Here is a 288,358-nt window from a genome sequence, read left to right as displayed (position 1 = left end):
TTACACCTGGACCTTGAAGGAATTAACTGCGAGAATTACTAAATCGGAAATTCTTCCACAAACATTATCTGACCATAACCCAATGTACACGGAGTTAAAAGGAAAAGATCCCTCAACATTCAGATGGAGGATGAATGAGAATCTATTCAACGATCAAAAGATAATAAATATGGCAAAAGAGACAATTGAAGAATACATTAAATATAATTTGAACAAAGGAACACTTATAGAAACAGTTTGGGATGCAAGTAAAGCGGTTATGAGGGGATTTCTAATTCAGAAAAATAGCTATCTTGAAAAAGGAAGAGAGAAAAAGAAAGAGGAAATTTTAACACACCTCATGGAGAGTGAGAGACAGCTAACATCTAAGCCAGAAGACGAAACAATAAAACAAAATATAAAGTTGCTACAAGCTCAGTTCTCCATGGTGGTGAATCAGGAAGTAGAATGGAGAATTAAAATGATGAGACAAAAGAACTTTGAATCAGCTAATAATTGGAAAGTATTTGGCATGGCAATTAAGGGAGAGGAAAAAACAAAATATAATATGTAAAATAAAGGATGGAGAAAAGATAGTGGAAGATCCTAAAGAGATAAGAAGGGTGTTTCAGAACTACTACAAAGATTTATATAAAAAAGAGAAAGAGGCTGATGACAGAATAGAAGAGTATTTGAAAAAACATCAACTCCAACAGATTACAAATGAAGAAAGAGAACAATTAAATCAGACAATTACAGAGCAAGAAATTCGGAAAATAATAAAGAAAATGAAAACGGGTAAAGCTCCGGGACCAGATGGTATTTCATCTAAATATTATAAAATACAAAGTGATCAAATAGCACCAGTATTATGTGAGGTTATGAATAACATCTTAAAAGAAGGGGAAATGCCTACTACCTGGAAGGAAGCCTACATCACCTTGATCCCCCAAAATGATACTGATGGTTTAGAAGTTAAAAATTACAGACCCATCTCACTGTTAAATAACGACTACAAATTATTTGCAGACTTATTGGCAGAAAGATTAAAAAGAATTTTAAATGGGAAAATTCATAAAGACCAAGCAGGTTTCTTACCGGGAAGACAATTGAAAGATAATGTAAGATATGTTATAGATATTATTGAATATTTAGATAATAGAATTAACAAGCAAGCCGCATTGATATTTATTGATGCGGAAAAAGCATTTGATAATGTCTCCTGGCAATTTATGAAAGAAAATTTATAAGCAATGGGAATTGGAGAAGGGTTTGGAAAAGGAATTGAAGTGATATACCAAGACCAAAAAGCCCAAACTTATAATAAATAGTAATATATCAGAACCTTTTGATATCGCCAAAGGAACCAGACAGGGTTGTCTCCTCTCTCCCCTGTTATTTATAACAGTATTAGAGATTTTCAATAAAAGGCTGAGAGAAGCATCAGAAGTCAAAGGGATCAAGGTAGGACGCAAAGAATTCAAAATAAAAGCATTTGCAGATGATATAGTGTTAACGTTAGAAGAACCAAAGAAGAGTGTGCAAGAAGCTTTACAGATACTAGAAGAATTTGGCAAGGTCGCGGGTCTCAAACTTAACAAGAATAAAACCAAAATGCTGACAAAAAATATAACTAAAGAAGAGTTAGAAGAACTACAACAAAGGTCTGGAATTACAGCAGTTAAGAAAGTTAAATATTTAGGAGTATGGATCACAGCAAAAAACATAAATTTATACAAAGACAATTATGAGGCAACGTGGAAAGGTATTAAAAAGGATTTGGAATCTTGGGATAGATTGAAATTGTCGTTTCTGGGGAGAATTTCCGTGATTAAAATGAACGGTTTGCCCAGAATGTTATTCTTGTTTCAAACTATCCCAGTAATTAAAGGGCTAAAGCAATGTAAAGAATGGCAAAAAACAATAGTAAGATTTGTCTGGCAGGGAAGAAAACCGAGAATAAAAATGAAAATTTTGGTAGATAAAAAAGAAAGGGGAGGTTTCTCCCTGCCAGAACTGAGTTTATACTATGAAGCAGCATGTTTATCATACGTGAAAGATTGGATAAAATTAGAAAACACTGACCTTTTGGATTTAGAAGGTTTCGATAACAGGTACGGGTGGCACTCGTACCTGTGGTACGAGAAGGTGAAAGTCCACAGGGGATTTCTAAATCATATAATTAGAGGTCCGATATTTCAAGCTTGGGAAAGAAATAAAGATCTATTGGAAAGGAAAACCCCTTGGTGGATTTCACCAATAGAAGTCCTATCTATTAAAAAAGTCAATATGGAGGGGGGGAAAGCCACCTATGAAGAACTAATTAAAAAGACAGGTCAAGGTATTAAACTCAAGCCATACGAGGAGGTCGAGAACCTATTTACAGGGTGGCTACAGTACCATCAAGTTAATGATTTGCTAAAAGAAGACAAAGAGAAATGGGGATTTGAGGATAAGAAATCTAAATTTAATATTGATATTTTAGAAGGTAAAAATAAAACGTTATCAAAAACATATGATTTATTATTGGATTGGCACACGAAAGATGAAGAGATAAAGGAAGCCATGATTAAATGGGCCATTGATTTTGGTCATAATATTGAATTTGAAGCATGGCAAGAATTATGGAACGTAAATATGAAATTTACGGCCTGTACCGCCTTAAAGGAGAATCTATGGAAAATGATTTATAGATGGCATCTCACACCAGTGAAACTGGCAAGGATGTATAGAACCAAAAATAAGAAATGTTGGAAATGTGGTGAGGTGGAGGGCGACCTCTACCATATGTGGTGGACCTGTAGTAAAGTGAAGGGCTTTTGGGAATTAATTTATAACGAACTTAAAAAAATATTCAAATATACCTTCCCAAAAAGACCCGAAGCTTTCCTACTGGAATTAGTGGGTAAGGAAATTGAAAAAAAAGATAAAAATATTTTCCTATATGCCACAACAGCAGCCAGAAATATGCTAGCCCAAAATTGGAAAATGGATGTCATACCTAATATAATGGACTGGCAGGTTAAAATGATGAATTATGCAGAACTGGCTAGACTAACAGGAAAATTAAGAGATCAGGACGAACAGAAGTTTCAAGAAAATTGGAGTAAATATTTGATGTATATAAGAAACAATTGTAAATCTTTGAAGACACTGGTAGGGTTGGAATAACTCTTTCAGCGTATGATAGATATATGATATGTAAAATACGAGATTCCAGAATTTATTTGATACTTACCAAAGGAATGGAAGGAAGTCTGAGGCTCGGTAGAGCCTAGTTTAAATATGTAACCTATATGTGTAATATATGAATGTATATATGTTCACTAAAAATCAATAAAAATTATTCTGCAGACAGACACGGAGTGATTTATGTGTTTGAGCAATAAACCTGAGATAATTACTACCAGTGTCTCGCTTCTGTGGGAGAGCCAAGCCATTACACACTATCTCTTTGCAATCCCACCACATATGTAGAAAGGTTCCTGCCCTGTTGTTGCATCTCCAACAGACATCACTACAGTTTTTATACATTTTTGCCAGTCTGACCGGGGTCAGGTACCATCTGTATTGCATTTTCATTACATTCTCTCTTAAATTATAGCATACCGTAAATTTGATATCTCTTTTCCACAGCCATTCCCATTGGCTCATCATAATATTTTCCCCTAAATCCTGGGCCCACTTTACCATCACTGTCTTCACTTGCTCCTCCTTTAATTCTCATTCCAGGAGCAAATCATATAATTTGGAAATATGTTTACTTTTAGATTGGATTAAATACTCATCCAGTCTTGAAATTTCTTTCTCAAATCCTTTTTGTTTATCTTTTGCCAATCTCTGATTAATTTGAAAATATTGCAGCCAATTGTTCAAATATTTTTAAACTTCCTTATATTCTTTCAATTTAAGTTTGTTATTTTCCTCTTCCAATAATTCCTTATACATTGCCCAATTGTTATTCAGATTCTTTCTCTTTACAGTCATGATTTATTTTTTCCCCAAATTTTTTTTATTAGTTTTCCACAAAATTTTTAAACACACAAACAAATAGACAAACAAACATAAATCCTAGCCTTATTAAAGCTAATCTTATTAACATTGTTAAGCGACTGCCTCGTATCCCCTTGGTTGAATTTCAGTGTATATCATTTTAACGGTTTTCCAAAACCAATATTCTCATAAAATTAACTTAATCACTTAACATCTTTCTTTCTTTCCCATTCGGCATTTCAACATATTAATTTATCACATTACATATTTAAATCCTAAGCCTATCTGGTATTTGCAAGCTTTTCCAATTAATTTAACTTGACATATTTAACTAAATAGTCTTTAAATTTTGTCCATTCTTCCTGGTAATCCTCCTCCTTCTGGTCACGGACTCTTCCAGTCAGGTCGGCTAGCTCCGAAAAATCCATCATCATCATCTGCCAATCTTCCACTGTTGGTTTTTCTTGTGTTTTCCAATTCTTGGTTAATACAATTCGAGCAGCAGTTGTGGCATACAAAAATAATTTAACATCTTTCTTGGGCAATTCTAAAGGCCTCTGGTTTCTTAATAAATGTATATTTCAACATTTTTTTCAATTCATTATAAATCTTCTCCCAGAAGTCTTTCACCTTGGGGCAGGTCCACCACATATGATAAAAAGTACCTTCTTTTTCTTTACATTTCCAACATAGATTATCACTGTTATGGTAGATCTTTGCTAATTTTACAGGAGTCAAATACCATCTATACATCATTTACATTATATTTTCCTTTAGCACCGTACATGCAGTGAACTTGAACCCTTTCTTCCACAATCTTTCCCAGTCTTCAAACATTATATTATGTCCCACATCTCTTGCCCAGTCTATCATCACTGATTTAACTTGTTCATCCTTAGTATGCCACTCCAACAATAAGTTATACATTTTAGACAAGTTTTTTAACTTTATTATCCAACAACCCCATTTCCAACTTAGATTTTTCTGAAGCAAAACCATTTTTCTTATCTAATTTGTACAATTCATTAATCTGGTGATAATGTAACCAATTTATCTTATCTTTAATTTATGGTTTTAATTTGTAACCTTCTTTATACTCCAATAATAAATCTGAATATCTCAACCACTTGATGTCCATATCCAATAGATCTATGAAACAAGCGATTCTGCAAATAGCACGAAGTCAGAAAAGCTTCAGCCCCAAACCCTTTAGATAGACCAGGATCCTCAAGCTCTGAGTACATCATATCTTGCAGAGATCTGTTCTTCCTCTCTGCCATCCCTTCCTCTTGTGGACTATGGTGGTTCATTTTTCTGTGACCTATGCCCTTTGTCTGTAACCATGACTGAAAAGGTCCAGACAAAAATTCGCCTCCATGATCATATTGCAGCTTTTTCACTTTGAAAGAAAACTGCCTCTCAACATATGCCACCCAGCCTTTAAATTTAGAAAACACTTCACCTTTGTGCTTCATAGGATAGACCCAACAAAACCTTGTGGCATCATCTATGATAGTTAGCACATAATGGGAATTACCCCTGCTGAGTGCAAAAGGACCCACCACATCAGCATGCACAAGCTGAAAAGGTTTTCCGCTCACCCTCTCACTTCTGGGATAAGACCCTTGGTGGCTCTTGACTTTCTTACATACATTACACTCAAGATATTTGTCACAATCCTGTAACTCACACCCGTCACTTAAATCTGGCATTTTGGTTACACTGCGCCAGTGGGCGTGACCTAATCTTCTGTGCCATAAATGCAAACATTTTTTGTGAAAAGCCTCATTTTTGCAGACAGGTTGTGTATTATTGCTAGCTAGCACAGATTCTTGTACACAATCTTTTAGCATAAACAAACCATTTTCTGCCAGAGCCCTCCCCAATGTCTCTCCGTCTTTCTGGCTCTCACAGCAACTGTCCCTGAAATACACAACAAACCCAGCTTTCACCAGACAGGAGACAGACATCAGGTTGCTCCTCAGCAAACGAACATACAGAATGTTGTGCAGATGTGTGCGTAGACAGGAGACAAAAACAAATCCACCCGACTCCATGTCAGATTTCCTCCCGTCTGTCAACGCCACCTGGCTCCGTGGTGTAGAAACCTTCTTGGCAAAAAACGCCTCTGAAACAACAATGTGCCGGGAACTGCCTGAATCGATAAACCAGGTGTTTTGCCGCTCATCAGGACACTCGATCACTCGACTTCCGGGGTGGCGCCATCGGCAATGGTGGATTCCCTCTGATCTGGAGGGACTAGCTCCACGTGAAACGGGTCTTTTCCGCTACGGCGAAGTGGGGACCCTTTCAAAAATCACAGGCGGATGAAGCCTGCGACCATGGGACTCGGCGGGCACCTTTCGCGCCCCCCCCCAACCCGCAAAGGAACCCACTAACGGGCTCCGAAGCGAAGAGGGGGAAGTGGCGCGGTGCTGAGAGTCAACTGCTTCTTCCGTGGAGCGAAGCCGCATAGCCGTTGCAGGAGAGCGCTGCCTTTTTCCTGGGACAATTTGGCTTCTAAAATAATCACCCGTGAGTACTTAAATTTCGGACAATTGGACTTTAAATAATGATTTGCGAGCAGAAAGGAATTGGACTTAAAAATTTACTTCAATTTGGCACTGAAACGGGAAGGTCTAAACAGGAAGTCAGCCTTCCGTTTCTTTGTAGACAGAATAAAGCAAAGACAAGGTAAACTAGAGCTCAGAAAATCGCTTCTAAAAGATCAACTTTCATCATTTAAAATTGTTGAACCCCCCTTCGGAAGCAGGAGAAGAAGGGGGATCTTTTTCGGACTGTTTAAACCTGCAGAAGTGAGTTTAAAGTAAAGTAACTTTCCACCGTCCTGATCCTGGAGCAGGGTGTCAGGACTGACGTTTGAAGCTCATTGACCAGAGACAAACGTTTTTGACAGATAGCTAAAAGAAGAGAAACATAGTGATTCCACTGTTCCCTTTCGCATTTTAAAGGAACAAATATTGACAAAATATCTGAAAAAGAAAACTTTGTTGCTAGATTTGTCCTTAAAAGAAAGAACAAATAGAAGTTTTCCCCCTAGAGGGAGACTGTGAAACTGTAACCAACTTCAGGGAGCTTGCAGCTGTTACAGATTACAATCGTGGGAATAGACTTTTGACCTTGTAGGACAATGTATTCAGAAGCTCTGTTGTGCGCTCTCTGTAAAACAAATGCCCTACTGGAACAGTTAAACGAGAAGACGGATTTGATGACTAATGCGATTAGAATTTTTGAACAGGCAGTGGGAAACTATATGGAGCCCACCCAGGAATTAAATCAGGAGTGTACCCCGACAGAACAGATGAGAGAAGAGGATGCTGAATCTTGGGCGCCAGAGATGGAGGGAGCTGTGGCCCTGCAGGAACATGAGCTTTTGGATTTGACAAATGAACTTGGAAAAAGCCAGATTTGGAAATATAAAGTTTGGACTGGTTTGGAAATGGGGGGTTGGATAGACCCCCCTATGCAGGGATGTTTGGACTTTTCAAGTCTGGCAATGGGCCGTGAGATGTTAGGGGCTGTGGGGACTCTTAATTTTGGAGGGATTCTGAAACATGTTTTTAAATACCACATGGAGTTTATTCTGGACTATGGAAAAGGGGCTGATTTGTTGAAAAGGGTCAAAAACATTACCAAGCTGAAGTTCCCACGAGTGAAAGGAGAATATGAAGAAGAGCCGCGGAAGGGACATGGAAGGGACTTAAGGGCCTCGGATATAAGGTTACCAAGTTAATGCGCTAGATCAATGGGATAAAAAGGACTGACAAAACCCGGGACCAGGAGGAAGGGACGCTGGATGAAGATTGGATTGTTTTTATTTCTTTTTTTTAATTACTAGGATTGTTTTATAAAATTGATGAATGTTAGAAAAATGTTGGAACGAAATTACTTGGCTTTAGCAAAAATGTTTAAAGAATTAGGTAAGAATGTTATGGTTATGAGAAGTTGGTAAGAATAAGCTTTAAGTTTTAAGTTTTAAGGTTTTCTATAAGATAAGATGAAAATAGATTAAGGTAATGTAATGACAGAATATTATGAAATATGGAAAGGATTTGCTGCGATAATTAATAACTAGGATACAAAAAAAGGGAGGAGGAGGAGGTCAAAGAAAGAAGGTAATGAAAGTTGAGGATTCGAGAATGATGGATTTGTTTTTGTGTGTTTGTGGTGTATTTTTGTTTTTTGAATTTGTATTGTTTGATGTGGTTTGTTTTTTCTTTGTTTTCTTTTTCTTTGTTTTCTTTTTCTGCTTTGTTCTTTTCTGTAATTCTAAAATTTTTTCAATAAATATCATTTAAAAAAAAACACCAGAATGTTGTGCAGATGTGTGCGTAGACAGGAGACAAAAACAGATCCACCCGACTCCATGTCAGATTTCCTCCTGTCTGTCAACGCCACCTGGCTCCGTGGTGTAGAAACCTTCTTGGCAAAAAACGCCTCTGAAACAACAATGTGCCGGGAACTGCCTGAATCAATAATCCAGGTGTTTTGCCGCTCATCAGGACACTCGATCACAGCTGTCACGAGTTGCGCCGTCTGCTTCTTCTTTCCAAACTCTTTCTGCTGTTTCCAATGCTTTTCACCCTCAGATACAGCCTCCTCCAGACACTGCTTCCTCAGATGCCGAGTAGAACCGCACCTGTAACAGCACCATACAGCAAAAGCAGATTCCTCACCGACCGTTACTCGTGTACGTTGTTTCGGCTGCTTCTCCTCAGGAATGTTGCCTGCATTCCTCACAAGCCAATCGCTTGTCGAAGCACTCGGAGCCAACAACTGCTTGCCGTCACGCCTGCCATTCCTCCAGCAGTCGGCCAGTAACATAATCCAAGGTCAGGTCTTGTTCATGCATAGCTTCCAGCGTGAGAACAAGATTGTCCCAGCTATCAGGAAGAGAGCTCAAAACTATGCAAACATTCTCCTCAGGCAAATTACAGCCTCTCTCTTGAAGCACCACAAACTTCAACTGCAAATCGTGGAGATGGTCTTGCATTGTAACTCCTGGTTTTAGCTTAGACTTGTACAGAGCCTTCCAGATTGACAGCTTTGAACTGGCTGTCTCCTGAATGTGGAGATTTCGCAACACTAACCACACTGCCATCAGAGAATCATGTCCACGCACTTGCGGCAGCTGCAAATCATCCAGTCCCAGGATTATCATGGCTTTTGCCCTTTGGTCTTTTTCTCTATCTTCAGCATCAGGCTTCAAAGGCGGTCTGTCCACCGACTCCCAGAGAAACTCTCTGCAATGAAGCCTGCATGCGCTGAGACCATAGCAAATAGTTGTGGTTGTTGAGCTGTTCAAATGGCAACGCCATCGGATAAGCCATTTCTTCTGAACAGTGTTCCACAACAAACAGGAACAGGAACCAGCTACTCACAGGTCACAACTCCCGAGAGCTATCAGCAACATCCAGCCTTTTACACTCCAGCTGGTGTCTGTCTTTAACAGCTCCAGACGTCCTGTCGTCCAGGACATGCAGGTCTTGCTGGTCAGCTTCTGGTGTCGACACACACGACAAGCTACCACTGATCACCTCTGGCCAGTCCTCACCAACTCCTTCGCTAGGAATCTGGGAGACTGTTGACCCAGGCGTCCACAGCTTCAGAAACACTCTGCAACCGATCTGCTGCCCATCACTTATTGGTGTTTCGCAACTTTGACCTGTTGCAGGATCTTAGCCAGACCCAGTTGAATATAGCAGAGCATACGCAGACTTCCAGAAGCAATCAGCTGCAGGCAGGAAGGATGCGGCAGGAACAAGATGCTGCTACCAGTAACTTGGTTACTTAGAGGTGTTTATTATTTATAGCAGACTTCAAGTTACTATATACAAGAACAGAAGGGGATCTTAAACTAGCTCTCTTAAGAAACTCCAAACGACTCTCAGAACACCACACTAACCAACACAAAATCCAGTCAGGAAGGTCATGAGTCATCATGCCTGTGTGGAGACCTCAACCAACAGTACAGCTGTATCCAAGGTCCCATATCTTTAGGCAGAATAACTCCCTCTGCTCAGTCTTCTTGGCCTTCAGGCAACTCTTAACTGCTTCATGTGAAGCTGCACACAGGCAAAATCCCAACATTTATTCCCTCCCATCCCTCCCTGTCCCACCCACGAAGGACTTCCCTCAGCTCCCCTCTCTGATTTGTTTACACATATTATTCTCTGCATGTTGTAAAATTGTACATATCATTGCCTTATCTGTCATATATTTGTGGATGTTTATTCAAAACCTACCAAGGAGTCCAAATCATTTTGTTGTCTTTTTAGATAGTTTGTAAAAAGTTCCCATTCTACCTTGAAGTCACTGTTGTCCTTCTCATGTAATTTATATGTCAACTTTGCCAACTCTGCAGAGCTCATCAGTTTTTCTTGCCATTGTTCTTTCATTGGGACTTCCTCATTCTTCCATCCTTGTGCTAACAAGACTCTTGCCGCTGTTGTAGCGTACATAAATAAGTTCTTTGTTTTTCTTGGCAGGTCTCATCCTAAATTCCCTATCAAAAATGCTTCTGGTTTTTTTTACAAATGCCATTTTAAAAAACTTTTTCAATTCGTTATATATCATCTCCCAATTTTTTTTAACTTCTCTACATTCCCACCACATATGATACAAAGTACCTTCTTTTTCTTTACATTTCCAACATGTATTTGACCCAGTTTTGTACATTTTTGCCATTTTTATTGGTGTGATATACCATCTATACATCGTTTTCTTTAAGAAGAGAACAGTCTGTAAATTTCAAGTCTACCTTCCACAACCTTTCCCAGTCCTCAAATTGTATATTATGTCCTATATCTTGTGCCCATTTGATCATAACTGATTTGACCTCCTCATCTTTTGTTTCCCATTCTAGCAGAATACTATATGCTTTCTTCAGCAGCTTCACTTCTTCTATAACCTCCTTTTGAAACCTAGAGATTGTATAGCTAACCCCTTTTTTGTTATCTTCCTTGTACATCTCATGTGTCTGTAATGCAGCCAACTCTGAAAATGGCCTTTAATTTCCTCATAATCTTTTAATTTCCATTTTCCTTCTTAATCTTTCAGTAAATCTCTATATGTAGGCCACTTCCCCGTTTTGCCAAGAGGTTTGAGTAACTAAGCTTCTATTGGTGATAACCACCAAGGTGTCCCCCCCCCCCTTTTAAATCTTTATACCTCTCCCACATTCTCATTAATGGTCTCCTGATTATATGATTGTAAAATCCTTTGTGTACTTTCCCTTTCCCATACCATAAGTATGCATGCCATCCAAATCTGTTATCATGACCTTCCAAATCTAATGCTTCTTCCTTTTCCAGTTTTATCCAGTCCCTAATCAAGACCAAACATGCAGCCTCATAATACAATTTGAGATCTGGGAGAGCAAAGCCTCCTCTTTCTTTTGTATCTGTAAGTATCTTATGTTTAATCCTTGGCCTTTTGCCCCCCCCCCCCCCGACAAACTTGGAGATATCCTTTTGCCATCTTTTGAGGCAATCATCCTTAACCATTACTGGGACTGTCTGAAAAAGAAAGAGCATTTTCGGCAACATATTCATTTTTATCGCTGCGATTCTTCCTAGTAGGGAAAGGTTCATTCTACTCCATATTTCTAAATTCCTTTTTATCTCGGACCATACTTTTTCATAATTGTCTTTATACACATTTATATTTCTTGCTGTTAGCCATATCCCTAAATATTTTACTTTTTTATGGATTTCTATCTCAATACTTTGCACCAAATCTTTTTTCTCTTCTTCTTTCAAATTTTTAACTAATAACTTAGTTTTATTTCTATTTAATTTAAATCCTGCCACTTCCCCAAATTCTTGAATTTTCTCTATTGCACTAGGGAGAGAGTTTTTTGGAACTTCTACGGTAATTACTAGATCATCAGCTAAGGCTTTCAACTTAAATTGATTTTTTCCAGTTTTTATTCCTTTAATCTCTTTATCCGCTCTTATATTTCTTGCAAGTACTTCCAGAACCAGGATAAATAATAACGGTGATAGCAGGCATCCTTGCCTAGTTCCTTTTTGTATTTTACATTCATTCGTTATCACCTGATTTACAATAAATTTCGCAGTTTGTTCTGAATATATTGCTTGTATTCCTTTTAATAATTTATGTCCACAATTAATTTCTTCAAGTAAATTTTTCATGAAATCCCAGGAAACGTTGTCAAAAGCTTTTTCGGCATCTATAAACATTATTGCTGCTCCCCCCCCCCCATTTTTTACCTCCAGGTATTCTATCACATTCAAAATGTTTCTTATGTTCTCTTTCATTTGTCTATGTCAGCGAACTGCCATCAGCTCAGGATGGAGAGAGCAAAAGCCGAATGGATTATAGAGAGCCTCCAGGGATCAGGGGAAGCAGCTCCTCTTCAACGGAGTAGGGTAAAAACGCCTCCAGTGGACAGGAGCTGCAGGAGTCGGAAGTGGCGAGGCGGTCCCAGGACTCCTTGCTGGGGCAAAGCGGGGAGGAGAGGGGTCCTCCACTACCCACTCCCTCCTTGCGCAGAAAGTATCTGCGCAGAGAGGGGAGGTGCAGACTGGGCGTCAAGAAACTGCTTTGCTGGGGAAAGTTTAGGAACCGCCCACTCACGGATTCTGCCAGCGATTGAGCCAGCCACGGGAGAGTGGGGCTCCGGACAGATAAGGTTTATTTTGGCAGTAAAACAAGGCTTCACAGCCAAGCAGGGAGATATTTGCCTGCTTGCTCTCGGGCAACCCCTTGGAAACATAACAGTCTACCTGGAAGAAACCCTGCCTGATCTTGATGTAACTTTTCCCCCATCCTATTCACTAATATATTTGCAAATAATTTATAATCATTATTTAATAATGAGATAGGCGTATAATTTTTTATTTGCATTAAATCCGAATCTTGTTTTGGAATAATGTTATATAAGCTTCTTTCCATGTTTCAGGGATTTCACCTGTCATTAAGATCTCATTCATCAGATCTTTCAATGGGTTTACTAATTGTTCACTTAACTTTTTATAATATTTTGCCATTAATCCATCTGGTCCTGGAGACTTACCGCTTTTTGTCCAATTTATTGCCTCTAAAACTTCTTGAGCTGTTATTTGAGTATTTAGACTCACAAGTTGTTCCTCTTTTCTTTTTGGTAGATTACTATTTTTAAGGAATTCCTCTATTTTAAAATTCTTTTCCTTTCCTTTCTTGTACAATCCTGAAAAGTATTTCACAAATGCTTCTCTTATTTCCTTCATGTTATCTGTAATTTTCCCATTTATATTAATTTTGTTTATAAAATTTCTTTGTTCACTTTTTTCAATTGCCACACTAACAATTTTCCTGATTTATTGGCATGTTCAAAATATTTCTGCTTCATTCTTTTTATCTTCCAACTGATTTCTTCATTGACTATCATAGAGTATTGAGTTTTTAATATTCTAATTGCCTGCTTAACTGACTCTTTATTGGAATTTTTTTGACAATTCCTTCTCCTTTTCCATAATTTAAGATTTCTTTTTTCTTTTTTTCTTTCAATTTCCTTTTAATTGAATTTTTTTGTATTGCCCCCAATTCTGCAGGGGGAAGGGGGGGATTTATTTTTTAAGCTTTAGAACCCTGCGAGACTGTGGATTAACATAAAGAAGAGCCTCCATTCTGCAGCAGACCTCCCGGGAGGGAAAGGCTAGACTCCATTGTGACGTCACAATGGAAAAGGAAACATTCAACTTTCGTTTCCATTAACTTGGATATGTTGTATTCTGCTGCTGTAGGGACCTGCTTTTAAGTAGTGGAAAGCATCTGTCACCTCCAAGATTGCTTCTAAATAGCAAAAGGGACTGAGAAAGATTTTTACAGCCTGCCTTTTAGTAAAAAGGAGTAGGGAGACTGCTAGCTCCCAGAAACTGACCCCTGTGGGATTGTGGTGGGAACCTGTTTTTTCTCTCTTCCCTTGCCTACTGTGGGACTGACATTGAAATTCCTGAGCAATTCACTGGTCAACAACAAATTTGTTGTCTGCATTTTTTCAGATGATTTAGGACGAATCTGATGCGCTGAATCAAAAAAACACATTGGTTTTGCTCAATCAGGTCAAGTTTTTGAGCTATGGCCACATGTCGTTTTTTTAGGGTTTTTTGATCACGTGTATGCTTGTGTGGAGCATTTTAGAAGAAGTTGGTGGGGGTAAAATGCCATGTCAAATAATTGTTTTGATTGGAAATGATTATTTTAATGACAAGAAGTATTCAGGTCCGATAGTTCTGGGTGATTATGTCGAAAAGGGATCAGTTTGAAGTCATAAAACCTCGAAATCTTCCATAAATTGGTGCGGCAAAGCATAAAGTTATTTTGGTATTAAACTTTGTGACCAGGATAAAGCTTGGGCGCCACACATGGTGTGCAAGGCATGCACCGAGACTCTACATGGATGGACCAATGGCAAGAGGAGTCTGAACTTTGGAATTCCCATGGTTTGGAGGGAGCCGACAAACCATGTCACTGACTGCTACTTCTGCGCTGTTGATGTGACTGGGATCAACAGAAAGAACCGGAGCAGCCTCGAGTATCCTGATCTTCAATCAGCACGTCATCCTGTAGCTCAAAGATGCCTCCAGTGTTGAAGGACATGAAGAAGAAGAAGTGGTTCTTGAAGATGATGCTCCACATCCATTTTCCCAAAAGGAGTTGAATGATCTAGTTCGCGACCTCAGCTTGTCAAAGGACTCTGCCGAACTGTTGGCATCCAGATTGAAGGAAAAAAACCTCCTCTCTGACAGTGCTCGCATCAGCTTCTTCCGCAACAGGCATCAAGAGTACCTCCGTTTTTTCTCGGAAGAGAAGGACTTGGTGTACTGTGCAGATATTGCGCAGCTTCTGCTCAAGCTTGGAGTGCCACAGTACGAACTCAAAGATTGGAGACTGTTCATTGACAGCAGCAAGCGATCACTGAAATGTGTTCTGCTACACAATGGCAACCAGTCTGCCTCTATACCCCTGGCTCACTCGACTACACTGAAGGAGAACTATGAAGCAGTGAAGTATGTGCTGGAGAAAATTGATTATGATCAGCATAAGTGGTTTATTTGTGTTGACCTGAAGATGGTGAACTTTTTGTTGGGACAACAGTCTGGCTTCACCAAGTACCCATGTTTTCTGTGCATGTGGGATAGTAGGGACCATGCTCAGCATTACAGAAGAAGGACTGGCCTGTGCAGGAGGAATTGGTGCCTTGCAAAAAAAGGAACGTCATCAACGACCCTCTGGTGGACAGAGACAGAATACTCTTCCCACCGCTGCACATCAAGCTCGGCTTAATCAAGCAGTTCACCAAGGCTCTGGACAAGGATGGTGACTGCTTCACTTACTTGTGCCAGACTTTTCCAGGATTGACCATGGAGAAGTTGAAAGCTGACATCTTTGACGGTCCTCAGATCTGTCAGCTCATCAGAGATCCAGAGTTTGGAAACTCAATGAACGAAGTGGAACTGGAAGCGTGGAAGGCATTTGTTCTGGTAGTGAAGAACTTTCTGGGCAACAATAAGGCCAGAAACTACACAGAACTTGTCAGCAACATGCTGACTGCTTTCAGAAACCTGGGCTGCAACATGAGCGTCAAGATGCACTACCTATTTTCACATATGGACCGGTTTCCTGAGAACCTGGGTTCAATGAGTGACGAGCAGGGGGAGAGATTCCATCAGGACATGAAAGAGATGGAGACCAGGTATCAGGGTCGCTGGGACGCAGTCATGATGGCTGACTACTGTTGGACTCCCTGCCGCTGAGCATTCCAGGAGTTCCAAGAAACGGAAGTTCAAGCCCTGAAGTTTGAAAAATGGTGAAGCAACATGCAATTTACGTGTACTTACCTTTATCAATGCCCACCATTCAGTTTACAGTAACTGATGTTTCTATCAGGTAATCAATATATGCTGTTGGAAAAACATTTTTTTCTCTTACAAACATATTTAGGATGATTTGTGTTGACAAAAATCAGCTGATAATGCCACAAAAATGTAATCAATTTTGTCACAGGATCTGATTTTTTTCAAATCAACATAACACAAAAACCTGACCTGATGGAGAGAAACGGATGCCATTTCCTAATTCAGCAGTGCAAAAATACCTTAATCAGTTGTAGAAATCTAGACAACATTCAAAAAGTAAAAAATTGTTGCCCAGTGAATAGACAGAGGTCTATATTTGTCTTTTCCAATTTTTGCCACAATGCATGTCTTGGGACTGTATCGAAAGCTGACTTTAGATCGATAAAAGCGACATATAGTTTGTGCTTCAAATTATGGATGTATTTACATAGCAGAAAGTTCATCAGAAAGCACTGGTCCAATGTGGATTTCCCTCTTTGGAAACCTGCCTGGATACCTGATATCTGATATAACCTTATTTGTATCTGCCCATTCTTCCAGTCTCCCAAGAAGGAGCCTGGCATATAGTTTAGAGGCTACATCTAACAAACTAATGGGTCTATAATTGGAAGGGTTTTTCTTATCACCCTTTTAATATTTTGGGGCAATTATACTCAGCTTCCACCCTTCCGGTATGCGGCCTGAGCTGTTAATGTGTGAAAACAGTTTTGCAGAAATGGGTGACCAGAAATCAGGTCTTATCTTATAGATCTCCATTGGGATCATGTCTTCTCCTGGAGCTTTATTGGCTAGTTGGCTTACAATTAACCTCTTAAGCTGATTGGGCGTGATGTCTGGCCATTCTGGAAGTTCTAATAACTGAGTATAGTAAACTTGTGAGGGTGAGTCAGGACGGGGTCCATATATTCTTGTAAAATATGTTACCCAATCCTTTCCTTGGACAGATGCTTCTAGCGAGTAGCCCAGCCCATTTGTACCTTGGGCAACCAGATGCAAAAAATTCCGTGAGTCCTTTTGAAGTGCTGCATCTCCCAATGCTTTCCACTGTTGCTCATAATACATTTGTTTCTTGCGTTTAAGTAATAATTTATAATTATATCGTAATTGGGCTACCTCAGCTTGTAGAGCAAGATTGTGCTTATCATGTTTTAACTTCAATTTTCTAAGTTCCCAGATAGGCTGTTTTTGGTATTCTGATATTCCTTATCAAACCAAGTCTGTCTTCTAAACTTTTTTTTTTTTTAATCACACTAGTTGTTGTCATCAGTGGGTGCATTCGGTTGATTATGTTCTCATAAAGTCCAATTATGTTTCCTGTTTCTAACATTTCCCCCTTTAATAAAACAAATTCATGGGAAACCAGGATCTGAATCATTTTTTCTTGGACCTATGCATTCCATTTTAACCTTCTATTTCCAAGTATCAGATATTCCGTTTCATCCAATAATTTAGGAAAGGCAGGAGAAACGAATGATGTCAGAGATAACTCAAGCGGAAAGTGGTCACTTTCCGCTCTGGGAATTATCCTGAAGGTATCTCAGTTAATTGGCACATTATTAGATGTTAGGATATAATCTATGGTGCTAGTAAATCCTCCGGGGGAGATAAAAGTAAAATAACCCTCTTGATCCCCTTGACCGTGCCCATTGCATAACCAAAGGTTATGCTTAATTGTAAGTTCACAAAGATATTTCCCAGCGCGATTAGAGGTGGTGTCCATTGCTGCCCTCTGACAGATTTCGGGTTCGTCCTCCAAGTTTAGTCCAGATAATATTGTATTTTGAGGGAAAACAAGGCCAGTCCGGGCATTGAAGTCGTCTCCCAAGACAAGCCGAGGGTTGGGTGACAGAGAGTCTATACTTTCAAGTAGTTGGTCAAGTTTTTCCCAATATGATCTCAGTTCCCCACAAGACTTTACTGGAGGTACAGTAAGTATTTCTCGGGAGACTATCAGAAAGGGACAACACTAAAAAATTAGGGGTGGTTAACGAGGGACACTGTTGAATTGATACATTAAGAGAGGTTGACACCAGCACCGCCAGCCCCCCGCTAGGCCTTCCATATTTTACAGTTTTAAGAGCTGGTTGAGTGTAACTTGTAAAACCCTGTAATACCTGGAAACGCTTGAATCATTCAGTGGCACAGAAGGTGCACATGCTGGGCGGCCGGGTGATTGCACACCCCACCATAGTTTACAGCAAGATGGCCCTATTTTGAGATGATGGCGTACACCTTTCCAACTGGGGAAATGATATCGGGTTGGCCGATATTGCAGAGGGCGTGAAGGATTGTGTTATGTACTGAGCTGAATAGGATCCAAAATGCAGCAGTCTGGTCCTAGAACAATAGGATTCAGAATGCAGTAGTCTGATTGGTCCTGGAACAATGCAGCAGTATGATTGGTCCACAGGAGTCACCCAATCCAGCTCCAGGTGGAAGTGAATCCACAACCTGATTGGCCTACAGGAGAATCCCAGAATTAGCCAATCATGTGCAGCCCATTGTGTAAATAATATATATAAAGCAGATATTTTGGGGAAACTTTCATTATTCCTCACCACTATGAGCTGAATAAAGAGCATGAAATCCACTCTCAACTCCGAGTATATTTCAGATTGGTTGCAGGTGTGAGGGTATTTGGTGACTAGCCTTTGGGCTCTTGTGGCGGTTAGGCATTGGGTGACCTTATGATGGGGGAGGTGAGGTGTGGCCATCACCTGCCCCTCCAAGCTTAAGGGTATTCTGTTAAAGGAATCCGGGGGTGTGGATCTTGTCCGAAGTCTGGGGCTGGGCTAGGGCCATGCCACGACCCCTTCGGGAACCCTGGGGGAGCTCAAGTTGGTTTGCATCAACAGGGCTCCCCCTTCCGGTGGTTTACCCTTACCAGACTCGCTGCGCAATGGGCAGGAGTCAGATATAGTCAGGTCTATTCAATGCCTAAGCCAATACCGCTCACATTCTGTAACCAATAAAGTTGTGGCCAAAATTTGCCCAATAACATTAACCAACTATTCTGTGTTTTGGTGTCTTTATTCATCTTTGAGTGGGTGGTTGTGAGGTCTCGACACACAATAAAGCTTCAAATCTGGCATTGAGGATCCACCTCTTTCTTTTTTATCTATGAAAAGTTTAAACTTTATCCTTGGTTTTTTCCCTTGCCAGATGAATCTCGATAAGACCTTTTTTCAATCCTTGAATTGTCCTGTTCCTTTAATTATCAGAATCGTTTGAAAAAGAAATAACATCTTGGGTAAGACTTTCATCTTTATAGCGGATATTCTGCCCCACAATGACATATTTAATCTACCCCATATTTCCAAATCTCTCTTTATTTCTCTCCATGTTGAAACTTAATTGTCATTAAACAAATTAATATTTTTAGGGGTTAACTGAATTCCTAAATATTTTGCTTTTTTAACCACCATAATTCCAGTCTCCTGTTGCAATTCATCTATTTTTTCTTTAATCATATTTTTCACCAATATTTTAGCCTTTCCCTTATTCAACTTAAAACCTGCCAACCACCCAAATTCTTCAATTTTCTTCAGTGCTTCTCTTGCACTGGTTTGTGGCTCTTCTAATGTTAAAACCAAATCATCTGCAAAGGCTTTCAACTTGTATTCTTTTACACCGATCTTTATATCTTTCACAGTTATAGATTCTCTCAGATATTTTGTGAAGACCTCCAGCACTGTGATAAATAATAGTGGTGACAGCGGACACCCTTGTCTCGTCCCTTTAGTTATATTAATACTTTCTGATAAAATATTATTCACAATAAATTTTGCATTTTGCTCTGAATCTGCTCTGAATCAATACCTCTCAGAAACATTTCCCTTAACCCCATTAGTTCCTTTAAAAAAATATATTTATTCAATTTTATAACAATTAATGATACAAATCTCATTCATCATGTTATTTACAATTCTCCCTCCCTTCCTCTGGACTTCCCTTAACTTCCCCTCTGCTGAGTTATTTAGTTTTATCTATTGTATCCTGTTTTTCCTACACAAAAATAAAATCCCTTATCATTTCTCTGAAATACCTGTTACTCAAATGAAATTGTGAAAGTTTATTCAAATCTTGCCAGGTAATCCAGTCCATTCTGTTGTTTCTGCAAATAAACTATAAATGGTTCCCAGACTCTTTTGAAGTCCTTTTTGTCCTTCTCTCGTAGTTTGTCTGTTAACTTAGCCAATTCTGCATAGTTCATCAGCTTTTCTTGCCATTGTTCCTTTAATGGTATTTCTTCCATCTTCCAATATTGTGCAATCAAGATTCTTGCTGCTGTTATAGCATACATAAATGATGTCCATTTTTCTTTTGGTAACTCTTGGCTTGAGATACCTAATGAAAAGGCTTCAGGGTGTTTAACAAAATTCATTTTAAACATTTTTTTTCAATTCATTGTATATCATTTCCCAATATTTTTAATATATTCGCATTCCCACCACATATGATAAAATGTTCCTTCCTTTTCCTTACATCTCCAACATCTGTTATTTTCTTTCCTAAACATCTTTGCCATTTTCACTGGTGTGATATTCCATCTATACATCATTTTCATGTAATTCTCTCTTAATAGTATGCAATCTGTGAATTTTATATCAACTTTCCATAATTTTTCCCAACTTTCAAATTGGATATTGTGTCCCACATCCTGAGCCCATTTATATCATAACTGATTTAACCTCTTCATCTTTGGTTTCCCACTCTAATAAAATACTATATGCTTTTTTTAACAATTTAGCATTCTCTTCCACTATTTCTTTTTGAAATCTAGAGATTGTATAACTAAACCCCTTTTTATTGTCTTCCTTAAAAATTTCATTTAATTGCCTATGGTGTAATCAACTTTGTAAATAGTCTTTCAGCTCATCATACTCTTTTAGTTTGAGTTTACCTTCTTCTTCTGATAACAACTCTCTATATGTCAACCAGCTTATTTTTTGGTCGACTTAAGTGAAAATGCTTCAGTGGGTGACAGCCACCATGGTGTTTTCCGCTCTAACAGATTTTTATATTTCCCCCACACTCTTATTAATGACTTTCTTATTACAGTGGTACCTTGGGTTAAGAACTTAATTTGTTCTGGAGGTCTGTTCTTAACCTGAAACTGTTCTTAACCTGAAGCACCGCTTTAGCTAATGGGGCCTCCTGCTGCTACTGCGCCACCGCTGCACGATTTCTGTTCTCATCCTGAAGCAAAGTTCTTAACCTGAGGTAATATTTCTGGGTTAGTGGAGTCTGTAACCTGAAGCGTATGTAACCCGAGGTACCACTGTATATGGTTTGAAAAACCTTTATGTATTTTCCCTTTCCCATACCATAAATATGAGTACCAGCCAAATCTATTGTCATGTCCTTCTAGTTCTAACTCTTCTTCTTTTTCCAATTTTATCCAATCCCGTATCCAAACAAGACATGCTGCTTCAAAATACAATTTCAAATCTGGGAGAGAAAAGCCTCCTCTATCTCTTAAGTCTGTTAGTATCTTATGTTTTATCCTTGGTCTTCTCCCATTCCAGATAAATTTTGAAATATCTTTTTGCCATTTTTTGAAGGATATATTGTTATCTAACACCAGGATCATCTGAAATAAAAATATTATCTTTGGCAAAGCACTCATCTTTATTGCTGCAATTTCCCCTAACAGGGAAAAATTAATCCTTCCCCCGATTTCTAGATTTCTTTTAATTTCATTCCATATTTTCTCATAATTATCTTTATATATATTTATGTTTCTTGTTGTTAACCATATTCCTAGATACTCAACTTTTTTATGAATTTCAATTCCTAACTCTTGGGATAGTTCTTTCTTCTCTTCTTCTTTTTGATTTTTAAGAAGTAACTTGGTTTTCTTCTTTTTAAGTTTAAATCCTGCTATTTGACCAAACTCCTGTATTTTTATCTTTGGTTCTTCTACAGTAATTACTAAATCATCCACAAAAGCTTTTAATTTATATTCATGTTTACCTTTCCTAATACCTACTATTTCTTTATCCTGTCTAATACTCCTTGCTAAAACTTCCAGGACCATAATAAATAAAAGTGGTGATAACGGGCATCCTTGTCTTGTTCCTTTCTGAATCTCACACTGTTTTGTTATCAATAGCAGAGTTCACATGCAGCATAAAATGGCTTGTCTGTGTTGAATAACTCAGCTTGACACCAGTGCTTCTAATCTAAAACTCTTTATTTAGTAGCATTCAAAACAGAAAAGAAAACCTACAGAATGTAGCTGCATGTTCACAGTTTTCTGCCTCTTAACAAAAACGAAACGACCTTGCTCACATTCTCAGACAGACTGCTCTCCAGAGAGAGCTCAGCCCCCACAGAGCACAGATCAAAGGAAAAAAGCACGGATCATGTGGGCAGTGCACCCAGTTGATAAGAACGCTCCTGGAGTGTTAACTCCTGACAGTCCAGAACCACAACACCCCCTCTCGTTCTCAAAGTCCTGGGTGCGAATGTACAAACAGTTCAACCCATGTTTAGTCCCTCACAGAACTCTCTGTGCTTCTGGAAATCTAAGGGCTTGGTAAAACCATCAGCAAGGTTCTCTTCGCTAGGACAATACCTCAGTTTGATCACGTTTGTCCTAACGCTCTCACACACGTTTTTGAACTGTATGTCCAAATGCTTGGTCCGGGCGTTAAATTGGCCTGATTCTGCTGCTTCAGCTTCCTTGCAAACTCCTGCACCTGTTTACCTGTCCTGGCAACAAATACAATGTCATCAACAAAGATAAGAACCAGTTCCTACTGCTGGCCTGTCCTCTTCAGGTACAGGCAGCTGTCTGCCAGACTCTTCTGGAACCCTAGCTTCCCCAGAGCTTTGTTGAGACATAAATTCCAATTTCTGGCTGATTGCTTCAAGCCATAAATGGAACGGTGCAGTCTCCATACCAGACCTGGTTTGTCATCCTCAAACCCTGGTGGAGGTAACATGTAGATCTCCTCCTGCAGTGGTGAGTTTAAATAGGCAACATCAATGTCAATAAGAGCGACCTCAGAACCTCTTTGCGCTGCTATTGCCAAAAGCAATCGCATGGTCTCATTTCTGGCCGTGGGCGCGTACACCTGGGAATAGTGTAGCCCCGGTTGCTGGCTGAAACCTCTTGCCACCAATCTGGCTTTATATTGTGGCTCTCCACCTATAGTGGGTTTCAACCTGTAGACCCAGCGACAATTCACTGCCTGCTGGTCAGCTGGCAGAGTTCTGAGCGTGAAGACTCCTAGAGACTTCATGGCACTAAGCTCCTTTTCCATGGCTTGCTTCCACTTGCTGGATTCTGCCTGAGGTAACTTCTGAACCTCAGCAAAGCTTTCTGGTTTGCACTGAGCAAAACCAGCCCACACATTCGTGACTGTGAAACTATCAGGTGGTTTACCCTTCGTGGTCCTCTTAGAGAGGACCAGTGTGGTGTAGTGGTTAAGAGCGGTAGTCTTGTAATCTGGGGAACCGGGTTCACGTCTCCGCTCCTCCACATGCAGCTGCTGGGTGACCTTGGGCCAGTCACACTTCTTTGAAGTCTCTCAGCCCCACTCACCTCACAGAGTGTTTGTTGTGGGGGAAGAAGGGAAAGGAGAATGTTAGTCGCTTTGAGACTCCTTAAACGGAGTGAAAGGCGGGATATCAAATCCAAACTCTTCTTCTTCTTCTTAGACCGTCTTGGCCCCATGCCAGACTTGCCCTCTGACCCAGACGTACTGGATTCTGCCTGTGACTCCCTGGCATCTGGTGAACCACCAAATGACTTGCTGCGCCTGCATTGCGCTTCTGGACTGCTCTTGTTTGTGGAAAGCAAGGGAGACATTTCACGCCTGCGCCAACTATGTTAGTAAATTCAGCTCCGATCCTCCGAGCCGATCTTGGCTTGAGCCCAGCAGAGTATACCCAGAGTCCGCAAACCGGAAGGATGAGGCAGGTATGGCTACATTGCTAAGCTTTATTTCTAAGCTATGCAGAGAGCATACAAATATACATCTTGTCTCTGTGAGAAGCAGAGAGCAACTCCGACAAAGAAACGACAGAACAAGGAAAACAGGAAACCAGTAAACGTCACATCCCGTCTCCCTTTCCCGTGGGAATCCAACAGTATCTGGACTGTGGAATGAAAACATTGTCTTGTGACTACCAGCAGCTGCTCAGTGAGGGAAACAGAAACCAACATCACCCCCCTTTCTGTAAACATCACTGGGCAGCGTGTTCGTACAATATCAGTACAAACCCAACTTCTGTACATAGGTACAGTGTTGATCCCTTGGAACAACCTTGGACAATACATCAGCAGGAATTTCATTACCTGGCATGTAGGACACCGTTACGAGTCCTTTCTGAACACATTCCCTAGCATGTTGCAGCTTCAAATGCAAGTGCTTCGTGCTTTGCTTACAACCTTCAGAATTCAGCAAAGCCAAACATGCTTTGTTGTCTTGATAAACCTGGATTGGACATTTGACAGGAATTCTCATGTCTTTGCACAACTGTAACAACCATTCACAATCCTTAAGTGAATAAGACAGAGCATTCAGTTCAGCTTCACAAGTACTTAAGCTAAATGTTGTGTGCTTCTTGCACGACCAATCAAATAGACCCTGATTGTACATGTAGCAAACTCCAGACATACTTTTCCTGTCTGTAGTGTCACTTCCAAAACTTGCATCTGCAAATATCTCAAGACCACCAGACTTCTGATTGTTAAATCTCAGTCTGTAATGCATAGTGCCTTTCAAATAGCATGCTATGTGTTTCAGAGCTTTCCAATCCTTAACCGTAGGATTGTTGACTTGTCTGCTTAGCAAATTACAGCTAACAGCAATGTCAGGTCTTGAACATCTGGCAATGAAGTTTAGTTTGCCTAGCACACTTCTGTACAGTGTAGTGTCAGAAAATGCTCATTCAGTGTCATCTACCTGATAACCTGTTGTCATCGGTGTGTCTACAGGGTTAGCATCCATCAGGTTTAGTTGGTTTAACACATCAGCAATTTTCCGTGACTGGTGTACTAGAATATTACCATCTTGGTCTCTCTCTATTTCCAGAGATAGGTAGTTGGTTACTTCACCAAGATCTTTCATGTCAAAGTGCTCTTTCAGTTGAGCTAGGGCGTTATTGTACATTGTGACATCCTTCCAAAAGAAAAGAATATCATCAACATAAAACAAGCAATACAGCTTCTTTTGCCCTTCCTCTTTGATAAACACACATGGATCAGCTTTACCTTGCTGAAAACCTAGAGAAAACAATACTTCAGTGAGTTTAGAGTGCCAGCACCACGCACTTTGTTTGAGACCATAAAGTGACTTCTTCAGAGAACAAACAAATCCCTGTTTTACCTGTACGCCATCAGGTGGAAGCATATAAAGTGATTCACCTAAGGTTCCGTACAAAAATGCTGTATTCACACCGTGATGAGAAATGTGTAGATTCTCTTCTGCAGCAAGCTTGAGCATAAGCCTAATGCTCTCATACCTCACGGTGGGTGAGTAGGTCTCGTGATAGTCTTCTCCTGGTACCTGTGAAAAACCTCTGGCTACCAATCTGGCTTTGTGTCTGACTATCTTGCCATTTTGATCTGTCTTCGCTTTGAAGACCCATTTGCTTCCAAGCAGTTTCATTCCCGGAACTACTGGAACTAGCTCCCATGTTTTGTTCCTCTCTAAGGAATCAAGCTCAGCCTTCATGGCAGTTAACCATGGCTCAGCATCCTTTGAATCCAAAGCCTGGATCTTTTGTTAAACTTGAAGGTTCAAATACCTTCTTGGAGCTATTAACAGCAGTTACAGCTTTTGCTGTCTTAGCAAATTCATCAGCAAATCTCTTTGGAGGTCTACCTTTGGAGGTTCTCAAATGTAAGTCTTTCAAACTCTTTTAGTCTTTCAAACTCTCTTTGGAGGTCTACCTTTGGAGGTTCTCAAATGTGAGTCTTTCAAACTTTCCCACATTTCTCTGGCTGAGGCCTTGTCACACAAAAGACATAGCTCTTTAGGGGATACAATCAGCGTCAGAGTTCCCCTTGCTTTTGAATCCTTAGCTTGCCATTCATCTGTTACAGGAGCTGGGGGGTTGTCTGTTATGACATTGAACAGACCCTCTTTTCGTAGCAGAGCCTCTGCATACTGAACCCACTCCGCGTAATTCTTTTTATTCAGCTTTGGAATCCCAAAAGCGTCTGCTAGCCTTGCATTGGCCATCTCTGTGTCTTTAAAGCAAGCTGCGTCTGTTTACAGCTGCATTCCAAAGGCACACTTTCTCCCAAGCTTCTGTAAGAGCTTTGGCTAAAAGTTCAAAGTCCAGCCTTTAATGCCATTAATTAGGAACTGGCAGGCTTCCCGGGGGAAGAGCACATACCTCTCATCAATCTTCTTGATGCGCAGAGCAGATAACTTTCCGTTCCTCTGCCGTCTGTCATCTTGATTCCGACCTTCTGGAGTCCATAACCAAAAATTGTTAGTAAATTCAGCTCCGATCCTCCGAGCTGATACGGCCCATCTTGGCTTGAGCCCAGCAGGGCATACCCAGAGTCCGCAAACCGGAAGGATGAGGCAGGTATGGCTACATTGCTAAGCTTTATTTCTAAGCTATGCAGAGAGCATACAAATATACATCTTGCCTCTGTGAGAAGCAGAGAGCAACTCCGACAAAGAAACGACAGAACAAGGAAAACAGGAAACCAGTAAACGTCACATCCCGTCTCCCTTTCCCATGGGAATCCAACAGTATCTGGACTGTGGAATGAAAACATAGTCTTGTGACTACCAGCAGCTGCTCAGTGAGGGAAACAGAAACCAACAAACTAGGCTAAGCCTGTGGAGATGAGCGTACACTCCTGGGTTCTGACTTTACCTCTCTCTTTGGAATTGCCCCCTCTGGCACTGCACCCTGGTGGTGGTCGGCAGCTCGGCCCGGACCGCCAGCAGGTGCAATTGGTCGATCCTCTGAACCAAAACCTCTAAACAATTCTGTGAGCACTTCGGGGTTTCCGTGAATCCTGTCCCAACCAGCCTGCTCACAAAATTCATCGTTCCTGCTGATTACCACACGTGAGCGATCTCCACTTGGATACGTAAACCTCCAGGCTTTTGATCCTGGCTCGTATCCACAGAAAATCATTTTGCGCGATCTAGGGCCACCTTTCCTGCGCTGCTGTTTGGGAATCAATACCTAAGCCTCTACCCCAAAGGTACGAAAGTAGTGCACCTTGGGTTTCCTTACATGGAGCATGAAATAGGGTGTGTTCCCAACCACTGAGTTATACGTCCTGTTCAACGTGAACAACGCTGCCTTCACAGCCTCGGCCCAATAGCTTTTGGGTAGCCCTGAATCAAACAGAAGAGCCTCCATGGCCTCTTGCAGGGTTCGATTCCTGTGCTCCGCAACTCCATTTTGTTGCGGGGAATAGGGCCCTGTCTTCCTGTGCTTAATACCCTTCAGACGGAAGAAGTTTTGCAGACTAGAGGCCATAAATTCTGACCCTCTGTCTGTCTGAAACGCTTTGACATGGGTGTCAAACTGCAGTTCTACTGCCACCACCCACTCTTTGATCTCCTTGGCTGCTTGCCCTTTATCTCGGAGTGTGATAATCCATCCCACCCTTGAGAAATCATCCATCAGACACAGAATGTATCTGGAATTACCCAAGCTAGCCACTGGCATCGGACCACAAAGATCCGCATGCACGAGCTCAAAGGCTTTCTTGGTCACTCTTTCAGACCTTGGGTAATTGGTGGTGTACACTTTGGCTTTTTTACAAGCTCTACAGTCAAGAAACTTAGAGCACTCCATTTTACAGCCATCAGCGCACTCTACCTGTTTACGCATGTATCTCCAGTTCGCATGCGAAAATCTTCTATGCCATAAGTGCATACACTGGTCATGAGTGGGGATGTTGGCACACTTTGCCTGTGCTTCCTCAGAAGCGTCATGACCTGTTTCTAGTATGTACAGCCCATTGTGGCCTTGTACCTGTACTAACTGCTCCCCATCTTTGGAAATGGTGCATACCTGGTTCTCAAACTGCACCTGAAAACCAGCATCGTCAAGAGCATAAACAGAAAGTAACCCACCTTTCATACCATCAGGTACATACACATCAATATCAGCTTTCAAACAAGGCATAAAAACAACTCCAGCTTTTGAAATAGCTCTCTTGGTTGTATCAGCCAATGTGACTGTTGTCCCATCTGGAATCTGCTAGCAGTTTTGCAACTGGCCACCAGGTGGAGCTAGATGCCTGCTGGCCCCACTGTCAATGATCCAATGCTGTTTGCCGTTGGCTGCAGCCTGTCCAACAAAAGCATACGTAGCAGCCTTTTGATGTGTTGCTGGCTCTCCGCCTCAGCCCCCTCTCGCCGGGCCTCTTCTCCCACGATGTGGTCTGCCTTTGATCTCTCGGTTGCTATTGGAGACGACCCTGGGGCAATTTCTCTGCAGATGTTGGTCTGAGTTGCAAACGTAGCACCTCCTCGCTGCAAAAGCTTGCACAGAGCTCCCAGCATCTTCTGCACTCCCACTCCTGGGCACAAAGCAACCCCCCTTCGCAGCCCCTCCTTCTCTCTCAGCCTTTTATCCTACTCATCTTGCAGCCGACCCGACACGTATTCAAGGTCAAGCTCCTGAGCTGGAATAGCTTCCATCATGAGAGAAAGAGTCTGATAGCTAGAGTCTACGCCTTCATCTTCTTCTTCCTCCTCGTCCAATGCTGGGAAACCTTCGAATTCCTCTTCGTCGTCTGTTGTTTTGAACACCTGTTGAAAGAACCTACCCCTGGTTTTGGGTTTGTCAGGGGAAAAACTGTGGAACCCCTCCACCAGGCCCTTGTCGGTGATGCTGTCTTCCGGGACCCAGGTATTCTCTGATGGCGGGGCCCCTTCCCACGCCACCAAATATTCCAAATTCCCCCCTCTCCAACGAGAGTCCAGTATTTCCGTCACCTCGTTGCACTGCTCCCTTTCCTCCATTTTGGGTGGTGGGCTTTCCCCTTCCCCACTACCCTGCCTCCTTCCCCTCTCCCTGTAGGGGAACAGCATTGACCTGTGGAACACCAGATGGATTCTCATGCTCTCTGGCAACCTAAGCTTAAACGCCACCGGATTTATTTGTTGGATAACCTCAAAAGGCCCCACTTTCCTGGGCTTGAGCTTCTTGCAGCCCCCTCTTGGACTTGATTTGTTTGCAAGAAACACATGTGACAAGGCTACACAGGAAGATATTGAGTAACAAAAGATTGGGCCAAGAATTTATTTCATCAGACAAAGTTAAAAAAAGAGGAGTAGTCCTTTATGTAAAGGAGAGCCTATCACCGAAATTTATATTTAAAGATGACCAAGGAAGATTTGTTGCAATTGAAATTCAATCACAAGGAGAGAAAATTTTGATAGTAGGCATCTATGCACCAAATGAGGGGAAATCAGAATTTTACAAGAAGTTACATGAGACTCTGATGGACTATATGGATTACAATATGATTTTGATGGGGGACATGAATGAAGTGGTGTCTACAAATATGGACAAGGCATTAAGAAAGGTAGTTACCAAGGATGGTAGACTACCAAAAACTTTTTTTTGATATGACTGACAATATGGATTTAGTTGACATCTGGAGAATGAAGAACCCTTTGGGAAGAGAGGGAACTTTCTTCTCTGAGGCCAAAATGACATGGACAAGAATTGACCAAATTTGGGTAACTAGAGGGTTGGCTCCGAAGATTAGAAAAGTGGGAACTTCCGGGTTGGCGCCATCGCCGAATGGCGGACTCCCTCCGAGCTCCGGAGGGAGTCTGCTCGGCAGGGGCTGGGTCCTACCGCGCCGGCGACGCGGGGACCCTTAAAAACCACGGGCACGGAGTCCGTGGACATGGGTGACTCGGCTTGCACCATTAGCGCCCTCCCGACTTGTGAAGGAGCCTTTTTAAAGGCTTCGGATCGGGTGCCGGGGAGCGGCGTGGTGCTTTGAGTCTTCTGCTTTCCCTGCCGAGCGCAGCCGCATGCCATTCGACGGAGAGCGCTGACTTCTTCCATTGAAAATTTGGACTATTAACAACAACCCGTGAGTAATTGGGAAACCGGGTTCAAAATTTCGGATTTGGCACGAGCGGGGGCGATTTAAAAAGGAAGTCAATCCCCCCCCCACTGTAAGCATTCCAAAACAAGGACTGGGTAACCAAGGTCCAAAGGGAAGTATACTCCTGATAAAAATCATTAATTTCACGATGGGAAATTATAAGAACTGTGCTGGAGGAGAAGAGTGGAGGGTGAGAAGAAAAATGCAACCCCCCCCTGGGAACCGGGGCGATTCGCGGAGCCTGGTGAAGAGAGACGGAGTAGCTGTCAAAGCTGGAGAATATAAAGAGGACTTTGTTATGAGGACTTTGCTGGTTAATTTTGTTACAATTTGCTATAATATGGATATAAACTGTTGGAAAATAAGCAACAATTTGACTTTTGGATTAGAGGATACAAAGTTATTACAATCCCCCTAGAGGGGTTTCGGGACATTACAAGAACGGTCGTAAGTGGAAAAATACTCTGGGATTCGCACAGGACTTGTTATCTTCTGGGAAAGCTGCAAAACTGAAATAGTATTTTGTCTACAGAGGTATTTACATTAAAGGAGACAATAGAATTTTCTATTGAAGAAAGGAAGGGACTGGACGTAAGTTTTTGTTCCTGAATAACAAACCTCTGTAGAGATACCAGATTTCTGAATTAGAAAGTTTTAGCAGCTGAACAGGACAAGAAACCTGAGAAAGTGAGGAATAAGAAGAACAAAGGACTGATTACGACACGGAAAGAACAACGGGAGGAGTGGTAAAGATCAAGGAAATTAAAGGCCTTTGTTAGATTGGACACTTGAAGTTAAATATTATTAAAATTAATAAATTAAAAGAAAACCGGCAAGATGGAATCGGGGAGAAATCTGGTTATGAATTGAGACTTCCAAGCTGATAATGTATAGACTGATGGACATGGGGAATTCAAACCGGGGAAGGGGGGGGGGGAGATTTGGAATCCAAAGGCTGTGTAACCATCTTTTGAATTTTTCTATATCTCTTATTTTCTATTTCTTTACATAACTTACGCATGTCATTTTATTTTGATTGGACGTGTTTAAAAAAAGGGAATTCGTGGAAGGAACTGGGGTGGATCTTGGGGAAAATCTTTTTTCTTTTCTTGTTAATGATGTGGGACGGTGGTAAGATTTGTACAATTCAATTTGGATAGTGGGTTAAACAAATTAAGCTTCAAATTGGGAGCGAGAGCTTGTAGAACCAAATTAAGGAAAGGGGAATACAGTCGGGGGGGGGAGGGGGGGAGTCCCAGAAAGTAGGCAATGAAAGTAAGGTTTTTAAATATCTTTTTTTCTTTTTCTTTTTTCTTTGTATTTCTATATTTTTGGAAACTTTAATAAATATGATTTTAAAAAAAAAGATTAGAAAAGTGGAAATCTGCCCTAAAACTTACTCCGATCACAATGCTGTGAAGATGGAAATGAAACTAACACCAATTGGTTCCTTTAGATGGAGGATGAATGACACTTTGTTTAGGAACAAAGAAGTGACTAAGAAGGCCCAAAAAACTTTGAGAGATTATTTTGAGGTTAATATGAATACCACTACTGAAAAAAGAGTAATCTGGGACGCAAGTAAAGCGGTTATGAGAGGATTTTTGATACAACAGAATGCAATTAAGAAGAGAGTTCAAAATGAGAAAAAAGACAAGATTTTGGAGAAAATAAAGGAAGGAGAGAAAAAATTGAGAGTGAAACCAAAGTCACAGGAGATCTTGAAAGAGATAAAGTTATATCAAGTACAATATATGAAAATGATGAATCAGGAAATAGAATGGAAAATTAAACAGATGAGACAAAAGACATTTGAATCGGCAAACAAATGTGGGAAACTGCTGGCTTGGCAAATGAAAAAAAGACAAAAACTTAATACTATTACAAATTTGGAAGTGGAAGGGAAAAATATACAGAATCCAGTGGAGATCAGAAAGTGTTTTCAGAGGTACTTTAAACAATTATATACACAGGAGACACAGAAAGAAATGGACATTGACCGATTTTTGAAAACAAAGGGACTACAAAAAATCTCTCAAGAAAATAAACTAATGTTGAATAACAAAATAACGGTGCAGGAGGTAGAAGGGGCCATCCAGAATATGCAATTGGGTAAATCTCCAGGACCGGATGGTTTGACTTCAAGATATTATATATCTTTGAAAGAATGGTTAGTACAGCCATTAAAAGAAGTTTGTAATGAAATATTGGAAGGGAAAAGGGCACCAGAGTCGTGGAAGGAAGCATACATCACACTTCTACCGAAAACAGAGTCCGAAAAGACACAGCTCAAGAATTACAGCCCCATATCTCTGCTTAATGTGGATTATAAATTTTTTGCAGACATTTTGGCTAAAAGATTAAAAAAGGTACTAGTAGAAGAAATTCATAAAGATCAAGCGGGCTTTCTCCCGGGCAGACATTTGTCTGACAATACGAGGGATATAATCAATATTCTAGAAAAACTACAAGTGAATATTAACACTAAAGCTGTTTTGATATTTGTGGACGCGGAGAAAGCCTTTGACAATATTTCTTGGAGTTTTATGATGAAGAATTTACAGGGGATGGGGGTAGGCCAAGGTTTTGGAAATGGTATAGGTGCAATTTACTCAGAACAAAAGGCTAAATTAATTGTAAATAATGTAGTGACGGAAGAATTTAAGATAGAGAAAGGAACACGACAAGGTTGCCCAATTTCCCCATTGCTTTTTATATCCGTCCTGGAGGTTCTCTTAAACATGATTAGAAGGGACCAAATGGTTAAAGGTATACAAGTCGGAGCTAAACAGTACAAACTGAAAGCATTTGCTGATGATTTGGTACTGACATTACAGGAGCCAGAATCTAGTACCAAAAGAGTATTGGAATTGATTCAAGAATTTGGTCAGGTTGCGGGTTTTAAACTGAATAAGATGAAAACTAAGGTTTTAGAGAAAAATCTGACAGGGATTGAAAGAGAGAGGTTTCAGAAGGAGACAAGATTAACATTGGTTAAGAAAGTAAAATACCTAGGGGTCAACATGACTGCTAAAAATGTGAATTTCTTTAAGGATAACTATGAAAAATGCTGGTCGGAAGTGAAAAAGGATTTAGAAATATGGTCAAATCTGAAGTTATCATTGCTAGGCCGAATTGCTGCGATAAAAATGAATGTATTGCCAAGGATGCTGTTTTTGTTCCAAACATTGCAAATTTTGGATAAAATGGATTGTTTCAAGAAGTGGCAGAGAGATATTTCTAGATTTGTCTGGCAGGGCAAGAAGCCCCGAATAAAATTTAAGATATTAACCGATGCTAAAGAAAGAGGTGGATTTGCCCTGCCAGACCTTAAACTTTATTATGAATCGGCCGCGTTTTGTTGGCTGAGAGAATGGCTGCTTCTTGAAAATACTGATGTGTTGGACTTAGAAGGTTTTAACAACGTATTTGGGTGGCATGCATACCTGTGGTATGATAAGATTAAAGCACATAAAGCTTTTAAAAACCATATTGTCAGAAAAACACTGTTTAATGTCTGGATAAGATATAAGGACTTGCTTGAAAATAAAACCCCAAGGTGGCTGTCACCAATGGAAGCGAAGGCTCAGAAAAAGCTCAATACGGAGGCCAATTGGCCGAAATATTGGGAAATTTTGGAACAAGAGGGAGACAGATTAAAATTGCAGAGTTTTGAAAAACTAAAAAACAGAGTGCGAGATTGGCTCCATTATTACCAAATAATGGAGGTGTACAATTTGGATAAAAAAATTGGCTTCCAGGTGGAAAAATCAAAATTGGAAACAGAACTGTTAGACCCCAAAACTAAGAACTTGTCAAGAATGTATAACTTGCTGTTGAAATGGAATACTCAGGATGAAACGGTGAAATCAACTATGATTAAATGGGCACAAGATGTAGGACATAATATTATGATGGCTGACTGGGAACAGTTATGGACCACAGGTATGAAATTTACGGCATGTAATGCCATAAGAGAGAATATAATGAAAATGATCTATAGGTGGTACATGACACCAGTCAAGCTTGCAAAAATCTATCATTTGCCCGATAATAAATGTTGGAAATGTAAAGAGACTGAAGGCACATTTTTTCACCTTTGGTGGACGTGCCCAAGGATTAAGACATTCTGGGAGATGATTTATAATGAAATGAAAAAGGTATTTAAATATAACTTTCTGAAGAAACCAGAGGCCTTTCTCCTGGGCATGGTCGGCCAATTGGTGCCAAAAAAGGATAGAACTTTTTTTATGTATGCCACAACAGCAGCAAGAATACTTATCGCGAAGTATTGGAAGACACAAGATCTACCCACCCGGGAAGAATGGCAGATGAAGGTGATGGACTACATGGAATTGGCGGAAATGACTGGCAGAATCCGAGACCAGGGAGAAGAGTTGGTGGAAGAAGATTGGAAGAAATTTAAAGTTTATTTACAGAAACATTGTAAAATTAAGGAATGTTAGAAGGATGTTGGAATGAAATAATGTGGTTTTAGCAGAAATGCTATAAAGGATTAAGGAAAAATAGATTGCTAAATGGTGAAGGAGGGAAAGTAAAGTTACATTATATTAAGATAGAATAGAGGACAAAAACTGGAAAAGATGGAAAGTATTTGCTGAAATAGTTAATTGAACTAGAATACAAAAAAGGGAGGTGTGAGGAGGTCAAGGAAATAAGCAAATGAAAGATAAGTTATGGGAAGATGTATTGTATATTTTTTTTTTGATACTATCGTGATGTGATGTTTTGTATTTCTTAAATATGCTGTTTTTTAACTTTTTCTTTTTGTAACTTTAAAATGCAATAAATATTAATTTAAAAATAAAAATAAAAAGTGACTTTGATTCAGTCGATCGTAATCAACCGTGAGGAGTTAATGCTGCCAAAACTAGCAGAGATAACGCTCCAGGCACACAGCCATTTCTGTCCTGAAGATTTATTGCCAAAAGTTCAAAACGGTTACAAGAGTTCAAAAGGCCCATCGCCGCAATGCACGCCTCCTACTTCCTCTGTTCTGTGAGTAGCTAGTTCCGGGCACTGATTCCCCCCTCCCTATTTCCTCCTCTGAGCCAGATGAGAGGCTGCTGATAAGCTCTTTTGGCTCTCTATAATTGCTTGTCTCCCCCCTCGGCTCTCTAGCCGTTTCCACTTCTCTGACATCCACCCCCTCCTCAAAGGCCCCCTCCCGCTCGGGAGACTCGACCGTCCCCATTTCTCCCTTCTCTGGGGTGGCGGGAGAGAAACCTGGAAAACTACCCTCTTCCTCATCCGTATCTTCGAAAACCTCCCTCAAACCCGCAGTTCCTCATGTTCCCCAATAGACGCCTTCTTCTTCCTTCTCGTCAGATGGTAGGAATCCCTCGAACTCCTCTTCATCGTCCGTTGTCCCAAACACCTGTTGAAAAAACCTACCCCGGGGTTTGGGTTTGTCAGGGAAGAAATTGTGGAACTCCTCCACTAGGCCCTCGTCGGTGATACAGCTTCCCGGGACCCAGGTATTCTCTGAACTCGGGGCCCCTTCCCACGCCACCAGATACTCCAACCGTTCCCCATTCCAGCGAGAATCCAGTATTTCCGTCACCTCGTTGCACTGCTCCCTTTCCTCCATTTCGGGTGGTGGGCGTTCCCACTTCCCTGCCTCCTTCCCCCTTCCCTGTAGGGGGACAGCAGTGACCTGTGAAACACTGGGTGGATCCTCATGCTCTCCGGCAACCTTAACTTAAACGCCACCGGATTGATTTGCTGGATTACCTCAAAAGGCCCCACCCTCCTGGGCTTGAGCTTCTTGCAGCCTCCTCTCCAAGCCAACCCTTGCGTGGACAACCACACCTTGTCCCCAACCCGGATGACCTCCACCGGCCGCCGATGCTTGTCGGCCTCCCTCTTGTAGACCTCCTTAGCCCTTTCCAAATTCAACTGAAGCTGCCTGTGGATCGCCTCCATCTCCTCCACAAACTGTTCTGCTGCAGGCACACTCCACGACTCCTCGCCCCCCCCCCCGTGAATGCCCTTGGGTGACGCTCGTGATTGGCAAAGAACGGAGTCATCCCTGTGGATACATTCTCCACGTTATTGTAAGCAAACTCTGCCAGGGCTAGTTTGTCTACCCAATCGTTCTGCTTTTGACTGACGTAACACTGCAAATACTGTTGCAAAACAGCATTCGCTCTCTCCGCTTGCCCATTGGTCTCAGAGTGCCTCGCCGTAGTGAAACTCACCTCCACCTGCAACAAACCCATGAGCTTGCGCCAAAAACGTGAGGTGAATTGAGTCCCCCTATCCGAAACCACCCGGGCAGGTATCCCATGCAACCTAACCACATGCTCTACAAACAACTTGGCTGTTTCTTCCGCCGTCACGGCATGCGAACAGGCCGCGAAATGGCACATTTTGGTTAGAAGATCCACCACCACCATGATAGCAGTCTTACCCTTAGACCTAGGCAGGTCAGTAATAAAATCCACCGCCACCACCTCCCATGGCTTTCCTGGTGTGGGCAAAGGTTCCAGCAAACCTGCTGGTGCCGCCCTCTCCCCTTTGGCCCTCTGGCATGTGTCAAACCCTCCCACATATTCCCTTACATCCTCTCTCACCCTTGGCCACCAAAATTCCCGGGTGACCAGTAGCATGGTCTTGTGTTGCCCAAAATGCCCTGCCGTGCAGCTGTCGTGGAGTTGCTTGAGAACTCTGCCCCTAAGGTTTTCGCCTGGAACATACAAGGCCCCCCGATAGTACAGGAGCCCACCTTTCACTTCAAAACCACCCTTGGCACCTCCCTTTTCCCTTAACTCCCCCATCTTTTGTCTCGCAAAGTCATCGTCTCTGAGCAGTTGCATCAGTTCGTCGTCCTTGACCAACGCCCTCCCACACATCCATTTGCTCTCGGGGAACATCAGTCTAGCAACCAGAGGCCCTTCTTCCGCCAGATACTCCGGTTTCCGTGATAGTGCATCCGCCCTCGCATTCTGCTCTCCTGGCACATATTGGATCTTAAAGTTAAAGTTGGCAAAGAACTCCGCCCATCTTATCTGTCTCTGGCACAAAACCCATGCCGTATGCCAGTACTCCAAATTTTTGTGGTGGGTGCACACCAAAATTTGGTGCCTCGCTCCAATCAGGAAATGGCGCCATTGTTTGAATGCAGCGACGATCACAAGCAATTCCTTATCGTAGATAGTGTAGTTTTGCTCCAATTTATTCAGTTTCCGCGAAAAAAAAGCACACGGCCGCCACTCCCCCTTTTGATCTGCCTGCAGCAACACCGCCCCTATCGCCCGATCAGAAGCATCCGTCTCAACTCGCAGTGGTTGATCGGGGTTGACGTGGAGCAGTTGCTCCTCTGATGCGAAGACCCTCTTAAGTTTCTCAGACCCTTCTTGTGCCGCCTCCATCCAACGAAACTTCTTCTTAGCACTAAGACAGTCCGTTATGGGCGCCGTCAGTTTCGTGAAACCCTTGATGAACTTCCTGTAGAAATTGCTGAAGCCCAGGAAACGCTGAATATCTTTCCTGTTCTTAGGGCTCTCCCATTCCACCACCGTCTTCACCTTCTCCGGATCCATGGCCAAACCCTTGTCCGACAGCCTGTAACCCAGGAACTCGACCTCTTTCGCATGGAACTGACACTTTTCCAACTTCACCCACAGCCGATGCTCCTTAAGTTTGCTCAGGACCTGACGTACGTCCTTTACGTGCTGTTTCTCGTTGTCCGAGTACACTAGCACGTCGTCCAAGAAACAAACGCAGTTCCGGTACAGCAAAGGCCCTAGCACGTGATGCATGAAGGCTTGGAAACAGGGGCTTCCGCACTGCAAACCAAAAGGCATGGCGAGATACTCAAACGCTCCCAGCGGGGTGAACATGGTGGTTTTCCACTCATCGCCCTCTCGCACTCTGATGAGGTTGTACGCCCCCCGGAGGTCCAACTTGGTGAAAATTTTCCCCTTCCGCACCCTGGCCAGAACATCGTCGATCCTCAGCATTGGGAAGGCCACGGGTTCCGTCAGGCTGTTCAGGATTCAGAAATCCACCACAAGTCTCTTCTCGCTAGTCGATTTCTTGTCCACAAAGAACACAGGGCTCCCCCCTGCCACCTTGGATTCCCTGATGAATCCCCTTTTTAGATTTTTCTCAATAAAGTCACTCAGGTCCTTGATCTCTCCCTCCGACATGGAGTAGATCTTTCCAACCGGCAGTGTGGCCCCCGGGATCAGGTTGATCTGACAATCATATGGACGATGCGGTGGCAACATGTCAGCCTCCTTCTCGCTGAACACCTCCTGTAGGTCCCTGTAATACGAAGGAATTTTGGTCATCCCTGCTTTGCATGCTGCTGCCATCCTGGCCTCCGTTTGTCGAGGTTGCTCTAGACCCAGGCAGTTCTCCATGCAGTGCGTCGAACCGAACGTCAGGGACCGTTGATGCCAGGAAACCACCGGATCGTGCAAAGCCAACCAGCTCATGCCCAGTATGATAGGCGGACCCGCCAACGTGGCCACGTGAAAGGCGATGACCTTGGAGTGGGTAGACACCCGCATCCTCATTGGAGGTGTTCGATGGGTCACTTCACCTCCCAACAGTTCTCTCCCATCAATTATAGTGACTTGCAGAGGAAAATCCAAAGGCCTCAGGTTCACTCGGTGCTGTGCTGCAAACTCCTTGCTGAAAAATGACGCCGAAGCTCCTGAATCAACTAAGGCCAACTCCTCCACCGCATGGCCATTTGGGAGCTCTAGGACCACCTTCATCACTATGCTTGCTTTTGGGTGTCCGAGCCGAGGACTTTCGCTGTTGCTCCCACCTGGCTGTTGCCCAGGTTCACCACCAGCCAGGCTTCCCCGTTTCCCGAAGTCTGGGGTTCCTCTGCCTCTGCCTGTTGGGTGGCCCCAACCATTCCCTGCCAGTTATGACGCTCCGGACAAATTCTGGCAAAGTGCCCTGTTTTCTGACAGAAAAAACATCTCTTGGCCGCTTGCCAGTCTTTTTTATCCTTGCCGCCCGACCGTTGACCTTTCAAACTTTCCCGCGCGCGGGCTGAGTCTATTTCCATGGGCTCCAGCTGTTGTTGCCCTTCTGAGGCAGCTGCCGGCATTTCAGGAATGTGGTTACCATGGAAACTCCGCTCCTTGCCCTGCTTCCTTTCCCACAGTCTGGCTTCCTGCCTCAGCCCCACCGCAAGAGCAGCCTTCGTTAACCCATCCATATCCTTTGGGGGGGGCCCTAGCAAGCTCGTCCTTGACTTCAGCGTTCAATCCAGCCTTAAACAAAGCTTGCAAAGGCTCTGATTCTAAATCCCATCCCAGTTTATGCACAAGCATGGCAAATTCTGACCAGTAACTATGCACTGTGGATTTGCCTTGTTTCAAAGCCAAAAGCTCCTCCTGCGTCTTGTCAATTAAACTTTGATCTGCGTAGATAAAGTCCATCGCTTGCCAAAACTTGGGCAGACTTCGAAGCGCTTCATCACTAGAGGCTATTAACGGCCGGACCCAACTTTTAGCCCCCCCCCGACAGGTGACTAATTATGTGAGCAACTTTCTGAGCATCGTCGGCAAACTGAGCTGCTTGCAGCTCCAAAAAATATCTCATCTCAGTCTTAAAATCCAGGCTCGCCATTAAACTTTTCCACCCACGCAGCTTTGCCCCCTGCCAGTAGCCCACCTGTGGCTCCCTTCTGAGCAGCTCTGGCTTCCTCCAGACGGGACTGCAGGTCCAAAGTGCGGGCTTCCAGTCCGGCATTTCTCTTCCTCAGTTCAGAAATCTCTTTCTCCATTCTTGGGCTATTTCCTCTTTTCACTAGCCTTCAGCAGCAATGGATTCGAGGCATGCTGTGAGGTGTTAATGCTGCCAAAACTAGCAGAGATAATGCTCCAGGCACACAGCCATTTCTGTCCTGAAGATATATTGCCAAAAGTTCAAAACGGTTACAAGAGTTCAAAAGGCACGTCCATGCCTATCTCAGTCAGATGCCTCGCATGACAATCTTTTACTCCTCCTCCCCCAGCAGGCCCATCGCCGCAATGCACGCCTCCTACTTCCTCTGTTCTGTGACTAGCTAGTTCCGGGCACTGATTCCGCCCTCCCTATTTCCTCCTCTGAGCCAGATGAGAGGCTGCTGATAAGCTCTTTTGGCTCTCTATAATTGCTTGTCTCCCCCCTCGGCTCTCTAGCCGTTTCCACTTCCCTGACATAAACTGTGGACCAAATTAGAACACCTCAGTATTGACCCATACCTGCTTACATTGATTCAAAGTTTACACTCCAATAACCAAACATATGTTAAAGTTTCAAAAGATGGTAGACTTGTAGGCCCAATTCTGAATAACCGAGGAGTTAGGCAAGGCTGTATCTTGGCCCCTACTCTATTTAATCTCTTTTTATCTGACCTTTCATTATCTCTTCAAAATGTAACCACTCATATCCCTTATTTAAATAATATCCCAGTTTTTTATTACTTTATGCAGATGATGTGGTAATTATCTCACTTTCCTCTTTGGGTTTAAAAAAATTATTTAAGAGCTTCTCAAACTTTTGCTCTCTTAATAACCTCAAAATTAACTATGATAAGACAAAAAATATGCAATTTTCCAAGAGAGGGAACGCCAAAAATTGGATAATCAATGGACATCTAATACAAGAAGTTAAGCATTTAAATTACCTGGGAATTGTATTTAAAAATAACATGAATTGGAACACACATATCTGTGCTGCAATAGTTAAGGCTAAAGTGACAGCTCACCATATTAAATCCTTTTTTTTTTCTCCTGTAGGAAATAGATATATTCCAGCTGTATTGCAAGTGATTGATATGACACTTTGTGCCCAACGTTTATATGGCACCCCAGTGTGGATTTCAGGTGACCTTAAGAGGTTGGATAAATTTCATGCATCCCTTCTGAGGTCATTATTAGGACTTGCAAATTCTGTTAAATATGAATCAATATGTTGTGAGTTGGGAATACTTCCTTTATCAGTAAGAGTATGGTTGAGAACCTTGAAATATTGGATCTTCCTGCATTATAGAGTCCTATCTCCTAACTCTCTCCTTTATGATCTCTTAAGTGATAATGTAATTTACAATTTATCATTGATTTGTAGGAGAAAATTGAACTCAATAGGGCTTCATCTAGTTGACTTTGAAAATTCTGACCCCAAAGATACTTGGGAAATTATCAGGAAGAATTTTACAGGAAAAAGTGTTCTCTCCACTCTCGAGGTTGCAAAGCACAGCACTTGCTCTCCTCTCTATTTAAATCTCCCTTTGTGTAGAGATTTTCAAAAGGGTTACATGACAAATCTGAAGAATCATGAACTGTGCAGGCTGTTTATGCTAGCCAGATTTAATATGTTTCCCTTGATGATAGTAAGAGGAAGATATTTAGTCTGAAGATTTATTGCTCAAAGAGAAAAGGTCCGGCAGGCTTCTGCTGCGCAGCACGCATTCCAAAGCTCTGAGCAAAGCAGAGTCACACAGCAGAATTATTTACAGCAGAATCAAGCCATTATCCAGCAACGCACGGAACATTGCACAAACGTGTCTGTCCCGGAGAAAAGCGAAAGCAGACAGAACAAAGAACTGAGACTCTCGGAAGTGAGAGTCTCTCTGCCCCACAATAGGCAGGACGCACACTCTGAGCTGTTTAAACCTGTAAGTTCAGGTTCTCCTCACATTTAGCTCTCCCAGAAGCAGAGCGCCTCTGCAAATGTGGTAGGCAGGAACCTGATACTTTGGAGCATATTTTCTTTTCTTGTGAGTTTGGCATTTATGCCAGAAGACAATTGTTAGAGGCCTTACAACCTAACAGGCTCGGTTCTATGCCGCCAACGGTTCAGGACCTGCCATCGAACAGGAATGATCAAATTACTTTGATAGTGGCTACATTTTTGAGTGCTGTCCATGTGGAAAGACTGGGCCATTATAGAGAGATTTAGTGGTTCTTGATTGGTCGGTGATGTGGTAGTGTTAGACTGTATTATTTATGCAAATTGCTATGCCGAATTCGTATTTTCCACAATCTGTATACGGTGCTTGTTTTATAATGTGTGGTTTGCTATGCCTAATAAAGGATTGATTGATAAAGAACTCAGCTTGACACCAGTGCTTCTAATCTAAAACTCTTTATTTAGTAGCATTCAAAACAGAAAACAGAATCTAGCTGCATGTTCGCAGCTTTCTGCCTCTTAACAAAAACGAAACGACCTTGCTCACATTCTCAGACAGACTGCTCTCCAGAGAGAGCTCAGCCCCCACAGAGCACAGATCAAAGGAAAAAAGCACGGATCATGTGGGCAGTGCACCCAGTTGATAAGAACGCTCCTGGAGTGTTAACTCCTGACAGTCCAGAACCACAACACCTTTCAGCACTTTTATTAGTATCAAACAGAAATACACAGAGACCATGCAATGTACTCCCTCAAGCTTGAGCTGTTACCCAGAGTGCCTGCTCCCCCCCCCCCGGCAGCTAACTTCCTAGCTCTCAGACCCCTCCTGCTGTCTACTCTTGGGAGACATAGTGTCAATTGGCTGCTGTATTGTTTCTAACACATCTGACTTCTGTCTCTGTTCATGGCTAGTGCACCTACCAGCTCGCTCCTGTTCTTCACTATCCATAATTTCCCAGCTCTTTTCTTTTTCTTGGGTGTGTCCTGTCTCCCACCACCATGAACCATATTCTCTGCACCTGCCCCCTGACTGGAAGCTTTTTGTTGTTGTTTTTCAGATGATCTTTATTGAATTTTTAGTTACATACTATACATACACATACATTATGTTTCACATTTGTTCTTGCTCTCCCAAGCTGACTTCCCTCCTTCCTCCTTCCGGCTTTTTTATGTCGTCTTTAACTTTTCGCATTGTCTTTGTCCATTTTATATATAATTGTTCTTCTTCAATTTTTTCCATAAAGTGTCTGTAAACAAATAAATCTTTCTATATATACAATTCTTGTTGTCTGTCTATATTCATTTACAAATATTGTTCAGCAATAGTCCTAATATACATTTTTAATTCATTTTGATATTATTATTCAATAAATTTCTTGTGTTTTCTCGTTATAAGGTTTATTTTAGTTCTACTGGTTTCCCTATTTCACATCATCGTCTGTAAATATAACATAAATTTTCCCCATTCTTTTTGATATGTTTCGTCACCCTGATGTCGAATTTTTGCTGTTAGTTTGGCTATTTCTGCATACTCCATAACCTTGTACTGCCACTCTTCTATTGTAGGCAATTTTTGCTGTTTCCACACCTGAGTCAGCAATAACCTCGCTGCTGTTGTTGTGTATAAGAACAGTTTCTGGTCATTCTTGTCAATATCCTCTCCCACCATTCCCAACAGTAATGACTGGTTTTTTCAAAAACGTATACCTAAAAATCTTCTTTAATTCGTTATATATTTTTTTCCAATACGTTTTCACTATGTCAAATGTCCACCACATGCGGAAGAAACTGCCTTCTTTCACCTCACGCTTCCAACAGTTCTTATTTCCTGTTTTATACATCCTTGACAATTTAATTGGCGTGAGGTACCATCTGTACATCATTTTAAACAGATTTTCTTTTAACAATGTACAAGCTGTAAATTTTAGGCCGGTGTTCCATAATTTTATCCACTTTTCATACTCATTGTTGTGGCCTACATCTGTTGTTGTTGTTTAGTCGTTTAGTCGTGTCCGACTCTTCGTGACCCCATGGACCAGAGCACGCCAGGCACTTCTGTCTTCCACTGCCTCCCGCAGTTTGGTCAAACTCATGCTGGTAGCTTCGAGAACACTATCCAACCACCTCGTCCTCTGTCGTCCTCTTCTCCTTGTGCCCTCCATCTTTCCCAACATCAGGGTCTTTTCTAGGGAGTCTTCTCTTCTAATGAGGTGGCCAAAGTATTGGAGCCTCAGCTTCAGGATCTGTCCTTCCAGTGAGCACTCAGGGCTGATTTCCTTAAGCATGGATAGGTTTGTTCTTCTTGCAGTCCATGGGACTCTCAAGAGTCTCCTCCAGCACCATAATTCAAAAGCATCAATTCTTCGGCGATCAGCCTTCTTTATGGTCCAGCTCTCACTTCCATACATCACTACTGGGAAAACCATGGCTTTTACTATACGGACCTTTGTTGGCAAGGTGATGTCTCTACTTTTTAAGATGCTGTCTAGGTTTGTCATTGCTTTTCTCCCAAGAAGCAGGCATCTTTTAATTTCATGGCTGCTGTCAGCATCTGCAATGATCATGGGGCCCAAGAAAGTAAAATCTCTCATTGCCTCCATTTCTTCCCCTTCTATTTGCCAGGAGGTGATGCGACCAGTGGCTATGATCTTCGTTTTTTTGATGTTGAGCTTCAAACCATATTTTGCGCTCTCCTGTTTCACCCTCATTAAAAGGTTCTTTAATTCCTCCTCACTTTCTGCCATCAATGTTGTGTCATCTGCATATCTGAGGTTGTTGACATTTCTTCTGGCAATCTTAATTGGGATGAATCTTAATTGGGATGAATCTTAATTGGGATGAATCTTAATTGGGATGAATCTTAATTGGGATGAATCTTAATTGGGATGAATAGGGATTCATCCAGGCCAGCCTTTCGCATGATGAATTCTGCATATAAGTTAAATAAGCAGGGAGACAATACATCTATTGCCCACTTAATCATGACACTTTTGATTTCTTCATCTTTTGTCTGCCATTCTAGTAAATACTCATAGACCTTAGACAGTGTTTTTTTGTTATTTTGTAGTACTGCAGTTTCTAGTATTGATTTTGTTTGTTCATACCCTCTTGCTTTCTTATCTTTTGAGAAGATGTCATTCATTTGATGGTATTCCATCCAACTTGATAATTTATCTTTTAATTCCTCATAAGGTTTGATCTTAATTACATTATTCTCTTCCAATAACATGTCTCTATAGGTCAACCATTTTCCTTTCATATTTAGTCATTTCAGCGAAAATGCCTCTTGGGGTGACAGCCACCATGGTGTCTTCCTTTCAAATCACTCTTTATATCTTATCCAGACTTCAAATAGTGGTCTTTTTATGATGTGATTTAAAAAGTCCCGATGTACTCTGACCTTGTCATACCAAAGGTATGCACGCCACCTGTATCTGTTTCCGAACCCCTCCAGATCTAATATGTCTGTATTTTCCAAGCTGAACCATTCTTTTAACCATTATATACATGCAGCTTCATAATATATTTTGAGGTCCGGTAATGAAACTTATCCATTAAAAGTTTTATTTTATTCTAGGCTTTCCCCCCTGCCATACAAACCTAGAAATCACTTTTTGCCACTCATTGAATTGGCCTTGTCCTGTTATAATTGGAATAGTTTGAAATTAAAAAAGCATCTTCGGTAGGACACTCATCTTAATAGCTGCTATCCTTCCACATAAGGATAGCTTCAGTCTGTCCCATATTTCCAATTTTGTTTTTACTTCTTTCCATGTTGTTTTATAATTATCCTTAAATAGGTTTGTATTTTTTGGGGAAAGCCAAACACCCAGATATTTTCTTTTCTTTACCGTTATTTCTGTTTTGCTTTGTAATTGGTCTAATTGTTCCTCATTCATGTTTTTTACCATCACTTTTGTTTTACTTTTATTAATTTTAAATCCTGCCATCCCTCCAAATTCTTCTATTACTTTTAATGCTTCTACTATCGAAGTTTGAAGTTCTTGTAATGTCAGGACTATGTTGAAGGGAAGTTCTGTCTCTGCACATGACTGTGGCATGAGGGGAAGTCCTGCTTCTAAGCTTTTCTCTGGCATTATGGGAAGTCTTGCTTCTAAGCTTTTCTCTGCTTCTGTACATACTGCACAACCCGTTCTAAATACCAAGACATTCCCTCATTTCCCTAGGATGTTCAGTTCATCTTAAGTTCATGAAAACATTATACTCTGACTGACCTGTTCTTAATGCATAGTTGACCACATCTACGGAACACGATTATTATATTCTTTCATGTTATGATCAATCATTAGTAATTGTTTTAGTCATGCTATATCAATCATTAGTTATAATTTAATTAGGAGGTTTCATGCCTGTCTAGTTCTGTGCTCCCTTTCCCAGCCTTTAATCTATTGGTGATTAATGCCTATATGTAACCCTTGCCTTGTACTTGTGTTAACCAATCAGCAACAAGTTGCTTTGTGTTTGTATCAACCAATCAGCAACGAGCGCACCTGTGGCAATGTTGTAATATTCAATAAAAGAGTCTTCTCGGGGCTTGCTCAAGAGATGCCTCTCACATGACACCTGCTACTTGTCTGTCGTTACTTCAACCCAACATCTGGTGACCCCGACGTGATTGCCAGATCCCTTACGCAGCCAGCCCTCAAATTCACTCAACTGGAAAAGTCTCAGCTCGCTATTTCGTGAGTATGGGAGGGGAATTGACTAAATTCCAAAAAGAGCATGCTAAAGAATTGCTTCATCTTGTTAGACAGCGGGTGGCGGGTGTTCATATTTCTTTAAAAGATATTGAACGATTGCTATGCGAGATTGCTTGCCAGTGCCCTTCCTATCCAGAAACTGGTTCTTTGGAAGTAGAAACTTGGCAAAAGATCGGAAAGACCCTCTTTGCAGAACCGAGGGCTCCGATTCATTGTCTGCTCACTTGGCACAAATGTGCAGATGCCGTTGCTAAATTAGGACCTCAGGCGTCTCCTTCGGCCCCTGCCCTTTTAGCCGTTGCAGACAATCCCCCACCTTACCCCAAGCTTTTGCCTCCTTCGCAACCCTGCCAACCCCTCCCTACGTCTCAACCGTCTCAGCCTGCATCCTCCCCCCCCATCCCTCCTTCGCCTGCCACAGCCCCTGCTTGCTCTACAGGAGCTGTGCGCACTGCGCTTTCTCTGGCTAGGCAGAAAGGGCTCCTGTCCTTAGAGGAAGAGTCTGAATGGGCTGGTGAAATGCCATCTGCTTTCCCTATCACCTATAGAAACCCAGGAACTGCTCAACAGCAGGTATTGTACGAGACGCTTCCTTATTCTTAATGAGAGAATTAAGGAAAGCCATTACTGATTCCGGTCTAAAATCCTCTTATGTAATAGGAATGCTAGAGGGAATAGCAACTGGTTATACAATGCTACCTCAAGACTGGAAAGATCTGATGCGCATGCTTTTATCCCCGGCTCAGTATGTGGTGTTTGAGAGTGAATTTAAACATAGCGCATCAGCCCTGTCTGATCCACAGCATTCAGCCAATCAACTTTATGGCGTGGGTCAGTATGATAATATACCAGCCCAGGCGACGCTGACACCTTTACACCACGACCTGTGTACAATGCGCCTTCCGGAAAGTCCCTGTTTCAGAGCAACCGCTGAGCTCCTTTGTCAATATTAAGCAACAGCATTCGGAGCCCTACCATCAGTTTATAGATAGATTGAAAGAATCAGTCACTAGGCAGATTGATAACACTACAGCTCAAAATGAATTGATGAAAAAATTGGCTTTTGAAAATGCAAACACCGATTGCAAGAAAGCGTTGCAGTCAATCATACATCGCCCTAAATATGACCTGGCCGATATGATTCAAGCTTGTGCGGATGTTGGTAGCCAGAGCCATGCGATGTCTTTGCTTGCCGGCGCAATCCAAGCTAACAATAAACCTACAGGCAATTGCTTTAATTGCAAGCGCCCAGGCCATTTTGCTAAACAATGCAGAGCCCCTGGCGGGGGGGCAAGCAGGGATGGTGCTGCCAACAAGGCTAGACCTTCCAAAAAATGCCCGAAATGTGGAAAAGGCTATCATTGGGCAAATCAGTGCAGGAGTCCGGGAAACTCCATAGCGGCCCCACTCTCGGGCCAGGACAAATAGAGAGCCCTCCACCTTTAGTTTCCGCTGCTGAAAAATTTTCTAAATATACACCCTCTGATTTTACCATTGAATTGATCAACCAAGAGACCAAAGACACTGTTTTACCTGGTGAAATTGTGCTTATGTCCACCCAATTGGCAGGCCCACTGCCTCCTAAAGTCGCAGGTTTAATTTTACCCAAATTTTCTGTGGCAAAAGAAGGAATCCAGGTTATTCCAGGAGTTCTGGATCCTGACTATGTGGGCACAATAATGGTTCAACTTTGGAGCCATATGCCCATGCAGTTAAATAAGGGTGAGTCCTGGGCGCATTTGGTGGTGCTCCCTTCTCATCCTACTGCTTCTATTATGGATAGTAATTTGCACGAGCTCTCTTCTTTCCCTCCACAGCTGTTAGCTGTAGTCCAGAGGATTGGAGAAAAGAAACTTCTTCGTAAGTATAAAATCAATGGTATAGTTCTGGAAGGCTTGATTGACACGGGCGCAGACGTTTCTGTAATTTCCAGTAGTTGCTGGGACCCCACGTGGCCCCTTGAGTCTGCCTCTGCAGTTTGGGGTGTAGGTGGACCTCAAACCTCTTCCAAAAGCGTACAGTGGCTGCCTGTTTCTCTGCCTGATAGCTCTGAAACCATTGCATACATCCAGCCCTGTGTGCTGAAAATCCACCTCAATCTGTGGGGCAGAGACTTACTACAACAATTACAAGCTACCATTCAATTTAATGAATAAGCTTGCACTTCCCCTCAGCTGGAAATCTACCAGTCCTGTATGGGTGGAACAATGGCCCATAACGGGGGAAAAGCTACTTGCTTTAAAACAATTGGTGAATGAACAATTATTGGCAGACCTTATAGAGCCTTCAGTTAGCCCCTATAATACCCCCATCTTCGTCATAAAAAAGAAGAGTGGAAAATGGAGATTTCTCTAGGATTTAAGGAAAATAAATCAGATCCTTGAACCCATGGGGCCTTTGCAGTGTGGTCTGCCTAATCCAAATGTGATCCCACATTCTTATCAATTGGCTATAATAGATTTGCAAGATTGCTTCTTCTCCATTCCCCTACAGGAGAAGGATCGTAAATTCTTTGCTTTTACTGTTCCTGTGTTAAATAACAGTCAGCCCACGGAACGGTACCAATGGAAAGTCCTACCACAAGGAATGTTGAACTCCCCTACCATGTGCCAATATTATGTGAATCAAGCCCTTCAGCCTTTTCGTTTGCAGTATCCACACCTCTCAATTTACCATTATATGGATGACGTGCTTATCAGTGGGCCACGCCTTCCCCATCAATGGAAACACGATATGATAGCCTGTTTGTCATTTTATGGTTTGAAAATTGCCCCAGAAAAAGTTCAGGAATCCTCTCCCTTCCATTATTTGGGACACAAAATGATAGCTAGCTATTCTGTTCCTATAGTCCCTGAACTTCATGTTCCAAAAACAATGAAATATGTCCAGCTGCAGCAATTGCTGGGCAATATCAACAGGATAAGACCCTATTTTAAAATCCCTCTTGAAGTTTTACGGCCGCTTTTTTCAGCCTTAAAAGGCCATCAGTCTCCTGGTGAGCAAATCACCTTGACCTCCTCTCAACAGAAGACTGTTGCCCAGTTAAAGGAAATCATGCGTCTCCACTGGGTTGATCGAGCAGTCCTTAATGTTTTGCCCGATGTAGTCATAATGACAGATTTTGTCCAACCTTTTGCGGCCATTATTCAGTTAGGCCCATCGAAAGTTCATATAATTGAATGGCTGTATTTACATCATACGCCAAAGAACACGGTGACTCCTTTAGTGGATCTCCTTGCTCAGCTCATCAGCAAGGGACGCCGTCGATGCAAAAGCCTCTTTGGCATTGATTGCCACCAAATTATTGTGCCCATGCCCTTAGAACAATGGGAAACTGTTCTCTCCACTAGCATGGATTTGCAGTGCGCTTTAGCCGATTTTGTTGGCCAAGTGGGTTGCCATATCCCAGCCGACCCTCGCCTGCAAATGAGCAAACAAATTTCCCTGTCTTTCTCTTCCATATTATCTCCTGTCCCTTTGGATGCCCCTACTGTTTTTACTGACGGAGCCCCCTCCAGGGGGGTGGTTGCTTGGCAACAAAATGAGGAATGGCACAGCCTCTACACTCTTCCACAAAAGTCTGCCCAGTGTTCTGAGTTAGCAGCTGCTGTCAAAGCTCTGCACCACTTCTCCTCACAGCCCTTTAATTTGGTAGTGGACAGTCTTTATGTTGCAAATGTCATAACTCGTTTACAGGGCAGTTATGTAAGTCCTTTATTGGATGACAACTTATTGAGCCTTTTCCTGCCCTTACAATTGCTTCTTTCTAATTGCTCCCACCCTCTATTTGTGGTGCACATTCGCTCTCACCAACCCTTCCCAGGCTTTATCACTGATGGCAATGCAAAAGCAGATTCTTTGCTTAGGGCTTTGCCTGTTTCCCCTATTGAAAGTCATGCTTTCCATCATCAAAATGCAAAAGCCCTTAGCCGCCAGTTCCAAATTCCGTTGGAAGCGGCACGTGCAATTATCCAACAATGCCCTCAATGCTCTAATCAGATTGGCCACCCCAGCCCTGGTGTTAATCCCCGTGGGCTGGCAGCCAACCAGTTGTGGCAAATGGATGTAACTCACTTCGCCCCCTTTTCACCTTGGAAGTTCACACATGTTTGCATTGATACGTTCTCTGGCTTTATTTGGGCCACCCCTCAAAGGGGAGAACAGGTTAAACATGTTTGCAATCATCTTGTTCGTACCATGTCAGTCATGGGCAAACCTCATTCCTTGAAAACTGACAATGCCCCAGCGTACTGTGCAAAAACCTTTGCTCAGTTCTGTGAAACTTGGAATATTCACCATTTATTTGGCATCCCCTACAATTCTCAAGGCCAAGCGATTGTTGAACGCGCCTGTCAGAGCTGGCTCCAGGTCCCAGCTCACAGAGGACCAACGCTAGCCGGCAGTAATGTACAAAAGTCTTTATTGAAGTACAGTTTCCATTTTCAAGCCGCAGCGCCCCAGCTCTACGTCTAGGGGTTAGATCGGCGAAGCTCCATCTGAGTCTCCGCCCCCTGTACACCAGTTTAAGATTCTAGCCTTACTCCACCTCTTACGTCTCTCCTTTCTCCTCTGGGTCCTGCTACCCCCCGGGGTCCCTTCCTTCCTGGATTCTTCTGACGCTGACGTTGACCCCCCTGACTCCTCCCCCTCTTTTCGGCGGGCTTTGGGACCTGGCTCCCTATCCGGGCTGCCAACTGCGCCGCCCTCCTGTACATTTGAACTTGGCGCGCGCGCCCAGCCTTCAACCTTCCTCTCGACCGTTTCCTCGCTCCCCGATGGAGGCGTGGCCAATCCTGACTCATGTCCTCCCACTGGCAGTGCGCCGCCTGATCCCGATGCCTGGGACTCCTCCCCCCTACTGCACTCTGGTGTGGACGCTGGTCCTGATTTCCAACTGCTGCTCTCTGAGTCCCCTCTGGCCCCTTCTTCCTGGGGTGTCCCCCTCGGCACCCCCCTTGCTCTGACCATGGGAGCCCCTTTCTGTGAATCTTCCGATTCGCTGGAAAGACTCAGAGACCTCGGACCGCTGTCATCGCTAACATTTCCTTCGGACTCCTCCTCCTCGCTCTCTATTTCCTCCCTTTCCTGTGCCTCTGCTCCTGAACCCCTGACAGCGCCAATCGCAATTTAAAAACTGCCTTGATTCGACAAGAAAAGAAGGCCGGAGTCCCAGCCTCACTCTCTGAAAAGGAAGGCTGGTTGGCCAGTGTTCTCTTTACTCTCAATCATTTGAATGTTTCCATACAGGATCATCAATCTTATACTCGCCTCCAGAAGCATTTTCAGCAAACAGAGATACTCCCAGCCCCACTGGTACGCTATAAGATATTACCCTCCAACGAATGGAGTGAACCTGTAAAACTGATCACCTGGGGAAAGGGTTACGCTGCAGTTTCTACTCCACAGGGTGCTCGCTGGGTTCCCGCACGCTGCATCCGCCTATACCATGGCGTGGCAACAGACCCTACCGGATCCGATACCGCAGTTCGACTACAAACTACAGATCGCCCAGGATGCGGCGTCCAGCCCCCCCAGGACTCGCAAGCGGGGAAATCGTAATGGACCTGTGACATGGGGCCAAATAAAATCACTCTCATTTCAGGCTGAACAGCTTAGAAAGGAAAAGCAGCTTGAAGCAACCCCTGAGAATTTGCTTCTGTGTATTATCTCCTGCCTTAATATTAATTCCATGATAGTGCTTATTTTCAGCGTTTTGTTTTTGCCTCTTTCTGCTTCCGCTCCTACTAGCGATAACCACACACCAACAAATGTGTGGGAATCTTTTGCAAAGACCCTCAATATTTCTTCCTTTTGCCTAACCCAACAGGTATCCATAGGTGAAATCCTTGGCTCCTGCCTTATCCCTGTTTGCCATGACCCTTTTGATATACAGAATGATACCTGGTTTTTCTCATCCCTACCCCAAAATGATTCTCTCCACACCCTTGGTTATTCCGGTTACTATGTCTGGGGTAACCAAGTGCGCCGACGCCCACCTCTGGCCATTGACTTATTGACCCCATACGTGGCTTCTTTTAATGTCACTTGTGCCTGTATGGTAAATTGCACAAAAACCAACTGTGTGAAAATGGGCAAAGATAATTTCCACTGCTCTAATTATGTAAATATTTCTTATGTATATAAATACACAGAACTACCTGCAGGCTGGTTCTGGTCGTGTCCTGGCTATACATTTAATTACATTCCAGCAAACATCAGCCATGGAACACCCTGTTGCTTAAGCCGTTTGTCCATCGTATTACCCAAAAAGCATCATTTGACCCGCTCTCAATATCGCCACTCTATTGAATTAACTAACGATTGTGACGATTCAATTTCTCTTCCCAGTAGGTCTGAATATATCTCTTTAGCTGTTTCTCTCTTAGGAGTCCCTGGATTGGCTGTACGCAATAGTAGGAACATTAACTCTTTAGTTTGCTCTGCAGCAAAAGCCCTGAATTATACTTCTCAAGCTCTTCACCTTTTGAACAAAGAACAAAGTGAACTCCAGCATGGACTTTTGCAGAACCGCGCTGCTATAGATTATTTGCTGATGCTTCATCATTATGGTCGTGAACAAGTGGCTGACATGTGTTGTTTCAATATTACTGATAATTCTAAAGCCATTCAAAGCCAAATCTCTCATTTGCAAAATCTTACACACCACATTAAACAGGACGTTGGATTTTCTGGCCTCTGGGATTCTTTCACCCACTGGCTTACCTCTTGGTTGCCAAACCTTACTTGGCTTCGTAACCTCTTTCAATATGCCATTGTCATAATATGTATATTAATCTTGCTATGTTGCTTCCTCCAATGCATTCCTGGCCTCATAAGTCTTTTGTCTCGGCTTCTCTCTCCCCCTCAGCCACCCAATAAACTCCTTGCTGCCTACTTTGCGAAATGGCAGCACCAACAGTAAACATTAGGGGAGATGTGGGCAGACTTATTTCGGGCATGCGCTGGCAGACCACGTATCCCGAAGTATTTTTGTCCCGTCAACCCTGGCGAACTTATTTCGGGCATGCGCTGGCAGACCACGTATCCCGAAGTATTTTTGTCTTATTCACCCAGAACACCTCGCAAACAAGAAAAGAAAGGGGGAGATAAAGGGAAGTTCTGTCTCTGCACATGACTGTGGCATGAGGGGAAGTCCTGCTTCTAAGCTTTTCTCTGGCATTATGGGAAGTCTTGCTTCTAAGCTTTTCTCTGCTTCTGTACATACTGCACAACCCGTTCTAAATACCAAGACATTCCCTCATTTCCCTAGGATGTTCAGTTCATCTTAAGTTCATGAAAACATTATACTCTGACTGACCTGTTCTTAATGCATAGTTGACCACATCTACGGAACACGATTATTATATTCTTTCATGTTATGATCAATCATTAGTAATTGTTTTAGTCATGCTATATCAATCATTAGTTATAATTTAATTAGGAGGTTTCATGCCTGTCTAGTTCTGTGCTCCCTTTCCCAGCCTTTAATCTATTGGTGATTAATGCCTATATGTAACCCTTGCCTTGTACTTGTGTTAACCAATCAGCAACAAGTTGCTTTGTGTTTGTATCAACCAATCAGCAACGAGCGCACCTGTGGCAATGTTGTAATATTCAATAAAAGAGTCTTCTCGGGGCTTGCTCAAGAGATGCCTCTCACATGACACCTGCTACTCGTCTGTCGTTACTTCAACCCAACACTATGTCATCAGCGAAAGCTTTAACCTTGTATTCCTTTTCTCCACATTTTATTCCTGTAATTTTCCCTGTTTCTCTTATGTTTTGAAGTAATACTTCCAGTATTGATATAAATAATAGGGGTGACAATGGGCAGCCCTGTTTTGTGCCGTTTATAATATGGAAGTTCTCTGTTACTCCATTGTTTATTATAAGTTTTGCATTCTGATCTTTATAAATTGCCTCTATACTTCTTAAAAACTTTGTTCCCAGACCCATCATTTCTAAATTGTGTTTCATAAAAAAACAAAACAAGTTATCAAATGCCTTTTCCACGTCTATGAAGATTAGTGCAGCCTGCTTATTTATTTTTGTTTCTAAATATTCAGTTATATTTACTATGTTTCGTATATTGTCTTTTAACTGCCATCCTGGTAAAAAGCCTGCCTGGTCTGAGTGTATATGTAAAGTCATAATGTTTTTTAATCTCTGCACTAGTATGTTTGCGAACAGTTTATAGTCGTTGTTAAGCAATGATATCGGTCTAAAGTTTTTTACGTTTGTAAGATCAGTTCCTTGTTTTGGTATTAGGAAAATAAATGGTTCTTCCCATCTGCACTTTTTCCATTATATTATTCATTACTTCCTTTAGTGTGGAGACTAATTGTTGACTTAATTTCTTATAATATTTAATTGGTATGCCATCCAGCCCTAGGGCCTTCCCATTCTTTCCTTGCGTAATTGCATCTATAATCTCTTCTTCTGATATTGGTTTTTCTAGTTCTCTTCTTTCTTGGGAAATTGCCCTCAGTTTATGTTTTCCTATATAAGTTCTTATCTTCTCCTCATTTTCTTTGGGTGCTTTATACAGTCCTTTGTAAAATTTAAGGAAAACTTTCCTTATTTCTTTCGTATTATCTATTATTTCATTATTGTCTTTTATTGTATTTATGATCTTCTGTCCTTGTTTTTTCTTTAGTTGCCAAGCTAACCATTTTCCAGTTTTGTTTGCTGATTCATAATATTGCTGTTTTAGTAGTTTAATTTTCCATTCCACCTCCTGATTTATAATCATAGATAGTTTCATTTTCAGCAATTTACTTGCTTGTTTTAGTTTTGGGTCCTCTGGTTTCCTAACCAACTGCTTTTCTATATCTTTTATTTTATTTAATATTTCCACTTTATTCTTTTCCCTTTCCCTCTTTTGGATACAATTCTGTTGCAGGAAGAATCCTCGCATAACTGCTTTGCTTGCATCCCAGACTACATTTATGTCTGTACCTTTATTTAGGTTTAATTCAAAATATGTACTTAGATGTTTTTTATTTCTTTCTAATATTTCTGTATTGTCTAACAAATTGCCATTTATTCTCCACCTCCTAACTGTTGGGTCTTTAGTCTGACTGGAAGCTTTTTGGGGTGCTGGTCTCCACCACTCCTCCTCATCTGCTCAGTCCCTGACATCTGTGTAGGGTTTATTTCATAGCCTATGTCATACTCCCATTGTTTTTGGATTGTGTTGAGGGGGTTTGTGGGATTTTGGAGCAATATTTTGTATATTGTGGATACCATCCCCTTGCTGTGTCCCTTTGCTGTCAGGAGGTGGTTTTGGAAGGTGATCAAGGGCCAAGTGGTGGCTTCTGGTTCTGCTCTGCCTTAATGTAGGCAGACCCCACAACAGCGGGAGATCGTTGGTAAAGGAAAAACAAGAATGATTGAGGGTAATTAACCTTGCAAATCCCCCCCCCCCCGGACAGGAGGGAACAGGCTTCACTTGCAATTCGTCTTGGTACCTGGCTCTCGCTCCGGCATGGATTGCAGGAGGCAGGGAGGCGCTGAGTGCAAAAGTACTTCGCCTGCCGAAAACCCTCCTATTTAGAAGCAGAGGTTCTCCTTATAATTAGCATTTAATTGGACTAAAGTACAGGCACGTGCTAGAAGAGATGAGGTCACTGTTACGATATAGAAGCAATGCAGCTGCGAGCTGCTAGCTTGAAAACATCACATGATGTTGGGACTGTCCGTGGGAAACAGAGGGCACCGGAATTAGCTCAGAGTGTAATATGAGCTGTACAGGAAGTGTTTGTTCTCTCGACTGCTGGAGTTTGAAGAGAGCAGTCATGTTTTTTGTAACGCTGCAAAGACAGAAATAAAGGCATGTAAAAACGTTTCTGTCTATCTCTTTCCCCTGCCGGGGGGAGGGGCAACAAAGAGGGTGTGTGTTCTTCTCATGCTGAGAAGGATCGCCTATCGCGACCTCTGCCTGGATCTAGCTGAGGAATGCAGACAGGGAGGTCAACAGGAGATCAAGCCGGGTGCCTGGAGAGTTGCCAGTTTCTCCTGATAAAGGCTTGATTTCCGACAGTCACAAACTGTGGAACAAAACCAACTGCAAGGACTTTAAGGTTTGAATTTGGGATAAGACTTAATTCAGTGCAAAAGATGGTGGGGGGGAGGGGAGCCTACGGTTTCTTTATTTAAACTTTGCGTCTCTACATTTATGACTCGGCAACCTTCCTTTGAATGTTAGTTCAAATTAAATTTGTACAAGGGACGGCAGAAGAAATTGGATTATAGATATGGAATATAACATTAAACAGAACTGTGTGTGTAAAAAAGAGGAAAAGGGGAGGGAAAGCTATTTTGCAAAGGGTTTACGATGGAAACTTAGAGCTGACTCTCCCCCATCCTTTATTATTTATGGGGGACTTTGAATTTAATTTAATTGGAAGTATAATTGCTCATTTATCTTCAGTTGGATGGAAGGATGAAAGGAGTCTCTGAACTTGCCATGGAACTGATAAGGTTCATTACTGAGTCATCTGCTCTTCTTCCCAGGCTGAGAGGGAAAATGGTGACAACAGCTTATTTATTGGGACAGAGTGACTTTTGCAGCTATTGTTAAAGTTGCAAAACAACGAAGCATGGGATGGAGCAACGGAGAAATTTCTGAAACAAAACTGGGATAGCAGTTCCATCCAAGACATGATGGATAACAGCAACAACCGGGGTAAAGAAAGACATAACATCTTACAAGAACAGGAAGAAACATGACGGACAGAATAATTGCCACACACACAAAGAACAAGGATATAGTCTGAGTGCCTCTCTTGTAGTTTTATAAATCATTTAATGTGTCAACACAAATACAAGTTATTAATATTGCAGTTGTTGTATAAGGGATTATTACTATGACTGGAATGTAACTGAAATTAATAAGATTTTGGAATGCAGAAATAAGGAAAATCATCAAACCATCAATTCTAGCACACAGGGGGACCACCTTTTCTAAATTATATAATTTGGTTTTGTTGGGTTTTTAAAGTAAATCTTTATTGGTTTAAAATACAAACATACAAACGTACAACGAAGGTAAGCATAGAAAAGTTAAATACAAAAAGAATAGAACATCAAGACATAAAAACAAGAAAAAAATTTAAAAGACAAAAAGAAAGAAAAGAAGCGGGGCAGAACCAAAAATTTATATAACATCATGTCTATCAAATAAAATTTTCTGTATGAAACTTCCAATCGTTCTCATTACACTTTTTCTATTGTCATGGTTTTGTTGCAGTTTTACTTTGTATCCTTTTTCATACATTCCACTAAAGTATTTGTTTCATTTATTTTTGTTTACAAGTATCATACAAGTTCTGCTAAGATGGTATCATTTTTACAATATAATCTTATATATTCCTTAAATATTTTCTATTCTCCATATGTTTTCTGGTTTAAGGCTCCCCTGACTTTTCCCGTCAGCTTTGCTAGTTGGAAATACTCTATCATAAGTGTCTGCCAATCTGTTATTGTTGGTGTTGTTTCACTTTTCCAGGTTCTTGCTACAAGTATTCTTGCTGCCGTAATTGCGTACATAAACAGTGGTCTTATTTTTTTCCTCTTTTTCTATTGGTAATATTCCTAATAAGAAAATCTCTGGTCTTTTTTTTGACGGTAAATTTAAATAATTTCTTAAATTTGTTGTAGATATTATTCCAAAATTCACATATAATTGCACAAGTCCACCACATGTGATAGTATGACCCTATCTCCTGCTTACATCTCCAACATGTTAGTGACCTGCCTTTATACATTTTAGTAAGTTTTAACGGGGTATGGTGCCATCTATATAGCATCTTCATGGTGTTCTGCCTAAGGTTATAACAAGCTGTAAATTTAATATCTACCCGCCACAATCTTTCCCACTGTTCCATATAGATATTATATCCAAAGTCTTGTGCCCACCTCACCACTGAGGTTTTAACTTGTTCTTCTTTTACTTCCCATTCTAAAAGATAATCATACATTCTTGAAATGTACTTTCCTTTATTATAAATTAGTTCTCTTTCAAAATTGGAAGTTTCTTTTGCAAGACCTTCTTTCTTATCTGTACCCAATTTTTTATTTAACTGGAAATATTGTATCCAATCCAACAGATGGCATTTGATTTCATCATATTTTTTTAAGGTTGGCTTAGCTTTATCTATTTCTAGTAACATTCGCTATGTGGGCCACTCTCCTCTCATATTTCTCCTTTTGACTGCTATGGCTTCTGCTGGAGATGTCCACAAGGGTATCTTTGGCTCCAGTATTCCTTTATATTTACTCCATATCTTATAAAGTGATTTCCTTATCACATGACTCAAAAAGCCCTTGTGGACCTTCACTTTCTCATATATTAGATAGGTGTGCCACCCAAACCAGCTATCATGGCCCTCAAAGTCCAACACATCCGTATTTTTTAGTGTGATCCATTTTTTTAGCCATACCAATTCCGCTGCTGCATGGTACAATTCCAAATCTGGTAGTCCAAATCCTCCTCTCTCCCTTTTATCTATCAGCACCTGATGTTTAATTCTAGGTTTATTTCCGTTCCAAACACATCTGGCTAGTTCCTTTTTCCATTCCTTAAAACATTTCATTCCTCCCAAAATTGGTATTGTTTGAAACAAAAAAATCATTTTGGGCACAATGTTCATTTTTACTACCAAGATTCTTCCCAAAAGGGAGAGATGGAGTCTGGTCCAATTTTCCATATTCTTTTTTATGTTTTTCCATGTTTTGATATAATTATCTTCATAAAGATTTATATTTTTAGTTGAAATCCAAATCCCCAGGTATTTAACCTTGTTTTTAATTTCCAGACCTCTTCTTTCTTGTAATTCAATTTTCTCTTCCTGTGTTAGATTTTTAGTCAATAATTTTGTTTTTTTGGTGGTTTATCTTCAGGTGCATTAATTTCCCATATTTTATAATTAGATCAATAGCGACTGGAACACTTTGATTTGGGTCCTGTGTTATGATTATATCATCAGCAAATGCTCTAATTTTGTAAGATTTCTTTCCAATTGTTATTCCTTTTATACTTTCCTCTTTTCTAATGTTTTGTAACAGCGGTTCCAAGGCTAATATAAATAACAGGGGTGACAAAGGGCACCCCTGTCTAGTCCCTTTAGTGATCAGGATATTGTCTGTTAGATTGCCATTTATTACTAGTCTTGCTTTCTGTTGTTCATATATTGCCTCTATTCCTTTTCTAAATTTTGTTCCTAGACCCATTACCTCTAACTGTTTTTTCATATAATACCACAAGACATTTTCGAATGCCTTTTCTGCATCAAGTAATAATAAAGCTGCTTTTTTATCATTTTTGGCTTCTAGATATTCTAATATATCAACAATATTTCTGGTATTCACCGAGATTTGTCTTCCAGGGAGAAACCCGGACTGGTTTGGGTGTATAATTTCTTTGATGGCTTCTTTAAGTCTATTTGCCAATATATTGGCAAAAAGTTTATAATCAGTTTAAAGTGATATTGGCCTATAATTAGATATTGACTCCGGATCACCTCCCTGCTTGGGTATTAATGTTACGTAAGCTTCCTTCAATGAGTCTGGGATCTTTCCTTCATTGAGAATATTATTCATTACTTCAGTTAGTGGAAATATTAGGATTTCCTCCATTTTTTTGTAAAATTCTGCTGGAAGGTTGTCTGGGTCAGGTGTTTTCCCTGTTTTAATTTTCTTGATTGCATTTCTAATTTCTAGTGCTGGTATCGGGGAGTCTAACATTTGTATTTTTTCTTTACTTATCTCTGGGATTTTCTGTTGACATAAATAGTTTTCTACTTCTTCTAAATCTATGTTCTTTTTATATAGGTTTTCATAATATTTTTTAATTTTTGTATTATTACTTTTGGATCTAATTTTCTCTCCTATTTTTATTCTGTTTATTTCTATTTCATTTTGCCTATTTCTAAGTTGCCACGCCAGAAATCTGCACGGTTTATTGGCAAACTCAAAATTGTTCTGTTTCCTCATTTCCACATTCCATTTTGTTTCTTGCTCTATTTTCGACGTATATTCTGTCTGTGATAGTTTAATTTCTTTTTTAATTTTATCATTATTTGGTTGTTTAATTAGCTCTTTTTCCTTTTTCCTTATTTCTTCCAATAATTCCATTTTTTCCTTTTCACTTTCTTTTCTTATTTTTACACCTTGTTTTATAAAGTATCCCCTAATCACTGCTTTACCAGCATCCCAAAGTGTTCTAACATCATTAACCTGTTTGTTATTCAATTCAAAGTATTCTTTTAATGTATTTTTAGCTCCCTCTATTATTTTTTCATCTTTCATTAAGGATTCATTTAATTTCCATCTATGGATTCCTGTTTTCCAGTCCGGTCATAACTTTAACAAAATTGGGTTGTGATCCGAAATTGTTTTTGGTAGATTGTTTTGTGATTCTTCAGTCTTTCTAAGCAAGTCTAACAAGACCCAGATGGCATCTTTCCTACTAGCTGTTTTATTTGGTTCAGAAAAATATGTGTACTCTCTCTCTAATCTATGTTTATATCTCCAAGAATCCTTTAGATCTAAAATTTCTGTCATCTTGACAAATGTAGGTGGTAATTTTCCTTGTCCTTTATTTCCTTCAGCTCTGTCTACCTGTGTATCAGTTATTGCCAGCTCCGTTCGTCGGAGCTGATAAGGCTCATCTTCCTCCAAGCCCTCCCAGCAGAGCATCAAAACAACACAGCAGAAAAATGAGATAAGTATGAGCTACATGCCATGCTTTATTACTAAGCTGTGCAGAGAGCAAAGAAATATACATCTTCTCTCTATGAGAGCAGAGAGCAACTGAGCAAAGAAAACAAAGGAACAAAGGAAACAGGAAACCAGTAACGTTACATCCCGTCTCCCTTTCCCGTGAGACTCCAATAGCCTGGAATCCCTGGAATGTAAACACAGTCCTGTGACTGCAAGCAGCTGCAGAGTGAGAAACAGAAACTAACATCAGTTACTCCATTAAAGTATCCAAGCAGTATTATTTTATCTTTTACATGTTCCAGCAACTTTTCTAAATTCTTGTAAAATGCTGATCCCCCCCCCCCCAATTTGGTGCATATATCCCTACTATTATATTTTCTCCTTGACTTTTAATTTTTAACATCACTATTCTTCCTTTAGGGTCTGAAAATAACAACTCTGGTTCTAGAGTAGGTCTGGCATAAATCACTACTCCCCTTTTTTAATGTTATGTGCAGCGATAAATTCTTTTCCTAATTTGGAGTTAATTAGATCATCGGCTGTGGTGAGGACTTCAGGGCCTGCTCCCTTCCAAGGCCTTTTCCAGCTGGCCCAGGCCCTCACAATCCCGGCTACAAAAGGACTCCTGCTGCAGTGAGACCTTGGACCATTGGCTGTGGTGAGGACTGCAGGGCCTGCTCCCTTCCAAGGCCTTTTCCAGCTGGCCCAGGGCGTAGGGCCCAGGCCCTCACTCTCCCAGCTACAATAGGACTCCTGTGGCAGTGCCTAGAGAGTGGGGCTGAACTCATTTGGAACAAACGTTTGGGGAAGTGTGGGGTTGCTCTGCTATTGCTTCCCTGTTCCAAGTGGCTTGTTGTTGTTGTTTAGTTGTTTAGTCGTGTCCGACTCTTCATGACCCCCTGGACCAGAGCACGCCAGGCACTTCTGTCTTCCACTGCCTCCCGCAGTTTAGTCAAACTCATGCTGGTAGCTTCGAGAACACTATCCAACCATCTCGTCCTCTGTCGTCCCCTTCTCCTTGTGTCCTCCATTTTTCCCAACATCAGGGTCTTTTCCAGGGAGTCTTCTCTTCTCATGAAGTGGCCAAAGTATTGGAGTCTCAGCTTCAGGATCTGTCCTTCCAATGAGCACTCAGGGCTCCAAGTGGCTAATGTGTTTTAAAATGTCCTTAAGCAGTCGGTGGCATTTTAATTTCTTTTCTTTATTTTTTCTTTGTTGGGGGGTGGGATGGATATCTGGTTGGGGAATAATTTTAGTATAATCTGGTTTTGTTTGTTGTTGTTTTATTGGTTACTGTATAGTTTGCTTTTTGTTTTTAAGGGGCGGGATCAGGGCTGCCTGGGAGTGGGCCCCAGCCAACACAATGACTGGGGCAAGTTCCACAGGGGGGGAAGCACTGGGACATCCAATCTTGGTGATCATGGGCAGGAGGAGGAGTTACTCTAAGACCAGACCATGTCATTACCGAGGAGGCAGGCTTAGTCGTTGTTTGAAGACTATCCCTGTCTCCGGGTCTGGTCTTGACCGGATGGATACTGGAATCAACAAGGGAAACCCACATGACCTGAAGGTGTTGCTGTGTAATACTAGGTCAATGATTCATAAGACCACTGCCATCAGTGCCTTTATCGTGGATGGAGGACTTGACCTGGCATGTGTAACAGAGACTTGGTTGGATGAAGCAGGTGGGCCTGTCTTAGCTGCTGCTTGTCCACCAGGTTTCTCTTGTGCACAGCAACCTAGGCCATGTGGGCGGGGAGGGGGGTTGCAGTGATTTTTAGGAAGTCACTAGCTTGCATCAAGCATCCTACTGGGAAGACCCAGTTCTTTGAGTGCATGTTCTGGAAGTTGGGCAATAGGGGCAGTACAGGATTCCTTTTGGTGTACCAACTTCCCTGCTGCGCCAAGCATTCCCTGCCCGAGCTGCTTCAGGTCGTGGCGGATGTTTTCCTGGAGACACCTAGTTTGGTTGTCCTAGGGGATTTTAACATCCATGCTGACACGACCTTACAAGGGGCTGCTCGGGATTTCGTGGAAAGCATGGCCTCCATGGGGCTGTCCCTGAATAAGTTTGATCCAACTCATAGTCACGGACATGCCTTAGACCTGGTGTTCACCTCAAGTGTCGTGGGTGATCTGACACTAAGTAAAAGTGAAACAAAAGAAGTGCCATGGTCAGATCACTTCCTGGTGCAACTGGACTTCTCCGCGACCCTTCCCCTCTGCAGGGAGGTCAGACCAATTTGCATGGTCTGCCCCCGCCACTTAATGGATCCAAATGGTTTCCAGAGAGTGGTAGGGGATGCTTTATCCCATGTTGGTGGCCTTTCAGCTGATTCCCTGGTGGCCCACTGGAATGCAGAGTTAACCAGGGCTATCGACTGTCTGGCTCCAAAGCGCCCTCTCTGACAGCCCCGTGGTTTTCTTCGGAGCTGAGGGCGAGGAAACAATCGCTGAGACGGCTAGAGCATCGGTGGCAGAAAACTCATTCTGAAGCTGACTGGACATGGGTTAGAGCTCAGTGTCGAACCTACCAAGTGTTAGGATATTTCCGTTCCACCTTAAAAGGGAGCAGGCTGTGAGTCAGAGTCTGCGTATTTCCTGTTCACAGGATGTTTATGTTTGCTATTGCTTTCGTTTTCTCTCGGTGTCGTAGACACTAAAGCAGGCAGTCATGTTTTTCTGTGTTCTGATCAACGCTGAATAAACTTGTAAATAATGCTCTCCTGAGTGCAACTTTTTGGCTGTGCATTATCTGCTGATAGAGCGTGCATGAGCTCTGGAATGTGGCAATATATTTTCTAGAAACTCATGTCGCTGCGTGCCTACGGGAGGTCGATGGATCGTCCGGCAGACGGCTTGGGGGCCTTGATGGACTTTATCTCCCTGGCAGTATCCCAACAAGGCCGCCTCCACTATGCACAAAAACACTTTGAAAGCCATCTAACCACTTTCCAAAAGTCCTGTCAACTCTGGATGTCTTAGATTTACGCTTCCCATAACTGCGCTTCTTTTCAGCTTTACCCTGAAACTGGTCAGGTGGGACTAATTTTAAAATGTTAACGTATTGGCCAGTCAATATTTTTGCCATGGTTTTTGATAAAAGGTGGTTACCAAGGATAATGTCCCTGGGTGTGTTAGTGGACATCTTAACATCCTCCACCAGGGCCCCATCCTTGCATTCCAAAATCCCCCCAAACTTTTTGCGATGCGAATTAGGTCTCATATTCCAGACCCATAATGGTAAACCAGGAACTCCCTCCCCTTGACCCCAGTGAAAATCTTGTGACTCATCACTATCAGAGTCGGAGCTGAAAGAAGTACCTGAATCTGTATCCGAGTCATCATCCCTGGACCTCTTGCTCTTCTTGCTGGAATGCTTCTTATGCGGTCATTTTCTGGGGGCCTTGGTGGCGTCTGGAAGTGGGAGCTCATTCCCCCCCCCCCATGTGTATGAGCCCAGGACCTGTGACACAGCATCAGCCTGTGCGAGACTAGAGGAAGTTAAAGGGAGTTGCCAACTAGAGGACGACTGGGAAGGAGGGGAGAAGCAACCTTACGAGTGGATCGGGTGATCCCGGCACGGGGATGCCGTGTCTGCGCTGCCACCCCCAGCTGGGCATTGGAAGTATCTATAGTGTAACGCTGCTGCAACGCGGTAGAGGGCGGATTACCATGGGTTTTTGTTGCCACTGACCTAGGCTGGGATAACCAACCAGAAAGCTGTGAGTCACTAAATAAAGCTGGGGATGTACTAGGCAGGTCCTCAGATTCATCGCAGGTCTGAGACAAACTGGAGGCACTGGTTATGGTGCCCGGTATAAAATCAGGGGTAGGCTGTAAGTCGACAGCTTGGCTTGTAGCCTGAGGCCTAAACTGATCCATCAAAGTATCAAATTCTGCGAAAAACTGAGACATTGCCTGCAGGTCTTTGGCCATACCCACCAATGCAAACCCTAATTGCCCTACCGCCTGTCCTGCAAGTGAAGAAGAACCTCTACCCAAATGGGCAGACTGTGACTGGGACCTGGTCGCAGGTACACGTTTTGACCCAGTGCCGGGGGTTGCTGTTGCCTGCTTCCTTCTGGGCACCATGAGACAACAACTAAAAACCACAGTTCAAGAGTAGCCAAAGAAAACCTTTTCGCTTTGATTAGCTCAGCACCACCTGCACTGGCAAGCCTAGTTCAGTATTGTATACACTGCCAGCAATTGGAATATAAAGGCAACCACGTCTGCCCCCACAGATTAGTGAGCAACTCTGAGCTAATATGTATTGACAAGGAGTTTAAACTTTAAATAAGCAATATCAATTGAAAGGCACTATATCCCAATATTATTAAGCTGCCAAATACCCCGAATGAATTTCAAAAGCAACTGCAAACTTAACCAAATTAACCAATAAAATTACTGAATAAATAGAATTAAATGTTGCATTAAAGAAATGAACTCTTAATAAACTTAATAAATTCTCAGGAGCAACCAACCAGCAGATAAACCTTCCAGTGAAAGAGCAAAATAAGGAAACTAGTTAACAGCAGATGAATAAATAAGCCAGGCAGGGCAAATAGCAACTCCCAGGCTGCTAGTGATTAGCAGAAATTAATTGCTCCAAATGCTGTTAAAAGGCAGCAAATTAAATTAAACTAGCCAGGAAGAGCACACGGCAAGACCTAGGCTATAAACACAAAGCAATAGCAGCTGTTATAAACTAAAAGGCAGTGAAAGTATAAAATCAAAGCGGTATTAATACTGCAATAAACTGAGAAGGCAGAGTCTGTGCAATGAATTAAACCACAGATGGGAGCTGGGTCAATAAATAAACTCCAAGTAAAGATATAACATATTATTTGTTTGCCTAGTTCTTGCGTTGTTAATAAACAGAGCAGGGCACTAGAGCAATAACAATGGATGTTTCTGCCCATGTGGTCCCACTATGGTGGCCATGGTGAATAGTGTGACCAAATTAAGATGGCGACTGGTGATCGAGTGGCCGCAGCTAAGATGGCGGCCCCCTCGAACCCAACACCTAACAACAACAAACTAAAGCAGCGGACCCGAGCTAGTGAGTGTGCAATTGTAAAAGCAAGCAAATGGCATCCAAACCGCACCCCACGAAGCCCTGCTGCTTGGTTGAGTGGGAGTGATAAAGGGTGTTGTTTAGTCGTTTAGTCGTTTAGTTGTGTCCGACTCTTCATGACCCCATGGACCAGAGCACGCCAGGCACTCCTGTCTTCCACTGCCTCCCGCAGTTTGGTCAGACTCATGTTTGTAGTTTTGAGACCACTGTCCAATCATCTCGTCCTCTGTCGTCCTCTTCTCCTTGTGCCCTCCATCTTTCCCAGCATCAGGGTCTTTTCCAGGGAGTCTTCTCTTCTCATGAGGTGGCCAAAGTATTGGAGCCTCAGCTTCACGATCTGTCCTTCCAGTGAGCACTCAGGGCTGATTTCCTTAAGCATGGATAGGTTTGTTCTTCTTGCAGTCCAGTCTCAAGAGTCTCCTCCAGCACCATAATTCAAAAGCATCAATTCTTTGGCGATCAGCCTTCTTTATGGTCCAGCTCTCACTTCCATACATCACTACTGGGAAAACCATGGCTTTAACTATACGGACCTTTGTTGGTAAAGTGATGTCTCTGCTTTTTAAGATGCTGTCTAGGTTTGCCACCGCCTTTCTCCCAAGGAGCAGGCGTCTTTTAATTTCGTGACTGCTGTCACCATCTGCAGTGATCATGGAGCCCAAGAAAGTAAAATCTCTCACTGCCTCCATTTCTTCCCCTTCTATTTGCCAGGAGGTGATGGGACCAGTGGCCATGATCTTCGTTTTTTTGATGTTGAGCTTCAGACCATATTTTGTGCTCTCCTCTTTCACCCTCATTAAAAGGTTCTTTAATTCCTCCTCACTTTCTGCCATCAAGGTTGTGTCATCTGCATATCTGAGGTTGTTGATATTTCTTCCGGCAATCTTAATTCTGGTTTGGGATTCATCCAGCCCAGGCTTTCGCATGATGAATTCTGCATATAAGTTAAATAAGCAGGGGGACAATATACAGCCTTGTCGTACTCCTTTCCCAATTTTGAACCAGTCAGTTGTTCCATATCCAGTTCTAACTGTAGCTTCTTGTCCAACATAGAGATTTCTCAGGAGACAGATGAGGTGATCAGGCACTCCCATTTCTTTAAGAACTTGCCATAGTTTGCTGTGGTCGACACAGTCAAAGGCTTTTCCATAGTCAATGAAGCAGAAGTAGATGTCTTTCTGGAACTCTCTAGCTTTCTCCATAATCCAGCGCATGTTTGCAATTTGGTCTCTGGTTCCTCTGCCTCTTCTAAATCCAGTTTGCACTTCTGGGAATTCTCGGTCCACATACTGCTTAAGCCTGCCTTGTAGAATTTTAAGCATAACCTTGCTAGTGTGTGAAATGAGTGCAATTGTGCGGTAGTTGGAGCATTCTTTGGCACTTCCCTTCTTTGGGATTGGGATGTAGACTGATCTTCTCCAATCCTCTGGCCACTGCTGAGTTTTCCAAATTTGCTGGCATATTGAGTGTAGCACCTTAACAGCATCATCTTTTAAAATTTTAAATAGTTCAGCTGGAATGTCATCACTTCCACTGGCCTTGTTATTAGCAGTGCTTTCTAAGGCCCATTTGACTTCACTCTCCAGGATGTCTGACTCAAGGTCAGCAACCACACTACCTGGGGTGTACAAGACATCCATATCTTTCTGGTATAATTCCTCGGTGTATTCTTGTCACCTCTTCTTGAAGTCTTCTGCTTCTGTTAGGTCCTTACCACTTTTGTCCTTTATTATGGTAATCTTTGTACGAAATGTTCCTTTCATATCTCCAATTTTCTTGAACAGATCTCTGGTTTTTCCCATTCTATTGTTTTCCTCTATTTCTTTGCATTGCTCGTTTAAGAAGGCCTTCTTGTCTCTCCTTGCTATTTTTTGGAAATCTACATTCAATTTCACTATCTCCCTCGCATTTTGCTTGCCTTCTCTCACCCGCTATTTGTAAGGCCTTGTTGGACAGCCACTTTGCTTTCTTGCATTTCCTTTTCATTGGGATGGTTTTAGTTGCTGCCTCTTGTATAATGTTATGAGCCTCCATCCATAGTTCTTCAGGCACTCTGTCCACCAAATCTAAATCCTTAAACCCGTTCCTCACTTCCACTGTGTATTCATAAGGGATTTGACTTAGATTGTATCTTACCGGCCCAGTGCTTTTTCCTACTTTCTTCAGTTTAAGCTTGAATTTTGCTATAAGAAGCTGATGATCTGAGCCACAGTCAGTTCCAGGTCTTGTTTTTGCTGACTGTATAGAGCTTCTCCATCTTTGGCTGCAGAGAATATAATCAATCTGATTTCGATGCTGCCCATCTGGTGATGTCCATGTGTAGAGTCGTCTCTTGTGTTGTTGGAAAAGAGTGTTTGTGATGACCAGCTTGTTCTCTTGGCAGAACTCTATTAGCCTTTGCCCTGCTTCGTTTTGATCTCCTAGGCCAAACTTGCCAGTTCTTCCTTTTATCTCTTGACTCCCTACTTTAGCGTTCCAATCCCCTATAATGAGAAGAACATCCTTCTTTGGTGTCATTTCTATAAGGTGTTGTAAGTCTTCACAGAATTGGTCAATTTCAGTTTCTTCAGCACCAGTGGTTGGTGCATAAACTTGGATTACTGTGATGTTAAAAGGTCTGCCTTGGATTCGTATCGAAATCATTCTATCATTTTTGAGATTGCATCCCAGTACAGCTTTTGCCACTCTTTTGTTGACGATGAGGGCCACTCCATTTCTTTTACGGGATTCTTGCCCACAGTAGTAGATGTGATGGTCATCCGAACTGAATTCGCCCATTCCCGTCCATTTTAGTTCACTGATGCCCAGGATGTCAATATTTATTCTTGCCATCTCATTTTTGACCACTTCCAACTTACCAAGGTTCATGGTTCTTACATTCCAGGTTCCTATGCAATATTTTTCTTTACAGCACTAGACTTTCCTTTCGCTACCAGGCATATCCGCAACTGAGCGTCCTTTCGGCTTTGGCCCAGCAGCTTCATCAGCTCTGAATCTACTTGTACTTGTCCTCCGCTCTTCCTCAGTAGCATGTTGGACGCCTTCCAACCTGAGGGGCTCATCTTCCAGCGTCATAACTTTTATATGCCTGTTGTCTTTGTCCATGGACTTTTCTTGGCAGGGATACTGGAGTGGCTTGCTGGTTCCTGCTCCAGGTGGATCACATTTGGTCAAAACTCTCCACTATGACCTGTCCATCTTGGGTGGCCCTGCACGGCATAGCTCATAGCTTCTCTGAGTTATTCAAGCCCCTTCGCCACAGCAAGGCAGTGGTCCATGAAGGGTAACCCCTCACTAAGAGTGTCCTGCCTTTGGGCATCCTTAAACAAAGGGAGCTGGGAGCGCTCAATAAGCAAGCAGGAAGGAGCTGAACATTTTTTATTTTTTATTTTTTAGTAAGCCTCCCCCTGCAAAGCTGGCGCTGAACGCCTGCAAAGGAAACACGTTGCTCTGTTCGGCACGCACCCACCCACCTGCTGAACTGGGCACAGGGCACAGGGCACACGCATACGTGATTCCACACAAACAACCTGATATTTAAACGAGAAATCCCCTTCGAGTGCCGCCGCCTCTGAGCAGTCAAACAGCTGCAGAGCGGCCAATTGCTGGTCTCTCCAGGGCGCGAGCCAGCTGTAACACTGGATTGGAGCAGCTGCGTCTCGCATGCTGAGCACTCCCCTGGGTAGCAACAAATTAAAGCGGCAAAGTAAAGTCAGCGAAATGCAGCCACGGGGAGAGGGAAAGGTGGGGGTCAGGGGAGCGGGAAGGATCGATAAAATCAGAACAATAAATGTAGTTTCCCAGAAGCAGAAGTGACACAACACTACAGTACACTCCCACAATAAAACAGACCCCTGCACAAGGCAAGCAATGCGAGCGCCAATCACAGCACGCTCAGAAACACACTCCCCGACTTATCGGAACCCAGCGAAACCACAAGAGGGTGAGCGACAAACACCCCTGCTCCCCCCCACACACACCCCAGCTGAGGAGACCCCCGCAGGAAGGCAATACGAATGTGAACCCTGAGGAGATGTAATTGAAAGCGGAGGAACTAAAGCCCAAAGGTCTCCGGAACACGTGGTGCCTCAAGTCGCTTTAAGGGGTCCAACAATGGAGAGAAGGGATGAGATGTGAGCAGATTGTGAAACTGAGCCAGAAGGAAGTTCCCTGGATCGCAGCTAAGTTTAAATTGGTCCCAGCCAGCGGATTGGCTGGCCGGAACTATGATGCTGCCGGGACCTCAGGGTGACGCAGGACGCCGCCCCCGCCCCCGGATCGGAGTGGGTGGCCAAAAGATCCATCGCAACTCCTCCCCCACTGGGAAGTGGAGTGGATATCTTGAAAGGGGAAGAAACCTGAGAGGAATGGTGACCTGAAGATCTTTCCGCTAGTTCCGGTTGATATCGTGATTAATAATATAGCCTGGCTATATTACTCGCTCTGGAGATAAGAGCGATTTGGGATTATGCTCATGAAGCTTGATAAAAGCTGTTGTTCTGCTGTCTGTACCTTGCAGCTGGACGTGAGTTTACAACAAGGTGGCAGGCAGAGGAAAATACCATTATGCCTGACTGCCATGTAATAGCCTGGTAAAAGGGTTGCACCCTCTCTATTTTTAAACCTATTAAAATATCTCTGGGATGATGAGATTCTAATGAGAGAAATTCCTCTTTCATTAGAAACCTGGGCATACCAACATCTTTCACCAAAAAGCCAGAAAGGAAATTTAAGTGTTAAAGTGTCTAAAGTATAACAGAAAACTTGAATTATGGTGAGCATGAAATATTAAAAACCTACAATAAAAATCCTGGTACCATTTTTATGTTTGTTTCCTGCCACTAAACAGATAATTGAAAGTGGAGTAACTATTATTAATCATGAGAATGAATTTGGCCTGAGATACCAGCTGCAGCTGACTGTCTTTCTTTTAAGGAGGAACATTAAGGTGAACTGAGTAGCCAATAATATTCGGCACATTGAAACTATCCAGTATGGATCTACTAGTGATAATTGGAATTGTACAACAGATGTTTGCTGAACAGCTAAAAATGTTCAGATCAATGTTTGATGAGGATGAAGATAATAATAATAATAATAATAATAATAATAATAATAATAATAATAATTTGTTTATTTGTACCCCGCCCATCTGATGAGAAAAGTGAGCCAGAGGAGAAAGAATATTATGAGGTATAAAAATAAATAAATGGAAATGGTGAATATGCAGAGGCGTCAGAACAAATTGATGAAAAGTTGGCAGGACTGGATCAAGAAATAACCAAACTGAAGGAATCAGATGACCACGTGGAAATGGAAGTAGAAGATAATATTACAAACAGTGATTTTGAGACATATCTGGATATGGTGTTGATGGAACTGAAAGCAAGTGCTCACTTGTGGGGTACCTCAGGGCTCTGTCCTCTCCCCCATGCTTTTCAACATCTATATGAAGCCGCTGGTAGAGATCATCAGGGGGCTTGGGCTGGGCACCAGTATTTGGATTATACCCAGCTCTACCTCTTGTCAAAATCGCAACCAATGAAGGTGGTGAATGTCCTGTGTGAGTGTCTGGAGGCGGTTGGAGGATGGATTGAGGTTGAATCCTGACAAGACAGAAGTATTGTTTCTGGGGGACAGGGGGTGGAGAGCAGTGGCATGCAGTGAAATTTTTCATAGGGGAACAGTTAGGGCGAGAGGCACCAACTTGCAAGGGGAATGGGGGTGGGGGGCTGATGTCATGCCCGTGAGCATCGGCACCTCCTTCCCTAAGTCAAGCAAAATCTTCCCAAGCTTTGGGAAGGCTGCACCAAGCCTCTGACAGGATGCTAGAGCCCTGCTGCCTCCTTCCTAAAGCTAAGTGGGCTTTGGGAAAGTGGTGGGAGGGCTCTTGGACACAACAGAGCATCACATCTTCTTCCCTAAGCCAGATAGAAGTTTCCTGGGCTTTGGGAAGGAGGTGCCAAGGGAACATTTAGGGCCAAGGTTTTCAACCTTTTTGAGTCCACGGCTGCCTTGACCAACTGCATTCTTTCCGTGGCACTCTTGTGGGGCTCAGGAGCCCAGTTATGTCACACCTTACCTGCACAGCTGGCAGCCTCTCACCCTTTTTTGAACATCCTCCCTTGTGGCTTTTTCCCTCAGTCTCCTCTTTTCTCCCCTCTCCTTGTAAGTCCTCTGGAAAGCTGCTGCTATCACCCCTGGTCTCTGAGCTGCACCCCCTGCCCCAAAGAGAGGTGCTTCCTCATGCCACACCCCAAGGGGCCTGGGAAAAGGATGCCTTCAGCCTTAGCGGCCTGATGGAGACTAGCCAAAGGTGAACATGAGGCCAGCACCTTATCTTGGGAGGCAGCAGTGGCAGCAGCTGGCACTACCAGGCCTGCATGGCAGAAAGGCTCCCCTTCTTCACCAGGCACTCAGCTGCAACACAGCTGACACAAGAAAGGCCAGCATGCCTGCCTGGCCTCCCACTTGTTTGTCCACTCCCAACAGTAAGGGCTGGTGAACTGGCTGGCTGGGCTCCCTCACCTGCTTGCTTGCTTACTCGAAGGCCACCTCAGCTCCTGGCAACCAGCACCCCCTGGTGAGCCCCAGAAGCACCATTCACCTGGGGAGCTTGTAGCCAGGGCTGCAGCAACAAACAGCTGTAGAAGCCTTTTGGAGGCTGTTATGTACTGAGTTGAATAGGATCCAAAATGCAGCAGTCTGATTGGTCCTAGAACAATAGGATCCAAAATGCAGCAGTCTGATTGGTCCTAGAACAATAGGATCCAAAATGCAGCAGTCTGATTGGTCCCAGAACAATAGGATTCAGAATGCAGCAGTCTGATTGGTCTTAGAACAATGCAGCAGTATGATTGGTCTGCAGGAGCCACCCAATCCAGCTTCAGATGGAAGTGAATCCACAACCTGATTGGCCTACAGGAGAATTCCGGAATTAGCCAATCACGTGCAGCCTATTATGTAAATGATGTATATAAAGCAGATACTTTGAGGGGACTTTCATTCCTCCTCACCACTATGAGCTGAATAAAGAGCATGAAATCCACTCTCGACTCTGAGTATATTTCAGAGGCAGAGACACGAGAGGGCATCAGAGGAGGGAGGGAAAGAAAGAGGGACAGAGGACAGTGTTGCCTGCGGCACCCCTGACTATCATTCAAGGCACCCCATAGTTGAAAAGCACTGATTTAGGGGACTAGCCTAGTCCCCTTAGTCCAATGACTGCACACCACTGGTGGGCAGGTGTGGGGGACTCTCTGGTCCTGTATGGATTTGAACATACTGATATTGGGATCTGAAAACCATTTGAAAAGACAGAAGTACAGTGGTACCTCGGGTTACATACGCTTCAGGTTACACACTCCACTAAGCCAGAAATAGTGCTTCAGGTTAAGAACTTTGCTTCAGGATAAGAACAGAAATCAGGGTCGACTTCTGAGGAGGCGCCTCCGGCAATGGCTGAATTCCTCTGACCAGGAGGAATTTGCTCCGTGAAACTAGGGTCTGGCCGCCACGGCGAAGGCGGAGACCCATCAAAAACCACAGGCGGGAGAGGCTTGTGGACGTGGGATTCGGCTGGCACCTTTTGTGCCTCCCCTACTCGCGGGGAAACCCGGTTTTGGGGATCCGGAGCGAGGTGGGGTGAGTGGTGCGGTGCTTTGAATCGACTGCTTTTTTCACGGAGTGAAGCCGCATTGCTGTTGCAGGAGAGCGCTGACTTTTTCCTGTGGACAATTTGATCTCAAAACAACAACCCGTGAGTAGAACGGAAAATTGGATTTTTAAACGTCTTAATTTGGCACCGAAACGGGGAGGTTTCAAACAGGAAGTCCGCCTCCCCCTTTTGTAAATAGATTGAGGCAAAGAGGCTGCAAACTAAAGCCTTGGAAAGTCTCTTATAAAGGATTAGACTTCCATCGGTTAAACTACTAAACCCCCCTTGGAAGCAGGAGAAGAGGGGGGAGATTTAAGATCGTGCAAGTCTGCAGGACAGAGTGAAGAAAGTCAAATTACCACTGCTCTGAACCTGGAAATGGGCTGCTAGCAAGCATTGAAGTTTTGGATATGCTCATTGACTGTGAATAGATTGTCTGTTGACAGTAAGTTAAAGACGGGAAATATCTTGTTTCTATTGCCTCCTTCTGCGTTTAAAAAGGAGTAAAAGTAACTGAGAAACTAACTTTATTGTTTGAACTGTGCTTAAAAGGATTGATACAAATAGAAACTGTTTCCCCCTAGAGGAAGCCTTTGAAATTGTTACAAGAGCTGAGCTGGGGGAATTTTCCATCAGCAAGATAAAACTGTGAGAAATTGGATTTGACCTTGACTTGTTAAGAATGTTGACAGATGCATTTTGCAGGATTAACGACTCACTGGAACAGCTTTTCAAGAAGACGGAGGCGAGGACTATAAAAATTGATAACTTGGAACAAAAAGTGACTAATCTGGCACAAAAAGTTAATATTAATACAGGAATTGCTCAGGAATCGATACAGGGATCTATTTTGACATGGCAAATCGAGGAGAAGGCGGGGGAGAAAGCTCTCGCTGTGGAACTTAAAGTGGCACAAGTGGTGAGGCAGAGAGCTCCAGCCTTACAGTTGCAATTGGATGATTATAAGTTGATGCCCTCTAAGACTGAATTTAGAGAAAGTCAGACTTTTAGGATTGGAGCCCCGTTTGGACTGGAGATTGACCTCTGGGACCTGGATTTGTGTCAGAAGGAGACTGGAGTTGTGGGGACTGCCAGACTCGGAGGAATTTTGGAACACGATTGGAAATATCTTTTGAATCTCAGTTCTAATTATGGAGATTTGGTTGACTTGTTGAGAAGGAATAAAAACATTGTGTAATAAATGTAGGGGTTGCTCGTGCGCAAGTTGGTGCCACTCCTGGCTAGGTTGCCTTGTTAAACCTTTTCTGTCTGGACAGCCCCTGCACTTCGTGGCTGTTCAGTCGCTAGCAGAATCCGTCAGTGGGCGTTTCTTAAACCTTTTCCAGCATAAAAGTTGTTTGACTCCAAGTCTCCTCCTACTCTCCCTGCGCGGAAGTCTTCTGCGCAGGGAGGGCGTGGGTAGCGGAGGACCCGTGCTCTCCTCGCTGATCTCCGGTGAGGAGTCCTGGAGCCCCCTCGCCGATTCCCCCATCTGCCCCCCTTTATCCCTGGTGTTACGCTGATTTCTTTCCCCAGATGGTGAGCCGCCTCTCCCCCTGCTGGGCCCTTCTCCAGCATCGCTCGAGAGCCTAGCCTCCGCCTTTGGCTCCGATGTCAGTTCCCTGACACATTGCTAGATGGGAATTCCCCAGAGATCTACTTTTCAGCGTCAAAGGAAGGAAAATAAGAACAAGATCAGGAGAAGACAAAGTAAAGTGCATGTATAAATATGAAGAAGACCTGCAGAAGGGACCTGGAAAAGAGTTAAGAGCCTCGGACAGAAGATCACCAGGTTGATGGGCTATTTGGAATGGACGGAAATGACTGGCAGAACCCGAGACCAGGGAGAAGAGACGGTGGAAGAATATTGGAAAAAGTTTAAAACCTATATATGGAAATAATGTAAAATTAATGAGTGTTAGAAAAATGTTGGAAGGGAATTATATGGCTTTAGTAGAAATATGTTAAGTAATTAAGTATAAATAAGTATTATAGCATTAATGGAAAATAAGGTTAAAACATGTTAAGATAATTACATGACAGAAAATAGAGAAAGATGGAAAGGATTTGCTGAAACAATTAATAGAAATGGAATACAAAAAGGGAGGTGAGAGGAGGTCGATGAGACAAGGGAATGAAAGAGAGGATACTGAGATGGTACGATGTGTGGTTTTTTTTGAATTGTTTTTGTTTTTGTTTTGTTAAGGTGTTAATGATAATATTGCATTCTGTATTGTTTATATATTGTATTTGTCAGGGGTTCAGGAGCAGAGGCACAGGAAAGGGAGGAAATAGAGAGCGAGGGGGAGGAGTCCGAAGGTAATGTTAGCGATGACAGCGGTCCGAGGTCTCTGAGTCTTTCCAGCGAATCGGAAGATTCACAGAAAGGGGCTCCCATGGTCAGAGCAAGGGGGGTGCCGAGGGGGACACCCCAGGAAGAAGGGGACAGAGGGGACTCAGAGAGAAGCAGTTGGAAATCAGGACCAGCGTCCACACCAGAGTGCAGTAGGGGGGAGGAGTCCCAGGCATCGGGATCAGGCGGCGCACTGCCAGTGGGAGGACATGAGTCAGGATTGGCCACGCCTCCATCGGGGAGCGAGGAAACGGTCGAGAGGAAGGTTGAAGGCTGGGCGCGCGCGCCAAGTTCAAATGTACAGGAGGGCGGTGCAGTTGGCAGCCCGGATAGGGAGCCAGGTCCCAAAGCCCGCCGAAAAGACGGGGAGGAGTCAGGGGGGTCAACGTCAGCGTCAGAAGAATCCAGGAAGGAAGGGACCCCGGGGGGTAGCAGGACCCAGAGGAGAAAGGAGAGACGGAAGAGGTGGAGTAAGGCTAGAATCTTAAACTGGTGTACAGGGGGCGGAGACTCAGATGGAGCTTCGCCGATCTAACCATGAGACGTAGAGTTGCACGCAGCAGCTTGAGAATGGAAACTGTAACTCAATAAAGACTTTTGTTTAATGATCGCTGGCTAGCGTGATCCTCTGTGAGCTAGGATCTGGAAGCAGCTCTGACAGTATTGTATTGTTTTCTCTTTTTCTCTTTTTCTTTTTCTTTCTCTTCTTTTCTTTCTTCTTTTCTCTTTTTTCCTTTTGTAAGGTATAAAAGCAATAAATATTATTTAAAAAAATAAAAATAAAAAAATAATTAAAAAAAAAAAAGAACAGAAATCAGGCTCCAGCGGCACGGCGGTAGCAGGAGGCCCCATTAGCTAAAGTGATGCATCAGGTTAAGAACAGTTTCAGGTTAAGTACGGACCTCCGGAATGAATTAAGTACTTAACCCGAGGTACCACTGTACTGTTTGGAGGGGAAAGGCAGGTGTGGGGGACTCCCTGGTCCTGAATGGGGTAACTGTGCCCCTGAAGGACCAGGTGTGCAGCCTGGGAGTAATTTTGGACTCACAGCTATCCATGGAGGCACAGGTCAATTCTGTGTCCAGGGCAGTTGTCTACCAGCTCCATCTGCTTGCGCACTGGTTCACCAGAGTGGTACATGCTCTGCTTATCTCCCACTTGGACTACTGCAATGCGCTCTACATGGAGCTACCTTTGAAGGTGACTCAGAAACTACAACTTATTCAGAATGCAGCAGCTAGACTGGTGACGGAGAGCAGCCACTGGGACCATATAACACCGGTCCTGAAAGACTTACATTGGCTCCTAGTATGTTTCCAGGCACAATTCTAAGTATCAGTGCTGACTTTTAAAGCCCTAAACGGCGTCAGCCCTGTATACCTGAAGGAGCGTCTCTACCCGCATCGTTCAGCCCACACACTGAGATCCAGCTCTGAGGGCCTTCTGGCAGTTCCCTCACTGAGAGAATTGACGCTACAGGGAATCAGGTAGAGGACATTCTCGGTAGTGGCACCCACCCTGTGAAATGCCCTCCCATCAGATGTCAAGGAAATTAGTAACTATATATCCTTTAGAAGACATCTGAAGGCAGCCCTGTTTAGGGAAGCCTTTTAATGTGTAATATTTTATTATGTTTTTATATATGTTGGAAGCCCCCTAGAGTGGCTGGGACAACCCAGTCAGATGGGCGGGGTACAAATGTTGTTGTTGTTGTTGGTGGTGGTGGTGGTGGTTCTAAAAAGCTTCGGGATTTCAGTCCTGACCTTTTTTTAGCCTTAGCAGAGAGAAAAGACTCTGCTTACAATCTGGAGTGAATCCAAAGTATGTTTCTATTAAAGCTATGGTATTGCCTCTGGAAAAATATTGAAAAAAATGAAAGTGGAAGGGCCTAAAGAGGAGATTGGGATACCATTGTAAAAGCAACAGGATATGGAATTGGGTATACAGAACTGGAAATTAATTAGGAGATATGTAATGAGAAATTAAAATGGAATAATACAATAAGAAATAGAACTAAATAGATGGGACTGGATCTGAACAAGTGGATAGATAATGAGAAACAAAAATGGAATATTGGTCTAAATATGTGATCATACAGTGGTGCCCCGCAAGACGAATGCCTCACAAGACGAAAAACTCGCTAGACGAAAGGGTTTTGCGTTTTTTGAGCTGCTTCGCAAGACGAATTTCCCTATGGGCTTGCTTCGCAAGACGAAAAACGAAAACGTCTTGCAAGTTTGTTTCCTTTTTCTTAACACCGTTAATACAGTTGCGACTTGACTTCGAGGAGCAACTCATAGAACGCAGTGTGGTAGCCTTTTTTGAGGTTTTTGAAGACTTTGGTGATTTTTGAAGCTTTTCCAAAACTTCTTTTGCAGCCATTTGGTAAGTTAAACTTTTAAAACTTTTTTGGGGGTTTTGGATTTGGGGTTGGGGTGTTTGGAATTCAAGGACTTGGTGTTGGGGAGGGGTTTGCAAGAATCTGGAAGCTTGTGTCTTTTTTTTCTGCATTTTTATGATTTTCTGTGACCATTGGGCCACTCTGCTGTTTTTTAAAAAAAATTCTGGATTTGAATTTCTGTGTGGTGGGTGGCTGGGGGAACAGTTGAGGAGGGGTTTGCAAGAATCTGGAAGCTTGTGTGGTTTTTTTCTGCATTTTTATGATTTTTATTGTTCCTTCAATTTTTGAATTTATTGTTCCTTCAATTTTTGAATTTATTGTTCCTTCAATTTTTGAAATGCTCTTTACAGTATGTGTGACTTTAAAGAGCACTTAATAAACTCTTGTTGTACCAAATTTGGCTTTGTTTGGACTTTTTTTGACCATAGGAACGCATTAATTGAATTTCAATGCATTCCTATGGGATTTCGTGCTTCGCAAGACGAAAAATTCGCTAGATGAAAAAACTCGCGGAACGGATTAATTTCGTCTTGCGAGGCACCACTGTAGTGGAGAGAGTTTAATATGGACACAGACAGAAAAAAAATACTATTCAATATGAAGTAATGGTGGGAATCAATATAAGTAAAATAAAAAGAAAAAAATGGTTAACATTAATAATAAAAATAACAAGGGAATCTATCTTGGACTTTCTGTGAGAGAAGGAAATGAATGACTGTGAGACACTTTAACTTAAGATGAAATGTTGTTTACAAGAAAGTGGAGTAAATAGATGTTCACAAAATATATGTTTTAAATACAGTGAGGGGGGGGGAGTATTTGATCCCCTGCTAAATTTGCCCATTTGCCCTCTGGCAAAGAAATGACCAGTCCATAATTTTAATGGTAGGTTTATTGTAGCTGTGAGAGACAGAATAACAACAGGAAAACCCCCAGAAACACAGAAGACAAAAGTCAGAGGTTGATGTGCATTATAATGAGTGAAATAAGTATTTGATCCCCTATCAACCAGCCAGATATCAGGCGACCTGGTATCTTCACTGTATGTAAGGAGCTGAGATTAGAAGCACCTGCTGTAAGGGAGAGGTCTTACCTGTAATCCCAGCTTGTTACAGTACCTGTACAAAAGACACCTGTCAACAGAAGCAATCAATCCAGCAGATTCCAAAGTAGCCACCATGATCAAGACCAAAGAGCTGTCCAAGGATGTCGAGGACAAGATTGTAGACCTGCACAAGGCTGAACTGGGCTACAAGACTATTGCCAAGCAGCTTGGTGAGAAGGTGACAACAGTTGGTGCAATAATTTGCAAATGGAAGAAACACAAAATAACTGCCAACCTCCCTCAGTCTGGGGCTCCATGAAAGATCTCATCCCGTGGAGTTGCAATGATCATGAGAACGGTGATGAAGCAGCCCAGAACTACACGGGGGGAACTTGTCAATGATCTTAAGGCAGCTGGGACCATAGACACCATGAAAACAGTTGGTAACACACTATGCCATGAAGGACTGAGATCTTGCAGAGCCCGCAAGGTCCCCTTGCTCAAGACAGCACATGTACAGGCCCGTCTGCAGTTTGCCAATTCACATCTAAATGACCCAGAGGGAAACTGGGTGAAAGTGTTGTGGTCAGATGAGACCAAAATTGAGCTCTTTGGCATCAACTCAAATTGCCGTGTTTGGAGGAGGAGGAATGCTGCCTACGACCCCAAGAACACCATTCCCACCGTCAAACATGGAGGGGGGGCATATTATGCTTTGGGGTGTTTTTCTGCTAAGGGGACAGGACACGTTCACCGCATCAAAGGGACGATGGACAGGACCATGTATCATCAAATCTTGGATGAGCACCTCCTTCCCTCAGCCAGGGCATTGAAAATGGGTCGAGGATGGGTATTCCATCATGACAATGACCCAAAACACAAGGCCAAGGCAACAAAGGAGTGGCTCAAGAAGAAGTACATTAAGGTCCTGGAGTGGCCTAGCCAGTCTCCAGACCTTAATCCAATTGAAAATCTGTGGAGGGAGATGAAGGTTTGAGTAGCTACTGTAAGTATATATTCCGCTAGTACATGACCGGCAGATGAAAAATCAGAGTCCCTCTTTTGGAATTTTTGTTAGTACATCTCCATTTTTGCTTTATTTGATTCTTTTTTTCTCTTCTCTCTCCTTATCTCTATTATTTCTTTCACTTTCTCTTTTGCTCCCCCCCCCTCAATTTTTTTGTATTGTGTGTGGTGCCCGACTCAGGGTTAAGGGGTGGTTAACATGCAAATGAAGGTGAGGATTAGCTGATGAAGGACCCTGCATGAGAGGCAGGGAAGGGAAGGCGGGAGAATAGGAGAAGAAAGAAAAGCTCCCAGGTGAGGGCTGGGAGGGTTCACCTTTCTCTGTTATGATTGATTGATTGATTGATTGAAGCTAAGATCTACCTGTGAAGGATGACTTTATATTCTTTCCCCCTTTTCTTTCTTGATTCTTTGTTTTTGTTTAGATTAGGTTGTTCTTTTATTGTAATATAGTATGAAAAGTCTTAATAATTTTTTTTTAAAAGAAGAAAAAGAAAAGGCGATCTTGCAACACTGTGTAACACACAATGCAGTGTTGAGGATTTAAGAAAAACAACAGCAAAATTAATGTTGTTCAGTTTACAGGTGTAAAGGGGTGGGGGGAAAGTAACTCCCCAGTCAGTGAGAGGTTGCAATGTTTTGAAAACATAATTTTGTTACCTTTCAGAACTTAGAGCAACAGAACTATAGCAGAAGAAAGGACGCCAAGGGTCATCTAGTCCAACCTGCTGCAATGCAGGAATCACAGCTAAAGAATCCCTAGCAGATGGCCATCCAATGGCTGTTTAAAAATCTCCAACAAAGGAGTCCACCACTTTCTAAGGCAGTCTGTTCCACTGTCCAACAGCTCTAAACATCAGGAAGTTCTTCCTAAAGTTTAGGAGGAATCTCCTTCCTTGTAATTTGAATCCATTGATTTGGGCCCTACCCCTCTGGAGCAGCAGAAAAGTGTGGGGCGGGGGGGGGGGGGCTGTAGCCCAGGGCACATAATTTTCAGGGGGTGCAAACTAGACCCCCTCTCCACAGGGATCCCCATCCTGTCCTGCCTGCCACTGGGGGTTTCTGGGCCCCAGCACCTGACCTGGTCTTGCCCCTCACTGAATGGCCATCGGGCCAGTGTTGGGAGGATGCACCCACCAAGGGCAGTGTCGGGAGGCCGGGCTCCCCGCTGTCTGGATGGACAAGTGGCACAGCACAGCCCTGTGAACACTCCATGACCCACGCCTGCCCGGCGGCATCAGCAGTAAGGGCTGGACTGGTGCAGCAGGTTTTGTTCACCCTCTGCACCCCGCCCTACCTGGCACACATGTGCGCACATGTGCATGCCCTGGGCACTGACAAACAGCACAATGCTGCTGACCAGAAGAAGGTGGGGTGTGACCAGGCTGAGGCTGGAGCTGTGTGTGGTGGAAGAGAAGTCAGCTTCGTGTTTTCGCCCAGCATTCCAGAGCTTGTGGAAGAGGGAAAAGGCCTGGGCACAGCAGAGCTGCTTCTCCTTAGTTTGTGCTTTCCCAGAAGTGAAGGATGGAAATGCAGAGCCATGAGTCTGAATGTGGAGGAGGCGAAGTTGAAGCAATGCAGCTGTCAGCTGTGAGGAGGGGAGAGCAAGATCAGAGGGGAAAGACACGGAGGAATGACTGAATAGCTGCCAAACCTGCACAGGTCCTGAGCCTGAGCAGCAGCAGTGAAGAGGAGCAGGAGGACACCAAAGAAGCCATGGAGGACAGTATGGAGGAGGCAGAGAGAAGATGAAGGAGGGGTGAGAAGTTCAGAAGCCAGAGAGTTAGTCCCCCAAGAGAGTGCAGGTTTATTATTCTGCAGAGAGATTGGATCGTGGCCTCCAGTGGCTGAAGATGGAGCACCTACCTGCAGAGAACAGAGGCAGTAGGTGATCAAGCTGCAGGGAGCTGGCTTGGAGGAGCATTTGCAATGCCTGAAGGACACACTATGAGGGTGGGAGGTCCTCCTCTGAAAGAAACACTTGAGTGTTAAAGGAAAGGAGCATATCCTGGAGTTGGGTCTGAGCCTCATCCAGCCAGTGCGGGAACTGCAGCAGAGAGGCAGATACACTGGAATAGGAGCCAAGGACACAAGAACAGGCCCTGCTTGGCTCCTCCACCAGCCATCCCCAGCCCAAGGGAAAGCAGACTGCAGGGTGGATGGAAGCACATAGTGCAGTGCCATGGAGAGGCCAGCCTGACCTGGCCAAAGAGATGAAAGAGAAGGCAGCCATGGATGATAGCCTTCTGAGAGATGCCACAGAGCAAGTTTCTTGGAGCAGGAAAACACGAGGCTGAAACCCAAGAATCCACAAGAACGGCAGGACCAGCCCCGGGGGCAGACAGGCACACTGCAGTTGTCAGGGGAGCAGGTCTCTCCCAGGGGACAGGTAATGGGGAAGCAACACAGCAAGGAGAAAGGGGGTGGCAACAAGGAGGGCAACTTGCTGTGTGAGGTAGCCAGCCAGCAGTGGCAGAAGGAGCCAAGGAGGTGCCACAGGAGGAGGAAGTGGCACAAGAGGAAGCGGGAAGTGGGGCATCTGGAAAGGGGAGTTGGAGCTGGTAAGTACAGTGGAGCTGTTGCTATATACCTCCATTTTGCTCATTGCCTCCCTATAGGAGAGGCCACCCTGTTGGGAGATTCCATTCCACCTTTAGTTGCAGACATGGGATTGTTACGTGTCATATGTCTGTTTACATTCCAACACAGTTTGCTGGCATAAGTGGAGCTTCCACTGTATTGCTTTTGTTTTGACTCTCCGAGAAGACGGGAAGGAGAGACAACATGTTTCTTTGTCTTGATTTATGATTAATAAATCCGTAGTTTTTAGTAGGTATCCACAAGCCTCAGCCTCTTCTGTTGCGCAGTTCACATTGCTGAGTATAGTGTGCTCAAGTCTGGGAGGCTTGAGTCACTGATTTGTTGGAGCCAGAGGTTGATGGATCTTCGCAGCGGCACGGCTGAGAAGGAGACGATCCAACTGGGGGCTAGCCAGCTGGCCTTTTGACCCCCGGAGGCCGACAACAAGGCTTTACACAAGAGTAGGACTGCTGTTGGCTGCTGCAGCGTTCCAGGAAGGAAAGAGGTAATGTGGATCGTACTTTGGCCGTGACGGCAGGGAGGCTTTGAAGTCCGTGCCAGGCAATTAAAGCCGAGAAAGGCAGGCACTCCTGATTTATGAGCTGCCAGATAACAGACTGTAATTGACTATTTTCCTGGCTGAAAGAAAGAGGAGGAAAATGGATCCTTTGCAGGATGCATTGGGGAGCACCCAATGTCCCCAGTTAAATGAGGGGAATTATCAGACCTGGGCTGTCTATTGCCAGGCTTTGCTGAGGGCTGCAGTGTGGCACACGGTCACAGATGATGCACCTGCTCCAGTGACGGCAGAATGGTCTGCTGCTGATTCAAAGACCATGGGCGTGATCCTCCTGTCTGTGTCTCTGGAGGAATTGATAACACTGGCTGGCAAGACTACATTGATTTTTATGCAGTATTTGACTGTGTTCTTTCCTTTTGGTTTTGAGAAAGAGAGGGGGAAGAGAGAGATATTTAGTGGCAATAGAAAATTTGATATTTTGTTTTTTCTCTGACTCTCTCCCTTTATTTCTTGTAGTGGGTGATAAAATATTTGATGTGAGATGGCGGGGGGTGGGGGGTGGGGGAACCAACCTCGACTCCAGCTACAGTGCAGGGGAGAAGGGCCTCAACTCAGGAATTAGATCCTAAGTCTGAGATTGCAGAACTGATTTCAGAATTAAGGAAGGATTTAACTAAGGAAATAAGGGAGAATGCCAAAACATTGGCATCCCAAATGGATCAGAATGCAAAATTGGTTTTAGACTTGACAGGACAAATTAAAGAACCACAGAACTGGGACTATCAGTACAGGATCTCAAAACTAAAACACAGGAACAAGAAGAAAAAAACAAAGAAGGTACAGACTATGGGGAGGGACTTGAAAAGGGACCAGGAAAAATTAAGAGAGGAGATGGTGGTGGTGGTGGCTAATGCCTCCCAGGAAGCAACCTGCGACATGATAGTGGTTTTAGAAATGAGACAGAAAGAAATGATTCTCCGTTTTCAATGAATCCCAGAGAAACCAGAAGAAGATTATTAAGGAGTTGTATGACTGGTTAGAAGTACCGCGAGAATTGATCAAAAATTTGATTGATAGAATTTTCAAGTTTTGCAAAGACAAAAAAGTTACCAGAAGACTGTCTGGTAATTTTTAATTCACGTCCAGTTAAAGACAGAATAAAACAAATGAATTATCAAAGCAGGCTACAGACAGGAGGAAAAAACATTATTCTAAAGGAGATTCCAACACGCCTTCTTAAAAAACGAGCTAATTAAAAATTCTAGACAGACGCTCTGAGAAACAAATACCATACAGATGGGAATTCCCAGAAGGAATCTCATTTACCTATAAAAGTAAGAAACAAAGATGTCAGGGATTGGTTTGCAGGGGAGGGGGGAGAGACAGGAATGTACAGAGAGCCTCCCCCTCTGCTGAGCAGCTGTACTTCGTCAGAATCGGGGGAGGAGAAGCTTTCAGGAGACATGGAAGATGAGAGAGGGAGGAACCCAAAGGCTGCTACCAAAGAGAGAAAGGAGCAGGGACTTCCGGGTTAGTGCCTCTGGCAATGGCGGATTTCCTCTGATCGGGAGGAATCCGCTTCGTGAGAATTAGGGTCTGGACCGCCGCGGAGAGGCGGAGACCCATTAAAAACCACAGGCGGGAGAAGCCTGTGGACATGGGATTCGGCTGGCACCTTACGCGCCTCCCCTACTCGCGGGGAAACCCGGTTTCGGGGATCCGGAGCAACGTGGGGTGAATGGCACGGTGCTTTGAATCGGCTGCTTTTTTCACGGAGTGAAGCCGCATTGCTGTTGCCAGAGAGCGCTGACTTTTTCCTGTGGACAATTGGATTTTAAACAACTGCCCGTGAGTAGAACGGAAAATTGGACTATGAAATTTCTTAATTTGGCACCGAAGCGGGAAGGTCTAAACAGGAAGTCCGCCTTCCGTTTTTGTAAATAGATTGAAGCAAAGACATTGCAAGCTAGAGTCTGGAAAGTCGTCTGTAAAGGATTAAATTTCCATCATTTAAAATCACTAAACCCCCTTGGAAGCAGGAGAAGAGGGGGGAATCTTTTTAGACTGTTTAAAGAAAGATAAATTTCCACCGTCTTGAACCTGGGAGCGGGGTGTCAGGACGGACGTTTTGGGGAAGTTCATTGACTGTGGACAAACGTTTTTGACAGATAGTTAAAAAAGAGAAACATATTGATTCCAATGTTCCCTTTTGCACTTAAAAGGAACAAAATATCTGAAAAAGGAAAGGAACTTTGTTGCTAGATCTGCTTTTAAAAAGACGGATACAAATAGAAATTGTTTCCCCTAGAGGGAGCTTGTGAAACTGTTATTAGAGTCGATCTGGGGAGCTTTGCAGCTGTAGAGATTAAAGATCGTGGGACCAGACTTTGACCTTGAACAAGAATGTGCCTAGAACAAGCGATAGTGCTTGCTCTTTGCAAGACAAGTGCTTTACTGGAACAGCTACATGAGAAGATGGATTTGATGACTGTTGCAGTCGGAAATTTTGGACAAACAGTGAATACCTATATAGAACCCACTCAGGAATTAATCCAGGAATGTGCTTTGACAGATCAAGTGGTGAAGAAGATAAAGGAGGAGGTTGTTGCTGAACCCCAAGTAGCAGAAATGGAGAGAGCTGCGGCCCTGCAGGAACATAAGCTGTTGGGTCTGACAAATGAATCTGGAGAAAGTCAGATTTGGAGAGATGGAAAGAAAACTTCCCTTCAGAGTTCTGTTTGGCTTGGAGATGGGAAGTTGGATAGATCCCCCTATGCAGGGATGTTTTGACCTTTCGAATTTGGCTTTGGGCCAGGGGGGGTTGGGAGTTGTGGGGGCCCTTAACTTTGGAGGGAATTTGAAACATGCCTCTAAATATCATATGGATTTCAGTGTCGACTATGGAGAATGGGCTGACTTGTCGAGAAGGGACAAAGATATTGTCAAGCTGGAGTCTCCCCGAGAGAAAGGAAGGAAATTAAGAATAAGATCAGCAGAAGACAAAGTAAAGTACAGGTACAAACATGAAGAAGACTTGCGGAAGGGACATGGAAAAGACTTAAGAGCCTCGGATAGAAGGTCACCAGGTTGATGGACTAGAAGGATGGGATAGAAAGGACTGACAAAACCCGAGACCAGGAAGAAGAGACGATGGATGAAGATTGGAAGAAAGTTTTAAAAATTTATTTAGAAAATCATTATAAAATTAATGAGTACTAGAAAAATGTTGGAATGAAATTATTTGGCTTTAGTAAAAATGTTAAAAAGAATTATGTAAGAATATGTTATGCTTAAAAGAATTAGGTATAAATAAGACTTAAGTTTTAAGCTTTAGGGTTTTTTATGGTAAGATAAGGTTAAAATAGATTAAGGTAATTTAATGACAGAATATTGTGAAAGATGGAAAGGATTTGCTGAGATAATTAATAACTAGAATACAAAAAAGGGAGGTGTGAGGAGGTCGATGAAATAAGTTAATGGAAAATAAGGATTTGGGAATATTGGATTTGTTTTTATTTTTTTTGTTTATTTTTGTTTTTTGATTTTGATGTATTGTGTGTTGTTTTTTTCTTTGACTGGTTTTTATTGACTTGTATCGCTCAATTGTTATTTTTGTCTACCTTTTTCTTTCTTTTTCTTTTTCTCTTGTTTTTTTTCTTTCTTTCTCTGTAATTTTAAATTGTCAATAAATATTATTATTTTTTTTTAAAAAAGAGAAAGGAGCAGTTTCCGTCGCTTAGTTTTCCACGTAAGGAAAGAAAAGAAGGGGGGGCTTCCGGGGTTTTTCTGCTGGGGGGGGAGAAACCAGCGTGGACCACTTCCGGATTCTGCTAGCGATTGAGGCAGACATGCTTTTGAAACCTCTGCACTGTACATAGTTTTGTACTCAATAAATCCTCTAAAAGACAGGCTGGAGTCCCGGGCTGTTATCTCCGCAAGCAGCCACATTCTTTTCTGACACAAAGATGCAGAGATACAAATGAGGCACAAAAGTTTTGGAGAAACTATAAAAAAGAACTAGGAGATGGGAAGCCTGTGACAGAAGGAGAGGGAGAGGGAGAAGAAACTCCTCAGGATATTACTGATAAACAGGAAGAAGTGAAAGAGAACTAAGACTCATAATTAAGTAGGTATATAAAATTTTAAAATAGACAGAATGGCGGACCTAAAAATATTGACTTGGAATGTAAATGGTTTAAATAGCAAAGCAAAAAGAAATAAAATATAACACGTATTACGGAAACAAAATTTAGATATAATTTGTTTACAAGAGACACATGTTGCTAAAAGACATAGAAGAGTCTTGATAAACAAAAGGATTGGATTGGAATTTATAACATCAGATACTACAAAGAAAAGAGGAGTTGTACTATATAGTAAACCCACACTAGACCCAAAACAATTATTTAAGTATGACAAGGGAAGAATGATTGCAGTACAAATAACGGCACAAGGTGAGAAAATAGTTTTAGTTGAAATATATGCACCGAATAAGAAAAAAATGGAATTTTATAAAATGTTAGAAAACAATCTGTTGGAATATATGGATCAGAAGATTATACTAATGGGAGATACAAATGGGGTAGTCTCTCTAGAGATGGATAGAACAATAAGGAAAACTGATTCAAAGGAAGGGAGACTACTTGTAACATTTTTCAAAATGGTGGAGAATTTAAATTTAGTAGATATATGGAGATTTAAACACCCACTGGACAGGAAATACACCTTTTTTCCCTCAGAAGTACACTGATCTAGTGGAAGAATCGACTCGGTTTTGATCTCTAAATAATTATCAATATTGGCTAAAAAAGTAGAGATACAACCAAGAACGCTTTTGGGCCACAATTCAATAATCCTTGAATTAAAAGGAGAGAAAAATACCCCATTTAAATGGAGATTAAATGAATAATTATTAGATAACCAGAATATTACACAAAAAGACGAAAAAGCCCTGAAAGATTATTTTGAATTAAATTTAAATCAAGAAAATGATAAGAGGACAATTTGGGATGCCAGTAAGGCGGTAATGAGAGGTTTCTTTATTCAACAAAATGCTTATCAGAAAAAAGTTAGAGAAGAAAATAGAGGTATTGGAGGATTAAAAATAAGAAAGAATTAATTAAAAAAACTGGAAAAGAATCAACAAACAGGCAATAAAAATGTTACAAACACAATATTCAATGATAATTAACTAGGAAGTAGAGTGGAAAATAAAAAGGATGAAACAGATTTTTTTTTAATATGCTAATAAGCCAGGTAAATTACTGGCATGGCAATTTAGGAAAAAACAGGGCATAAATTTAATAAACAAATTAAATATAGAGAGGAAGGTAACTGACAGTCTGAAAGATATAAAACAACTTGTAAGATATTACACGGATCTATACCAAGCCAGTCCTGAAAAGAAAGAGGAAATTGAAGAATATTTAGAACAAAATTACCACAAATTACAAAATAAAAATTGGTTTTACTAAATGCAACAATAACGAGATCTGAGGTGCTAAATGCAATTAAGCAAGTTAAGACAGGTAAAACGCCATGGCCTGACAGTTTGTCAGCAAAATATTATTAAAAATTGCAGAATTTACTGGTACAACCGTTGAAAGACGTAATGAATGAGATTTTAAATGTAAGTAAAATACCAGAGAATGGGAAAGAGGCCTTTATCACACAGATCCCAAAGCAAGATGCAGATCTACTTTTAGTAAAAAATTGTAGGCCAATTTCTTTATTTAATAATCATTGCAAATTATTTGCTAATATATTGGCCAATCGATTGAAAAGAGTTTTGGTAGAAATATTTAATCACAATCATGCTGGTTTCCTACTAGGACGCTAGATGAAGGATAATATAAGAATTATAATTGATATCATAGAATACCTGGAGGTCATGAATGAGAAGCAAGCGGTTTTAATGTTTATAAATGAAGAAAAGGCCTTTGATAATAGTTCATGGGCCTTCATGAAGAAGATGATAGAAATGATGAATTTTGGGGAGGCTTTTGTGTCAGGTTTGGTGTCTCTCCCACACACGGCAGATAATTATTTCAGATTTATTGGTCAATTACAAATGCCCTGGTTGGAGCTCAGATAAAACATTCCTTGCTTGATGATCCAGTTGCTGAAACTGGGCTCCTCCTCTTCCGTCCCCAACAGGAAAGTCCCCACCTTCTCCTTCTCCCAGGCCCTCGCTTTTCTGCTAGCCTAGTTAATCTACAAGTCCCAGGCAATTCTACTCCCCCTATCTCTTCCTCTATGTCTGTTGTGTCATTATCAGAGCTTGCAAGCTGCATTCCTGCAAGCTGTGCCTCCCTGTCTTGCTCTCTGTATACAGGGGTCAAATACTGCTGCTAACTGCTTCTCCCCCCTCCCTTAGGAATTCTCTCTCTTCTTCTGCTGTGTCTGCCTCTTCTCCGCTTGTCAGTAATGGAACGTTTCTGACATTTTGGTAGAGGCATTGAGGCAATTTATTCAGGTAGGCCATGCTGATTGTGAATACAGTGGTACCTCGGGTTAAGTACTTAATTCATTCCGGAGGTCCGTTCTTAACCTGAAACTGTTCTCAACCTGAAGCACCACTTTAGCTAATGGGGCCTCCTGCTGCTGCCGCGCCGCCGGAGCATGATTTCTGTTCTTATCCTGAAGCAAAGCTCTTAACCTGAAGCACTATTTCTGGGTTAGCGGAGTCTGTAACCTGAAGCGTATGTAACCTGAAGCGGATGTAACCTGAGGTACCACTGTAATGGGATTACGGGAAAATGTAAAATAGCAAAGGGGAAAAGGCAGGGTTGCCCCCTGTCACCATTATTATTTATTTTGGTATTAGAAACCATGTTTTGCCAAGAATGTTATTGCCAAGAATGTCAATCCTGGTGATAGGCGGTACTGAATGTTTTAAAGAATGGCAAAAAGATATTTCTAGATTCATCTGGCAGGGGAAGAATGAAAGGATAAAATATAAACTATTATCAGATGCTAAAGAGAGTGGGGATTTCACCTCGCCAGATTTGAAATTATATTATGAGGCATCCTGCATTTGCTGGATCCGGGAATGGATAATATTGAAAAATGGAGATATTTTAGATCTAGAAGGACATGATAATAGATTTGGATGGCATGCATATTTACGGTATGAAAAAGCAAAAGTACACAAGTACACAAAGGATTTCAGAATCATAAAGAAGAAAATCAATTTTTAGGGTATGGGAGAAGTATAAAGATTTATTAGAACAAAAAACACCATGGTGACTCTCCCTGTTAGAAGCAATATCTTTGAAAAAATTGAACATCAGTGCTAATTGGCCGACATATAGAGAGCTGTTAATCAAAGTAGAAAATCAGGTAAAATTAAAAGACTTTAAAGAGATAAGGGAACTGGTAACATACCCGTTACAGTATCATCAATTAAATGATATTTTTAAGACAGATAAAAAGAAAGTTTTTAGTTATGAGTTATCAAGATTACAAAAAGATGTTTTAGAAAATAATATAAAATTATTGTCAAAAATGTATAATTTGCTCCTGGAATGGCATACAAAAGACAAACAGGTTAAATCTGTAATGATACACTGGGCAAAGGATTTGGGGCATAACATTCAGATTGCAGATTGGGAAAGGTTATGGAAAACAGATTTGAAATTTATGGCAAGTTGTACGCTGAAAGAAAATTATATGAAAATGATGTACCAGTGGTATTTTGACTCCTAGTACTTTTTATCATATGTGGTGGATGTGTAAAGTAATTAAAATTTTCTGGGAGATGATATACAGTCATACATTGGGTTACAGACGCTTCAGGTTGTTTGTTTTCGGGTTGCGCACCTCGCCGAACTCAGAAGTACTGGAACTGGTTACTTCCGGGTTTTGGCGCTCGCGCAGAAACACCAAATCACGACCCACGCGTGCACAGACGCGGCTCTGCGGGTTGCGAACACTGCGGGTTACAAACGTGCCCCCTGCACGGATCACGTTCACACCCCGAGCGTCCACTATATAATCAAATGAAAACATGTTTAAAATAATTTTGTTAAAAAAACCAAAAGCTTTCTTATTAAGAATTATAGGTACCGAGATTCCAAAGGTTTATGTACGTGACAACAGCCGCACAGATGCTACTAGTCCAGAGATGGAAGAAAGAGACAACCCCGACCAGAGAAGAATGGCAAACCAAGTTGATGGACTATGCAACAATGGCAAAATTAACTGGGAAACTCAGAAGTCAAGATGACAAGAACTTTAAAAAAGAATGGGGAAAATTTATAAGTTATGCATCAGACCACTGCAAGCAGCTAAAAACATTAGCAGGATTCTATGTGTGGGGTATAAATAATAAATTATTATTATTATTATTATTATTATTATTATTATTATTATATAACCACACTTTTAAAGTAATGGAAACTATGGATAATTTACAAGGATAAAAACTTGGATAAGTATTGATATGCAGTTGTAAATATTAACATTAGGACCCAGGGAAGGGATGAGGGGAAGTCAGGAGATTCAGAGTAATCTCGATATTTGGATTTTGAAATGTTTTTTTGTGGTGTGTTTATACTTTTGAAAATTAAATTAAAAAAATATTTTTAAAAATGAAATGTTAAGTTCATTAGCAGGATTAACTTAAACCAAACAGTTAAAATGAAACTTAAAAGGAAACCAAGGAGTAATTAATAATTGGATTAATGAAGAAAATGCAGTGTTATAAACTAGGGGAAAAAAGAAACCGCAAAAGGGGGGAAGTCAAAATATGTTTATTATAATATTGGATTTGTAAAAACTAAAAATTATATATATCTCAGATGAGCATGAAGCTGATGTTTATTATTCAAACTAATGTGTGAAAACACATCCAACATTTTTATACAGCAGTTAAATGTGCATGCAGTTTATGCATTTTTAAATACTACTTTAAGAAAAGGAAAAAGTTTATATTTTACCCTTACATTGTTTCAAGATGGAAAAGGGACAATCATCATATACTAAAGAAGGGCTGCTTTAAACCAAGTGCCCAATGGTATCACAAAGACCAGATACTTCCTTACAGTTTTCTGCACATCATACCAAACATCATGCAAAGAGTTCAGCAGCATTATTCTTAAAATTTCTATTCTTAAAATGGGCATGTTAAATCCCACTGAGAAAGTCCACTCTACTATGTACCCTCCTCCCCCGGTTACGTTGCTTTCATTTCCATCACTGGTAATAGAAAAGGTTTAATGGGATCAACAGGCCAAGTAGAACATCAAGTGTGCAGAAAAGAAAGAAAAAGACACATTGTGTATTTATGCAATATAGTTGTACTGGTTTGGATTCTCCTTGTCTCTTTCCATGTAGTCCCTGTCAATTAGCGACTCTATTCTCTTCTTAAGGTCAGTGGGCTGTGAAAGCAATTCAGGAAGTCAGTAATGATTTTTGAATATTTTTTGCATTAAAATATGTATATAATGATCATTCAGCTTTTACTTGATATCAGGCTCAACCCAATTCCTTCAAGTGGGTGTCACGGTTTGTAAACAGAAAGGGGTTAAGGGGATCATTCAGTTGTTTAGAGTGTGGTGCTGATAACACCAAAGTTGCAGGTTCAATCCCCCTATGAGGCAGTTGCATATTCCTGCATTGCAGGGGGTTGGACTAGATGATCCTCAGGGTACCTCCCAATTCTATGATTCCTAAGATTCACAACTCCATTCTATTTACATCACAAGTAGCTTCTTTGGATATGCACTCCACTATGTCCACGAAGTATTCCTATCCTGGAGGGCAAATTCTGACAACACACAGCATACAGGTACATGTTTTGAGTGCTTAAAATGACAGCCATCCTAATTTATTCTGTACTGGAATTCTTTATCATTGGCTGACTAAATCTTTTGAAGTTGCCTCATCGGACATTCTCAAAAACAAAACAATTTTTCACTTGAAAGTACTGTCACAATAAAAGTATTGTAGGAATAAATTACTGCCAACAAGTAAAGGAAGAACATCCATACCACACCTTTACTGGGAATTTCAGTTGGTTGTATACTTCAGACACAAGAAGATTGTGGCTCAAAGTCTTGCGCATTTTCATGATTCTCACAATTGCGGCATCAATTTGGTGTTGCCGATCCTGAAATACCCTCTCTGTAGTGCTTGCTTGTTCTTCTACCTGCAGGAGCAGGAATTTGGAAAAGAAAGTATATCAGAAATTGAAAAAGCCTGTCTTTGCCATCCCTCAAGTGAATGGATTAATTTCAATCAGTAGTGTAGTGTGGGCGTGGACAGGATTTTTGTTGGGGGTGGGCAGGACTTCTGTTGGGGGGGCTGAACTGACATGATTGGTCAGTTAGCTAAGTATTTATATTGTTTTACTTGATCTGGGGGGAGATGCCCCCCCCCCGTGGCTATGTCCATGTAGTGTAGTTAATTTGGGTTGAGTGGATGAAATGGTATTGGTGTTCTTGGGGTACTACTTCTGATAAGTAAGGCCCTCCCCTTAAAACCACATATGAGAGTCCTTGCTTGTCATCATCGTAAAGGGGGAAAGCATCCTTTAGACTCCATCCACCTCACCATTTCACTATGCAAACTTTTGAAATAAATGTACAGAGCCAGAGGCAATTATGCTGCTTAAGGTCACAGTCTTGTATCCTAAGACACCTACTTACAAACAAGCCATGTCTGTTCATCAAGGTCATCTTAAGAGGACTGTCTTTTGGTGTCCCCACCTACTGAGGTCAGGCAGGCTGAGGATTAGGCTCTCTGAGTAGGAGCACACTGGCTTTAGAGTAGGGTTTCCCAAACTTGGGTCTCCAGCTGTTGTTGGACTCCAACTCACATCATCCCTAGCTAGCAGGACCAGTGGTCAGGGATGATGGAAACTGTAGTCCAAAAACAGCTGGAGTGTCAAGTTTGGGAAACCATGCTTTAAAATACCCTTTCCATGACTGTGCCTATTCTCATGAGTTTTAAGAACCAGGTGAAAAAGTTTTAGTTTGTCCAGGTCTTTTCAATAGGATGCCATATTTTATTTAATGGATGCTTTTTGTAGTTGATTGTTCTTAGCCAAGTAAAAAGCAATACAATAAACAGGAGTTCTGCTAAATCAGACCAAAGGCCAGCTAGTCCAGCAATGTGATCTCACAGTGGCAAACTGGATGCCTCTGGGAAGCCCAAAGCAGGACATGAGCACAACAGCCTTCTACCATTCAGAGCCCTCTACTGGTATTCAGAGGCATACTGCCTATGCTACTAGAAGTAGTACATGGTTCTCATGCCATTGACAGTAGCCACTGGCAACCTTAGCCTCCATAAATTTTCTAATCCCCCTTTAAAGCCATCCAACTTGGTGACTTACCATTACATTGATTCAAAAGGCGTTTTACAGTTTTATGACCTTTATACCTTTTTAATGCTGTACTGTTTAATTGTAAGCTGTCTTGAAAAGAAATTTCATTTAAAAGCAAGATTAAAAAAGATTTCCACAAAAGAAAGTCAATTTGGGGTCAATGGGAAGGCTACACATTTTACGATGTGTAAGGTCAGATCACTTCCTGGTGCAACTGGACATCTCAGAGACTCTTCCCCTCTGCAGGGAGGTGGAACCTATTCGGATGTTCCGCCCCCGCCACTTAATGGATCCAAATAGCTTCCAGAGAGTGGTAGGGGATGTTTTATCCCATGTTGATGGCCTTTCAGCTGATTTCCTGGTGACCTACTGGAATGCAGAGTTAACCAGGGCTATTGACTGTCTGGTTCCGAAGCGCCCTCTCCGATTGCATGGAGCCCGGACAGCCCTGTTGTTTCCCCCAGAGCTGAGGGCGATAAAACAATCATTCAGATGGCTAGAGTACCGGTGGCGGAAAACTCATTCTGAATCAGACCGGACACAGGTTAGAGCTCAACACTGAGCCTACCAAGTGGTTATGGTGACGTCGAATAGGACCTTCTTCACCCCCTCTATTGCATCTGCAGAAAACAGGAGCAGGAGACTCTTTCAGGTGGTTCACAATCTATCAGAACCACCTTCGTCATCGGGCCAGGTAGGGAACCCAGGATCTCCTGCAATGCTTTTGCAAAGTTTTTTGCAGATAAAGTCGCTCAGATTCGGAAGGAGGTAGACTCCACCGTGGAAGCAGGGCCGAGGTGGGAGATTGCTGGAGTCCTGTCTAGTCATGTTATATGGGAACAATTCCAATCTGTTACCTCCAAGGATGTGGACAGGCTGCTTGGACGAGTGAAACCAACCACCTGTGAGAGCCAGTGTGGTGTAGTGGTTAAGAGCGGTAGTCTCATAATCTGGGGAACCGGGTTCGCGTCTCCGCTCCTCCACATGCAGCTGCTGGGTGACCTTGGGCCAGTCACACTTCTTTGAAGTCTCTCAGCCCCACTCACCTCACAGAGTGTTTGTTGTGGGGAGGAAGGGAAAGGAGAATGTTAGCCGCTTTGAGACTCCTTAAAAGGGAGTGAAAGGTGGGATATCAAATCCAAACTCCTCTTCTTCTCTTCTTCTGTCTTCTTGATCCTTGCCCATCCTGGCTCATAAAAGCAAGCCGGGAAGGGCTGGGCGATGGGCTCTGCGGGGTGGTGAATGCTTCCCTCTGCGAGGGAGCCTTCCCAGACCCGCTGAAAGAGGTGGCCATTAAACCACTTCTTAAAAAAACATCTTTAGGCCCGGCCAATATGGCCAACTATTGCCCAGTCTCAAATCTTCCATTCTTGGGCAAGGTGATTGAGCGGGTGGTTGCTAAACAACTCCAAGCATGCCTGGAGGATGCAGACCATTTGGATCCCTTCCAGTCGGAATTCAGGCCTCATCATGGGACTGAAGCTGCCTGGGTCACTCTGGTTGAGGATCTCCTGTGGGCTAGGGACAAAGTTGAAAGCTGTTTCCTAGTTCTGCTGGATCTCTCAACAGCCTTTGATACCATCGACCATAACATCCTTCTGGACCATCTAGAGGGGCTGGGAGCTGGGAGCAGTGGTTCTGCTCCTTTCTCCTGGGCTGTGTCCAGAAAGTGGTGTTGCGGGATGAGTGATCAGACCCCTGGGCTCTCACTTGTGGGGTGCCTCAGGGTTCCATCCTCTCCCCCATGCTTTTTAATATCTATATGAAGCTGCGGGGAGAGATCATCAGGGGGTTTGGGCTGGGTGTTCATCAGTACACAGATGATACCCAGCTCTACCTCTCTTTCAAATCAGAACCAGTGAAGGCGGTGAAGGTTCTGTGTGAGTGCCTGGAGGCGGTTGGAGGATGGATAGCGGCTAACAGATTGAGGATGAATCCTGAAAAGAAAGAAGTACTGTTTTGGGGGGACAGGGGGCGGGTGGGTGTGGGGGACTCCCTGGTCCTGAATGGGGTGACTGTGCCCCTGAAAGACCAGGTACACAGCCTGGGAGTCATTTTGGACTCACAGCTATCCATGGAGGTGCAGGTCAATTCTGTGTCCAGGGCAATTGTCTACCAGCTCGATCTGGTATGCAGGCTGAGACCCTACCTGTCCACAGACTGTCTCGCCAGAGAGGTGCCTGCTCTAGTTATCTCCCGCTTGGACTACTGCAGTGTGCTCTACATGGGGCTACCTTTGAAGGTGACTTGGAAACTGCAATTAATCCAGAATGCTGCAGCTAGACTGGTGACTGGGTGTGGCCGCCGGGACCATATAACACCGTTCCTGAGAGACCTGCATTGGATCCCAGTACATTTCCGAGCACAATTCAAAGTGCTGATGCTGACCTTTAAAGCCCTAAACGGCCTCAGCCCAGTATACCTGAAGGAGCATCTCCACCCCCATCGTTCAGCTTGGACACTGAGATCCAGTGCCAAGGGCCTTCTGGCGGTTCCCTCACTGTGAGAAGTGAGGTTACAGGGAACCAGGCAGAGGGCCTTCTTGGTAGTGGCACCTGCCCTGTGGAATGCCCTCCCATCAGATGTCAAGGAAATAAGCAACTATCCTACTTTCAAAAGACATCTGAAGGCAGCCTTGTTTAGGGAAATTTTTATGTTTAATGCTGTAATGTGTTTATAATATTTGATTGGGAGCTGCCCAGAGTGGGTGGGGAAACCCAGCCAGATGGGCAGGGTATAAATAAATTTATTATTATTATTATTATTATTATTATTATCACAACACCAAGAACAACTAAAAATCACAAAGGGCGGCAGCATCCTTAAGGGTTTTCAACGCAAAACCCGTTTCCCAACTCGTGTACGCAGCAAATGTCTGGCATAATGGGGACGTGCCTAAGCTAGACGGCTTTCAGGTAAAATTTCTACAATCTCTACTGCAGGTACTCAACTGTGTCCCCAACTCCATACTTATGTTAGAAGCTGGTGAATGCCCAATTTTAACTAAAGCATGGTGGGCTGCCCTAAAACATTGGATCAGGATTGCAGTGTTTGATCTAGGGAAGGGTTTGTATGAACACCTGACCAATGAGGAGTCTGTCAGCAATTTACAGAAAACCATGGCTAGAAAAGTCACCTCTATTAGTCTGTCACCCCCCCCCCCCAACTCTATTACCTGGGTTATGAAGGCACCCTAAAGACGTTAAAGCAAAGATTATGGGATAATGCACACAGTGACTTGCGATCTCAATCACACACAGTCTGTAGTCCGCTGGCAGTAGGAGTACACTATGGGCATGTCTTTAAGTTAACACCTTACATTCAAAACCTGACAGTACCAAATTACCGAAGGTTATTCACCAAAGCCAGACTAAACGTTTTTCCTTCTGCAGTGTTGGATGGCAGGTTGAGAGGAGTTCCCTACCAGAACAGACTTTGCTTGTGTGCCCAAGACATCAGTTCTATAAAACATATTTTGCTGCACTGTGCGAAATACAAGCAATCCAGGGCTGAATTGAGATTACCCTTGCTGGTACCTTTCCTGGGAAAATCAGAGGCTCACTATGTCAGGTTCCTATTGGAAGACCGGACATACGCTAGAACATTAGCAGTGGCAAAGTTTTTATCGGTGGTTGCAAGAACCAATGATCCCTAACTTTAAGTCTGAACAAAATGCTTGTTTAACCTGGAGGTAGGCTGTCTGAATTGTGTATTGCTTTGTAATGATTTGTTGGGTCTCTGGACTGTAATAAAGATTGATTGATTGACAACAATAAGCTACAGCTAACAAGTCACCCAGCATGCAACTCCTAGCCATAAAAACCTGAACCACTAAGCATTCAATGTAAATAGATACTTAACCAAAAGCTAGGGAAATAAAAATCTAATTTAATGTACAAAACAGCTCACATTTCTTATAATGAGACAAGTACAAGTGTCTTGATGTCCCAATCTCAGGAAGAGAGGTTTTTGTAACCCATGCCCCTGGCATATAAAATGGCTCAGGATGACTCAAGCAGTATAAATTGAAAACTGGAGCCAAAATAATTGCCACTGAATTGCTTCTGGGTGATTCAGGGCACTGCCCAGGCACCCAGAAAATATACGACAGTAATCTGAAGGGAAAAAAGAACCAGAGACCGTTTCTTTCATCTGGATCTGATTGATTTTTATCCTGAATAGCTTATGTCTGAAGTCATCATTGCAAATAAATTTGTCGCCATCTTCCACATCTTTGCCTCTGGGGCTTTTTGTCAGCACTCTGGCCTTGCCGCAGGCTAATGACTGGAGGGTTCGTCGAAGGTCTCCATCCTCTAAAACAGAAAGAGATGGTTTAGTTTTTTAGCCACTAGCACTCAGAAGCCACAAGGAACATCCAATACGGACCTATTCCAGTAGCTTGTTTTATCTCCTCTAAACTGAATTCTTCACCTTCGTTAAACATAAGCAGCACTAAAGTCTGGAACAATGAGACCTGTAGCTCTTTTTTGCCCTGTCAGGAACAAAAAAAAGTGATAAAAACACTTCTGCATTTACTTATAAAATGTAAATAATTTGTTTAACAATAGTTCTAGATCCATGCACAGGGAGGTCCTACACTTTGCAGTTATTTAACATTCATTCCATATAAAAGGAAATAATACCCATATGATAGCTGTGTTATCTTTATAGCAGAGTGCTTATACCTTAGGAAGACACTATGTGTAATCATGTTTGCCTTTTTAAACTACAGTTAAGAACTATATCTGAAACACTTCAACCACAGTTTAGCATTGGCCATGAATTTAACCACGGTTAAATCTACATTGAGCAAACCCTTGTTAGGACAGTTTCCCTGATTCTCTAGCCAATCTGTTTGCAAGGTGATAAACAGATCTTTCTGGTGTTTCCCTATTTCCAAGACCGATTCAAAGTGCTGTTTTTAAAGCCTTATACAACTTGGATGTAAATACAAGTCCATGGTCACCCAGCAAAAAGGAATATTTTTTGCAAATATATTTATGTAAGCCAATGCAAATGGGCCCCTATTTACACCTGAAATTGGATAATTTTGATGGAACATGGAAAGTATTGTTCTTGGGGTGGATGGTTCATGAAAGGATGAAAGTTTCGTGAAAGGATGGATGTTTCATGCAAATGATAGCACAGGATGTTGGTGGCAGAACTGATGAAGAAACAAAATCAAATGAAATGAAATAAAGTAAGAACAATTCACAAAAGCTGAACAAAACCTAGAGACCAATATTTTAAAATGGGAATGACCACTTAAAAATCCCTGCTACATTCCACATCTACTAAATGGCTTCAACAAGTGATTAACAGTATACCAGAAAGCAAACAGTACCTCTTTAAATTCTGCTTTGAGTACGCAGTGTCCTAATGCTGATTGCCACTGTAGTTTCCTGCCACTGTGCTTTCCTAGATAAAATGTCTTGAATATCTCCTGCAGTTTTATCATCTAAAGAGAAGAGAGATATGAGCTTCAAGTACAGGGTTGCCATATTTCAAAAAAGGTTTGCTGAATTTTGTTCGGCAAAATTTCCCCATGTGCCATTTTTACACCTGAAAACCAGGACATGTCAGGAAGTTTCCTGACGTATGGCAAGTAAAAATAATCAACTAGTACAGTCTTATCTATGCTGAGCCATTAAAGGCTTTATACGTCAAAATCAGCACTTTGAATTGGGTCCGGAAGCTATTTGGAAGCCAGTGCAGTCAGGCCAGGATTGGTGTGAGATGATCAAACCGATTTATGCAAAGGAGAGACTATCACCGAAATTCATTTTTAAAGACGATCAAGGAAGATTTGTGGCAATTGAAATTCAAGTTCAAGGAGAGAAATTTTTGATAGTAGGAATTTATGCACCGAATGAGGGGAAATCTGAATTCTTTAAAAAGTTGCATGAGACCTTAATGGACTATTTGGATTACAATTTGATTTTGATGGGGGATATGAATGGAGTAGTATCTACAAACATGGATAAGGCACAAAGACAGGTAGTCACCAAGGATGGTAGACTACCGAAAACATTTTTTGAGATGACAGACAATTTGGACCTAGTTGATACTTGGAGAACAAAGAACCCCTTGGGAAGAGAGGGAACCTTCTTTTCTGAAGCCAAGATGACATGGACTAGAATTGACCAAATATGGGTAACTAGAGGAATGGCACCAAAGATAAAGAAAGTGGAAATCTGCCCAAAAACCTGCTCCGACCATAATGCTGTAAGGATGGAAATGAAATTAATATCAACTGGCTCCTTCAGATGGAGGATGAATGACACCTTATTCAGAGATGAAGAAGTGTATAAAAAGGCCCAAAAAACCTTGAGAGACTATTTTGAGATAAATATGAATACTAATGTAGAAAAAAGAGTAATCTGGGACGCAAGCAAAGCTGTTATGAGAGGGTTTCTGATACAACAGAATGCAATAAAGAAGAGAAGCCAAAATGAGAAGAAAGATAAAATTTTGGGGAAAATAAAAGAAAGTGAGAAGAAATTGAGAGTAAAACCAAAGTCGCAGGAGATTTTGAGAGAAATAAAGTTATATCAAGTACAATATATGGAAATGATGAATCAGGAAATAGAATGGAAAATTAAACAAATGAGACAAAAAAACATTTGAATCAGCTAATAAATGTGGGAAATTGCTGGCCTGGCAAATGAAAAAAAGACAAAAATTAAATACTATTACAAATTTAGAAGTGGAAGGAAAGAACATACACAACCCAACTGAGATTAGAAACTGTTTCCAGAGATATTTTAAACAATTATACACACAAGGGCCACAGAAAGAAATGGACACAGACCGATTTCTGAAGACAAATGGATTACAAAAAATCTCTCAAGAAAGTAAATTAATGTTGAATTATAAAATATCTGAACAGGAAGTAGAAGGTGCCATTCAAAACATGCAACTAGGCAAATCTCCAGGACCGGATGGGCTGACTTCTACATATTATAGATTCTTGAAAGAGTGGTTATTACAACCTTTAAAGGAAGTCTGCAATGAAATACTGGAAGGGAAAAGGGCACCAGAGTCGTGGAAAGAGGCGTACATTACACTTATACCGAAAACAGAGACTGAAAAGACTCAGCTTAAGAACTACTGCCCCATATCATTACTTAATGTGGATTACAAAATTTTTGCAGACATTTTGGCCAAGAGATTGAAAAAAGTGTCGATGGAAGAGATTCATAAAGGCTGCTTGGACGAGTGGGAGGCGTGAGGAGGTCCGGGAAACAAGCAATGAAAAATAAGTAATGGAAAGACTGAGTGGTTATTAATCATTTTTATTTTGTATTTTTTTTTCTTTTTCATTTTTATTTTGTAACACTTTGAAAATCTTAATAAATATCTTATAAAAAAAAAGAGATGATCAAACCGTCTTGTCCCAGTGAGCAACCTGACTTTATTTTAAAAAGTCACCTTTATCCCAAATTGTTCTTTTAACCATTTTTTAAAAAGTACAATAAGTTTTAATCTTTTTGTATAGTGTTGCAACTACAAAGGGAGAGGCCCACAAATTACTTACTTGAACTATTTAACTTAAGTAATTCTCCCCAAATATCAAACCCAAAGGCTGATGCCAGAGGTTTCTTGGCAATTTGCCTAAGTTTTCCAATTATTAGATAAAGAAGTTTTAATTTTAATCAGTAGCATATAGCAGTGGTTTTCAACCAGCGTGCCGTGGCACCCTGGGGTGCCTTAAATGATGGTCAAGGGTGTGTGCAACAGGCAACACTGGCCTCTCTCCCTCTTTCTTCCCCTGTCTCCTCTGATGACCTCTCGTGTCTTTGCCTCCGAAATGCTTGCACAGTTGTTTGTTGCAGTAGCCCTGGCTACAAGCAACTGGTGCCTCTGAGGCTGACCAGGGGATGTTGGTTGCCAGAAGCTGAGGCAACCTTGGAACAAACAAGCAAGTGGGTGAGGGAGCCTAGCCAGCCAGTCCACCAGCCCCTGCTGTTGGGAATGGACAGACAAGTGTGAGGCCGGGCAGGTAGGCAGGCACCGTGCTAGCCTTTCTTGTACTTGCTGTGTGCAAGGCCTACCAGGGAGCGGAGTGCCCAGTGCTGAAGGGGAGCCTTTCCACCATGCAGGCCCAGCAGCACCCACTGCTGCCACCCAAGGTAAGGTGCTGTCCTCAACTTCATCTTTGGCCCGTCTCTGTTGGGCTACTAAGGCTGAGAGCATCCTCTTCCCAAGCCCCTGTGGCAGTGTGAGGAAGCACCTCTCTTTGGGGGGGGGGGCGGCTCAAAGACCAGGGGCAGAAGCAGTGGCTGCCCAGACGACTCCCAAGGAGAGGAGGCTGAGTGAACACTCCACAAGGGAGGGTGTTGGGAAAAGGGTGAGAGGTTGTTCGCTCTGCAGGCAAGGGGCGACATAACTGGGCTCCTGAGCCCCACAGGGGTGCCGCAGTGTTAGGGAATCATTCTGGCAGAAACAAATAGACAGTTTCTAAAATGTTCCAGGTTTCCTTTATATATGGGAGTGGCACTCTGAGCTTAATTAGCATCAGCTGGAAGTGCCAATATGAAGAAAACCACACCGCTTCGTTTTTGCAGATGCCTGATGGCAGATGTCTGACAGAAGAGTAAAGGTAAAGGTAAAGGGACCCCTGACTGTTAGGTCCCATCGCGGATGACTCTGGGGTTGCAGCGCTCATCTTGCTTTATTGGCCGAGGGAGCCGGCGTACAGCTTCCAGTTCATGTGGCCAGCATGACTAAGCCGCTTCTGGCGAACCAGAGCAGCGCACAGAAACGCCGTTTACCTTCCCGCCGGAGCAGTACCTATTTATGTACTTGCACTTTGATGTGCTTTCGAACTGCTAGGTTGGCAGGAGCAGGGACCGAGCAACAGGAGCTCACCCCATCATGGGGATTCGAACCACCGACCTTCTGATCGGCAAGCCCTAGGCTCAGTGCTTTAGACCACAGCACCTGCCTGTAAAATCTGCTGAAGGACTGTTCCTGTAATTTACGATGTGTGGGAGATAAGAGAGCATTTGTTTGAAAGTGTGCTGTTAATTGCAGTTTATTTTAACAGTCGAAAATATATTTGCTACCGTAATGTTTCTACAGAGTTTGTGAGTCATCTTTAAAACAACTTCTGTTATTGTCCACTGCTTCTGGGAAGATTAAGATTGCTCTGCTAAACAGTTTAAAGAGGTTTTACCTAAAAGTGTGTGGATGGTAACCTCTAATGGTTAAGGGAGCCATGGACTCAAAAAGGTTGAAAACCTCTGGTCATCAGTATCAAACAAGAGTAATAAAAAGTTATTCCATTTTGGATGTGTTGTCCAGCTATCTTACCTCTGATGGCAGGTGGACCTCCATAGGCACGTAGGTTGGCCAATAGCCCATAGTCAAGATATTCACTGTGAGTTCAATGTTACCAGGTACATTCTGATTTTGCATATACTACAGCAGAATCAAAGTGACAGAATAACCATATGAAACTACAAACAAGTTAAAGGCACTGTTAACTGCACACCTCACATTAAATCAGTATTTGGATTCTGTCCTCCCTCCAAGGAGCTTAGGGTAGCATAAATCAAATCCCCACCTTTAATCCTTACAACCACCCTTAGATTAGCTGAGAGATGGAAACTGGGCCAAGGTCACCCTGTGAGTTTCTGAGTTTGGGGAAATTCAAACCCAGGTTTCTCCAGCCAGATTTCCTTATCTAGTGCTCCACCATTCCACCCAATAACAAAGAGCTATAAGAGCATTACCAATTTGGCATACAGAAAGCAAAGCACATTGATGGAACTAACATGAGGGGTAGCTAGCCCTGTTGTGAGGAAGAAGGAAAATGGAATATTTGCAATGTCCTTTTCAGATGTAACTGCACATGCTTAATTTATTTTGCCAAAATACCCAAAACTTAATCCAATTAAAGGATAACCCAGAAGCCAAAATACACCCAGAAAGAAATATTGATGCCAGGTTTTGTACCCATACCTGCTTAAACTGTATCATGATGTCTTTAGAAAGCTCCATGTCTTTAAACATTCCTTCAAGTTTGCTTGTGAAAGCAGCTCCACATTCTATAAAATGATAGTTGTATTGAAATTGCAGTTAGATATTTTGTCATTGTCAACAAAAGATTTAAAGTGCATCAATAACCAGATAGCAGAAAGGTATTTCCTGTTTCAGATAAAGGTAAAGATTACAACAGTATTGCAATTCTGCTCAGGAGTGGCTGGCTTGGTGGGCAGCTGTTGCAAATTGGTTCTGTTAGTGTGCCCTTGCTGCCCTGTCCTGGTAAAGCAGCAGTGATGCTGCTGCTGGAAGGCAAACTCTGTGGTAGCCAGTGGCGTAGCAAGGTCAGATGGTACCCGGTGTGAAAAATTTCTTGTCATCTCCCCCCCCCCCCCTGAAATTATTAAAAGAAGGAAAAATAAGATACAGTCGCAAGTGTTATTTTCTGGTTTATTTACTTAACACTGTGAGCATAAGCACTTAAAAACTTCTTTTCGCAATGGGAATTTCTTATGAATGAAATTTTTTACTTAATTTTGCAGATTTGGCTTAACGTATGATGATCACAATGAATCAAGGAACTAAAAAATGTAACAAAAATAAATTCAGCACGGCACTTATAAGCTTCAGTAATGATGCACAACTAACTCAACAGAATGACGTGGGGTGACTGACCGGCATGGCAGCGGATAGGATTGGTTGCGGGTTGGGTGATGATGAGTTACTGGTTGTTTACGTCTCGCTCAAGTATAAACTTAGAGACAGACTGCGGCGAATCAGTAGAAAGAAACACCCACTCCCCTTCCTCATCCATAAGCTCTCCACTATACAACATCAAGTTCAGCCGCGTTTCGTTGCATTTGTTGACTAAACTAAAAAGTTTCAATACGTATTATGTTGACTTGTTGAGGTTAATTAATTGTCAGATGAAGTTATTAAACTCGTTTTAAATAATTTTTTTCAAAAAAGTGTTGTGAGCCCCCCCCATTTTTTTTTTATTTTAAAAACACATACTTTTGCCATTTTTGTCACCCCCCTCAGTGATGACACCCAGGGTGGCCCACCCCCCCTTCCTATGCAACTGGTGGCAGCACCTTGGCAAACCAGTTGCTCTTCATTTATACTGAAGACTCTTTTAAAAAGAATGTGGGCCAAATTCTTAAATTGCTATCTATCCAGTTCAACTCCGAAAAAAGTAGCTACATGCAAGCTATGCATGTTTAAAAAGTGGCCTGCACTGCATTAAAATATTCACACACTGATTTTGTTATGGCACTTGCAGTTTATTGCTTACTTTAGATCAGAGGTTCCCAAACTTATTTGGCCTACTGCCCCACCATTTTCAGGAAAAAAATTACTCAGCGCCCACCTGAAAATCTGCCTTCTTTAAGCGAACAAAAAGAAAGATGCAGTGACAAATTTGCATTCTTTTATGTATCTATATTTCTACCTACATCCTACAACCTAGTAAAGAAGGATAATTTTAAAATAAAAATTATAAATAATATCAAAAATAATTCTAATGAGAAGAATGAACCTGGTGTGCTGCTATCAATTTATTAACGTTTGGCTCTATTTTTGTCAGCAGGATTCTTAAATCACCACAATTAGCTATTTGGGGGCAGGTTCTGTTTTCAGTTAACAGATTTGTGACCGCACTGAACCCACGTTCCACTAAATATGATGAAGGAAATATTGGCAAAACCTATTTGGTGTTTCGCAACTTTCTGACTAGTTGCAGGACCTTAGCCAGACCTAGCAGAGTACACGCAGAATCCACGGAAGCAATTGGCAACTTGGCTGCAGACAGAATAGACGAAGCAGGAACCAGGAACTTGTAGTTAGGTGTTTATTATATACAGTGGACTATTTACAGGAACAGAACACGGATCTTATGCTAGCTCTCTCTGACACGACTGACAACTCCTACACTCACTGACACACTGAACCACTCAACTCCAAACTCTGAACTAACAGTTAGTAGGCCATTAATTATCACTCCCTTGAGAGAGCTTGACCAATCAGGGAGCGGTCTCCATGTCTCTGTTATTACCAGGCAGACTTACTCCTTCAGATTGCCTTCTGGCTGTCTGCCAAACCTTAATTGACTCTATGTGAGTAGCTGCATGTACACAGTTTCCCAACAGGAAATGCTATAGTATTGTACAGGGGAGGAGTTGACACTGTCCCACAACAGCGCCTGACCTGGCGGTAAGCGTCATTACACAACAAAGGAAACATGTACAAATGGTTTTTCCATTTTTTTTCTTCTCTTCTTTCCTTATGCTTCCACTGCCCCCTTATTTTTATTCCACACACCCCAGTTGCACCTGAGGCTATTACTGCCCATCCTGAATCGTTCCAGTGCCCCCCAGGGGAGGTATTGACCACTTTGGGAAACACTGCTTTAGATGAAGTAAATACAGATATATTTCTAAGCCACTTCATGCATCCAGTGAAGTACGTTGTAGCCTATGAAAGCTCATGTGACAATAAGTTTGCTAACTGCCACACAAATTTATTGTCTTTATGTCAGTACAACCTAGGAAATCTAAAAGGGCCATTACAGAACCATGGTATTCTGAAAGGCGAAGTTTGAGGAGGTAAAACTCAAAACAGTGGATAGTTTACCAGCCTAAGCCTGGGATTCAAACAGGGGCATACCATGGGTTGCTGGCACTCAGGGCAGGTAAAGTGTCCTGGTGGACTGGGCAGCTGGGATGGAGGCCACATTGGCATTGGCAGCTGCTCTGCTACTTCCCTCCTTCCTCCCCACCTTGTCCCACCCCACCCCAGAGGCACCTTGTGGCCATTGAATGGAGCTGCTGCCTGGACAATGAGGCAGCTGAAGCCCCTCGCAAAAGAGGGGGAAGCAAGCAGGGAGGCATTAGTTACGGGGGTCCCTCACACCTATATTAAGTCTCTAATTGGGAATGTCTACACAGGTAGGACTTGAATTCACTCATTCAGTGCATTCAGTCTCTGTAAGAGTTTAAGCTAACTAGGAGGGGATGTTTTATCCCGTGTTGATGGCCTTTCAGCTGATTCCCTGGTGACCCGCTGGAATGCAGAGTTAACCAGGGCTACTGACTGTCTGGCTCCGAAGCGCCCTCTCCAATTGCATGGAGCCCAGAGAGCCCTGTTATTTCCCCCGGAGCTGAGGGCAATGAAACAATCGTTGAGATGGCTAGAGCACTGGTGGCGGAAAACTCATTCTGAATCGGACCGGACACAGGTTAGAGCTCAATGTTGAGCCTACCAAGTGGCAATGGCGACGACGACGAAGACTTTCTTCATCACCTCTATTGAATCTGCAGAAAACAGCAGCAGGGGACTCTTTCAGGTGGTTCACAGTCTAATGGAACCACCTTCGTCATCGGGCCAGGTAGGGAACCCAGGATCTCCTGCAATGCTTTTGCAAAGTTTTTTGCAGATAAAGTCGCTCAGATTCGGAAGGAGGTAGACTCCACCGTGGAAGCAGGGCCGAGGTGGGAGAGTGCTGGAGTCCTGTCTAGTCATATTATATGGGATCAATTCCAATCTGTTACCTCCGAGGATGTGGACAGGCTGCTTGGACGAGTGAAACCAACCACCTGTCTTCTTGATCCTTGCCCATCCTGGCTCATAAAAGCAAGCCGGGAAGGGCTGGGCGATGGGCTCTGCGGGGTGGTGAATGCTTCCCTCTGCAAGACTCACTCAAAGAGGTGGTCATTAAACCGCTTCTTAAAAAAGCATCTTTAGGCCTGGCCAATATGGCCAACGATCGCTCAGTCTCAAATCTTCCATTCTTGGGCAAGGTGACTAAGTGGGTGGTTGCTGAACAACTCCAAGCATGCCTGGAGGATTCAGACCATTTGGATCCCTTCCAATCGGGATTCAGGCCTCACCATGGGATGGACTTCATTACAGACTTACCAGCCTCAAGGAAACAGACAGTAATATGGGTGGTGGTAGACTTGTTTACTAAAATGGCGCACTTCATGCTGTGCCAGAAGCTGCTATCGGCCCAAGAAACAGCGCAGATGTTTGCAAAACGTGTTTAAGCTGCACGGGTTGCCATTGAGAGTGATTTTGGAAAAGGGGGCACAATTTACCTCGCAGTTTTGGAGGAAGTTAATGCAGCTTTTGGACGTAGAGGTGTGCTTGACCTCGGCTAGGCACCCACAAACCAATGGCGAGTCAGAGAGAACCAGCGCTACGTTGCAACAATACCTTCATTGCTTTGTGAAATATCAGCAAGAAGACTGGGTAGACAAGTTGGGACTGGCAGAGTTCGAGTACAGTAACGCAGTAAATACGTCTACCCAGCAGACTCCATTTATGGCAAACCACGGAAGACACCCAAGAGCATTTCCAGAGCCATGAAGCAACTTGTCGGTGCCAGCAGCGGAGCAGTTCATGGAGGAAATGCAGGCTCTACAGGAACTGCTAAGGGAGAAACTAGATGCGGCTAAGGCCGTGTACAAGAAGAATGCTGATGAACATAGGCAGCAGGGGGAGGAGATCGAAGTGGGGGATAAGGTGTGGATGTCAGCTAAAGACTTGCCAACTAAGGGGAGGTGGAGGAAGCTAGAGCCAAGAAGGCTGCGGCCATTTCAAGCGGTAGAGCAGGTAAATCCTGTATCGTTCAAACTTAAATTGCCTGCCTCAGTGAAGATACACCCTGTATTCCATAGGACTCTCCTGTCACCATTTGTTCCTGCACACCAGTACCAGAAACTTAAGCAGGCACCTCCACCTCCAGTCATGGTGGAAGCCCAAGCGGAGTATGAGATCCAGGAAATATTGGATTCGAGGATTTGCAGGAGGCAGTTGAGGTATTTAGTGTCCTGGAAAGGTTATGCTGCTGAAAATTCCTGGGTACGAAGCCAGGATTTGCATGCCCCTGACTTGCAGAGGCAGTTCCACCGTAGGTACCCCCACAAACCCAAACCCAGAGGGTGGAGGGAGGAGGCCGAACCCAGTGAGGAAGAAGCTGAGGAGAGTGAAGAATGGTGGGAACCTGCATCAAGAGAGCCCTCCATGGCAGGCAATGAAGCAGAGGAGGAGGAAGGGGGGCTTAGAGGAGGGGGTGATATCAGAGAAGCGGCTATTCTGACAGGCAGAGAAGAGTCAGAGGGAGAAGAATCAGAGAGCAGCAGGAATCTGCTTTCTTCACACACAGAGAGTAAGGGAAGCTTATCTCTCCCAGGAATGCAGCCTGGCAGCTCTATTAATAGAACAGAGCAGAAAGAACAGGACACAACAGAGGGGGAGGAAGAGATCGAGGGGGTAGAGACTGCAAGAACCCGTAGATTGAGTCGTTTAGTAGAAAGGCGCATGTCAGGGAAAAGGAGGAAGTGGAGGCTTTCCTGTGTTGGCCAGAAAAGGAAGCCAAATCCAGCAACTGACTCAACGGGCAAGGAATGATTAATGGAGCTCCGACCGGGAGTTATTTTAATTGACCAATAAATCTGAAATAATTAACTGTCAGAGGTTGCGTCATGTGTGAGAGAGACATCAAACCTGACACTGCAATGCGCTCTACGTGGGGCTACCTTTGAAGGTGACCCAGAAAGTGCAATTAATCCAGAATGCAGCAGCTAGACTGGTGACTGGGTGTGGCCGCCGGGACCATATAACACAGTTCCTGAGAGACCTGCATTGGCTCCCAGTATGTTTCCGAGCACAATTCAAAGTGTTGATGCTGACCTTTAAAGCCCTAAACGGCCTCGGTCCTGTATACCTGAAGGGGCGTCTCCATCCCCATCGTTCTGCCCGGACACTGAGGTCCAGCGCCGAGGGCCTTCTGGTGGTTCCCTCACTGCAAGAAGCAAAGCTACAGGGAACCAGGCAGAGGGCCTTCTCGGTAGTGGCGCCTGCCCTGTGGAACACCCTCTCATCAAATGTCAAGGAAATAAGCAACTATTTTACTTTTAAAAGACATCTGAAGGCAACCCTGTTTAGGGAAGTTTTTAATGTTTAATGCTGTAATGTGTTTTTAATATTCGGTTGGGAGCTGCCCACAGTGGCAGGGGAAACCCAGCCAGATGGTTGGGGTATAAATAATAAACTTATTATTAAATTATTATTATTATTATTATTATTATTATTATTATTATTATTTATCATCATCATCATCCCTTCAGTTCTTTCTGATAGGCCAGAATTGCAAAGTCAACACAGGTGGAAGAGTCCACATGACGGAAGGGGACACAAAACTCTGCAACACAGACACTTTTTTCTGGTAGTACATTTTTAAGGTGTCATGCCTAGGCAATGGATTCTTTCTTGCAGGGGGTTGGACTACAGGACCTTTGGATGCCTTCCAAAACTACAATTCTATAATTCTATCTTCTTCTTAGGAAATACAGTAACAATCCTTCATATGCAAAGCTATCATTTTTAAAACACTTTCTACAATATGGATGTATTGGAAACCCACTCTGATTTCTAAAGAAAGAAACATCTTGAGTTTCTGCACATTTTGATATACTAGGCTAGAGGAGTGGTGTTGATGTTGGAGAGAACATAAAATAGACAGCAAGCAATACATTAGAAAAAATGCAAAAAACGTTACCAACAAAGGGAGATTGGCAAAACAAGCTGTGTATCTGAAATTGGCAGTGGAAATTAGACAACAACCAAACCAAAAACTTAATAAAGAGTGGGAAAGTGTAAAAAAAAATTGGCATAACATTGTTCTCAAATCAAACCCTTGATGTGTTTCAAATAAATTTCACAAAGTCAAAATGCAGATAAACAAGTTATTTATTATGTATTAAAAAGGCAATAAAGGTAAACAACACAATTGAAAGGAAAAATAAGATAGAAAAAGCTGCAGTGAGGTGGTGGGTAGTCACGGGTGAATAAATATGGATATTGTTTGGTTTACTTATGTATACAGTATATGTTAAATTATGGATTGGAATATGTAAATAATTAACAAAGGAAAATTTAATAAAAAGCATTTTAAGAAAACACCAAAAAACAAAACTGCAACCCTTCCATACTGTTGAGGTTCCTTTAATTGCTGTTAAGTAAACTCTGGTGCACGTGCTTCCCTTATCTTGCACCTGCAGGTCTTACGATTAGTGTTTGAAAGTCACTGTGACCTGACAACAGGCCAAGGGTGTGGTCATTCTTGAGTATATTGAGAGGGGGCTGTACATTGCCTGTTTGCTTTGGTGCAAGGAAGCTCTGCCAGATTGATACTGAACTCTGTGCTGTATGTATGCTGTGAGTTGTACTTCTTTGCATTTGAAGCCTGTACTTTATGTATATAGTGTATATAGTAAAAAGGTAAAGGGGACCCCTGACCATTAGGTCCAGTCATCGCCGACTCTGGGGTTGCGGCGCTCATCTTGCTTTATTGGCCGAGGGAGCCGGCGTACAGTTTCCAGGTCATGTGGCCAGCATGACTAAGCCGCTTCTGGCGAACCAGAGCAGCACACAAAACGCCGTTTACCTTCCCACCAGAGCAGTACCTATTTATCTACTTGCACTTGGATGTGCTTTCGAACTGCTAGGTTGGCAGGAGCAGGGACCGAGCAACAGGAGCTCACCCCGCTGCGGGGATTCGAACCGCCAACCTTCTGATAGGCAAGTCCTAGGCTCTGTGGTTTAACCCACAGCGCCACCCGCCTCCCTTAGTGTATATAGGAAACTGCCTTAATGCTTTGGATCCGTCAGTAAAGGAGTGAACTGACTGAAAAGCCTCAAAGCCTTGAAATAAAAAGCCAGGAAGCTCCCTCCCCACCTCAACACTGTGATCTTTTAACTCTTTATTTTACATTAGAAATGGAGATAAGTATGTGGAGGGTGGGTGAGGATTTCTAGATAATGGAGAAACTACTGAGGAACTTGTGAGCCCGTTTTGTGGGAGAGCTGGCTATTCCTTTTCCTTGATAATAAATGGGTGGTGGTGGCAGTGGCAGGTGAGAGGAAGAAGAGGAGGACCTGGAGTTTTGTAGATTTGTAGAATTGGAAGGAACCAAGAGCCCTTCAATGATTCTCTCTCCCTACACACACAATGCATTACCAAAGCAGCCAGCAGACTGAGACGGGCTCAGGAAAGACTATGGGAACGGACAAAGTGTGGGCTGCACAGATTGCAGAAGCTCCTTTTCCCTGCTTCCTCTATGCTGCTCCCAACCCAGGCTGCCTGCCTCCCCTCTGCTCCAACAGCTCCTTTGCAAGCACGGGGAAGCTGTGGCAGCCTCTGCAGCAGCAGCCACTCTTCCTCCTCTTCCCTCCATGCCTCTTCTTCGTCATCCATTTGCTACCCACACACCACCATGCAGTGACCTTCCTCTGGCCCAGGCAGCCCCTCCATCCTCCTCCGTTGTCCCCCTCTCATTTCCTTCAAGACCCCAGCCCTGCACTGGGTGGGCTCACCAGCAGCCAAACAAGAAGCAACTGCCCTTGCAGCGCAGCACAAGGCTGGCGTGAGGATGCAGCAGGTGTCCCTCCAAAAATGTGCCTCTAAAAAAGTGCACCTGGGGCCACAGCGACGGTAGCTCCGCCCACGCTGCAAATAACCTTTAATGTAAATAGCATAAAGTATGCACATCATAATATGTAAATAATATTCAAGTGTCTTATCCTTTACAAACACAGGTTGGGGAGCTGCTATGACAGTGAACATAGAAAAAATTACAGAGGACTAAACCAAGCAACTTACCATGTTTGAGCTTGGAAAGCATAGATTTTTCAGCATCTACTGATGCACTTTTGCCTACCAATAACCGCTTTGCTAGATCTTTTTTGTAAAATGCCTCAAAAACATCCTTTCCTGTAGAAGACAAGTTTATTTAAAGCTCAGTTTGAAGTCTAAATTACAACTGTTTCTCTTTAAATTACGGATCAGCAACTTGTGATTCCTGGATTCCATTTTAGCTCCCTAAGGCAGAGGTTTGCAACCTTTTTGAGTCCACGGCTCCCTTGAACAACTGCATTCTTTCTGCAACTCCCCTGTGAGGAAATGTGCTCTGAGCCTCAGAAGCCCAGTTATGTCACCTCTTGCCTGCAGAGCCAGCAGCCCCTCATCCCTTTTCGAACACGCTCCCTTATGGAGTGTTCCCTCAGCCTCCTCTCCTCTCCCTCTCCTTGGGAGTCCTACAGCAGCCATCGCAGCCACCCCTGGTCTCTGAGCTGCTGCCCCCAGCCCCAAAGAGCTGTCTTCTCATGCCACCCCACAAGGGCCTGGGAAGAGGATGCCCCCAGCTTTAGCAGTCTGACGGTGACTGGCCAAAGGTGAATGCAAGGCCACCATTTTATTCACCTAGGGAAGCAGTGGGTGCCACCAGGCCTGCATGGTGGAAAGGCTCCCCTTTGGAACAGGGCACTCAGCTCCCAGGCAGGCATTGCACACAGCAAGCACAAGAAAGGCCAGTATAGCGCCTGCCTGGCTGGCCTCCCACTTGTCCGTCCGTTCCCAACAGCAAGGGCTGGTGGACTGACTGGCTGTGGTCTGAGTTCACCTCAGCTCCTAGCAACCAGCACTCCCTGGCCAGCCCCAGAGGCACCATTCGTCTGGAGAGCTTGTAGCCAAAGCCACTGCATCCAACAGCCGTGCAATCCTTTGGGAGGCAGAGACATGAGAGGGCATCAGAGGAGGGAGGGAAGGAAAGAGGGATGGAGGTCACTGTTGCCCGTGGCACACCTGATCATCATTCAAGGCACCCCAGGTTGTCACGACACACTGGTTGAAAACCACTGCCCTAAGGGGAACCATTGAGCATCAACCATTCCCAAACCAACTCAGATGTATGGGCTTCCTAGCAGCTTACTTTGAGAAACGGAAGGGTGAATGGGAGTGGAGTGTTTGACTCCAAATCCTTATTATTTCCTCAAAGTAGCTCTACAATACAAGTAGCTGCTGTCCATGCATTCCACCTCATCCCCACCAACTCTTTAACAAGTCAAATAGCTTACAGATTCATAAAACACCTATGTGTATACAGTCATCCCTGTGAGTTAAGGGCAAGGAACCAATGTTATGTGACCTTGAGTAGTTAACTAGGGCTTAACCCTCATTTCTGCAGATCTAACCCAAAATAAAAGCCATTCTACTAGCTAAGAAACTGGGAGAATAGCAGTTAAACTTTGGATTCATTCAGCCTTATTGAGCCAATTTTTGCTGATATGTGCAGGTGTCTAATGCAAATAGGAAGTCCAGCTCTTACCATAGATGAACCTAAATATAATCATAATTTTATCCAACATCTTTTCAAGCTCTTCATCAGTAGCCTCTTTGTTTCCTGCACGAAGCTTTGAATCCACATACTTAGCTGAAGGAAAAACAAAAACAAAAGGTGATCAGATTTGAACTTGCATGCTTAAACAAAGTCTTAGTCTTACTCTAGACAAGGCTAGTGCTCTGCAAACTCTACTGGCCCATTGCCAGGTCTAACAGACAAGTGCCATGCAGACAACAGACTTGCCGTTCCCAAATGTCACATCATTGTGAAAAACAAAACAGAAGTTACTTCTCTGACCATTCGAAAGCACCATAATCTTGAGCCTCCTTCCTTGCTTGTAAGTATACCCTGTTGGGATGCAGCCAAGGAATCAGAGGCAATTGGCAGGCCCCCAGCTGGCCCCAGCCCACCGGTCGAACTCCACTCCTTGGATCAGCATGAAACTGCAACCCGAGCTTCAGAAGCTTTCAGAAGCTGAGCATGCAAGCCAGCAGAGTAAAACACTTCACAACAGAAGGGAAGGGAGAGGCATATGTGAGCATATTTACAGTTTTATTCAGCATACATCAGGACAAAGGAAAACATGTCTTCTCCCCTTCGTGTCCAAAGCAAGGCAGGAAAACAATAGCCATATACAAACGGAAGTTCCCAGCAAACTGTGCTGGAGTGTAAACAAGCACGTGACACACAACAGTCATGCCTTTTAAGGTGGAATGGAATATTCTAACATACCCAACTATTAAATAACAGGTCTGATTGGAGGTTGAGCCCCGCACTCCATCTCAAATTCAGCTAAGGGGCTGCAAAGCTCCATCAGAGGAACTGGACTGATTTGTTAAACTTTGAAATATAGCCTTGTACAAGATATCTGTTAGTTATAATAAAGTTAACTGACAGTTCGGTTCTTTAGTTTATTGTTCTACCCAGAGGCCAAGACAAACTTGTAGCAATAGTATTTAACAAAATACAGAGCATACATCCATAATATAAGCCGACATCCACGATGTAAGAGAGATACCAGAGATACCCAAAAGCAAAAATCTAACTTAATTTCAGTTTAAACATCTGAATCACCAAAACAACTTATAGCAATTTTATCTATTTCATTTTTCCTGATTATTATTATTTTGCAGCCAGTGCATAGAGAGCCAGTCTGCATTACAAAGCTATTACTCAAAAGAAACTGAACCATTTCTGGGACTTCCTGAGAGGAATCAAGTAGGTTGGTTGCAGCTTTTGGAGCTCCCCCAAAGCTGTAATTAAGCTGTGACTAATTACAACAAAGGGACGCGGGTGGCGCTTTGGGTAAAACCTCAGCGCCTAGGACTTGTCGATCGTCAGGTCGGCGGTTCGAATCCCCGCGGCGGGGTGCGCTCCCATTGCTCGGTCCCAGCGCCTGCCAACCTAGCAGTTCGAAAGCACCCCCGGGTGCAAGTAGATAAATAGGGACCGCTTACTAGCGGGAAGGTAAACGCCGTTTCCGTGTGCTGCGCTGACTCGCCAGATGCAGCTTGTCACGCTGGCCACGTGACCCGGAAGTGTCTTCGGACAGCGCTGGCCCCCGGCCTCTTAAGCGAGATGGGCGCGCAACCCCAGAGTCGGACACGACTGGCCCATACGGGCAGGGGTACCTTTACCTTTACCTTAATTACAACAAAGTTACAGAGATAACAGGAATAAACTCCTAGGTACTCCAGATGGATTGCTCACTGAAGAGGGATAGAGAAATCCCATCAGAAGGGTGAGTGAACCAGAAGTTCAGGTCAGGTGAGTTTGCTGGCCAATCAAGCACAGTAATCCCATGGGCATTGAACCAGGTTTCGGTACTTTTGGCAGTGTGGGAAGGTGCCAAGTCCTGGTGGAATATAAAGTCAGCATCCCCATAAAGCTTGTCTGTGGAAGGAAGCATGAAGTGCTCCAAAATCTCCTGGTAGACGGCTGCGTTGACCCTGGACTTAATGAAGCACAGTGGACCAACACCAGCTGATGACATGGCTCCCCAAATCTCTTTTCTGATGAGAGCAGCTTTTGCATCTCATTTGGAAACCAAGGACCCAGAGTCTGGAAGAAGAATGGGGAGGCACACAATGCCAGATGCTTGAAGTCCAGTGTGAAGTTTCCAAAGTCTGTGTTGATTTGGGGACCTGAACCCCACAGAGAATCTATGGGGCATTGCCAAGAGAAAGATGAGAGACATGAGACCGAACAATGCAATACAATGCAATACAATACAAAATGAGAAGCAGAGACTGGAGGGTGGAGCAAGGCAGGTGGAAGGAGGCCTTGCCTGATGAAGTCTCTCCCCTCACAGTTCTTCCTCCAGGCACAGCTTCCTTATGAGACGACCCAGGGCCAGGGGGTGGGGCAAGGCAGGTGGAGGGACGCCTTGCCTGATGAAGTCTCTCCCCTCACCCTGGTCTTCCATAACACCTCAGCAGTGCCACAGGCTGATAGCATCCATGCTACGCCGCATTGAGGCAGTAATTGATGCAAAAGGGGCCCAAACCAAGTACTGAGTACATATGCATGCTTCTACTTCTCAGAAGTCCAATATTGCTCTATTTACAATCCTTGTTTTGCTGATTTCATTTAATATTCTAATTTTCTGAGATTGTTAATTTGGGGTTTTCATCAGTTGTATGCCATAATCATCACAAATATAACAAATAAAGGCTTGACATACCTCGCTTTGCATGTCATGAGTCTATCTCATATATAAGTTTCACCTTTTCAGTTGAATTACTGAAATAAATGAACTTTTCCATGATATTCTAATTTTCCAAATTTCACTTGTACTTTTGAAACTGCTATAAACCACTAAAGTAATTAAATAACTACTCAACTGTCGATAAACATGTCAATCTGAAATATGACCCTAAAGCTGGCTCAAAAAGAGTAGTAATTGAAGGCTGATTGTAAAACTGCTATCCAATAGTCCAATTTATTTATGGTAATGAGAATTAATGGTGGCATTGCACTAGCTGTGGCAAATGGAATGCTAAGGAGTATAGGAATGTGTTGACTTTGAGCAAGTTCCTCTAGCAGCACCCATGATTGCAAGTATGTCAACTGCGGTGGATTTGCAAAAATTACTTCATGGGCAGAGAAAACAATTAAGAATTGAGATGCAGAAGATAATAATAAGCAAATCTCTGAATAAAGCGGAGGCCAGTGAGGAAGTACAGCCCCTGAAAAAAATTACTGGAGATTTGTCAGATCAGGAAGAAGGTCTTACACAGTTCCCTGAGGGTCACAGCCATGCCTAGAGGATGGCTCAGTGCCACTGGAAGTACAATCTGGAATGATTTTAGAAGACAAAGCAACTAAGACTCCTGCAATAGCTGGAATGCTGGAAGGATCAATGTAATGCTGGAGCCAGGATGTTTAGAGCCAAGATGTTGAAGAACAAGATGTTCCAGAGGGGGAAGAGACATGTGGTAGTGATAAGTGACTCTTTACTGAGGGCAACAGAGGCAGTAATGTGTGGAGGAAACAGGATGTCACGGGAGGTGTGTTTTCTGGGTGCAAAGATTCATGGTGTAACAGAGAAGTTGCCAAGTCTTATAAAGCCCAATGACCACTACCCCTTCCTTCTGATTCACGTGGGTACTAATAATATTGCCACACACAGCCTGCAACACATAGCAAGGGACCATGAGACACTGGGCAGGTAACTGAAGAGACGTGGGGCACAGGTAGTCTTTTCATTACTCCTTCCTGTTGAAGGTTGTGGCCCAGGAAGAGAGAGGAAAACACTTGAAGTAAACCACTGACGGTAAAGGTGGTGTCATCAGGAAGGCTTTGACTTCTTGGATCATGGTTTCCGCTTCCTTGTGGAGGGACTTCTGGTGAGAGATGGGCTGCACCTCACAGCAGTTGGCAACAACGTGTTTGCTAAGAGTCTCGAGAACCTGATCAGAACTTTAAACTAGATCTTGAGGGGGAGGGAGACAACATTACAAACGACAGAAGAGCACCTGGCACTGAGGAAAATAGCTTCATTGATGCACAGAAAACTGAGGTGCTCTACAAACCTGCTAAAGGGCAAGCAACTACAGAAAGGAAGGAGCTGGAGGGAACAACCCATGGTTTCAGTTGTCTCCGCACAAATGGACAGAGTATGGGAAACAAGCAAGACGAACTGAAGCTTTTAGTACAGGATGGCAAATACGACCCGGTAGACATTACTGAAACCTGGTAGGATGAGACTCATGACTGGAATGTAGGAATTGAGGGGTATAACCTGTTCAAAAGGAATAGACCAAATGTGAGAGCTGTGGGCATCTCTCCTCTGAGTTGTAAATTCTGTTGCCATAAATTCTGCAGAGTCACTTGAACAGCCGGGGGTTGCCCCCCTCCAGCCCCGGCTTCATTTTCTCTTCCCCGTGAAGAGAGGCAGGCCAGCAGAGATACTGTGAGAGCTGTGGGCGTCTCTCCTCGCCACAAACGCCACAGGAGCCTCTTGAAGTTTTTATATTCTTTATTTACAGTATTTACAACGGGTCATTAGCACATCGTTCATCCATCAGTGTCACTCAGTTCAGATCTCTGCCGAGGCCTGTGTTTGCCTCTCCAACAGCTCATAAAATGATGAAGTCTCCCACCTCGCTTTTCAGCCATCTTTTCCCTGCATCTTGTGAGAGCAGCCGTAAATCTCTCCCCAATTCTGAGCTTGAGCTTAACCCTTGTGTTTCCTGTGAACTTCCAGGCTCACTAGCCCTTCCTGGGCTTATTCCAATAGCTCTCTCCTCATCACCTCCCTCCACCTTGGGCACCTCGTCCACTTCTTCCACTCCCAGGCCTCCCCTTCCCTCTGAGGAACTTGAAGCCTCTGGTTCGTCCCTGACACCAAACAGGAAGGGAGAAGGAGTAGCATTATATGTAAAGGATGTGAAAAGCAGATTGAGAGTATATGGGTAAAAACTGTAGGAGAGAAGGAACAGTGACCTTGCTGTAGGTGTTTGCTATAGACCACCAAGCCAGACTGAGGACTCAGATGATGCCTTACTAGAGCAGATTACCAAACATTCAAAAAGAAGAGATATAGTAATCATGGGAGACTTCAGCTTCCATGATATCTGTTGGGACTCAAACTCTGTCAAGAATGTAAGATCTGACAAATTCCTTCATTGCCTCGCTGACAATTTCATATCCCAGAATGTGGAAAAGGCAACAAGGGGATTATCTATCTTGGAACTAGTACTCACCAACAGGGAGGAACTGACTGACGAAGTGGAAGTACTCAGAAACTTGGGAGGAAGTGATCGTGTTCTACTGGGTTTCATGATACAGAGGCAAGGGAAAACTGAGTGTAGTAGGACACGCACTCTGGACGTTAAGAAGTCCAATTTCAAAAAGTTTAAGGAGCTACTGGGTGTGATCTCATGGTCAGAAAAACTCAAAGAGAAGGGAGTACAAGAAGGATGGAAGTTTCTAAAAGGAGAAATATTGAAGGCCCAAAGGGAAACAATACCAACAGGAAAGAAAAGTGGGAGGCATCTAAGGAAACCAGTGTGGCTGTATAAGGAGCTTACAGATGAGCTAAGAAGGGCATGTATAAGAAATGGAAGAAAGGGGGAAATGTCAGGGGTCCAAGTTCCCAGCTTGATAACACAGTAAGTGAAGGTAATTAAAAGTGAGGATTTATTGCAAAAATAAACAGATAGCTCTGGACATCTCTAACGCAGCCACCGGCATTATCACTCAAGATGACCCTTCTAAAGAGTTATTCCTGCGCCTTCAGCAGATATTGAACTTACAACCCCTACTTCTCTTGTTTTGCTTCCTATCTAACAACCCTCCCCTTCACCAACTCCTCGGACTGATTGGATCAGTTCCAACATCTTCTGGGTCTGAGAGGGGTTTGTTCACACCTGATTGTGTTCCAGAAGAGCTCTGGCTGTGTTTCACCCTGCTCCCAGCTACAACCTTATCATCCTGCTCGTCAAGGTCAGGAAAAGCTGACGGCTGCAGCTGCTGGCTCTGCCCTGTCTGAGTCAGATCAAAGCCTCCCTGTTCCTGGCTGCTTTCTGACTTTGGCTGTAAATCTTCACTTGGAGCTGGCTCATTCCTGACACCACCCCCTCCTCTAGGTGTTGGGATTTCAGTTCCCACCAGCTGCGGAGAAGCAGCAACGTTGTTTACATCATGTGATATGTCTGAGCGTGAGATAGGAAGTCTTACTCAGTTCTCAGAGTTCTCAGTGTAACCGGGTGGAGTTACTGAGAGCCCCCTTCCGCTTCTGGATAAAAGCAGAGTCGAGTCGCAGACTCTCATGCTGTACTGCTGAAGGCGAGCAGACATGATTTGAACAGTCAAATAAAGTAGCTGGTTAGACTACGGACTGTCTTCTTTCTTCTGTGATGCGATGCCAGGAGGAAGTGAGTGTGCTCCTCTCAGAAGGGAGGAGTCACTTATTAACGGTCTCTCTGGACTAATGGTAGATTTTAGCCAGAGAGTGACCTCCGGAGAATGCCCCGGAGTGCCTGGGATGCTGGCAACCCTCCCAGGTGGGCGTTTTTCCAACATGTGGTAGCAGAGGATGGTTCTGCAATAGCCAGACCTCTGATGTTTTGCCAGCAGATGGCTGGTGGTTGCCTGTATGCAGATGGATGCCGATGCGGATTGATGGTCGAAAGGCTCGACTGAATGGTGCCGATCGGATCTCTGAAGTTCTGCAAAAGAAGCTGCCGCTTTGGAATAAAGCACTGCCCAGTTCCTCATTCCGGGGGGGAGTTTTTGTTTTTGTTTTTTTAAAATAATATTTATTGATTTTCCAACCATTTAAACACAATAAAACAGAAAAACAAAAAAGGAAAAGGAAAAGCAAAGAAGAGAAAAGAAAGAACATAAGATTAACAAAACAAGACGCAAACCATTTGAAACACAAAACAATTTTGATATCTTATCTTTCATTCCCTTATTTCCACGACCTCCTCACACCTCCCTTTTTGTATTCCACTTCTATTAATTGTTTCAGCAATTCCTTTCCATCTTCCTCTGTTTTCTATCCTATAATTATCTTAACATATTCTAATCTTATTTTTCCCTTTAATACTCTATTAATCTATTTATACTTAATTCCTTACAGCATTTCTACTAAAGCCATATAACTTCATTCCAACATTTTTCTAACATTCATTATTTTAGCAATATTTTTATAAATAGTCTTAAACTTTTTCCAGTCTTCTTCCACCGACTCTTCTCCCCCTGGTCTCGGATTTCTGCCAGTCGTTTCCACCAATTCCATATAGTCCATCAACTTCATCTGCCATTCTTCCCGGATAGATAATTCTTGTGTCTTCCAGTACTTCACAATGAGTATTCTTGCTGCTATTGTTGCATATGTGAAAAGAGTTCTATCCTTCTTTAACACCAATTGGCCGACCATGCCCAGGAGAAAGGCCTCTGGTTTCTTCAAAAAGGTATATTTAAATACCTTTTTCATTTCATTATGAATCATCTCCCAAAGTGTCTTAATCCTTGGGCATGCCCACCAAAGGTGAACTCTAATCCTCAAATTCGTCTGTTTTTCTTTAAGTTCAGTCATAGCAAGCATCAACTTATATTCATCAAGTTGCTTCTGTAGGGCTGGGGCTCTCTTTCTCTTTCTCTCCAGTTGTGTTTCTTTACATTCAGCAACAACAGCTTTTTCCCTGGCCTCCTCCGCAGTTTGCTGTATCAAAATAGGTTCCTGTGTCAATTTCTGGGTGGTTTCTATATTAGTATTATTTATACTTTCTATATTTAAGTTAATTTTAGTGATTGAAACATCCACTTTCGCATTTATCGTGTCCATTTTCCTGTGAAGCTGATCCAATGAGTCATTTATCTTAAATAATGCAGCCACTAGAGCCTCTTCTGTCAACATTTCTCTTGGTTTTACATATACTGGTACAAAGGCTGCAACAGAAAGAGCAGGGGGGCCTCTCCTGGATTGTTGCCAAGTCCTCCCAGACCTTAATGTTTTGTCAGCAGTTGACTGGTCTGTTTTTCCTCTTCCATTAACCATAACACTTAAAAGATTCAAGGTCAGTCCCAGAGTCTCACGGTTTTTAACTTGCAGCTGGAAATTTCCCTAACCCAACTCTTGTAAAGCAACCGGTTTCAAAGGCTTCCACTAGGGGGAAACAGTTTCTATTTGTAATAGTCAATAGTATCCTCTTTTAAACAATCCAAAATTAGTTTCAAGTTAGTTTCAATTTTCAGTTACTTTTACTCCTTTTTAAAGCAGCCGGAAACAGTAGAAACAATGTATTTCTCTTGTTTAACTAGCTGTCAATGAACGTTCTAAACGCTGTCAATGAACATTCCACAATACGTCAGTCCTACTAGCAGCCCGTTTCCAGGGTCAGAGCGGCGGTGTTTTAGATCTCTTCGCTCTCTCCTGCAGGCATACTCAGTCCACAACTCCCCCCCCCTCTTCTCCTGCCTCCAAAGGGGGGTTTTGTTCTTTACCGATGGAAATTTAATCTTTTACAAAAGACTTTCCAGGACTCCAGCTTGCAACTTCATTGCCTCAGTCTATTTACAAAAGGGGAAGGCGGACTTCCTGTTTTGAACCTCCCCGTTACGATGCCAAATTAAACATTTAGAAATCCAATTCTTCCGCTTAAACTCTGCTCACGGGTAATTACTTTTAAAATCAAATTGTCCACAGGAGAAGGTCTGCGCTCTCTGGCAACGGCTATGCGGCTTTGCTCCGTGGAAGAAGCAGACGATTCGATGCACCGCGCCACTCACACCACGTTGCTCCGGAGCCCCAAAAACCGGGGTTCCCTGCGAGTGGGGGAGGCGCAAAAGGTGCCCGCCGAATCCCACGTTCACAGGCTTCTCCCGCCTGTGATTTTAACGGGTCTCCGCCTTCGCCGTGGCGGCCAGACCCAGATTCCCACGGAGCAGATTCCTCCCGGTCAGAGGAATTCCGCCATTATCGGAGGCGCCTCCCCAGAAGTCTCCTCCGGGGGAGTTTTTGAAGCAGCCTGTTACAGCTGTTTATCCTGCTGGCAGACAACGGAAGCCGGGACTGCTTGCCGCTAAAAGGGAAGTGTGAGTAATCAGCTTTTGATTTATGAGGCTGCTAAACCTCAAAGAGAGGAGCAAGTTGGAATTGAGCAATTAAGAGGCTCATAGACTGCTTGAAGATTTACAGCTTGTTGCTCAGTAGAAGCTGATAGCTGTTTAATTGGAGCCAAGATGGATTCCTGGCAAGGGGATGGGAAGATGATTTGTCCCCTCCTGACCAACGATAATTATTCAAGCTGGTGTCTGAAAATGAAAGCAATGTTACAGCACCAGAGAATATGGGATGTGGTTAAGAACGCAGTTCCTGCAGCGCCTGGTAGGCTATGGAACGATCGCAATACCCAAGCAAAGGCTGCAATAATTCTGTGTCTGTCAGATGACCAGTTAATTCATGTGCAAGATTGTGCACATGCAAGGCTAATGTGGCAGTCATTACGCCGAGTGCACATGCGTGAAGCAGCCGGGACGGCTTTGCTGCACTTTCAGCAGCTCACCAATATGAGGTTGAAAGTGGGAGGAGATCTCCAGGAGCACCTCACTAAAATGCAATATTTGCGTAACCAGCTGGCGCAGCGGAATTTTCCACTAGATGAGGATGTTTTGCTACATGATGATAAACAGTCTAGGCCAGAGGTTTGGGACTGTTGCCAGTCAGCACCCTGCCAGCTGCAGATCTGAACGTCTCAAGGATTTGTGCAGCTCTTATGAATAAGAATGATCGATTGGCTGTATTTGCCGTTTCTGAGGGGGAGAGTGGAGCTACGTCAGCTTTCCCCACAGTTGCTCAGGAGGAGCAGGCAGTTGCCTTAAACGCCATTCGTTGCCACAGGTGTGGCCTTCTTAGCCATGTGCAGAAGAACTGCAAAAGCCGTGTTTCCAAAGGAGCCAAGGGGAGCTCTGGAAAAACAGAGGCCGGTAGCAAGGGTCGTGCTAAGCCTCAGACAAAGCCCGCTAAAGCTTTGTTTTTGCCAAAGTCTTCATCGTCGACCTGGAATTTGTTTGTCGCAGACACGGGCGCAACAAACCACCTCTCAGGAAGAAGAGGATTATTTTCCACGTTTGAGAGTCGACGTTTCACCGTGAAGCAAGCTAATGGTCAGGAGCTGTAAGCTACTGGGTTTGGGACTGTGTTTCTTAAGAGTCTCAATCTGACCATTAGCAAGGTGTACTTTGTGTGAGATAAGATGGCGCCCGGCACACTTCCCCTGTGCCTTTGGACGCTTGTGCCGATAGAAGACGTGAGCTCTTTGAAGCTCTTAGCAGAGTTCTTTAGCAGCGGTAGAAGGTGTTGCCTTGTGTGTGGATAATAAATCAAACTGAACGCAGGCCTCTTGCTAATCTCTAACAGCCTTTAATGAGAAGAAAAACATCATAAATCAGTCCCGACGAGACAGCAGACATTCTTCTCGCCTCTCAACCAAAAACGAAAGGAAACTCACACACAAAGAAAGATTCCCGTATGTGAACCAAACCACGCCTCAGAATGTGAGACGTCACACAGAACTGTTTAACCCTGTAAGTTCTGATTCTCCTCACAACTTTGTGCCAGGTTTGGAGTTCAACCTGCTCAGCGTGTCACAGCTAACAAAGCAAGGACTGGTGGTGTCCTTTGATAAGAGAAGATGCACAATCTTCTCTCTCCTGTTGTGCAGTGCATTCTACATTCCTAGTAAGAATCACTGTGTCAGAATCAGGCAATAAAACTTTGTATTGACCCATGAAAATGCCCCGTGCACCTTTTGCACCTTGTGGTGTTTCTACCCACATGTGAGACCCGAAAACCTTTAAGTGCTTGGCAGAAGGTTTTCTCTGGAACAGTTTCTCAAAAGGACAACTTTCCATACCTGCTGAAACCTTTCTTACCCACATGTAAGAAAAAGCGTTCAGCGACTCTGCCCAAAACTTCTGGGGCAAACCTGCACTTAGCAGTTGTGCTTTCATGCCTTGTTGCAACTCTGTGTTCACCTTGACACATGCACTCTTGTTCCATGAAGCTTCTGAGACAGCATCTTTCTGCTCAATCTCCTGTTCACCTAGGAAATTTTGAAATTCCTGTGAAACAGAAACCTGCTTTTCATTAGTGAAAAGACTTTCAATATTAGCATCATGAACAAATTTCACCTTATCACAAAATTCTCTGAACTTTAAGGTTTGCTGGGGTTTCTGCAAGATATACACCCACATTGAGAAAAACAACCATTATCAGGTAGTACTTGGCTTTGCCTCTAAAAAGTGGTAGAGGTCCAACCACATCAGCATACACACACTGGAAAACTCTGGTGACTTTGCCAGGCTTCTTGCCTGTGGGACCTGTAACACAAGATACAGCAACACCATCACAATTCTTACAATCAGTACTATCAAAGGAAAGCAAATAAAGCCCATCTTCTTTGTAGGCATAAAGAAGTGGTGTCCCATCTCTGGAGATCACACATCTCTCCTTGTTGCAGGATATCTCAAAACCCTGCTCAGTCAGGTGTGACACACTCAACAGGTTGTACTTTAAACCTGGAACAAAATAAACATTGTTAATGGTGATTTGGAGACTCTCAAGAAACACTGCTCCAAACCCAGTGGCTTCCAACTCATGACCGTCTGCTTGCTTGATGGTGTAATGCCGATCCTTGAAAGTGGTAAACAATCCCTTGCATCCAGTCAGATGGACTGTGGCTCCTGTGTCGACAACAAAAGCATTCCAAGTTGACGCTGTCTTCTGTGTAATCAAAGCAAGACCTTGCTTGGACTGGGGCTTAGCACGCTCTCTGCTACCGGCCCCTCCTTTCTCTGAGCTCCCCTTGGCTCCTTTGGAAATTTGGCCCTTTCAACAGTTTTTCTGTAGATGGCCAACAATTCCACAATTGTGACACCAAATGGCCTTAAGAGCAACTGCCTGCTCTCCTTGAGCAACTGTGGGGGTGACTTTGAAGCTCCACTCTCCCCCTGAGACGTAGCAATTGCAGCCTGTCGATCACTCTCATTCAAAAGTGGCACAAATCCTCGGTACCATGAGATCTGCAGCAGGCAACATGCAAGCTGTGACGCAACAGTCATAAATCTCTGATCCAGACTGTTAATCAACATGAAACAGAACACAGGCTCCGGCAGTGGAAAATTCCTCTGCACCAACTGACTGTGCAGGAATTTCATCTGCGTCAGGTGCTTTTGGGGATCCTCTCCTTCCTTCAGCCTCAAATTTGTGAGCTGTTGGAAATATAGCAAAGCTGTCCCAGCTGCTTCTCGTATATGAATGTGACGTAATGCTTCCCACATATCGCATGCGTGGGCCTGATCCTGAATGTGGATCAGTTGCTCATCTGATACACACAGAATTATCGCAGCTTTAGCTTGCATGTCGCGATCATTCCACAACCTCCCAGGCACTGCCGGAATGGCGTTCTGAATAACATCAAATACTCTCTGATGCACAAGCACGGCCTCCATTTTGAGAACCCAGCTTGCATAATTCCCATCTGTGAGGGGAGGGCCAGACAACAACCCTACTCCCTGTTTTGGATCCATCTTGGCTCCAATTAACAACTCTTCAGCTCCTTCTAGGTAGCAAGCTGTAAATCTTCAAGCAGGCTCAAGCAATTAAGACCTACTTCTTTGAGGTTTTATGGCCTCAGTAAATCAAACTGGTTACTCACAGTTCCAAGCGGCAAGCAGCCAAAAGCTTCCGTCTTTGTCCAGCAGGAATGCAGCTCTCCATAGCTGGACCAAGGTGTTAGGATATATCCGTTCCACCTTAAAAAGGGAGCAGGCTGTTGTTTGAGTCACAGTCTGCGTACTTCCGGCTCACAGGAAGTTTCTCTTTTGTATATAGTTTTTGTCTCTCTCTCTCTGTACCTGGACATCGAAGCAGGCAGTCATTTTTTTTCTTTGTTCTGACCATCGCTGAATAAAGTTGTAAATAATGCTCTCCTGGGTGCATCTTTCATCTTTCGCTGTGCGAACTCTGCTGAAAGGGCGTGCACTAGTCTTGGAATGTGGCATGCTATTTCTGAGGCTTGTGTCGCTAATTGACTGATACTGCGTTTCTACGGGAGATCGATGGATCGTCCGGAGACGGCGTGGGGGCATGATGGCCTTTGTCTCCCTGGCAGTATCCCAACAACAGGTTTCGGGCCCAGATTCACGGCACTTACAGGAGAGTAAGACTGTGACAGACTGCTGTGAGGTATGTGGAGAAAAGTAAGGCTTTTCGTTGCCGCGGCAGAGCCTTTGATGTCCGGCTGGCTAATTGGCCTGGGAGCCGCGCCAGAGGCTTCAAGATTTATGAGCTGCCGAGATAAGAAGTTTTTGAAGGCATAAAGGCTCACGGCTTAAGTAAAAACCTGGAATGGAGTTTTTACAAGCCTCAGATGATGGCACTCAGTGCCCAAAGTTGAATGCCCACAATTATGAGACCTGGGCAAGTTGCTGTGAGAGCTTGCTGCGACAGTTTGGAGTGTGGCACACTGTGTGTGAAGCTCCTCCAGTTCCTCTGACAGATAGATGGAGGGCCCAAGATTCAAGGGCCATAGACGTAATAGTCTTGTCCATGTCTCTGGAGGAAATTGCAACACTGGCTGGCAGCACGACAGCTTGTCAGATGTGGAATGCTTTGAAAGTAGCCCATCTGCCAGTCATCCCAGCCCAGAGTTTGACTACGTCGGAGGTCCTGGCTGTTTCCCAGATCAAGAGTGATTGCAGGGATGCCGAGGGCACCGGTTGCAAGCTGCAGGGGGAGCTGACTGTGATGTCATCCCAGGCAGCATTCCAGCCTCCAGGGGGAGCCAAGGAGTCGGCAGCTGAGAGCTCTCTTTCCCATGAGAACCAAGGTCATCTTCGCAGAGGCCAGAAGGCCAGAAGTAAACAAAGACAGAAGCCTGCAGATGGCCCGAAGCAAAAGGGGGGTGGAAAGCCCACGCCAGGGAAAAACAAGGCTTTGTTTGCTGGCACTGCTTCTCCAAAAGCCGAAGGCAAGTTTGATGGCCAGGAGCAGGGGGGCAAGCAGCAGCCCAAGCCGGTGGAAGACAAGGTTTTGCTTGCTGGAAAAGCTGCTCCAAAGGCCAAAGCCAGATTTGTTGTAGATTCTGGTGCATCAAGGCACATTGCCAACGACCGGCATCTCTTTATCTCCTTCACACCTCAAGATGGAGAGATCCACCAGGCTGATGGAAAGACGTTGCGAATCGCAGGAGTCAGGACTGTGAGACTGGCAAGTCTGCACACAACAATCAGAGATGTACTTTATGTTCCAGATTCTGCAGACAATTTGCTCAGTGTCCCACAACTGACTGGGCGTGGCTTTGAGATTTCCTTCAAGAGAAGCGTCTGTGTCATCAGGAAAGGCAAAGAGGACATTTTGCATGCAAAGTTTATAGGTGGTTTGTTCTGTATAACTTATGATGACAATGGTGCTGCTGTGTCTAATGTTGATTCTTGTTGTGTTGCACAAACTAACAAAGTTCTTCATGCAGGATGTATTCACGAGGTGCACCGATGATTTGGTCACATGTCTTGGCAGGCACTGGCCAAGATGCCTGAGTTAGTTCAGGGTTTGAACATCAAGCCCTGTAAGTTTCACATGAAATGTGTATCTTGTGCAGAGAACAAGGTGAAGGTTGCTCCAAAATGCAAGGAGTCTAGCAGGCAGGCTTCCAAACCCTACCAGCTAGTCCACGCAGACCTGGTTGGTCCACTTGCGCCCTCTTTGGGCGGAGCAAGGTACTTCATGGTTCTAATTGATTCTTTTTCCAGGTAGATTCATGTGTTTATGCTGCAGCAGAAATCAGAAGCGTTTCCTAGGTTCAAGGCATTCTGTGCTTGATTGGAGAATGCTCACAGTAAACGTATCGGTTGTTTGTTTACTGATCGAGGCGGGGAATTCACTTCTCAGCAGTTTGAAGCTTTCCTGACTGAGAAGGGAATCCAGCATGACCTCTCAACGCCTAGATCTCCATGGCAGAATGGACTTGCTGAGCGAGCAAACCAGACTTTGCTCCAAGGCCTAAAAACCTTGTTGCATGATGCCAATCTCCCTGATAAGTTTTGGGGGGAGGCTTTGAACATGTTTGTTTATTCCTTTAACAGGAGACTGTCATCACCTATTGGTTGTACTCCCTATGAGAAGATGTTTGGTAAGAAGGACTTCCGGTTGAGTGCGAACTCGTCGCAAGCGGGGATTTTTCCAAGCGGAGAATCCCAGGTTTTTCGGAGGAAATTTGGGGTGCCACAGGGCGCAGTGGCAACCAGGAGTAGTATCTGGAGGGTGTCCAGGTACTCTGGTTCCCGCTGAAGCCGAAACGCAGACCACCCGGCCGCCAGGTAACTCCCAGTGGAGCGAAGAGTGCGGCGGGGGGGGGGGGGGAGAAGCAGGCTGAAGGGAAGCCATAGCTACCTCCGGAAAACGAAGCCCCGAGCTTGCAGGGTAAGCGCTTAATTCTCAATCGCAAGAAATTCGGACCCAAAAGTGATTTAAAAGACTGATTTTAACATTTGGAAGGATTCGGATACAAAAGGAATAAATACGGAGGTCAGCTGTCATCTGCGATCAGCTTAGACGCATTAACAAAAGCAAAGCGGAGAAAGTGAAAGTGAGTTGCCGCTAGCGGCTTTTGTTTCTTTCCCCCTTCTAACTTGTAAAGAAATAACTTTTTAAGAAGAAGATATAGTAACACAAAGCGCAACAAAGTTAAAAGGGGGGACAGAGGGATAAATATTGGAATTTGAAGGTCCTCTTTGTAACTGTGAGAGAAAGGAAAAAGGGAAAACGTTCCCAGTTTCATTTTAAAAAAACAAAAAACTGCGCAACGGAACAGGAGCTTCCGACTCCATTGTTTCTTTTTATAGACAGACGGAGGTAATTGTGGAAGAGAAAGCATATTCCTTTTCTACATTTTGGACACTTTTGCCCACTTTTTGGAGGGTTAATAAATGAAAGAATTCTTTTTATTTTCTGAGGGACATTATTATTATCTGGAATCTAAATTTACAAGTAAAATTTGAAACTTTTAGTTCTTCTGGTGTTCTTGCCTCTGGTGGTCAGAAGAGAAATTACAACTTGTTTTTTTTCTCCGTTCCTTTTGTTTTTGGCTTGTTCCTGCAGTGGTGATAGGGTTTTTTTTCTCTCTCTCTTCCTGGACTTCCTTTACTCAATTTCAAATTTTTGACTCCTCTAAAGTAGTCATTTGGATGTTTCTCATCAGGATGTATTGGATGTATATGAATATAAGTTTGATTCAATTTTGAAAAGGACTATTTTATTTTACGCTGGGAGATAAAGATTAGAAGATTATTTTTCAACTTCCAATTTTTTAATTTTAAATAATTATAAAACTAAATTGGATTATAAAATAAATTGGATTAAAAGTGGAATATAAAAGCCAAATTGGATTACAAATTGAATTACAGCTGGATCATAAAGATTCGGAAAGGATTAGCCTAATTGGTGGCAGAAGATTTTTATTATTGGTGCATATTGGAATACAATTGGATTATAATTGGACTATAACAGGTTTCCATAAGGAGTAGCCTAATTGGTGGCAAGAAGAATATCTATATTTGGGCCTTTGTTTTAAAACTCTGCTGTAAGCGTAAGGATCGGATTGGGCTGAAGATAATTGAACTATAAGTGGAGATCGGGAATTGGAACATACAAAGAACTGAACTAAAAATCCAACACTATACATTCTTTTTTGGCATAAATTATTGAGTTTGAATTGAAGGGTATAAGATTAATAGATATTATGAATTGGATAAGAGTTAATAGAGATTTGTGTTCTGGGAAGTGGAGGTGGGATTTAATTTGGAACTGTTTATAAGAGGTATATAAGCATATTTGGGGAAATGTCTCACCAATCGAAGAAAGGAGGTGAGGGGGGAACACCAGCAGACAGAAGGGGGTCGAAGCAAGAATCAGACTTTAAAGGAGAAATATTAAAAATGTTTGCGGAAATAAGGCAAAGTGAAAAGAACTTAGAAGAGAAATTAGGACAAGTAGATACGAGACTTGGTAAAATGGATATAAAAATTGATGAGACAGTAAAGGAACTGAAAGGGCAAATTAAAGAGGTGTCTAAAAGAACACAATCCCTGAAGGAAGGGATGAAGAAGACAAGAATTGAAATGAAGGAAGTGAAGCGCGAGGAAGAGAAAATCAAAGTGGGGCTATTGGAAATTAATAAGTCACAGGAGGAGATATGGGACCCTATTGCCATGAATGAACTAAGGCAGAGGGAAGTGAACCTTAGGCTGAGAGCCATACCTGAAGTTCAAGGAGAGAATATTAGAGAGAAACTAATAACGGAGATAGCACAATGGTTGGAGATACAAACTGAAGAAGTGGCAAAAACAGTACAGAATGCATTCAGGATGAGAGTAAGAACAACTAAATCAAGAAAAGTTCCAGGAGACTGTTTAATCACCTTTAAAGACAGAGAAATGAGAAATTTGATACTCCAAAAAAAACAGAGAAAAAAGATTAAACATCGGCGGGAATTATATAATTATTTTTAAAGACATCCCAATCAGATTATTGAAACGAAGAGACCCATATAAACCATTGGTACAAATTCTTAAGAAGAATAAGATTGAATTCAGATGGGAATTCCCGGAGGGGATTTCCTTTTCTTACAAAAGCAAGAAACACAGACTTACAAGCCCAGAGGAAACAGGTAAATTTCAGAGAAGATACAAGGAATTAACAGCAGAGGAGGAAGAAGAAAAAGGAGCAGTAGGAGGTGCGAGCGCCACTGGGGGGACACATATGGAAGAGAACGAGGAAGAAAAAGAGGAAGGGACGGAGGAGGAACAAGAAGAAGAAGAAGAAAAAGAAGTGGACAGATTATAAAAAATAATTTTAATTAATTTTAATTTGGAAATCAATATGGCGCTGAAATTATGGAATTGGAATATTAATGGGATGAACGACAGAAAAAAACGGAATAAAATTGAACAATATTTTAAAAGGAAAAATTTGGACATTATTTGTTTACAGGAGACACACGTGGCAAGAAGACATAGAAAAATTTTGATTAACAAGAGATTAGGAAATGAATTTATATCTTCTGACAAAGGGAAAAAAAGAGGAGTTGTTTTATATATAAGAAATAAAATTGAAGCCCAGCAAATTTTTAAGGATGAAGAAGGAAGAATCATTGCTGTCCAGATCAATTGGCAAGGCGAAAAACTAATAATAGTCGGGATCTATGCACCTAATGGAAATAAGACTGATTTCTACAAAAACCTAGAAGAAAGACTGTTTGAATATATGGATCAAAAGATTATAGTGATGGGAGACTTGAATGGGGTAGTTTCAATGGAGATGGACAGATTAAGAGCTAGAGAAGCCAGTAAAGAAGGAAAACTACCTAAGCCTTTTTTTACGATGACAAAGAATTGTAACTTAATTGGTATTTGGAGACTTAGACATCCATTATAGAAACAGTTTACATTCTACTCAGAACCAAATCAGTCAATGTCAAGAACAGATCAAATTTGGGTCTCTAACGAGCTAACTCCAAGTATCCTACAAATTGAAATTCAACCAAGAGTAATTTCGGATCATAGTCCTATAAAAATGGAGATTAAAGGCTATGAAGAAAGAACATTTAGATGGAGAATTAATGACTACCTCTTAGACGATCAAAAAATTGTACAAGAGGCACAAAAGAAGTTGACAGAATATTTTGTGGACAATTGTAATAAAGGTATAAAGATGAGCACAGTTTGGGATGCAAGCAAGGCGGTAATGAGAGGTTTCTTCATTCAACAGAACGCAATTAAAAATAAGCACAGAGAGAAAGGAAAGAAATAAATTTTAAAACAGATAATGGACAATGAACAAAAACTAATTAAGAAACCAAATAATTCAAAAATAAAACAAAGTATCAAAGCTTTGCAAACACAATTTGCAATGATAATAAACAAAGAGGTGGAATGGAATATCAAAAGGTTAAGACAAAGAAATTTTGAATTCGCCAACAAGTCAGGAAAATGGCTTGCGTGGCAAATTAGGAGAAGGAAGGAACAAAATACAATCAATAAAATTATTGTGGATGGAGAAGAGATAGAAAACCCGAAAGGTATCAGAAAAGGTTTCTTGGACTTTTATAGACACTTGTATAGAAATAAAGAGAAGAACAACATGAGGAAAATAGAAAGATATCTAAAAGGAAAAAAGGTGCAAAAGATCCCGACAGAAAAGACAGACAGACTGAATGCCCCAATTGAGAACGAGGAAATATTAGAGGTTATAAAAGAATTAAAAAAAGGAAAGGCCCCAGGACCAGATGGATTTACGTCAAGTTATTATAAAGAACTGAGGCACACCCTGACGGTACCGCTGAAAGAAGCGATGAATAATATTTTGAAGGAAAAAGACATACCTGAGACTTGGAAAGAAGCATTTATTACACTCATCCCGAAACAAGACTCCGATTTAACACAAGTTAAGAACTACAGGCCGATTTCATTGTTGAATACAGATTAGAAAATTTTCTCAGGCATATTAGCAAAAAGATTGAAAAAGGTTTTGCAAGAATTTATCAATGAAGATCAAGCAGGGTTTCTCCCAGGCAGACAGATGAAGGATAATGTTAGAAATATATTTAATATTTTGGAATATCTGACTGCCAGGAATGAGAAACAAGCTATCTTGATATTTGTAGATGCTGAAAAGGCCTTTGATAATATATCATGGGAATTTATGTTGAAAAACTTAGAGTATATGGAGGTGGGGAGTGATTTTTATAATGGAATAAGGGCAATTTATACGGAGCAGAAAGCAAAATTGATTGTGCAAATTATAGACCAATATCATCAATGAATGTTGATGCAAAGATTTTGAATGCAATATTGGCGGCAAAATTACAAAAAGTTATTCAAGACGTGATACCTAATAATCAAAAAGGTTTTATAAAAACAAGACAAGCTACAGATAACATCAGATTAACAATAGATTTGATAAATTTAAATGCAGATGAAGAGGAGTTTTTGGAGGTCTTTAAGCAGAGGCTTGACAACCATGTCAAGATGAATTTGTGCAGCAGAATCTGGTAGTAATACGTAACAAGGAGAACAGCGCTGAAGGATTAACTGAAAGGGAAGGCCTCTTGTTTAAGGGTGAGGTGCTCTATGTGCCAGAAGGGCATTTGCAAGCACGAGTCATGCGGCAGTGCCACGACAACCTGGCGGCGGGTCACTTTGGGCAGTACAAGACCGTAGATCAACTAAGGAGACGGTTTTGGTGGCCCAGGATGAGAGAAGAGGCCCAGGAGTATGTCAGGGCATGTGACACTTGCCAACGAGCAAAAACACCTAGAGCAGCACCAGCGGGACTTCTGCAACCGCTTCCGACTCCGCAAGGACCTTGGGAGGCGATCGCGATGGATTTTATCACAGACTTGCCACCTTCTTGAAAGCAGACAGTGATCTGAGTCGTGGTGGACTTGTTCACGAAAATGGCGCACTTCGTGCCATGCCCAAAGCTGCCGTCGGCACAGGAAACGGCCCAGATGTTTGTAGACCACGTGTTCAAACTGCACGGGCTGCAGTTGCGAGTGATTTCGGACAGAGGAACACAATTTACCTCACAGTTTTGGAGGAAGCTGATGCAGCTTTTGGAAGTTGAAGTGTGTTTGACATCAGCGAGACACCCTCAAACCAATGGAGAGTCAGAGAGGACCAATGCTACGTTGCAGCAATACCTGCGTTGCTACGTGAACTACCAGCAAGAGGACTGGGTGGATAAATTGGGACTAGCAGAATTCGCGTATAACAATGCGGTACATGCGCCTACCCAACAAACACCGTTTCTGGCCAACTATGGACGACATCCAAGGGTGTTTCCAGAACCAGAGGACACCTTGTTGGTGCCAGCGGCAGAACAGTTCGTAGGGGAGATGCAGGCGTTACACGAACTACTGAGAGAAAAGCTGGACGCAGCTAAAAACGCGTATAAGAGGAATGCTGATGAACGTAAACAGCAGGGAGAAGAGGTGGGGGACAAGGTGTGGTTGTCGACCAAGGACTTACCAACAAAGGGGAGGTGCAAGAAGTTAGAGGCAAGGCGATTGGGACCATTTGAAGTGGTAGAACAGGTAAACCCTGTAGCGTTTAAATTGAGATTGCCTGCCTCGATGAAGATACACCCTGTATTTCACAGGGCTCTCCTGTCACCATACGTTCCTGCACATCCCTACCAGGAACCTAAACAGACACCTCCTCCTCCGGTCATGGTGGAGGATCAGGAGGAGTTCGAGATCCAACAGATTTTAGATTCGAGACTGTGTAGAAGACAGTTACAGTATTTTGTGTCATGGAAAGGTTATGGACCTGAAGAAAACTCCTGGGTACAAAGCCAGGATTTACATGCCCCAGATCTGCAACGGCAGTTCCACCATAGGTTCCCCCACAAACCCAAACCCAGATGGTGGGAGGAAGAGGACGACCTTAGCAAAGAAGAAGCTGAGGAGACTGGCACATGGTGGGCATCAGAGCAGAGAGAGCCCTCCGAGACAGACAGCGAAGCCGAGGAGGAAGAAGGGGGGCTTAGAGGAGGGGGTGATGTCAGCTTCGTTCCGGAGCTGACAGAGGCTGGGAATCTAAGCAAGCCGAGGGAGATAAGGACACTGGAATGCGGACTGGAATGTGAGAGGGAGGAGTGGCAGCCCAGTGGCAGTGTTTCAGAGAGCAGAAAAGCAGAAGATAGCAAAGCCCTAAACACCAATCTTAGCTCAGATACAGAAGGGGAGAGGCCGGGAATAGCTAGCCCAAAGACTCGAAGGCGGGAAAAGGTCAGTGAGAGGAGGGGAAAAGAACGGAAGCGGAAGGGTTTTTTCCACTGTTGGAAGAAGAGGAAGGGGCGGAGTTTAGACTTGGCAACTGCTAACTTGGAGTCAGACACGGAGTGAAGAAGCTCCAGAGTGATTTATGTGTTTGAGCAATAAACCTGAGATAATTACTGCCGGTGTCTTGCTTCTGTGGGAGAGCCAAGCCATTACAACATATTAATCTAAAGGGAATTCCCTGAACAGAATAGAAGCACCGAGGGAGACAATAACAGAGGAGTTGAAGGGAAGATATTCTAATGGGATCAAGGAAGATACAGACAACGATCGGCTTAACATCATCCTCAAATCAATCAAGGAGAACATCAGTAGCAGAAAGTGAAAATAATATGGACATGAAAGAATTACTAGCGGCAATGGAAAGAATGTAGAAAAATTTAGGAGATAAGATAACCATTTTAGATGGGAATATTAAAACACTAGACGGGAAAGTGGAGAATATGGGAACAAAGATTGAAAAACATTCTACTTTAATGATGGACCTCTCCAGTCAAGTAAACCAATTAACTACAAAAAAACAAAGAACTGGATAAGACGATCCAAGAGGTAAAAATTAAGACACAAAAACAAGACGAAACCATGAAAAAAATCTAGGTAGACCAAAAGGAAACAAGGAAGACTCAAGAGAGAAATAAAGAAGAGATTGGTGAACTGAAGAGAATACAAGAGCAGACCTGGGACGCTCTTGCCGTCCTCGAGATGAGACAAAGAGAAATGATTCTTTGCTCTCACAGAAACAAAGAGAACCAAAATGAGGAAATATCAACGAAATTACAGAAAGACCTGGCGGATTGGCTAAGAGTACTGGAAGAGGACTTGTCTCCAGATATTGAGAAAATATTTAGAACAAGAGTGAATAAGTAAAAAAACAGGAAAGGACCGGGTGACTGTCTAGTATTTTTGAACTCGAGGCTACTCAGAGACAAAATCTTGTTGAAGGGCAGAGCAAACCCACTGTGTATAGATGGGAAACATATTGAGATAATGAAAGAAGTCCTGACCCATCTGTTAAAAAAGAGAGACAATTATAGTTTTTTGACATTGGCGCTTAAGAAAAACAAAATATTATTCAAATAGGAATTCCCTGAGGGACTCACTTTTACATATAAAGAGAGGAGAACTTTCAGATTGGTGGAAGAAACCAGAATCTTCTGGAGGAAATACAGGGAAGAGTTAGGAGGAGAGAAGCTTCAAGAGTGAGAAAATGAAAACAAGATAAGACTAAGACTTTTAATTACGATTTCTATTTTTTGTTTTCCTTTATTTTTTTCCCTTTCTATCACTGCTTGATTACTTAAGTAAGACTTGACAAATTTAATAAAATTGTATGGCTTTTAAATGTCTCTCCTGGAACGTGAATGGGCTGAACAGTAAACTAAAAAGGAATAAAGTAGAATGTATATTAAAGAGAAAAAATTGGGACATTATATGCTTACAAGAGACCCATATATCTAATAAGCATATAAGGGTTTTAAAAAATAAAAAACTGGGTCTAGAGTTTATACCATAAGGTACGGAGAAAAAGAGGGGAGTGGTCATCTACGCAAAACCAATCCTAAACCTGCAACTGTTATTTCAAAATGAAGAAGGCAGAGTCCTAGGGGTAGAAATACAAATAAAAGAAGAAAAAATAATTTTGGTGGGGATTTATGCCCCAACAATAACAAATTAGAATTCTATAGAAATTTGGAAGAGAGACTCTGGGATTATGCCAGTGAAAATATAATAATTATGGGGGACTTAAATGGAGTTATATCCATGGAAATGGATAGAACGGACAGCGATAGGCTATCTAACTCAAGTAGATTACCACTCTTCTTCCAAATGACAGAAAATTTCAATCTTTATGATACTTGCGAGAATTAAACATCCTAACGTAAAATATATCACTCATTTTTCTGAAGTTAAAAAATCAGGTGGGAGAAGTGATGCAATCTGGACTTCGAAAAAATTGACACTGAGCTTGGAGAAAACAGAAATTTTGAATAGATCCCTGTCAGACCACAACCCAGTAACAATACATATGAAATTTAAAAACGTACAAGGGGGAGGTGGAGGATGAATGATGAATTGTGGAGAGATGATCAAAGGGTAATTAAAGCCAAAGAAGTGCTGAAAGAATTTTTTGAAATAAATGAAAAACAAGATACAGATAGGAAAATAATCTGGGATGCAAGCAAAGCCTACATGAGAGGCTTTGGAATACAACAAATGGGGAGGATCAGGAAGAGTAAAGAGAATGATATAATGGAAATAAAGAAATTAGAGAAAATGAAAAAGAGTTGGTAAAAAACCCTAAAAATGAGAAAATACTCCAAAACATAAAAATTTTACAATCCCATATATCCAATTTAATAAATAAAGAGGTGAAAAATAAAATCAAATGGACTAAACAAAGAAATTTTGAATCGGCTAATAAACCTGGCAAGATGCTGTCCTGGATAACAAAGGAAAGACAAGTGGAAAGAGTTATAAATAAAATAACAGACCAGGGAAAAGAAATTACTGACCCAGATCAAATTAAAGATAAATTTATGAATTATTGCAAAAAAAAATATGAACTAGAACATAAAGATGAGAATAAAGTTTAAAAATATCCGATAGAAAATAAGCTGCAGGAGATTGAGGAGGCTAAATATAGCCTACTAAACTCAAATATAGAAACAGATGAAATTAAAGAAGTAATAAGGAAAATGAAAGTTGGAAAATCGCCAGGTCCGGATGGGATTTCAATAATATAAAAAACAAGAAGAAATAGTTATCCCTAAGCTTTTAAAAAATCATGAATGAGATATTGGAGAAAGGGAAAACGCCAGAATCCTGGCATGAAGCACTAATAACACTCTTACGAAAACAAGGTACGGATCTGAAGCTTATTATGAACTATAGAACAATTTCACTACTAAACATGGATTATAAAATATTTATAGGTATCCTGGCTAACAGGCTGAAAAAATTCTTAAATGGGGTAATAGGAAATGACCAAGCCGTGACCAAGCCATCTTTTTGCCGGGGAGGCAAATAAAAAATAATACAAGAATAATTATTGACTTACTGGAATATACAGAAATGAAACCAAGCCAAAAGGTCGCAATGATACTGGTAGATACGGAGAAGGCTTTCGACAGCGTATCGTGGAACTTCTTAATTAAAACTTTTGAGAGCTTGAGAATAGGAAACAGCATCATGAATGGAATTAAGGCAATTTATGACAACCAGAAAGTCAAAATAATTATAAATAATGAAATCACTGAAGAATTTAATATTGAAAGAGGGACTAGACAAGGTTGTCCCTTGTCCCCACTCTTATTTATTACAATGTTGGAGACACTCTTAATAGCAATAAGGAAAGACCAGGAAATACGGGGCGTCAATTTAGGTAGCTGATATTACCAGGTGAAGGCATTCGTTGATGATGTGATTATTACCACCGAAAACCCAATTGAAGGTATACAAAAAGCACTAGCGAAAATTAATGAATTTGGCAAGGTCTCAGGATTTAAACTGAATAAAGATAAATCTAAATTATTAACAAAAAATATGGGAGAGAAGGAACAAGAAGACCTAGAAAGAATAACGGGTCTAAAGACCACAAACAAAGTAAATTATCTGGGGGTCTGGATTACAAATAAGAACACCAATTTATTTAAAGATAATTACACCAAAAACTGGAAGGAAATTAAAGGAAATTTAGAAAATTGGAGTAAATTGAAGTTGTCATTATGGGGCAGAATATCAATGATTAAAATGACAGTACTTCCCAAAATCCTCTTTCTCTTTCAGACAATTCCAATAATTATTGGGACAAAATGCTATAAAGATTGGCAGAGGGATCTGGCCAATTTTATTTGGCAGGGTAAAAAAGCAAGAATGAAATTTAAATTGTTGACGGAACCCAGAGAAAGAGGAGGGTTCGCGGTCCTGGACCTCAGAATGTATTTTAAGGCTGCATGCTGGACTTGGCTGAAAGACTGGATGTTGCTTAGGAATACTGAAGTCTTGGACCTAGAGGGCTGGGACAAGATTTTCGGGTGGCATGGCTACTTATGCCACGATAAAATAAAAGCACATAAGGGCTTCACGAATCACCTAGTGAGGAAGGCCTTATTCGAAGTTTGGGAGAGGAATAAATCCAAAGTTATAACAAAAAACCCTTGGTGGATATCACCTATAGAGTCAACTGCCATCCATAAGAATAACATGAACAATAACTGGCCAACTTACAGAGACTTGGTGGATGAGATAAATCATTGCCGCAAACTGAAAAGGTTTGAAGAACTCAAACAACTTGGGGTAAGTTGGTAGAATACTACCAGCTTAGGGCGACCTTTGAAAAGGATAAGATGTTAAAAGGGTATAATAATAAAGTATCAACTTTAGAGAAGAAGGTTTTACAGAACAACCAAAAGACTCTCTCTAAAATGTACAAGCTGTTACAGAATGCTCAAATAGAAAAAGAGGAAAAGGGAAAGGCCATAATAAGATGGGAGCAGGACTTAGGTTATGTAACTGAATATAAAGAGTCAAAAAAACTGTGGACAAAAAATGTAAATTTTACAGCATGTTATTTAATAAGAGAAAATTTCCTGAAAATGCACCATAGGTGGTATTTAGCACCGGAGAGATTGGCTAAAATGAACAAATCGCTTAGTAATAAGTGTTGGAGATGCACAAAGCAGATTGGAACCTTCTACCACATGTGGTGGACATGTCCAGAGATCAGAAAGTTCTGGGACATGATCCATGAAGAAATAAAAATGTTACTAAGAACTTCACATAGTAAAAGACCAGAAACATATATTTTGAGAATATTGAACAGTGATATTCCAAAAGAAAAAACTAATTTTTTTCTGTACGCGACATCAGCAGTGAGAATTCTGGTGCCTAAGTACTGGAAGGGTAACCAGGTACCGACCAAAATGGAATGGTTATGTAAATTATTTGAATATTTGAAACTGGCCAAATTGACGGATATAATAAGACTAAAGCCAATGAATACAGTCAAGGAGGAACGGAATTGCTTGAATGACTGTTTAGAAAGACAAGGTTCTAATGTAAAAATTTGGCTGTGTCTAGAATGACCTCGTGAATGGAAAAGGGGAAATATACATATATAGACATTTATATATTAAGATGAAAATATTAGTGAAATACAGATAAAATATAAAAGGTGAAAGAAAGTGTTGTGAGAGTGATGGAAGTCTATTATTATTATTTTGTAAAATAGTGTTTATTGTATTGAAATATTATACTTTTCTCTATTCTTTTACTGTCTACTTTTCTTTGCATTTTTTCTTTTTCTTCTTTACTTTTTCTTTCTTTCTGTTTTATTGGATATTATTCTTTATGTATGGTTTTGTTTGGATGTATCTACTTTGCAATATAATAAAGAAGTAAAAAAAGGGGGGGCAGAATTGATAATATTTTGAACTGAATTCAAATAAAGGGACGAGCCAAGAGGTAGTATGGGATGCCAGTAAAGAGGTTGTAAGGGGTTTTTTTTATCCAACAAAATGTTTATTATAAAAAGAAGAGAGAGGAAGAAAAACAGAAAATAATGAAGGAAATGTTAATTTAAGGGGAAAAAATACTGCTGGAAAAATCAGGAGATCTAAAAAAAATACTCCAGAAACAATTTGCCATATTAATGCAAAATTAAGTAGAGCAGAGAACAAAATCTCTGAAACAGAAAGAGTTTGAATCTGCAAATAAACCTGGAAAACTCTTAGCATGGCAATTAAAAAAGGGAAAGAAACCCAATACTATAAATAAAATTGCAGTAAGGGATTGAGTAATATCATCATCAATCTTTATTATAGTCCAGAGACCCAACAAATCGTTACAAAGCAATGCACAATTCATACAGCCTACCTCCAGGTTAAACAAGCATTTTGTTCAAAAGATAGGGATCGTTGGTTCTTGCAACCACCGATAAAAACTCCCTCGCTTTTCAAAAGAACAAACAGAACATCTTAATGAACCAATTTCAATGGTGGAGATTGACACAACCATCAAGCAAGCGAAAACAGGGAAATCAGCTGTCCCTGACAGACTTACAGCTATGTATTATAAAACTTTTCTGGAGATGATAGCAGCACCACTGAAAGATGTGATGAATGGAGCTCTGCAATGAAAAGTTATGCCAGCATCATGGAGGAAGGCATTCATAAGGTTAATTCCCAAACAGGATACCAGTATACCCCAATCAAAAAATTTCATGCCGATCTCTTTACTAAATAATGACTACAAACTTTATACTGCAATATTGGCTAAAAGATTGAAAGAAGTATTAAACGTATACATTCACAAAGATCAAGCAGGTTTCCTACCAGCAAGGCAAATGAAGAACAATATTAGAAATGTCTTAAACATAATCAAATATTTAGAAAAAATAAGTGACAAAGAAGAAGGTGCTGCTATTTGTAGATGCAGAGAAGGCATTTAATCATATTTCGTGGTTGTTTATGTTGAAGATTCTAGAAATTATGGAATTTGGAATGACCTTAATCTTAACGGGATTAAAGCAATATACTACAAACAATGGGCAAATTTAAGTGTTAATGGCAATGTATCAGGAGAGTGCAGTATTCAAAAAGGCACAAGACAAGGATGCCCTTTGTCATCACTGTTATTTATCTTGGTCAGGGGTCCTCAAACTTTTTCAGCAGGGGGCTGGTTCACTGTCCCTCAGACCTTGTGGGGGGCCGGACTATATTGTTAATAATCGAAGCTAGTCACGTGAGCAAGCACAAAATGGTGGCCACAGGTAATCATCCCAAACAAAAACAAACTCCAAGCATGTGACAGGAAAATTTGTTGGCCACGGCAAAGGAAACTATGGAGCAGCGAAGCAAGCCACTAGGGAGGTTTAAACCGGCACCAAAAGAGCAGGAATACAAAACAATATGCGGAGGCGTGCTCTATTTGTTTGTTTGTATTTTTTAGAAGCAGAACGATTCAGAGCAGTGCCATGCGATGCAAAATCACCCTACACCAAGCGGCAAGCCGTTTGCTGCAAACCCACGCTCTTTATGTAAAAGCAGTATAAGCGACGCAGAACATGTAAAAGACCCCCTCAGTGGACACAGACCCCAACACACCCACATGGCAGGATAACGTTCAAGAGTGCCAAAGCTGTGTAGGGGGGTTTTTATAATGGAGTCCCACACACAAACAGCTATTCCTGCTCACCGCAGCAGCGCACAAAAACTTTGGGGAAACTGCCTGTCCAGTGCGTTTCCCTGCGCAGAAAATACTGCTTTTCCTTCTGCACAATCTTCTGGGAAGAACATCACCTAAGGCAGGTTAGCAGAGATGCAGCGTTGCCTCCTTGTGGAAGGAGAAGGAAAGAGTCCAAACACTGTACTTCTATTCTACAGCGTTTATTTACAAGCAATAAATCAGTCTATACACCATCAGAACTTTCCGGCATCCTCTCTCTGTGCTCAAAGCACGCTCAGACTGCAGCAGCTCTCAGCCTAAAACTGAAAGTACATCTCACAGACAAAGAGATGACGTGACTTCCCATCGTGACTTCCCGTAGAAGTCCCTCCCAGGCACAAGGCATACCAGAGGTTAACCATCAAACTCCACAAAAACTACCCAGCTGACTAAGGCAAAATCAACCCCCCCCCCTTATTTCTTTCTTACTTAAATTTTAATGCAAGGAGGGAAAATTGTCCACTAATGAGGGCCACACTTAACTGAACACAAGCAAACAAAATGACACACAATTCCCGCACAATTCAAGTAACAAACACACACAGAAAGAAGGGTAGCCAGCGGTAACAATTCAACCAGAACGAGAACAGCAAACGACCACGCTCTTGCCCCCACTCTCTCACCACACGTACACAATACCAGCTCAGTCGACACGATCGGAGGGGAAGGACAGCCACAGATTCCTTACCTGTAGGACAGTGTGTAGGTGAAGAGGAAGTGGCAAGCGCCGTTAAACCCGACAGCTGCGTCATGGGGAGGGAAGGCTGCACACTCGCCAGCCATGTTGTGAAGGGACGACCCTGCCATCAGCCGGGTGCTCAAAGGAGCTTAATGGGGAGAGCAAGCAGAAGCGGCCGCAGTAGCAGTGGAAACAGCAGTGGGAAATGGCGGCCGCTTAAGCACTCATGCCGCTGCTGCTGGCACCAACCAAGCCCAGCCCCCTTCCACTTGGCTCTAGGCAGGGTGGGGAGAAGCCAGGAGGAGGGAGGGAGGAGGAAAGAAAGCTCCTGGCACCAATTAGAAGGAAAGAATCCTGCTGGCACCAATCAAAGCCCAGCCCCCTTCCTCCTCTAGGCAGGGCGGGGAGAAGCCAGGAAGAGGCGCCGCCGTCGCTGTGTGACGGAGAGGAAAAGAACACGCACGCTGGCGCAGCCCAAACAAACAGATCCACGCCGATTCCCGGACCGTTAAGCGGGCCGGATTTAGAAGGCTATTGGGCCGGATCCGGCCGGCCTTAGTCTGCCAACCCATGATCTTGGTGCTGGAAGTACTGGCCAGAAAAAATTGAGAGAAAACCAAAAGTAAAGGGATCCGAGTAGGGCAAAGAAGCTACAAACTTAAAGCCTTTGCGGATGATGTAGTTTTAACATTAGAAAATCAGATGAAGAGTGTACCGAAGGCCTTAGAAGTAATAACATCATTTGAATAACTCACTGGTTTTTACATTAACAAAGAAGAGACTAAGATGATTACAAAAAATATGGAAAAGCAGACAAAAGAAAATTTAGAAAGGACATTGGGAATCAAGGGGGGGGGGGTAGTTAAATATTTGGGAGTATGGCTTACTCTTAAAAATCTAAATTTGATCCAAGACTTAATGGACTTAATGGATTTCATATTGCAAGGGGAAAAACCTAGGATTAAATACAAAATTTTAATAGATGCAAAGAACAGGGGGGATTTGCTCTCCCTAACATACAAATGTACTATGAGGCAGCATGTTTGGTATGAATGAAGGAGTGGGTGGAACTGAAAGATGAGGGAATTTTGGACTTAGAAGAATTCGATCTAGCGTTTGGCTGACATGGTTATCTGTACTATAATAAGACCAAAGCGCATAAAGGTTTTTTTAAGTCATGTGATTAGAAAGAGCCTGTATAATGTCTAGGTAAGTTATAAAGAACTTTTAGGGGGGGAAACCTCAAGCTGGATGGAAAGAAAGTGGGGAACATATAAAGACCTCCTCAAATTCAAAAAGGGCTCTATAAGACTTTTAAAAAGGGAAGAAGTAGCAGTTTTCAGCCTGTTATTTGATTAAAGAGACTATCCAAAAGGTGGTTTATAGATGGTATCTGATGCCCAGTAAACTTGCTAAATGTATAAGAAAGGATCAAATCTCTGTTGGAAGAGCTCAGAATAAGAAGGCTCTTTAATACATATGTAGTGGTTATGCAAACTTGCCAAGAAATTTGGGGAGATGCTATACAAGGATTTTTAAAAAATGTTTAAATTCACTTTCAAAAAAAACACCAACGGAAGCCTTCCTGCTGGCAATAACAGGAGAGGAGATTCCAAAGAAGGTTCACAATTTGTTTCTATACACAACAGCAGCTGCAAGATTAGCCTATGCAAAGAACTGGGAAGAAAACATGATCCCAACAAAAGATCAAAAGTTACACAAACTAAAAGAGTTCGCAGACACCTAGCTACAACACCTAGCTATAAATCCACCTAACAGTTACCTCGTTCAACCCACATTTTACCAGCTTTCTCACAAGAATATCAAGGGGGAATTTGTCAAAAGCCTTACTGAAATCAATATACAGTGGTACCTCGGGTTACAGACACTTCAGGTTACAGACGCTTCAGGTTACAGACTCTGCTAACCGAGAAATAGTACCTCGGGTTAAGAACTTTGCTTCAGGATGAGAACAGAAATTGTGCGGCGGCGGCGCGGCAGCAGCAGGAAGCCCCATTAGTCAGGTTAAGAACAGTTTCAGGTTAAAAACGGCCCTCCACAATGAATTAAGTTCTTAACCCGAGGTACCACTGTACACTATGTCCACAGCACTCCCCTGATCCACCAAGTTCATAATTCCATCAAAAAAAAAAATTGTTTGCCATTACTTGTTTTTGAGAAAACCATGTTGAGTCTTAGTAATCACAGCATTCTTTTCTAAATGCTCACAGACTGACTGTTGAAATCTGTTCTAGGACCTTCCCTGGTAATCGATGTCAAGCTCACCGGTCGGTAGATACCCGGATCTTCCTTTATTCCCTTTTTGAAGATGGGGACAGCATTTGCCTGCCTCCAGTCTGTAGGGACCTCCCCTGTTCTCCAAGAATGCTCAAAGATCATAGACAAAGGCTCTGAAATTACATCCCAAGCTCATTTAGTACCCTTGGATGCAGCTCATCAGGCCTTGGAGAGTTGAATTCATTTAATCTAGCTAGGTGTTTCCTTACTATCTCTTTTACTATATTGGGCTGCAGCTCCCTCCTTACATCATTTATTCTGTTATCACCAGGCTGGGTGTCACTTTCCCTTTGGCTGAAGACAGAGACAAAGTAGGTGTTGAGTAATTCCGCCTTCTCTCTGTCACCCAATAGCATTTCTTCATCTTCTCCATGCAGAGGAACTACCACTTGCTTGTTCTTCGTCTTACTTCGGACACAGCCAAATAAACCTTCTTTATTATTTTTAACCTCTCTTGCAAGCCTGAGCAAATTCTGAGCTATTGCCAGCCTGAGCTTCTCCCTGCAACTATTGACTACTAGTGTATACTCCTATTTTGGGATTTCCCATTTCTTTAATAATAATAATAATAATAATAATAATAATAATAATAATTTATTATTTGTACCCCACCCATCTGGCTGGGTTTCCCCAGCCACTCTGGGCGGCTTCCACAGAGACCAAAAATACACTAAAATTTCACACATTAAAAACTTCCATGAACAGGGCTGTCTTCAGATGTCTTCTGAATGTCAAGTAGTTGTTTATCGCTTTGACATCTGATGGGAGGGCGTTCCACAGGGCGGGCACCACTACCGAGAAGGCCTTCTGCCTGGTTCCCTGTAGCTTTGCTTCTCGCAATGAGGGAACCGCCAGAAGGCCCTTGGCACTGGATCTCAGTGTCCAAGCTGAACGATGGGGGTGGAGACGCTCCTTCAGGTATACTGGGCCGAGGCCGTTTAGGGCTTTAAAGGTCAACACCAACACTTTGAATTGTGCTCAGAAACGTACTGGGAGCCAATGTAGGTCTTTCAAGACAGGTGTTATGTGGTCTTGGTGGCTGCCCCCAGTCACCAGTCTAGCTGCCGCATTCTGGATTAGTTGTAGTTTCCGGGTCACCTTCAAAGGTAGCCCCACGTAGAGCGCATTGCAGTAGTCCAAGCGGGAGATAACAAGAGCATGCACCACTCTGGCAAGACAGTCCGCGGGCAGGTAGGGTCTCAGCCTGCGTACCAGGTGGCGTTGGTAGACAGCTGCCCTGGATACAGAATTGACCTCACTTCCGGTCTGATCGCGAGGTGGAAGCAAGCGGGTTTTCCCTCGGGAGAGGGGAGCCAGCTCCTAGAAGAAAAAAGGGGGTGCTGAAAGGGCGGCATAGCCCCCCAAAACCCCGCTGAAAGGATATTCAGGGGGTCGGGATCCCAGCGCTGCGAAGAAGCGATTCCCCCGGCCGCCAGGTATCCTCTTTAACAGAGGAGACGAGAGCGGTGGGGTAGAAGGGCTAGCAGCGGGACGCCATTGCCTGCTTCTAGGAGCGAAGCCCCAAGCCTGCCCACTAGAGCGATCGGCTTTCCAAATTAAAAGGAATCGATTGGGGAACGTTGGAACTGACTAAAATTGCTGATTTGGACCTAATTCGACGCAGACAAAGGGTAAACAGGAGGTCAACTTTGTCTGAAATCCGAAGCGCACACAGGGACTATTATCAGTGCGGAGCGTAACTGTGAGTAAAAAACAAACAGAGGCTGTTTGGCAAGAAGAACTATCTCGTTTTTTTGTTTCTTATTTTGGGCATTTTTAATGGACTTATATGAAAAGAAATTAACTGTGGGGGGAAGAAGATTGAGGAGATAGAGGGGACAATTTTCTTTTTTCGGTTTTGTGGAAGATTAAGATGTCGGGAAAGGATTCAAGACTGGATTATTTTACTTTCAATTTTAATGAACTGCGCAATGAACTGTGAAGCTCCCATTCCTAACTGTTTTTTTTACCCTCACCTTTGTGGCACCATTTAAAGGGAAGATAAGAATTACGTCTTTCTTTTTTTTCTGTGGTATCTGTTTGAGAGATTGGATTTAAATATTTTGGGACATTCAGTTGGATTATCTGCTAAAGCTTGGACAGTGGGTGAAAGCCTGCCCCCCGCCCTAATCTCCTCTTTGTTTAAGAGGAAGAAAGGAAACACCATTTTAATTTACCGGTGGATACTTGGAGAAGTTTGGATTTGTGCTTGGATTTGTGTCTTTTCCCCCCCTTTTAACCTCCCTTTCTGAACTTGGATTGGCTCTACTCCTCTGGTGGTTATTTCTATTTTTTTGGGGGGGGGGGTTTGCGGAAGAGTCTTATAGGATTTATTTTTCCTCCTTGGGGTTTTTTTATCGGGATTTAAAAATTTAAAAGATTTTAAATTGGGAATTTTTATGCTTACTGGCAGAGTGGTTTAGAATTTTAAACAGAATTGGATTTGGCCATCCAAGTGGTGAGAAGAAGTATTGGATTTTTACTTTTTATTTATTATTTTATTTTATTTTTTGTTTTTGTCTCCTTTTGGATAACATCTGGCTAAATAGTTAAAGAACGCCCTCTAGTGGATAACCATATAAATATAGTAGTTACAGAACTGAAATTGATTTTAGGTTTGCACTGCCCCCTGGTCGATAATATTATTGGTGCATTAATTTTTAATTTATAAGATGACTCACACGCAGAAGAAAGGAGAAGGAGGGACACCAGCAGAAAGAAAGAGTTCCAGACAAGAATCTGATATTAAAGGAGATTTAGTAAAGATGTTTACAGAACTCAAATCTGATCTTAAACAAGAAATACAAAAAAGTGAAAAAAATATTGAGACAAAATTGGAGCAGATGGATAAAAAAATAGATGTGACTGTGAAAAAAATTGATGAAACAATTATGAAATAAAGGGGCAGATGAAGGATATGACAAAAAGGACACAAAATTTGGAAGAAGGGGCGAAAAAGATTAGAACGGAAGTCAAAGAGATTAGAAAGCAAGAAGACAAAACCAAAGCAGAAGTAGTAGAGATCAATAAGACACAAGAGGAACTGTGGGATGCAATTGCGATGAATGAACTGAGGCAGAAGGAAAATAATCTGAGATTTAGAAAGGTCCCGGAGGCCCAAGGAGAAGAAATAAAGGAGAAATTGATTAAAGAAATTGCTATGTGGTTAGAGATGCAAGAAGAGGACGTCGCAGAGACAATACAAAACGCTTTTAGAATTAAAGTAAGATCAACAAAAGCAAAGAAATTCCCAGGAGACTGTTTGGTTATATTTAAAGATAGAGAAATGAAAAATTTAATTTTACAAAAGAACAGGGAGAAAAGACTGAATATTGACGGGAATTATATACCGTATTTTTTGCACCATAACACTCACTTTTTTCCTCCTAAAAAGTAAGGGGAAATGTCTGTGCGTGTTATGGAGGGAATGCCTACAGGTGGCATGCCTACGGATTTTCCTCCTCTAAAAACTACGTGCGTGTTATAGTCGGGTGCGTGTTATAGAGCGAAAAATACGGTAATTATTTTTAAAGACGTCCCACTTCAGTTGTTGAAAAAACGGAACCAATATCAACAGTTGGTGCAAGCGCTGAGGAAAAACAAAACTGAATTCAGATGGGAATTCCCAGAAGGAGTATCGTTTGCTTACAAGGGGAAAAGACATAGACTAACAAGGTTGGATGAAATGGATAAATTTTTGAGAAGATATAAAGAGCTGGGAGGAGAAGATGAAGAGGCAGCGCTGGCGGAGGCAGGAGCTGGAGGAGGAGGCCCACAAGATTCAGAAGAGGAAGGGGAGGAAGAAGAGGAGAAATAAGATTTTAAGACTATAATTTAAATTAATTAGAAATCAATATGGCGTTGAAAATTTGGACGTGGAATATTAATGGGATGAATGAGAAAAAAAGAGAAATAAAATTCAACAATATTTGAAAAAACAAAATTTGGATATCATTTGTTTACAAGAGACTCATGTGATGAGGAAACAGAAAAATTTTAATAAATAAAAAACTGGGAAATGAATTTATTTTATCGGATAAAACTAAAAAGAGAGGAGTGGTACTATACATCAAAAACAAATTAGAAGCACAACAAATTTTCAAAGATGAGGAGGGTAGAATAGTGGCAGTACAACTTAAATGGCAAGGAGAAAAAATAATAATTGTCGGAGTATATGCACCAAATGAAAACAAAATAGACTTTTTTAAAGATTTAGAGGAAAAATTATTTGAATATTTGGATCAAAAGACAATAATAATGGGTGATATGAATGCAGCTGTGTCAATAGAGATGGATAGATTAAGAGCAAAAGGTAAATATAAAGAAGGGAAATTACCAAAGACATTATTTTCAATGGTAGAGAACTGCAATTTAATTGATATTTGGAGACTAAAACACCCATTAGAAAAACAATTTACCTATCAGTCAGAGGCAAATCAATCAATGTCAAGAATCGATCAAATATGGATAACTAATGAGCTTACAACAAGAATTACAAAGATCGAAATTCAACCAAAGGTACTCTCGGATCATAATCCAATAAAATGTATTTTAAAGGGATATGAAGAAAAATCTTTCCGGTGGAGACTAAATGAAAATCTCTTTGATGATCAAAAAGTTGCAGAAGAAGCACAAAAGTGCTTAAAGGACTATTTTCTAAATAATATGAATCAAGGAACTAAAATAAGTACTGTTTGGGACGCTGGTAAGGCGGTAATGAGAGGTTTCTTTATTCAACAGAATTCAATCAAAAATAAACTTAGAGAAAAAGGGAAAAAAGAAATCTTAAAACAAATAATGGAAAACGAGAAGAAATTGGTTACCAGACCTGAAGATAAAAAACTCAAATTGAACATCAAAGCATTACAAGCACAATTTGCAATGATAATAAATAGAGAAGTAGAATGGAACATTAAAAGAATGAGACAAAGGAACTTTGAATTTGCAAACAAATCCGGAAAATTGTTAGCTTGGCAGATAAAAAAAAGGAAAGAGCAAAATACCATACATAAAATAATTGTAGAAGATAGAGAGATTGATGATCCGAAGGGGATAAGAAAAGGATTTGTGGACTTCTATAGACAACTATATAAGAGAAAAGAAAGAGGGAATATTAAAAAAATAGAAGAGTATCTAAAAGAGAAAGGGGTGCAGAAGATTCCGACAAAAGAAAAATGTAAACTAAATAAGATGATAGAATTAGAGGAAATAAGAACTGCAATTAAAGAATTAAAAAGTGGAAAGACACCAGGACCGGACGGATTTAGTGCAAGATTTTATAAAGAAATGAAGGACATCCTACTTGTACCGTTGAAAGAAGTTATGAATAACATTTTAACAGAGAAAGAAATACCAGAAACTTGGAAAGAAGCACATATTACTTTGATACCCAAGCAGGATTCTGATTTAACGCAAGTTTAAAACTTTAGGCCGATCTCACTTTTGAATAATGATTATAAGTTATTTGCAAATATATTAGCAAACAGGCTGAAAAAAGTTTTGAAGGAGTTATTACATAAAGACCAGGCCGGTTTTCTTCCAGGCAGACAAATGAAAGATAATATCAGGAATGTAATTAATGTTATGGAATACTTGACTGCCAGGAATGATAAACAAGCTATGTTAATATTTGTGGATGCAGAGAAGGCCTTTGATAATATTTCTTGGGATTTTATGTTAAAAAACTTTGAAATGATGGAGATGGGACAAATGTTTTTAAATGGTATTAAGGCAATATATATGGATCAAAAAGCTAAATTAATAGTTAATAATGTGTTGACAGAAAACATAAAAATAACTAAGGGTACAAGACAAGGTTGTCCTCTATCACCACTGTTATTTATCGCGGTCCTGGAAGTCTTTTTAAGGGCAATTAGAAGTAATGATCAAATAAAAGGGGTAACGGTGGGTCGAAAAGAATATAAGGTTAAAGCTTTTGCAGATGATTTAGTATTAACTCTGGAAGACCCCATGACTACGGTAACAGAAGTGTTGAAAGAAATTGATCAGTTTGGTCAGCTGGCAGGATTTATTTTGAACAAGAAAAAAACTAAAGCAATCATTAAAAACATAGATCAAGAGGCAATTAATAGACTACAGCAACAAACAGAGATAGAAGTGGTCAAGAAAGTTACTTAGGAGTATGGTTAACCCCCAGGAGTATTGATTTGTTTCAGAATAATTATGTTCCAACTTGGAATAAGATTAAAAGGGACCTAGAGGTGTGGGGAAGAATGAAATTGTCATTTTGGGGAAGGATTGCAACAATTAAAATGAATGTGCTACCGAAGATGTTATTCTTATTTCAAACGATTCCAGTAATCAAAGGGGCAGCAATTTTTAAAAATTGGCAAAGAGAAATTTCAAGGTATATCTGGCAGGGTAAGAAGCCGAGGATAAATTTTAAGATATTGACAGATGCGAAAGCAAGGGGAGGCTTCGCCCTGCCAGACTTGAAACTGTACTATGAAGCATCCTGCCTCTGTTGGTTGAAGGATTGGATGAAATTAGAAGATACTGATTTGTTAGATCTGGAAGGTTTTGATAATAGATTTGGGTGGCATGCGTATTTGTGGTATGACAAGAAACGTGTACATAAAGGATTTGAAAACCACATCATAAGAAGGTCTCTGATTGAAGTGTGGGAAAGATATAAAAACTTGTTGGAACAAAAAACTCCATATTGGTTATCGCCGTTGGAGGCGATGTGTGTGAAGAAAGTCAATATGACTGGGGGATGGGTGACATATGAGAAGCTAATAAGTAAAAGAGAAGGTAAATGGAAAATGAGACCATTTGAAGAAGTTAAGGAATATGTTAATGATTGGTTGCATTTTTTTCAGATCAATGAAATGTTTAAAAAAGATTTGAACCAAAGGGGTTTTGCAGACAAAGAATCAAAATTTCAAACAGAAATATTGAATAATGATTTTAAAATTCTAGCAAAAATGTATAAGATATTATTAGAATGGTGTATAAAGGATGAAGAGGTAAAATCAGTTATGATTGATTGGGCCAAAGACTTAGGACACAATATACAAATGGAAGATTGGGAAAAATTATGGAAAGAAGGTTTAAGATTCACTGCATGTACAACTATAAAAGAAAATGTGATGAAAATGATGTATCGATGGTATGTAACTCCGGTAAAATTAGCAAAAATGTATAAGACAAGTAACAAATGTTGGAAATGTAAAGAAAAAGAAGGTACTTTCTATCATATGTGGTGGAAATGTAAGAAAGTAAACAGCTTTTGGGAAATGATTTATAATGAATTGAAGAAAATGTTGAAATATACATTTGTTAAGAAACCAGAAGCATTTTTATTAGGCATTATAGGTAATGAGATAAATAAGAAAGAAAAGAAGTTATTTTTATATGCAGTGACAGCAGCAAAAATACTGATGGCCCAGAAATGGAAACAAGAGGAGCTACCTACGTTAGAAGAATGGAGGACAAAAATGATAGACTACACAGAATTGGACAGAATGACAGGAAGGATCCGAAACCGACAAGATCAAAGATTCACAGAAGATTGGGAAAAATTTATTGAATATTTGCAAAAATTAAGTGATAATCAGATTACGTTTGTAAGTTTTAATGAAGCATTGTGATGGGAAATAAGCATTAAAAGGGGATGAAGTTTTACATTAATAATATAAACAATAAAATAGAAATGTGTTTAAAGTTAAAATATGAAGGATTTGCAGACAAGTTGAGGGAAGTCGAAAAAAAAGAAATAAGATGTAACTAAGATGTATGGAGTGTATAATTTTGTTTTGTATTTGAAAATTAATAAATATATATATATAAAAGAATTGACCTGCACCTCCATGGAGAGCTGTGAGTCCAAAATGACTCCCAGGCTGCACACCTGGTCCTTCAGGGGCACAGTTACCCCATTCAGGACCAGGGAGTCCTCCACACCAGCCCGCCCCCTGTCCCCCCAAAACAGTACTTCTGTCTTGTCAGGATTCAACCTCAATCCATTAGCCGCCATCCATCCTCCAACTGCCTCCAGGCACTCACACAGGACCTTCACTGCCACCACCACTTTCTGAACACGGCCCAGGAGGAAGGAGCGAAACCACTGTATAACAGTGCCTGCAGCTCCCAGCCCCCCTAGACGGTCCAGAAGGATGTTATGGTCGATTGTATCAAAGGCCGCTGAGAGATCCAGCAGAACTAGGAAACAGCTCTCACCTTTGTCCCTAGCTCACCGGAGATCATCAACCAGCACGACCAAGGCAGTTTTAGTCCCATGATGAGGCCTGAATCCCGATCTGAAGGGATCCAAATGGTCTGCATCCTCCAGGCGTGCCTGGAGTTGTTCAGCAACCACTCGCTCAATCACCTTGCCCAAGAATGGAAGATTTGATATGCACTTCTTAACTCTCAGCTCATTTGTAAGCTCCTTATGCAGTCACACCAGTTTCCTTAGATGCCTCCCACTTCTTTCTTGTTGGTATTGTCTCCATTTGTGCCTTCAATATTTCTCCTTTTAGAAACTCACATCCTTCTTGGACTCCCTTCTCTTTGAGTATTTCTGACCATGGGATCACACCCAGTAGCTCCTTAAGCTTTTTGAAAGTGGACTTCTTAAACTCCAGAGTGCGTGCCCAACTACGCTGCGTTTCCAAGTACTTCCAACTTTGTCAGTCAGTTCCTCCCTGTTGGTGAGTACCAGGTCCAAGATAGATGATCCCCTTGTTGGTTCTTCCACCTTCTGGGATATGAAATTATCAGCGAGGCAATGGAGGAATTTGTCAGACCTTACATTCTTGGCAGAGTTTGAGTTCCAACAGATATTGGGAAAGTTGAAGTCTCCGATGACTACTGTATCTCTCCCCTATGGTCTGCGCGGAACTGGCAGAAAAAATTGTTGGTGCTCAGCCCCTTCAAACCCGGCACCTATCCTTAAGGAAGCAGCGACCATGATCCAAGGAGCCAAATCCTTCCTGATGACACCACTGATGCAGCCAGTGGTTTACTTCAAGTATTTTCCTCTCTCTTCCTGGGAAGGAGTGATGAAATGACTACCTGTGCCCCAAGTCTCATCAGCTTCCTGTCAGGGTCTCAGCCCCTTGCTATACGTTGAAGGCTGTGTGTGGCAGCATTATTAGTACCCACATGATTCAGAAGGAAGGGGTAGAGGTCAGTGGGCTTTAGAAGACTTGGCAACTTCTCTGCCACATTGTGAATCTTTGAATCTGGAAGACAGCACACCTCCCAGAACATCCTGTTTCCTCCACACACTACTGCCTTGGCCCCACCCCCCAGTAGGGAGTCACCTACCACCACCAAACATCTTTTCCTCCTCTGGGGAGTGGCAGGAATCTTTCTATATGCTGTTCCTTCTAAAGCCTCTTTGGAGAGTCCTAAAGTCTGCAACTGCTGTTCTTGAGTCTTCCCCTTTTGTGTATTGGAGCTTAGCTGGATACTGTTGGGATAGGTTACAAAACTTATGGCTCAAGTACTTCTTACTCCTTCCTCTCAGCTTGCCTTCTCCAGACTACAATTCCCTTTCTCTGATCCAGAATCGGTGTCTAAGGTGAGAGCATGGAAGCAATTTTGCAGCTCCAGTGACAATTCAGTGTTCAGATTGTTAACAGGACCCAAGTAGTCCAACCATATTGTATCATTTATGGCATGGTTGCACTGGATACCAATATATTTTAAAGCCCAATTCAAAGTGTTGGCCTTCACCTATAAACCCTGTATAATCCCTTATACAACAACTGCAATATTAATAACTTCTATTTGTGTTGACACATTAAATGATTTATAAAACTACAAGAGAAGCACTCAAACTATATCCTTGTTCTTCCTGTGTGTGGCAATTATTCTGTCCATCGTGTTTCTTCCTGTCCTTGTAAAATGTAACCAGGACCGTGACAGTTTGCTGTGGCCAATCTATGTCCCGGCTGGGGTGCAAGTTGGACAGTGCCTGGTCTACAGATATCACCACGGTGCTGCAGAACCTTCACACGCAGGTAGCTATGCTCCAGGTGGAGGTTCAAGTGCTTCAAGCGGTCCTGGCTGCGGCTCCGGCCCGACATGACCCCGTCGTCCCATCGCCAGAAAGGTTCAGGGGGGAGCATGGGGCCCTTCGGGGTTTCGTTCTTCCACTTTGCATAGGACTGCCCCAGATGGGACAGGGCCACCGGACGCCAGCCTAATCCCTGAACACTAGCGGGAATTAACTAACGTATTTGAGAAGAAAGGGGCTGAGGTGTTGCCACCCCATCGGACTTACGATTGCCCTATTGACTTGCAACCGGGAGCATAGATTCACTTCGGCCACATTTATGCCCTGTCGGCTCCTGAGCTAGGGGCCCTTTGAGAGTACCTAGAAGTACCTTGAGAGTACCTAGAAGACAACCTTGCCAGGGTTGTCTTCTTCGTTAAAAGGACGGCGGGCTACGTCCATGTACTGACTACCGAAAGCTGAACCAGGTTACCATCAAGAATCGCTACCCCTTGCCGTTAATTCCTGAATTGTTTGAGAGGCTGCAGGGTGTGAAGGTTTTTACCAAGTTGGATCTACATGGGGCATACAACCTGGTTCGGATCCAGGAGGGGGATGAATGGAAAACAACGTTCCAAACCCGGTACAACCATTTCGAGTACCGGGTCATGCCCTTTGGACTGTGCAATGCGCCGGCCACGTTCCAGCACTTCGTAAACGATGTTTTTCATGACTTACTGGACTTACTGGTTCGTGGTCGCATACTTGGATGACATATTGATATTTTCAGTGCCCCCAGAAGAGCATCACCAGCATGTCCATCTGGTCCTGCAGCGTCTTAGGCAGCACCGGCTGTATGCCAAGCTGGAAAAGTGTGTGTTCCACCAGGAGCGCATGGAGTTCCTGGGTTACATCATCTCCCCTGCAGGCCTCCAGATGGACCCCCGAAAGGTGCAGGCGGTGCTGGACTGGAGGCCCCCCCCCGGGATGTAAAGGGGGTGCAACGGTTCATTGGGTTTGCCAACTTCTACCGCTGCTTCATCCAGGGGGTTTTGCATGTGGTTGCCCCCATCTGCGCCCTGGTCCGGAAGGACGCCGTGTTCCAGTGGATGCCAGCAGCACAAGAGGCCTTCGCGCTCCTGAAGGAGGCTTTTACCTCTGCCCCCATCCTGGCCCATCCAGACTCAGTTCCCCTTTGTGCTCGAGGCGGACACCTCAGACTGGGCGATAGGGGCCAGGCTGTCTCAAAGACAGGGGCCACAGCAGTTGCTTTCTTCTCCCAGCAGTTTACTTCTGCGGAGCGGAATTATGATATTTGGGACCGTGAACTCCTCACCATTAAAGTGGCATTCGAGGAATGGCATCACTTGCTGGAAGGGGCCCAGCACCCAGTTCAGGTTCTCACGGATCATTGGAACCTCGAACATTTCCAATCCATGAAATGCCTCAAGCCACGCCAAGCACGCTGGGCCCTGTTCTTCACGCGCTTTAACTTCCAGGTCACCTATCGTCCCAGTGCCCAGAACGGGAAGGCTGACACTCTCTCCCAGAGGGATTCGGGCTCAGAGGATGACGGTTCAGAGCCAACGCCCATGTTGACCCCGACCAATTTCCTCCAAGGAACCTGGGAGCAGGACTTTCAGGTGCAGGTTCGCCTAGCCATGCACCAGGAGCCGTTTGCCAAGGACTGGTTAGATACCGTCCCGGTTAGACTGGTTAGATACCGTCCTGGTGCCTTCGGGACCAGGGGGGTGGGCCGCTTGATGTCCAGGATGGGTGTATGTACCATTGCGGCCGGCTCTCAATTCCGGAGGGGCCACTCCGGACCCAGGTCCTTGAGCAGTGCCACGACGCGCAAACCGCCGGACATGGGGGGTACGTGAAAACACTGCAGCTACTGTCCCAGGCCTTCTGGTGGCCAGGGGTTTGGTTGGACATTAAAAAATACGTGTGGTGCTGTGGGATTTGCGCTCGGATGACAGAGACCCCTGGGACTCCTCCAGCCATTACCCACCCCCCAAAGGCCATGGTCAACACTTTCTATGGACTTCATCGTGGACCTGCCAAGGGATGGTGTCTGGTGGTGGTGGATTCACTCACCAAGATGGCACACTTTATCCCGGTCCGAAGCCTCCCCACAGCGCAACAGACGACCCGTCTGTTTCTTGAACACGTATTCTGGCTACATGGGCTCCCAGACACGGTGATCTCAGACAGGGGGCCCCAGTTCGCGTCCCAGTTCTGGGCCGCCTTTCTCAAGGGACTGGGTATCGAAAGGCGACTCTCCTCTGCATATCACCCACAGACAGACGGCCAGACAGAGAGGGTTAATCAAGTTCTGGAACAATATCTCTGCTGCTTCCTGAGCTACCATCAGGACAACTGGTCGGATCTGCTGCCATTGGCTGAGTTTGCCTACAACGACGCCTGCCATGCCTCCATGGAACAGAGCCCTTTCTATGCCAACCTCGGGTACCACCTGCGCCACCACCCCTGCACAACGGAGGCATCTCTCGTGCCTTCCGCCAGTGATCTGGTCTCCCACATTCAGGAGACACAAGCCAACCTGGTACGGCACCTAGAGAGAGCCAAGGCCGATTATAAGGCGCAAGCTGACCGACGGCATCAGCAGGGGCCCACGTTCCAGGTCAGGGACAAGGTTTGGCTGTCCTTGGAGCACCACCATACCAGACATCCCTCGGCTAAGCTGGACATTTCCTCATCCTGCAGCAGATCAATCCGGTCGCCTACAAGTTGGAGCTTCCCCCCTCTCTGAAGATCGACCCAGCTCAAGCCCTGCCATGCAGACTATTTTCTGGGTTGCATTGCCCGGCCACAGCCCCCGGTCCAGGTTGACGGCCATGAGGAGTTCCAGGTCACCCAGTTCCTGGACTCGAAACGGCTCCATGGCAAACTCCACTAATTGACTGGGTGGGCTATGGGCCCGAGGAAAGATCATGGGATCCGCCCGACTTCGTGCACTCACCTGCCAAGGTTCGGGCCTTTCACCGGAGGTTCCCAGACAAGCCAGGACGGGGGGGGGGGGGAGTACTGTCAGGAGTGGGTGCAGGAGCCAGGCCCTGTGACTGGTAGGGCCTTGCAGAACTGGGGCCTTCCTAAGTTTGGCCTGGAAGGGCAAGGCATGGCCGCACAGATGAGGCTTGACAGAAGTCTCGTAGCACCTGGTAGCAAGGGCCGGGAAGGGATATATAAGACCAGCATTTTCCTCTGGCTCTTTGCCACAACAACACGCTACCCACCTAGCTGTGCTTCGGCTTCCTGACTCCTGGTATCCTGACTCTTGGACCCTTGGCTTCCTGACCCCTGGACTGCTGACCCTGGACTGCTGATTCCTGCTTCCCAACCTCTACCCCAGTCCCGACGTACCAAGCCGGGACTCCGACTGCCCGTAACACATCCTTCTGTCCAACTGAAGATAAATGATGTTATACTGCTAAGAAAATTAAATTCCAAGTCCTTTTAGGGTTATTTAGTTCACTCCGTAAGTAATAAAAGTTGGGGAAGAGTCAGCTGTAAGTTTCCATTGTAAACCCTTTGCAAAATAGAGCTTCCCTCCCTTTTCCCATTTTTTTATACACACAGTTCCGTTTAATGTTATATTCCATATCTATAATCCAATTTCATCCCTCCGCACTTGTACATATATAATTTGAACTAACATATGTAGAGGAAAAAACTTTATATAAAGAAACCCCACCGTCTTTTGCATCAAATGAAGTCTTCTCTCAAGTTCAAACCTTAATGACCTTGCAGCTGGTTCAGTTCCACAGTTTATGATCTCATCTCTTCTAGCATGTGCCTGTATTTTAGTCCAAATTAAGCTCTAATTAACATGAGAACCTCTGCTTCTTAATGGTGGTGTAGGAGGGTTTTCGGTAGGTGAAGTGCTTTTGCACTCAGTGCCTCCCTGCCACCCCCATTCCATGCCGGAACGAGAGCCAGGTACCGAGACGAACTGCAAGTGAAGCCCATTCCCCTGCCCCCCGTCCCTGGGAGAAACTTGCAAGGACAATTACCCTAAATCATCCTGGTTTTTCCTTCGTCAACAATCTCCCACTGTCGTGGGAGCTGCCTCCATTAAGGCAGACTGGACCCGGAAGCCCTGTATTTTATGCTTTAGAAACATATGAAAAGCCTGCGGGATAAGGCCAATGGTCCATCTAGCCCAGCATCCTGTTTTCACAGTGGCCAACCTGATTGCCTACAGGAAGTCCACAAGCAGGACCTGAGTAAAACTCTACGCATTTGTGATTCCCAGCAATTGGTATTTAGAGGCATACTGCGCCTCTGACAGTGGAGGGTTGCCATATGTCCTCTTTTTCTAGGACACGTCCTCTTTTTCATGCATATGTAAAATGAGTCATCATAGCGATCCATAGTTAAAAGTAGAAGTTGGCAAATGTGTCCCTTTTTTGCTCTTCAGAATATGGCAACCCTTCTATGAATTTGTCTACTCCTCTTTTAAAGCCACCCAAGTTGGTGGCCATCACTGCCTCCTGTGGTAGCAAGTTCCATAGTTTAACTATATGCTGTATGAAGTACTTTTGTCTGTCCTGAATCTTCCAACGTTCAGCTTCATTGGATGTCCACGAGTTCTAGTGTTATGGGAGAGAGATAGAGAATGCAAACTTGTCCCTATCCACTTTCTCCATGCCCTGCGTAATTCTAGACACTTCTGTTATGTTTCCCTCTTACTCGCCTTTTCTCTAAACTAAGAAGTCCCAAATGCTGCAACTTTTCTTTATAGGGAAGTCACTCCATCCCCTTAATCATTTTGGCTGGCCTTTTCTGAACTTTTTCCAGCTCCACAATAACCTCTTTGAGGTAAAGAGACCAGAACTGTATACAGTACAGTATTCCAAAAGCGGTTGCACCATAGATTTGTATAATGGCATTATGATACTGAAAGCTTTATTTTCAGTTCCTTTCCTAATGACCCCCAGCAAGGAACTCAATTGTTTTCACAGCTGCCACACACTGGGTCAACATTTTCATTGAGCTATCAATTACATCTTGAGACTATTATTAGAAGGAGTTTGACAAGTTGAAATAATAATAATAGTAAATACCTGTACCTATAAGTTCAGCAGGTTTATTTGGTCTTTTGTTGATGAACGTTTCAAAGGCTTCTTTCATGCCATTGACAAACTTCTCATTCTTCAAAAAGCAAATGTCAATTATATGATCAACTTTATGCTTAAAGTCCAGCAGTTCTTGGACCATGGTTTTGTCTTTTTCTGGATTTATTACTATGGTGCTTCCAAATATCTACAAAGAAAAAAAAATGTTATTTAGAAACAATTCTGTTGATTGCCACACACAGCTCGTGTAAACAAGACCCAGTTTGTAAGCAAAAACACTGCATGTTTTAGACATAAGCAGTTAGCTCCAGCCAATTCAATGTCTGTTTCATTTATATCCTGCCCTTCATCCAAGGAGCGCAAGGCAGTGTAAACTGTTTCCCCTAAGATTGTATTACTACCACAATTAAATTAGGCTGATACAAAGGCAGTCAGTGAGCTTCATTGCTGAGTGGAAATTTGAATTTAATATTTAATGTATGCATATACTGCCTTTCTGCCCAAATACCCAAGGTGGTTATTTCGCCACCCCCCCCCCAAAAAAAAATTGAGTTGTAGTTTTCTTTGTACTAAAGCTTTGTACCAGGACAAACATAACCACCAGTAATCTATAGTAAAGATTTGGGAACATTTTAAAATCAGATATAAAACCAACCTAGTACTATAAACATGGGGAACAGTATCATTTGGGGATAGAAAAACATCCAAAATAAAGCATTTATTAGGCACCCAAGTAATCAGAATGTTATGTCAAGAAAGAAAATCCAATGCACCCAATGGATATGATAGTTCCCCACTGTAATTTTGATATGTTGGTGCAAATTTGCACAGGCTGTATTTTAGAAGACTATGACAACTTCTTAACCACATAATTTCCATATATAGGCCTATTTTACAACTTTACAGGCATTTCCCCCCACTTTAAAGGTTTGTTCCTCCTAGATAACCTTTGGATATCAGCCACACATTGCTACCTTTATATACTCAATCCACTGCTGCAAGAGAGCTTGTACTCCATTTTTCACCTTACTGAACAACTGATATAATAGAGACAAGTCCTTAATTCGGTTCTCATCTAGGAGGTGATTTAAACCTGCAAGATAAAGGTGTGTTACCAATAACTCCAAATGAATGCATTTTCATCCAAACAAAACAAAAGTTTCAAACTTCAGCTTAACCAATAATAATAATAATAATTAATATATTTGTACCCCGCCCATCTGGCTGGGTTATCCCAGCCACTCTGGGCAGCTCCCAACAGAATATTAAAAAGAGTATAAAACATCAAACATTTAAAAATTCCCTAAACAAACAAACCATTCCTTCCCATTACCATTTTGACTACATAAAGTTTATCAGAGCAAAACATGAGGAAAATGGCATAGATATACTCATTCTGTTACTGCTGCTGTCTCTTTTTTTTTGACAGATTCTGGGGAAGCCATTAAAGTTTAGAATATTTAAGGAACTTTGTGTCAAAAAGGAAATAAAAGAATGGATAGGAGGAAATGGATAAATGGAGACAACACATTAGCCCAGTCTGGATGTAATGCTAAGCCATTTAGTGAAGTAGGAGAGTTGAAAATACTGCCAATATATTTCACATCTGGCAACCAATGTGCCCCTTTGGTTTCAGATAGTACATGGGTAGAAGAGTCTAAAAATCCCGGGACACAAATTTCCACAGCTCTCTAGCAGCTATGGTGGCTCATTTACCAGAAGTAATGTTTTTACCATTAACTCTGGAAATGTATTCTCAATTCTGATCAAACTAAGCCTCCTGATGCATATTTTGCTCTAGGACAGGCATAGGTAAACTCGGCCCTCCAGATGTTTTGGGACTATAATTCCCATCATCCCTGACCACTCGTCCTGTTAGCTAGTGATGATGGGAGTTGTAGGCCCAGAACATCTGGAGGGCCGAGTTTGCCTATGCCTGCTCTTGGAGGCTTAGTTTGGTCAGAAAAGAGTATACATTTCCATAGTTAAAACTATGGCTTACTGAAGCAAGCCATGATCAAAACATTTTGTCTGTAGGGGGCCACATTCCTTGAGGAATTATTTGTCACGGATGTATTGTTGGTAGTGGGCAGAGCCAAAGTCAGTGGTAGGGTCACTGTTTTTCCCTCCCTGCTCAGCAACAATCTGATGATGGAAGAGGAACAGACTGCTATTTCCAGAGGTCTGAACTGATAGCTTGGCAAGGCATTTTAAAAATTAGGCAGAAGTCCACGGGTCACCCTTTTCTTTCTTTCTCCAAATCTTTATTAGCCATTACGTATATAGACCATCTTAAAACATTCATACACAAAAAAATTAAAATATATACAAAGAAGCAGCCATATAAGATATATAGTAACAGAAATTTTCATTGGAGTGTCTTCCCACTAAACCATGCTATTTACCACTCTAATAGATACTATTGACAGAAACTCAGCCACCCTTGCAGTTACCTCTGGCTTAATATCAGACAGGTAGAATCTGATTTTCTCATTGTGCCATGTTGTTAAACTACCCCAAAAGAGGGATAACACGTTTACGTAGCTGGTTGTACAATGGACAGTAGAAAAGAATATGTACTACAGCGTCCGACAAATTCATTTTTTTTATAAGATATTTATTAAAGTTTTCAAGATATTACAAAACACACAAATAAAGAAAAAATACAAAGTAAAAATATTTAAAAACAATTCATTCCTTCCATTACTTGACCTTCATTTGCTTAGTTTCAGGACCTCCTCACACCTCCCTTTTTTGTATTCCAGTTCAATTATTTCGTTCAGCAAATCCCTCCCCTCTTTATGTATCCTAATCATTAATCATAAAATATTGTAATTTTAGATTTTTACATATTAGTAAACCATTTTTTCATATTCCTTATAACCTTTCAGCTAAAGTTCACTTAGTTTCTATCCAACATCATTCTAGCATTCATTAATTTTACAATATTTCTGTAAATAGTCTTTAATTTTTTTCCAATCTTCCTCCATCGACTCTTCTCCCTGGTCTCGGATTCTGCCAGTCATTTCCGCCAATTCCATATAGTCCATCACCTTCATCTGCCATTCTTCCAAGGTGGGTAGATCTTGTGTCTTCCAATACTTTGCAATGAGTATTCTTGCTGCTGTTGTGGCATACATAAAGAAAGTTCTGTCCCTCTTTGGCACCAATTGGCCGACTATGCCCAGGAGAAAGGCCTCTGGTTTCTTCAAGAAGGTATATTTAAATACCTTTTTCAATTCATTATATATCATCTCCCAGAAAGCCTTAACCTTTGGGCACGTCCACCAAAGGTGAAAGAAAGTACCTTCATTTTCTTTACATTTCCAACATTTATTATCGGGCGCATGATAAATTTTTGCAAGCTTGACTGGTGTCATGTACCACCTGTATATCATTTTCATAATATTCTCTCTTAGGGCATTACATGCCATAAATTTCATGCCTGTGGTCCACAACTGTTCCCAGTCAGCAAACATAATGTTATATCCTAGATCTTGTGCCCATTTAATCATAGCAGATTTCACGGTTTCATCCTGAGTATTCCATTTCAACAACAAGTTATACATTTTTGACAAAATCTTAGTATTGGGTTCTAACAATTCTGTTTCCAATTTTGATTTTTCCACCTGGAAGCCAATTTTCTTATCCAAATTATATGCCTCCATTATCTGATAATAATGAAGGCAGTCTCGCACTTTATCTTTTAATTTTTCAAAACTCTGCAATTTCAATTTGTCTCCTTCTTGTTCCAAAACTTCCCAATATTTTGGCGATTTGGCCTCCATACTGAGCCTTTTCTGAGCCTTTGCTTCCATCGGTGACAATCACCTAGGGGTTTTATTTTCCAATAAGTCCTTATATCTTATCCAGACATTTAGCAATGCTTTCCTGACAATATGGTTTTTAAATGCTTTATGTGCTTTAACCTTGTCATACCACAAATATGCATGCCACCCAAAAACATTGTTGAAACCTTCTAAATCCAAAATGTCTGTGTTCTCAAGAAGCAGCCATTCTTTCAACCAGCAGAATGCTGCTGATTCATAATAAAGTTTGAGGTCTGGCAGGGCAAATCCACCTCTATCCTTTGCATCGGTTAATATTTTAAATTTTATTCTGGGCTTTTTGCCCTGCCAGACAAATTTAGAAATGTCTCTCTGCCACTTCTTGAAACAGTCCATTTTGTCCACAATTTGCAATGATTGAAACAAGAATAGCATTCTTGGCAATACATTCATCTTTATAACAGCAATTCGACCTAGCAAGGAAAGCTTCAAGTTTGACCATATCTCTAAATCCTTTTTCACTTCTGACCAACATTTCTCAGAATTGTCTTTAAATAGGTTTAAATTCTTAGCAGTCATGTTAACCCCCAAGTATTTTACTTTCTTAACCAATGTTAAACCTGTCTCCTTCTGAAACCTCTCTCTCTCAATCGGTGTTAAATTTTTCTCAAGCACCTTAGTTTTTAACTTGTTCAACTTAAATCCTGCCACATGACCAAATTCCTGAATCAATTCTAAAACTCTTTTAGTACTAGATTCTGGCTCCTGTAACGTCAATACTAAATCATCTGCGAAAGCTTTCAGTTTGTACTGTTTAGCTCCGACCTGTATACCTTTAATCAAACGGTCCCTTCTAATCATATTTAGCAAGACCTCCAGGACCGAAATAAAAAGCAATGGGGAAATTGGGCAGCCTTGTCGTGTCCCTTTCTCAATCTTAAATTCCTCTGTTACCACATTGTTCACTATTAGCTTAGCTTTGCGTTCTGAATATATTGCACTTATACCATTTTCAAACCCTTGACCAACCCCCACCCCCTGAAGATTTTTCTTCATGAAACTCCAAGAAATATTATCAAAGGCTTTCTCCGCATCAACAAAAATTAAAACTGCTTTGGTATTGATGTTCACTTGCAACATCTCCAAAATGTCAATTATATTCCTCGTGTTGTCAGACAAGTGTCTACCTGGGAGAAAGCCGGCTTGGTCTTTATGGATCTCTTCTACTAATACCTTTTTTAACCTTTTAGCCAAAATATCTGCAAAAATTTTATAATCCACATTAAGCAGGGATATGGGGCGGTAGTTCTTAAGTTGCGTCTTTTCAGTCTCATTTTTCGGTATTAGTGTAATATAAGCTTCTTTCCACGACTCTGGCGCTTTTCCCCCCTCCAAAATTTCATTACAAACCTCCTTTAGTGGTTGAATTATCCAGTCCTTCAAAGATCTATAGTATTTGGAGGTTAAACCATCTGGCCCTGGAGATTTGCCCAACTGCATGTTCTGGATGGCACCTTCCACCTCCTGTTCTGTTATTTTATAGTTCAACATTAACTTATTTTCTTGGGAGATTTTTTGAAGTCCATTTGTTCTTAAAAATTTGTCTAAATCGCACTCTTTCTGTGGCCCTTGTGTGTATAGCTGTTTAAAGTACCTCTGGAAGCATTTTCTAATTTCCACTGGATTCTGGATGTTCTTTCCTTCCACTTCCAAGTTGGTAATAGTGTTAAGTTTTTGTCTTTTTTTCATTTGCCAAGCTAGCAGTTTTCCACATTTATTAGCCGATTCAAATGTCCTTTGTTTCATCTGTTTAATTTTCCATTCTATTTCCTGATTCATCATCTTCATATATTGAACTTGGTATAACTTTATTTCTCTCAGAATCTCTTGTGATTTTGGTTTCGCTCTCAGTTTCTTCTCCCCCTCTTTTATTTTTTCCAGAATTTTGTCTTTTTTCTCATTTTGGGTTCTCTTCTTTATTGCATTCTGTTGAATTAGAAACTCTCTCATAACTGCCTTGCTTGCGTCCCAGATTACTCTTTTTTCAATGGTAGTGTTCATATTTATCTCAAAGTAGTCTCTCAAGGTTTTTTGGGCCTTCTTGGTAACTTCTTGATCTCTAAACAGGGTGTCATTCATCCTCCATCTGAAGGAGCCGATAGGTGTTAATTTCATCTCCATTTTCACAGCATTATGGTCGGAGCAGGTTTTAGGGCAAATTTCCACTTTTCGAGTTTTAGGTGCCAGTCCTCTAGTAATCCAAATTTGGTCAATTCTTGTCCATGTCATTTTGGCTTCAGAGAAGAAGATTCCCTCCCTAGCCAGGGGGTTCTTTATTCTCCAAATGTCAATCAAGTCCATATTGTCAGTCATCTCAAAAAAGGTTTTTGGTAGTCTGCCATCTTTGGTAACTACCTGTCTCTGCGACTTGTCCATGTTTGTGGATACCACTCCATTCATGTCTCCCATCATTATAATGTTATAATCCATATAGTCCAACAATGTCTCATGCAACTTCTTAAAAAATTCAGATTTCCCCTCATTTGGAGCATATACGCCTACTATCAGAAATTTTTCTCCTTGTGTTTGAATTTCAATTGCCACATATCTTCCTTGATCATCTTTAAAAATAAATTTAGGTGATAGGCTCTCTTTCGCATAAATTACAACTCCTCTCTTTTTGACTTTGTCCGATGAAATAAACTCCTGGCCCAATCTTTTATTAATCAATACTTTCCTATGGAGCCTTATCACATGTGTTTCCTGTAAACAAATCAAGTCCAATTGTTCCTTTTTCAATAAATGAAAGACTTTTTTCCTTTTCTCCGGGGAATTAAGTCCATGAATATTCCAACTTAATAGTTGCAGGGACATGGTGTATTTATTTTACTTTTCCTCCAACTGCACCAAGTAATTGTTCTTGTTCTGTTGGTGGTATCACCTTCTCTAACTTGTCCAGTCCCAAAGGTAGTGGTACTATGTCCTGTATTCCTGGTTTTAAAGCTCTTGGCTCTTTTTCAGTTTCTTTTTGCAAATCTTCTTCGTAATCTTTCAGAAATGTTTCTTTATGTTCCACTGATCTTATTTTAAACTTTTTCCCTTTAAAAGTAAAAGATAGGCCTTGAGGGAATTCCCACCTAAAGATGATTCTGTTTGCTCTTAGCAGGGCCACCAAGTCTCCGTAGTTAGACCTGAGATCCAAGAGATGTTTAGGGATGTCTTTAAATATCTCCACTTTTGATTCCTTTATTTCCAAGGTCTTCTGGAAGTGCAAGCTCAATATTCTGTCTCTCTCCTCTCTTGATCGGAGGGTAATCAAACAGTCTCTCACCCTGTTCTTTCTCCCCCCTCTTCCAAGTCTGAAGGCACTTAGTATCTTGAAGTCTAGCTTGTCTGGGTCTAGGTCCCAAAAGTCAGTAAATTCCTGCGTAAGAAAGTCACTCAGGTTATCTTTCTCAAGTTCGGGTACAGCCCTGATCCTTAGATTTGTCTGTTTTTCTTTCAATTCGATCATAGACAGCGATGACTTATGATCCTCCAGCTGCCTGCATATCGGTGGAATCTTTTCCTCTATCTTTTCCTCTACAGCCAATGCTTTTTGCTTGGCCTCTTCAGCTGTTTTTCGATTAAAAGTAGATTCCTGCAGCAGTTTCTCAATAGATTCTGTATTTGAGTTCACCTTCTGCCCCAAGTTATTGATACTTGTTGTATTTTGGTCAATTTTAGTTGTCGCTTCAGCCACTTGTTTACTCAACTTTTCCAAAGATTCAAAAATTTTATCTAAGGCTGAAGATAAGCCCCCTTCAGCTGCCATTCCTTTAGAGGCCACCTGGGCTGAGTCTTCCCCTGGTGGGGCAGGAAAGCTGGGTGCTGACGGTCTACGCTGCTGCTGCCTAATTTTACCAGACCTTGTTGTTTTTTCCTGAGTCGAGTCTGCCATAGCACTTTATCTAAGAATCAAGGTCGGTCCCACGATTGCTTGTTTGTGGTGGAAAATTCCCCTTTAGTATAGCCAATTTAAAGTGGGAAATTCCCTGGCCAGTTGTAGCAATTTCAAAGTTCCTCTAGGGGGACACAGTAGCAGTTCCAAATTGTAGCAATAAAATAGCTATTCCAACTTTCAAAGATCCCCCCTTTAGCCAAAAAGGGCAACAGTTTCAAATCCAGTGGGACTTTTCAGAATCAAAATATCCCTCTTGCAGAGTTAGCTGTCAAAAAGTTGCATTATCTTTTGACAGCGCGTTTCCCAATACGGCAATTTCAATGTCCCTTGACAGTCCGTTCCCAGGCATTAAGTGATGGTCTTGGTTCACTTTCTCTCTTCTTTTGCGGGCAAAAAATACTTCCCCTTCTCCCTCCCCTCTCCCGCACCACAGGGAGGGAGTTCTTTTTTTATTGATGTGGGATTTAAGTCTTTTTCAATGCAGTTTCAAGCTCTTTGCTTTGACAGTCTTTGCTTTGATCTATTTACATAAAAGGAAGGCGGACTTCCTGTTTACACCTTCCCGCTTCGGTGCCAAATTAGCCCTTTTCCCCTTAAGTTCCCCGATCTTCAGACTTAACCTACTCACGGGTAGTTGTTTCTTAGCCGAATTGTCACAGGAAAAAGGTCGGCGCTCTCCGGCAACAGCTGCGCGGCTTCACTCCACGGAAGAAGCAGTTGACTCTCAGCACCGCGCCAGACTCCCCGCTCCACTCCGGAACCCTTTCCAGGGTTCCCTCACAAATTGGGGGGGCGCTAAGGGTGCCCGCCGAGTCCCACGGTCACAGGCTTCACCCGCCTGTGATTTTCGAATGAGTCCCCGCTTCGCTGTAGCGGCAAGACCCGATTTCCGCGGAGCTATTCCCTCAAGACTAGAGGGAATCCGCCATTGCCGATGGCGCCGCCTCCGGAAGTCCTTCCAGCGTCCGACAAATTCAAATAACATCTGCAATGTCTATCATTTCTAGGGATGTTTAAATATCTGCCCTTAACAAAAGCTGAGGGGAAAACATTCAGTTGGGCTAACATAAATGCCCTGCGTTGGGCTAGAATTATTATCTTTGAGATATAAGTGATCCTGTTATCGGTTTATGGGCTACTACTAAAATGAGGCTGCATTTTAAATTGTATTTTAACTCGTATTTTAACTAACTGGTTTTTTTTTTTTTTTTTTACGTTTTATTGTAATTTTATTGGTGTTAGCCGCCCCCCCTGAGCCCGGTTCTGGCAGGGTATAAATAAAAAATTATTATTATTATTATTATTATTATTGTATTTAAACCATAGAACTTGGAGGAGCAGATTTTATTTACAGCTAACTCAATGTTTTGTTTTTCAGTATCCCTTAATCTAATTTGGATATTGGGATAAATATATTGCTCAGTAGAATTTTACAATAATTCCAAGTCAATACCAATAGATCTAATTTTGCTGTGTATGAGTTGGAGCCATCTGGATTTATAGAAGTCCTTAAGTAAATCGGAAAGCAGACTCAAAGGTTGGGAACGAAAATGGCAATGCAGCCAGTATTTTATACTGTGAATCCACACCCAATATTCCACCATGTGTATACCTAATTCTGCATACATCGTCTCATACTTGATTGAATTTGGGAGCCCAAGGATACATCTCAGGAAACTTGAGTGTATCTTATCAAAATCACTATTATATGCTTATATCCATATTGGGATCTCAAAAAGTAGATGATGACACTTTAGCTTGAAAAATCTGAATGGCTGGCAGGCACCCTTTGCGCCTCCCCCACTCGCGGGGAAACCCGGTTTCGGGGATCCGGAGCGACGTGGGGTGAGCGGCGCGGTGCTTCGAATCATCTGCTTCTTCCATGGAGCAAAGCCGCATAGCTGTTGTCGGAGAGCGCTGACTTTTTCCTGTGGACAATTTCACTCTAAAGTAACTACCCGTGAGTAGAGCTTAATTGGGAAAATTGGATTTTTTTTTTAAAAAGTCTAATTTGGCATCGAAACGGGGAAGGTTCAATACAGGAAGTCCGCCTTCCCCTTTTGTAAATAGACTGAAGCAATTGAGGCTGCAAGCTGAAGTCTTGGAAAGCCTTTTGTAAAAGACTAAATTTCCATAAGTAAAGAATACAATCCCCCCCTTGGAGGCAGGAGAAGAGGGGAGAGGGAAGTTGTGAACTGAGTTTGCCTGCGGAAGAGACCAAGAGAGGTAAAACACCGCCACTCGGACCCTGGGAACAGGCTGCTAGAAGGTCCGACGTTTTGGTGAGACATTTATTGACAGTGCTTGGATCGTGTTGACAGCTAGCATAAGAGAAGCTACATTGTTTCTACTGTTTCCAGCAGTGAAAGTAACTGAAAATTGAAATTAGTTTTGGGTCGTTTGAACTGTGCTTTAAGAGGATATTACTTATCAATACAAATAGAAACTGTTTCCCTCTAGTGGAAGTTCTTGAAACTGGCGGCTACATAAGATCTGGGCTGGGAAATTTCCAGTTGTAAGATAAAAACCGTGAGACTGTGAGCTGACCTTGAATCTATTGAGTGTTATGGCAGATGCGAAAGACGGAAGGTCGCCAGAAGAGGCCTTAGTGATTGTATTAGTGAAAATAAATTCGCTGGAACAGCTTCACAAGAAAATGGATGTGATAAATATGAAAGTGGATGCTGCAAATATAAAAAATGATTTAATGGTAGAAAGTCTAAATAACCTGGGACAAAAGGTGAATATCAATACAGAAACCACCCAGAAATTGATACAGGAATCTATCCTGATACGGCAAACTGCGGATGAAGTTAAGGAGAAAACCCTCGCTGCTGAAGTTAAAGTAATTCAACTGGAGAGAGAGAGAGTCCCATCCATACAAGGACAATTTGATGAATACGAGCTGACACTTGATATGACTGAACTTAAAGAGAAACAGATGAAATTGAGGATCAGAGCCCTACCCGAGGAAAAGGAAACCTTGATAGAGTTCCAGGAGGAGATAGGACTAACATTGGTTGAGAAAGAGAGGTATTGGGGGGTTAGTATGACTGCCAGAAATGTGAATTTATTCAAGGGCAACTGTGAAGGACGTTGGCTTGAAGAGAAGGGGGATTTGGAAATAGGGCTAAATTGGAAGTTGCTATTGTTGGGCCGAGTTGCTGTGGTGGGGACGAGGGTTGCGGTGAGGTCGGGGATGTTGCTTTTGTTTCAAACATTGCAAGTTTTGGATGGGAGGGATTGTTTCAGGAGGTGGCAGAGGGATGTCTCTAGATCTGTATGGCAGGGCAGGAAGCCTCGAGTAAAATTTAAGATATTAACGGATGTTAAAGAAGGAGGTGGACTTGCCCTGCCAGACCCCTAAATTTTGTTGTGAATCATCTGCTTTTTGCTGGCTGAGAGAATCGGCAGAATCCGAGACCAGGAAGAAGAGCTGGTGGAAGAAGACTGGAAGTTTAAAGACTATTTCTCGAAATATTGCAAAATTAATGAATGTTAGAACAAAGTGGGAATGAAGTTATATGGCTTTAGCAGGAATGTTATAAGGAATTAAGTATAAATAGATAAATTGAGCATTAAAGGGAATAAAATAAGGTTAGAATGTGTTAAGATAATTATAGGATAGAAAACAGAGGAAGATGGAAAGGAATTGCTGAAATAATTAATTGATGTGGAATACAAAAAGGGAGGTGTGAGGAAGTCGTGAAAATAAGCGAATGAAAGATATGACATTGAAATTGATTAAAATGGTCTTTGTTTTGTTTTATTTGTTTTATGTGTTAGTGTTTTGTAGTGTTTTTGCATTGTATTGTGTTGTTTTTTGTTTGTTGTTTCTTTTTGCTTCTTTGTTTGTAGTGTTTAAATTTTTGGATGTATTGTATTATATTGTATTGCTTTGTTTAACTCTTTTTCTTCTTTTTGTAACTTTTAAACTCTTAATAAACATTATTTAAAAAAGAAAAAAAAGAAAAATCTGAATGGCAGCTGGTATAAATTGGTTACCTTTCTGAAAATAAAAGCATGCTGCTGCTGAGGAGGTACACTTTGCCTGTTTTATAGCACTTGTGCGATGGTTTGACCAACCTGAGTTGCTCTGGAATAAAATTCTGAGATTTTCATTCTTTCCCATGCTGCAGAGTGTGTGTGACTACTAGATCACATGCTCTGTGTGTTGACATTCCATTCTTTGGAAGCATGGGAATGGAAGGAGCTCTGTGCCACTTCCATCTTCTTTGTTCTTTGTTCTGTTCTGTTGTTGTTCTCTCTCGGAGACATGCCATAATGGCTCTGTTCTTTATTTCGATCCTGTAAATAAATCACTAAACCAAGATGCTAGGTATCCTCAGTCTCAGCTTCTGCTAAGCTCTGCTGCTTGCTTGAATGTCCGGAGGAGTGAATGCTGTGCTATGCGTTCCGGACCGGTGCCGGGAGAAGGCCGTCTCCCACCGAGAAGCACCAACAAATGGTTACAGGGCCCACAGAAACAGGCGTCTGATGCTCGGAGCCAGAGACTGTGTGATTTACGAGGCTGGAATGCTGGACACATTGCGAGGTATGTGGCTTGGGTTACTGCAGGAAACACTGCTAGCTTTTGCTTTTCAAAAGCAGGAAAACAGCGGCAGTTCACTGCTCATGATTTACGACTGCTAGCAGGTTTTCAGCAGCAGTTAAGGATTACCCAGAGCATGAAAGGGGTGTAGCCTTCCCCAAATTAATGCAGGGAATTATCAAACCTGGGAAATTTATGCGAAGGCATTTCTATGGAAGGAGGGAGTGTGGGAAACAATGGAAGACCCAACCCCAGGAGATCATTCAGCCACTTGGAAGAAAGCGGATTCCAAGGCAAGAGACTTATTAAACCTTGCAGTATCTCCTGAAGAATTACTCCTTCTGAGAGACAAAGGGTCAGCCAAGGATATTTGGAAAGCTCTGTGGGATGCCCACCTGACAGTAGCAGCATGAGTGTCACTACAGTGGTACCTCAGATTAAGAACTTAATTCGTTCTGGAGGTCCATTCTTAACTTGAAACTGTTCTTAACCTGAGGTACCACTTTAGCTAATGGGGCCTCCCGCTGTCGCCGTGCCGCAGCTGCACGATTTCTGTTCTCATCCTGAAGCAAAGTTCTTAACCCGAGGTACTATTTCTGGGTTAGCGGAGTCTGTAACCTGAAGCGTCTGTAACCTGAAGCATCTGTAACCTGAGGAACCACTGTACTCCATTTCAGGAAGCTGCACAGAATGGCCTTACAGCCAGGGGGCGACATGCGTGCCCATTTGATGCAGATGACGACTCTGAGGCAAGAGCTGATACAGAGACAGACTGAGATCCCAGAATCTCTGTTCTGCTTTCTGATTCTGGATTTGTTGGACAGTTCGTTTGGTAGCATAGCGTCACAGCTGGCTGTCTTACACACTGCCGATCTGACGGCGCAGCATGTATGTGCAGTTCTCCGGAATGAGGATGATCGCAGGAAAGCTGCAGGTCGTGTTCGGGGGAGTTGACTGTCATGTCACCCCAACTAGGGATGCAGGCACTAGATGGCGCCAAAGCTCTGAAGGCAGTGAGGTGTTTCTCATACGGCAGAATGAGGCACATGCAGAGGGATTGCAGACAACGCCCAAATACTAAAGAGGAAACCAGCAAAGGCTCTAAAGGTGCAAAGAGCAAGAGCAAGAGCTCTGGCAAGCCTAAACCTGCGCAACACACGGCTTTGGTCGCACACTGGTCCAGTCCAACAGCCCAGAACGATTTCGTCACAGATTCTGGAGCAACAAAGCACCTGTGCCACGATAGACATTTGTTTGTCACATTTACGCCACAGAAGGGAGCTGCGCAGCAGGTGGACGGTCAGTATTGCAAGCAGAAGGAGTTGGATTTGTCTCGCTTCTGAGGACCATAATTCGTAATATGCTTTTTGTTCCAGGTTTGGTGGACAACTTACTGAGTGTCTCTCAGCTGACAGCGCAAGACTTTACTGTTATCTTCAGTGTTGGGTGTAGTGAAGGGTTAACCTTCTGTGTCTCGAGGCTGAGAGGAGGCGCTTACAAGGGAAGTAAGCCAGGACGTGACGAAAGCAGCTTGGAATGCTGTGAGCTGAGTGGAAAGTGAAAGCAGGTTGTTGCGGCGCTGCACTGAGAGAGAAGGACGCAGAGAAAATGCAGCTTGAATCTGATGGCTGTTATGGATTGTAATTACACTACTTTTGTGCAAATAAAGGGATATTAGGACAGAAGAAACGTGTGGGACTTGTTTACTGATCTTTTGACACACGCCGCTGTGTAATTCTGCTAATTGCTTTACGACCACTTCAAAGCCACACTGCGTAAACAGAAGCTGCAGAGGCTCGCAGGGAAGCGTGGCTGGGCGCCAAACAATAAAGCAATAAATCTATCGGAACATTCAGTAAACAGAGATGCACCATCAGGAAGAATGGAAAAAACATTTTACATGCTGACTGTGTTAATGGCTTGTTCTTATTGTCTTATGATGATGCTGTTGATGTTGATATGCAAAGTGAAGTGACATGTTGTGATATGTCTACTAACAAAATTTTGCATGCAGGTTATGTCCACGACCACCACAGGAGGCTTGGCCACCTGAACTTTCAGGCTATTGCCAAGATGCCTGATCTGGTCCAGAGGATGACCATTAAACCCTGCAAATTTCACATGAAGTGTAAGTCATGTGCAGAACACAAGGTCAAGGTTGCTCCAAAGGGTAAGGTATCTGGCAGGGAAGCCAAAGAGCCCTACCAGATTGTGCACGCACACCTTGTTGGTCCACTAAAGCCCTCATTAGGCAAGGCAGAATTTTTCATGGTACTGATAGATCAGTTTTCCAGATATATTCATGTTTTCGTGCTCAAGCAGAAGTCAGAAGCATTTCCTAGGTTCCAGGAATTCTGTGCTTGGCTGGAGAACGTCCACAAAAAACAAGTGGGTTGTCTTTTCACTGACAGGGGTGGGGAGTTCTGTTCTCAGCCGTTTGAGGCTTTTCTAGCTGAGAAGGGAATCCAGCATGATGTTACCAATCCCAGAGCACCATGGCAGTGTTAGGATATTTCCGTTCCACCTTAAAAGGGAGCAGGCTGTGAGTCACAGAGTCTGCGTATTTCCTGTTCACAGGATGTTTATGTTTTCTGTTGCTTTCGTTTTCTCTCTGTGTGTCGTAGACACTAAAGCAGGCAGTCTTGTTTTCCTGTGTTCTGATCAATGCTGAATAAACTTGTAAATAATGCTCTCCTGAGTGCAACTTTTGGCTGTGCATTATCTGCTGATAGTGTGCGCATGAGCTCTGGAATGTGGCAAGAAATCTTCTAGAAACTCATGTCGCTAATTGTTGATACTGCGTGACTACGGGAGGTCGATGGATCGTCCGGCAGCCGGCTTGGGGGCCATGATGGACTTTATCTCCCTGGCAGTATCCCAACAGGCAGAATGGTCTTTGTGAAAGGGTAAATGAGACTCTCCTACCAGGCATGCAATCTCTTTTGCATGATGCTAATTTTCCTGATTCATATTGGGCTGAAGCTTTGAACTGTTTTTCTTATGTGTATAACAGGAGAATTTTTTCACCAATAGGATGCACTCCCAATGAGAAGCTGTTTCGTAAGAAACCATTTGTCAAGCACCTGAGAATTTTTGGTTCTGACATGTGGGTTCACACTCCTCAGAGCGGCAAGCTCAGCAAACATGGTTTGCATGGTATTTTTGTGGGATACAAAAAAAGGGCATACAGAGTGTTAATGTCTGACACGAAGACAGTAAGATTCACCAGAAGTGTTCAGTACAATGCAAAGTGAGGAGACAATGTGGGAATCTTCCAATGTTACCCTGATGCTGATAACTGTGAGGAATCTGAGGAGGAGGGGGGTTCAGATGCCAGTTCAGTGGGAAGTGGTAGTGCTGTGGACTCGGATGACACAGCGGACTGCAAAAGTGCAAAAGCCTCTCTCAGACCATCTGACGAGTCTGACACTGAATTGGAGGAACCACTGTTCACCATAGGCCACCATTCTCCTAAAGAGGAGAAGCCTAGCATGGAAGACTTGCGTATAGTACGCAGATCTGAAAGAGCCACAAAGGGTAAACAACCCAAAAGGTATGCTGAGGAGTTTGCTAAATCAGCCAAAACAGATACAGCTGTTGTTAGTAACTCAGAGAAGGTTTGGGAACCTTCAAGCTTCCAAGAGGTCCAGAGTTTAACCTCAGAGGATGCTGAGCCATGATTAAATGCCATGAAGGCTGAACCTGATTCCTTAAGAGAGGAACAAAACATGGGAACTAGTTCCATTGGTACCAGGGATGAAGCTGGTTGATAGCAAATGGGTCTTTAAGGCCAAGACAGACCAGAATGGCACAAAGCCAGATTGGTCACCCGAGGTTTTTCACAGGTACCAGGTCAAGACTATCATGAGACCTACTCACCCACCGTCAAGTATGAGAACATTAGGCTTATGCTCAAAATTGCTGCAAAGGAGAAACTGGACATTTTGTATCACGATGTGAACACAGCATTTTTGTACGGGGACCTGGGTAAGTCAATTTATATGCTTCCACCTGATGGAGTACAGGTACAGAAGGGATTGGTTTGTGCTCTCAAGAAATCCCTGTATGGTCTCAAACAAAGTGCCCGGTGTTGGAACTCTAAACTAATGAAGACATTGTTTTCTCCAGGTTTTCACCAAGGCAAAGAAGATCCATGTGCAAAAGAGGAGGAGCAAAACAAACTGTATTGTGTATGTTTTGTTGATATTTTTCTTTTCTTTTGAAAGGATCAGGTCTTATACAATGGTACCCTTGCTCAACTGAAGAAGCATCAAGTTTGTTGCTCAAAACACACAAATCACTCTGGAGCTCAGTCACTCAGCGTCTGCTTCCAAAATAGTTGTTGCCGAGTCTGAGTTCTGCCCCTGCCTCTTCCCACATTTAAAGCACCACTTTCGCTTCCTTTCCTGTTCACGCCTCACATTAATTCTTGAGCGCCTATGCATCATGGGATGGGCTATTTCCAGTGGCCCTCCCTCTGAGTCCGAGCTTAAACTGTCAGTCTGTGTCTTCTCCCTTGAACTCTCCCCTTCCTTCTCCTTGTTCTCGGAGCTCAGGCTTCTACTGAAACTAGGCTGCTTCTCCCTCGTTCCGCATTCCTGCCTAATTACCTCCTCCTGTCTCTCCACGCTCTCCCCCTTTGTCAGCAATGGGACGCAGCTGACAGAGGGGATATTTTGGTACACCAATCACAGAAAATTGCTGATGTATTGACCAAACTGAACTTTGTTGATGCTAATCCTGTGGATACACCAATGGTAACAGGTTTTCAGTTAGATGACACCGATGAAGCATTTTTTGATGTTACACTGTACAGATGTGTTCTAGGCAAGCTGAATTTCATTGCCCAGTGTTCAAGACCAGATATTGCAGTCAGCACAAATTTGCTGAGCAGACACGCTTGCTGAATGGTTTCTTAATATGTAATGGTTCATCATTGTTCCACTCGATGTGTATGTCTTTAAGGGGCTAGAGAAAGGGCCAGAGCAAAATAACGAGACCCAGCTTTACAGCTGTGAAACATAGCAGGTGCTGCTGAGTTGTACTGATTAAGCTGTGTCAGCAATTGGGTGTAGTATATAAGGAGCAGCACCTAGCTCTCCCATTACCCTGGGGGATGGGTTGGTGGTTGGGTCTGGTTTGTTGATGTATTTAGTGTAAATGGAGTTTTTGTTTTTCTTATTTAAACCTTGTTTAAGTTATTTTTGAGTCCCTTTTTAATGCATGGTCTCCCCAGCAAGCTCTCTGCAGCGCTACCATACTGTAAAAAGCCAACAACGCTAACAATCCTACTGTTCAGGATTGGAAAGCTCTGAAGAGCATAGCACGCTACCTAAAGGGTACTATGCACTACAGACTGAGATTTACCAATCAAAAGTCTGGAAATCTTGAGATATTTGCAGAAGCAAGTTTTGGAAGTGACACCACAGATGGTAAAAGCACTTCCGGAGTGTGCTACATGTACAAACAGTGCCTGTTTGGTCGTGCAAGAAGCAGACAACAGGGAGCCTAAGTTCTTGTGAAGCTGAACTCAATGCTCTGTCATATTCACCTTTGGATTGTGAATGGTTGTTGCAACTGTTTGAGGACATGAGGGTTAATGTAAAGTGTCCTATACAGGTTTATCAAGAAAACAGGTCATGTTTGTCTTTGCTCACTTCTGAGGGATGTAAGCAAAGAACCAAGTACTTGCTGTTAAAATTACAGCGTGCAAGAGAGTGTATGCAGAAAGGACTCATTCAGGTGTCCTACATGTCAGGAAAAGAAATTCCTGCAGATCTGTTGTCAAAAGTTGTTAACAAGGAACAACTTCAGATATATGTACAGAAGCTGCGGTTAAGCTAAACACTGCAGCAACTATTACCATGAAAAGGGGGAGGATGTCAGGATTTTCATTCTCTCCTGTGCTGCAGAGTGTGTGTGACTACTAGATCACATGCTCTGTGTGTTGACATTCCATTCTTTGGAAGTATGGGAACGGAAGGAACTGTGTGCCACTTCTGTCTTCTTTGTTTTTTGTTCTGTTCTGTTGTTCTCAGAGAAGAGACACGCCATAATGGCTCTGTTCTTTATTTCGATCCTGTAAATAAATCACTAAACCCAGATGCTACGTATCCTCAGTCTCAGCTTCTGCTAAGCTCTGCTGCTTGCTTGAACATCTGGAGGAGTGAATGCTGTGCTATGCGTTCTGGACCGGTGCCGGGAGAAGGCCGTCTCCCGCCGAGAAGCACCAACAATCTATGCATCTTTACTTGAGGAATTTCTTGTCCTCTTATTTTCCATTTCTCTAGTTTCCGGGAATTAGAGAAGACCAGAATTTATGTCTTCTCATAATTTAAAGAGCATTTGTTAATTTCACAGTAAGAAACCAAGGAGAGTAAAAGACAATTCAAACCTATCCTCGTCAGTGATAATAAGGTTGCATCATCCACATACAGTAAAAGTGGAACTGGGTTTTGGTAGATTTGGGGGGCATGTGATTCTATTTTTTTGATGTGCTCTGGAAGATCTGATAAAAATAAATTATAAAGAAAAGGGGCAAGAATACACCCTTGTTTTAAACCTTTCGTGTTAGGGATATCAGAGGAGAGGTGACCTTTGATATTAAGTTTCATTTGGCAGATGTTAAAAGACTATAAATTCTATCTTAAGATCAACAAATGTTTATCAGTCCCTAACTCTGCAAGCTTCTTTAACAATATCATACAATTAATTGAATCAAAGGCAGCATGGAAATGTACGAATGCTGCACAAATCTTGGATTGATTTTGAAATCCGTATTTTTCAACCAAATGCGTAAGTATGAGACAATGGTCTAAAATGGAGCAGGCTTTGGAAAAACCTATTTATTCTTTCCCTGGTAAGTTTAGATTTTTCATCCAGGTAAGCAGTTTAAGTATAAAATGCTTAGCATAGATTTCCCCTATCACTGAAAGTAGACTTATCGGTCTGTAGTTCTTTGGTTCTCCCAGATCACCTTTTCTTAAAGATTGGAATAATTATTGATCTGAGCAATATTTCAGGGATGACTCCATATTTATTAATAAGAGTAAATAACTGCGCTAGGGGTTCTGCTCACCAATCTATGAAAGTCTTAAATAATTCTATTGGTAGACCATCTAGCCCTGGTGACTCGCCCAATTTAAAAGTATTGACTATCTCTCGAATTTCCTCCTCTTTCACCCTTGGCCACTCCTCCAGTCTCTCCAGTTTGTTATCATTGGTCTCCTTTCCAATTCAATTCACAGTGCAGGTCACTAAATATGGATATGAAATACTGGGTCCATTTGGATTCTGCAATTGGTGGAACAACTAAATGGTTGCCAGCTTTCAGGCTTCCATACACTAACAACCAAAACTCTTTGTTGTTTTTGTTTTGGATGGAGTCGAGAAATTGGGACCATTTTGGGGAGGCATATTTTTGTTTCTTTTCAGCCAAAATATTATGATATTTTCCTTTTTCATCAAGGTAGACAGGTTCTACTTTAGTATGGTTATCTCTGAAAATTTGGCGCAATTTTCTTTTAAGTTGAAAACATTCGTCGTTGAACCAGGAACTAGTTCTGTATTTAAATGCCCTGACATTTGGTGGAGTGTTGAGCTCTTCAAACGTTTTGAAAATTTCAGTATATACTTTCAGAATACGAGACTTTATATTATTTAAATTAGAGAGTACCTGATTTCTAAAATCAACTAAGTTTTTGCCCCACTACTACTCATTTCCTGAGACCATTTTAGTTGGATCATTTGCTCATGTTGGCAAAAATTTGTTATTCCAATTGTTTCAAACCTAAATTTAAATTTATAGACATCAACAGTGGTTGGTGATCACTTTCAGTATGCATCCCAATTTTGAAATCCACTATCAGATTTACAATATTGTAAGGGACCAGCATTTAATCAATGACACTACATCCTCAAGGGGAAAACTATGAGAATTCCACTTTTCTATCCCCATCTGTTGAGCCATTCACAATTTGTAAATTAAAATTGTTACACAGCTCTAGCAAACATATACCTTCCCTGTTTATAACCTTGTCTCTAGGGAGTCTTCCTATTTTCATTGAATATGCAATATCATTGGTGGTATTCCAATTTAAAGTACCGTATTTTTCGCCCCATAGGACGCACCGCCCTATAGGACGCACCTAGTTTTTTGGGGGGGAAATAAAGGAAAAAAAATATTTCCCCCCCAGGCACGGGGCTGGCGCAGGGAGAAGTCCCAGCTTCCCCCGACCCCAGCCCCCAGAAGAGCCTGCTATCAGCAAGCCTAGGGAGCCGCGCCGGTCTACCCAGGCTTGCGGACAGCTGTGCGAAGCCCGGGCGCGCTGAGGCTTCCTAATGCAGGCAGCTCTGCGCAACCCTCCGGAGGCCGGCGCGGCTTGGAGGGTTGCGCAGAGCTTCCTGAAGCCTGGAGAGAGAGAGCCTCTCGCTCTCCAGGCTTCAGCGAAAGCCTGTATTTGCCCCACAGGACGCACCCACATTTCCCCTTCATTTTTGGAGGGCAAAAAGTGCGTCCTATAGGGCAAAAAATACGGTAGTAAATAATTGTTCATTATCAATTCCCACCCTAGCATTGAAATCGGCTGCTATTATTGAGGTGTTTACTGTAGGTTTTATCAGTCAAATTCTCTTCTTTTTTAAAAAATTCTTTTTATTGATTTTCTATGCCAAACAACAACCAAAAAAAGAAAAATAACAACACAAAACACACCAATGGAAAAAAAAAAGAAGAAAAACATCAGCCAAAACAGAAAATATAAACAAACCAGAAGACGAACATCGGTTAACACAAATAATAGTTGACTTCCCTCCACCTCTGTTTTGGGTTATGTAAAGTAATAATTCTGTTCTGCAGTTTTCATTTTATGTCATCTAAACATCGCAAGGATTATATTAAACCTACTGTGATTTTTATATCTGTAGAATTTGATTCCATGTATGTTATAAATTTAGTCCAATCGTCAATAAACTTTGTACCTTTTTGCTGTCTGATATTCTGTGTCATTTTTGCCAAATCCATATATTCGAATAATTTAATTTGCCAATCTTTAACAGTCGGGATATTTGGGGTTTTCCAATTTTTTGCTAACAAGATCCTGGCAGCTACGGTTGCATATTGAAACATTATATGATCCTCTTTTTTAATCTCGTCTCCGATCATTCCCAGAAGGCAGGCTTCGGGTTTTTTAACGAAAGTGTATTTAAGTATTTTTTTCAGTTCATTGTATATGGATTCCCAAAATTTTTTGATTTCTTCACACTTCCACCACATGTGGAAGAAACTTCCTTCTTTGGTTTTACACTTCCAACACCTATTATCTCCGGTCTTATACATTTTTTGCAGTTTCACAGGGGTGATGTACCAACGGTACATCCTCTTTTCCATATTTTCTCTGAGGGTGGTGCAAGGTGTAAATTTCATTCCTTTAGTCCACAACCTCGTCCATTTGTTGAAATCCAAATTGTATCCGAGGTCTATTGCCCATTTTGTCATGACATCCTTAACCTCCTCGTCCTTGGTGTCCCATTCTAATAGCTGATTGTACATTTTAGATAGCAGTTTGGTTTTACTTTCTATTATCTCTACCTGGAACTTGGATTTTTTTTCATTCATTCCGATCTTTTTATCTTCCTTCCATAAGGCATTAATTTGATGGTACTGCAGCCAACCTGATAATTTACTTTTTAACTCTTTATATGGTCTAATTTTCCATCCTCTTTCTGATCTTTCTAGGAGGTCTTCATAGGTCCATCTCTCACCTTCTTCTATATTTGTTTTTTTAATAGTTAACATATCTATAGGCGATAACCACCAGGGGTTTTTTCCCCCAACAGTTTCTTGTTCTTTTCCCATGTTTCTAACAATGTTCCTCTGATGATATGGTTCGAGAAGCCTTTATGCACCTTTTCCTTATTCTGCCAGAGATAAGCATGCCAACCAAATCTTAAGTCAAATCCTTCTAAGTCTAGCAGATCTGTATTTTTCAAAGTAATCCATTCTCTAAGCCAGCAAAGGCATGAGGCTTCATAGTACAGTCTCAGATTTGGGACCGAGAATCCTCCCGTCTTTTTTATCCGTTAACAATTTAAATCTGATTCTCAGTCTTTTACCTTGCCATATAAATTTAGAGAGAATTTTTTGCCAGTTTTGGAATATTGCACTTCCTCTAATCACCGGGACATTTTGGAATAGGAATAATAGTTTCGGCAGTATGCACATCTTGATTGCTGCCATTCTACCTGACCAGGAGAGTTTTATCCTGTTCCAGATATCTAGTTCCTTTTGGATATCCTTCCAGGTATTTATGTAGTTATCAGCCATTAAATTTATGTTTTTCATTGTAAGCCACACTCCTAGGTATTTTACCTTTTTTACTTCTTTAATTCCTGATTGGAGTTCTAACTGCCTCCTTAAGTCTTCCCCCATGTTCTTGACCATCATTTTAGTTTTAGTTTTATTTAGCTTAAAGCCCGCTACCCTCCCAAATTCCTCTAGAAGTACCAGGACTTTGTCCATACTTTGTTTTGGGTCCTCCAGTGAGATTACCAAGTCATCCGCGTATGCTTTCAGTTTGAATTCTTTCACCCCAATTCTAATTCCTCGTATCTCTGATGTTTTCCTTATCTTATTTGCAATTACCTCCAATACCATTATCAAAAGAAGCGGTGACAGGGGGCAACCTTGTCTCGTACCCTTGGAAATCTCGAATGTATCAGTTAAACTGTTGTTAATAATCAGTTTGGCTCTTTGACTAGAATAAATTGCTTTGATTCCCTCCATGAAGGCACCTTCTATCCCTGCTGTCTCCATACACTTTAATAGGAACTGCCATGATACATTATCGAATGCTTTTTCTGCATCGATAAAAATTAATACTGAAGGGATTTCATTCTTCCTTTCCAGGTATTCAATGATATTTATTATATGCCTAACGTTATCTTTTAGTTGTCTATTAGGAAGGAATCCAGCTTGATCTGTGTGTATTACATTTTTTAGATAATGCTTAAGTCTGTTTGCCATAATTTCCGCAAATATTTTATAATCGTTATTAAGAAGCGATATCGGTCTGTAGTTTTTTATACTCAGTTTGTCTGACTCCGCTTTGGGTATCAACGTTATGTGGGCATCTTTCCAGGAGTCCGGTATCTTCCCTCCTTGTAGGATGTTATTCATTACATCACGTAGCACCGGGGCTAAATGTTCTCCAAGAACTTTATAATATTTGGCCGATAAGCCGTCTGGGCCTGGAGCTTTCCCTAGTTTCATTTTCTTTATTGCTTCCTGGACTTCATCTATTGTTATGGACTTGTTCAATTGGGTTTTCTCTTCCTCCGTTATGGATGTTATTCTGTTATTTTCTAAATATTTTCCTATTTCTATTATATCTTCTTCTTTTTTGTATAATTTTTCAAAAAAATTTAGGAAGCTTTTCTTTATTTCGTTTGGCCCTTCCACAAGCCTTTCTTCTATTTTTATCTTATTGATCACATTTTGCTTTTTCCTTTTTCGTAGTTGCCAGGCTAAAAATTTTCCCGTTTTGTTTGCGGATTCGAAAATTTTTTGCCTCATTGATTTAATTCTCCATTCAACTTCTTGGTTAATTAGCACTGAGTATTGTAATTGTAACAATTTGGATGTTTGTTTAATCTGATCATCACTAGGATTTGTTATTAATTTTTTCTCATATTCTCTTAATTGGGTCAGGATTCCATCTTTCTTTTGTTCCCTTATTTTTTTCCTATGACTATTTTGCTGGATTAGAAAGCCTCTTAGCACCGCCTTACTAGCATCCCAAACCATATCAATATTTGTCTCTTTATTAAGGTTTAACTCGAAAAAGTCTTTTAAAGTATTTTTGGCCTTCTCAGTTACATCTTCGTTTTCAAATAAGTATTCATTCATTCTCCATCGATACATACCCTGAATTCCACACTTAATTTCCAGGGATATTGAATTATGGCCAGACAGAGTTCTGGGTTGTATTTCACATTTTGCAACTCTTGTTACTAGTTCTCTTGATACCCAAATCTGGTCTATTCTGCCCCAGCTCTGGTGCGGCTCTGAGAAAAATGTGAATTGTTTTGTCAATGGGTTTTTGTGTCTCCAGATATCCATCAAGTCCAAATTTTCTTCAAGGTTTTTAAACGATTTTGGTAATTTCCCTTGGCTCAGTTTCCCCCTTTTTACACTTCTGTCAAGTTCTGGAATTGGCACTCCATTTAAGTCACCGAGTAGAATCAGTTTATGAGTCTCTAAATCCAATAATATTTATTCCAGTTTTTTGAAAAATTCTGCTTTATTCGTATTGGGGGCATAAACAGTTACTACATTAAATTTTTCTCCCTGATGGTTAATTTGTATCCCCAAAATTCTCCCTTCCTCATCTTTGCATATTAACTCGGGGTCCTCTTTTTCTTTAGCGTATATGACCACTCCTCTTTTTTTGTTTGTATCAGAATTAATAAATTCAACCCCCAACCTTTTATTTATCAGGATATGTTTATGCTTTTTAGCCACATGTGTTTCCTGACAGCATATCACATCAACATTCTTTTTCATCAAAACCTTCAAGATTCTATTCCTTTTAGATTTATCATTTAGTCCATTCACGTTCCAAGATAGAATTTTAAGAGTCATTATCGTATATGTTGTTACTTTTTAATTCGTATTGCACTCGTTCTCAAACTTACAATCTAGTTTTCCTGTTCCTTGTGGTTTCTTCCTCCTTTTCTTCCTCTTCTTCTCCTCCCACTGCACCTTCTTCCTCTTTTTCTTCCTCTTCTTCCTCCACTTCTTCCCTTTTCTCCACTTTCTCTTTTTCCTTCTCTTTCCTTCTCTTTCTCTCCCTCTCCTCAGAAAGCCTCTCTCTCTCTTCCAGTCTTTCTTCCCCTTTCCCTAATTCCTTCTCATATCTTCTCAGAAATTTTTCCACTTCTTGGGTGTTCATCAATCTAAATCTCTTGTCTTTGTAATAGAAGGTAATCCCTTCTGGGAGTTCCCATCTATAAGATATAGCATACCTTTTCAGAACGCTTACTATTTGTCTATATCCGTCCCTTTTGCGCAGGAGCCCGATTGGAATTTCTTTATATATAACAATAGGTCTTCCTTCAATTATTAGTTTTTTTTATAGCTCATTCTTAAGATCATATTTTTCATCTCAATTGAATTGAAGACCACTAGACAGTCACCAACCAGTTTTTTCGATTTAGCTTGTTGTGTTTTCCCTCTGATTCTGAATGCCTTATCTATCGTATAAGCTACCTCTTCCTCCTTTAATTCTAACCATTTAGATATCAGTCAAATTTTCAATGTAAGAGTTTAATTGTGACCAATTTTCAGCAGAGATAATGTTTGGTGGTGTAGGGGGGATATAGACATTTACAAGCAACAAGATATCATTTTTAGTAGTTAAAAGTAGAACTTGTGCAAGTGACGAGAAATTTTTTAACTGTTTTGACTTCAAACCCTAGATGGTCTTTAATCAGACAGCAAAAACCTGCTTTGGGCCAGCTCTTAGAATTAGGTTTCAATGCAGGAATCATATAAGAGGTAAAACCATTAATTTTGATATCTCTAGTAGACCAGGTTTCTGGTAAAATAATTATATCAAAACCTTCGATGAAATTCATTAAATCTGGGTCTCCACCTTTGCTTCCCCACCCAGCAATGCTCCAGGACAGCAGGTGTAAAGTCTGATTTTGAGTTTGTGACTGGTTGGAAAGATTTAGTCAATCAAGTTCAGTTATTTGATTCAGAGAAATATTTTGTTCTGTGTAAATAGTTTTAACTGTGAAAATGCACTCCTGGCCACTGCGGAAACCTGGGCACCCAGGCTCAGGGTTGAGTCCAGGAGCACACCCAAATTGTTACCCCATCCAACACAGGCTGAATCCCTATGCCCTGTTCTGCCTTCTTCCTGTCCAAGAGCACCTCTGTCTTGTCAGGATTAAGTTTCAATTTGTTTACCCTCATCCAGTCCATTACTGATGACAGAAACCAGTTTAGAACAGAGACAGTTTCCTTTGATTTAGAGGGAAAGGAAAAATAGAACTGGTGTCAAGGAATTGGAGGCAGAGAAGGAGGAGAGGGGGGAGAGAATGGGCACTTATAGAGATCCTGTGCCTTTAATTAGCAGTTGCTCTTCTTCGGACGAGGAAGGAGACAAAGGAAGGAAGGAGCATGCCTGCGTTAGTGGGGAAATTTCACGGGGATCCAGAGGAATATTTGGGATTTAAAACGGAGGTGAAGTATGTACTTGAACTGGAGGGGGCCGAGTTTGCTAACAATGCTCAAAGGGTGGCCTTCCTAATTAGCCATTTATCGGGCCCGGCCAAAGATTGGGTCAGGCCACTGATAGCAGCAAATAATGAAGCGCTGCGGAATTTGGCAAAGTTCTGGGAGGCAATGGACATCATGTTTTCACATGAAAGCCAAGTAGATATGACTCAGCAGGAGCTCCTGGCTTTGAAACAAGGGAACTTGACTGTGCGTAGTTACTGGTCGCAGTTCGCCATGCTTGTTCACAAATTGGGATGGGAGTTGAATTCAGAGCCCGTGCAGGCTATGTTCAAAGCTGGGCTGAACTCTGAAGTGAAAGATGAGCTTGCCAGGGGGCCCCGTCCCAAAGATATGGACACGCTAGCAAAGGCTGCCGTATCGTTGGGTTTGAGGCAGGAAGCCCGGCTATTGGAGAGAAAGCAGAGCAGAGGCCGGCGTTTCCATGGTGACCACATTCTTGAGATGCCGGCAGCGGCCACTGAAGGTCAACAGCAGCCAGAGCCCATGGAAATTGACTCAGCCCACACGCGGGAACGTTCAAAGGCCCAACGGCCGAGCAGTAAAGAGGGAAAGGACTGGCAGACGGCCAAGAAATGTTTTTTATGCCAGAAGCCAGGACACTTTGCCAGAGTGTGTCCGGAGCGTCGTAACTGGCAGGGAATGGTGGGGGCTACTCCACAGGGAGAAGAGGAGGTACCCCAGGTTCAGGGAAACGAGAGAGCCTGGCTGGTGGTGAACCGGGCAACAGCCAGGCGGTAGCAGCTGCAAAAGGCCCCAGCCAGGACACCCCAAACCAAGCATAGTGTTGGGGGTGGTGCTGGAACTCCCGAACGGCCACGCGATGGAGGTCCATGCATTAGTGGACTCAGGAGCGAGTGCCAATTTCTTCAGCAGGGAGTTTGCTGCGCAGCACCAATTGCACCTGCAGCCTTTGGATTTTCCGCTGCAAGTGACCACTATTGATGGAAGGGAACTATTGGGAGGGGAAGTGACCCATCAGACCCCTTCCATGAGGATGCGGATTTGCACGCACTCCGAGACCATCGCTTTCCACGTAGCCACGTTGGCGGGCCCGCCCATTATTCTGGGCATGAGCTGGTTGGCCTTGCACGATCCGGTGGTTTCCTGGCATCAGTGGTCCCTGATGTTTGGGTCAGCGCACTGCATGGAGAACTGCCTGGGCATAGAGAGACCTCGAGTGTCAGAGGCCAAGATGGCGGCAACGTGCAAAGGAGGCAAGGGCGGAATCCCTCTGCAATACCGGGACTTACAGGAAGTGTTCAGCAAGAGGGAGGCTGACACGTTACCTCCGCACCAGCCATACGATTGCCAGAACAATCTGATCCTGGGGGCCAAACTGCCGGTGGGCAAGCTGTATTCCATGTCTGAGCAAGAGATGCAGGACTTGAAGGACTTTATCGACAAAAACTTAAAAAGGGGATTCATCAGGGAATCCAAGGCGGCAGGTGGGAGCCCGGTGTTCTTTGTGGACAATAAGTCAACGAGCGAGAAGAGACTTGTAGTTGACTTTCACATTTTGAACTCCCTGACGGAACCCATGGCCTTCCCCATGCCGAGAATCGACGACGTTTTGGCAAGAGTGCGGAAAGGAAAAATTTTCACTAAGCTGGACCTCCGGGGGGCGTACAACCTCATCAGAGTGCGAGAGGGCGACGAGTGGAAAACCACCATGTTCACCCCGTTGGGGGCGTTCGAATATCTAGTTATGCCTTTCAGCTTGCAGTGTGGGCGCCCGTGCTTTCAGGCTTTCATGCACCATGTGCTGGGGCCGTTGCTGTATCTTAATTGTGTTTGTTTCCTGGATGATGTACTGGTGTTCTCTGACAACGAAGAGCAGCACGTAAAGGACGTGCGTCAAGTCCTGAGCAAGCTAAAGGAGAATCGTCTGTGGGTGAAGCTGGAGAAGTGCCAGTTCCACGCGACGGAGGTAGAGTTCCTAGGCTACCGGTTGTCTGATAAGGGCCTGGCCATGGAGCCAGAGAAAGTGAAGGCTGTGCTTGAATGGGAGAGCCCTAAGACCAGGAAGGATGTTCAGCAATTCCTGGGCTTCAGCAACTTCTACAGGAAATTCATCAAAAACTTTGCGAAGTTGACGGCGCCCATAACGGACTGTCTTAGTGGTAAGAAAAGGTTTCTGTGGACGGAAGCGGCGCAAGAGGGTTTTGAGAGACTTAAGAAGGTTTTTGCGTCCGAGGAGCAACTACTGCACGTCAACCCCGATCGACTGCTGCGGGTGGAAACGGATGTGTCAGATTGGGCCATCGGGGCTGCTCTGCTGCAGCAAGATGAAAAGGGGGAGTGGCGGCCGTGTGCCTTTTTCTCCCGTAAGCTGAAGAAGTCGGAGCTAAACTACACTATCTACAACAAAGAATTGCTTGCGATTGTGGCTGCGTTCAAACAATGGAGACATTTCCTGATTGGTGCTAAGCACCAGATTCAGGTGTGCACAGATCACAAGAACCTGGAGTACTGGCGTACGGCACGGGTGCTGTGTCAGAGGCAGATACGCTGGGCGGGGTTTTTTGCCAATTTCAACTTTAAGATTCAGTACGTGCCAGGGGAGCAGAACGCGAGGGCGGATGCGCTTTCTCGAAAACCAGAGTATCTGGCGGAGGAGGGACCTTCGGTTGCCAGATTAATGTTCCCCGAGAACAAGTGGACTTGTGGGGGGGCATTGGTGAAGGACGATGAACTGATGCAACTAATCAGAGACGATGCTTTTGCAAGGCGAAAGATGGACAAGCTAAGGGAAAAGGGGGGAGCTGAGGGGGGTTTTGAAGTGAAAGGGGGGCTTCTGTACTATCGGGGGGCATTGTATATTCCAGGGGAGACCCTGAGAGCCAGAGTCCTCAAGCAACTTCACGACAGCTCCACGGCAGGACATTTTGGGCAACATAAAACCATGCTGTTGGTTACCAGGGAGTTTTGGTGGCCCAAGGTGAGGGAGGATGTAAGGGAATATGTAAGGGGATGTGACACCTGCCAGAGGGCCAAAGGGGAGAGGGCGGCTCCGTTTTACAACAGTATTTGCGGTGTTATGTCAGTCAGAGGCAGAACGACTGGGTGGACAAACTAGCTCTGGCGGAGTTTGCTTACAATAACGCGGAGAACGTATCCACAGGGATGACTCCGTTCTTCGCCAATCACTGGTGTCACCCCAGGGCCTTTCCAGGGAGGGGAGAGGAGTCGTGGAGTGTGCCTGCCGCAGAACAGTTTGTGGAGGAAATGGAGGCGATTCACCAACAGCTCCAGTTGAACTTGGAGAGGGCCAAGGAAGTTTACAAGAGGGAGGCAGACAAGCATCGGAGACCAGGGGAGGCCATCTGGGTTGGGGACAAGATATGGTTGTCCACGCAAGGGTTGCCCTGGAAAGGGGGGTGCAAGAAATTCAAACCCAGGAGGGTGGGGCCCTTTGAGGTGATCCAGCAGATCAATCCAGTGGCATTTAAATTAAGGTTGCCTGAGAGCATGAGAATCCATCCCGTATTTCACAGGTCACGGCTGTCGCCCTACAGGGAAGGGGGCATGAGGCAAGGTACAGGGGGAGGGGAGCTTCCACTGCCTGAAGTTGAGGAGAGAGAGCAGCGCAACAAGGTAACTGACATACTGGACTCTCGTTGGAACGGGGAGGAACTAGAGTATCTTGTGGCTTGGGAAGGCGCCTCCAGTTCAGAAAACACCTGGGTCCCGGCAGATTGCATCACTGATGAGTATCTGGTGGAGGAGTTTCATGATTTATTTCCCGACAAACCCAAACCCCGGGGTAGGTTTTTTCAACAGGTGTTCGGGCCAACGGATGATGAAGAGGACTTCGAGGGATTCCCACCATCAGACGATGAGGAGGGGAACCTGGAAGAAGACTACCGAAACGGCCGGAGAACTGCGGGTTTGTGGGAGGGTTGGAGGGAGGTTTTTGAAGATACAGAAGAGGAGGAGGACAGTTTTCTAGGGTTCACCCCCGCCATTCCGGATGAGGGAGGAACGGGAACGGTCGACTCTCCTGAGGAGGAGGAGGAGGGGGCCTTTGGGGAGGGGGTGGATGTCAGGGAATTGGAGGCAGAGGAGGAGGAGAGGGGGGAGAGAATGGGCACTTACAGAGATCCTGTGCCTTTAATTAGCAGTTGCTCTTCTTCGGACGAGGAAGGAGACAAAGGGCTGTCGGGAGAGAATGAATCTGAGGGGGAGGGCCATTTCCGGGACCCAGCCACTCTCGGAGCAGAGGTAGAAGGGGGGCTGGGCTTAGGAGGTGGATCTGCTGGGGGAAGAAGCGGAAAGAGCCATTTGAGGCAACTGACTGATCGTGATGGTGTCGTTCTTTGAACTCTTGTAAATACTTTGAAGCTGCCAATAAATCTCTGTATATATGGCTGGATTCCGGGATTCTTATCTCAACTAGCATTCACAGCACATTCTCTAACAACTGGTTAGATGCTGTCTACATTAACAGCCGTTCAGGAAAAGCAGCTTTCACTCTCTTTGAAAAGCATATTGTCTTTTGGAACACAAAGTGATTCATTACACAGTTTAAAAAGGCAGGAAAGTGAAGTATTTGCTGTTTGCAGAATGTAGCAGTTGATCTGATTCACCCCTTGCCCTCCACAGGAAGATGACATCTGTACTGAAACAACCTGCCTCTTAAATGCCATCTAGAGTTGACATGTTATCATACATACACCCTCCACCCATATTTGCTGTTTTTTGTTTTTAACATCATCAAGTTTTCATTCTGAAAAACATCTGAAGCCACTACTGTGGCTTACCTTTATGATCAGGGTAGGCAAAGGGGATTAAAAAAGTGGCAGCTGAATGGGTTAGTTCCATTCAGCATAGGGAACTGAAAACCCTGAAGAAGCAGTAAACAGAAATATTTCTATAAAAAAAGATAGGTTACCTTTCTGTAGAATGGTTGTTAAATGTTCACCTAGCAGCTGCTTTTCTACAGTAGCAATTAGTGGTTTCCTATCGGAAAAAAGTGTTTAGAATTACATTCCTTTTGCTTGCCCTTTAACCACTTTCAACCCAACTTGAACACCAGGTTGCTTCAAACAGCAACATTCCCAACTACTTCTAACAATGTGTTTATGGCTCACGTGATTTTTGTATGTGTGGAAAAACTGCTTTTGGTCTCTCCTACCTTCTTTAAAAAAATGAAGCTCAATCATCTTCTAGATTCTAGAACAAAGGTAGCCAACATGATACCCTCCACATTTTGAGGGGCTACAACTCCCATCATCCTTGACCACTGGCTATGCTGGCTGGGGCTGATGGGAGTTGAGAATCCAACATCCAAAAGGCACCACTTTGGGTATCCTCAATCCACAGCTAGTAGCAGCTGAAGAGACATAACACTACTGGGTGGTGCTTTGCAGGGTACAATACAACCAGGCCCATCCAAGGAATGTACAATTTTACCACTCGGAGCTCCTTTGAGAGGAAGGGCAGGACAGAAATTTAATAAATAAAATTTCCATATAGAAGATAGCAAAAGGAGAGGCAAGAGCAGGGCCTAAGATTTGAGTATGGCAGCCATATGATGATTTTTGGAACAACTATGGACACAAATAGGTATTTTTAAATAAAGACATGAATATGGAAGCAAGATTTGGTAGCATCCAATTTATTCTCAGAGCTTGTTTAAGTTTTGCATGGTTTGAATTGATGGAATCAACTCTTCTTCTTTTGGAAACTATACTATTTATGTGAACAAACCCATGTAATGTGGCCTTGTCTGACATTATTCTTTACATATAGGAAATGATCCCACACTGGCAAAAAGCAGTGGTGGAATGAGGAGTCCAACATGAACAGCTTTAACACACCAGGTTGAGGGTGTCTACACACTTACTGAGTGCTTTGATCCAAGTAAGTGATAATCCTGTCTGTTTCTTCCTCCAAGCGTTTGTTGACATGATGGAGGTATTCTGGAACCTGTCAGAGTCAGTAAGTTATGGAGAAAAGCTAAATAAGACAAATCCTTTGGAGGGAATTTATTATATCTGGTCATATTAGTGCTGTAATACTTTGCAGGCATACCTAGTTTTATTGTGCATCATTTTATTGTACTTCACAGATGATGTTCATTATGAGGACGCAGCTGCAGGCAGCCCGGCTGCTTCCAGGGAAAGGAAGCCCTCTGCTGCCACCACCCCTCTTCTGGCCATGGGAGTGGAGCTTAATCCGCTCCACTTCCCAGTGCGGAGGAGTTGTGGTGGACCACATGGCCACCCACTCCCCTCCGGGGACGGGGGACAAAGTCCTGCATCCCCCGGAGGTTCTCAGCCATGTCATTCGCCTGCCAGCCAATCCGCTGGCTGGGGGGCGTGGCCGGGCCCCATTTAACTGAGGCACAAGCCCGAGAGCTTCCTCTTGGCTCACTTCCTCTATCTCCCGCCCTCCCTCCCTATTATCAGGTTTCAAATTTGGCCTTGCTATGGACCTTGGTTGGTCGCCGTTGAGGGGCCTGGTAGGAATTTTTCCACTTGGCAAATTGGCATGGGCCATTTGGTTTTCGCCTACCTCGTAGCAATCGTCACAACTTTGTAAGGTTTGGCGGTTAGGCATTGGTTGATCTTATAATGGGGGAGGGGAGGTGTGGCCAACAACTGCCCCTCCAAGCTTAAGGGTATTCCGTTAAAGGAAATCGGGTGTGTGGATCTTGTCCGAAGTCCACGGCTGAGCTAGGGCCATGCCACGACCCCATCGGGAACCCAGGGGGAGCTCAAGTTGGTTTGCATCGACGGGGCTCCCCTACCAGTGGTTGACCCTTACTGGACTCCCTGCGTGACAGGCAAGAGTCAGATATAGTTGGGTCAATTCCAATGCCTAAGCCAATACCGCTCACATTCTGTAACCAATAAAAGGTAAATGTAAAGGGACCCGTGACCATTAGGTCCAGTCATGACCGACTCTGGGGTTGCGGTGCTCATCTCGCTTTATTGGCTGAGGGAGCCGGCGTACAGCTTCCAGGTCATGTGGCCAGCATGACTAAGCCGCTTCTGGCGAACCAGAGCAGCGCACGGAAACACCGTTTACCTTCCCACCGGAGCGGTACCTATTTATCTACTTGCACTGACGTGCTTTCGAACTGCTAGGTTGGCAGGAGCAGGGACCGAGCAACGGGAGCTCACCCCGTCGCGGGGATTCAAACCGCCAACCTTCTGATCAGAAAGTCCTACGCTCTGTGGTTTAACCCACAGCTCCACCCGCGTCCCTCTGTAACCAATAAAGTTGTGACCTAAATTTGCCCAATAACATTATCCTAATATCTGTGTCCTAGTGTCTTATTCATCAATGAGGGGGTCGTCTCGGGGTCTCGATACGCAACTAGGGCTGGAGGCGGGATTTTCTCCTCCTGAGCCAAGAGTAGAGGGGCTGGCTTAATAGACTACAGTATAGTGTAAGCATAATTTTATATGCACTGAGAAACAAAAAAATGTGTGACTCACTTTATTGTGCTATTCGATTTATTGTGGTGGTGTGGAACTGAACCCACAATATATCTGAGTTATGCCTGTATTGTAGTCCCTATCAGCAGGGCAGAACACATCATGGGAGCTCCTGTTCTGCCCTCATAATCAAGAGATTAATATCCTCATGGTGCCCATGAACAGTAAGGTAATAAAATACCTCTCTCTCTTGCATAAGCCTCTGTCCTTCTGCTGCATATAAGCGATTCGTTTCTTCTAAGAATCTGTGCTCAAAAGAATCCTGATAAATCTGGGGAAAACAGAAATGAGTCATTTCCTTAGGATGCTCTCATAGTTTCCTTTGAAATATTATACAGGTTAAACATGGTGGGGATCCCTGACTCACCTGAAGATCTGAAAGCATGCTGAGGAGGCTGCGAAGCAGGCTCCTGTCAATAGCCTCACCATTTCTCTCTCGCTTAGTCAACAGAAGAATGCCATCAATGGTCTTGTTTTGGACTTTCTGATCGCTAATTACATGTGCCCTAAACAATTCTAGCCCCATATCCCTGAAAATAAAGAAATAATGATAAAGAATCAAAGTTCAACACAGGGAAGCAGCATATTGGATACCTTTGCATCCATTTATTCAGGACTGATCAGGTGTTACTTTCTGAATACTGTGTAAGAAAAAGTAAGTTCCTGGCTCTTTTGTGCACACATGACCTGACCCGATTATCATGCCTTCTCATATTGGGTTCAGCAACTTGTGTCTGACCAGGCTTCAGTCATTAATTATGCAGACTTTTAACTGATCTACACAAATGTCCATAGCAAGCTCTTACTAGAGGGAACAATCTTATTTGCACATTTTCCTGAGAACCCCAAAATGTGTGTAAATCCAGTTAAGGGGCATCTATATATGTATTCATATAAATTGAAATTTGGATAAATACATAAACACTAGGAACTATTCCAAGGTTAAATTGTGAATGGGCTTTAAAAGATTTAAAAAACGGTTGGGGGAGAAAACAACAGGAGTCCTCCCGGAACTTAATACTAGTAGCAAATTCAAGTTTAATGCAAGCAATAGGGTTGGAACACAACTTAGTTTGTTCCTTCCATGAGTGGTATGATAAACTGAGGTCCAGCGCAATGTGTACCACTTGTAGAGATACTGCACTGGTAAAACAAGGCTCTAAACCAAACTCTAACACAGAGTGTTCCTGTAAAACTCATTGTGGAAAAGATTTTAAATAAATACATAGACAATATGCAGAGTGCTGAGGGCATTACCCAAAGATCTGCATTTTGTTAAGCATACATAATTACAAAGTAAAAAACAACAACAGTCAATTGTTTCAGATTTACAGCATTCTACATTGGCATCACCTGTTTTAAAATCTCAGACTAAACTGCTATTTGTTTTTGTCCATGGCCCTGTTTATACTTCATAAAGGTAAAAGTACCCCTGACCATTAGGTCCAATCGCGGATGACTCTGAGGTTGCGGCCCTCATCTTGCTCTATAGGCTGAGGGAACAGATGTTTGCCCGCAGACAGCTTCCAGGTCATGTGGCCACCATGACTAAGCTGCTTCTGGCGAATCAGAGCAGCACACGGAAACGCCTTTTACCTTCCCGCCGAAGCGATACCTATTTATCTACTTGCACTTTGACATGCTTTCGAACTGCTAGGTTGGCAGGAGCTGGGACCGAGCAACAGGAGCTCACCCCATCGCGGGGATTCGAACCATAATTAATGGTTGATTGTGAACACCTAAATCTTGATTGTTTTGTTCCTGGCTGGCTGTAAGTGCGCAGAGGAAACAAACCACAATTCCTTTCTTAGCATTATACCTGAACCAGAGATTATGGTTTGTTTTGCTCAAACAAACCATGTTTGAGAAGTCAATAACAAAAGACACAACACTGACTGTGGTTTGTTTCTCTCCACTGCTAGCAGAGAAGTATGAAGCAAGTGTAATTGGCTCATTCGTGACAAATGTGTGGTGTGTGGCTTATTCTTATATATGAACATGGTGTCTGAAGACAGAGACAGTTTTGCCAAGCTGGTTCTTGATGGCTCAGTCATTCCCAACATGTAGCACTGCTGCCATTCTTGGTCTCCAATCAATATACACAATGACCTCCTTCACTGCCATGGAGATTCTCTATACTTTCCAGATCTGAGCTTCTTGGTTTAGCTTAACTTTATCTTTAAAGTACCACACCCACATCCCTTATGAAAATCTGGGGGTGAGACAACAAAGAAAACACATAAACCAGCCATGTTGCAAAGATTCTCTATTCTCTGTCAGTTTGTCATCTATCAGAATGAAAGGGAATAATTTAAGAAGAGCCTGCTGAATCAGGCCCATAACCCATCTAGCCCAGCATCCTGTTCCCACAGTGGCCAACCAGATGCCTGCGGGAATCCCGTAAGCAGGATTCAAGCACAAGAGCATTCTCCTCTCCTCTGGTTTCCAGCAACTGGTATTCAGAAGCATTGCTGCCTCCAACTGTGGCGATAGAGCATACCCATTGTGGCTAGTAGCCATTGATAGCCCTCTCCTCCATGAATTTGTCTACTCCTCTTTTAAAGTCATCCAAGTTGGGGGCCATCACTACTTCCTGAGGGAACAAGTTCCATAGTTTAACTAACAACATTCAGTTTCATTGGATGTCCATGAGTTCTAGTGTTACGAGGAAGATAAACTTCTCCACTTTCTCCATGTCATGCATAATTTTATAAATTTCTATCATGTCACCTCCTACTTGCTTTTTCTCTAAATTAAGAAGTCCCAAATGCTACAACCTTTATTCATAGGGGAGACACTCCATCCCCTTTAATCATTTTCTGAACTTTTCCTAACTCCATAATATCATTTTTGAGGTGAGGCAACCAGAATTGTACACAGTATTCCAACTGTGGTCACCCCACAGATTTGTATAAAGGTATTATGATACTGGCAGTTTTATTTTCAATTCCTTTCCTGATGATCCCTAGCATGTAATTTGCCTTTTTCCACAACTGCCGCATAATGAGTAGACATCTACTGATACTTGAGGGGACTCCATTTTTTCCTTCTTTCCATTCAGAGAACTGTTCAATTATTCTTATTTTTTGCTTCCTGCAACTTAACCAATTCCTGATCCTCAAGAGGACCACTCCTCTTATTCCTTGACTGAATACATATTTTAACAGAGCATCTAAAAGTCTAACATCAATACTTCTCTTTTCTTCCTCACCAAATTGATGGCAGCGTTGAATTTTGAAGAACATATGTTCGATCCAGGAACAAAAAGATACTTCTAATCATTATCTGCAAGGGAGGAGGGAAAACAAAAATCAAGCCATAAACACATTGACCAGTTTTAAATGCTATGTCTACCATTATGTATCCATCTCAATATCATTCTTGTGCCCCAATCCTAAATATGCTTACTTGGAAGGAAAGGCCACCAATTTTAACGGGACTTGCTTCCAAATAGGCCTGCTTACTGACTGCAACTTTAGAAAGTCAAGTATATGAACTGACCACCTCCTCCCTCTTGCTCTATTCATGTTCTTTAAGGTGAATGGTGCACATCCTCTTAATTGCCCCATCAGTGTGTATGCTTCCACAACCAGGTCAGGTTAAGAGACAATAGATGCCCCACTTCCCTTCACCAGGAGAAACTTCAGTCCCTCCACATACTGAGATGTGGATAAATTTTAATCTATTTCTTCATATGATATCTTAATGAAATGCTTCTTCAATATGCTTTTATGGCATTGCCTTTTTAAGCTGCTGAGATCCATCCCAATAAAGGTTCTCTTAATAAGACTGAAATATGCTGCATAACTCCTAGGGGTTCTATGTTCCCTGGCTGTATAACAGAGTCTGTATTCTAAGTCACACAAACTGTCTCTAAGAGTTGCAAAATGAATGCCCAGCCATCAGGTCACAAAAGCAATACAACAAAAAATAAGTCTTAAATACAAATTGCAAGCATCATTACCTGACACTGGTACAAAACAAAAAGTTGTATTTGCCTAAATATCAGTGAGCAGAAAGCTTGTGTGTGTCAGTATTGTAATGTCTCATTCTCACATTGCATAATGTTGTTGGTTGCTTTTAATTACTTAATTGATGTATGAGTATGGGAACTATTTAAATGTCTCCTCCCTCCCTCTCTCTGCTCTCTGCTGAAAAAGAGGGATGCGAGAGTTGTCTTGCTGTTTTGTTATTTGCTTTATAAATAAAACCTTTGATGTTACTATTCCAACCACAGTTGCTTCTGCTGCATTCTGCTGTAAAGGACTGAGTTTACTACAGTGATACCTCGGGTTACATATGCTTCAGGTTACATATAGGTTAAATTCAGAAAATTAGAATATTGTGGAAAAGTTCATTTATTTCAGTAATTCAACTTAAAAGGTGAAACTAATATATGAGATAGACTCATGACATACAAAGCAAGATATGTCAAGCCTTTATTTGTTATAATTGTGATATTATGGGGTACAGCTGATACAAACCCCAAATAAACAATCTCAGAAAATAAGAATATTGTGAAAAGGTGCAGTAGCTATTCAATCCATAACACCTGCAATGGGTTCAGTAGGAAGTACAATCATGGGGAAGGCTGCTGACCTGACAGTTGTGCAGAAAGCCATCATTGAGACCCTCCATAAGGAGGGAAAGCCTCAAACAGTAATTGCAGAAGACGTTGGATGCTCCCAAAGTGCTGTATCGAAGCACATTAATGGAAAGTTATGCGGAAGGGAAAAGTGTGGAAGAAAAAGGTGCACAAGAAGCAGGGATGACCACAGCCTAGAGAGGATTGTCAGGAAAAGACCATTCAAACGTGTTCGGGACTTTCACAAGGAGTGGACTGAGGCTGGAGTTAGTGCATCAAGAGCTACCACACACAGACGGATCCTGGAGATGGGCTTCAAATGTTGTATTCCTCTTGTCAAGCCGCTCCTGAACAAGAAACGACGTCAGAAGCATCTTGCCTGGGCTAAAGAAAAAAAAGAACTGGTCTGTTGCTCAGTGGTCTCAAGTCCTCTTTTCTGATGAGAGCAGCTTTTGCATCTTATTTGGAAACTAAGGACCCAGAGTCTGGAGGAAGAATGGGGAGGCACACAATGCCAGATGCTTGAAGTCCAGTGTGAAGTGTTGATTTGGGGAGCCATGCCATCAGCTGGCGTTGGTCCACTGTGCTTCATTAAGTCCAGGGTCAACGCAGCCGTCTACCAGCAGATTTTGGAGCACTTCATGCTTCCTTCTGCAGACGAGCTTTATGGGGATGCTGACTTCATTTTCCAGCAGGAATTGGCACCTGCCCACACTGCCAAAAGTACCAAAACCTGGTTCAGTGCCCATGGGATTACTGTGCTTGATTGGCCAGCAAACTCGCCTGACCTGAACCCCATAGAGAATCTATGGGGCATTGCCAAGAGAAAGATGAGAGACATGAGACTGAACAATGCAGAAGAGCTGAAGGCTGCTATTGAAGCATCCTGGTCTTCCATAACACCTCAGCAGTGCCACAGGCTGATCGCATCCATGCCATGCCGCATTGAGGCAGTAATTGATGCAAAAGGGGCCCAAACCAAGTACTGAGTACATATGCATGTTTCTACTTCTCAGAGGTCCAATATTGCTCTATTTGCAGTCCTTGTTTTGCTGATTTCATTTAATATTCTAATTTTCTGAGATTGTTAATTTGGGGTTTTCATCAGCTGTACGCCATAACATCACAACTGTAACAAATAAAGGCTTGACATATCTCGCTTTGCATGTCATGAGTCTATCTCATATATTAGATTCACCTTTTAAGTTGAATTACTGAAATAAACGAACTTTTCCACGATATTCTAATTTTCCGAGTTTCACCTGTACGCTTCAGGTTACAGACTCCACTAACCCAGAAATATTACCTCGGGTTAAGAACTTTGCTTCAGGATGAGAACAGAAATCGTGCAGCGGCAGCAGGAGGCCCCATTAGCTAAAGTGGTACTTCAGGTTAAGAACAGTTTCAGGTTAAGAACAGACCTCCAGAACGAATTAAGTTCTTAACCCGAGGTACCACTGTATCTGCAAATGGGCGTTTAATCGTGTGTGTGTGTGTGTGTGTGTGTGTGTCCAATTATCTTGCCCCCCCCCCCGCAGCTATCTCTGACCCTTGGAAAGCTGCTCAAGATAGTCTATGGACCCCTAGAGCCAGTTTTCAGGGAGCTGCAGATGGGGGGGAGAGCCATCTTTGGATCCAAGCTCACATACCGTAAATATTATTTGAAAGAAAAATAAGCCTTACCATTTGTCTACAGTGGTCTTGCCAACATTTGTCTATTTTCTTGAGAAAAAGAACACTGTCCAATGAATCCATGAGGAAGAAGTTAAGAATATTTAACACAATAATTGAGACAACACCAACACCTGATGATACTGTTCTTCTGCATCATTGCTAGAAAATTCATTTTGAAACAAAAGAAACTGTCAAATCCTATTTTAAAGCCTTTGTTAGTTTAGGATATGGCTATGCAAAAGATGTTCACCTAAAAACAGCTAAAAGCATAGAGACCAGAACAATTACCCCACAATTCAAATCTAAAGGTGTACTATGTTGGTGGCACGTTGCCACTAAAATCAGTAGTAGAGTCATGAAATAAGTTAGCTAATCTTCCAAGTTATTTGTTAAAAATTGATGTTAATACCCATAATTTATTCAAAACTTTGTAATCCTGCAATATTGTAAGCATGCGCACAGCCTCAGGGTTATGAACATCAAATCCTGCCTCCCTTGCTCCTTATTGTTTCAAAAGTCCTTGTATTAGAGCCCAAACAGACTTTTAAGACCCATCCTACAGTTTAACAGGGGAGATGCTCAGATGGAAAGAGAGAAACACTGATGTGTGCATCTCTCTGGATTTCAGCCATTATAAAAATGAAGGTCAAAGAGGCTCTTTAGGTACTGAAAAGTCAAGGCTTCCTGGAGCTTTTGGCTGAACACAACCCCAATACTACAAATTCCTATATCCCTCATCCCTCCAAATTCCTATATCCCTCATCCCTCCAAGGGCTTCCCCCTCCCCCCTCCTCTGTGTCCCTTTTCTCCCCCCTTCAAGTCCAGCGTTCTACCCCCTACACTACGGTGGCTGCCCAGCCTCTGCCTAATGACTTCCTGTGAGTGAGAGCCTCATCCAGGGTCTGTCCATCTCTTTAAACCTCTCTCTGCTCATGCGATCTTCTGTTTATTTTAGGGCCATAGTTTAGTGGCAGAGCATCTGCTCTTAATGCAGAAGGCCCCAGATTCAATCCCCGGCATCTCCAGGCGGGTGTTTGGAAAAGAGTCCCTGCCTGAAACCCTGGAGAGCTGCTGCCAGTCAGTGTAAACAATATTGACCTAGAAGTCGGCAAATTTTGCTCTTCAAAATATGGCAACCCTAAGGTTAACCAACCCTCCCCATTCTGTTTTATTTCTAACCAACAGAATAGTTCAATATTTTCTAATCAGTCTAATAATAATAATAATAATAACTTTTATTTATACCCTGCCCTCCCTGGCCAGAGCCAGGCTCAGGGCGGCTAACACCAGTAAAATTACAGTAAAATCATAAGGGGGGGAAACAATTTAAAATACAGGTTAAAATGCAATTTAAAATGCAGCCTCATCACAACCATAAGGGGAGGGAAACATAAGGGTCAGACTGAGTCCAAACCAAAGGCCAGGCAGAACAGCTCTGTCTTGCAGGCCCTGCGGAAAGATGTCAAGTCCCGCAGGGCCCTAGTCTCTTGTGACAGAGCATTCCACCAAGTCGGGGCCAGTACTGAAAACGTCCTAACCCTAGTTGAGACCAATCTAACCACTTTGCGACCTGGGACCTTCAAAATGTTGTCATTTGTGGACCTGAAGGTCCTCCGCGGGGCATACCAGGAGAGGCGGTCCCGTAGGTACGTGGGTCCAATGAGCCTTATGCTACCCCTTTTCAAGGGCCCAGAGTTACATCAGTCATGACGCAACCAGCATAAGAATTCACAAGTAATGACTTTGAATGGTTCTTAATCCATGCGATTCTCATATTGCATTTTACAGGACTTCAAAGTGACACACTGAGTGGTGAAACTCTTTTCAGCCACGTTACTTACTACTCAAAAAGGATATTCTCTTAACTGATGGATCTGTGCTTTGATATGGTCTTCACAAATCTGTCTTAATTGCTTGTACAAATTTTCAGAAATCTTATATGCGCAGAGATTTTCAACAGCCTAAAAAAAGAAAAGGATATATGAAAGTAATCCACAAACATTTGCAGAACTCCATCTGCAATATATAGCTTTTTATTTACACGTCAGCTCTCAAAAGAACACAAGCTGAAATTATTTCTTCCAGGTGAGTTTAAAAAAAACAGGCCGACCTGATGTGGCATCACCAGACAATTACAAGATCAAAGTTAAGAGTTGTATTCAACACTAGTCCTACTCAGAGCAGACCTAGCGAAGTTAACGGATTTGGCTTAGTTTCAGGAATTTCAATGGGTGTGTTCTGAGTAGGACTTAGTTGACTATCACCCTGTGTCAGCAAATGTCTTTACAATATCACCACTAAAAATTATACAGACCTAACATGAAATACAAACAGTAACAAAGAAATATAACAGGTTTTGAGTTTACAGAACTGTTTGTAGTCAATGAAATATATACCTGAGGCACTGATCTAGAGAAGCACAATCACAAGTAACATAATTTCAAACCATAGCAAAATATCCCTTGTTATTGGCCACTATCCTGAAAATTCTGAGCACACGGGGTGTGATCCAGATACGTTTTTGAGTAAATACAAGGCACTGCTACTTGCATAAATGGAGGAACATGCTCCTCTGATTTTTCCACTGCCTACACCTTGGTTGCAGCTTTCAACACTACTTCTGATGCCATTCCAAAGCAGAGTGATAGCTTGCTGTTGCATGATAGAATTAATGCTTTGAAAGAATTCTGAATGAATAATAATAAATTTTATTTATAATGAATTTATATTTATATTTATTTATATTATTTATAATGAATTTACTTTATTATGTTCACAGACCAGCATAAGCAAAACATCTAAATAAATAGCATAACTGTATCTCTAAGTGGATAATTATTAAATTAATTGGGAGCAAGGACCAAACGTAGATTAAAACATATACATAGAATACTTGATTAAGCATAGATAATGGATGAATAAAAACCAATAAGGAAAATTTAAGAGAGATCAGTTAAAAAAGAACAGCTGTATGGGATGGGGCTTCAGAAGTGCGGATATAACAATATGGGCCTTCTATTTAGGTCTGATTAGTAACATAGACCATCCTTCGGCGAATATCTATCATGGTGGTGCAAAATCTGGCGACGAAATATGTCACTTCTGGGCTTTCATCCTGTAGTAATAGGGAGATGTAGTGTTGTTCTGAATGCCCAGGGAACTTACATAGGATGGGCTGGATAAACCTGGCTCAAATGTCTATGTAATACTGGCAATGAAGAAGGGCATGCTCCGTTGTTTCCTGCTGCCCAGAGCCACATGGGCATTTCCTCTCGTCATATGGTATCTTCCTATAACGGCCTTCCTGTACTGCTGAAAGGAGGGCCTGACAACGGGTCAAGGTGAAAGCCCTTGGTTGTTTTGGTATTTCAAGATTAGCTATGTATGGCATTTGGGAAGTTGAGTATCTTCTGGTTTTGCTAATTAAAAAATTGGGGGACCTGGTTAGGTCTGCTTGTCGTTCTATGTCTACCACACGCTGTTTAATAATGTTTTTGCTTGTTCGTTCCCCATGCTAAGTAAGAACTGTGGATTGAATCCTAGAGTTATTATATTATCCACTGCTCGTTTCCATATCAAGTGGAAATCATCTTTGATAGTCAAGGAAGCAAGGCCGCTCAGAAGGGAGGCTAGTCTCAGCCAATAATTAAGAGTGGCAAGCCGCATTCTGGCCTTGATTCTTATGATTCTTTTAAAAATGTGTTCCAAAGCAGAGTGATAGCTTGCTGTTGCATGATAGAATTAACGCTTTGAACGAATTCTTGTTAGTACTTCATTTCATTTAGTGTGACAGCACCAACACTGTGTAACTCCCTGCCTATTGATATCAGGCAGGTGCCTTCACTGTATTTTTTCCAGTGCCTGCTGAAGACATTACTATTTAAACAAGCCTACCGAGATGTTTAGAAAGCTTGTTTTAGTTTGAATTTGTTATAGCCTACTCTATTATGGTTTGAACTTTCTGTATGTTTTAAATTATGGTTGCAATTTTTTTAGTGATAATTTTATTATTTTATATTTTTTGTAAACCTCTTTGAAAAAACACAGTAAGCAACTTAAGTTCCATATTGTTAGCAATACTGTAACTTGGATTCTACTCCTGGCAACTTTATTTTCTAGCTGTTTCCAGTTACTGATGCATACCCCTTAACTATCTGAAGAACAAGCCAAGATTAGTGTACTAATTTTCATTCCCATTAGCATCACAAGTTGAGTGCTGCACAGCTTGGTAAACACCAAGAATGTTTTATTGTATTTTATGTCCTATTTTATCAACTGCTGTAAACCATATTGATATTTTATAAGAGTGGGCTAATATAAATATATATATATATATATATATATATATATATATATATATATCAGAAGGCAGGTCCACTTGAACTTCCTGACACTCCAGATAGAGGTCCTGTAAAGGAGCCTCCCTGTCCCTCTCTTCTGGGATGATTAAACTTCACAACAAGTCTGTACTAGCACACCACAATCCTGAAGCAAACTGGGATGGAAGTGTCCATTCCAACAATAAGACCCTTTGCTTCCTTGTGAAACTGCTCAGCATATCCATCTAGAGAATCTTGGGTCAGACAAGCACTGCACCCTTGGAGATGTGCTTTGAAGTGTAGTCTGCCAATCTCTGAACTGCAGGACACTTAAAATTGTGGCCAGTGTTTGTTAAAGCACTACTATAAGCCAATAGTGAACATACCAGAAATCAGCAGGTCAGATTAACATATGAATATTTCTACTGGGCTGATGGAAAAAGTAAATCTCGCTTGACAAGCCCAGAAATGAAATTGTGAAGGAGCTCTTGTTGGTCATCTGAAATGCCATTTGTCCAACCTGAGGTCACACCTCACTGAGTGATTATGAGATCATTCCCACACTCGAAATCAGGATCTTGTTTGAGGCCCTACAAAGTGGCCTAAAAACATCAGGATTGCTTTCAGTCATGTAGGACTTTACCTATGGTTCTGAACACTACAAGTTTTGACACTTACCTGATAGAGCTCTTCTAAGTTGTACTTAATGGAAGTACTGTTTTGAATAGCTTCTACAGCTTCTTTCAGTTTTTGCCAGGTTTCATCTGTGTAATTTTCAGGCAGTTTAGGTTTATCTGGAAGATATTTTTTTTAAAAAGTGTCTTTTTTAAGAACATAAGAACAGCTCTTCTGGATCCAACCAAAGGCCCATTTAGTGAGCTTTCAATAGTGACCCACAAGATTTACTTCTGTGTCACTGGGCTACTGCCTGGAAACAGCAGTGAGCTTGAATCCTGGTAAGATGGAGGCACTGTGGGTTAGTTCATGTCTGAAAAACTGGCCAATTGCCTACCCTGGATGCGGTTACACTCCCTCAAGGAGGAGGTTTGCAGTTTGGAGGTGCTTCTGGATCCAGCTCTGTCACTGGAGGCTCAAGTAGTCTCAATGGCTAGAAGTGCCTTTTACCAACTCCAACTGGTTTGATGGCTACAGCCATTCCTGGACCAAGAGAACCTGGACACAGCATTTCATGCAGTGGTTACTTTGGGATTGGATTACTGCAATGTGCTCTTGGGCAGGGGGGGTTCCCTTGTACTTTATCCAAAAGCTGCAGTTAGTACAGAATGCTGCAGCACAACTGCTGGCAGGAGTGAGGCCTTATCAGCATATAACACCTGTGCTTAGAGGTCTGAACTGGTTGCCGATTTGCTGCCAGGCCAAGTTCAAGGTGTTACTATTAGTATAACGGTAAAGGGACCCCTGACCACTAGGTCCAGTCGTGACCGACTCTGGGGTTGCGGTGCTCATCTCGCTTTATTGGCCGAGGAAGCCGGCGTACAGCTTCCGGGTCATGTGGCCAGCATGACTAAGCCGCTTCTAATGAACCAGAGCAGCACACGGAAACGCCTTTTACCTTCCCGCCAGAGCGGTACCTATTTATCTACTTGCACTTTGATGTGTTTAGGAACCGCTAGGTTAGCAGGAGCAGGGACCGAGCAACGGGAGCTCACCCCGTCGCGGGGATTCGAACCGCCGACCTTCTGATCGGCAAGTCCTAGGCTCTGTGGTTTAACCCACAGGGCCACCCGCGTCCCTCTACTATTAGTATATAAAGCCCTTAATAACTTGGGATCAGTTTACTTATGAGATCACCTTACCCATCTGCCCACTCAACCACTTCATTTGGCAGAATTCAGTGTTTTACAGGTGCCATATAATACCCACACTTCTGTAAGACATCAATCATTTAGGTTTTTTCTACTATCAAGCAGTACATAAATTTGATGTAATAAATAATAAATAAAACTCATAACCTAGGAAGAATGTCTGTTTATATGGTTTCTACTGTAAGGGGTTTATGTTTTATTGCTGTAAACTGTTGGGTTTTTTTTAAGAGAGCAGCAGTGCTATTTTTCTAGAAAGAGAGGTGCCAGAACTCACCATGAATGCTTCCCTTGCTCTCTTATAATGGCAATAGTACCAACCTGAGAGGTGCAGGAACTGAGTTCCTGTGAGTTCCAGCTGAAACCGGAACTCTGTCCCATCAGTAGCTAAAGGTAGAAGTTCTTTAGTGTTGCAATTTATTTATCCACAGTGGTGACTTCCAAGTAAAACAAATTAAAACCAAACATTAACTCTTAACAGCACAGACCTCTACCAAACTATGACCCCATCAGAGTGGTGAACCAGTTGAATTGGGGAGGACAAAAGAACCATCAAGCCAACTGATTGCAGATCATGAGGACATTCACACTGAACTTGACAGCTTTGCTAATTACATAGGTGTCCTGTAGAAAACTAGGATGCCAATTTTCTTTCATAGTCAGACCTATAAAGCATTTATGCCTTCAGAAATATTCTACTATAATGTGCTGTATGCAAAGCTTCTCTTGAGGATTTTTCAGAATCTTCAGCAGGTAGACAATGTAGCAGTCTGTCTCATGGCATGGATCTATCACCAGATGCACATTAGACAAGTACTCCAATACATGATTTTAACTTTAAACCAGTTTCAGGCAATGTATCAATACATGTGACCTGAACACCAGATTTTCTAGTACAGTTGATATCAGTACCAATTCTAGAGCTACCAATTCAGCTAAAGAAATATCCTCATCCTCAGACGTTTGCACACTCTTCAGTTGTGGTAAGAGTGGTGTATATAGAGCAGGCATGTCCAAAGTCCGTTTCAGGGGCCTAATCCGGCCCGCCGGTCAATTTAATCTGAACCCCATGGAAGTACATGTCTTGGGGTAAAATCCTAAAAAAAAACCTCAGCAACCTCAATCCTAAGAAAAGCTCAAGAACTTTGGGGTAAAATTGTAAAAAAAAGTTCAACAATTCTGGGATTAAATCCTAAAAATGCCCAACAACCTCAGTTCTAAAAACAACTTTGGTCGGCCCTCACTCATGTTCACTTCATCAAATCTGGCCCTCTGATATAGAGGAAGGAGAAGACACAGACTAGATATGCAAATTCACAGCACATGCGTGGTACCATTAATTTGACACTGAGACATTTGCCCAAAAGGAGCAAAAAAAGAATCAAATAGGTACTCAATAAGAACTGGATTTACATATGAGTCAGGAAATACATCTGCAGGATTCACATTTACCAGTCAGAAGCAGAATTTTTTTTTTTAATGAGTGGAAGTGTCTGGGAAAGGCAAACATTGTTTAACAAAAGGCAACTTGATATGCACTTCTAGGGTACACAAACAGGAATGTGCTTATGATGGTGAGGCCAAAATTACAAAAATAAGGACCACCTGTATTGCTTTTTTTAATAGAGTGAAGGAAAGAAACAAACCACCAAGATATTCTAACTAGCTGTCATTCCCTGAAATAAGATACTTAAGATACTTTCTTTTAAAATAAATAAGTTAACTAATGTGCTTAAGAGGCAAAACTGTCTTATGAGACATATTTAAAGACACAAGGGAGTTTTCCAAACAGGATACAACAAAGCTCTTCAATGCCAAAGAAAAACATATTCACACCTGCTTTACAGGTATGAGCAGGTATCACTCTAAGCTTTCCCCCTCTTACCCATAAAGGTACCAGAATTAACCAAAGAATAGCAGTTCATGGTCTTTTGTTAGCTGAAGTTCAATTTATCGAAGGAACTCCACATTCCCAATTTAACACCCTAATTACATCATGCTGTAAAATTCTGAGGGTTCAGCCAAGATCAACTTCAGCTCCCTCTCATTTTCTGCCTGTCCTTTTACCTGGGACTCAACCAAACACCAGAGGGAATATTTTTGCATCTGTCCATATTTTGTCACTTTAGAAGACCCTGACAGGTTCTCAAATTATGGAGGCAGACAAATCTTGGGGAACACAAAATTCCAGAAAAGGATAGGCTCCTTCCCTTCCCCACAAGATGAATTGCCTCTGGCAAACAACTGTGCTTGATTCAAATTACATTTGTAGAGATGATTGTATCTCTAATGTTTTACCCCAAACCGACTGAGGAAGAAGGAAACGAATGAAGTGCTGCCACCTCATTTCCTGTGTATGGTTTTAGGAGAGGGTCAAGGATGTTCTGCACTATTCTGTGTAAGTACTGTACTACTACTCCAGAGCAGAGGTCCTCACATGCATGATGCAGCCGCAGGGAATGGCACACAGCTTTGCTTGAGACGCTCCACCCACTAACTTATGGAATAGAGCTGTAAAGCTTCACAAAAACTTGGTTTTTCCAAGTTACAATTTCTATCTATAACTATTTAAAATTAGGCTGCTCTTGACTTTTTCTCTTTTCGTTGTACTTTTAAAAACTTCATATTCCATTACACACTAAAACTGCAGCAAGAAATGGAACCTGGAGCAGGGATGTATAGTGAAGGGGTGTGGCCATGTTGAGGAGGACTGGCTTAATTCTGAATGCCACTGGAGAAGAAAAAACAATCCCTGTTCCTCCCCCTCTAGTCACCAGTTACATGGAGATTTAACCCCACAGAGCATGCCTCTTTTGTGCATTCTATATGAAAGAGCAGCTGACAGTTTTTTGGTTTAGCAAAAAAGAAAGGGCTACACTTGGAGATAAAGTTGTAACAGAGACCTGGTAAGTGGCCTGGCTTCCTCTAACAAAGGATTCCATGTCACAGTGTAATGAATAAGCCCTCACCCATGCAAGATTTCTGCAATATACTGTACAGGCCATCCCTCATGTAGATACATATTTCAGAGATAAAGAATGGCATCATCATGTTACCTTTAAAGTTCTTGATCACTAACTTCTTGGATGACCCAGGTTTACCACTGGCAAAACTGGAGACAGTAGAGGAGGCAGCTTTGGTCAGGCCATTTGTGTGATGTCCCACAGCTACAGAGGAAATTAAGACACTTTTGTTTTTGAGCTGCTGCTGGGAAGACTCTTCGGCCATCTTCACATCAAGTTCAAAAAGGTCCAATGAGTCCTTAAAGCACAACTTCTTCTGCAGGTGATGGTTGGAAGAGACCCCAGATGAAAAAAGGGAGCTGGTAGTAGTAATAATAGATGATATGGAGGAGTTGCTTCTGGAAAGAAGGGAGGAGCAAGAGAAGATGGATTCAACTTCTCACTCAATACTGTTGCTATTTAGTTTTCTCTTCTTGGAGTTGCTGCTACTAACATCAGTGGCAGGTCCGACCTCCTGAGCTACGGCTGCTGGGGGGAAGAGAAACCTGTGGGGAACATAAACACCAGTGAGGTGAACAGGCTGAATGGCATCAAATCCTTCTGCTGTAAAGGACATGCAAAAAGAGCCCCAGAGCAGGTCAGATTACCTCTGGCTTGTGGTCCAGGTCCAAAGAAAGAACAGCTGCTTCCTTGTTAGACAGATCCCCTCCCTTGTCTTTCCTCTCAGGAGGAACCCTTATTGGCCCTTCTGTCTAAGACGTTTGCTTCCCCCAAAGGGGCGGGAAGGTCTCCCTGGCAACCCTACCCCGACTCTTGCAAGGTTCTATCAGCAACTCATGGCCCCTCCGCAGCTCCTAGAAGGAGGGTTCTTTCAGTCTCTGCCTGGTTCCTTGTCCGAAACCGCCTCTCTCCTGAGGGGGCAACGGAGAAAGGAGTCACGCCCCCTTACCCCCCACCTCTTTCGCGATCCAGAGAGGGGAAGGAGGTAGCTCTGCCTCACTCCTTGTTACTGTCAAAACATCAGCGCAGTGACAAGTGAGTCTAAAGGATGGCGGCACATCCGGCCGCTCGGCATACTGGGAGTCCACCCTCCCCAGAAACATTTGCCGGGTAGCTCGAAAAAAGCTTCAGGTTTTTCGGCCACAATCTCACTTAGGGTGTGGAGAAATGCAGTGGGCAAGCCGGCTCCTGCCCTCTTTTCCGCGCTCATCCGCTCACTCAAACAAACAGACATTAACTCGCTCGCTTCTGCTTTTTCACCTACCTTCTGACCTACCGGAAGTGATCATATTACCGGGCGTCTGCTGTTGGTAGTGGTGCGGATCTCTCGAGCCCAGTGATGAGGCTCGGGTTCGTTGGGAAGCCTCACGTTCCAGCCCGTTGAAACGTTTCTTTACGTAAAGAGGTGGTGCTACCGCCCCGCTGTGGCTCTTCCGCAAAGTGTTGGTAGTGGGTATCATGAGGCACATCGCATGCTGTAGTAGCAAGCGTGGTATTGCTCGTACTGCTAGCTGCGATCCTTCCTCTCTTTCTTTTCCTCCTCCCTACCACTCGAATTAAGCCCTGTGGGTTTTCTTAACTGAGTGGATAAAAGCAAGGGAGGAGGGCTGAGCTATTTCTTGAGAGCAGCTTCTTTCCCTGCCTAATCTTCGCTTTCTCTTTGTTCATTTCGGTGGGTAGAGTGAAGAGATGTGTCCCATACCCCCTTAGTTTCCTGGGCAGGAATGGGTTAAGAGGAAATGGGGAGGGCCGTATACACAGATTCTTAGCCAATACAGTGGTACCTTGGGTTAAGTACTTAATTCGTTCCGGAGGTCCGTTCTTAACCTGAAACTGTTCTTAACCTGAAGCACCACTTTAGCTAATGGGGCCTCCTGCTGCCGCTGCTGCACGATTTCTGTTCTCATCCTGAAGCAAGGTTCTTAACCCGAGGTAATATTTCTGGGTTAGTGGAGTCTGTAACCTGAAGCGCATATAACCTGAAGCGTATGTAACCCAAGGTACCACTGTATAAGATACTTACAGATGGAAAAGATAGAGGCGGTTTTGCCCTCCCAGACTTTAAATTATATTATGAAGCTGCATGCCTGGTATGGATTAGGGACTGCATGAAGCTGAAAAAGCAAGAAGCATTAGGATTGGAAGGACATGACAATAGCTTTGGCTGGCATGCATACTTATGGTATGGGAAAGGGAAGGTACATAAAAGTTTCTATAACCATATAATTAGGAAATCAGTAATGAGAGTATGGGAGAGATATAAAGATCTCTTAGAACAGAAGACCCCTTGGTGGCTTTCACCACATGAAGCTTTACTGCTCAAACCACTTGGAAAGAAAGGAAAGTGGCTTACGGAAAATGGAAATTAAGAGATTATGAGGAAATAAAAGACCACTTTCAGAGTTGGTTACACTATCGGCAATTACATGAAATATACAAAGAAGACAGTTTTTTATATGACATCTAGATTCCAAAAGGAAGTTGTAGAAGGGAAGGTGAAGCTGCTGAAAGGTGCATATAGTATTCTGCTAGAATGGGAAACAAAAGATGAAGAGGTGAAATCAGTTATGATTAAATGGGCACAAGATATAGGTCACAATATAATGTTTGAAGACTGGGAAAGATTGTGGAAAATTGAGTTAAAATTTACAGATTGCTCTTTGTTGAAATAAAATTACATGAAAATGATGTATAGATGGTATATAACACCAGTGCAGATAGGAAGAATGTATAAAACTGGTTCAAATATATGTTGGAAATGTAAGGAAAAAGAAGGGACTTTTTACCATATGTGGTGGGATTGTAGCAAAATTTAAAAATTCTGGGAAATGATATATAATGAGTTGAAGAAAATGTTCCAATTAACATTTGTAAAAAAGCCTGAAACATTTTTGTTAGGGATTGTAGGAAAAGACCTGCCAAGGAAATTGAAAAACATCTTCATGTATGTGACAACGGCGGCAAGAGTCTTAATAGCACAAAGATGGAAGAATGAAGAAATCCCGACCAAGAAACTGTGGCAAGAAAAATTGATGGATTATGTGGAATTGGCGAAATTGAGACACAAACTACGTGATAAGGACAACTGTGATTTTAAAGAATAATGGGAACCCTTTACAAAGTACTTAAAGAAACAACAAAATGAACTGGACTCCTTGGCAGGTTTTGAATAAACATACACAAACTTTTTATTGGTAATATATAGATAGATAAATTAAGGATCTTTACAATTTTACAACATGCAGAGAATAACATGTGCTGAAAAACCAGAGAGAGGAGCTGAGGGAAGTCTGGAGGGTGGGATGGGAGGGTGGGTTTTTATTTTGGGGGAGGGGGGAGGGGAAAAATGGGGGGGATGAGGATGATGTATTTTTGGTAAATTGTTATGTTGAAATGCCTAATAAAAAACATTTTTTAAAAAAGGTCCCGCATACCTGTATTGGAACTCTGTTGCAACAGAAAAATAAAGATCTTCCTTGCTTTCACTAAAATAAAAATAAAAATAAAAATAAAAATATTTTTGTTTCATTCTTTTTATTTTCCAGCTGATTTCCTCATTAACTATCATAGAATATTGAGTTTGTAATGTTCTAATCGCCTGTTTATGCTTAAAATTCTACAAGGTAGGCTCAAGCAGTATGTGGACTGAGAACTCCCAGAAGTGCAAGCTGGATTTAGAAGAGGCAGAGGAACCAGAGACCAAATTGGTGACCCCGACGTGATTTGCCAGATCCCTTATGCAGCCAGCCCTCATACTTCACTCGACTGGAAAAGTCTCAGCGCGCTATTTCGTGAGTATGGGAGGGGAATTGACTAAATTCCAAAAAGAGCATGCTAAAGAATTGCTTCATCTAGTTAGACAGCGGGTGGTGGGTGTTCATATTTCTTTAAAGGAAATTGAACAATTGCTATGCGAGATTGCTTGCCAGTGCCCTTCCTATCCAGAAACTGGTTCTTTGGAAGTAGAAACTTGGCAAAAGATCGGAAAGACCCTCTTTGCAGAACCGAGGGCTCCGATTCATTGTCTGCTCACTTGGCAGAAATGTGCAGAGGCCGTTGCTAAATTAGGACCCCAGGCGTCTCCCTCGACCCCTGCCCTTCTGGCCATTGCAGACAATCCCCCACCTTACCCAAAGCTTTTGCCTCCTTCGCAACCCTGCCTCTCCCCTCCTCAAACACCTGCCCCCTGCCAACCCCTCCCTATGTCTCAACCGTCTCAGCCTGCATCCTCCCCCCCATCCCTCTTTCGCCTGCCACAGCCCCTGTTTGCTCTACAGGAGCTGTGCGCGCTGCGCTTTCTCTGGCTAGGCAGAAAGGGCTCCTGTCCTTAGAGGAGGAATCTGAGTGGGCTGGTGGCATGCCATCTGCTTTCCCTATCACCTATACAAACCCAGGAACTGCTCAACAGTAGGTTTTTTACGAGACGCTTCCTTATTCTGTAATGAGAGAATTAAGGAAAGCCATTACTGATTCCGGTCTAAAATCCTCTTATGTAATAGGAATGCTAGAAGGAATAGCAACTGGTTACACAATGCTACTTCAAGACTGGAAAGACCTGATGCGCATGCTTTTATCCCCGGTTCAGTATGTGGTGTTTGAGAGTGAATTTAAACATAGCGCATCAGCCCTGTCTGATCCGCAGCATACAGCCAATCAACTTTATGGCACGGGTCAGTATGATAATATACCAGCCCAGGCGACGCTGACACCTCTACATTTTAGTCGCACCGCGACCTGTGTACAACGCGCCTTCCGGAAAGTCCCTGTCTCAGGGCAACCGCTGAGCTCCTTTGTCAATATTAAGCAACAGCATTCGGAGCCCTACCATCAGTTTATAGATAGATTGAAAGAATCAGTCACTAGGCAGATTGATAACACTACAGCTCAAAATGAATTGATGAAAAAATTGGCCTTTGAAAACGCAAACACCGATTGCAAGAAAGCATTGCAGTCAATCATACATCGCCCTAAATATGACCTGGCCGATATGATTCAAGCTTGTGCGGATGTCGGTAGCCAGAGCCATGCGATGTCTTTGCTTGCCGTCGCGATCCAAGCTAATAATAAACCTACAGGTAATTGCTTTAATTGCAAGCGCCCAGGCCATTTTGCTAAGCAATGCAGAGCCCCTGGCGGGGGGGGGGGGGCAAACAGGGATGGTGCTGCCAACAAGGCTAGACCTTCCAAAAAATGCCCGAAATGTGGAAAAGGCTATCATTGGGCAAATCAGTGCAGGAGTCTGGGAAACTCCATAGCGGCCCCACTCTCGGGCCAGGACAAATAGAGAGCCCTCCGCCTTTAGTTTCCGCTGCTGAAAAATTTTCTAAATATACACCCTCTGATTTTACCATTGAATTGATCAACCAAGAGACCAAAGACACTGTTTTACCTGGTGAAATTGTGCTTATGCCCACCCAATTGGCAGGCCCACTAGCTCCTAAAGTCGCAGGTTTAATTTTACCCAAATTTTCTGCGGCAAAAGAAGGAATCCAGGTTATTCCAGGAGTTCTGGATCCTGACTATGTGGGCACAATAATGGTTCAACTTTGGAGCCATATGCCCATGCAGTTAAATAAGGGTGAGTCCTGGGCGCATTTGGTGGTGCTCCTTTCTCATCCTACTGCTTCTATTATGGATAGTAATTTGCACGAGCTCTCTTCTTTCCCTCCACAGCTGTTAGCTGTAGTCCAGAGGATTGGTGAAAAGAAACTTCTTCGTAAGTATAAAATCAATGGTATAGTGCTGGAAGGCTTGATTGACACGGGCGCAGACATTTCTGTAATTTCCAGTAGTTGCTGGGACCCCACGTGGCCCCTTGAGTCTGCCTCTGCAGTTTGGGGTGTGGGTGGACCCCAAACCTCTTCCAAAAGCGTACAGTGGCTGCCTGTTTCTCTGCCTGATAGCTCTGAAACCATTGCATACATCCAGCCCTGTGTGCTGAAAATCCACCTCAATCTGTGGGGCAGAGACTTACTACAACAATTACAAGCTACCATTCAATTTAATGAGTAAGCTTGCACTTCCCCTCAGCTGGAAATCTACCAGTCCTGTATGGGTGGAACAATGGCCCATAACGCGGGAAAAGCTACTTGCTTTAAAACAATTAGTGAATGAACAATTATCGGCAGACCATATAGAGCCTTCAGTTAGCCCCTATAATACCCCCATCTTCGTCATAAAAAAGAAGAGTGGCAAATGGAGATTTCTCCAGGATTTAAGGAAAATAAACCAGATCCTTGAACCCATGGGGCCCTTGCAGTGTGGTCTGCCTAATCCAAATGTGATTCCACATTCTTATCAATTGGCTATAATAGATTTGCAAGATTGTTTCTTCTCCATTCTCCTACAGGAGAAGGATCGTAAATTCTTTGCTTTTACTGTTCCTGTGTTAAATAACAGTCAGCCCACGGAACGGTACCAATGGAAAGTCCTACCACAAGGAATGTTGAATTCCAATGGGAAACTGCTCTCTCCACTAGCATTGATTTGCAGTGCGCTTTAGCCGATTTTGTTGGCCAAGTGGCTTGCCATATCCCAGCCGACCCTCGCCTGCAAATGAGCAAACAAATTTCCCTGTCTTTCTCTTCCATATTATCTCCTGTCCCTTTGGATGCCCCTACTGTCATTACTGACGGATCCCCCTCCAGGGGGGTGGTTGCCTGGCAACAAAATGAGGAATGGCACAGCCTCTACACTCTTCCACAAAAGTCTGCCCAGCGTTCTGAGTTAGCAGCTGCTGTCAAAGCTCTGCACCACTTCTCCTCACAGCCCTTTAATTTGGTAGTGGACAGTCTTTATGTTGCAAATGTCATAACTCGTCTACAAGGCAGTTATGTAAGTCCTTTATTGGATGACAACTTATTGAGCCTTTTCCTATCCTTACAATTGCTTCTTTCTAATCGCTCCCACCCTCTATTTGTGGTGCACATTCGCTCTCACCAACCCTTCCCAGGCTTTATCACTGATGGCAATGCAAAAGCAGATTCTTTGCTTCGAGCTTTGCCTGTTTCCCCTATTGAAAGTCATGCTTTCCATCATCAAAATGCAAAAGCCCTTAGCCGCCAGTTCCAAATCCCGTTGGAAGCGGCACGTGCAATTATCCAACAATGCCCTCAATGCTCTAATCAGATTGGCCACCCCAGCCCTGGTGTTAATCCCCGTGGGCTGGCAGCCAACCAGTTGTGGCAAATGGATGTAACTCACTTCGCCCCTTTTTCACCTTGGAAGTTCATACATGTTTGCCTTGATACGTTCTCTGGCTTTATTTGGGCCACCCCTCAAAGGGGAGAACAAGTTAAGCATGTTTGCAATCATCTTGTTCGTACCATGTCAGTCATGGGCAAGCCTCATTCCTTGAAAACTGACAATGCCCCAGCGTACTGTGCAAAAACCTTTGCTCAGTTCTGTGAAACTTGGAATAGTCACCATTTATTTGGCAACCCCTATAATTCTCAAGGCCAAGCGATTGTTGAACGTGCCAATCGCACTTTAAAAACTGCCTTGATTCGACAAGAAAAGAAGGCCAGAGTCCCAGCCTCACTCTCTGAAAAGGAAGGCTGGTTGGCCAGTGTTCTCTTTACTCTCAATCATTTGAATGTTTCCATACAGGATCATCAATCTTATACTCGCCTCCAGAAGCACTTTCAGCAAGCTGAGATACTCCCAGCCCCATTGGTCCGCTATAAGATACTACCCTCCAACGAATGGAGTGAACCTGTAAAACTGATCACCTGGGGAAAGGGTTACGCTGCAGTTTCTACTCCACAGGGTGCTCGCTGGGTTCCCGCACGCTGCATCCGCCTATATCATGGCGTGGCGACAGACCCTACCGGATCCGATACCGCAGTTCGACCGCAAACTACAGATCGCCCAGGATGTGGCGTCCAGCCCCCCCAGGACTCGCAAGCGGGGAAATCGTAATGGACCAGTGACGTGGGGCCAAATAAAATCACTCTCATTTCAGGCTGAACAGCTTAGAAAGGAAAAGCAGCTTGAAGCAACCCCTGAGAATTTGCTTATGTGTATTATTTCCTGCCTTAATATTAATTTCATGATAGTGCTCCTTCTCAGCGTTTTGTTTTTGCCTCTTTCTGCCTCCGCTCCTAATAGCGATACCCACACACCAACAAATGTGTGGGAATCTTTTGCAAAGACCCTCAATATTTCTTCCTTTTGCCTAACCCAACAGGTATCTATAGGGGAAATCCTTGGCTCCTGCCTTATCCCTGTTTGCCATGACCCTTTTGATATACAAAATGATACCTGGTTTTTCTCATCCCTACCCGAAAATGATTCTCTACGCACCCTTGGTTATTCCGGTTACTATGTCTGGGGTAACCAAGTGCGCCGACGCCCACCTCTGGCCATTGACTTATTGACCCCATACGTGGCTTCTTTTAATGTCACTTGCGCCCGTATGGTGAATTGCACAAAAACCAACTGTGTAAAAATGGCCAAAGATAACTTCCACTGCTCTAATTATGTAAATATTTCTTATGTATATAAATACACAGAACTACCTGCAGGTTGGTTCTGGTCGTGTCCTGGCTATACATTTAATTACATTCCAGCAAACATCAGCCATGGAACACCCTGTTGTTTAAGCCGTTTGTCCATCGTATTACCCCAAAAGCATCATTTGACCCGCTCTCGATATCGCCGCTCTATTGAATTAACTAACGATTGTGATGATTCAATTTCTCTTCCCAGTAGGTCTGAATATATCTCCTTAGCTGTTTCTCTCTTAGGAGTCCCTGGATTGGCTGTACGCAATAGTAGAAACATTAATTCTTTAGCTTGTTCTGCAGCAAAAGCCCTGAATTATACTTCTCAAGGCCTTCACCTTTTGAATAAAGAACAAAGTGAACTCCAGTATGGACTTTTGCAGAACCGCGCTGCTATAGATTATTTGCTGATGCTTCATCATGATGGCTGTGAACAAGTGAATGATGTGTTGTTTCAATATTACTGATAATTCTAAAGCCATTCAAAGCCAAATCTCTCATTTGCAAAATCTTACACACCACATTAAACAGGACGTTGGATTTTCTGGCCTCTGGGATTCTTTCACCCAGTGGCTTACCGCTTGGTTGCCAAACCTTACTTGGCTTCGTAATCTCTTTCAATATGCCATTGTCATAATATGTATATTAATTTTGCTATGTTACTTCCTCCAATGCATTCCTGGCCTCATAAGTCTTTTGTCTCGGCTTCTCTCTCCCCCTCAGCCACCCAATAAACTCCTTGCTGCCTACTTTGCGAAATGGCAGCACCGACAGTAAACATTAGGGGAGATGTGGGCAGACTTATTTTGGGCATGCGCTGGCAGACCACGTATCCTGAAATATTTTTGTCCCGTCAACCCTGGCGAACTTATTTCGGGCATTCGCTGGCATACCACGTATCCCAAAGTATTTTTGTCTTATTTACCCAGAACACCTCGCAAACAAGAAAAGAAAGGGGGAGATGAAGGGAAGTTCTCTTTCTGCACATAACTGTGGCATTATGGGAAGTCCTGCTTCTTTTCTCTGGCATTCTGGGAAGTCTCGCTTCTAAGCTTTTCTCTGCTTCTGTACATACTGTACAACCTGTTCTAAATACCAAGACATTCCCTCATTTCCCTAGGATGCTCAGTTCATCTTAAGTTCATGAAAACACTATGACCTGTTCTTAATGCATAGCTGACCACATCTACGGAACTCGATTATTATATTCTTTCATGTTATGATCAATCATTAGTAATTGTTTTAGTCATGCTATATCAATCATTAGTTATAATTTAATTAGGACGTTTCATGCCTGTGCTCCATTTCCCAGCCTTTAATCTATTGGTGATTAATGCCTATACGTAACCCTCGCCTTGTGCTTGTGTTAACCAATCAGCAACAAGTTGCTTTGTGTTTGTATCAACCAATCAGCAACGAGCGCACCTGTGGCAATGTTTGTAATATTCAAAAAAAGAGAGTTCTCGGGGCTTGCTCCAGAGACGCCTCTCACATGACACCTACTACTCATCTGTCGTGATTTCATTCCAACACATCAGCAGCCACAAAATTAAAAGACGCCTGCTTCTTGGGAGAAAAGCAATGACCAACCTAGACAGCATCTTATAAAGCAGAGACATCACCTTGCCAGCAAAGGTCCGTATAGTTAGTGATGTATGGAAGTGAGAGCTGGACCATAAAGAAGGCTGATCGCCAAAGAATTGATGCTTTTGAATTATGGTGCTGGAGGAGACTCTTGAGAGTCCCATGGACTGCAAGAAGATCTAACCTCTCCATTCTGAAGGAAATCAGCCCTGAGTGCTCACTGGAAGGACAGATCCTGAAGCTGAGGCTCCAATACTTTGGCCACCTCATGAGAAGAGAAGACTCCCTGGAAAAGACCGTGATGTTGGGAAAGATGGAGGGCACAAGGAGAAGGGGACAACAGAGGACGAGATGGTTGGACAGTGTTCTCGAAGCTACCAGCATGAGTTTGACCAAACTGCAAGAGGCAGTGCAAGACAGGAGTGCCTGGCGTGCTTTGGTCCATTGGGTCACGAAGAGTCAGACATGACTAAACAACAACAACAACAACAACAATCGCCTGTTTAACTGACTCTTTATTTGCTTTCTTTGACAATTGTTTCTCCTTATCCGCAATTTCACCCAAGATACCTTTTTTCCTTTTTCCTTTCAATTTCTTTTAAAATAAGTTTGTTATATAAACAGTCCTCTCATTACCGCCTTACTTGTGTCCCTGATTGTCCGCAATTTTGTCTGTCCTTGAATGTTTATTTCGAAATAGTCACTCAAAGCCTTTTTAACTTTTTCTATAAATTTTTGATCATCTAATAAAGCTTCATTCAATCTCCATTTAAATGAAATTTGACTTTCTTTTTGTATTTCCATTATTAAGGAATTATGTTCTGAAAATGTCCTGGGATTAATCTTGATTTTTTTAACTTGAGGTTCCAACTCTCTTGAAATCCATAAAGAGTCTATTCTTGAACTACTTTCATGAACATGGCTATAATAAGTGAACTCTTTACCAAACAAATGTCTTGTTCTCCATCAGATTCGAAGTTTGAGCCAAATCAAAAAAGGTACAGTGGTACCTCGGGTTACATACCACTGTATTTTATCCTTGGCCTCCCCCCCCCCCGATAAACTTAGAGATTTCTTTCTGCCATTTTTTAAAACATTCATCTTTCACAATTACTGGGACTAATTGGAAGAGGAATAGCATTTTTGGCAGCACATTCATTTTGACCGCCGCTGTTTTTCCTAGCAATGAGAGATTCATTCTGCTCCATATTTCTAAATTTCTTTTTATCTCAAGCCAAATTTTTCATAGTTGTCTTTGTATAAGTTTATATTTCTTGATGTTAGCCATATCCCTAAATACTTAACCTTTTTGTGGACTTCTATCTCAATATTTAGCTCCAATTCCTTTCCCCCCCCCCTTCCTTCAAGTTTTTAACTAGTAGTTTTGTTTTATTCCTGTTTAATTTAAGTCTTGCCACTTCCCCAAATTTCTGAATCTTTTCTATAACTTTAGGGAGTGAGGTTTTTGGGTCTTCCACAGTTATCACTAAGTCATCAGCATATGCTTTTAATTTAAACTCACTTTTCCCAGTTTTTATGCCTGTAATCTATTTATCTATTTATCTGCTCTTATGTTTCTGGCAAGTACTTCCAGTACCAGGATGAACAACAATGGTGATAATGCACATCCTTGTCTAGTTCCTTTTTGTATCTTACATTCGTCCGTTATCACCTGATTTATAATTAGTTGTCCTTTTTGCGCTGAGTAAATTGCTAATATTCCTGGCAGTGGTGGTTGCTCGTGAGTAACCAGGCAGGACTCTGACCTGTCTTTTACAGATTTTATTTGGTGCAAAACTATTTACAGTGCAGAACCACAAGTTAATGTCTGCCTCTATCACTAGCAGAATCTAGGATTGGCCTCTTCTGGGTTCTTCCCCCAACATAAGAACTTAGTCACCCCCAGCCGTTTCCTTCCTTCTTTGCATTTTACCCCTCTGCGCAAGGTGAGCGACGGAAGAGGCATGTTTCCCTCCTGGCTGGCTGGGGCTCCCAGCAGCATCCTCTAGCCCTTTCCCCTCCTTTACCCTGGAGGTGTGGCTTTCCCCACCGCAGGAAGAGGAACTGCTTCGCAAGATTTTCAGAGGTTCCCTGTATCCCAACGGCCCCTCTGCCTCCCTTCCCTGTTCCGATGGCAGTCCCCTGACAGGACCACATTTAATTTATTTGAGTAACTTTGTCATGAATTTCCAAGAGACGTTGTCAAAAGCTTTCTCAGCATCAATAAGCATCGTTGCTGCTTTCTTTTCATTTTCAACCTCCAGGTATTCTATTATATTCAGAATATTCCTTATATTCTCCTTCATTTGTCTACCTGGAAGAAACCCTGCCTGATCTTAATGTATATACTCATTTAGTATTTTTTTCAATCTATTAGCTAATATGTTTGCAAACAATTTGTAATTGTTGTTTAACAAAGAAATAGGCCTGTAATTTTTAATTTGCAGCAAGTCTGCATCTTGTTTTGGGATGTCATGTAGGCCTCTTTCCATGTTTCTGGGATTTCACCTGTAATCAATATCTCATTCATGACATCTTTCAAGGGATTCACTAATTGCTCACTTAACTTTTTGTAATATTTTGCCGTAAGTCCATCCGGGCCTGGTGACTTGCCATTTCGTTCTGCTTCCCTTGAACCCCTTCCAAGGTTCCCATCATCCCTTTTTGTTCCTCAATTCTCCTACCTCCTCTTTGGCCTTTTCTGGTTTGTCTACTTTGGTTTCCAACTTGTTGACCTTGTCTCCCAATATCCCAAATTGCTCTTTCAGTAGTCTATTTGAGTTTTCAATGTCTCTATGAACTTGTTCAATCAATGTTTGATTAGATTTTTCCATATCCATGAACCTGTTGTGTAAAGTTTTGCATCGACTGAACCATTTCTTTCCTAAATTCCAAAAGTTGCTGTGCAAGTAAATCTGTCTGCTCTCTCCCCCCTTTATGAGGCAGTTCCTCTTGGACACTGGGCCTTCTAGCTGCAGCCGCAGCTGCAGCTTTTCTGGTTACTGTTCCTTCCTGTTTACCCGACATGTCTATATCAGTTGCTTCCCAGTGTTATTTTGAATTATTCAAGGTCACACCTGCAAAGCCCAACTCTGTCCAGCCGTGAGATGGTTTCCCACCTCCCATACTTATTTTCCACTTTCCCTTTCCCTTTTGTCTGCCTTCTCCCTCCCCTCTGCAGCAAATCATACAGTCATACAATAACAAAAAGAAAGAGCAGAGAGGAAAAGGAACAGCCAATAAAATTAAAAGACTTAAAATATACAGTTGAAAGGGAGAAACAAAAAATAAAATTAAAAAGTCCAAAAAGAAAAAATCAGAGCAGTACAATTTCAGTTTTATGTCTTTAAGAGCAAGGTTGTACTTAATTTGTACTTTAGTTGTTGTTGTTTAGTCATTTAGTCATGTCCGACTCTTCTTTTATTTAAAGAATATTTATTCCAGTTTTAAAGTTACAAAAAATATAGAAAAAACAAACCACACACATCTTACAAAAAACAAACAATAAAAAAGAAATAAGAAAGACAAAAAATCACAGTAAAAAATAACAAAATTCAAATTAGACCATTACAACCTTTTTCCCTTTTACTTGTTTCCATGACTTCCTCTCACCTCCCTGCTTTGTATTCTAGTTTAAATCGTATCTCCAGCAAATCCTTCTAACCTTCTTTTCTTTTACTTATTTTAACATTCGAAAGTATTTAATTCTCCTCTATCCTCATTTTACACTTCATATTTACTTATTCCATTATACCCTGTCTGCCAATACGGTCTAATATTCTTCTCCAACCTTTTTCTAACATTCTTTTATATTACAGTGTTTCTGAAGATAAATTTTAAATTTTTTCCAGTCTTCTTCCATCAACCCTTCTTCCTGATCTCGAATTCTGCCGGTCATCTCAGCCAGTTCCATATAGTCGATCACTTTCCTCTGCCATTCTTCTCGGGTAGGCAATTCTTGTGTCTTCCAATATTTCCCAATAAGTATTCTTGCCGCTGCTGTTGCATACATAAAAAAATTCCTATCTTCCCTTTGCACCAATTGGCCGACCATGCCCAAGAGGAAGGCCTCTGGTTTCTTCACAAAAGTGTATTTCAATACCTTTTTTAGTTCATTATATATCATTTCCCAGAAGGCCTTGATCTTTGGGCACGTCCACCAAAGGTGGAAAAAGGTTCCTTCATTTTCTTTGCATTTCCAACATTTATTATCGGGCAGATGATAAATTTTAGCTAGCTTGACTGGGGTTAAGTACCACCTATAAATCATTTTCATTATATTTTCTCTTAATACATTGCAAGCCGTAAACTTCATACCTGTGGTCCATAACCATTCCCAGTCAGCAAACATAATATTATGCCCAACATCTTGTGCCCATTTAATCATAGCAGACTTGACCATTTCATCCTGTGTATTCCATTTCAACAGCAGATTATACATTCTTGACAAATTTTTAGTTTTGGGTTCTAACAATTCCGTTTCCAGTTTAGATTTTTCCTCCTGGAAACCAATCTTTTTATCTAAGTTAAAAACCTCCCTTATTTGATAATAGTGAAGCCAGTCTCGAACTTTAGTTTTTAATTTGTCAAAACTCTGCAATTTTAGTTTATCTCCAACTTGTTCTAAAATTTCACAATATTTTGGCCAGTTTGTCTCCATATTAGTTTTTTTCAATGCCTTTGCCTCCATTGGTGACAGCCACCTTGGTGTTTTACTTTCCAACAAATCCTTATATCTCACCCAAACATTAAACAATGCTTTCCTGACAATATGATTCTTAAAGGCCTTATGCGCTTTAACTTTGTCATACCATAAATATGCATGCCATCCAAACACATTATCAAAACCTTCTAGATCCAAAATGTCCACATTTTCAAGAAGTAGCCAATCTTTCAGCCAGCAAAAAGCGGCTGATTCATAGTAAAGTTTAAGATCTGGCAGGGCAAATCCCCCTCTTTCCTTCGCATCTGTTAATATCTTAAATTTTATTCTAGGCTTTTTGCCCTGCCAGATAAATTTGGAAATATCTCTTTGCCACCTCTTGAAACAGTCCATTTTATCCACAATTTGCAATGTTTGAAACAAAAACAGCATTCTAGGCAATACATTCATCTTTATCGCAGCAATTCGGCCCAACAATGATAACTTCAATTTTGACCATATTTCTAAATCCTTCTTCACTTCTGACCAACATTTTTCATAATTATCTTTAAACAAATTCACATTTTTAGCAGTCATATTCACCCCTAGATATTTCACTTTGTTAACTATTGTTAATCCTGTCTCTTTCTGAAACCTCTCCTTCTCAATCTCTGTAAGGTTTTTCTCTAATACCTTAGTTTTCGTCTTGTTTAATTTAAAACCTGCTACTTGACCAAATTCTTGGATTAATTGTAATACTCTTTTTGTGCTGGCTTCTGGCTCCTGTAATGTCAAAACTAAATCATCAGCAAAAGCTTTCAATTTGTACTGTTTAGCTCCGAGTTGTATACCTTTAACCAATTGGTCTTTTCTAATCATGTTGAGCAAAACCTCCAGGACCGATATAAAAAGCAATGGGGAGATTGGGCAGCCCTGTCTTGTTCCTTTCTCTATCTTAAATTCTTCTGTAACTACATTGTTCACAATAAGCTTAGCTTTTTGTTCCGAATAAATTGCACCTATACCATTTTCAAAACTTTGGCCTACCCCCATCCCCTGCAAATTTTTCTTCATAAAACTCCAAGAAATATTGTCAAACGCTTTCTCTGCATCTACAAATATTAAAACAGCTTTAGTATTGATGTTAACTTGCAATTTTTCCAAAATATTGATAATATTCCTAGTATTATCTGACAGATGTCTCCCAGGGAGAAAGCCCGCCTGATCTTTATGAATCTCTTTTACCAATACATTTTTTAATCTTTTAGCCATAATTTCCGCAAAAATTTTGTAATCCACATTAAGTAGGGATATGGGACGGTAGTTCTTCAACTGTGTCTTCTCCACTTCGGTTTTTGGTATAAGTGTAATGTATGCTTCTTTCCACGACTCGGGTGCTTTTCCTCCCCGTAGTATTTCATTGCAAAGTTCTTTCAGCGGTTGCAGTAACCATTCTTTCAAAGATTTGTAGTACTTTGCAGTTAATCCATCCGGTCCTGGAGATTTGCCCAATTTCATATTCTGGATGGCTCCTTCCACCTCTTGATCAGATATTGTAGAATTTAATATTGATTTACTCTCTTGAGATACTTTTTGTAATCCATTATTTTTCAAAAATCGATCAATGTCTAATTCTTTCTGGGTCTCCTGCGTATATAACTGTTTGAAATAGTTCTGAAAGCACTTCCGAATCTCTCCAGGATTCTGTATGTTCTTCCCTTCTACTACCAAGTTCGTAATCGTATTCAGCTTTTGTCTTTTTTTCATTTGCCAGGCCAATAATTTCCCACATTTATTTGCCGATTCGAAGGTCTTTTGTTTCATCTGTTTGACCTTCCATTCTATCTCCTGGTTCATCAATTTCATATATTGTACTTGGTATAGCTTTATCTCTTTTAGAATCTCCTGTGAGTTCGGTTTCGCCCTCAGTCTTTTTTCTCCATCCTTAATTTTCTCCAGAATTTTTTCTCTCTTCTCATTTTGATATCTTTTCCTAATTGCGTTTTGTTGTATCAAAAATCCTCTCATCACCGCTTTGCTGGCATCCCAAATCACTCTTTTTTCTGTCGTGGTATTTAAATTTATCTCAAAATAGTCTCTCAAATTCTTCTGAGCCTTTTTAATAATTTCCTCGTTCCTAAACAAGGAGTCATTCATCCTCCATCTAAAAGCTCCAATTGGCGTTGATATCATTTCAATCTTTACTGGATTGTGATCAGAGCAAATTTTCGGGCAAATCACCGCTTTTTTAATCTTAGGGGCCAGTCCTCTAGTTATCCAGATTTGGTCTATTCTTGTCCATGTCATATTTGCTTCAGAGAAGAAGGTTCCTTCTCTTTCCAAGGGGTTCTTTATTCGCCAAATATCCACAAGATCCATATTGTCAGTCATTTCAAAAAATGTCCTTGGTAGTCTTCCATCTTTTGTCACTGTTTGTCTTTGGGCTTTATCCATATTTGTAGACACTACTCCATTCATATCTCCCATCAAAATAATGTTGTAATCCAAATAATCCAGGAGAGTTTCATGCAATTTCTTAAAGAATTCTGATTTTCCCTCATTTGGTGCATATACACCTATTATCAAAAATTTCTGTCCTTGGAACTGAATTTCAATTGCTATATATCTTCCTTGATCATCTTTAAATATAAACGTTAACTTATGTTCTGCAATCTCTTTCTGCAGGTCTGGTACCTTTTCAGTTTCCAATTGCCCCAATTTAAATTCTACAGCAGCAGTCTTTTCCTGTATAGACTTTGAGTCTTGCAGTAGTCTCTGAATAGATTCCGTGTTACTGTTTACCTTTTTCTCCAAATTGTCTAATGTTTCTGTGTTTAAGTCAATTTTTCTATTTGCAATATCCACTTTCTGGTTCGTTTCTTCCACTTTCCTGTTCGTCTCCCCCACCCTTGTACTAAGTTGCTGTATAGATTCATTAATCTTAGCCAGAGCACTGGCTAAAATTTCCTCAGACATTCCACCAGACTTAGATTGTGTTGCCGATGCAGGCAAACCAGTAGATGATTGCCTTCTATGTACCCAGGGTTTCCCTGATCTCAAGACTGACTGGTCTTTTTGACCATCAGCCATAACAAAGTGAAGATCAAATTCCTTTCCCACGTCTGGTGTTCCTGTTTACAAGTGGAAAATTCCTTTCCTGTAGTTTCAGAGAGTCCCACTAGGTGGACACTGTTGCCACCTAACCAGTTACTGTCCTTCTAAAGTAACAGGAAAGAGAAACTAAGTAAAAAGACAAAGATGGAGGACACAATGTAGCTTTCCAATTCTTTTCCCCAATGAAATTGGCCACAATGTATCTTCTTTACAGCCAACAAGCAGCTCTGACAGCTTTGACAGCTGAGACGTCCCACTGACAGATCGCTCTTTAAATCTTTAGATCTTTAAGCAGTCCGGTAGAATCAAGAGCCTTTCCCTTGTCCCTCCGAAAGGTAGATTCCGCCAAAGTTCTCAGGTCAGAAAGAAAACATTTATTTCAGTTCTATTTTCCCACGTTTAGCTCCAAATCTCTATGCTTTATTCCAAATACAATGCGGGGAAGCGGACTTCCTGTTTGCGCTTCCTCCGCGGTAGCCAATTCAGACGTTTTTTTTGCAGCTTAAAACTTTTCCGTTTTTACCCAAATAGTCCAGTTAGTCCAATTAGTACTCTTTTAATCCAATTCCTCTACTCACGGTTAAAATTTAAGTCCAAATGTCCCAGGAATAAGTCAGCGCTCTCCAGCAACGGCAACACGGCTTCGCTCAGTGGAAGGAGCGATCAGCTCGCAGCACCGCGCTTCTCCCCCGCTCCCTTCCGAAGCCTCAAAAAAGGCTTCCTTTCGGGTTGGGGGGGCGCTCCAAGGTGCCCGCCGAGCCTCCACGTTCGCAGGCGTCCGCGCCTGCGATTTCTAAGGGTCCCCGCTTCGCCGGAGCGCACAGGACCCGATCTCCCGCTGAGCTACCTCCTCCGAGATCAAAGGAGGTCAGCCATTGCTGCTGGCGCTAACCGGAAGTGAGTCATGTCCGACTCTTCGTGACCCCATGGACCAGAGCACGCCAGGCACTCCTGTCTTCCACTGCCTCCCGCAGTTTGGTCAAACTCATGCTGGTAGCTTCGAGAACACTGTCCAACCACCTCGTCTTCTGTCGTCCCCTTCTCCTTGTGCCCTCCATCTTTCCCAGCATCAGGGTCTTTTCCAGGGAGTCTTCTCTTCTCATGAGGTGCCCAAAGTATTGGAGCCTCAGCTTCAGGATCCATCCTTCCAGTGAGCACTCAGGGCTGATTTCCTTAAGAAGTCCATGGGACTCTCAAGAGTCTCCTCCAGCACCATAATTCAAAAGCATCAATTCTTTGGCGATCAGCCTTCTTTATGGTCCAGCTCTCACTTCCATTCATCACTACTGGGAAAACCATAGCTTTAACTATACGGACCTTTGTTGGCAAGGTGATGTCTCTGCTTTTTAAGATGCTGTCTAGGTTGGTCATTGCTTTTCTCCCAAGAAGCAGGCGTCTTTTAATTTTGTGGCTGCTGTCACCATCTGCAGTGATCATGGAGCCCAAGAAAGTAAAATCTCTCACTGCCTCCATTTCTTCCCCTTCTATTTACCAGGAGGTGATGGGACCAGTGGCCATGATCTTCGTTTTTTTGATGTTGAGCTTCAGACCATATTTTGTGCTCTCCTCTTTCACCCTCAATAAAAGGTTCTTTAATTCCTCCTCACTTTCTGCCATCAAGGTTGTGTCATTGCATATTTGAGGTTGTTGATATTTCTTCCGGCAATCTTAATTCCAGTTAGGGATTCATCCAGCCCAGCCTTTCACACGATGAATTCTGCATATAAGTTAAATAAGCAGGGAGACAATATACAGCCTTGTCGTACTCCTTTCCCAATTTTGAACCAATCAATTGTTCCATATCCAGTTCTAACTGTGGCTTCTTGTCCAACATAGAGATTTCTCAGGAGACAGATGAGGTGATCAGGCACTCCCATTTCTTTAAGAACTTGCCATAGTTTGCTGTGGTTGACACAGTCAAAGGCTTTTGCATAGTCAATGAAGCAGAAGTAGATGTCTTTCTTGAACTCTCTAGCTTTCTCCATAAGCCAGCGCATGTTTGGAATTTGGTCTCTGGTTCCTCTTCCCCTTCGTGCATAAACTTGGATTACTGTGATGTTAAAAGGTCTGCCTTGGATTCGTATCGAGATCATTCTATCATTTTTGAGATTGCATCCCAGTACAGCTTTCGCCACTCTTTTGTTGACTATGAGGGCCACTCCATTTCTTTTATGGGATTCTTGCCCACAGTAGTATATATGATAGTCATCCGAACTGAATTCGCCCATTCCCGTTCATTTTAGTTCACTGATGCCCAGGATGTCAATATTTATTCTTGCCATCTCATTTTTGACCACATCCAACTTACCAAGGTTCATGGTTCTTACATTCCAGGTTCCTATGCCAAATTTTTTTTACAGCATTGGACTTTCCTTTCGCTTCCAGGCATATCCACAACTGAGCGTCCTTTCGGCTTTGGCCCAGCCACTTCATCAGCTCTGAATCTACTCGTACTTGTCCTCCGCTCTTCCCCAGTAGCATGTTGGACGCTTTCCGACCTGAGGGGCTCATTTTCCAGCGTCATAACTTTTATATGCCTGTTGTCTTTGTCCATGGAGTTTTCTTGGCAGGGATACTGGAGTGGCTTGCCGGTTCCACCTCCAGGTACTCTCTAGCTTTCTCCATAAACTAGCGCATGTTTGCAATTTGGTCTCTCGTTCCTCTTCCCCTTCGAAATCCAGCTTGCAGTTCTGGGAGTTCTTGGTCCACATACTGCTTGAGCCTGCCTTGTAGAATTTTAAGCATAACCTTGCTAGCGTGTGAAATGAGTGCAATTGTGCAGTAGTTGGAGCATTCTTTGACACTGCCCTTATTTGGGATTGGGATGTAGACTGATCTTCTCCAATCCTCTGGCCACTGCTGAGTTTTCCAAATTTGCTGGCATATTGAGTGTAGCACCTTAACAGCATCATCTTTTAAAATTGTAAACAGTTCAGCTGGAATGTCATCACTTCCACTGGCCTTGTTATTAGCAGTGCTTTCTAAGGCCCATTTGACTTCACTCTCCAGGATGTCTGACTCAAGGTCACAACCACACTACCTGGGGTGTACGAGACATCCATATCTTTCTGGTATAATTCCTCTGTGTATTCTTGCCACCTCTTCTTGATGTCTTCTGCTTCTGTTAGGTCCTTACCACTTTTGTCCTTTATTATGGAAATCTTTGCACGAAATGTTCTTTTCATAGCTCCAATTTTCTTGAACAGATCTCTGGTTTTTCCCATTCTGTTGTTTTCCTCTATTTCTTTGCATTGCTCGTTTAAGAAGTGCTGGGAAGTTTTTGCCTCTGCACATGAGTCTGAGAATGTTCTGATCAGTTCACATTGAGTTCAGTACCCTGACCTGTTCTTAACGCATTGTTGACCACATCTACGGAACGCGATAGTTATGTTCTTTAATGTCATGCAATATCAATCATTAGTAATAGTTTAAGTCTTGATAATCAATCACTAGTTAATAGTTTAATAAGGAGGTTTCATGCCTGTCCAATTCTGTGTTCCCTTTCCCAACCTTTAATTTATTGATGATTAATACCTATATTCAACCTTTGCATTGTATTTGTGTTAACCAATCAGCAACAAGCACATATGTGGTAATGCTGTAATATTCAATAAAAGGGACTTTCCGAGACATGCTCGGTAGATGCCTCCCGTATGACACCTTGCCATCCGTCTGTCGTTTATTTCAACCCAACAAAGAAGGCCTTCTTGTCTCTCCTTGTTATTTTTTGGAAATCTGCATTCAATTTCCTGTATCTTTCACTATCTCCCTCGCATTTTGCTTGCCTTCTCTCCCCTGCTATTTGTAAGGCCTCGTTGGACAGCCACTTTGCTTTCTTGCATTTCTTTTTCATTGGGATGGTTTTTGTTGCTGCCTCCTGTATAATGTTACAAGCCTCCATCCATAGTTCTTCAGGCACTCTGCCCACCAAATCTAAATCCTTAAACCTGTTCCTCACTTCCACTGTGTATTCATAAGGGATTTGATTTAGATTGTATCTTACCGGCCCAGTGGTTTTTCCTACTTTCTTCAGTTTAAGCTTGAATTTTGCCATAAGAAGCTGAAGATCTGAGCCACAGTCAGCTCCAGGTCTTGTTTTTGCTGACTGTATAGAGCTTCTCCATCTTTGGCTGCAGAGAATATAATCAATCTGATTTCGATGCTGCCCATCTGGTGATGTCCATGTGTAGAGTCGTCTCTTGTGTTGCTGGAAAAGAGTGTTTGTGATGACCAGCTTGTTCCCTTGGCAGAACTCTATTAGCCTTTGCCCTGCTTTGTTTTGATCTCCAAGGCCAAACTTGCCAGTTCTTCCTTTTATCTCTTGACTCCCTACTTTAGCATTCCAATCCCCTATAATGTGAAGAACATCCTTTGGTGTCATTTCTATAAGGTGTTGTAAGTCTTCATAGAATTGGTCAATTTCAGTTTCTTCAGCACCAGTGGTTGGTGCATAAACTTGGATTACTGTGATGTTAAAAGGTCTGCCTTGGATTCGTATCGAGATCTGTCAAGGCTGCCTCAAGTCTCAGCTCACAAAAGACCAACGCCTATCTCTTCTTATATACAAAAGTGTTTATTGCAGTTCATTGTTTGCTTCACATCCGAGGCGCGCAGCCCTACGTCTGTTACGCTTAGACCGCTGAAGTCCCCTCTGAATCAGTCCCTCCCCTGCACCAGTTTAAGAGGCTTGCGCTGCTCCACCTCTTTCTCTCTTTCCTTTTCCGCAGGGTCTTCCTGCCCGCTGGGGTTTCGCCCCTCCTGGATTCCTCTGACGCGGAATCCCCAGACTGCTCTTGCCCCCTCCTGCGGGCTTTGGGACCTGGCCCCTCCTCCGGGCTCCCTGTACTTCCGCGCGCCTCTACATTTGAACTTGGCGCGCGCGCCCAACCTCTAACCTTCCTTTTAACAGCTACACTACTCCCTTCACTACTCCCCTCCCCTTCCGGGAGGGTGGCTTGCTCCGACCTCCCTCCCTTCTCTGCTGCCGGTGCTGCTTCCCCTGATACACTGAAACCTCCACCCCCTCCGCTGCACTCTGGCGGGGAGGCTGGTCCTGACGCCCAGCTGCCACTTTGGGATCCCCCGCTGGCCCCCTGCTCCTGACACGTCCCCCCGGGGCTCCCCTGGCCTTGACCACCGGCGCCCCCTTCTGGGAATCCTCTGATTCGCTGGAAAGACTCATGGAATCTCTTGAGTCATTGTCATCCTCTTCCTCGCTGTCCTGGGACTCATCCCCATCGCTCTCCATCTCCTGCCTACCCTGTGCCTCTGTCCCTGAACCCCTGACATCCATCCCCCCCTCGAAGCCCCCCCTTCCCCCCTCCCGCTGCTCGGGCGCAGGTTCCGGGAGCTCCGTTGTAGCGGGGGTAGATGCTGGATACAGTTCGTCGACGTCGATCTCCTCTGCTTCCAGTTCAGTGTATGAGTGCTCGAAACCGGGGTCCTCCCCCAACACATCCAAGTCCTCCCCTCCCCCTGTTACTTCAGGCGATGCTGCTTGCCAAGGCCCCCTTAGCCACCCCCTGCGCCACTCCTCTTCTGATTGATTGTCCCACCAGTAAGAGCGGTCCGTGTCCACCCCCGAGCACGATCCCCTTGGAGGGCTCGATTCTGGCGTGGTCTCCTCTGCGGAGGAGAACCCCCGGAAGGTGCTGTCTGAAAGCATGGGCGTAAAAAGCCAGTCGTCAAAATACTCCGCTGGCATGGGCCTGTGTGGGAAGAGTGCATGGAACTCGTCTTTAAGAAGAGGTTCCTCCAGAGCATAATCTGGCACCCAACTGTTGGCGCTGGCCGGGGTACCTTCCCTGGCGAGGAGGTATTCTACTCCCTCCTCCCCCCATCTCGAGTCCAGAATTTCCGTGACCTCGTTGAGTGGCGGGGTCTTCGGTGACTTCCCCCCCCCTTGTGACTTTCTACGTGGGTCTGGTGCCGTCCCTGGCTCCTGAAATCTGTGTGGGGCCTTGTAGGGTGTAAGCACCGACCTATGAAAGACCGGGTGCATTCTGGAACCTTCCGGGAGGGTCAACCGAAAAGCTACGGGATTGATCCTGCCCTCAACTTGGTATGGCCCTAACTGTTTGTGTCCTAGCTTCTTCTTAGCTAACGACTTGGCCGGCACCGCCTGGGCTGCTAACCATACCCAGTCCCCCACCTGGATGTCTTCTCCTGCCCTCCGGTGCCTGTCTACCAGCACTTTGTAGGCGTGTTTAGCGAGCTCCAAGTGCCGTCGTAGCTCCTCGTGGACCTCCTGCAATTCTGCTGCTAAATGCTCAGCTCCCTGCGACTCCCCCTGCGTCGTTGTCTCCAACGCCGGGAAGGTTCTGGGATGTCGCCCATTGTTGGCGAAGAACGGTGTCACCCCCGTTGACGCGTGCTTCGTGTTGTTGTAGGCAAACTCGGCCATCGGTAAGTAGTCCACCCAAGTTGCAGGCTTTTGATTGGCGTAACATCGCAGGTACTGCTGCATGATGGCGTTGACCCTCTCCGCTTGGCCGTTGGTTTGCGGGTGTCTCGCCGACGCTAAGTTGATCTTGACATTCAGGATGCCCAGGAGCTTCTGCCAGAAACTGGAAATGAATTGGCGACCCCGGTCGGACAGGATGGACCGTGGTAAGCCGTGCACCCGGAACACGTGGTCTATGAACAGCTTGGCGGTCTGTTCCGCTGTTGCCACCTTCGCGCAAGGAATGAAGTGCGCCATCTTGGTGAACAGGTCTACAACCACAAGCACCGCCGTCTTGCCTCGCGAACTGGGCAGATCAGTAACAAAGTCCAGCGCCACCCTTTCCCACGGCTGTAGTGGCGTCTCCAGCGGTTCCAGCAATCCCGCTGGCTTCTTGTGCACTGGCTTGGACCTCTGACACGTGTCACACCTGGCGACGTAATCCGCGACCTCTCCTCACATCTGGGGCCACCAAAAGTCCCTGGCTACTAAGTCCGCCGTCTTTTCTTTGCCAAAGTGACCCGCGCTGGGTGCGTCGTGTAACTGCTGTAAAACCTTCGCGTGGAGATCGTCTCCCGGTACGTAGAGAGCACCCTTGCGGGTTAGCAGGCCGTCGCGTATCTGGAATTCGTCGTCCTTTGCTGTCCCTCTGCGACCTCCTCCATCTTGGATTGTGCGAACGGATCCGTCTGTAGCGCGCGGCGTACCGCGTCCAGGTCCACGGCGGCGGAAGCGCATGCCCACGCCTGCGGTGCGAAAATGTGCCTGGCTGCCACTGGTGCCGCTTCCTCGAGATACTGCGGTTTCCTGGAGAGGGCATCCGCTATGACGTTGTTGTCTCCCGGGATATACTCTATCCTGAAGTCGAAATCCGCAAAGAACTCCGCCCATCGCATGTGCCTTTGGCTCTGGAGCTTCGCCGTGCGCCAATACTCTAGGTTCTTGTGGTCCGTGCGGACTTGCACGGTGTGCTTGGCTCCGATGAGGAAGTGCCGCCACGCCTTGAAAGCCGCGTGGATGGCCAACAACTCCCTGTCCCAGATGGTGTAGTTCTGTTCCGACTTGCTGAGCTTCCGGGAATAGAAAGTGCAGGGCCTCCAGTTCCCTTGCGGATCTTCCTGCAACAGGACGGCCCCCACTGCTCTGTCAGATGCGTCAGTTTCAACCCGCATGGGCCTGCCGGGATTCACGTGTAGCAGCTGTTCTTCGGACGCGAAAAGGCTCTTAAGTCTCCTGAAGGACTGCTCCGCTTGGTCCGTCCATGTGAACTTTTTCTTCTTGGAACTGAGGGTGTCCGTGATAGCTGCCGTCTCTTTCGCAAAACCCCTGATGAACTTGCGGTAAAAGTTGGCGAAGCCGACGAACCTCTGGACCTCCTTCCGATTGCGCGGGCTATTCCAGTCCAACACCGCGCGGACCTTGGCGCTGTCCATGGCTAGTCCCTTGTCGGACAGCCGGTAGCCCAGGAAATCCACCTCCGTCACGTCGAACTGGCACTTCTCCAGTTTGGCGTAGAGCCTGTGCTCCCGCAGCCTCTGCAGGACCTCCTTTACGTCTCTCTCGTGAGTCTCCCGTGATTCTGAGAAGATCAGAATGTCGTCGAGGAAGCATACGCACTTCTTGTAGAGGAGTCCCGCTAGCACGTGGTGCATGAAGGCTTGGAAACAGTGGGAGCCATTTTGGAGACCAAACGGCATAACTCTGTATTCATAGGTGCCCAGCGGTGTGAACATGGCCGTCTTCCACTCGTCACCTTCCCTCATGCGTATTAGATTGTATGCTCCGCGTAAATCCAACTTGGTGAAGATCCTCCCCTTCCGTACCGTCGCGAGCAGGTCGTCAATTTTGGGCATGGGGAAGGCCTTGGGCTTTGTCATCGAGTTTATGGCCCTATAGTCCACAATGAGCCTTTTTTGGGGCGTGTCCTTCTTCTTCACGAAAAACACAGGACTGCCCCCCACTGCCTTGGATTCTCGGATGAATCCCCGCTTCAAATTGTGATCTATGAACTCCCTGAGTTCCTGCATCTCATCTTCAGACATGGAATACAGCTTCGCAGTCGGTAGCGTCGCCCCTGGTAAGAGGTCAATTGCACAGTCGTAGGGCCGGTGGGGTGGTAATTGGTCAGCTTCTTTTTCGCAGAAGACCTCCAAAAACCCCTTGTACTTGTGGGGCACTGCCTGCACCATGCCTAGATGCAACTGTTGCCCTTCCTCCTGGCCCTCCTCCTCCTGGCCGGTCTGGATGCAATGTTGTGCGCAGTAGGACGAGCCAAAGGTGAGCTGCCGCTGGTACCACGCTAATGATGGGCTGTGTCTATCCAGCCAACTCATGCCTAACACTATAGGCGTGTCTGACAGTCGGGTGACATTGAAACTGATGACCTCGCGATGATTCCCAATTTTCAGCAGCATGGGTGGCATCTGTTGTACCACTTGCCCACCCAGCAACTTCCTGCCATCTACCGTGACGACGTTCAGAGGCAGCGTGGCTGGTAGTAGCGCTATGCGATGCTGCTTGATGAACTGCATCCCCACGAAGTCTGCGTTGCTCCCTGAGTCAATCGTAATGGGGACTTCCAGGGTGAGTCCATTAGGTAGCTGGAGGGTAGCAGTGAGCTGCACCACTGGCTTGGGTGGTAAGGGGTCTGTAGGCTGCAAAAGCGCTGGGGACTGCTTCACTGACTTGCCTGGCGGAGCCCCAGCATCTCTGCTTCCAGCCAGGCATTGCCGTTTCCCTGAAACTGTTCTCCTTGGAACGCTTCCCCTGTTACTGTTGCTAAGGCTGCAGTGTGCTTCTGGAGCCTCTGGGGACACTCTTTGGCCATGTGCTGCGCACTGTCACAGACGTAACACTTCCTGGTCCCTCTAGGAGGCTTCGCCTTGACTGCTCCGGACGCTGAGGCTCCGGCAGCTGTCTGAACCTTTGCACCACCCAGTTCCATTGGTTCTTCCCCCTCCCTCAGCCTAGGCGAGGGATGCGTACGTCCCAGGTCGCTGGGAATAAAAGGAGGCGCTCTAGCTGGTGCGCGGACTTGGCGCCCCTCCTCACTGTGCCAAGGGCGTTCTTCGTGGCGCACTCCTATCGTGAGTGCCCTCTGCACGACGTCTGCTAGGGTTTGAGGTCTGTCCCCCCTGGCCAACTCATCTTTTACGGAGCCATGAAGCCCCTCCCAGAACAAGTCTCTCACTGCCAATGAGTCCTTTTCCCAGCCCAGCACATTCAGCAAAGCAAAAAAGCGAGAATGGTACTGACGCACTGTAGCCTTGCCCTGCCTCAATCCATGCATCTCCCGGCGCGCCACATCAACATCAACTGTAGATTGGAAGCAAGCGTCCATGGCTTTGATAAATTCATCAGAGTTCCTGCGGGCAGGACCATCTTCGCGCCACAAATTGCGTAACCAGGCTCTAGCTTCCCCATGCAAATGGGACACAATAAAGCCTACCTTCTCCTCCTCATCTTTGAAGTCTTTCCGAAGCAAATGCAGCGCGTAGACGACGTCTGCTCTGAAACTGGGATAATGCTTCAGGTTTCCATTGAAGTGGGCTACTAAATTGCCCCCCCCCTCCGTCCGAGTCCGATTCCCTCTGATCTGGACCCCGGGAACCCCTCTTTGCACGCCTGATCCCACCTGGCTTGCAGATCCTGGCATCGCGCTTCTGCTTCGGCAACTGTCTTCTGAGAGACCCGTACTGCAACGGAGAGTTCAGCGACTGCGTTTTGCAGGGTCGTTATCTGCTCCTCAGTAGTCATGTCTGCCAAACTTCGTGAGCTTTGCAAAAAAAAATTTTGCGGTTTCTGTGAGAGGGGACTTACTGTCAAGGCTGCCTCAAGTCTCAGCTCACAAAAGACCAACGCCTATCTCTTCTTATATACAAAAGTGTTTATTGCAGTTCATTGTTTGCTTCACATCCGAGGCGCGCAGCCCTACGTCTGTTACGCTTAGACCGCTGAAGTCCCCTCTGAATCAGTCCCTCCCCTGCACCAGTTTAAGAGGCTTGCGCTGCTCCACCTCTTTCTCTCTTTCTTTTTCCGCAGGGTCTTCCTGCCCGCTGGGGTTTCGCCCCTCCTGGATTCCTCTGACGCGGAATCCCCAGACTGCTCTTGCCCCCTCCTGCGGGCTTTGGGACCTGGCCCCTCCTCCGGGCTCCCTGTACTTCCGCGCGCCTCTACATTTGAACTTGGCGCGCGCGCCCAACCTCTAACCTTCCTTTTAACAGCTACACTACTCCCTTCACTACTCCCCTCCCCTTCCGGGAGGGTGGCTTGCTCCGACCTCCCTCCCTTCTCTGCTGCCGGCGCTGCTTCCCCTGATACACTGAAACCTCCACCCCCTCCGCTGCACTCTGGCGGGGAGGCTGGTCCTGACGCCCAGCTGCCACTTTGGGATCCCCCGCTGGCCCCCTGCTCCTGACACGTCCCCCCTGGGGCTCCCCTGGCCTTGACCACCGGCGCCCCCTTCTGGGAATCCTCTGATTCACTGGAAAGACTCATGGAATCTCTTGAGTCATTGTCATCCTCTTCCTCGCTGTCCTGGGACTCATCCCCATCGCTCTCCATCTCCTGCCTACCCTGTGCCTCTGTCCCTGAACCCCTGACAAGATCATTCTATCATTTTTGAGATTGCATCCCAGTACAGCTTTCGCCACTCTTTTGTGGACGATGAGGGCCACTCCATTTCTTTTACGGGATTCTTGCCCACAGTAGTAGATGTGATGGTCATCCGAACTGAATTCGCCCATTCCCGTCCATTTTAGTTCACTGATGCCCAGGATGTCAATATTTATTCTTGCCATCTCATTTTTGACCACATCCAACTTACCAAGGTTCATGGTTCTTACATTCCAGGTTCCTATGCCAATTTTTTTTTACAGCATTGGACTTTCCTTTCGCTTCCAGGCATATCCGCAACTGAGCAACCTTTCGGCTTTGGCCCAGCTGCTTCATCAGCTCTGAATCTACTTGTACTTGTCCTCCGCTCTTCCTCAGTAGCATGTTGGACGCCTTCCGACCTGAGGGGCTCATCTTCCAGCGTCATCACTTTTATATGCCTGTTGTCTTTGTCCATGGAGTTTTCTTGGCAGGGATACTGGAGTGGCTTGCCGGTTCCTGCTCCAGGTGGATCACGTTTGGTCAAAACTCCCCACTATGACTTGTCCATCTTTTGTACTTATCTGCTTGTAATTGTCCCAAACAGTGGTGACTTGCAATAGTTCCAAAGTCTATGTCTCCACTTTATTCCTTATTTGTAATCCCATGGCATTTTGACTTGATGTTTAATTCACAAACAGGCTGGAGTTCCAATTGGCACATCTTTCTTGGCAGGCACTTGCAGTTTTTTGGGGCAGTAAAGTTACTTTGGAAGCTGTTCCAGGCTCTTTCCCACTTTCTGGGGTTTCCCCACAGAAGTGCCAAGAGTTCCCTGCTAGCTCCCCTTTTATGCCTCCAGACCCCAGAGTCTGGGATTTTTTCTTTCCCCTTTTGCTCTTCAGGTTCCTCCAGCTGTCAGTAAGTTTTTTACTTTGTAACTCAATAGGCAACTTGATACAATTAGTCTAGTATATATCCGTTAGAATGTAACCATCCTCCAAACATCACTCTTGCTGCTGCTTTAATTACACAGTTCTGTCCAGTTCTGTCCAGATAGTCTCTTTGTTATTTTCCTCATCTTCTTGTTGTTATCATATATTCCTTTCTTTGTGATCTCTGATAATCTTCACAAGTGGGTTGAAAACAAACATATCCTGTGTGGATTTTACACTCTCCAAGAGCCATATCACATAAAGGACAGACGCCATTTCCACACCTCCATAAAGAACATTCCCACAGTCTGTCCGTTGATTTCCACAGGCCTGTCAATCTGTATCTCAGGGGGCCCTGCCAGGTCAAATTCACATTCCGATAACCATACATTCACATTCCAAATGACCATAGTCCTCCTTCCCCTCGTCCTCCTGTGGGCAGGCCTGTCTTAACGAATCTCCATTTGTAACTGCGTCACAAAGCTTTCTTTCCATTCCCGATGATTCCCACCAGTCCTCTCTTTGATCAGTAATTCATTTCCACACAGTTATTAATCTCCTGCATGTGATTAGTAATTTGCAACGATTCTTTCTCTCTGGGGGGGGGAGGGTTATTGGGTACTCACATAAGACAAAAAGAGAAAAGTTTTTTCCTCCCCCCTTTCTGTTTCGCTCCGACATACCAATCTTTTAATGATGAGTCTTCACTTAATTTATTGTCCAGCCCGTCGCTCCGCATCACAGAGATCCCATTAATCAGCAGTCTTTACTCCCGATCTTCGCTTGAAGTCTGTGCATTTGCTTCTTTTTCCAATTACCGTACTTTTCTCTCTATAACACGCAGATTTTTTCTCCTAAAAAGTAAGGGGAAATGTCTGTGCGTGTTATTGAGTGAATGTGTGGTCCCTGGAGCCGACCCTCCCGAGCGCAGGGGAAAAATCAGGCAAAAATCCAATTGTGCGTGTCAGGGAGAAGGGAGCTCCGTGACAGAGGAAGCTGTTGCTTTCCTGCATTCTGCCTCAGGGTCTTACTGCCCACCCTCTTCTGTTTCGGTTGCTGTTTGCTCAAACGGAACAAAGAGCAGGCAAATCCCCTCCCCTCCAGGCAAGCAGAGGGGAAAGGAAAGGATCTCCGTGCTCCGGTGCTGCTGCGTCCAGGGAAGCATTTTAGGGACTCGCAAGCAGCTGGAAAACATGCAGGTGGGAGAGAGAGAGACAGAGAGAGAGACAGAGAGAGAGAGAGAGAGAGAGAGAGAGAGAGAGAGGGCTGGCTTGGGTGGGTGTGTGGGGGGAAACTTTTGCCTTCCTTTCCTCCCTCCCATTAAACCCCTCTCCTGCATTCTTAGTCAGCTGCTTCTCTGCACACCCCTCTCGTGCTGCTTGTCCCTTCTGTGTTTTTCCTTCCCTCCCCACTTAAAACGTGGTTACAAAGCACGGATCCACATGGATCCTCAGGATCTTTGCATTGGGTCACCCCAAACTCACCATCAGATTACATAGCATGTCCATGGCTACAGCCTGCACCAAAAAAATCATGCACCCACTGTTGCCTGGGGCCACAATGGTGCAAAAACGTGGTTACAAAGCACAGATCCACAGGGATTCTCAGGATTTTTGCATTGGGCTACCCCAAACTCACCATCAGATCACATGTCTGTGGCCACAGCATGAGGCACAAAAATGATACATCCACTGTTTCATTCAGAATTCCCCCCCCCCTTGTTTTCCTCCTCTAAAAACGATGTGCATGGTATGGTCAGGTGCGTGTTATAGAGCAAAAAATACAGTATATATTTCGAGCTGATGCAAACCAGTGCGCGATTAGAGACAGCGTCCAGGAGAAGCCGACCCCACCCGAGGGCTTCGTGCCTAGTGCCCTCACCCCCTTCTTTCAAATCCGGGGGTGAATTATGGGCTCTGAGAAGTTGCAGAACCGGGCGGCTTGGTGGAGAGAGGTCACAAACCCAGTTATGGTTTCCCCAGGGGCTTGCCGCTTTGCGTAGAAGGCATTTCGACGAGCCACCACTGAGGGTTGCGGCGAAAAGTGCCCCTTCAGCTGTTCCATTATTGTTTTGTATGGAACAGTAGCAATGTCTTCAGGTGCAAGGAGAGCCCGGGTGATTTCAAACGTCTCCTCTCCGCAGACGCTGAAGAATATCGCCCTCTTCTTGGCGTCTTCTTCGTCGGTGACCCCTTTGGCTTCTAGGAGGAAGGTGAAACGGGAGGCGTACGCTTCCCAGTCTCCAGATGCTGGGTTGAACGGCGAGAAGCTGCTGTCGGTTGCCATTCTGAGTTCCTTGTGTCCCGGAGCTGAAGCCTGGATACACGGTGCGAGGCAGCGGTGCGGCAGGTGGCAGTGCTGCGGTGCTGTGTGTGGCAGTCAGCTCAGCGGGATCCCATCCTTGTCGCCAGTGAAATATACTCAGAGTCGCAGAGTGATTTCATGCTCTTTATTCAGCTCATAGTGGTGAGGAGGAATGAATGAAAGTCCCTTCAAAGTATCTGCTTTATATACATTATTTACACAATGGACTGCACATGATTGGCTAATTCTGGAATTCTACTGTAAGCCAATCAGGTTGTGGATTCACTTATATCTGGAGCATGATTGGGTGGTTCCTGCCAACCAATCATACTGCTGCATTGTTCTAGGACCAATCAGACTGCTGCAATTTGGATCCTATTGTTCTAGGACCAATCAGACTGCTGCAGTTTGGATCCTATTCAACTCAGTACATAACAGCAGTGCCCCCCATTCCCTTGGGGGGCAAGGGAGGCTGCATACTCCCATATCAGCCTCTTAATTACCTCGTGTGGGTTGGAGAGATGTTATTGTCGGCCATCTTCCAATGCGCCCCTGGTGGCCCCCCTTCTGGCAGCACTTTTTACGGTAGTAAATAACTTGGGTAAAGTACCATATAGCTGGAAACATGCTATAGTAGTCCCAATCTTTAAGAGAGGCCACCCAAATGTACCCTCCAATTATAGGCCAATTAGCCTGCTTTCAATAATTGGGAAGCTGTATGCCCGATTCCTCAGTAGCAAACTGACAACTTTTCTAAATGAACATAATATACTATCTGAAGCCCAGGCAGCCTTTCGTGAGAACCATTCAACATCAGACCACTGTCTAATGCTGACCTTCTTAGCTGAGAAGTATACCAGGCCTCTACAGGGTAAACCCTTCATGGCCTTCATGGAACTGAAATCAGCGTTTGATTCCATTCCCAGATCCCAGCTATGGTCCAAATTAAATCTGATTTTGCAGGACAAACGACTCCTCTTTCTTATAAAAGCACTGTACAATGGAACCAAACTGCAAGTCCGATGCGGTCGGCAGGGACAGTTATCGAACAGTATCAAGATGACTAGGGGGGTGAGACAGGGATGCATTTTGGCCCCCACACTGTTTTGCCTATTCTTAAATGACCTAAAAGGGAGCTTAATGGACCCAGATGGACACCTTCCAAATATAGGAATGAGAAGGACCCCCTTGTTGTTATATGCGGATGACGCAGCCATCATCTCACATTCCAGACCGGTTTGAAATATCTACGATCTCTGCTGCAGGTACCCAACTGTGTCCCCTAACTCCATAGTTCTGTTAGAAGCTGGTGAATGCCCAATTTCAACTAAAGCATGGTGGGCTGCCCTAAAACATTGGCTCAGGATTTCAGTGTTTGAGCTAGGGAAGGGTTTGTACCAACACCTGACCAATGAGGAGTTTGTCAGCAAATGGCAGAAAACCATGGCTAGAAAAGCCACCTCTATCGGTCTGTCACTCCTCCAACTGTATTACATGGGTTATGAAGGCACCCTAAAGACTTTAAAGCAAAGATTATGGGATAATGCACACAGTGACTTGCGATCTCGATCACACGCAGTCTGTACTCTGCTGGCAGTAGGAGTACAATATGGGCATGTCTTTAAGTTAACATCTTACATTAAAAACCTGACAGTCCCAAATTATCGAAGGCTTTTCACCAAAGTCAGACTAAACGTCTTTCCTTCTGCAGTGTTGGATGGCAGGTTGAGAGGAGTTCCCTACCAGGACAGACTTTGCTCGTGTGCTCAAGACATCGATTCCATAAAACATATTTTGCTGCACTGTGCAAAATATGAGCAAGCCAGGGCTGAATTGATATTACCCTTGCTGGTACCTTTCCTGGGAAAATCAGAGGCTCACTATGTCAGGTTCCTATTGGAAGACCGGACATACGCTAGAACACTAGCAGTGGCAAAGTTTTTATCAGTGGTTGCAAGAACCAATGATCCCTATCTTTTGAACAAAATGCTTGTTTAACCTGAAGGTAGGCTATATGAATTGTGCATTGCTTTGTAACGATTTGTTGGGTCTCTGGACCGTAATAAAGATTGATTGATTGATTGATTGATTGATTGATATTAAGAACAAAAAGCTAAATTAATTGTAAATCAGGTGATAACGGATGATTGTAAGATACAACAAGGAACTAGACAAGGTTGTCCGCTATCACTGCTTTTGTTAATTCTGGTCCTGGAAGTACTTGCCAGAAATATAAGATAAAAACTGGGGGAAGTGTGTACAAACTGAAAGCATATGCTGATGATTTAGTGATTACAGTGGAAGATCCAAAAAATTCTCTCTCTAGAGTTATAGAAAAAAATCAAAAAATTGGGGAAGTGGCAGGATTTAAATTAAATAGAAATAAAACTAAGTTGTTAGTAGAAAATCTGAAGGAAGAAGAGAAAAAAGAGTTGCAGCAAAGTATTGAGATAGAAGTCCATAAAAAAGTAAAATATTTAGGGATATGGTTAACTGTAAAAAATATAAATATTTACAAAGATAATTATGAAAAAGTGTGGCTTGAGATAAAAAGAAATTTGGAAATATGGAGTAGAATGAACCTCTCCCTACTAGGAAAAATAGCAGAGGTAAAAATGAATGTTCTGCCAAAAATGCTCTTTCTCTTCCAGACAGTCCCAGTAATGGTGAAAGATGATTGCCTCAGAAGATGGCAGAAGGAAATTTCCAAGTTTATCGGGGGGGGGGGGGAGGCCAAGGATAAAGCATAAGATATTTACAGACACAAAAGAAAGAGGCGGTTTTGCTCTCCCAGCTGCATGTTTGGTATGAATCAGGGACTGGATTAAACTGGAAAAGGAAGAAACATTGGATTTAGAAGGCCACGATAACAGATTTGGATGGCATGCATATTTATGGTATGGGAAACGAAAAGTACATAAAGGATTCTACAATCATATAATTAGGAAATCATTAATGAGGGTTTGAGAGAGATACAAAGATTTAATAGAACAAAAGACACCTTGGTGGCTTTCACCAACTGAAGCTCAAACCACTTGGGAAAAATGGGAAGTGGCTTACATACAGTGATTTATTAAAAGATCAAGAAGGAAAATGGAAATTAAAAGAATACGAGGAAATAAAAGATCATTTTCAGAGTTGGTTACATTACGGGCAACTACATGAGCTATACAAAGAAGACAACAAGAAAGAATTTAGTTATACCACTTCTAGTGAAGTTGCTGAAGGGTACATATAGTCCCGTTAGAATGGGAAACAAAGATGAGGAGGTAAAATCGGTCATGATCAAATGGGCACAAGATATAGGACATAACATACAATTTGAGGATTGGGAAGACTGGAAAACAGATTTAAAATTTACAGACTGTTCTCTTTTGAAAGAAAACTATATGAAAATGATGTATAGATGGTATATAACACCAGTACAGATAGCAAAAATGTATAAAACTGGTCAAACATATGTTGGAAATGTAAAGAAAAGGAGGGAGGCCTTCAATTCAGATAAAAAGATTGGTTTCCAGGAGGAAAAATCCAAATTGGAAACTGAATTGTTAGATCCTAAAACTAAGAATTTGTCAAAAATGTATAATTTGTTGCTGAAATGGAATACACAGGATGAAACGGTTAAATCTGTTATGATTAAATGGGCACAAGATTTCGGACATAATATTATGTTTGCTGACTGGGAACGGTTATGGACCACAGGTATGAAATTTACGGCTTGCAATGCCTTAAGAGAAAATATAATGAAAATGATCTACAGGTGGTACTTAACCCCAGTCAAGCTAGCAAAAATCTATCATTTGCCCGATAATAAATGTTGGAAATGTAGAGAAAATGAAGGTACATTTTTTCACCTTTGGTGGACGTGCCCAAGGATCAAGGCCTTCTGGGAAATGATATATAATGAATTAAAAAAGGTATTGAAATATACTTTTCTGAAGAAACCAGAGGCCTTCCTCCTGGGCATGGTCGGCCAATTGGTGCGAAGGGAAGATAGAACTTTTTTCATGTATGCGACAGCAGCAGCAAGAATACTCATTGGGAAGTACTGGAAGACACAAGAATTGCCTACCCGAGAAGAATGGCAGATGAAAGTAATGGACTATATGGAATTGACTGAGATGACCGGCAGAATTCGAGACCAGGGAGAAGGGTCGATGGAAGAAGACTGGAAAAAATTTAAAATATATCTTCAAAAATATTGCAATATAAAAGAATGTTAGAAAGAGGTTGGAAAAAGAATATTAGGTCGTTTTGGCAGATACGATATAATGGATTAAGTAAAAATGAGGTATGGAAACTGATGAAATAGAGGAGGATTAATTACATTATTGAACGTTAAAATAAGTAAATGAAAAGAAGGTTAGAAGGATTTGCTGGAAATACGATTTGAACTAGAATACAAAGCTGGGAGGTGAGAGGAGGTTATGGAAATAAGTAAAGGGAAAAAAGGTTAGGTAAAGGTTTAATTTTTGTTTTATTTTAATGTAATGCATTTTTATATTTTTTGTTAAGTCTTTTTTACTGTTTGTTTTTTGTTATATGCTTATTTTATTTTGTATGGTTTTTCTTTTCTTCTTTGTAATCCTAAACTTGGAATAAATATCATTTTTTTTAAAAAAAGAAAAGGAGGGGACGTTTTATCATATGTGGTGGGAATATAGAGAAATTTAAAAATTTTGGGAAATGATATATAATGAATTGAAGAAAATGTTTTAAATGACATTTGTAAAAAAAACCAGAAGCATTTTTGTTAGGGATTGTAGGACAAGACCTGCCAAGGAAAACAAAGAATTTATTTATGTATGCTACAACAGCGGCAAGAGTCTTGATAGCACAAGGGTGGAAGAATCAGGAAACCCCGACAAAAGAACAGTGGCAAGAGAAATTGAAGAACTACAGTATGCAGAACTGGCTAAGTTGACATACAAACTGCAAGATAAGGACAACTGTGACTTTAAAGAAGAATGGGAACTTTTTACAAATTACTTAAAAAGACAACAGAATGAATTGGACTCCTTGGCACGTTTTGAATAAACATACACAAATTTATTGACTGTTAACACAGTAGACAGATAATATAAGGACTTAAACAATTTTACAGTATGCGGAGAACAATATGTGGTGAGAAATCAGAGAGAGGAGCTGAGGGAAGTCTCGGGGGAGGGGGGAGGGTTTGATGGGGAGGTGGGGGGAAAGGGGGGAAATAACGAATATGACATGTTTTGATATTTTGTTATATTGAATTGTTAATAAAAAAACTTTTAAAAAAAGAAAGGAAAAGGGTAAAACCCGGATCTACATGGATCCTCATGGATCCTCCACTTTTAAAAAAATAACTAAAACACATCCAGTGTCAAATCACATCTGGGAACCAGGCCTACAAACTGGACTATAAAAACGTGGATCCAACACTTTGCCGCACTGCAGCACCACAAAAACATGGATCCGAGGCATGGATACTCATGAATTCATATGATTCTTATATTGAAACAAAATAAAACCACCATGATACTGTAGACCACGTCTTAGTCTGTAGTAGGCAGCACCACAAAAATCACGCATCCACATTTTTGTGGCGCTGCAATGGCACAAAAACATGGTTAATAATAATAATAATAATAATAATAATAATAATAATAATTTATTATTTGTACTGCGCCCATCTGGCTGGATTTCCCCAGCCACTCTGGGCAGCTTCCAACAAAGATTAAAAATACATTAAAATGTCACACATTAAAAACTTCCCTGAACAGAGCTGCCTTCAGATGTCTTCTAAATGTCAGGTAGCTGTTTATCCTCATGTTTTTTGCATTGCACCATGCCAAACTCACCGTCAAATCATACATCATGGCCATGGGCACAGCCTGCACCACAAAAAACATGGAGCCATGGCTTCCTGGACACAACGTGGCCCAAAAATCTGGTTTCGAAGCACAGATCCTCATGGATCCTCAGGGTTTTTGCATTGGGTCACCCCTAACTCACCATCAAATCATACATCATGGCCATGGGCACAGCCTGCACCACACAAATCACAAGTTGCACCACAAAAAGCCCCCCACCAGCACTGTTAATGTCACCACTGGAACGTTATTATTAGAGCTGAAAGGAGAATGTACGGCTATATTTTGTACCAAGATACGGGTCATCTTCAAGAACAGATCAAATACATGCCGAAGTATTAAAGAGGAGAAAAAATATGAAACTGCTTACATACTGTCAACTAATATCAAGATTAAAGAAAGACTGTATGGCAAACAGTTAAATCAGAGAAAAGACAGAATTTGAGTCCATCATAACAGAGGACCACCTTTTGGGTAAAATTTACAAACTATTACTCAAATATGACACCAAGCCTGAACTAGTAAAACCTTGTATGACAAAATGGATGCAAAAAAATTAAGAGCAGATTACAGAGGAACAATGAGAACAATTATGAAAATAGGAAAAAAATTCACTGCAATTTAAGCCCTAAAACAAAATTGGTACAAACATGTTCTTTCGATGGTATATAACTGTGAAAGATATACAGAAGATGAATAATGAAATGAATGGACATTGCTGGAAATATCATAGACCTCAAGGGACATTCTTCCATTTATGGTGGACCTGTGAAAAGACCAAAAAGTTTTGGAGGAAAGTTCATTTCGAAATGCAAAAAATGTAAAAAACTAAATTTGTATTGGACCCCAAAAGTATGCTGTTGGGAATGACTCCTTCAGCTAATGTGAAATCGTCAGTGGAACTATTCAGTTATATGACCACAGCAGTCAGAGTGGTGTTGGCTAACATGGAAATCTGACATATGTCCTGAAATGGATGCATGGAAAGAGAAACTATCAGAATATGCAGTAATGGCAAAACTCACCAATTTAGTAAATAATAGACCCATGGAGGAACATAAAAAAAAAACTTGGAATCTTTATATTTTGTATACAGCTTAACAGAACTGTAACAAAATGAGAATATGTATGTATTTGTATAATAGACCTTAGGTTACAAAAATATTTCCTGTTTAAAAATAGAAGCTTTGTGTGTATATGATAAAGAAAGAAATATATAGTTGAAGAAATCTTGTCTGTCTGATCTAGAAATGAAATCATATTTTTAAATAATTTTTGCTTAAATTTTTATAATCATATATGGTATTTCTCTTATAGCTACCGAGAATTGGAAATAATATTTAGTGCACAAACTTTTGTTTAACTCTTGAAAAATGTCAGCTTGCTGAGTTATTTTGTACCATCGTGATTCAATGTTATATTTGTGCTTAGTACTTTGTAGGTTTTGATAATCTTCATAGGTCATTAAAATTTCTAATCTATCTATCTATCTATCTATCTATCTATCTATCTATCATTTGTCTATCTGTCTATCCCCTCCCCCTTTCCCCTTTCTGTACTTCCCTTATCCCCCTGGTCTGGGGTTCGGGTTCTGGCTCGTGTTCCAAGGATGCTGGCTGTGATGGGGCCGTTTGGTCTGGCGTAACCAGCTCACTCAGTCGTGGCTCTGGTTCTGGTGTCCTTCTGGCCTCGCGGGTCCTCTCTGTATTTACTGATTCTGCCTCCCCTGCTGGCCCCTCCTGCTCTACGGGCCTCACTGCCCCACTGTTCCCTTGGGACTCCTCTGACCTGTCCTCCTCCTGATTTTCTTCCAGGAATCGTCGCCGTAGCTAGTCGCAGTGGCAGGGCCAGCATTGCCCCCCCTCCGTTAGCACCTCATACGACACGAGTGCCGGGCCTGCCCCAAAATTCTTTGAGTACACTGGGTCCTGGGCCATGAAGGTCCGGGGGTTCCTGCCTTCCCCCACCACTACCTTATCCTGAGCTCTATCGGGGTGAAGGCAGTCCAGTCAGATTGTGAGGTGCTGGCCCATTTGTAGTTCAGTGGGGCTCCGGGCCAGTTGTTGAGCTGGGGGTGCTGTGCTGTGCTAGAAGGAATGTGGCAAGGCGGTACTCCCAATCCCCTTGCGTCATGCGGCGGAGGGTGTCCTTGGTGGTCTGCACCATGCACTCTGCTTGGCCATCGGTGGCAGTGTGGAATGGCACCGAGCGGATGTGGCGGATGGCGTTCTGCGCTGTGAAGGTCTGGAATTCTCCTGACGTGAATGTGATTCCGTTGTCTGAGACGAGAGTGTCAGGGAGCCCGTGAGTTGCAAACAGCCTGCGTATTACCCAGATGGCTGTGGATATAGAAGTGGACGGTACCAGTGCGACTTCCAGCCATTTGGTGTAGGAGTCCACCACTATGAAGAATGTTTTCCCCTGAAAGGGGTCAGCGAAGTCCACGTGCAGGCGTGACCATGGTGCTCGGGTGGACTCCCAGAACTGGATTGGGGCCCTTGGGGGATCTGGGTGGGATTCTTGGCAGGCCTGGCAGTGTTTGACCCAGGCCTCTATCTCTCCGTCGATCCTCAGCCACCACACATAACTCCTGGCAAGGGCCTTCATTCTCACTACCCCTGGGTGTGTCTCACGTAGGGCTGTGAGGACCCTTTTGTGGAGGGGCTGGGGAACGACGACCCTGCTTCCCCATAAAAGACACCCCTTGTGTGCCGACAGTTCATGTTTACAGGTTGTGTAGCCTGTGAATTCTGGCCCGGGGCTGTTGCTGAGCCATCCCCTCTACACCCAGTCCAGGACCCGGGAGATGACCCTATCTTTCTTGGAATGGTGCGCAACTTCTTGTGCCTGAATGGGGCAGTCGGGAAGCAGCTCCAGGATCATAACCTCTTGCGTGGGCGCTGGGTCGGGGCCTGTTTCCGGTAGTGGTAGCCTGCTGAGAGCATCCGCGTAGCCCATCGCCTTCCTAGGGTGGTGAATCAGTGCATACTGGTAGCTGGCAAGGAAAACTGACCACCTGAGGACGCGAGGAGACAGCACTTGAGGGGTCTGCTTTTCGGGGGCAAACAAGCCAAGCAACGGCTTGTGGTCAGTCACCACGGTAAAGGGCCGCCCGTACAAGAAATCATGGATTTTTTTTACTCCCTTCAGGATTGCCAGACCCCCCTTGTCGATTTGCGAGTAGTTCCACTCGGTTGCGTCGAGTGTCTGGGAAAAGTATGCCACCGGCACCTCTCTTCCATCCAGGAGTCCCAGGACAGCGCTGATGCCGTAGTGTGAGGCATCGCATGCTGGCACCACCGGCGGCCTCTCGGCGAAGTGTGCCAAGACCGAGTTTGAGATGAGCAAGTCCTTGACTACCTGGAATGCGGCCTCCTGGCGCTGGCCCCACAGCCAAGGGGTCCGCTTGTCCAGGAGTCTGTGTAGGGGCTCCGCTACCACCGCCTTGTGGGGAAGGAAGGCATGGTAAAAGTTCAATAGTCCCAAGAAGGCCTGAAGTTCAGTCTTGCTCTTGGGCGCTGGGGCATCGCAAATGGCCTGTACCTTGTCCTCAGTTGGGTGGACCCCTTCTGCATCCACCATAAATCCCAGAAAGTCCACCTGAGGCACTCCTAGTAGACACTTTTCCCGCTTCACCTTGAGACCCGCCGTCTGGAAACAGTGCAGAACTGTGCGGAGGCGGTCCTCAAACTCCTCTGGCGTGGGCCTGGCAATCTACACATCATCGAAGAAGGGGGTGACACCAGAAATCCCTTTAAGGAGAGAGTCCATTAGATTCTGGAATATGCCTGGTGCCACGCTGACACTGAATTGCAGCCGCTTTACCTTGAATGCTCCTCTGTGAGTCGCAATCGTTTGTGCCTCTGCTGTGGCCTCATCCACCGGCAGCTGTTGATATGCTTGGGCCAAGTCCAGCTTGCCAAAAAATTTTTGAGGACATGGCTGACCACTGGCACTGGGTCTGCGTGGGCCGTGAGGGCCTTGTTTATAGTACATTTGTAGTCTGCGCAGATGCGGACCGAACCATTAGGCTTGACGGGTGTGACGATCGGGGTTTCCCAGGGGGCATTAGGCACAGGCTGCAGCACTCCTTGCTCCACGAGCCGGTCCAATTCCTTGCCTATGCAGGGTTTCAGGGCGAACGGGACCCGGCGAGCCTTGATCCTGACAGGTCGTACTGCAGGGTCAAGCTGTAGGGCAATGGGGGGGCGTATACTGTCCCAATTTCCCATCGAAAACCCCTGGAAATTCCTTGCATATGGCATCCACTGTTGGGATACTGCCAGGGACACAGAGGCATCAGGCAGGCCTCCAAGTCTCCTCCAGACGATCACCAGTCTCCCGTGCAACAGCATCAATCAATTAGTGACACGAGCGTGTTGGGAATCAAGCCTTTATCAGGAGAAGCTGGCAACTCTCCAGGCACCCGGCTTGATCTCCTGTTGACCTCCCTGTCTGCATTCCCCAGCAGGATACAGGCTAGGTCGCGATAGGCGATCCTTCTCAGCGTGAGAAGAACACCCCCCCCCTCTTTCCTGCCCCCCCGGGCAGGGGAAAGAGATAGACAGAAACGTATTTACATGCCTTTATTTCTGTCTTTGCAGCGTTACAAAAAACATGACTGCTCTCTTCAAGCTCCAGCAGTCGAGAGTGAAACAAAACCTGTACTTCCTGTACAAGAGCAAAAGGAAGAGCTCATATTACACTCTGAGCTAATTCCGGTGCATTGCCCTGTGAATTGACTGTCCCTCTGTTTCCCACGGAACAGTCCTAACATTCCATCATGTGATGTTTTCAAGCTAGCAGCTCGCGGCTGCATTGCTTCAATATCGTAACAGAGCGTCAGAGACATTCCAAGACTCGTGCACACCCTTTTCAGCAGTCTCCACAACGGAAGATTCAGATAGGAGAGCGTATTTACAGCTTTATTAAGTGTAGATCAGAACAAAGGAAAAACATGACTACTTGCCTCCGTGTCCAGGAAAACAGCCAGAACATAAGCTATATACAAAACGGAAGTTCCCAGCGAGACAGTGCTGGGAGTAAACAGGCATGTGATACACAACAATCATACCTGACCATTTAAGGTGGAACGGAAATATCCTAACATCCTCCCCCTTTCCGTGTAACCTATAGTACTTGTGGTTCAACCCAATTGCAACCTCTGTGCATAAACCTCAAGTTGTTCTCTGTTAACAACCTTAGACAACAGATCAGCAGGAATTTCATTTCCTGGCATGTAGGACACCTGAATGAATCCTTTCTGAATACACTCTCTTGCACGATGTAACTTAATCTGCAAGTATTTAGTTCTTTGCTTGCAACTCTCTGAGTTCAGCAAAGCCAAACAGGATCTATTGTATTGATACACCTGTATAGGACATTTCACAGAAACTCTGATGTCCTGAAACAGTTGTATCAACCATTCACAATCTATGAGTGAAAATGACAGGGCACTGAGTTCTGCTTCACAGGAACTTAGGCTTACTGTCATCTGCTTTTTGCACAACCAGTCAAACAGACAGTGGTTGTACATGTAGCATACTCCAGAAGTGCTTGTACCATCTGTGGTGTCACTTCCAAAACTAGCATCTGCAAAGATTTCAAGACCTCCAGTCGTCTTCTTCTTTTTTTTAAAAAAAGCGTTTATTAATTTTCCAATAGAAACATCCAATTAACATATCAAATCCAGTAAAAATAAAAAAACTAAAATAAAAAAGGTCCAATTGTCTTCCAAATTGTAATAATTTTGTTTTGACTTCCCACGGTCTGAATTCCGAAGCGCATTCAACATCATAGTCCTGCCTCTCATCATCCTCAATGTTATTCATAATTCCGTGTCCGATTTTTCCCTTCCACATTTTGACTCTGGTTCTACGATCCTCATTCATGTCAGAAAACAGATACTTTTTTTTTCTATGGAGTGCAGATTTGTCCGTATATTGTACTCCTTCAGCTGTTTTTTCATCGCACCGCTTCATTTAATTGCATCCAATTTCAAAGTTCTGTCCAGCTCTTTGAGAGTTGTTATTTTGGCAGCTCCCAGATCATTAATCTTTCCCGTCCAGGTGTTATCAAAGAAACAGAGAGAAATTTCCTCCTGTACCCTCCTTGTTGATTTATCTTAAACAGACTGTTTGCAATGTAGCCGTATATCAGACAGTTAGCAATTGGCCTTTGGAATCCTCCCAGTCCCCCCTCCGGGCCCTAGAGGGGGGCTGCCAGACATCCATTTAGCCCTCTCTCTCGCTCGTAATAAAAAAAAAAATCTTTTTGCAAACAGTTGTATATGTAATATACAATATGTATTATTGTTTCCAGTCTTTATAACCAACCATCCGTTAGCTCCTGTTTCTCTTAATCAGGGAAGTATCTCAGATATTCAGTAACAACGTGGTGGGTAGGAGCCATTTTGTCCTTTGTCCTTTGTTTTCGTCTTTAACAAGCATTTCCAGTCTTAGAAGAGAAGTGGCTGCGAGTAGATCCCAATTATATATGAAAGTCCATCTGAACTCACTTTTTGAAGAGCAATTTACGTTCTTAATGAGACTTGGCATGCATTACGGATTGTTGATGTTAAGGATAAAAGAATGTTTTTTTACATACCAAGCCCCTCCACATTCCAAACGTCATGATGAGGATCTCTTTGAAGTTCGATCTTTTGCACCAGAGACTGTACATACTGCAGGTTTTTTCCAGCTTCTTCAATTCATTTTTTTTTTTAAAGCAATTTATTGGGTTTTACAGTAGAAATAAACATAATAAACAATATAACATTTGTCTTAACATAGTTTCACATTTTCTTTGGACTTCCTCACATCTCCCGCTCCCACTTTCATCGTTATAACATTTTGTCAGCAATTTATCATCTTATTTAGATTCTTATATCCCTTCTATGTTTCATAATCTTATAGTTCTCGAAAGGAGTTAAGTTTTCGCAGTCTTACTTATTTTCTTAAAAAACTTCTAAGTTTAGTGGTGCTCAGTTATTTTGGTCTAGCATCTTATTTAGCATTCGCTCAAATTACAATGTTTTTGTAAATAATTCTTAAATTTCTTCCAATCCTCCTCAATCCTCTCTTCTCCCAGGTCACGAATTCTGCCGGTCATTTCGGCCAGTTCCATGTAGTCTATCAGTTGCATCTGCCATTCTTCCAGTGTGGGTAGATCTTGAGTTTTCCAGTATTTTGCGAGAAGTATCCTTGCTGCTGTTGTTGCATACATAAAAAATGTCTGGTCCTTCTTTACCACCCCTTGGCCGACAATACCCAAAAGGAAAGCCTCTGGTTTCTTAGTGAAGGTATATTTAAATACCTTTTTCAATTCATTATAAATCATTTCCCAGAACGCCTTCACTTTAGGGCAAGTCCACCAGAGGTGGAAGAACGTTCCCTCACACTCTTTACATTTCCAACACTTATTATCAGACAGGTGGTAAATTTTTGCAAGTTTGACTGGGGTCATATACCATCTATAAATCATTTTCATTACATTTTCTTTCAGAGCGTTACATGCAGTAAATTTCAATCCATTACTCCACAACCTTTCCCAGTCCTCAAACATGATATTATACCCAATGTCCTGTGCCCACCTTATCATAGCCGATTTAACCGTTTCATCTTGTGTATTCCATTTCAACAGCAAGTTATACATCCTTGAAAGTACCTCAATCTTTGGTTCTAACAATTCTGTTTCTAGTTTCGATTTCTCCACCTGGAACCCTAGTTTCTTATCATTTTTAAAAACTTCTTTAATCTGAGCGTAATGTAACCAATCTCGCACTTTGTCTTTCATTTTCTCCAAACTCTGCAATTTCCAATTATCTCCATCCTTTTCTAGTATTTCCCAATATTTTGGCCATTTAGCCTCCATATTGGGTCTTTTTCGGGCCTTAGCTTCCAGAGGTGAAAGCCACCTTGGTGTTTTATTTTCCAGCAAGTCTTTATATTTTGTCCAGACATTAAACAGTGATTTTCTGACAATATGGTTCTTGAAGGCCTTATTTGCTTTAACCTTGTCATACCATAAATATGCATGCCATCCAAAAGTATTGTTAAACCCTTCCAGATCTAACACATCAGTGTCTTCAAGAAGTAGCCAGTCTTTTAGCCAGCAGAACGCTGCGGCTTCATAATACAGCTTTAGGTCTGGCAGGGCAAAGCCCCCTCTTTGTTTTGCGTCAGTTAGTATCTTAAACTTAATTCTGGGCTTTTTGCCCTGCCAGACAAACTTAGAAATATCTCTCTGCCACTTCTGAAAGCACTCCTTTTTGTCCAAAACCTGAAGTGTTTGAAATAAAAACAACATCCTTGGCAATACATTCATCTTGATAGCAGCAATTCGGCCTAACAAAGAAAGTTTCAATTTTGACCAACTGTCTAAGTCTCTCTTAATTTCTGTCCAACATTTTTCATAATTGTCCTTAAATAGACTTAGATTTTTTGCTGTTATGTTTACCCCTAGGTATTTTACTTTCTTAACCACATTAAGTTCCGTCTCATTCTGAAACCGTTCTGACTCTGTATCAGTCAAATTTTCCCCCAAGACCTTAGTTTTCTGTTTATTTAATTTAAACCCAGCCACCCGACCAAAGTCATTAATCAGTTGTAATACTCTTTTCGTACTAGGCTCTGGCTTCTGCAGGGTCAAAACCAGGTCATCTGCAAAGGCTTTTAGTTTGTATTGTTTCTGTCCGACCTGAATTCCTTCCACCAACCGATCCCCTCTAATCATGTTCAATAGCACTTCCAGAACCGAAATGAATAACAAAGGGGAGATAGGGCAACCTTGTCGTGTCCCTTTTTCAATTTTGAACTCTTCTGTAACCACATTGTTAACTATCAATTTAGCTTTCTGTTCTGAATATATCGCCTCAATCCCATTCTCAAAACCCCGTCCCACTCCCATCTCTTTTAAATTTCCCATCATAAATTTCCAGGAGATATTGTCAAAGGCCTTCTCCGCATCTATAAAAATTAAAACTGCTTTTGTGTTTATATCTGTTTGCAAAAGTTCCAAAATGTCAATAATGTTCCTTGTATTAGCAAACAGATGTCTACCTGGGAGAAAGCCGGCCTGGTCCTTATGAATTACTTCATTTAAAACTTTTTTAAATCTACTTGCCAAAATGTCTGCAAATATTTTGTAATCCACATTTAAAAGGGAGATGGGGCGATAGTTCTTAAGTTGTGTCTTTTCAGCTTCCGACTTTGGTATTAATGTGATAAACGCTTCCTTCCACGACTCCGGTGCCCTCTTCCCCTCCATAATTTCATTGCTGACCTCCATCAAAGGTTGTATCAAATAGTCTTTTAATGTCTTATAGTACTTGGAAGTCAGCCCATCTGGCCCTGGAGATTTGCCGAGTTGCATGTTCTGAATGGCTTGTTCAATCTCCTGTCGTGTTATTTTAGAATTCAGGATTGTCCTATTTTCTTGTGACAATTTAGATAGTCCATTTTTTGCCAAAAATTGTTTAATCTCAACTTCGTCTTGCGGCCCTTGGGTGTATAGTTTTTTGAAGTATCTCTGGAAACACTTTCTAATGTCCACTGGATTCTGGATGTTTTTTCCATCAACCTCTAAGTTTGTAACCGTATTTAATCTTTGTCTTCTCTTCAACTGCCAAGCTAGCAGTTTTCCACATTTATTCGCCGACTCAAACGTTTTTTGTTTCATTAATTTAACCTTCCATTCAATTTCCTGATTTATCAGTTTAGAATATTGTGTTTGATAAAGTTTAATTTCTCTCAGAGTTGGCTGTGACTTCGGATTCACTCTTAATTTCTTCTCTAATTCTTTTATTTTATCCAAGATCTTATCTTTTTTCTCATTTTGTGTTCTTTTCTTTACTGCATTCTGTTGTATCAAGAATCCCCTCATTACAGCTTTACTTGCGTCCCAGACGATTCTTTTTTCCACCGTAGTATTCATATTTATCTCAAAGTAATCCTTCAAAACTTTTTGGGCCTTCTTGGTAATTTCCTGATCTCTGAACAAATTGTCATTCATCTTCCATCTAAAGGATCCAGTTGGTAGTAGTGTCATATCCATCTTTACTGCATTATGGTCGGAACAGGTCTTTGGGCAGATTTCCACTTTTCTGACCTTAGGTGCCAGGCCTCTAGAAATCCATATTTGGTCGATTCTTGTCCAGGTCAGTTGGGCTTCAGAAAAGAATGTTCCCTCTCTTCCTAGTGGGTTCTTTGTCCTCCAGATGTCAATCAAATCCATATTGTCTGTCATTTCAAAAAAGGTTTTAGGTAGTCTGCCGTCTTTTGTAACATTTTGACTTTGTGACTTGTCCATGTTAGTTGATACGACCCCATTCATATCTCCCATCATTATGATGTTGTTGTAATCCAGATAGTCCAGCATTGTCTCCTGCAGCTTCTTGTAAAATTCCGATTTCCCTTCATTAGGTGCATAAATTCCTAATATCAACAGTTTCTCTCCTTGATATTGTATCTCAATAGCCAAAATTCTTCCATGTTCATCTTTAAATAAGAATTTGGGTGACAGGCTCTCTTTTGCATATATCACCACGCCTCTCTTCTTAACTTTATCCGACGATACAAATTCCTGGCCCAATCTTTTATTTATTAACACTTTTCTGTGGAGCCTCGTCACATGTGTTTCTTGTAGACAGATAATGTCCAATTGTTCTTTTTTTAATATGTGAAATATTTTCTTCCTTTTTTCCGGAATGTTACAACCATTAATATTCCAACTCAGCAATTGCAGAGACATCCTGAATTAATCTGGTTATTTCTCCAGGGGTGGTATCTTCTCTGAATCTTCAGGTTTCCCAGGTGCTGGTGTTGATGCTGGCATTGCCCCAGGCCCAGGGGGTAATTCAATTCCTTTTTGAAGGTCCTCTCCGTGTGTAGCCAAAAATTTGTCTCTCTCTTCCAATGTTCTAACTTTAACCTTTCTCCCTCTAAAGGTAAAAGATATTCCTTGGGGGAATTCCCACCTGAATGGAATTGCGTTGCTCCTTAGTAGTTTAGCAAGTTCAGAATAGGCGGCTCTAAGATCCAGCAGTTGTCTTGGAATATCTTTATAAATTTCAATTCTTCTATCCAAAACCTCCAGTGACTTTCCGTAGTGTAGGCCCAAAATCTTATCCCTTTCCTCCTTTGATCTCAATGTTATCAAACAGTCTCTGGGCCTCTCCTTCTTTGTGAATCTTCCAAGTCTGAAAGCTGACACAATTTTAAAGTCCTTTTCTTCCAAATTCCAGAACTTGGAGAATTCTTTGGTCAAAAACTCAGTTAGATTTCCTTCTTCTGCCTCTTGTAATGATCTAATCCTCAAATTATTCTCACGATTTCGCAGTTCTATCATAGAAAGATAAATCTGATGTTCCCCAACTTGTTTAGTGAGTGGTCTTACCTCTTGCTCTAAATTTTCCAATTTTTGTCTGGTATCCTCAGCCAATTTCCGATTTTCTGCTGAGGCCTCCGTTAACTGTCCAATTGCTTGTGTATTCTGTACCACTTGTATGGTTAATTTATTTAGACATTCTGTATTTTTGTCAATCTTTGCTGATTGCACATCTACTTTCTTGTCCAAAGCTTCCAATTTTTCAAAGATTTTGTCTAGAACAGAAACAGATGCTCCTGAGGCCATATCTTCCAATTGTAACTGCTCTGCTTCACCCTCTCCCTCTTTTGCCTGTGACAAGGCAACTTCTTCAACTTCTACTTCTGAGGGCAAAGTAGGTACAGATGATCTACGTGTCTGCGAGGCTGAGGTTAGAGTTGTTAAAGTTGTTTGTCTAACTCTCCCTCTTTTTCTTGTGCCACTCATTCCAACGTTATCTATCAGTCAAGGTCACACTGAGTTATTCCCATGGGAATAGAAAGGCCCAGAGCAAGCAAACAACAAGGGAATCGAAAGTAAATGTACATGTAAAGTCACTGTTTTAATCCAATCCTCTAGAGGGAGCTTAAAATGTCTTTCAGAGTCTAATTTAATATCCAAGAACCTTCAGATACAAATGTTTAGCAGAGTTTATAAATGGTCACTTTGTTACAGACAGTGCTTATTTGTCTCCAAAAAGAATGTTTCAAATTTAAAAGGTCTCAATACCCTCAGATTGTTACAAGTTCCAATATACAGTATCCAAATCTGCAGTACTGACAGCTCAATCTCTCAATGCTCAGGCAGCTCCGGACCCTGGGTTTCACCTTCTAATTTGTAATCCAATAAAAGGAGGAAAGTCAAGTGCAAGTAATAATTCCAAATCTTTAACTTAAAGTCTTTACTTTAGGTTGCAAGTTCAGTAGATGCTTAGATCTGTAAAGTTTAAAATCTCTTTCTTTCAACCTCCACTCCTCCAACTGGTTGCTTTTTTCAAGTTCAATGGCTGCGGAAGACGGACTTCCTGTTTCCACGTCTCTCCGCTTTCAGCCAAGTTCAAGCAAATTAAGATTTTTCATTTAAAGTCTCTAATTTCGAGTGATTCAGTCTTTACTCACGAATAAGTTGCTTTTCATCCGAATCCGAATTTTGACAGGAAAAGGGATCAGCGCTCACCGGCAGCAGCAGCGCGGCTTCGCTCCGCAGACTGTGAAACAGCTCTCAGCGCCGCAACCCCCCTCCACGCTCCGGAGCCCCTTACGGGGTTCCTTTCGCGTTTGGAGGGTCGCTCAAGGCGCCCACCGAGCCTCAAGACCCCAAGCTCTTGCTGCCTGGGGTTTTCCGGAGTGGGTCTCCGCTTCGCCGTAGCGGACGACCCGTTGTCTGTGGAGCCTCCTCTCCCGTTCAGAAGAGGACCGCCATTGCCGTTCGCGCCGCCCCCGGAAGTGCCAGCTTCTTCAATTCAGAGCGTGTCTGTTTGTTTTCCAAATCTTTATATTTTCCCAAACAGATGCGTCCAGCTATGGGGTGGCGTCGCAGGAGTGTCAGCCGTCCCTAGCTCCATGACCCAGTGCCCCTGCCGTCTGCCACATCGGCAATCTGGGGCAGACCGCGGGTCGTTGAGACAGTCCTCCCCTGCCCTGGGGAGGCTGCCAGGGCTAATTACCCCCATATCAGCCCTGAATTATCGGAACGGCTGAGGTCCGATTGTGTGGGATCAGCCATTTTCCACCGCCAGAAACAGGAAATCCTCTGGCCTCCAGTCTTCTGAATAGTGCAATGCAGCTTACAAATCTTAGTAGTAGTAATTTATTTGTACCCCACCTATGTGATTGGGTTGCCCCAGCCCCTCTGGGTGGCTTCCAGCATATATAAAAACATAGTAAAACATCCAGTCTTCTGACCTGTGAACCTCAGCCTGTAGTGCAAAGTCCCCTTCAAATAGGCTATGTGCTTCAGAGCTTTCCAATCCTGAACAGTAGGATTGTTAGCATGTCTGCTAAGCAGGTTAGTGCTTACAGCTATGCCAGGTCTTGAACATCTAGCAATGAAATTCAGCTTGCCTAGAATGCATATGTACAGTGTGGCGTCAGAAAATGCTTCAGCAGTACCATCTACCTGGTAGCTTGTCACCATTGGTGTGTCTGCTGGGTTTGCATCAACCAAATTCAACCTGGTTAATACATCAGCAATTTTCTGTGTTTGGTGTACCAGAAAATTACCTGCTTGGTCCCTCTCCACCTGCAGAGAAAGATAGTTGGATACCTCACCAAGATCCTTCATGTCAAAGTGCTCCTTCAGCTGAGCTAGGGTGCTTTGGTACAAAGCCTGATTCTTCCAAAACATCAGAAGATCATCAACAAAACATGAACAATACAGTTTGTTTTGCCCCTCCTCCTTGACAAACACACATGGATCAGCTTTGCCTTGGTGAAAACCTAGAGAAAGCAATGTCTCAGTGAGTTTTGTGTTCCAACACCTGGCACTCTGCTTGAGACCATATAAGTGTTAGTATATGAGAACATCGCAGCTGCCGACAGCCAGCTTGTTTACATCACATGATGCGGCTATCTGTGGGAAGGAATTTCCCAGGAAGTTCACAGGCTGGAAAAGGCTCTGTGAAGAGTGTAATTTGAAACCTTCCGTTTGCGTTTGTACAGGAAGTTTGTCAGACTTGCTAGAAGAACTGAACTGAAAGGGCGTGTTTTTCTCTAGTGCTGTAGACAGAAATAAAAGAATGTAAATAGACGTTTCTGTCTGTCTCCTTTTCCCTGTTAGGGAAGAAGCAGGAGGAGGGCGTGTGCATTTACCCACGCTTGGGAAAATGTCGCCTATCAAAATCTCCCTGGTCTGTCTGGATGTCAGCCAGAGGAGGTTACCGGTATGCAAGCTCCGAGGACAGTGAGAGGGGCCAGCCTCTGTGGAGGGGGGCTTGCAAACCAACAAGTGGTAGCAGAGGATGGTTGCCACAACAAGTGATAGCACGGTGGATGGCTGAGACTGTGAAGCACTGCTAAAGACGGCTGAAGTACCAGGTGGGAGACTTTTTTTTGCTGATAAGCAACGATCCACGGACCTCTGCGATTGCTGATTTATGGCTGGATGCTGAACGTGAATTGAAAACTTCTTCGGTTCATGGAGAAAAAGGCTCCTGTTTTGGATAAAACAGAGCGGAGAGCAGCCACATACTTCGCATTCCAGAGCTGATAAAGTTCTGCCGTCTTCTGCCAAGTTCCGTTGATAAGTGACAAGACGTGAGTACTTTTTGAGCTAAATTTATGAGCTGGTTAGCTTAAAGAGAAAAGAAGCTTCAAAAGCGAAAGCAAGGCTGAGTTTTTTTTCAGCGACGCTTGTTGTAAACAAACTGTTGGAAAGGGACTTTCCAAGTAGCTAAGCTGCAAAGAGCTGTTGGATTGCAGTGAAGGCTTATTGTTTACAGATTCTCGGAAGGGAAAATTCCAAGCAGCTGGGCTGACTGCCAGGTGCAAAGCAGCTAGTAAACAACTCCATAGACTTTTGGATTTTCCAGCTTGTGGCTGAAAGCTGCAGCTTGGGATTAAGATGGCTCTGTTCTCTCAAAAACTGAATAGCCAAAATTGGCTAGAATGGTCTTTTGCAATGGAATTATTGCTGGTGGGAGAGCAGTTATGGGACTTAGTCCAGACCCCACAGCCTGTTGCTGTACAAGCACAGGGGGAGAAGGCTGCAATTCAAAGTGAGTTGAAGCAGCGTGTGATCAGAATTTTGGCTGAAAATGTGGAAGCTTATCTTGAGCCAGACCTAAAGGGTGCAGAAGAACCAAGGGTCGCTTGGGAGTCACTCTGGAAAGCTTGTGAAGCTGGGGTGGGAAGCAATGACCGAGAATTGGTTGCACCAAAGGGGGAGAGCCAAGATGAAGCTAGCCAGATTCTTGAAAGCCCATCGAAAGCTGGGAGGAGCTTTGAGCCACAACAAGGAAGTGAAGGGACTGTTGCTGCTGTTGCTGTTGATGATCCTGTTGTTGCTGCAATGGCTGTTGCTGATGGGGGGAGTGGAGCTCCGAAATCAAGCACCCCCACTACTATTGCTACAGAGGAGAAAGCTGTAGCTCAGAACGCTGTTCATCAGGAGACACCACGTCAGGAGAAAAGAGCTAGAGGGAGCTCTGTAAAGCCTGAGGTTTCAAACAAAGGTCGTACCCAGTCCCAGGCAAAACCAGATATGGCTTTGATGTCACTAAAAGCCACATCATCCGTGGAGAACACATTTATTGTAGACACAGGATGCACGCAACACATGGCATCACGCCGGGAACTGTTTTCTAGGTTTGAGAAGCAACGCTTCACTGTGAAACTGGCCAATGGTCAGGAAATGGAAGCAACCATTCCCTTCTGTATCTGCACTCCATCAGGTGGAAGCATATACAGCTCCTCCCCCAAAACCCTGTACAAAAAAGCTGTGTTCACATCGTGAAGAGAAACATGCAGTTTCTCCTTTGCAGCAATCTTGAGCATTAGCCTAAATGCTCTCATACTTGACGGTGGGTGAGTAGGTCTCGTGGTAATCCTGTCCTGGTACCTGTGAAAAACCTCTGGCGACCAATCTGGCTTTGTGCCTGACAACCTTGCCAGTCTGGTCTGTCTTGGCCTTGAAGACCCATTTGCTGCCAACCAGTTTCATTCCTGGGACTACTGGGACTAGCTCCCAAGTTTGGTTTCTATCCAAGGAATCAACTTCAGCCTTCATGGCATTAAGCCATGGCTCAGCATCTTTGGAGGTTAACTCCTGAAGCTGTTTGCAGCTTGAAGGTTCCCACACCTTCTCTGAGCTACTAAGAACAGCAGTTGCTGTCTTAGCAAACTCATCAGCAAATCTCTTTGGACGTTTGCCTTTTGTGTGAGATTTTGATCAGCTCTGGCCCATCTGGAACTGATATAGCAGAGTGTAGTTTGCAGAGGAAAGGATGAGGAGATATTGTGCTACATGCTAATGTTTATTTACAAGCTATGCTGAGAGCATACAAACATCCATCTTCCCTCTGTGAGAGCAGAGAAGCAACTCCTTTCGACACAAAGAAACCGAGAGAACACTGAAAAACAGGAAACCAGTGTACGTCACATCCAGTCTCGCATTCCCGTGGGAACCCAACAGTAACTCTGACTGTGGAATGTAAACATTTGTCTTGTGACAAGCATTTTGCTGCTCAGTGAGGGAAATAGAAACCAACATTTTCCGGCCCTTTCAGATCTGCGTACTAGACACAAGTCTTCTTTACTCATCTCCTCCTTCTTAGGAGAAAAGTGGCCAATGGTGAACAGTGGTTCTTCCAGTTCAGTGTCAGACGCATCAGATGGTCTGACTGAGGCCTTTGCGCTCTTGTAGTCTGCTGTGTCATCACTGTCTCTGACAACAGCAGCAGCGCTGCCCACTGAGCTGGAATCCGAACTCTGATCATCCTCAGCTTCCTCTTCTACCTCATCATCATCTGCTTCTTCCACATCATCTTCATCCTCCTCTGAGTGACTCTGGAAAATTCCCACATTTCCCCCCCACTTAGGATTGTACTCAACACTCTTTGTGAACCTTGCCTAGAATGCATCTGTACAGTGTGGTGTCAGAAAATGCTTCAGCAGTACTATCTACCTGGTAACCTGTCACCATTGGTGTGTCTGCTGGGTTTGCATCAACCAAATTCAACCTGGTTAATACATCAGCAATTTTCTGTGTTTGGTGTACCAGAAAATTACTTGATTGGATTTAGAGTCAGTCATGAATACCCTGTATGCACCTTTTTTGTACCCCATGAACAAACCATGTGCCCCACGCTTCCCAAGCTTGCTGCTCTGTGGGGTGTGTACCCACATGTCAGAACCAAAGATTCTCATGTGCTTGACGTAAGGTTTCTTACCAAACATCTTCTCATAGGGAGTACAACCAATAGGTGATGACAGTCTCCTGTTATAGGAATAAAGGAAGCATGATAAAGCTTCACCCTAATATTTTTCAGGGAGATTGGCATCATGCAACACGGTTTTAAGGCCTTGAAGCAAAGTCTGGTTTGCTCGCTCACAAAGTCCATTCTCCCATGGAGATCTAGGACTTGAGAGGCCATGCTGGATTCCCTTCTCAGTCAAGAAAGCCTCAAACTGCTAAGAAGTGAATTCACCGCCTCGATCAGTAAACAAACAGCCAATGTGTTTGTTGTGAGCATTCTCCAACCAAGCACAGAATGCCTTGAACCTAGGAAACGCTTCTGACTTCTGATGAAGCATAAACACATGAATGTACCTGGGAAATGAATCAATTAAAACCATGAAGTACCTTGCTCTACCCAAAGAGGGCGCAAGTGGACCAACCAGGTCTGCGTGGACTAGCTGATAGGGTTTGGAAGCCTGTCTGCTAGACACCTTGCCTTTCGGAGCAACCTTCACCTTGTTCTCTGCACAAGATACACATTTCATGTGAAACTTACAGGGCTTGATGTTCAAACCCTAAACCAACTCAGGCATCTTGGCCAGTGCCTGCCAAGACATGTGACCAAATTTTTGGTGCGCCTTGTGAATACAGCCTGCATGAAGAACTTAGTTTGTGCAACACAACAAGATTCAACATTAGACACATCAACAGCATTGTCATCATAAATTATCAAGAACAAGCCATCTATAAACTTCGCATGCAAAATGTCCTTTTTGGCCTTCCTGATGACACAGACGCTCTTCTTGAAGGAAATCTCAAAGCCTTGCCCAGTCAGCTGTGGGACGCTGAGCAAATTGTCTGCAGAATCTGGAACATAAAGTACTTTGCTGATGGTTGTGTACAGACTTGCCAGTTTCACTGTCCCGACTCCTGCAATTCTCAACGTCTTTCCATCAGCCTGTTGGATCTCTCCATCTTGAGGCATGAAGGAGATAAACAGGTGCCGATTTGCACAGATGTGCCTCGTAGCTCCAGAATCCACAATAAATCTGCCTTTGGCCTTTGTAGAAGCAGTGCCAGCAAACAAAGCCTTGTTATCCACTGGCTTGGGCTGCTGCTTGCCCCCCGTGCTCCTGGCCATCTGCAGGCTTTTGTTTCTGTTTACCTTTCGCCTTCCGGCCTCTGCGAAGATGACCTTGATTCTCACAGGAAACAGAGCTCTCAGCTGCCGACTCCTTGGCTCCCCCTGGAGGCTGGAATGCTGTCTGGGATGACGTCACAGTCAGCTCCCCCTGCAGCTTGCAACCGGTGCCCTCGGCATCCCTGCAACCTCTCGCAATCTGGGAAACAGCCAGGACCTCCAACGCAGTCAAACTCTGTGCTGGAAACGCTGCCAGATGGGCTACTTTCAAAGCATTCCACATCTGACTTGCTGTCGTGTTGCCAGCCAGTGTTACAATTTCCTCCAGAGAGATGGACAAGACGATCACATCTATGGCCCTTGAATCATCGGCCCTCCATCTATCTGTCAGAGGAACTGGAGGGGCTTCAGAAACAGTGTGCCACACTCCAAACTATCTCAACTGGCCCTCACAGTACCTTGCCCAGGTCTGATAGTTGTGGCCATTTAGCTTTGGGCACAGAACCCCATCTGAGGCTTGTAAAAGCTCCATTTCAGCTCTTTACTTCAGCCGTGAGCCTTATTCTCTTCAAAAGCTCCTTATCTTTGGCAGGTCATAAATTACGAGGCCTGCTTGTTTCTCTCTGCCAGCCTAATTACTTAGCTCGGACATCAAAGACTCTGCTGCGGCACAGAAAAGCCTCCCTTTTCCGCACATACCTCTCGCAGTCTTCAGCAGTCTTACTCTCCTGTAAGTGCCGTGAATCTGGGCCCGAAACCTGTTATTGGGATACTGCCAGGGAGACGGAGGCATCAGGCAGGCCTCCAAGTCGCCTCCAGACGATCACCAGTCTCCCGTGGAACAGCATCAGTCAATTAGTGACACGAGCGTCAGAGACATTCCAAGATTCGTGCATACCCTTTTCAGCAGTCTCCACAACGGAAGATTCAGACAGGAAAGCATAGTTACAGCTTTATTCAACGTAGATCAGAACAAAGGAAAAACATGACTGCTTGCCTCCGTGTCCAGGAAAACAGCCGGAACATAAGCTATATACAAAACGGAAATTCCCAGCAAGACAGTGCTGGGAGTAAACAGGCATGTGATACACAACAATCATGCCTGACCATTTAAGGTGGAACGGAAATATCCTAACATCTATGTCCACTTGTAAGCTAGTGCGGTTCACCCCGGTGACGGCTAGCCCCAGTGGTCCAAACCATGCCAATCCCAGTAAGCTAACGTAGGGGCCCTTGACCACAAGCAAGTCCAGTTGCCGCATCCACCCTCAATATTGCACCCTGAAGGTCCCCACCCCCATTGTGGGGACCTTACGTTTCTGGAAGTCCCAGAGGGTGAATGGAGCCAGCCTGAGTTTGGGACCCCCACTAGGGCACAGTTTCCTTAAGGTCCTTGCCGAGATTATGGCTAGAGTTGAAGCCGTGTCAAGCTCCATGCGGCACAGGGCCCCCTCTATCTGTACCTCTACATAAATTTTCTCTGCGTTGGGGTGGGGCAACTGGTATACCTGACAGTCCATGAGCTCCGTCAAGTTGCCTTGGTGCGTTGGGCCCCGGGACCTGGGGCTCTTGGATCGGTCCTCTGATGCCTGGTGTCGGGTGGGCTGAGCCTGACACACCCGGGCGATGTGTCCCAATTTTCTGCACTGCCTGCACTCTGCGTTGCGAAAACGGCAGGTCCTCCTCTCGTGACTCTCCCCGCAGCTTGCGCAGTTCCCTCCTTCTCGTTGAGGCGGCTGTGGTTTGTGCGCTGCTTGAGTGTGCCGCTATACTCGGTGCACCTCCTCCCTGTCGGATTCTGAGTCGTCAGCGAGGTCTTCGTGGTAGACCCTCGGTTGGGACGGCAGGCTTGGCCGTGCCTCTTGCATCAACCTCTCAGCAGCTTCCGTTGCCAGGGCCTCCTCCAGAGCAACCTGGAACGTTAGGTCCTTCTTGGTGTAGAGGCGTTGTTGCAGCTTCTCATCCTTCAGGCCACCGACGAGGCGGTCACGAAGCATGTTCTCCAACTCTGAGAAGTTGCAGAACCGGGTGGCTTGGCGGAGGGAGGTCACAAACCCAGTTATGGTTTCCCCAGGGGCTTGCCGCTTTGCGTAGAAGGCATTTCGACGAGCCACCACCGAGGGCTGTGGCGAGAAGTGCCCCTTCAGCCGTTCCATTATTGTTTTGTAAGGAACAGTAGCGACGTCTTCAGGCGCAAGGAGAGCCCGGGCGAATTCGAACATCTCCTCTCCGCAGACGCTGAAGAATATTGCCCTCTTCTTGGCATCGTTGGTGACCCCTTTGGCTTCTAGGAGGAAGGTGAAATGGGAGGCATACACTTCCCAGTCTCTGGATGCTCAGTTGAACGGCGAGAAGCTGCTGTCGGTTGCCATTCTGAGTTCCTTGGGTCCCGGAGCTGAAGCCTGGATACACGGTGCGAGGCAGTCAGCTCAGCGGGATCCCACCTTCATCGCTAGTGAAATATACTCGGAGTCGAGTGTGGATTTCATGCTCTTTATTCAGCTCATAGTGCAAGGAAATGAAAGTTTCCCCACAATATCTGCTTTATATACATTATTTACACAATGGGCCGCACGTGATTGGTTAATTCGGGATTCTCCTGTAGGCCAATCAGGTTGTGGATTCACTTCCACCTAGAGCTGGATTGGGTGGCTCCTGTGGACTAATCATACTGCTGCATTGTTCTAGGACCAATCCGACTGCTGCATTTTGGATCCTATTGTTCTAGGACCAATCCGACTGCTGCATTTTGGATCCTATTCAACTGAGTACATAACACCATGGGTGCTGTGGTGCCTGCTGACACCTTTCCTGGAGTCCACCACGTGTTTTTAGAAAGTGGACAGGATCAGTGGTGAATTGTGCCCAGCATGACTTCAGATTGGTCATAGTACATTTGATTGGCTGCAGGGGTGTACGAAGGGGGGCACCCCAGGTGCCCCCCTTGGGAGGGTAACAAGATGACCGACTGCCTCCCCCCAGCTGTAGAGCAGCTGAGGACGTGCACAGTCAGTATGGTCGCCACGTGAGCGGCAGCCCATACAGACCCCCTGTTGGTGGCAGCTGCTTCCAAAGCAACATCTTAAAAAATCTGCACAGCCATTCAGTGGTGGAGAAACCCTCTCTGGCACCCAGAGCAGGGTGTTGAGGGGTGGTGCGAACCGCCCGGCAGTGCATGCACAACATCTTTACGGACTGTGCACGCACGGTGCCCGTACGGACTGCACACACGCAGCAGCCCATATGGGTGCCGGAAAGGGTTCCTTTTTTATAATATTTATTATTTTCCATACATAAACATAACAGAAGAAAAAGCCAACAATAATAAAGAAAAAAGAATGAAACGGAAAAAGAAAAAACAACATAAAACATAAAATATATCAAATCACCACATAAACTGAAACTTAATTAATTACTCAAAATCCATCTTTATAAACATATTACTTGACTTCCTCAAATCTCTTCCATCTGAGTTTCTTAGTAATTATATATAGCAGTTACCAATATCATTATTTCATAAAACAATATCACAGTCATAATCATATTTCCTAACTTTTCTTATCGTACATTTTCTTATTTATTTATTTAATCCCAATTTAATCCTAGGCCTAATTGATTATTTCAAGTGGTTACATATCTTTAATATTACAATATTTATTCAAATAGTCTTTAAATTTCTTCCAATCTTCTTGGTATTCCTCTTCTTTCTGGTCGCGGATTCTCCGGGTGAGATCAGCCAGCTCCATAAACTCCATCATCTTAATCTGCCATTCTTCTACCGTTGGTAGTTCTTGTGTTTTCCATTTTTTGGCTAGTAAAATCCGTGCAGCAGTTGTGGCATACAAAAATACTTTTACATCTTTTTGGGCAGTTCAGAACCTGTTATTCCAAGGAGAAAGGTCCCTGGTTTCTTCATAAAAGTATATTTCATCATTTTTTTAATTCATTATAATTTTTTTCACAGAAGTCTTTTACCTTGGAGCAAGTCCACCACATATGATAGAAAGTACCTTCCTTTTCTTTACATTTCCAACATAAATTATCACAATTGTGGTAGATCTTCGCCAATTTAACAGGGGTTAAGTACCATCTATACATCATTTTCATAACATTCTCCTTTAACATTGTACACGCAGTGAACTTAACCCCTTTCTTCCAAAGTCTCTCCCAATCCTCCATCATTATATTATGTCCCACATCTTGTGCCCAATCAATCATAACCGACTTTACTTGCTCATCTTTTATATGCCACTCCAATAACAAACTATACATCTTAGACATGTTCTTAACATTAGTATCTAACAACTCCATTTCCAATTTGTTTTTTTCAGTTGCGAAACCTTTTTTCTTGTCAATCTTAAATAGTTCATTAATTTGGTAATATTTACTTTATCTTTAATTTGTTCAAATGATTTTAACTTAAATCCCTCACCATCACCTACCAGTAAATCTGAATATCTCAACCATTTATTTTCCATATTTAGCATTTTTTGAGCCTGCGCTTCCATTGGTGAGATCCATTTGGGTGTTTTTCTTACCAAAAGGTCCTGGTATCTAGCCCACACATTGTAGAGTGCCTTCCTAATTATATGATTCTTGAAACCACTATGGGCCTTTATTTTGTCATACCAAAGATATGCATGCCAACCAAACCTATTGTCCAATCCCTCTAAGTCCAAAATATCTTCATTTTCTAGATTAATCCAGTCTTTAATCCAGCAGAAGGCCGCAGCCTCAAAATATATCTTTAAATCAGGCAGGGAAAAAGCCCCTCTTTCTTTTGTATCCGTGAGTAATTTATACTTGATTCTCGGTTTTTTCCCCTGCCAGATAAATTTGGACAAGGCCTTCTGCCAGTCTTTGAAACATTTGACATTATCAATAATAGGTAAAGTTTGAAACAAAAACAGCATTTTCGGGAATACATTCATCTTAACCACCGATATTCGACCCAAAAGTGAAAATTTTAAATTTGACCAGATCTCTAAATCTCTTTTTATTTCATTCCATACTTTCTCATAATTATCTTTATACAAATTCAAATTCTTCGCAGTTAGATTCACACCGAGATATTTAACCTTCTTTGTAAATGCTAGGCCTGTTTTTTCTATAAGGGTTTTTCTTTCATCTTTATCTAAAATTTTATCTAATACTTTGGTTTTGTTCTTATTTAATTTAAAACCAGCCAGCTGCCCATACTCCTGAATCATGTCCAGTGCTTTAACTGCACTGGTCTCTGGATCCTGTAAAGTTAAAACCAAATCATCAGCAAAGGCTTTTAATTTATATTGTTTAGATCCTACTACAATGCCCTTTACTTTCTCTTCTTTCCTCAGACTATTCAGCAATACCTCCAGGACCAAAATAAATAACAGAGGGGAAAGTGGGCACCCTTGCCTGGTTCCCTTTTCAATTTTAATTTCTTCCGATACAACATTATTAACAATAATTTTAGCTTTTTGTTCAGAATAGATCGCTTTAATACTGTTTAAAAATTGTTGACCAACCTCAATACTTTCCAATTTCCCCCCCATAAAAAGCCAAGAAATATTATCAAAGGCTTTCTCTGCATCAAGAAACAATGCTTTAATATTCCTTTTAGCCTCTAATCTTTCCAGAATATCCACTATGTTTCTGATATTATCTTTCATATATCTTCCAGGCAGAAAACCTGCCTGGTCTTTATGTATATATTCTGTTAGAACTTTTTTCAATCTATTAGCCAAGATATTTGCAAATATTTTATAATCCACATTAAGTAATGAGATTGGTCTATAATTCTTTACATCTGATCTATCTTGCTCAGATTTCGGTATCAGAGTTATATATGCGTCTCTCCAGGTTTCAGGTGTCCTCTCCCCTCTCAATATCTTATTACAAACCTCTGCCAAAGGTTGAATTAACCAGTCTTTGAAAGTTTTATAATATTTGGCAGATAATCCATCTGGTCCTGGGGCCTTGCCCAATTGCATCTGGTTTATTGCTGTCTCAACCTCCTGTCTTGTAATCATGTCATTGATTACTGATCTTTTATCTCCGGGAATTTTCTGCAGTTCATTTGTCCTAAGAAATTGCTCAATTTTATCTTTATCTTCTTTACCTTATTTATACAGCTGTTTAAAATATTTCTGAAAGCATTTTCTAATATCCCCAGGGTTTTCCACAGATTTTCCCTCTGGTACAATATTTGTGATCGTATTTTGTTTCTGTCTTTTTTAATTGCCAAGCCAACAATCCACATTTGCTTGCAGATTCAAAGTTTCTCTGTTTCATTAATTTTATTTCTTGATTTATAATTTCAGAAAATTGAGTCTGCAAAGCTTTAATGTCTTTTTGTATCTGTTGGTTTTTCAGCTTTGATCTTGAATTCTTTTCTTTCTCTTTGATTTGAGATAGGATTGTTTCCTTTTTTTCATTTTGTAACTTTTTCCTTATAGCATTCTGTTGTATGAGGAATCCTCTCATAACAGCTTTACTAGCGTTCCAAATGCCTCTTTTTTCTACCTCTGTATTTATGTTTAATTCAAAATAATCTTTTAGAGTCTTTTGGGCCTTTCCCACCACCTGCTCATTCCTCAACAACCCATCATTCATCCTCCATCTGAAGGAACCCTGCAGATGCAATTTCATCTCCAATACCACTGCATTATGATCTGAGCAAGTCTTAGGGCAAATTTCTGTTTTAGTAACCTTAGGAACCAAATCTCTAGATATCCATAAATAATCAGTTCTCGAGAAAGATTGATTTGAATTTGAGAAAAAAGTGAAGTCTCTCTCCATTGGATTTCGTAGCCTCCATATGTCCAACAAATCGTATTTATCAGTCATATAAAAAAAATATCTTTGGTAGTCTGCCGGAACTTGGATTTTTCTGTCCCTGTGTTTTATCCATTAACGTTGATGCTACTCCATTCAGGTCTCCCATTAAAATAAATTTGTAATCCATATAATCCATGAGTTTTAAGTCCAGATTCTTAAAGAATTCCACTTTGCCATCATTTGGTGCATAAATTCCCAGCAAAAGAAATTTATCGCCTTGTGCCGTAATTTCAACTGCAATGTACCTCCCTTCCTCATCTTTAAACAACAATTTGGGGTTCTATTTTTCTTTAACATAAAAAACCACGCCTCTTTTTTTCACTTTGTCGGATGAAATAAATTCCTGCCCAAGTTTCTTATTTTGGAGAATTTTCCTGTGAAGTCTTATAACATGTGTTTCTTGTAAACAAATTATATCCAAATTCTGTCTTGCCAATACATGATAAACTTGATTTCTTTTAAAACGTGAATTTAGACCATTTACATTCCAGGAGTAAATTTTCAAAGACATCCTGATTTGTTAGGGGCCCACTGCCCCTGCCCCCAGTGAAGGAGAACTTTCCAGTCCAAGCTCTTTTGCGTTTTTCTCCAGAAATCTTTCTTTCTCTCTGACAGTTCTTATTCTTTGTTTCCTTCCTTGAAATTTAAAAGATAGTCCTTCCGGGAACTCCCACCTGAAGAAAATGTTCTTTCTTCTTAGGGCACTGGCCAAATCCGTATAATTATTTCTCAGGGCCAAAAAGTGTGTCGGAATGTCTTTAAACAGAATTATTCCCTTCTCATCTATCTTTAAACTTTTTTTATAATGGTGGCCTAAAATAATATCTCTCTGCTCTTTAGTTTTAAAAATCACCATACAGTCATGTGTAATCTTAGTATCTTTTTAAGGTCCAAATCTGTAGGCCTTGTCAATCAAGGAATTTAATTCTTCTTTTGAGAGGCCCCAGTACGCTGCAAATTCTTCAATTAACCAATCCTTCAAATTATCCCGCTCTTTCTGGGGTATGCCCCTCAATCTCAGATTACATTCCCTCTGTTTTAGTTGCAGAGACGCAATTGAATTTTGAGATTCTCGCTGAATTGTCTCTAAATCAGCAATTCTCACAGTTTCCAAATGCGCCAGTCTTGACTCATGTGCTGATACATCTGAGTTAACTTGCGTCAAATCTTGTCTTATCTTAATTGAGCAAAGTCACTTTTTAATTCCTGTATAGACTTTTGATTTCCTCTTACTTCTGTTTTAATTTCCTGAAGCAATTGCAACACAGACTCCTCAAAAGTTGGTGACTTAGAGTCCCTCCTTGCTTTGGTTTTTGTTTTCTCTGTCTTTTCTCCTTTCTCTCCCCCATCCATAACTTGTAATTTTTTTGTTCAAGGTCAGTCTCAAACACAAGGGGGAGGTAAGGAAGCAGACAGTTTCTCTTCTCAAACCTCTCCACCAGTCTTAATATAAAAGTCAACAGTCTTTCTAACTTGTAATCTTTTTTTTTTTACTACTTTCTTAATTCCCCAGAAGTTAATAACACAGTTACAATTTACAATTTATATCTGGGGGTAGGGGTACTGTTAAAAGAGAAAGGGAAAAGAAAAACCGTTGAGTTTAGGCAGCTGCAGTTACTCCCCCCCCCCCCAAATAGGAAAACGAAAGTTGAAAGTGTCCTTTTCTTTACGACGTCACAATGGAGTCTAGTCTCCCTGACTGAGTAGTCCGCTTCCACAAAGAAAATACCTTGTAAATCCAAACTGTCTGCAAGTCAGAAAAGTCAGTCTTAATCCTGTCTTCAAGGATTAAGAAAGAAGTTATATGACTTTAGCAGAAATGTTATAAAGAATTAAGTACGAATAGATTGACAATGGGTAAAGGTGTAAACTTAAGGTTAAATTGCGTTAAGATAAATTATGGAACTAAATTTGAGAAAGAGGGAAAGGACTTGCTGGAACAATTAATTGAACTAGAATACAAAAAAGGAGGTGTGAGGAAGTCGAGGAAATAAGCAAATGAAAGATAAGGATATGAAAATACGGGGTCTCTTTTGTTTTGTTTTTGTTTTTTTCCTTCTATTTTTTTTAAAGGTTTGTGTTTTTTAAATGTTTCTGTTTTTTTTCTTTTTCTTTTATAATGTTTTGATGTACTGTTGATGTTTTGTTTTATTGTATTTTCTTTTGTTTTTGAGGTTTTGTAACTGCTTATTGCTTGTATTTCTTTTTTTTCCTTTTCTTTTTGTAATTCTTAAACTCTAATAAATATCTTTTTTTTTTAAAAAAAAAAAGAAAGTCAGAAAAGTATCTCCCCCCCTTCCCCCTGCTAGAAGAGGGGATCCAAAGGTTAACTTGAAAGTCTTTAGAAAGTCGTAAATTTTAGATTGCAGCTTCGGCTAATGTAGCTGTTTTCTCTCTTAATCAGAGGAGGGGACTGACCTCCGTTTTTAAGCCCCTGTCCTTTCCAAATAAAGGTCCAAATTTTTAATTTATTACTCACTCTTTTCCAATCAAAGTTGCTTGGAGAAATTGGCCGCTCACAATTGCTGGACTCGGAGCTTCATGCGATGAAGGAAGCGAGTCTATTCCCAAGTCTCCAACCCCACTCACTCTCAGAGCCCCTATCAAGAGCTTACCGGGGAGTGAGGGCGTCGTTCCAGGCACCTGCAGGAACACCAAGTCCTCGGAATGCTCAATCTGAAGTTTTTAAGGGGTACCGCGTCACTCTAGCGGTTTCCCCAACCTTCAAAGCACCGGTGCTCTTTCAAGCGAAAGAGCTCACCCTTCCAGCAGAACGGGCAGCCAATCTGGAAGTTAATAGTGAACTGTTTCTTTAAGGGGGTTGAGATTTTGGTGGAGCTCAGTTCAGGTTGCCTGACTTGGAAAATCTAAACTGGAGGTGCAGAACTGGTGAGAGAGATATTCCCTGTATATTTTATGCAACAAACTTTCACAATTATGTAGAGGGGAGGAATCTTCACAATGGTCTTATACTGTAGGAGAACCACTCCTTTTACAGTGGAAGAAGCCCTTCATATTCTAACTCATCCTGATTTTCAGAAGATTGTAAATGATACGCCATGCAAGCCTCTTGGTGGTGATGCCTTCCTGTATTCATTCAAAGGGTCTCTTCAGGAAAAAAACGATTGGCGCTGTGATCAATATTATTGGATCAACTGTGGTGTCCAACTATGGCCAAAAAAGGATCCAGAGTTGAGAAAAGGTTACCATAAAATTAAAACTGGTTCAAGTACAGGCAACTTCACAAGGTACTGTGCTGGTCCCGGGGGGAGGTTACCGTGAGGCGTGGTCAGAGTCCGGTCCTGGGTCAAGGGTCTGGAGACTGTCCACCAAGGGCGAAGCGGGGTCCAAAGCAAGGAGCCGGGCATGGTCGGGAACTCTGGAAGAACAAGTCTGGGTGCTGGCAGAAACAGGTTTCCAACGACATTGCTCCCGCAACCTGGGACTGGGCTGACTGGCCTTTATTTCCTCTGAGGCCAGGGGCGGTCCCGGCCCACAGGTGACCCGCCTCTCCTGGCCTTAAGGCGAGCACTCCTCCTGAGAGAACCCAGTTCCCTACGCCTCTCTGCCCTGAGCCTCTGCAGCTCAGGAGAGGCTGGAGGGTTACTGGACCCAGGAGAAGGCTCACCTTCCCCTGACAGGGCTGGGAGAGGCACACCTGTAGACAATGGGTCCTCAATCACCTCCGGAGCCAGAGTGGATTCATCTGGTGTCTGCTCCTGAGGATCCGGCGCAGGTGCAGGCGCTCCAGATTCAAGGCCCTGCCCCGGCTCAGCCGGCCCTGGAGGCGGGGACTCCTGTGCAGGCTGGGATTCCTCCGGTTCAGCCTCTGAATCAGATTCCCAGGCCATCACAGGTACAGTTATACACTGTTAGAGCCTTCTTGTGAAATGGTTCTGTTACACTGTATTGGAGATGAGAAGGAATTCCATGCACTTCCTCATGGTAACAGAAAGATAAATTTGCTAAGACCACATTTACGGACAATGCCTTCAGTAATAGGAAAGATTTCTGATACAAGTGCTTAGCCTTCAAAAATCTATCAAGACCTTTGTAATGACCCTGTAACTGACTCAGCTCATATGCCTGTAGCTCAGCCATGAAACCTGGAGCAGGTAAGAAACATACTTAAGCTTGAAAGACAATGTACACGAATCAGCCATGATGATTTGTACAGTATTTTTGAATTTACAGAACTCCATGATATCTCTCTGTGTCCTAAAGTGATTGTTGTTATGGGCCTACAGGATATCTCATCTAAAGTAATATCACTGAAGACAGATTTACCTATGCTTTTTTAATATGACACATGTCAGGGGTTCAGGGACAGAGGCACAGGGTAGGCAGGAGATGGAGAGCGATGGGGATGAATCCCAGGACAGCGAGGAAGAGGATGACAATGACTCTAGAGATTCCATGAGTCTTTCCAGCGAATCAGAGGATTCCCAGAAGGGGGCGCCGGTGGTCAAGGCCAGGGGAGCCCCAGGGGGGACTTGTCAGGAGCAGGGGGCCAGCGGGGGATCCCAAAGTGGCAGCTGGGCGTCAGGACCAGCCTCCCCGCCAGAGTGCAGCGAAGGGGATGGAGGTTCCAGTGTATCAGGGGAGGCGGCTCCGGCAGTAGAGAAAGGAGGGAGGTCGGAGCAAGCCACCCTCCCGGAAGGGGAGGGGAGTAGTGAAGGGAGTAGCGTAGCTGTCAAAAGGAAAGTTAGAGGTTGGGGGCGCGCGCCAAGTTCAAATGTAGAGGCGCGCGGAAATACAGGGAGCCCGGAGGAGGGGCCAGGTCCCAAAGCCCGCAGGAGGGGGCAAGAGCAGTCTGATTCCGCGTCGGAGGAATCCAGGAGGGGCGAAACCCCAGCGGGCAGAAAGACCCTGCGGAAAAGGAAAGAGAGAAAGAGGTGGAGCAGCGCAAGCCTCTTAAACTGGTGCAGGGCAGGGACAGATTCAGAAGGGACTTCAGCGGTCTAAGCCTAGCAGACGTAGGGCTGCGCGCCTCGGATCTGAAGCAAACAATGAACCGCAATAAACACTTTTGTATATAAGAAAAGAAAGGCGTTGGTCTTTTGTGAGCTGAGACTTGAGGCAGCCCTGACAGTAAGTCCCTTCTCAAAAAAACTGCAAAAAATTTTTTTTTGCAAAGCTCACGAAGTTTGGCAGACATGACTACTGAGGAGCAGATAACGACCCTGCAAAACGCAGTCGCTGAACTCTCCGTTGCAGTACGGGTCTCTCAGAAGACAGTTGCCGAAGCAGAAGCGCGATGCCAGGATCTGCAAGCCAGGTGGGATCAGGCGTGCAAAGAGGGGTTCCCGGGGTCCAGATCAGAGGGAATCGCTCTCGGACGGAGGGGGGGCAATTTAGTAGCCCACTTCGATGGGAACCTGAAGCATTATCCCAATTTCAGAGCAGACGTCCTATACGCGCTGCATTTGCTTCGAAAAGACTTCAAAGATGAGGAGGAGAAAGTAGGCTTTATTGTGTCCCATTTGCATGGGGAAGCTAGAACCTGGTTACGCAATTTGTGGCGCGAAGATGGTCTTGCCCGCAGGGACTCTGACGAATTTATCAAAGCCATGGACGCTTGCTTCCAATCTACCGTTGACGTTGATGTGGCGCGCCAGGAGATGCATGGATTGCGGCAGGGCAAGGCTACAGTGCGTCAGTACCATTCTCGCTTTTTTGCATTGCGGAATGTGCTGGGCTGGGAAAAGGACTCCCTGGCAGTGAGAGACTTGTTTTGGGAGGGGCTTCATGGCTCAGTAAAAGATGAGCTGGCTAGGGGAGACAGACCTCAAACCCTAGCAGACGTCGTCCAGAGGGCACTCACGATAGGGGTGCGCCACGAAGAACGCCCTTGGCACAGTGAGGAGGGGCGTCACGTCCGCCCACCAGCTAGAGCGCCTCCTTTTCTTCTTCCCAGGGACCTGGGACGTACAAATCCCTCGCCTATGCTGAAGGGAGGGGAGGAGCCAATGGAGCTGGGTCGTGCAAAGGCTCAGTCAGCTGCCGGAGCCTCAGCGTCCGGAGCAGTCAAGGCGAAGCCTCCTAGAGGGACCAGGAAGTGTTACATCTGTGACAGTGCACAGCACATGGCTAAAGAGTGTCCCCAGAGGCTCCAGAAGCACACTGCAGCCTTAGCAACAGTAACAGGGGAAGAGTTCCAAGGAGAACAGTTTCAGGGAAACGAGAATGCCTGGATGGAAGCAGAGATGCTGGGGCTCCACCAGGCAAGTCAGTGAAGCAGTCCCCAGCGCTTTTGCAGCCTACAGACCCCTTACCACCCAAGCCAGTGGTGCAGCTCACTGCTACTCTCCAGCTACCTAATGGACTCACCCTGGAAGTCCCCATTACGATTGACTCAGGGAGCAACGCAGACTTCGTGGGGATGCAGTTCATCAAGCAGCATCGCATAGCGCTACTACCAGCCACGCTGCCTCTGAACGTCGTCACGGTAGATGGCAGGAAGTTGCTGGGTGGGCAAGTGGTACAACAGACGCCACCCATGCTGCTGAAAATTGGGAATCATCGCGAGGTCATCAGTTTCAATGTCACCCAACTGTCAGACACGCCTATAGTGTTAGGCATGAGTTGGCTGGATAGACACAGCCCATCATTAGCGTGGTACCAGCGGCAGCTCACCTTTGGCTCGTCCTACTGCGCACAACATTGCATCCAGACAGGCCAGGAGGAGGAGGGCCAGGAGGAAGGGCAGCAGTTGCATCTAGGCATGGTGCAGGCAGTGCCCCACAAGTACAAGGGGTTTTTGGAGGTCTTCTGTGAAAAGGAAGCTGACCAATTACCACCCCACCGGCCCTACGACTGTGCAATTGACCTCTTACCAGGGGCGACGCTGCCGACTGCGAAGCTGTATTCCATGTCTGAAGATGAAATGCAGGAACTCCGGGAGTTCATAGATCACAATTTGTTTTTTTTTTTTTTTTTTATATATAATCTTTATTAATTTTTACATTAAGAATCAAAGCTCAGGAACATAGAAACATACATCCAAAAAAAAAGAAAAAAAGGAAAAAGAAAAAGAGGTTCACCTCTTTACACTTATTTTCAGTAACTTCTTTTCAGGACTTCCCCACGTCTCCTCCTATTGTTTCCCAACTCCAGTTTATTTATTCTAGCAAGTTTTTCCCCTAAACATCCTGTACCTTATTTTATTAAAATTACTTAACCCTAGTTTGATTAAATTCATTTTAATTATAAAATTATACTTTAATTCATTTGTTATGCTAACATTTTGTTAACGTATACCCCTTAATCCTCTGTATAAGAGTAAAAGAACAGAAAAAAGATATAAGCATGTTTCTAAAAAAGAAAAGAAGATACCTTTCCTAAAATTGCCACCCTTTCCCCCCCACGGATTCCCCATTCTTATAAAATATTCTTTATTGTATAAAAATTAAAAGGTAGAAAACAACAAAAAAAAAAGAAAAAAAAAAAAACTTCAACCCCCTTCGGACTGTTAAGTCCCACCCTTCTCCCCCGGCTTCAATCCTTAATCAAAGTACATTTAGTCCATCTTTCTAGCCTGGTGATCTCACGTCCGAGGCGCGCAAGTCTCTCACAGTTCCTTTCAGCCGATTCCTTCGAAAGTCTCTCATGCTTAACTCCCAGGATCGAAGACTTATTCATAGATCACAATTTGAAGCGGGGATTCATCCGAGAATCCAAGGCCGTGGGGGGCAGTCCTGTGTTTTTCGTGAAGAAGAAGGACACGCCCCAAAAAAGGCTCATTGTGGACTATAGGGCCATCAACTCGATGACAAAGCCCAAGGCCTTCCCCATGCCCAAGATTGACGACCTGCTCGCGACGGTGAGGAAGGGGAGGATCTTCACCAAGTTGGATCTACGCGGAGCATACAATCTAATACGCATGAGGGAAGGTGACGAGTGGAAGACGGCCATGTTCACGTCGCTGGGCACCTATGAATACAGAGTTATGCCGTTTGGTCTCCAAAATGGCTCCCACTGTTTCCAAGCATTCATGCACCACGTGCTAGCAGGACTCCTCTACAAGAAGTGCGTATGCTTCCTCGACGACATTCTGATCTTCTCAGAATCGCAGGAGACTCACGAGAGAGACGTAAAGGAGGTCCTGCAGAGGCTACGGGAGCACAGGCTCTACGCCAAACTGGAGAAGTGCCAGTTCGACGTGACGGAGGTGGATTTCCTGGGCTACCGGCTGTCCGACAAGGGACTAGCCATGGACAGCGCCAAAGTCCGTGCGGTGTTGGACTGGAATAGTCCGCGCAATCGGAAGGAGGTCCAGAGGTTCGTCGGTTTCGCCAACTTTTACCGCAAGTTCATCAGGGGTTTCGCGAAAGAGACGGCAGCTATCACGGACACCCTCAGTTCCAAGAAGAAAAAGTTCACCTGGACGGACCAGGCGGAGCAGTCCTTCAGGAGACTTAAGAGTCTCTTCGCGTCCGAAGACCAGCTGCTACACGTGAATCCCGGCAGGCCCATGCGGGTTGAGACTGACGCATCTGACAGAGCAGTGGGGGCCGTCCTCTTGCAGGAAGATCCGCAAGGGAACTGGAGGCCCTGCGCTTTCTATTCCCGGAAGCTCAGCAAGTCGGAACAGAACTACACCATCTGGGACAGGGAGTTGTTGGCCATCCACGCGGCTTTCAAGGCGTGGCGGCACTTCCTTATCGGAGCCAAGCACACCGTGCAGGTCCGCACGGACCACAAGAACCTAGAGTATTGGCGCACGGCGAAGCTCCAGAGCCAGAGGCACATGAGATGGGCGGAGTTCTTTGCGGATTTCGATTTCCGGATAGAGTATATCCCGGGAGACAACAACGTCATAGCGGATGCGCTCTCCAGGAAACCGCAGTATCTCGAAGAAGCGGCACCAGTGGCAGCCAGGCACATTTTCGCACCGCAAGCGTGGGCGTGCGCTTCCGCCGCCGTGGACCTGGACGCGGTACGACGCGCGCTACAGACGGATCCGTTCGCACAATCCAAGATGGAGGAGGTGCGAAGAGGGACAGCAAAGGACGGCGAATTCCAGATACGCGACGGTCTGCTGACCCGCAAAGGTGCTCTCTACGTGCCCGGAGACGATCTCCGCGCGAAGGTTTTACAGCAGTTACACGACGCACCCAGCGCGGGTCACTTCGGCAAAGAAAAGACGGCGGACTTAGTAGCCAGAGACTTTTGGTGGCCCCAGATGCGGGGAGAGGTCGCGGATTACGTCGCCAGGTGTGACATTTGTCAGAGGTCCAAGCCAGTGCACAAGAAGCCAGCGGGATTGCTGGAACCACTGGAGACGCCACTACAGCCGTGGGAACGGGTGGCGCTGGACTTTGTTACTGATCTGCCCAGTTCACGGGGCAAGACGGCGGTGCTTGTGGTTGTAGACCTGTTCACCAAGATGGCGCACTTCATTCCTTGCGCGAAGGTGGCAACAGCGGAACAGACCGCCAAGCTGTTCATAGACCACGTGTTCCGGGTGCACGGCTTACCGCGGTCCATCCTGTCCGACCGGGGTCGCCAATTCATTTCCAGTTTCTGGCAGAAGCTCCTGGGCATCCTGAATGTCAAGATCAACTTAGCGTCGGCGAGACACCCGCAAACCAACGGCCAAGCGGAGAGGGTCAACGCCATCATGCAGCAGTACCTGCGATGTTACGCCAATCAAAAGCCTGCAACTTGGGTGGACTACTTGCCGATGGCCGAGTTTGCCTACAACAACACGAAGCACGCATCAACGGGGGTGACACCGTTCTTCGCCAACAATGGGCGACATCCCAGAACCTTCCCGGCGTTGGAGACAACGACGCAGGGGGAGTCGCAGGGAGCTGAGCATTTAGCAGCAGAATTGCAGGAGGTCCACGAGGAGCTACGACGGCACTTGGAACTAGCTAAACACGCCTACAAAGTGCAGGCAGACAGGCACAGGAGGGCAGGAGAAGACATCCAGGTGGGGGACTGGGTATGGTTAGCAGCCCAGGCGGTACCGGCCAAGTCGTTAGCTAAGAAGAAGCTAGGACACAAACAGTTAGGGCCATACCAAGTTGAGGGCAGGATCAATCCCGTAGCTTTTCAGTTGACCCTCCCAGAAGGTTCCCGAATGCACCCGGTCTTTCATAGGTCGGTGCTTACACCATACAAGGCCCCACACAGATTTCAGGAGCCAGGGATGGCACCAGACCCATGTAGAGAGTCACCGGGGGGGGAGTCACCGAGGACCCCGACACTCAACGAGGTCACGGAAATTCTGGACTCGAGATGGGGGGAGGAGGGAGTGGAATACCTCCTCGCCAGGGAAGGTACCCCGGCCAGCGCCAACAGTTGGGTGCCAGATTATGCTCTGGAGGAACCTCTTCTTAAAGACGAGTTCCATGCACTCTTCCCACACAGGCCCATGCCAGAGGAGTATTTTGACGACTGGCTTTTTACGCCCACACTTTCAGGCAGCACCTTCCAGGGGTTCTCCTCCGCAGAGGAGACCACGCCGGAATCGAGCCCTCCAAGGGGATCGTGCTCGGGGGTGGACACGGACCGCTCTTATTGGTGGGACGATCAACCAGAAGTGGGGTGGCGAAGGGGGCCTTGGCAAGCAGCATCGCCTGAAGTAACAGGGGGAGGGAAGGGTTTGGATGTGTTGGGGGAGGACCCCGGTTTCGAGCACGCATACACTGAACTGGAAGCAGAGGAGATCGACGTCGATGAACTGTATCCAGCGTCTACCCCCGCTACAACGGAGCTCCCGGAACCTGCGCCCGAGCAGCGGGAGGGGGGAAGGGGGGGCTTCGAGGGGGGGATGGATGTCAGGGGTTCAGGGACAGAGGCACAGGGTAGGCAGGAGATGGAGAGCGATGGGGATGAATCCCAGGACAGCGAGGAAGAGGATGACAATGACTCTAGAGATTCCATGAGTCTTTCCAGCGAATCAGAGGATTCCCAGAAGGGGGCGCCGGTGGTCAAGGCCAGGGGAGCCCCAGGGGGGACTTGTCAGGAGCAGGGGGCCAGCGGGGGATCCCAAAGTGGCAGCTGGGCGTCAGGACCAGCCTCCCCGCCAGAGTGCAGCGAAGGGGATGGAGGTTCCAGTGTATCAGGGGAGGCGGCTCCGGCAGTAGAGAAAGGAGGGAGGTCGGAGCAAGCCACCCTCCCGGAAGGGGAGGGGAGTAGTGAAGGGAGTAGCGTAGCTGTCAAAAGGAAAGTTAGAGGTTGGGGGCGCGCGCCAAGTTCAAATGTAGAGGCGCGCGGAAATACAGGGAGCCCGGAGGAGGGGCCAGGTCCCAAAGCCCGCAGGAGGGGGCAAGAGCAGTCTGATTCCGCGTCGGAGGAATCCAGGAGGGGCGAAACCCCAGCGGGCAGAAAGACCCTGCGGAAAAGGAAAGAGAGAAAGAGGTGGAGCAGCGCAAGCCTCTTAAACTGGTGCAGGGCAGGGACAGATTCAGAAGGGACTTCAGCGGTCTAAGCCTAGCAGACGTAGGGCTGCGCGCCTCGGATCTGAAGCAAACAATGAACCGCAATAAACACTTTTGTATATAAGAAAAGAAAGGCGTTGGTCTTTTGTGAGCTGAGACTTGAGGCAGCCCTGACAACACAACTTTTCAACTTGGAGACTTCTACCTATCTACTTTATTATTTCAAAACGTGCTTTTCACTGAATCACCACTGATTCCTGTAATATTCATGATACATGACAGCAGGCGAGAGGACAATCACAGGAGATTTTTGGAAAACCTTTCAAAGCAGTGTCCTTTGCTCAATTCAGATAAAGTTGTCATAGTGTCTGACAGAGAAAAAGGAATTGAAAAGGCTTTGGATCATGTTTTGCTCAAGAGCCACAGAGTGGTATGCTGGAATCACATCCGCAGAGACATCGTGTTTTGGTTGAAAAAACATGGGGCCAGTTCAAAAGATACCAAGATATACTTTGCTGACTTTTTTGATCTTCTGAGGTCAAATTCTGAGCAAGACTACACATTCAAATTAAAGAAACTCAGTAGAAGGTGGAGCAAAACGTTCTTGGACTGCTTTAATGAAGACCTGCACCAAGCAATAATAACTCATGCTGGGGCCTGGATTCTAAAGAGACTGAACATAGCCACTAGGGGCGCATCGGAAGATGGCTGACAATAACATCTCTCCAACCCACACAAGGTAATTAGGAGGCTGTGATGGGAGTAAAATAGCCTCCCTACTCCCCAAGGTTGTGGGGGGGGCTGCCCTTGCCTGCTGTGCCCTATACCACCCCCGAATTTGTGGGGATGGGGGCACTAGGCACAATGCCCTCCTGTGGGATTTCGGCACTCCTGGACGCCGTCTCTGATCCGCGCCGCTAGCTGCAAGAACTTCAAAAGAAACAATTAGGATGAAGCGAATGCACATATTTCAAGAAAGGAGGGGGAGTAAAGACTGCTAAAAGAAGAGATCTCTGATAAAACAAGATGAGTCGGAGGAACAAGAGTAAATCATGAGAAGATACGCCAAGACTCGGTATGGCAAAGGGACTGATGGGGGAGGGGAAAAAAAACTTTCCTTTCTTTCCTCTATGTGATTAAACAAGAACCCCCCCCCTCACAAGTCAGAAATGTCGTTTTAATGACTTAAGCTGTGGATTTAAGACTGTGTGGAGATAATTCACTAACCAAAGCATGTTTCAAGAAGACCGTGAAAAGTATAAGAGCTTTGGAATGACGCAGTAAAAAATACCGTCGCCATGTTTGTGGGGATGCAATAAAAAAATAGCACCCTTGTGCAAGATTGTGCAAGAGGAAGCATCTGCTGACTTGTTCCCCCACACGCCTGGGTCAGTGTCGCGCTGCCTAACCGCAAAGCTTACGCGGCTGTCATGCTGTCTGGTAGAGAAGTTATTCTAAGAAATGCAAACCCTAGCTGTTTTCCACCCGAGTGCTACACGTGTATATGCAACATGATGTAATGTGCGCAAGGCTAATAAACATGCAAGGCTGCTGGGGGAGAGAGCTCACTCCTTGCTTAAACCTTCACCCATGACTCTTCGTCATTTTTCCTCCGCACCTGGTGGGCTGGTTTCCCGACAAATGGTGCCTCGTGTGATTGCCTGAACGGCTTCCAGGACGCGTGCTGTCAAAGACGGTCCTTCCTGCTACTCACCCGCCCGGCACGGGCTCAGGCGCCTTCTCATCTTCGGATCCCCGGTGAGTAGCTATTTTTCTATTTTTATCATGGGTTCTGCGCTCTCTAACCCTCAGAAACAATTTTTAAAAGACATGCAGCACCTCCTTCGGGAAAATAAACAGCAAGTACCTGAAGGTGATCTAATTGCATTGATTCTGGCCATAGATGAACATTGTCCATGCTTCCCTGAGGAGGGGACGTGGGAAATTCCAGCCTGGGATAGGATTGGCAACCACTTTCATGGCCATGGCCGCATAAATGTTCACGTCCTCAGTGCCTGGGCTAAAGTCCGTGGCTGCATGGCAACTCTTACGCCCAAAAACATCCTCTTGG

General features: G+C 43.2%; 1 protein-coding gene across 2 annotated transcripts; it reads right to left on the bottom strand.

The window, feature by feature from the left end:
- Positions 1-92,434: 92,434 nt before the first annotated feature.
- Positions 92,435-212,966, bottom strand: LOC308467737 (cullin-4B). 2 transcript variants are annotated; one of them, XM_080989432.1, is made up of 21 exons: positions 212,362-212,966; positions 211,808-212,259; positions 207,607-207,722; positions 204,467-204,570; positions 202,619-202,688; positions 199,562-199,635; positions 196,718-196,880; positions 196,532-196,621; positions 194,751-194,833; positions 193,797-193,864; positions 163,292-163,410; positions 162,312-162,504; positions 115,179-115,283; positions 113,675-113,785; positions 104,992-105,077; positions 104,341-104,448; positions 100,370-100,483; positions 99,412-99,517; positions 99,166-99,338; positions 93,694-93,846; positions 92,435-93,076 (listed from the first exon to the last, which is right to left on the bottom strand). In XM_080989432.1, exons 2-21 carry the CDS (start codon positions 211,977-211,979, stop codon positions 92,981-92,983), a joined length of 2,304 nt encoding a protein of 767 aa, XP_080845558.1. In that variant the 5' UTR covers positions 211,980-212,259; positions 212,362-212,966; the 3' UTR covers positions 92,435-92,980. The 2 variants fall into 2 exon arrangements, with proteins under 2 accessions (XP_080845558.1, XP_080845559.1); XM_080989433.1 differs by lacking the exon at positions 207,607-207,722.
- Positions 212,967-288,358: the final 75,392 nt, after the last annotated feature.

This window comes from Podarcis pityusensis (genome assembly GCF_964106645.2).
Source record: "Podarcis pityusensis genome assembly, chromosome: W".
In the NCBI taxonomy this organism is placed as follows: Eukaryota; Metazoa; Chordata; class Lepidosauria; order Squamata; family Lacertidae; genus Podarcis; species Podarcis pityusensis.
Note: the sequence above shows the minus strand (reverse complement) of the source record. Positions and strands in the feature narration are given on the sequence as shown.

Excerpts from the sequence above, each read along its gene's own strand:
- LOC308467737 (XM_080989432.1), bottom strand. The coding sequence starts at position 211,979 with ATGGCCGAAGAGTCTTCCCAGCAGCAGCTCAAAAACAAAAGTGTCTTA. Across the intron at positions 99,518-100,369 it reads TCAAAGCAGAATTTAAAGAG|GGCAAAAAAGAGCTACAGGT; the intron begins GTACTGTTTGCT and ends TGTTCCTGACAG. Across the intron at positions 99,339-99,411 it reads AAAACAAGCTACTGGAATAG|AGGATGGAGACCTTCGACGA; the intron begins GTCCGTATTGGA and ends TTTCTGTTTTAG.